Source organism: Sebastes umbrosus, chromosome 18 (genome assembly GCF_015220745.1).
Source record: "Sebastes umbrosus isolate fSebUmb1 chromosome 18, fSebUmb1.pri, whole genome shotgun sequence".
NCBI classification, from domain to species: Eukaryota; Metazoa; Chordata; class Actinopteri; order Perciformes; family Sebastidae; genus Sebastes; species Sebastes umbrosus.
This window is the reverse complement of record NC_051286.1, coordinates 19,350,220-19,638,577: the sequence shown is the minus strand read 5'-3', so window position 1 is coordinate 19,638,577 and position 288,358 is coordinate 19,350,220. Positions and strand designations below refer to the sequence as shown.

At 41.2% G+C, this 288,358-nt stretch overlaps 7 protein-coding genes and 1 long non-coding RNA gene across 22 annotated transcripts; 3 read left to right on the top strand and 5 right to left on the bottom strand.

The window, feature by feature from the left end:
* Positions 1 to 5,253: 5,253 nt before the first annotated feature.
* gpcpd1 (glycerophosphocholine phosphodiesterase 1) lies at positions 5,254 to 23,306 on the bottom strand. 4 transcript variants are annotated; one of them, XM_037750397.1, is made up of 21 exons: positions 22,968 to 23,306; positions 22,738 to 22,820; positions 20,323 to 20,419; positions 20,120 to 20,204; positions 18,874 to 18,949; positions 16,986 to 17,027; positions 16,492 to 16,615; positions 16,013 to 16,256; positions 15,698 to 15,860; positions 15,433 to 15,562; positions 15,203 to 15,257; positions 14,323 to 14,415; positions 14,018 to 14,095; positions 13,605 to 13,644; positions 13,292 to 13,350; positions 13,076 to 13,141; positions 12,766 to 12,902; positions 12,497 to 12,632; positions 11,043 to 11,203; positions 10,183 to 10,232; positions 5,254 to 6,687 (listed from the first exon to the last, which is right to left on the bottom strand). In XM_037750397.1, exons 2-21 carry the CDS (start codon positions 22,811 to 22,813, stop codon positions 6,644 to 6,646), a joined length of 1,956 nt encoding a protein of 651 aa, XP_037606325.1. In that variant the 5' UTR covers positions 22,814 to 22,820; positions 22,968 to 23,306; the 3' UTR covers positions 5,254 to 6,643. The 4 variants fall into 4 exon arrangements, with proteins under 4 accessions (XP_037606325.1, XP_037606328.1, XP_037606324.1 ...); XM_037750400.1 differs by lacking the exon at positions 10,183 to 10,232 and having other exon boundaries at positions 18,874 to 19,119; positions 20,323 to 20,454; positions 22,968 to 23,305; XM_037750396.1 differs by lacking the exon at positions 10,183 to 10,232 and having other exon boundaries at positions 22,968 to 23,305.
* An 8,606-nt stretch (positions 23,307 to 31,912) lies between these two features.
* LOC119476897 (solute carrier family 23 member 1-like) lies at positions 31,913 to 45,124 on the bottom strand. Of its 8 annotated transcripts, XM_037750529.1 has the most exons (15): positions 44,894 to 45,122; positions 40,253 to 40,353; positions 39,459 to 39,544; positions 39,252 to 39,311; positions 38,961 to 39,101; positions 38,069 to 38,226; positions 36,044 to 36,203; positions 35,642 to 35,823; positions 35,244 to 35,364; positions 34,957 to 35,113; positions 33,265 to 33,518; positions 33,017 to 33,181; positions 32,830 to 32,938; positions 32,588 to 32,683; positions 31,913 to 32,475 (listed from the first exon to the last, which is right to left on the bottom strand). In XM_037750529.1, exons 5-15 carry the CDS (start codon positions 39,099 to 39,101, stop codon positions 32,201 to 32,203), a joined length of 1,818 nt encoding a protein of 605 aa, XP_037606457.1. In that variant the 5' UTR covers positions 39,252 to 39,311; positions 39,459 to 39,544; positions 40,253 to 40,353; positions 44,894 to 45,122; the 3' UTR covers positions 31,913 to 32,200. The 8 variants fall into 8 exon arrangements, with proteins under 8 accessions (XP_037606457.1, XP_037606452.1, XP_037606455.1 ...); XM_037750524.1 differs by lacking the exon at positions 39,252 to 39,311 and having other exon boundaries at positions 44,894 to 45,123; XM_037750527.1 differs by lacking the exon at positions 39,252 to 39,311 and having other exon boundaries at positions 39,459 to 39,541; positions 44,894 to 45,123.
* On the top strand, positions 37,791 to 59,952 carry chgb (chromogranin B). 2 transcript variants are annotated; one of them, XM_037750519.1, is made up of 8 exons: positions 37,791 to 37,833; positions 54,914 to 55,060; positions 55,219 to 55,265; positions 55,374 to 55,464; positions 55,870 to 57,631; positions 57,831 to 57,927; positions 58,298 to 58,408; positions 59,570 to 59,952. In XM_037750519.1, exons 1-8 carry the CDS (start codon positions 37,806 to 37,808, stop codon positions 59,648 to 59,650), a joined length of 2,364 nt encoding a protein of 787 aa, XP_037606447.1. In that variant the 5' UTR covers positions 37,791 to 37,805; the 3' UTR covers positions 59,651 to 59,952. The 2 variants fall into 2 exon arrangements, with proteins under 2 accessions (XP_037606447.1, XP_037606448.1); XM_037750520.1 differs by lacking the exon at positions 58,298 to 58,408.
* A 48-nt stretch (positions 59,953 to 60,000) lies between these two features.
* On the bottom strand, positions 60,001 to 67,023 carry trmt6 (tRNA methyltransferase 6). Its single transcript, XM_037750532.1, has 12 exons — positions 66,704 to 67,023; positions 66,439 to 66,566; positions 65,709 to 65,818; positions 65,084 to 65,175; positions 64,895 to 64,978; positions 64,674 to 64,798; positions 64,395 to 64,562; positions 64,001 to 64,170; positions 63,135 to 63,220; positions 62,350 to 62,452; positions 61,760 to 61,846; positions 60,001 to 60,643 (listed from the first exon to the last, which is right to left on the bottom strand). Exons 1-12 carry the CDS (start codon positions 66,811 to 66,813, stop codon positions 60,482 to 60,484), a joined length of 1,425 nt encoding a protein of 474 aa, XP_037606460.1. The 5' UTR covers positions 66,814 to 67,023; the 3' UTR covers positions 60,001 to 60,481.
* LOC119476899 lies at positions 66,476 to 83,506 on the top strand. Its single transcript, XR_005204125.1, has 3 exons — positions 66,476 to 66,607; positions 76,946 to 77,052; positions 83,452 to 83,506. It is a non-coding gene; the product is annotated as an uncharacterized LOC119476899 (long non-coding RNA).
* fermt1 (fermitin family member 1) lies at positions 69,882 to 81,411 on the bottom strand. Of its 2 annotated transcripts, XM_037750521.1 has the most exons (16): positions 81,331 to 81,411; positions 79,531 to 79,688; positions 78,878 to 78,975; positions 77,167 to 77,302; positions 76,859 to 76,996; positions 74,898 to 75,081; positions 74,694 to 74,796; positions 74,498 to 74,605; positions 73,079 to 73,210; positions 72,834 to 72,883; positions 72,265 to 72,389; positions 71,326 to 71,432; positions 70,975 to 71,199; positions 70,753 to 70,877; positions 70,512 to 70,653; positions 70,267 to 70,440 (listed from the first exon to the last, which is right to left on the bottom strand). In XM_037750521.1, the coding sequence occupies exons 2-16, from the start codon at positions 79,679 to 79,681 to the stop codon at positions 70,267 to 70,269; spliced, it is 1,998 nt and encodes a 665-aa protein (XP_037606449.1). In that variant the 5' UTR covers positions 79,682 to 79,688; positions 81,331 to 81,411. The 2 variants fall into 2 exon arrangements, with proteins under 2 accessions (XP_037606450.1, XP_037606449.1); XM_037750522.1 differs by lacking the exon at positions 81,331 to 81,411 and having other exon boundaries at positions 69,882 to 70,440; positions 79,531 to 79,681.
* Positions 83,507 to 106,514: 23,008 nt separating the features above from the next.
* On the bottom strand, positions 106,515 to 114,287 carry bmp2b (bone morphogenetic protein 2b). Its single transcript, XM_037749849.1, has 3 exons — positions 113,789 to 114,287; positions 112,123 to 112,503; positions 106,515 to 107,789 (listed from the first exon to the last, which is right to left on the bottom strand). The coding sequence occupies exons 2-3, from the start codon at positions 112,487 to 112,489 to the stop codon at positions 106,870 to 106,872; spliced, it is 1,287 nt and encodes a 428-aa protein (XP_037605777.1). The 5' UTR covers positions 112,490 to 112,503; positions 113,789 to 114,287; the 3' UTR covers positions 106,515 to 106,869.
* Positions 114,288 to 146,433: 32,146 nt separating this feature from the next.
* On the top strand, positions 146,434 to 288,136 carry LOC119476826 (1-phosphatidylinositol 4,5-bisphosphate phosphodiesterase beta-1). 3 transcript variants are annotated; one of them, XM_037750379.1, is made up of 34 exons: positions 146,434 to 146,850; positions 151,803 to 151,880; positions 185,073 to 185,141; positions 219,395 to 219,535; positions 221,307 to 221,386; positions 224,673 to 224,726; positions 227,306 to 227,381; positions 229,146 to 229,246; positions 230,768 to 230,934; positions 238,882 to 239,028; positions 240,171 to 240,328; positions 244,814 to 244,896; positions 245,163 to 245,247; positions 250,394 to 250,568; positions 252,615 to 252,701; positions 253,177 to 253,247; positions 253,494 to 253,590; positions 253,746 to 253,830; positions 256,079 to 256,203; positions 256,399 to 256,553; positions 256,674 to 256,838; positions 257,036 to 257,135; positions 258,248 to 258,352; positions 258,450 to 258,565; positions 261,531 to 261,669; positions 262,154 to 262,207; positions 262,817 to 263,036; positions 264,416 to 264,584; positions 266,431 to 266,507; positions 266,607 to 266,696; positions 266,842 to 266,899; positions 267,691 to 267,777; positions 268,722 to 268,746; positions 285,937 to 288,136. In XM_037750379.1, exons 1-34 carry the CDS (start codon positions 146,752 to 146,754, stop codon positions 286,032 to 286,034), a joined length of 3,636 nt encoding a protein of 1,211 aa, XP_037606307.1. In that variant the 5' UTR covers positions 146,434 to 146,751; the 3' UTR covers positions 286,035 to 288,136. The 3 variants fall into 3 exon arrangements, 2 of the variants coding, with proteins under 2 accessions (XP_037606307.1, XP_037606306.1); XM_037750378.1 differs by lacking the exon at positions 268,722 to 268,746 and having other exon boundaries at positions 146,435 to 146,850; XR_005204115.1 differs by lacking the exons at positions 266,607 to 266,696; positions 266,842 to 266,899; positions 267,691 to 267,777; positions 268,722 to 268,746; positions 285,937 to 288,136 and having other exon boundaries at positions 262,817 to 263,026.
* Positions 288,137 to 288,358: the final 222 nt, after the last annotated feature.

Genomic DNA, 288,358 nt, shown 5'->3' with positions numbered 1-288,358 from the left:
GCAAAAACACTGACAAATTAGTGCATGTCTTCTCTATTATATTTTTTATTTTTAGCATAGCTGCAGTTAAGAGCTGTTTCAGGTAAACCAGTGGTTTCAGAGGTTTACAATGGAGCCATATCATTGAACATGATTGTTCTATCAAAATTAGCACTTAGATGAACTGCTGTGTTTAGCATAAATCAAATGTTTTTCTGTTTTGTTTCTGTACATTTCGTAAGTTGACTTAACAGGTGGCTCACTTTACTGTATCCTACAAGTGGGTTTATTCAACGTAGGCGAGTACAAGCCTAAAGAAGCAACATGATCGGTGTACGTCATGTTTCTGTACAACAGAGGGTGCAAAAACATTACAACTGACTCGTTATTCTCTTCAGACTTAAGAAGGAAGTAATTTCACAAAATAGAGTTGAGCCATCTCTACATTCCATTTCCACATCATAGTGTAGTTATGCAAACGCTTCATAGGGTTTTAAATAGGTCTTTTCATAGTAGACATTTAGACTTGTCTTAGCAGGAAAAGCACTAATAAGTCTAATGGCAGTCAGCTTTCACAGTGTATAATGTAGGTAAAATAGACTCCACCTCGACCTGCTACATTAACGTGTAGGTAATATTTATACAGCAATGTTATAAAACAATCTAAAAGAAGAACTCATTCTGAAAAGAGTCATATTTCTTTTTAAGAACAGTTTGCTGATAATTAAAAAGATAATGTCTGTGAGTCAGCATGCAAAACAAGGCCAACGCCCTGGTACTGGCACGAGAACTGGCAGACTTCATTGGAGTGGCAACAGTGTTCTTGATTTAGCTACACCTGGGCGTTTCCTGCTGTAACAAAACATGTTTATCCCAGTTACCTTCAACCAGGAATGCTCTCCAAATGGGTGTAGACTCGCTCTGAGCTCTAACCTTAACCAAAGAAGTCTACTTGTAAAGTAACTTGCAGGGTCAGTTGTAGCCTACAAAGCTCACCACGCCATCTGCTCTAACATATATTTAGGCCTATACCTGTTAAGCACGTGTTTAGTTATCCTTACGTGTTAAATCTTATCTTCTTCAACCCTGCACCTGGCAAAGGACGTGTGCTTTTACTCATCAGGATGCACAAGGCTGATGCAAAGGAAAACACTGATCAGTGATAAATCGGTTTCGAAGTTCATGCCAAAGGCAATCATCAGTGGTGTCTGCATATACTGAATGTACATGTGCTATTGTATTATTCATTAACTAATGGCTAAACTGCAGTGCCAGCAGCTATTCACATGGGAGTAGGCTGTGTGGAGTGTGTTTAAACCTCCAGGGCAAATCTGATAATCTTTGTGCCTCGTGTCCGATCAGTTGGGCTCACGTGTGCGTACGAGTACAAACATACTGCAGCTTACAATCACAACTGTGGGCTTTGCCTGCAATTAGAAGGGGATCTTTTAATGACCAGAATTAAGAGTATATATTAACAGTAAGAATAACCCATTTTAATGTTCATACAGGCACCTGACTAATGCTTTTAGACAGACAGAAACATTGTGAACCTATCCGTTAAAGCTTAGTTTTGTGAATAATTCAGATGTTCTGTAATTCTATGTCAGCTGTCAACTTGAAACTTTTTTTGTGTGTCCCTCTCTGAGACGCACAGGTTTACCGGCGAACCTGACCGACTTTACTGTCTTTCAGATGCTGTAGCAGGCTCCGTTTTAGAGCTAGAGTGAAGGTGAATGAAACTAGAAAACCTAAGGAATCCATTGAATACCACTGAATACCAACCATGTCATGTTGGCTTGGAATGAGGCTAAAGCCTGTAAAGCTGTAAAGCTGAGACTCTTGTGGATCCAGTGAGCCCAACTGTATTCATGTGTGATGATGTTAGTCCCCATAGTAGCCATTTCATTGAGACCATTTTTTTTATTTGACCTCACTGTATAAAATGACCTGTTGTGACCTCTAGGATAATCACAGCCTCATGACACTTTACAACCACAAACTAGAGACCTAGGGCATTCAGAGGATGTGTGGCTTTCCTAGCTAGATTGAAAATAAGAGGGTTTCTGAGCAGTTTCCAGAACAGAAGTGGTCGCTATCCAATTGCACAAAAATACAATTCTTGCAGAAATCCAAATTTCAAAAGTTTTTGGTACCAAATCACAGCATGGCTTTTTCTGTGTTCCTCAAGGTCTTGGCGCCTTAAAGTGGGATTTTGGAGGGATTATTGATCATTTTTATCAATTCTTGAGTGGTAAAAAATGGTTGAATTCTTTAATCAACCCGAAAATTGCTGCAACAATTTATGACAATGACAACTTACTATAAATTATCCCATCATAATATTCTTAGCCAGGTTCCCAGCTTTCAGATGATGTACACCACTTCTATGTGACATCTACTGCTGACTGCTATCTCTCCCTAAATACCCCCTGTCCTCCCCCTAAATAAGCAACCTCAACAACCTCGTAGTTGTTCAAAACAAACTCTCAGTATTACTTGAAAAGCAAGAGGCATCTGCAGCAAAACAAAATGTATACAAGAAAAAAACTAAAAGAAATAAGTCAAAGACAAAATAAACAAATACAAACATGACAAATGTCAGCATTCAAAAGAAAAAGAAGATTCCGTTTCATCTTTTAATAAAACATTTTAGAACAGTAGAAATAGTAAAATATAAATAGTGCAGGATAAAATTCGTAGTGCAAGTTACAGAGAAAATGCGCTGGTAAAAAGATAGGTTTTAAGATGTCTTTTGAAAATGTCTAGCGTGTTTGCTTCCCTAATATTTATGGGTAGTGCGTTCCATAATTTTGGGGCATAGTTGACAAAGGCCGCATCACCAATCTTCTTACGACTGCTTCTGGTGACCTCTAATAGACCTGCATCTGATGATCGCAGTGTTCTCGCTGGTGTGTAGTTTGTAAGGGAGTTAGCAATGTAGCTAGGTCCTTGTCCATTTAGTGCTTTGTATGTGAGGAGGAGGACCTTGAAGTCAATTCTGAAAGTAACAGGCAGCCAGTGTAAAGTAGCCAGGACAGGACTGATGTGTTCTCTCCTCTTAGTTTTTGTTAATAATCTAGCTGCAGAGTTTTGAATGAGCTGGAGTCTTCCAGTGGTTTTCTTGGGAAGACCAGCGAAGAGTGCATTACAGTAGTCCTGGATATGAAAGCATGAATTAGCTTCTCAGCATCATTTTGTTTTATGAATGATCGTACCTTCGCTATGTTCCTTTAAGAACAGTTTGCTGATAATTAAAAAGATAATGTCTGTGAGTCAGCATGTACAACAAGGCCAACGCCCTGGCACTGGCACGAGAACTGGCAGACTTCATTGGAAAGCAACAGTGTTCTTGATTTAGCTACACCTGGGTGTTTCCTGCTGTAACAAAACATGTTTATCCCAGTTAGCTTCAACCAGGAATGCTCTCCAAATGGGTGTAGACTCGCTCTGAGCTCTAACCTTGACCAAAGAAGTCTACTTGTAAAGTAACTTGCAGGGTCAGTTGTAGCCTACAAAGCTCACCACGCCATCTGCTCTAACATATATTTAGGCTTATACATGTTAAGCACGTGTCTAGTTATCCTTACTTGGTTTTGATTTTATTTACATTACCTTTCACACTCTTCTGTCCTGAAGTGGCAGTAATATTTTACACAATAGATTTACGCACAGCCGATATGATTAAAGTAAAGTGTTTTTTGAACATTAAAGCATGTAAACATGCTCTAGTAAAAAAAACAAAATACAAGGCTGAACCTGAATAATAGGTCCTCTTTAAGTCACTATCTATTGCCAAAGGAGGTAACACAATTGAGCCTATCGCCCACTGAGGAAAGTACTGTAATATTTATATATTTGCAGTATGACAAACTGTTTTGACTCAAATAGAAATTCTAAATCAACCAGGACTGAAATCTTAAAGGTCCCACATAGTAAAAAGTGAGATTTTCATGTGTTTTTTAAAGCAGGTTTAAGTGCTATATAAATACTGTGAAAGTATTTACACGCTCAATCCATGGAGAAATACACACAGCCCGTATTCAGAAACTGTGCCTTTAAACAATGTCACAACTATACAATATATAGGCCCAATCCCAATGTCCACACTCACAGACTCACAGACTTTGAGGCGTGTTTCGCAGAGTCTGTGAGGGTTTATGGCTGTTCCACTGTCAAATCGCCAAGTCCTTTGGAGCCCTTTTTGAACATTTCACGTTAGTCCTTATTTCTGCAGACTTTGCCTGAGGAAATACCCAAAATTCATCGCATTGTGACATTAAACACTGTGTTATCATGGTTACCAGGGGAAGCCCGGAGGCGTAAAAAAAAAGAAAACAAGGAGGACAGAACATGGGTGTTCAGCCAGGCATAATTACATTTACACAGAAATATTAACATTTTATAGTTGAAATGAAACGTTCACCCAAGTTAAGCTGGTTTACCAAATGGATTTCCACTATAATGAACTATTATACAACAAACATGACAAATGTCAGCATTCAAAAGAAAAAGAACATTCTGTTTCATCTTTCGTGGAAAGAATGCCGCCCTTGTTGCAGTACTCTCTAGCCTGTGATGTCACGAGGTTGGTTGGCTCAGCTGAGGCTATCTAACTTGTTTAACTCGTTGGGAGTAAAACCGAGTGAGTGAGTTAGATTTGCATATCTGCTTTATTTATTAACAGAAGTGCATATTTAACGTATTCATTGAGCGATAGTCGGACGATCGCATCCAGTTAGGACACGGTGTAAGATTTCAGTCCTGGTTGATTTAGAATTACTATTTGAGGGAAAACAATGCTATTTTGAAGTCTTGTTGATATGTGAGCTTCAGGTTTTCAGAATTGTGTGCAAATGTTGTGTGTGTACAATGGAGAAAACTAATACAGCACTTTTTTACCCCGGGAATGTCGCCACAGACACCGAGTTTGTGATACTGCAAATAAATCCTGCAATACTTTTATCAGTAGGCCATCAGCTCAATCACCATCGTGTTACCTCCTTCAGCAATAGTGACCTAACAGACATTTATTTAAATTAAAATCTTGAGTTTTTTTTACCGTGTAGCTGTCGTGGTAAGTTTGTGGTATGTATTGAAACGGCACGACAGCAACAATTTAAAGACATTTTTAAAAGTTAACAAATATTTAAAAAAAACTACAATTAAAATAAATTCAAAGGGGAAACCCAAGGAAATAATGTCCAAATTTATAAGAAATTGATAATGACCAACATTCAGACAATAATAAAAAGTAAAACAGCACAACCTTCATAAAATCAAGTTGTTTTTTATTGAGTAATGTTCTGTGGCGAGTAGCTTACGTACTACAATCCATTAAAGTATATGTATCAGAAAATCCATTGCCATACATACTTTACATGTAATACACCATATCAATATGCAAATGATGAATTATTTCAAGCATAATTTTTGTCTAAAAAAAAAAAAAGATCTTCCATGCAATAAAAAGGATGGGTGTTGTGAAGTTAAACAGGATTTATAGGAGGGAAGTAACACGTTATGTGTTCATTCTGTACACACATCTCAACTCAAGTCTATTCTAATAGATGATGAGTGAGGTATTGGCGGTTTTAAAAACTGAAACAGACCTGATTTTCTCCCTCCTTAAGGCTGTGGTATGTGCATTGTCACAAATAAAACATTCTTCTGCTTTCCCTTGTCATGTACATAAACAGAATAAAGGATACAGTACATCCAGAATGCAGTTTGTAATTTACAATAGCTGTTAAAAGTCGGTAAGCAGGAGGCGTGAAAAGGAGGAGCAAGTGCTTTCAAGTCAACTCAAAAGGAAAAACATCAATCATGAAGGCTTCTTCTAAATTGCTGTAGACTATCCACAAAGAGGTGGACATTTATTAATGGCAACCTGCACCTTCATCCAAATGATTTCTCTGCCGAACCTCATTGCTATTTGAAATAACACTAAAGGTAATGGCTACATGCACAGAAAAGACATAGCATCAGAAACAGAAAAAACAGCATAATGCTTCATCATCATAAACTTTGACATACAATTTGCAGTTACACTTTTTATACCCATAAAATATCATACTCATTACATTTGAGCACTTAGACTATGAGGTGGTGCAACATATCCGCTAAATAAATACCCATTGAGATGTAGTTTGAAATTTGACATTTTTCCAATATTAAAAAAGACCTATGTACAGACTATTCTGAAGGAAACAAATTAAAACATGGCTGCCTTAATGTTTTGGCAAAGCATCCACTTATTTCAATAGAAAGCATAAATAACAAATACTTTTGTGAATATGCAAGACGATAGACAAAATCTATGATTGAGTAGAGTGGAGATGATTTAACTGGTTTTACTATTGTGATTATGTATGAAGGGCGTAAAGAAATGATTTTCAATGGTTTATTTTGTTTTGATCATCCATCCCCCCACCCTGGTCCTCCAAGACCTCACTGCACATCCACACTTAATAGGCTCTTGAGTGTGTACGTTCAGTTTTGGGGGACAGTTACGAGGAGCTGAGGCCGGAGTCGGACTCTCCGCTGCCGGCGCGGGTCTTGGAGGCCAGGCAGGGAGCCATGGAGCAGGGGATGGAGTAGCAGGAGCAGGAGGAGCTATTTCGGGTCTCCTCTGTGATAACCTCCTGCAGGGTGTGTTGCTCCTCTACCTGGAAGATGTTTGGCTGCTCTCCTTGCTCCTCACAGATACTAAGAGGAAATAGAAAAGACATCCTTGAGTTAGATCAGTGAAAGTCGTTAGTGTATACCTCACGAGTTTCTATCGGTAATTCATAAAACCAAAGTGATAGCAGAGTTCTCCTGATCCAATAACAATTAGCAAGAATATTTATCCACTATATACTGCATAGATAGCATATACATATAAGAAAAATCTCTATTAATAAGTTTATCTGTGCCTTATTACATTACATCAGACAAAACTCTTCACACTTGTAAAACTAAATCTGCAGAAACTCATTTAATTACAATTGCGTGGTATCAATTATTTAGGCAACAACATTTTTAAAACAGTAACACGTTAGGATAAAATGGTATGATTATACTATCACAATACATACAATCCACTGAACTTTGTTAAATGATAATATTGAATTATCACCTAGCCCTACCGAGTAGTTCAGTCGACCAAAATATACCTTAGTTAGTACTAATTTACAAAAAACTATAACTCTAATTTATTATTATTATTTTTTTTTAAAATGTATCTAATCTAAGTGAAACAAAAATGTCAGAATATCCATCAGGCAAGATGCAAAAATATAAAGACTACTCCAGTTCAGCTCTAAACGAACTAACAAAGGGGGCAATGGTACCATAACAGCTCCCACACTCATTTTGTTCATGCACCCGTGCTAATGGAAACAGCGCTATCTGCTCCATTCATTCTGGCTATGGGGATGATTGCACTGGTTTGCCATCAAGTTCATGCTCCAAAGGTCGAATCACATGTATGACCAACATCCTCACCAGTCAAGTACGGAAAACAAAGGCATCGTTACATCACCGTATGGACAATGTTTTCCATGGATGTACAGTATAGTTATGCAGGCTTGCTGTTACACAAAAGAGCAAGCCCGCTCTTCCCAGGCTGTGTATTCTCTCCACAATGAGCTCAATCAATGAAATGCTTTACAGTAGGCAGGCCAAATATTAACCACAGAAGAGGAGCTCGGCTTAAGAGAACCATCTATCTGGGAGGGTGAAGTCAGGGGAACAAAGTCCCCAAAGTTATCAACCCCATCTCTTAAAGTGAACACACTCGTAGGACTAGATTTTTGTCAAGCAAGATATTCTGATAATGTTCAATCAATGTCATGAGAGAAGCCACTGAAGGCTTCATCAAATGAAAGCAGTAACTCATTTCCAATCCCACAAAGAGTGTCCAGTGCAATCACCCCTTTTGTAAAGAAACCAAAACTGCAGTACAAGAAAGATCGTCTGCAAACTGAATAGGTGCAAATTATAGAAAATGTACTTGTGAACAAATATGCTGCGACATCTGACAAAGTTGCTGAGAGGTGAATAACTATACAAGGCTTGAATGTGGGATTATTTGAGACCATCCATTCCATTCACTTTCATGACATTTACAAGCTACACACGTAGGCAAAATTGTTGGTAATCTTCAGTTAAAGAGAGAAAAACCCACAATGGTCACTGAAATAACTTGAAACTGACAAAAGTAATAATAAATAAAAATTTACTGAAAATGAACTAATGAAAATCAGACATTGTTTTTGAATTGTGGTTCAACAGAATCATTTTAAAAAACAAACTAATGAAACTGGCCTAGACAAAAATGATGATACCCCTAGAAAAGATGTAAAATAATGTGACCATAGGGACATGTTAAACTAAGGTGTGTCCTGTAAATAGCATCACAGGTATCTTCAAACTTGTAATCAGTCAGTCTGCCTATTTAAAGGGTGAAAAGTAGTCACTGTGCTGTTTGGTATCATGGTGTGTACCACACTGAACATGGACCACAGAAAGCTAAGGAGAGAGTTGTCTCAGGAGATCAGAAAGAACATTATAGACCTTCATGTTAAAGGTGAAGGCTATAAGACCATCTCCAAGCAGCTTGATGTTCCTGTGACTACAGCTGCACATATTATTCAGAAGTTTAAGGTCCATGGGACTGTAGCCAACCTCCCTGGACGTGGCCGCAAGAGGAAAATTGATGACATATTGAAGAGACGGATAATACGAATGGTAACCAAAGAGCCCAGAACAACTTCCAAAGAGATTAGAGGTGAACTCCAAGGTCAAGGTACATCAGTGTCAGATCGCACCATCCGTCACTGTTTGAGCCAAAGTGGACTTAATGGAAGACGACCCAGGAGGACACCAAATCATAAAAAAGCGAGACTGGAATTTCCCAAATGCATATTGACAAGCCACAAAGCTTCTGGGAGAATGTCCTTTGGACAGATGAGACAAAACTGGAGCTTTTTGGCAAGTCACATCAGCTCTATGTTCACAGACGCAAAAATGAAGCATCCAAAGAAAAGAACACTGTACCTAATGTGAAACATGGAGGAGGCTCCGTTATGTTATGGGGCTGCTTTGCTGCCACTGGCACAGGGTGTCTTGAATCTGTGCAGGGTACAATGAAATCTCAAGACTATCAAGGCATTCTGGAGTGAAATGTGCTGCCCAGTGTCAGAAAGCTCGGTCTCAGTTGCAGGTCATGGGTCCTCAAACAGGATAATGACCAGAAACACAGCTAAAAACACCCAAGAATGGCTTAGAACAAAACATTGGACTATTCTGAAGTGGCCTTCTATGAGCCCTGATCTAAATCCTATTGAACATCTGTGGAAGGAGCTGAAACATGCAGTCTGGAGAAGGCACCCTTCAAACCTGAGACAGCTGGAGCAGTTTGCTCACGAGGAGTGGGCCAACATACCTGTCGACAGGTGCAAAAGTCTCATTGAGAGTTACAGAAATCACTTGATTGCAGTGATTGCCTCAAAAGGTTGTGCAACAAAATATTAAGTTAAGGGTACCATAATTTTTTGTCCAGGCCAGTTTCATTAGTTTGTTTTTTAAAATGATTCTGTTGAACCACAATTCAAAAACAATGTCTGATTTTCATTAGTTAATTTTCAGTAAATTTTTATTTATTATTACTTTTGTCAGTTTCAAGTTATTTCAGTGACCATTGTGGGTTTTTCTTTCTTTAACGGAAGGGTACCAACAATTTTGCCTACGTGTGTACATACTTTGGTTCATACAGAAGCCAATATGTCAAGTAACACTTTCTCATGCATCGAACAAGCCATTCACTCTTGGTGCCTCTCTTGCTTAAAAAAATGAAGTCGAATATCACTTATATCATGCAAAGCATTAGATGAAGAGGCCTTTCAGGGCATATCCAAAACAATAAACAGGCATTAAAAACAGGAAGTGACCTAGCTGTTTGCTAAAATAAAAATGATAAACATGGCAGTTGACCAATCAAACAACGTGTTTTAGTACGAGCTAAAAAGATAAACGTTACTGTACTATTATGTAATAATAATAAGAGAAGTCAACTGTCTTGCATCATTGTCGAGGAACATTATTTTTGTTCCTCCTGCAAATTATTAAGTAAGAGGGGGGGGGGGGGGGGGGGGAACCAAAAATCAGCCAAGAGTGAGTCACTGAACAAAACACAGCCAGGAACCAGAGAGACATTACGGGAATCTGGAGAACTTGAGTCAAAATACGGCACCAAGCATTCACAAATTCTGTAAGAAAGAGGCACAGTTATAACAACAAAACCTGGAGATGTGTTAAATGAAGTTACATCGAAAAATCTACAGGGATTGGGGTTGTAAAATAGAGTTCAAAGGGGTTCTGTAAAAAGTCTAGGCCAAAGTGCAAACATAAATATAGAGCAAATGTCACTGTCAGATTGAAACAGAACTGAAACGGCTGAACAAACATAGCCTGCTGACCACGCGCTTTTTTCTAACAACAGAGGAAACTCTTTCAACCTGCTAGCAACCCCGGGCTTTATGTAACAGCATTGGCACTTCTTGTGTACCGGTTACGCGTTCACAGACAAAATGTTCAATGACTAATCAAAACGTCATCATCGACAGCTATAGCAGATGGCTAACATGATTAGTGATTAACATGTCTGCTAATGCTTGATGATATAACCTTGAACCGTGGAGGCCTTTGCCATAAAGTGACCATAAAGTGACATAATAAGTAGCAGTGTTGTGACTACAGGAATTAACTGTATAAACCGGAAAGCCCTGCTTTTCATAATGACACAGGGTGTATTGTACAGTTTGCAGTATGGCTTGTTGGGTAACAAGCAGAGATTGTAGCTTGAAACACGATCATGGGAATGTTTATCAGAACAGAAATGGCAGGAAAGTGAATGCTTGAATAGAAGAAAATGCTTTGCATGTTCAAAATAATTTCATCTTTGAGATAGTTTAGATCGGTTTATGCTGACTATTAACAGAAACGGTTGTATTTGTGGTCTAAGCTACATGAGTTGAGGACCTACTTAGCAGCCACAGATGAGCATTTTGTATTTTTACCTATCGTAGATGAGCCCGTCAATTCCCTGCTCTCTCAGCAGCTTTCTGATGTCGTGCTCGTTGTTGTCATCTCCCCAGCTGAACACCACCAGGCCTCTAGACTGGGCATCCCCAATGTAGGATAGGTTCTTTAGCAGCTCCTCAGTGTGGCCACTGATCCCCTAAAAGGAGCAGGCAAAGAAGTCCAGTGAGAAAAAGAGTTCATCTCAATATTAAATTACCATCTTGCCCACTCTCATGCTCTCATGCTCTCATGTTGGGTTTAAAACACTGGTAAACACATAGCAAGTAAGCTAATACAGCTCCGTATGTGACGTTGTCAGATTATGCTGCATAAGCTGTCTGTGGAGTCCATTTCTGCTTTTGCTAAAACCACTTAGGATGTCTCGAAGACAGCTGACACAGCGCTATGGCTGACGTGAGAGTGGTGGGACTATTTTTGTAAGTCCTTTGTTCAAAGGCGCTGCAGCAATGCTTGTTGAGAGAAGGTGCAAAACATTCCATATGAGTATAAATCATGAACACAGTCCAGATTTGGGCACTTGTTGCAATACAAGTAGCATTGAAGTGATGAAATTTTGGCTTTAGCTGGTGAGGGGGAAGAGCACGTTTCACATGCTAAATCTATTCCCTTTGCATTATCACTGAAGCAATACATGTGTTGACTATGACATATAGTTGACCTTTCGCTAAGCCCCTTCCTAGAAAGACCGCTGTCCAATCCTACGCTGGAAACCGTAACTAGGCACAGGAGGCCTGTCAGGCGGTGTGAATGGAATATGGGCCACCTGGTTAGCTCAGTTGGTAGAGCGGGTGCCCATGTATGGCCAAGGCTCAGTCCTAGCCGCGGTGGACGAGGGTTCGAATCCGGCCTGTGGACCTTACCGCATGTCATCTCTCTCTCTCCCCTTTCCAAGACTCTATCCACTGTCCTATTAAAAAATGCCCCCAAAAAATAACTTTTAAAAAAAATACAAAATAAAATGTAAGAGGAGCGATGTCGGATATGGTTTAAACAGTGTGGAAGACCTCACTCACAGCTGAATCCATCAAAGATCAACAAAAAAAAACTCCTTCCTGGCCTTTTCATTCACAATACGCCGCTGACAAATGTGATTCTCAAATGCATATTCTAGTCCTTGCTGTCTATTTCTCTCTGATATTTCAGAATGATTATTCCAGGAATCTGACATTATTTCCTTTGGAATATCTCTCACTGATATTGTTGACATCGCCATCTTGACAAGCAGGTTGCGAAAGCTTGACAGGCCTAGCAACAGTAACCAAGGGGGGAGGGGCTTAGCGACGGGTGAATTACACACTGAATTGAGCCGTCGGTGGCATTTTAAAAACAGTTATTGTGAAACTACCTTTTCGTTAAATGTTTTTTGTAGAAGTTACACAAAAGTCTGGAAATTCGGTGGATACATTATGATAAATAATTGACTGCTCACCAGAATATTCTCACTCTGGGCGAAACTCATGGCGATCTGAGTGGTCTGGCAGCGGATGTCCATCATTGCAGGATACCTCTCGGAAATTCCCTGAGTCAGGAAGAGGATGGGGTACATGTTCTGCTTTTGACGCACCCTGAGGGAAACACATGAAAAAAAGATGTCAGCAGCTGTTGGAGAGCACCTACTGTATTTATAACTATAACTAGATTTTTCTTGAAAACTGAATCGTAGAGAGTGAAAAATCGTTAAGCGTTTCCTGTGCTTACATGGTGCAGATGTCTGGGTCGAAGCAGGAGAAGACGATGCGTCTTTTCCCGCCTCTCTGCAGAACACAGGACAGGATGATGTCGAGGAAGGTGTTCATGTTGAAGTAGGATGAAAGGTTGCCATCCCATGACCCGTCCTGTTAAATAAAAAGCATGCAGTTCAAAAATCAAAACATTCTTTGCAATACGCTGTATTAGGTTTGAGCAAGTCAAAATAAAAAGTAGATATTCCTTATTTTACTGGCGATCCCCTGAGCTCCATTTATTGAGCAGATTATTGTCATTGACCCTATTGACAAAGTGTACCTACCTTCATCTGGCAGATCCATTTAAGCTCAATGTTGAAGCCCACATGCTCAGGAATGGCTTGGAAGATCTGTAAAAGATGTATGAAGGATGCTATTAACTTTACTGTGACTTTGACATGAACTAAAGACAGGCTACAAGGAGAAGCAGCAGGCAATACTTAATAAATAACCAGTTATTTAATACATATCTAATAGCATGATCATCATAAAACATTCACCTGTGTGAGTGAAGGGAATGGCTGATGTTCATCGATTTCCTCTTCGTCGTCCAGCAGATCTGAACGACAAACCAAACAGACGACTGTTAATGCTCATCACACAAATGATCTGCTGACTAACGTGTACATTCAGATTACAGCACTTAGCCGTGATGTAATACATACAGAGCAATCTTTGAACTTGTGCCAGTCTATTGATCTACAGTTTGTGCGAGTACACAGTATGCAACGACACAGAAATGAAAGCACGTTGCTGTACAACATGTCGTGCCACTTTCAGTTTTTCCCTGACAGACAAACAATAGGTGCTTACCTTTGTTATCGTTCTCTTTCATCGCAGTGGTGTGGGCCAGCTGTGCAACAACACAAAGCATACATTAGCTACTCTATAATTAATACATTATTACATGTCAACACAATAGTTTCAGTTCCAGGTTTTAATAAAGAATTGGTAGTTGTGCTACAGGTGTATATTATTGGTATTTTATCATGATACATTTGTATTATGCCCATTTGTAATTTTTGGGAACTACTATGCAGTTCCCGTGTGTGACTGTGCAACTATAAATAATTCCTAGAAAAACATTTTGACTTCTCACAGCAGGAAAAGCACGGGTGTATCCTAATATTAATAATTGTCCACTTTCATCTAAATGATAATAAAGGTTTTTTTTTCCAACTTGGGTCTTATTTGCATAGTTTTGAACCATCATTCCAGGTTTTTACCTTCAGAAGCTGCAGCTGATCATATGTCAAGTCTTTGACTGGCACCTCAATAAGCTCCAGAGAAGTCTTGTCATTTTTCTGTCAAGGAGAAAGAAAGAATGACATTAATTGTCTTCAGTAGTGATGTGCATTTGAGTATGCTTAACATTTTTTCTAAATGTATGTTAATCAAGTCACAATTAAATTAAGTATTTTAATTAAACAAAAAAACAGAGAAGTATAACATTTCAGATTTGAACACTTTATAAGTCATTTTTCTCATGTCCATCGTCTTATACTGTACGACAGGCCTGTTATTATTTTACCTTCTTGGTGGATATGCAGCAAGTCAGATCATGGTATACAATGGGAACAGCATCCTTGGAGAGGTGAACATCAAACTCTACATAGGCTGCACCCTAGAGTACACAATTGACACATAATTAAAAGGTATTATATGCAAGAATTTCCTAAAAAGAACAATGCATAGACTGACACAAAAATAATCCCTCTCAATCATCACTTATGACCCACTAGAAGTGTGTGGTGGTGTCTGTATCTACAGAGACCCAGCAGCCCTTTAACTGTATTTTCTCTTTTCTTATTATTTTGCTATGTTTGGGACGTTTCTTGGTGTCAGCAAACAGCCTTTGGGCCCCATGTGGGGTTGTAACTCCCAGCCAATAACGGCACGCAGGGTGTGCAGCCTGTTCAGTTCGCGTCAAGTGCCCCCTTTAGCTCTGTCTGATACAAAGCGTCTGGATTTCGCAGATGAGAACTGGTTGCGTGTTCTTATGTGCATGTGCTCCAGACAGTGTCCCCCCCCTTTGACCGAGAGCAGCGCTGAACCACAACGAACGGAAGCCATTCATTCAAAATCCAGCAACTGGGCACCTTCCCGCAGAGTTGTGAGGGGTTAGTTGTGTGTAGAATCTGTGTTTTAAGAACGTAACCACCGGGAAACAATCAGAAAATAAAGTTTTATTTCTCTGATTCACTGCTCTGTTTTCACTAACGCCGCTCCCTCTCTTCATTCACCCTATAGCTCGCTTGACCATCGCTGCTCTCTCTCGGCTCAGTGACCCACTTTGAATGCTGTGTGTTTTACAAACAGCAACCTACAACTGCTACATATGATACCTTTAAGGCAGAAGTCATTATAAAGGGTAAATATTTACTCATGCTTTAATCATTTGCACAACTCACATGATTGGCAGCGCTTTTGAATGAGGCTATTGTGTTCTCCCTGACTCTGTGGTGCCTGTAAAACACAAAATAAAAAACAATTTGTTGACAGGGGACAAAGATGCAGGATATGCAGACGTATTCAGCGCTATTGACACACACTGTTTAACATGAACTTTTTTTCTTTTTGGTCTGTGTTCTATGCCAGGCGTCTTATCCTGTCCAAGTCAAAGATTTATTTGATGACTCACTTGGCTGCATGTGTGCTGCCAGCTCCTCTGTGGCCCACAGACAGAGTGCTTCTTTTCTTCCAGTACTTGGTGAAGGAGGAGCTCATGTCACACTGAAACTCCTGGATGGGCCGGATCACCAGGTAATCCACTAGAACACAGCAACAAAGTAGGTCAACAGGTTTTCCCACGTACATTGTGTGAATTGTTAAAATGTCCGGTTAACAGGTTTAATCAGTTCCTCCCTCCTTTTGCATATTTCAAAATCGTTCATGCAAAATCTTACCTCTGACTTTCCCGATAGTCTGTCTGGAATTTCGACTCATTATGGGTAGCGTGGCCAGTCCGTAGTCTTTACCGCTCTCCGAAAAAGAAGAGGAGAGGAGGCAAGCTGTGCCCACAGGTCCGGGATGAGCATCCTTCTCGACCATGTGCTCACTCATATCCTCCTGTAAACAAATATATGAAGCTAGTACAATTCTAATCAAATGGAAACGGATCAATCTTATCATGACACCTGAAATGTTCTTCCTTTTACACAAGTATTTGTGTGTCAACAATACTAATAGGTTACCAGAGGCAGTATTCCCGTGAGTATTACCTCAAAGAACTCAAAGGTAAGCTCCAGGTTGTATGGGACCATGGTGTGGATAATGTACTCAGTCCACTGGGAGGGCTCCAGCGCGTAGCCACATTCAGGCTGCGAGTGGCGCGACTTGTAGCCGTTGGCACTTATCATACTGATCTCCAGAGTGGTGGTCTCCTTGTGCAAAGATGAAGGACTAAATTCGTCTCCCTCCTCATCTTCTTCCTCTTCCTCCAAGCCCTCCAATGTCAGCTTGATTCTGTATAGATAAGTAAGATAAACAATGAAATAAATACACAGATATGGTTAAATCAAATTATGTTTTACTCTTAAGCTTCTCTTGTTATTATTAATTTATACGCAGGGTTTCTGTTACACTTAGGTAACAGGTCGGGTAATAGTAGCAGTGTAATGATCCGCTGATCCGTCTCATGTCACTTTCAAGTAGAACTTTCTCTGGTCGGTGTTAAATTCGACCTTGGTGTCACCCCCACCTGAAGCGAGACTTCTTGAATTTCTTCTTAGTGATGGACACCGGAGACATCTTCGAATGGTGCAGGCGTAGGCGAATCTCTGTCTGGCACGTGAGCCACCCAGAGTCAACACACTTCACACCGTCTATAAAAAGGCAGGACACAGGCAGGAGAGCATGTGATGACAATGTATATCCACTTTGTCTACCCGTGACTGCTGACCAGAGAACTGGTGGCAGCGACAATAGCAGGGAGGAGACGGCTGTTTGTTCTGTTATAAAGAATGACTTCAAAACCTCTGCTGTACAAAACAGAGGAAGTGACTACAATGTGGACGACAGGGTTTTCAAGTTCCCAGAGAGATTTCCCAGTAAGCTATTTAGTGTTACAGTACTTCTATCTCATGGAGATTTTACATACTGTAATGTAATCAAGCTAGAGAGCACCTTAGTTATTTTTTTTTTGTGTTTGTAGTTAGTGGTGGATTAATAGTGTTTGTGTTTTATCCAACTTACTGTGAATTCCAAATTGTCCATCGTCAATATTCTGGTGTGATGCTGCAATAAAGTAATAGCGCATTAGAAACAGGATAGAAGCATCTCAACAGTAAAAACCAGAGCATTTCCTGTGCACAATCTCTTAAATCAAGATACCACATTCAAGCCTTTATTGATTTGCCTCAACTTCAAGAGTCGGCTTGAGTAATAATATCTGTTTGATTCCCCCAAAAAATATTTAAAGAGGACCTATTGCGCTTTTTCCCTTTCCTTTAGTGCGTCATGTAAAAGGTCTGCAAAGTTACAAAGCGCCAAAGGAAGTTACTCTCCCCCACAGAAACACTGCTCCTGAACGGCCTGAAACGCCTTGCTTGAAGTCCCGCCTTTTCTTCTGTAACGCGGTGATGTCACCAAGTAATACATCTGCATAATACCTGCCTAGCAGGTAGTTTGGTACGCCGATAGGAGAAAAATAAAGCATTTTTTGGACATTAAATCATGTAAACATATTCTACTAGAAACACAAAATACAAGTATGCACCTGAAAATAAGCATAATAGGTCCTCTTTAACTTCTTTAACTTCTTTAAGACTCTGAGCATGAGCATGTCATTGAGGCTAATTTAGCAGGATGTTTGTGAAACTACTCAGAATTCAAACAAAAATCACTTCTGGGTTTAATATAAAAAGAAACCTCATATTTGTAAAGCATTCTTATTCTAAGGGGGGACGTGTTGTAGCAGGATTTGCTGGAAGAAAGAAAACTAGAATTATTGCCTCACATTTGAATGCCTCCACCAACCAGTCAAGTTGCAGTTTACATCCATGTCTGTCCAAAATGTCATTTATCCTATTAGACATTTGTGTAAAATTGTCATAATAAGCATATGAATTCTTGAGTTATGTCCAAAAATGTGTTTTGTGAGGTCAGTGACCTTTGTCCACCTAAATCTAATCAGTTCATCCTTGAGTCCAAGTGGACGTTTGTGCCAAATTTGAAGAAATTTCCTCATGGCATTCCTGAGATATCATGTTCACGAGAATGGTACGGACATACGCCGGACGGATAATCCGAAAACATACTTGTCTGTTCCAATACCCATACTACATACTATTTAGCATGCCAGAAAAAGATTTAGTATGTCCCAATACATAGTATGTCAAATGCAGTATGCCACAAAATACCAGGATGTCCAACTACATCTGGTCACAGTTTGCAATATGCAAGCCTTCATGCTTCTCTGCCTATTCTGACCCACAATCCTCTGTGCAGTGGATAAGAGGGTTCAAGTTCAAGGCGCAATCTTAAGATTAAGTAGTATGTCCCAATTGTATGCATACTGCGTGCAACAGCTGCAGTCTGTTCTAAAAGTAAAAAGAAAAAGTATGCGTGTGGAGGCATAAAAAAGGGTGCGGTAACAGGCTGGAGTCAAAAGGACATCAGCGTGCAGACATGGTTGCAAATATGCTACCCATCGAGCTAATTTTGAATGAGATTTGACTGTGTTGGGCCGACACAATGGAGATTTAACTAGAGAGGACTACAATATCAGGTTGTGGCACATACTGCAATGCAGTGTTTCCTCTATGGCTATAGATTACTCCAGCAAATGTCGTCCCTGCTCTTTGCAAAAGGATAAACACACTGCCAAATGAGCAAGAAGCTCCAGATGCTACCAGCAAATTAAATTGTTTGATGAGGAAACGCTGCAGTCAGGTTGTAGCATGTTCATTTGTACATACGCGCCCAAAACAACATTCCAAACTAGTTATTCAAATACTAAAGAACTGCCACTACATTAGTGTTGACGGGCAACTGTTAAATGTGGTGCCAGGGCAGGGAACGGGAAGGTTTGAGTTTGACATTACCAAACCCAATCACACCAATTGCTTTTGTTGTTCTCTACCTGTGGGGCTCATCATGCGGGGTTGTTGATGGGTCTCCCACATATTGACTATCACTTGACAGGGACCACCTGCACTCTGCAATTCCAATGTTGGGTACAATGTTAGGGTTTTCAAATCAGATACATTGAACTACTTTTCAGTCTCATCATCTCAAAGCCATCGTCGGACCAGCTTGTCAGAAAGGATTTAGAGCTGGTATAGTCACGGATCCCCATCTAGGGAAGTCAGCCACCATGGGTTGAAATCTGAAAAGTGAATTTGTTAGTGAAGAAAAAAAAAAATCTTGAGGTTAATATGAGGCTGCTGTCTTTATCTGCAATAAAACCATAATCAATTTTAGCAACAATATGTTAGTTAGGGTTGGGCGATTGGACGAATATATCGGCACACACACACACACACACACACACATCCACACGTTCCTATATCGGCTATCGCCACTTGTTGGGCTGACGACGACCGGTTGGAGAATTTGAACATACCGCCCAACCCTAATGTTAGTAGCATCATATTTTGACATTTAATTATATCATTATAGGGTTGAAGACAATATTACACGGAAGAAACAAATACCCAACACTGTTTAAGTCTACAATTATGGAAAAACATGGGGAATGAGTTTAAAAACTGTATTGCCACTAAAGTTTTTTTCCACAGGCACCTTAAATTTCAAGCACAACTCAGATTGTATGATTAAATCACCACCCGGGCAAACTCCTTGAAACCTGCATGTTGAAAGTCAAAGACAAGGTTCATCTCAAATCTCAAGTGAGGCGTCTCACGAACAACAACAACAAACGACAGGACAAAAAAAAAAAAAAAAAATATGAGGAAGTCAAGTCAGGGCGGGCTTTTAGTCTCACATAATGTGAGCCCCACCCTGGACATAGAAGAAACAATAACATGAATCAATGAGAGAGCTAGACACTGAATTATTTTCAGGTAAATGTCAGACACATTTTCTGTCTCGTTTCTTTTCATGGAAATTTGATCCCTCTTATGTTTGTGTACGTCTATTGTACTAAACTACTGTAATAGAACCTGTTTTTCCCCTTGCTGCTGCAGTATGAATTGACATGAGATCCTCACAATCATTGCATAAATGACTTTGACTTTACTGTGACTTTGAATTTAACAATATTTATCTTTAGCTACTGCTTTCAAAAGAATAACTATGACAACAATGAGCAAATAAATCAGTAATTTTACGGCTATACCGCTATAAAGACAGGAGACACTGCTCACCTTTGGCTCCAGAAAGAAGCCTTTGAGATAGCGGTACTTGGACACAGCACCTTTAGGCACGGTGATTGTTGCAGTCCACACATTTCTGTAAGGGAGTTAAAATATGCATTAATATTTTATTTTGCATGCAACCTAGTAGAGAAAATCCCATACAGACATTGTCTAAAAGTGTGTTTTTAATGAGTGAGGCATGTTTAACCTACCCATCGTTCCCAGCACCAGCAGGATGTAAGGTCACAGCTTTTTCATGGCTCCAGCTTCCCAGGGCTTCACAGCTACCGACAACTGCGATCACCTCCCCTAGAAATGTTCAAATCGGCCTTTACCTAATGTAACTTCAGCAGGAATTTAAAAACAAAGAGGAGTAAAATTTTTAACAACCTTTTAAAGTTTTAACTAAAATATTTAGATGTAAACATGTCGTCTTAAACAAGGAAATGTTGACATGTGCCTTGGGCTGTCAAAGCTAACGCAAAAATAGTGACGTTAACACAAATTAGTTTTAATGTCACTAAGTTCTTTAACGCATGAATGCAACTTGCGATTTTTAGGTTGTAACGCGCTCAGTTTTAAAGTTAGAGTGAAGATACTGGTATCATATGAAGCTAGAGAACCCAAATCCATTGGTACCAACCATGCCATACTATCTTGTCAGGAAGGAGGGTAAATAACGCTACAAACTTACGCTGAAATTGGGGGTTTCAAAGAGGTCCCTTGACCTCTGACCTCAAAGATATGTGAAGAAAATGGGTTCTCTGGGTACCCACGAGTCTCCCCTTTACAGACATGCCGACTTTATGATAATCACATGCTGTTTGGGGCAAGTCATAGTCAAGTCAGCACACTGACACACTGACAGCTGTTGTTGTCTGTTGGGCTGCAGTTTGCCATGTTATGATTTGAGCATATTTTTTATGCTAAATGCAGTACCTGTGAGGGTTTCCGGACAATATGTGTCATTTTTTTTGTGTTGTTAATTGATTTCCAATCATAAATATATACATACATTTGCATAAAGCAAGCATATTTGCCTACTCGCATGTTGATAAGAGTATTAAATACTTGACAAATCTCCCTTTTTAAGGTACATTTTGAACAGAATGTGCGATTAATCGTGATTAAATATTTTAATCGATTGACAGCCCTACATGTGCCACCAAAAAAAACATCTTACATGTTACATACTGTGTCTAATAAAGTATCTAAAATAAAGTAAAACCTGACACATTTTCATAATCCATAATAAACACATCACAACTCGAACAATGATTTCAATATTTGAGGGAAAGATAGTATAATATTTTCGCAATACTACACTTCACAAATAGATCTATAATAAAAAAAATATTAACATTGTATTACAAAATATTTTGCTACATGGCTATTTCTAAATGCAGCAAAGTGTATATACCCTTTTTTATCTTTATTTGTGTCTGCAGACAAGTTTTCATTTCATAGTAGTATTTACATACAATGAAAAGCGTAAGAAAAATAAATTCTCAAACACTTGAAGCCTTGATTTACATATTCAAAAAGGAGTGAGAAGTATAAATGTATTTAATCCCACCCCTTCTCTCCATAAGTAAATTATTAATTATTAATCAGCTTCCTTATTGAGCCATACATATACTCTAATTACATTTTCCTTAATTTGTCTAACTATGATTATTATTTATAATAATTACCTTTAATCTGTGTCTTACAGAAATATAAATGAATTACTGATATAATTATCCTTATTAAAATATAAATTTGTTATCAATCCAGAATACCAATTCATTACTTATAATATAACTTAATCACAATACCAATTCATTACAAATTATTATTTATAATATATATAGTATAAATAATAATTTGCGCATATAAGAAAAGATAACAAATAGTCGATATGATTAAGTTAAATATATAAATAATGAATTGGTATTCTGGATTGATAAAAAATTTCTATTTTGATAAGGATAGTTATATCAGTAATTAATTTATATTTCTGTGTGACACAGATTAAAGGTAATAATTAGAGTTAGAATAATTATAAATATTAATTATAGTTAGACAAATTTAGGAAAATGTAATTAGACTATATGTATGGCTCAATAAGGAAGCTGGTTAATAATTAATAATTGACTTATGGAGAGAAGGGGTGGGATTAAATAAGTTTATACTTCTTCTCACTCCTTTTCGAATATGTAAATCAAGGCATCAAGTGTTTGACAATTTATTTTTCTTATGCTTTTCATTGTATGTAAATACTACTTGTTTCTGACTGTCCACTTGTTAGTATGATCATCATTTTTTTTTTTTGTTATTTTATTTTTTTTGTATTCCACATGTTCAAAATAAATTTTGAAGAAAAGAAAGTATTGTTTCTGAAAGACATTGAGGATTTTGAAAATACTCAGGCCATGCCCCCAGTGCAATTTAACCTGCCTACAAAATAATGTATTTCACCTCCATAAAAACTGGTCTTTAAAAAAAACACACATTTTCTCAATTTATTTTATTCCATGCTCTTTCAAAGCTTTCTGTTGTATACCATGAAATTATAATATACAATTTATATATTATAAATAATATCTAACTATCTATAATTATTATTAGTTTAACAGCACACATACCTGGGGATGTTTCTCCTCTGACAGTCAAAGTCACCTGAGTGGTCTCCATAGTTGGCACACAGGCACACAGAGACATAGACCAGCTGGAAGACATCAACACATCCAAGAGTTACTTCTGGCTGCTCTGAAAAGCTGTTATCTAAATAATATCATTTCAGAAGTATGTTATCAAACAAGTCTTACAGGTAGCTGACTTCAGGAAGGTTAAGTAGTATAGCTGCTAATGTTACCTTGTTGAATTTGGCAGGTTATAAGGTGAACTGTGTATCTCTTGGCAGTGATGGAGATGGAGGTTCAGAGAGAGCCAGGCTCTCCTCTCCAGCAGAGACGCACCGGACCAGCATAAATCGAAAGCATTACCCGACCAGCTGCTTCCTTCCTCTCTACCGGTGGAAAACCTCGATAAACTAACTACAAACAACTATATTCCGACGACAAAAATATCACCCTGTCGAAATATAGATATAATACTATCAAGAGTATGTAACGTTGTATGACCTGGCTGCGGCAGAGGAGGTTAAACAACGGGATACATTCGGAGGGTGAGCAAACAACATAACGGACTCAAGCATCAAGATCGACATACTGATTAGTAGCACTTCCGGTGTAGACTTTCAAAGTAAAACATTTGTGTTGATGAAATCTTTCATGAGCAGTTTTGTGGTAAACAATAAAGCAAAAGTATGGATAAAATCCTTCATGTAATCTATGTTAATCACCATAATTTAAAGGGACTGTTTGTAAGAATCAGAAATGCTTGTTAACAGCGACACCTGTGGCCGTTAAGTCAACGAAAGTCAGGCGCTTGTGCTCGCTCTACATAGACATGAACGAATGGTAAATGGTAAATGGACTTGGACTTATATAGCGCTTTTCTAGTCTTCTGACCACTCAAAGCGCTTTACACTACATGTCAGTATTCACCCATTCACACACACATTCATACACTGATGGCAGAGGCTACCAAGGTGCCAACTTTGCCCATCAGGATTTAATCTAAATACTCATTCACACACCGATGGCTATGCCTCCGGGAGCAATTTGGGGTTAAGTGTCTTGCTCAAGGACACATCGACATGTGACCTGGAGCAGCCGGGGATCGAACCACCGATCTACCCTCTGAGCCACAGCCGCCGAGCATCGCTCAAAACAGTGAGACGACACAGTGAGGCGACACACGTCAGCTAAAACCACAATATCTCTCTATATTTCACCTGCTTGGCAGTAATGTTAGCTGACCAGACGAAGGTCTCTACATGAATCACTGCTGATCCTAGTGTTGGCTTTTCCTGCTTCGGCCTCCCGACTGCGGCCGGAGGGAACAGGGGAGACACCGGCACCCGATCGGAGACAATAACGTAACTCGTTGCGGAGCCCCGTCACTTCACAAGACACGGGAAACCTCTGTTGGTCTGGAGGAGCTGAAGCATTTATTTCTGCACAAACGTCCACTGTACTTAAAGCACTCAAGTATTTAAAGCACTCATTATGCAGAATGTCCCATTTCAGAATAGTTCTTATTATATTATTGGATTATAATTATTAATGCATGAACGTGTTCATTACTTTAATGTTGCAGCAGGTAAAGGTGGTGCTTATTTCAACTACTTTATATATATTTATATACTGCTGGTAAGCTTGTGAATTTGGGATCAAGTCGCAGCTTAATCTATAGTAATATTCTATCTATCATAATTAATTTGTTCATTATATTTTGTATTATGAATCTGAATCTGCAAAGTAACTTGTAACTAAAGTTATTAGATAAATTGAGTGGAGTGCGCAAATTATTATTTATAATATATATTATAAATAATATAAGAAAATGTAACAAATAGTCAATATGATCAAGATGTTGTCTCAAACATGGTCTCAAATACTTCATCTCCCTACTGGTATTTAGCACTTTTATTTTGAATGTATCATTTCCATCATTTCGTGTTGTGTTGTTGCTTCCGGTGGCTGCTTGACAAAGCTGGCTCATACCGCCCTGTTCTGGATCCGTGTTGCGTCTGTCACGCTGCATTCACGTACCCTCGGGCACACCGCTACTGCGAGCTGAACGCACATGTCGACCCCAAAAAAATGTAAACAAACAGGAGAGTTGTTCCTTTAAAAAAAAGAAAAATCATGCGCCCAAGATCTTAGTGGAACAGATGACGGTAAATTAGTTTTTAGTAAATTGTTAGCAACAAACATCATATACGGTACTCGTAAATTACATTGTCAATCAAATGAGTCGAGAATAATAAGGTAACTACGGCGTAAGAATTTACGAGGTGGTTCGAATGCTGCATCAACTGGCTTGTGCTAAACTAGTGATGGGAATTCGGCTCTTTTTAGTGAGCCAGATCATTTGGCTCAGCTCACCAAGAAGAGCCGGCTCTTTCGGCTCCCAAACGGCTCTTCATCTTTACCACTTCTGCCTTTTATAATTCAGCCAAATTTAGCGCTGTTTTGACCTATGATTAGTATGTATGCACATATATCACTTAAATTATTCAATATAATCATACTAAACCTCATAATTTCCAGAATATCATAATTTTACATGCTGCTTCGTTTCCGACTGTCACTCATCTCGTCTGCTATTCGCGCACCGCACTCCTTTCTCTCTCTCTCTCTCTCTCTCTCTCTCTCTCTCTTCCTCTTCCTCCTGCTCTGTACCTGTAGACCGCGCGGAGAAGATCATCCTATCATTCTGCCTTGAATTAAGTAAAGATAAAAAAAAAAAACGGCTCTCGGACGGGAGCCGGCTCTTTGAACCAGCTCGTTCGTGACCAACACATCACTAACACTGACAAAGTTAGTGGAGGGAAATGTACGTTAACTAAAATGATCTCTTACAGCGTAAAGGTAATACGTGTTAGCAGAAATAGATAAACTCGCACATTTTGGGTGAAAATATGACTTGTTTTGAAGAGGAGGTAGGAGTGGTCCTTTAAGTAGGAGGGCATGTTGTGAAAGCCACGTCAAGAACATTGTATCCTTGACTGTTGACTGAGAACACCAGAAGGAATGATTTACAACACAATAACAAAGTCCTATTTTAGGAAAGGCCTCTTCTAGGAAACCCTCCAATTGCACAACTGAAATATGGTTAAACACGTGCATACAAATTAAAAAAAAGAACAAAATAAAAACATATATATACAATTCATTAAGCAAATTACAATATACAGATATTTAAAAAGAACATGCATGTAAATGGAAGAAAATAATAAAGAAGTAATTAATGTTTGTTAATAAAACAAACAAACAAACAAATAAAAAACAATTAATAACAATATATTGCAATATCAAAGGATGAATGTAATAAACAACAAAAAAAAAGTAGAGGAGTAAATAAAAGGCAGAGTGTGAGTTACATCTATTATGTGTTGTTGTTGTGGTTGTCTCTTAAAGGCTGTGACATGCACTGACATATCCTGCAGCTTCTATGCTGGTGACCCTATTTTCTCTAAGTAGATGTTGTATTTTGTTCAGAGAGGGAATCAAAATCTTGGAGTTTACATTTATTTTTGTAAAGAATTTGTTCCTAATTTCTTCATATGTGTTACATTGTAGCAGGACATGTTGCTCTGTCTCCACCTGTCTCTCTGGACAGTGTATGTAGGCTATTTATGTGTATGAGGAAACGTCAGCAGTGGGTGAACATACTCTTACTTACATACTCTTGGCACATTATCAATACCCCTGAGGGTCTTTAGAAAACTACTACACTACATCTCAGAGGCAAATATTGTACTTTTTAGTCCACTAAATGTATCTAATAACTTTAATTACAAGTTACTTTGCAGATTCAGATTCATAATACAAAATATAATCAACAAATTAATTATGATAGATAGAATATTACTAAAGATTAAGATGAGACTTGATCCCAAATTCACAAGCTTCCCAGCAGTATATAAAGTAGTTGAAATAAGCACCACCTTTACCAGCTGCAACATTAAGCATTATTCTGAAATGGGCCATTCTGCATAATGAGTGCTTTTACTTTTGGTACTTTAAGTATATGTTGATGCTGATACCTCTGTACTTTTGCTTAAGTAAACTTTTGAATGTAAGACTTTAATTTGTAACAGGGTATTTTTACACTTTTACATTTAAGTAAAAGAGCTGACGAATTGTTGCACCACTGATTGTGAGCCTTCTTTGCACACAGTATGATGCAATGGTTCTGACTGAAAACCAAACTAAAGCCTGTAGCTCCCTCCAGTGTTCAAAGGAACATAATACACCATGCCGTAGAGAGGCAAGGATGAAAAAAAACATTGCAGTATAAATGAATCACGCTTTTCCAGAAAAATACACCATCAGGATTTAAGCTTCCTCACGGTGCAGTCCCTCATCTCTGACATGCAACAGGCCTATTATAAAAATCCTACATATATGGAAACAAAGTCTTTTGATGAATCAGGGATTACAGGGTCCCTCTTGTGTTGGCTAAGGCAGACACTGCAGAGTACTAATGAGTACAATGGGAATGATGTGAGTTTTCTTTTTGGGATGAGCTGGTCCTTAAAGTAGGCTGTGTTCACCTCTTGTCTGGCTCTGTTAATGAAGACCAATGGGAACGCTTTGATGAGGCAGGGGCAGGTCTCAGGGTGGGAGAGAATTATCCATCTGACCTGGGAAAAAGGCTGAAAATCTTTGCGCTGAATGTTTCAAGCGTGAAAAGTTTGGAGAGCTAACTTGCTGCCAGAGTGCGTGTACGGGGCTGTAACAGTAGATCAATGCTGAAAAGTGGTTTGAGATGGCAAGAAAGAGAAAGAGAGAGAGAGAGGCATGAGAGGAGTTGATAAAAGAGTAAAGGAAACAGAGAGAAATCTTGATGAGTGAAGAGAGACTGCGGCTTTATGAATATTTCAGGCTATTTCTCAGCACCCAGCAGCGCTCTCATTACAGAGTCACAACCTCGTTCATTTACATGTGTGTTTTTCTGTATACATGTCTCAATCATTGTTAATTATGGAGTAACAGTCCTCGGAGGCTGCAGCAAAATTAGCAGAATCACAGCCGACGCTAAATCGAGTGGCCAAACAGAACAAAATTATGCCACTTGAATAATTCATAATTGTACTAAAATATTGTCGGTGCTCCTCATCAAATACAAAATATCATAAATTATCTTTGTATATTTGATAAAGCACACAGATGTTATGCAATTGTAAATTGGTATATTCTATAAACAAGATGAACTAACAGCCATTGATCACATGATTGGAGTGATAGATGCAGCATCTCTTCTAGCATGTGAAGACGCATTGAATTGGGTTTACTAAAAGTCACTGGTCAAGTCAGGTGGGTCTAGTTAATGCCTTGTTTCCATTAAAAACATTGCTGATTTGAGCTTGTTAAACAATATGTACTTACTATAATAACCAATTTCACTAACCAAGCCCATGCTAAAACAACTCAAAAAACAAAAATCCTTCTTCTCTACAGGAATCAGACTCTGTGGCTAACGGCTTATCTGCCCAAAAATCCACTTCCAGCAAACCTTCCCTCTCAGAGTCTGCCCACCGTCGAGCTTACAGCCGACGTGCCTCCCGGCCCCACCGAGCCTGCAGCAGTTGTGAAACGTGCCATCAAAATTCAACTTATTAGGTAAAGCACAGAAACACAGAAACGTCTCCTTAGTTTCCTCTAACTGCACACACTTCTTCTCTTTCCTACCATGTCATGTGCCCCGTGTGACTGACATGCTGAGATTCATAGAAGGCCTCTTGTAAGGTAGACAGATAGAGCTGGATGAATGTCATATCTTTTCACCACAAGAGGGCAATGAAGCCTTTATTCTGGCCTCTTCCTTAACCGTAGCAAAGGCTTGAGTACACAGACACACAGTTCAAAGACTCGTCACTTGGTGACAGCAAAGCTGATGCCTTTACAGAGGCTCTTGTCCCAAATGGGCCTCCTGACTACCACGGATCTCACATTTGCTGTCGGCACTATGCCCAGGCTAATGGGAGGTGTGATCCTCCTGCTGTGGAATGGGACTTGTAGTTTACAGCTGGCAGGTAATTCAGGATGAGGAATAAATCTCTCTGGCTTCTGTCTTAAGACTCTTTGGTGGGTGGCACGTTAGCAAGCCTTTCATTATGTGGCTAGATGTAAATGCTCCCTAAGAACTTCATAATGCTTTAAATGGAGTTATGTTAATGATCAAACGAGTGACTCAATTTTCAGGTGTAAACTATGGAAGTTTTTATTGGACTTTATTAGTTGTAACCCACAGAAGACATTCCACAAATGTATACCATGATCCGCAAATATTTCACTATCCACAAACATGTGTTTTTGTATTTGTGTTGTGTAAAGTCACATCCACAAAAATACAGGGCGATTTGCAAATACGCATAACTTACTCTGTAAATACGTATTTTAAGGTTTATATGTAAAGTGATATCTGCACATTTGTGCATCTATTTCGCATTTACAGATCGCTTCCTGTGGATTTGTAGGCCACATGACATTTGTAACTTCCCTCCTGTTTGTTTACAGAATTTTGTCCGATTGGTACCGCAGCAGATCCGTAGATAATAGTTGTAATCCACAGAAGACAATTCACAAATATGTAACAAGATCTGTTACATATGTGTTAAACAAAGACCTTATTTCAAGCATCTAACTAAAAACCCATTGACTTCCAGACGAAGGAACCGGAAGTGCTAAAATGCTATCTCATTTCCGAATTTTAGGACTCATTCCTGCAGCTCTCTATAGTCACCATATTCTCCCTCTGATCAAGCTCAATCGTGACAGCCAGTTTCAACTCACTGTGCTGATTCATCCAGTATTTCCGAGCACTGAGGTATCAGATATTCCCGCCTCTGAGCTCAAGCAAATGAACAGACCTGATTCTTATGGCTCACTAAAAGAGCCCGAGGCTTAACCTAACTTATATTATGATAATCTACCACTGTGTTATGCACTCACACATTGGTTGTGTGAGCACATAACACCAAGTTTCTTGCTGCATTTTGCCAGAACTCTAATACTGAATATGAACTGAAAAATATCCCGAGAGTGTGTGCACAAACATATGGTAAACATTTCAAGTTGATTTCTTAAACAAGTTGCTGGGTAACAGTTATAGATACATCCTTCTTATTTTTGAAGTTGTATCTAGTTCTACATCATATTTTTTTCCCTGTGATGCTTAAGGCAAGTCAGCTTTATTTGTATAGCACATTTCAACAACAGGGCAATTCAAAGTGCTTTACATAAACATTCAAGAACATTGCGACAAAGTGCAAAAGAACATTAAGACATAATTGAAACAGTTATAAAAACATAAAAACGTTAAAGATTAGAAAATAAAAACAAGTTAGCTTAAATCCATTTTCTACACTGTTAATAATTTCCCAGTAAAATAACAGTAAAGAACTGGCAGCAGGGTTGCCTTTATGTTACTGTAAAATTAACATTATTATACTGTCGCTGAAATTTACAGCTTTGTACTGTTAATGAAAAATACTGTTTGAACTTTATTAATTTCACAGTATTTTAGTTAATTTACTGTTTAAAGATACATTATATAGCTGTTTTTCACCTTTCTTTTATCTTACTGATTTGTTTTAATGCACTATTTAGGTTGTATTTTTTACAACATTATTTTGTGCCTAGATGAATAGACTTAGCAGGTTACAGACATAGGAATAGTCACAATAAATACAATTAAAGGCACTTAAGGCTATAATAGACTTGTTGACACTTTTCCCAGAATGTGTGTCTCTAGCTGGCTACAAGCACAGAATGTAAACCAGAACAACATGTGAGTGAAGAACAGAGCTAATTCACTGATTTTACAATCATGTACAATGTACAAGCCTCACATGAGCAGATCAGGTCCCAGAATTAAAGAAATACTGCAAGAAACTGTTACTGATGATCCTTTAGACAGTTGATCAGCAGAAAAGTGATGTTTTTTAAGAATGCATTATAGTTGTATTAACAGTAAAGCACTGTTTCTAGCAATAACAGGTTAATACTGTTGAAATCCTGCTGTAAATTAACAGCAATTGTTTACAGTGTAAGAATAGAAAAATAGCAGTTCATATTGAAATCCCAGCCCACATTGCAGAGAAGTAATATGAAGCCACTGCAGTGTATAAAAGTCAGTCATATGAATGTGGGTACCGTAAATGAGATCAGCTGAAATATATTTACTTATGTGGGCATTTGAATCAGCGGGAGTGTGTAGAGCAGTCTCTCACATTTGATCCTCATCTACTGCTCATGAATACACAATCTCTGTCTCTTTCTCTCCATCATTTCTTCTGTTTGTCTCTCTCCCTGCTCTCCTAACTCCATTTGCGGCAATATTTATGTCCAAAAGATAAACTTTGGCGTCTGAGCGCTTTCAACAATATATCTTATAAAAATGCCTGAAAGCTGAGGAAGACTGATGAGGTAAGAAAAATAAAAACAACTCCTCAAGGCTGAAGTCTCACAGACAGAAAAAAATGAGGTGCTGGTAAATTGAAGCCTTCTCTGATGAGCAGAGAATTGCTGAGTTATCATTACCATTTCCCATTGAAATGCAGATCGCCGGCACAGTGTTACATAAAACCCTATTGTGAATCACTGCGCAAAATCCCTTTCCACAACACCAGCTTACAAAATGTAATATTCTGTAACGCGCTTTCAGTGAGGTACATCCAAAGAAAAGGTGAGATTTTGTGCAAATTACAACCGTGCTATTGTACCATCCTGAAATAACATTAGAGTGTGCAGCCAACCGTTGACCAGTGGTCCAAATGGGCCTCGGGGAAAACGGATGGCTCCACTGATCAAAGCATTACGCAATATCCCACCTGCCTGTCAAGAGCTGGTAAGGCTGAGGAAATGAATACACAGAGAAAGAGACGAAGGCATGGGGGTCAAAGAAAAAGATTGACAAGATAGATGTGTTATCTCTGTTTGCTTTTGGAAAAGGAAACACAATAACAGCTAGAGGGTTGCTGCGGTGGCTTTTTAAGCAGCTGCTTAGATCAGTGTGAAGATAGGGGCTGTGTGATAATACAGTTATCCATGGGCTAAATTTAATTTCCTTTGAAAGAGGAGAATGAAGAACGCATTATTCTAGTTTTCTGTCTATGTGTTGGTGTTGACCGGCTGTGAGTTATTGGAAGATTTTCAGAGTAATGGTGGAACATAGTAACACTTTGATCATTTAGCGGTTCTCTTTTAATTGGTGTTGACAGAATGTGAGAGCTCCAGTTCACAGATATTTTTATTTCTCTCAGCGTATTCAGACCAGAATAGTGAAAACATGGGTTAAACATCCAAATCGACAGTTAACAATACATAAACTTACTGTAATCACCTATCAACCAGTGATGGCTAGCTTAAAGATCCCAGAGACAATATTTCTGTGACCTTTGTTTAATTAGAAACAGCCGTGGGACCTAAAAATATATGATTTTTATTATTTCATTTTATTGCACCACCTCTACCTCAGCGCTAGAGCAAATTCATCAGTGACCTCCTTGCCATCGAACAGTTGCTCACTCCTCCGCTCCTGTGGGGTATTATTGTCTTCCGACCTGCACTCAGATCTGTTACCCTTCCATGGGCAGAAAGGGACGTAACGGACCCACGATCGGGACGAAAGCCAAGAAGTTATGCCAAAGGGGAGGTCATACACCTCTTCAGTTCCCAAGGTGGAGCTAGAGTCCTCGAGTTGTGCTTTGTCCCAGTGTAAGAGGCCACGCTCTTGTTTGGTCCCTAAGACAGTGGTATAAGAAAGACTATTAGACCACAGTTTTCTTTATAATAACGCATAGGTTACATTCATGAATGCTATTTGATTCAATAACAACTTTCCATTTCAGCTTACCAGGAATTGTGTTATCTAGGAAGAAGCCAAGAAACCCTCCCACGAACATGTGTGTGGTCAGTAATATGTGTAACACTTGGTCTACCCCTTTAACACCTGAGTTACACACCAAGGGCAAGAGGGGAAAAAATATGAGTGCAATACAGTCAAAATACTTTCAGATTGATATGCATCACTTGCTGTTCTAATCAAGACTGAATGCAAGCTGTTAAAAAGTAATGAAAACATTTCCTGGTAGATACCTGTTTCTACGAAATCAGGATTCTTCTTTATCCAGTTTGGAATGACGAGTGCAGAAAACAAAGAAAAACCAAAAACAAATATATTCCTGGAGGAATTCATGTCTGTGGACTGTAAAACGAGAAGTGTCAGTGAAACAGTAGCAAAGCATTTGGAAACAATTTGACTGAATATCAAATCATATGTTACCTGCAGGTTAGAAATTCCTGTTGCAGTTATGACTCCAAACATGATCTGGTACATCCCCCCCATCACAGGGGTGGGGATGGTGGTGAAGATGGCTCCGATTTTACCCAGCATCCCTACCACAACCATGAAAGCTCCACTCACAAGAATCACCGTTCGGCTGGCCACCTGTTGTAACACAAACAGTTTGAAATATGACAGTTTCGCTTGAAATGAAGGTTAAACTGTAGGGTTGGACGTCAATATCTTACCTTGGTGATACCCAGAGCAGCCACATTCTCACTAAATGAGGTAGTGCCGTTGCCTGTGCCAAAGGCCCCTGCCAACAAACTTCCGAGCCCTTCGACACCAATGCCCCGGCTGATGGCGTGCTTGGGGGGAGGAGGGGCCCCTGACAGCCTGGCACATGCGTAGTAATCGCCAACAGACTCTGCCATGGAGCATATTATTCCAGCTATCATCCCAAACACACCTGCCAGACTCACAGTTGGCATGCCCCACTGACCTGAATGAAGAGTCAATATAGTGTTTATTGAATAGTCTATAAATAGACCATCTTAGCTGGAGGCAAAACCAAACAAAGACTGGAGGCAAACACAAATCACGTCAGAGGAGTAGTAGTAGGCCAAAGGTATATATGGAAAATGTCGTCTTGCTGTGTTGTTGGGTGCCAGAATTAGAGGAGTATGGCTCTAACTTGAAATTGTATTACATACCTTTGAGATGACAAACTGTGATTCGAGGCTGTAGCGAGCTTCAATATCAGCGAAGCATTTCAGAGATGAAGAGAAACTTTTGCCAACAGTTTAGCATAGACTCCAGTTAACCTCCGCTGCCAGCCCGTTCTTATTCCCAGGGCATCAAAAACCAAGGCTTTGTCACGGCTGTCAGCGTGTGATACCGCTGCACAAGACACCCTTTAGCGGCGGTATGAAACACACCGGGTCTTAACTAACTACAATGTAAACCCATCTGCAGCAATAGTAAACACTCAGAGAAAGTGTGCCGGGAGCGAGTATGGTGACATCCAGGACACCGCTGTTCATGTCCCGTGCTTTAAGTTTCACTTTTACGTTACAATAATGCAGTTACAGCAGTTCGTTAGTGTCCCTTGTTCACAACATCGAGTCACATTTTCACTAATGTAGTAATTTTAAGCCCAACCATGTTATTTCCTAAACCTGGTGTTTTTGTTGCCTAAACCTAAGCAGGAGTTTTTCTTTAATTCACAACGTTAAACATGTGTTTACTGCGACCGAAAAGTGGCACCGAGTGGTCTGACAAAGCGTCAATATGTGAGAATGTGTTGACTCAGCCATCACGGCTGCTGCACCGCAGCAGTGAGCTCACCGCTCACACAGAAGGCTTAAATATTAGAGATGGTGCTCATTTTCTCTCTATTTCTGAAATGCTTCACCAAGATTGTAAGACTGTCTTTTTGACTGACTTTTTTGGGTTGCTTTGCAGTGTAGGCAAAAATTGCCAGTGCTGGAATAGCAACTTTTTCTGCAGGATAGTTACAGGCATTCAAAGATTTATACACCCTGAGTTTCTCTAAGGCTACAATGCTCGCTTGGCTTCTCTATCAGGTGTCTGGCCATTTAGTCCGCGTGTAGGGGTCGGCCAATCTGGTCCCGAAAGGATAACTTTCTCAAGTAACACTCACGGTTCCGGAGAGTAAGTTACTACCTATTCAGTATTTTCGTCAGCCATTGTTGAAAACAAGCCAACAAAACTTTCCAGCCAACGTTAGCTAACGGGTTCAGAGAATTACTCTGCCTCCAGTTACGCTCTGCCCACAAAAATACGTCAGCATGTTCACTAACAGAAAAGTCTACATCTAAATACTTTCAGCAATGTTGTGAATATTTGATTGTACACCCACTATACCTCTTACTTTCTCTTATCTCCCTGACAGATAAGGAGTGGTGATGTGGACCTACCAGGATAAGGAAAGGTGAACCAGGAAGCCTCATTCACCACATCTCCCTTCACATCAGTGCGTGCCAGGTGGCCATATTTGGCTGGATCAGATGGAAGGATATCAGAGATGGTAAGGATGTAGCAGATTAACCATGAGACCGCAATGCCCAGCAGAATCTAATGAATATATAATATTAGTATCAGTGTCAGTATTTCCGAGTAACCATAAAATACAACAAAAAATGTTTTAAAATATACATTGCCATCAATAACGTAGAGTATTGTAATGACTTTCCAGAGAACATACAGGCATTAACTGGAAGATATAGAACTTTGAGGTGTGCAGTTTCTTGGCTTTGCTATATGCAGGAACAGGGATCGGTATGCGACGGAGGTACTGGGAGAACAGGATGATCAGCCCCGTGGTCCTGTGTGTATGAGAAGAACTGTCGTTAGCATGATGATGCAAAATTAGAGACTGATATACTTGAAACAGGCCAGTGATGACACATTCTCCACTGAAGGAGAATCTAGCTTGTCTAATCTCAATTTCAAAAGAGCTAGTTCAGTTTTTAATGTTAGTGTTTTTAGTGTTTTTCTTCCTGAGAAAGTGCTAAATGCAAATACTGCCGGTTCACACAGTAAAAACATTTCCCTTCCAACCGAGCAAAGAGGCATTCACCGTGGCAGCGAGCGCTTACGTACATAGCAGAGATGCCCCAGTGGCTGCCAGCCGTGGCTCCGACTGAATCGAACAGTGACATGCCTATGAGAGAGACTGTGGGGGCAATGGTTAAGGGGCCAACGAAGCGCATGAGGAAGCCGATGAGGCCAGTGAAACCGACCAGGATCTGGAGGAGAGAGGCCACCATGATAGAGCCCTGCAGCTGTGGACAGGAACACAACAATCAAGATCATTAGCATCAACGTCATCACTCTCTCTTTGGTTGAGTGGCAGACTACAACACCAAAATGATTGGTTACTTCCCGGAGTGGAAGCTACAGAAGCTTTGCTGAATTAATCATGAGCTCCACAGAAGTGCTGTTTCACGTCTTTGTTGGCTAAGCTTCTATCAGATCTGTGAATGCGCATATGTGCAGGCTCACTGTTCTCATGCGGGTCTGCCACACTTCTATGAAGAGAGGTGAGGAGGTGTTGACCAGACTGGCGTTCTGGGTCCAAGCTGGGCACTTCCAGTCTGGCATGGTCAACAGGGCCATGGCGGGGGTCAACAAAGCAAATGTGGCCCCCTGGAGGATGGGAAGCCTACAAGTGGGACATAAACAGAAAGGATTCTCTGTCTGACATTGAATGAGACAAAGCAGTTAAAGGACGCCACGTCTACTGATGTATAAGACTACTAAACAGTACAGTATCCAACTGGTTAGCTTGCATTTGATGGACATTTTTCATTTTCTTCTTATTGAATCTATTTTTGTTATTAAGGTTAGTTAAAATTGTATATCAAATAGCATGCACAATAATGGGTGAGACCTTCTTCTACAAAGTAAAAAGACTATAGTCTACAGCCATACTACAAGCTGAGGCTGTACTAAATGCGAACGCCAGCATGCGAACGTCAACATGCTAACGTCAGCATGCTTACATGCTCACAATGACAATCTTAACATGCTTATTTGTAGCAGATAGGCTATAATGTTGACATGTTCACCATCTTAGTTTACTGTGCCAACATGCTAACGTCAGCATGCTTACATGCTCACAATGACAATGTTAACATGCTGATTTACAGAGAGGTGAAGTCCTGCCATTGGACCTTTTTTTGAAAAAAAAAATATGAACGGAAGTCAATGGCGAGAGACAAATATTTTTTCAATCCCGTTTTAATTGTGCCATGAATCACACATGTGATGTTTGTCGATTTAAAACATAATTTTGAAAATTTAGAAAGACTACACAACCAAAGGTCGCGTAAGTGACGTCTCTCTCTCTGAAGCTACGATGCCTGTGTGTTTTGTACCAGGGTTGTACTCACACCAGCAACGGGTTTTGCTCGTTCTTTCGCTTCCCGGTTGATTAAAAGATCAAAAGTTGCTGGATAAAACATATTAGGTAATAGCGTTACATTTGTAGGCCTACGTGGTCATAACTAAGTTAGCTAGCTAGCTAGCTAGCTAGTGTTGGTGACGTATGTTGTGCGAGACAAGAGATGTAGTTCACTGAGCGGTTTCACACAAAACTAAATGATACTACGACAAACCTGCGACAAACTGAGTATTTCTTGTCTTGTAAAATTATCTTTTAAATTGACAAACATCATATGTGTGATTCATGACGCAATTCAAACAGAATCAAAAAAATATTTGTCTCTCGCCGTTGGCTACTGTAGCCTACATATTTTTTCCGAAATAAGGTCCCATGGGGTCCACTGTAAGAGGACGGACTTCGCCTCTCTAGGAGATAGTATATAATGTTTACATGTTCACCATCTTAGTTTACTGTGTCAACATGCTAACATTGCTAGCTCTAAAGCCATAGTTGAAGCTGATGGGAATGTCATCAGTTTTACAGGTATTTGGTCAAAATGAACCTCAAAGTTACATATTAAACAGTATCACTAACATGTTATCAGCTGCACACGTGTTTCTGTCTACCAGGCAAATGTAAGCCCATGTTGCCGATTCACTCCCCCTTTAGCTCTATTTTGGTCTCCACCAACTCCTGAGAAAAATATCTAGGTCTATAGCTGTTCTTTTTTTTTTTTAAATTCCTTCACCAGCTATCAATAACAACGTTTGTCTGTCCCGCATTTAATGCTCGGCTGGTAGCATACAACAGGAGGTTTACCAGAGATTTTTCTTGCCAGGAATAGCTGCTTGCGGCTGCTTGACATGGTTTGGTAAGAGCATGGTGACTGAACCATCAAGAAAATGTGGTGTGGAACCAAAACAATGAGCTAAAATGAGCTAAAAAGCTGTGTGGACAGCTGTTTGTCACTGTGTCCTCCCTTTTGTTAACATAAATATACCGATTTGTGCAGCTTTAAGACTGTGTCAATAAAGTGTAAAATTAAGAAAATAAAAGTAAAAAGTTTTTCAAGTTCAACTATTTTGCCGATCTTCTTTTACAGGATGGAGAGTGGTGGAATGAACTAGCACCATCATTCTGACCTGATACCGAAGGTGGCCTGCAGCATGGTGATCAGGCCAGCGGAGAAGAAAAAGGTGTTAATGAGGTGACTCTGGGTCAGGCTGTCGTGCTGCAGACACAGCCCCTCCGAGAGAATGAGGGGGACAGAGGTCATCGCACTGAAGGCTGTCAGGTAATGCTGCACAGGAGAGGAGGAGTGATGAGAATGAAGAATTGACGGCATTGATGACACCTACAAACACTGAACACATTAAGAATGCTGGTCTATACCACATACAGTATCTTCTTTCTCTGGGTTGAGAAAAACAGTCTGCATTTAGAGTAATAGGCAGTTACAATATGCAGATAAAGGGACATGCCAAAACCGACCAGTCACAGCAGTGCACCTGATTGCCACTATTAATCATATGTTATTTATCAGTGTTAGAGAATATATGTGCCGTGGCTGGAGACATTATGCTTTCGGGTTGTCCGTATGTACTGTACGTCCGTCCCATTCTAGTGAACGCGATATCTCAGGAGTACCTTTAGGGAATTCCTTCAAATTTGGCACAAACGTCCACTTGGACTCAATGATGAACTAATTTGATTTTGGTGGTCAAAGGTTCAGGTCACTATGACCTCACAAAACACTTTTTTGGCCATAACTCAAGAAGTCATATGCTGATTATTTCACACAAATGTCTAATAGGATAAAATGATGACATTTTGGACAGACTGGTTGGCAGAGGCACATAACCGCGAGGCGGTAATTCTAGTTTGGCCTGTCCCTTTAACTGCAGACTTACTTATGAAGAAGACATGCACGTCATTACCAATAGCATAAAACATTTTAACATGTAGTTTGTATTGCCCCAATTACAACGTGGGTTGAACAGCCACAACATCCAAGAAAATCCTTGTCACACCCACCTGAACGGCCAGAAAAATACAAAGGTACCAGGGGGGAACATCAGTCACACAGTAGGTTGGTTTATTTCTGTTCTCCTCTGTCTCACGGCTGCGTCCATGTGTCTTTCCCCCGTTTTTTCTCTGTTGATCATTGAAATCCATCTGCAGCACCATATAAAAACGGACATTTCAGGTAGATAGTCACCATAAACAACAGATAGACATCTCTGTCATTGTGTTTCTGTATTGGTGCAGGCTGTGTGAACTTTGAGCGAATTTCAGCAAAAGTTGCACAACTTTTTAGAAACTAACCTAAACTGCTCCCACTTCTCTGAATCCTGAACCCACTGTGTAGCAGGAATAATCAGAACTCTGTGAAGTGCAATTCCCGCTATTTAACAAGATCCAGAATCAAAAGCAGTTTCTCTCCTGAATGCTTACGGGTGCCTGGTGATGCTGAAAGATTACTTAAAATGCCAACACATGGCATATTTTACAGGATTAAGTCATTGTACTTACATCAAATACACGATTATTGAATGCATCACTTTCCTCCGTTGAAGCCATTGCAACTTCAGTACAAGATAGAAACTTGTTTTTTGCTTCTTGGGGTGGACTGAGGAGGTAAAATGGAAAATTAAGTCAACCGCAGACATCCAAGCAGACCACTTACCGTTAATCATATTTGCTGCTGGTAGTGTATGGTCATCTCAGAACAAAGTTCAGCAATGTCATCCCTCAGTTAGATATTATATGTTAATATGTTAGTTATTAGTTTTTTGGGGGAGGGACAGCTACGTATTCCATGGCCAGAACAGATACATTTTTTGTGTTTAGATTTGAAAGACACACAGTCATGTTAAGCAGTACTGATACAAGAATGGATTGATAGATACAAATAGGATGCATGGATAGTTTTCTTAATGACTCCAGAATTGGAAATGTTTTTTTTTATATTTAATCAATTCATATTGAGGAAAAAAACAGAAGAAAAAACTCTTAACCAAGAGATCAGAGAGAACTCTGACAATTTCAGCTCGGCGGTTTGTTTGATCACAGTTTGCATTTAGCGCCTACCTCAAACTGTCACAATCAGTTGACAGGACAAAAATGGGAAGATGGTTAGATAAAGAGATTTAGGCCTTCAAAGAGAAGATGTTTTCCTCACTGGGAGGGAGGGGAAGAATGTGGAGATTTGATATGATCTCTCTGGTTTGATGCTGATTAATGTGTCAAGGCAGTTGCAGCAACGCATCATGGGAAATTATCATGTGAAAACACACAATCCAGTTTTATAACAGAAGGATGCTCACAAGTATAGGACGGCGAGTCAAGTGTAGTGCTTCCCCCTCGTCACTTGTCTTTGGGTACCAGAGTGGTGTGTTTGATGTCAGGTCATAGTCACCCAGACTCACTGAGTTGAATTAATGACACAAGGAGAAACAATTTCACAGGATTAAACCGGGTGAAACTGACATGCCACTTATCTGCCACGAAGTACGGAGGAACTAATTGAAACAAGGCATGGAAGGCAGCAACGCACGCAGGCACATTGAGAAATTCTTTGCTTTTATAATAATGCTAATATGTGCAGTTGGGCTCTGCACTTAGGGACTCATTTATATTCTAAAGAACACCAAACTTTAATGTCACTGGCTGCAATGTAGCACACCATTAACTCCCTGCAACATTTCCATAGATGATGCCGCTTTATCATTTTTGTGACTTGTAACAGGGCAGGTTAATTTTTCATGTTTTGAGAGAAGCAATTCAGCCAATTTATGGGGAAGTAGTGTATTCGGCTCTCTGCTCATTAGAACAAAGCAAGTGTACTCCCTAATGACTTATTTGTCTTTGTTCCGTTAGATGACGGCTCCTGCTAATGCAAACTGTACATTACATAAAAAAAAACAAATACTGCCACAAGTAGTGCATATAAAACATACTGAGTCACGCTGCAAATCTGCACATCATTTTCACAACAGCACAGACCAGTTGTGACACATTCTGACAGGAAAAAGTGGGATGCACAGGGGGTTTGATAGCAGCAAAGAACATTTAGTCTGCAGACGTCACAGCACATAAAGCATTTGTTCATCCAGCAACAAGCCATTGTGTCTCAGTGGAGCCCGAGGGAACGAGTAGTAAAAGACAACACATCTTCCTGGAAGCTCTTTGTGCATATTTAGTGCAGCATGTTGCTGAAAGCATAATATGACAACATATAAACTACATCCAGTAGAGTTAGCTCCAACATTCAAATGCATAGGAGTACACTTTTTTTAATGCAGGTGAAATATGTCTCAGAAAGTTTTGAAAAGGGTGTATCCATGTTTATATTTCTACTCAGCAGAGTGGTTACAGTGTTGTTATCATATCAAGAAGGCTTTGCAAGCTTTACATCATGCATGCATATGTTTCGTGTCCAGACTCTCCAACTGAGTAAAATCAGATCAATGGTTGAATGGTTAATTTATCTCCAGCAAAGAGCCCAATACAATTTCAAAGCAAACAAGTGCTAGCACCAATCCATTCAAATGTGAATTAAAACACACACAATCTCTGAATTGATTTGTGTATTGTTCACATTTGGATGTTTTTGTAAGGGAACACATGGAAATTCAGCAGCAGCCAGACAGGATCACAGATCGAGGCAGCGTCACATGTGTTGTGAATATTTAGTGATCAATTTGCACAACAAACGCAACAAGCATGTTCGCTCCCCTTGTTGAATAAGCAGAACAAGTGTGACAGATGTCCACTTGGAGATGATCCAGTTTCTGTGGTCAGACTCAGAAAGTAAATAAGGTCCTCAGAAAGTAATTTAAGCAATTTTCTTTGAAAAACATTGGTTGGAACATTTGGATATATGAGGATATGTAGATTTGTTATATGTATTTTGAATAAAGAGGCTTGAGAACACATTAAATTAAAGAAATCTGAAGTGTGTCAATGTGAGCTACTGTTGGCATAATACGATTTTCTATTTCTGCCCAGTCGACAGGAACAAATGTTGGTATTATCAACACGTTCTCATCCCAACTCGTCACGCATTGCCGCTTTGTCACAGCCCTTGGTGTCACTTTAGGTTTACGCAACAAAATCACTATAGCTACCCTTGGCTTCACCTTATGTTTGAATAAACAACATGGTTGGACATAAAACTACTACGTTTGTAAAGTGAAAATTAAACTGAAAGTTGAAACTACTGTATGTCACCACACTGCCGGCACACCTTTTCTGAACGTTTACTGTTGCCACGGATGGGTTTATATTGAATGTAACGCCCAGTGCGTTTCATACCATCGCTAAGGGGTGCCTTGTGCGTCGGTATTACACGCCAACGACCGTGACAAAGCCTTGGTATTTGATGCCTTGGGAATGAGAACGGGCTGGCATTGTATGTTTCTGCAAACTACAGATACGTTGAATGTCTACGTTTTTGCATTTGGTCAGAGCAAGTGATGTACAACAAGCGACGCGCAGGGCAAGTGACGTAGTATATCTAGCGGCCTTTATTGAAAGTTACACGAGTATAACAAGCGAGAAAGTCCACTAAGGGTGGATGGGTCGAACAAACACAACTTTCAACCAGGAGACGCTGTTCGTGTCCCGCGGGAAATCAAAAGTAAACATTGACTTTACGTAATGTCACTTGTTAAGTGACGTTATGTAAGACTACGCTAAGGGCAGTTGTTATTTATTCACGCTATACATAGTTACGTTTTTTACGCTATTATTTTAACACACACCATGGTCTTTTTTCTAACCTTAATCAAGTAGTTTTGTTGCCTAAACCTAAGCAATCATTTCACATTTAACCATGTGACATTATATGAGGCTGAAGATTTATGAAACACGGATCTTTGGTTTAGAAACGTTGACATTCGGTGTATCCTGTGGTTTGCAGAAACCCACAATACCAGCAATTTCTCTTGCGACCGGGTTGATTTAAATCCTGGACAAAGGTTACCTTTCAAACCAGAAGGCCTCATTGAATGGGACTGAGAAGTTGCCCTCGAGGCTCAGTGTTAAGGTCAGTCTAAGTGACAACCTCTACTTTTGAACCCGAGGAAGAATGTAAACAAAGTAATCCGGTTTCTCTCTCTGTGCTGTCTCAATCCTGACTCCATATCACTTGATGTTATCACCCCTGTGAACAATGTTTAACATCAGTGTCAATATAACCAAAGAGCTGAAGGTCACAGCAGGGAAGATGCCTCAAGGCAGCATCAATCATCTTTAATATTATGTCAACTTAAGATACTTTGACTATTAAGATGTTATATCACTCTGTATATTGTATGCTAGGGAACAGTGACAAAGCTATAAATCCTTTGCAACCAAGGCTTATAAATTGTATGCATCTTTTATTAAAAAACAACTATGCTTTCTAAAAAATGACATCCCTTACAGTATTGTGAGTCAGCCTAATTAGATAAAGTTGTTCCTGTAGATATTTTGTAAATGTTTTTCAAGTAGTTAATACATGATTGCAGTCCTAATTATGCAACGCAAGATATTCCCCAGTGTTTAAACAGAGGGCAAAACAAACCAAGACCACTGAAACGATTACCAGTAAATTGCAGTTCTCTAGTACGCCGTGTTTTGGGTGCCTTTCCTCTGCAGCAATTAGTGGGAAAAAAAAAAAATCAATGACTTGAAAAGCCTGTGCAAATATGAGATTTAAGGGAGCTCTTTAAAAACGGTGTCTCAAACTTGACTAGACAAAGACCTGTCTGTGCAGCCATAAAAGTCGACATAAAATGTGCCTTTTGAGTTATCGGAAAGCTAACTACGTTTCCAATAAAGTTTGATTTAAAAAAAAAAAATGAAATGTCTGCCCTTGTTCACCGTTCCTATAAAGAACAAAACTGAAGAAGTCTTCCCTCTAGTGAGCTCTTTCATGTGATATATTGAAGTCATATTGTCATAGTGCTACTAAGACAGCTGCAATGAGTCATTACAAAAAGCTTACTGAAAACACAGTGAGGGAAAAGAGGAAGGAAAGACTTGTAAGCTCTGACTTTAAAATTGTCTCTTAACCAAAAGCTTTTACGTCCTTAATACATGCAATCTGCCATCAATATGCAAAATAAAATCACACATATTATACAATACAGTTCAATAGAAAACGATAACATTTTCAGAATCCAATTGTTAGCTCGACCTCACAGGTTAATAAACAGTTTGATCGCCCCTGCGGTAAGCTTGTATTGAACTCGTCTGCACAATTGTGCATTGTGCCCAGCTGACAGAGTTGTGTAGCCTAATAGGGCTAGTTTCCATTAACACGTCAAAATCAATATTCATGATGAAAACCCATTTATAGGAAAGCATATACAGCAATATTACGTTTTCATTCACTGCAGAAATTCGGTGCCAAAGGGTTGTAAACATCCAACATTTGTTACGTGTAGGGTGATGAAATATGAATGATGAACAGCCACAGTAATAATTTGGGAAAGAGCAGCTTTTTGTCTGAAAATCATTAATATGAAAATGAGATTAATGCTATATTACTACTATACTATACAAGTTAAAGAGGCGTGTTAAAATGGTTACCATTGATACACTGCAGCACTTTAAGGCCCTAAAACCTTTTTCTCAATCGTCTTTCCTATTGTGAGCAACTAGGTCCGACATCAAGACACAATTTTCTGCCAAGGTTGAACTTTTCCTGTTATTTCACATCAGGATTTTCTGTATTTGTGTTTATGTCCTTATTTGTCTCTCTATAATAATAAGTGGCATACAAAACAAGTCTATCACAATTACAGTGAAATCTTAGATAATGTAAGGCAAAGATTTTCAAGAAAAAATAGATCACACATAAACTGAAATAGAAGTGAATAATTTCACCTCTCGGTTACAACATATTTCAAGAGAAAAGTGAATTTCACGGTGACACTTTAATATAAGATAATACGAGTACAAATCATATACGTACTTACAAGTGGGTTGAGAGCAACAAGTTGACTTGAAATGTTTCCAATCAAAAGTCCGTTGTGTTTGGATCCCGACACGTTTTGACCAACGTCTCTCAATCAAAATTGTTAAACTGAAGACGTCTTCCCTCTAGTGAGTACTTTCATATGACATATTGAAGTCATATTGCCATAGTGCTACTAAGACAGCTGCAGTGAGTCATTACAAAAAGCTTACTAAAACCACAGTGAGGGAAAAGAGGAAGGAAAGACTTGTAAGCTCTGACTTTAAAATTGTCTCTTAACCAAAAACTTTTACTTCCTTAATACATGCAATCTGCCATCAATATGCAAAATAAAATCACACATATTATACAATACAGTTCAATAGAAAACGATAACATTTTCAGAATCCAATTGTTAGCTCGACCTCACAGGTTAATAAACAGTTTGATCGCCCCTGCGGTAAGCTTGTATTGAACTCGTCTGCACAATTGTGCATTGTGCCCAGCTGACAGAGTTGTGTAGCCTAATAGGGCTAGTTTCCATTAACACGTCAAAATCAATATTCATGATGAAAACCCATTTATAGGAAAGCATATACAGCAATATTACGTTTTCATTCACTGCAGAAATTCGGTGCCAAAGGGTTGTAAACATCCAACATTTGTTACGTGTAGGGTGATGAAATATGAATGATGAACAGCCACAGTAATAATTTGGGAAAGAGCAGCTTTTTGTCTGAAAATCATTAATATGAAAATGAGATTAATGCTATATTACTACTATACTATACAAGTTAAAGAGGCGTGTTAAAATGGTTACCATTGATACACTGCAGCACTTAAAGGCCCTAAAACCTTTTTCTCAATCGTCTTTCCTATTGTGAGCAACTAGGTCCGACATCAAGACACAATTTTCTGCCAAGGTTGAACTTTTCCTGTTATTTCACATCAGGATTTTCTGTATTTGTGTTTATGTCCTTATTTGTCTCTCTATAATAATAAGTGGCATACAAAACAAGTCTATCACAATTACAGTGAAATCTTAGATAATGTAAGGCAAAGATTTTCAAGAAAAAATAGATCACACATAAACTGAAATAGAAGTGAATAATTTCACCTCTCGGTTACAACATATTTCAAGAGAAAAGTGAATTTCACGGTGACACTTTAATATAAGATAATACGAGTACAAATCATATACGTACTTACAAGTGGGTTGAGAGCAACAAGTTGACTTGAAATGTTTCCAATCAAAAGTCCGTTGTGTTTGGATCCCGACACGTTTTGACCAACGTCTCTCAATCAAAATTGTTAAACTGAAGACGTCTTCCCTCTAGTGAGTACTTTCATATGACATATTGAAGTCATATTGCCATAGTGCTACTAAGACAGCTGCAGTGAGTCATTACAAAAAGCTTACTAAAACCACAGTGAGGGAAAAGAGGAAGGAAAGACTTGTAAGCTCTGACTTTAAAATTGTCTCTTAACCAAAAACTTTTACTTCCTTAATACATGCAATCTGCCATCAATATGCAAAATAAAATCACACATATTATACAATACAGTTTAATAGAAAACGATAACATTTTCAGAATCCAATTGTTAGCTCGACCTCACAGGTTAATAAACAGTTTGATCGCCCCTGCGGTAAGCTTGTATTGAACTCGTCTGCACAATTGTGCATTGTGCCCAGCTGACAGAGTTGTGTAGCCTAATAGGGCTAGTTTCCATTAACACGTCAAAATCAATATTCATGATGAAAACCCATTTATAGGAAAGCATATACAGCAATATTACGTTTTCATTCACTGCAGAAATTCGGTGCCAAAGGGTTGTAAACATCCAACATTTGTTACGTGTAGGGTGATGAAATATGAATGATGAACAGCCACAGTAATAATTTGGGAAAGAGCAGCTTTTTGTCTGAAAATCATTAATATGAAAATGAGATTAATGCTATATTACTACTATACTATACAAGTTAAAGAGGCGTGTTAAAATGGTTACCATTGATACACTGCAGCACTTTAAGGCCCTAAAACCTTTTTCTCAATCGTCTTTCCTATTGTGAGCAACTAGGTCCGACATCAAGACACAATTTTCTGCCAAGGTTGAACTTTTCCTGTTATTTCACATCAGGATTTTCTGTATTTGTGTTTATGTCCTTATTTGTCTCTCTATAATAATAAGTGGCATACAAAACAAGTCTATCACAATTACAGTGAAATCTTAGATAATGTAAGGCAAAGATTTTCAAGAAAAAATAGATCACACATAAACTGAAATAGAAGTGAATAATTTCACCTCTCGGTTACAACATATTTCAAGAGAAAAGTGAATTTCACGGTGACACTTTAATATAAGATAATACGAGTACAAATCATATACGTACTTACAAGTGGGTTGAGAGCAACAAGTTGACTTGAAATGTTTCCAATCAAAAGTCCGTTGTGTTTGGATCCCGACACGTTTTGACCAACGTCTCTCAATCAAAATTGTTAAACTGAAGACGTCTTCCCTCTAGTGAGTACTTTCATATGACATATTGAAGTCATATTGCCATAGTGCTACTAAGACAGCTGCAGTGAGTCATTACAAAAAGCTTACTGAAACCACAGTGAGGGAAAAGAGGAAGGAAAGACTTGTAAGCTCTGACTTTAAAATTGTCTCTTAACCAAAAACTTTTACTTCCTTAATACATGCAATCTGCCATCAATATGCAAAATAAAATCACACATATTATACAATACAGTTCAATAGAAAACGATAACATTTTAGAATCCAATTGTTAGCTTGACCTCACAGGTTAATAAACAGTTTGTTCGCCCCTGCGGTAAGCTTGTATTGAACTCGTCTGCACAATTGTGCATTGTGCCCAGCTGACAGAGTTGTGTAGCCTAATAGCGCTAGTTTCCATTAACACGTCAAAATCAATACTCATGATGAAAAACCATTTATAGGAAAGCATATACAGCAATATTATGTTTTCATTCACTGCAGAAATTCGGTGCCAAAGGGTTGTAAACATCCAACATCTGTTATGTTTAGGGTGATGAAATATGAATGATGAACAGCCACAGTAATAATTTGGGAAAGAGCAGCTTTTTTGTCTGAAAATCATTAATATGAAAATGAGATTAATGCTATATTACTACTATACTATACAAGTTAAAGAGGCGTGTTAAAATGGTTACCATTGATACATTGCAGCACTTAAAGGCCAAAGGACAAATCATATACGTACTTACAAGTGGGTTGAGAGCAACAAGTTGACGTGAAATGTTTCCAACAAAAGTCCGTTGTGTTTGGATCCCGACACGTTTTGGCCAACGTCTCTCAATCAAAATTGTTAACTGGCGCCACAGATATTGAAAAAGTAAACACAATAAAACTTCTGGGCATAACTATTGATAGCTCACTGTCCTGGTCTAAACTCTAGACAATATTGTCATAACAACAGGTGTCTAGGAATATGACAAGGAAGCCTCCGGTGTCATCACAATCCCGGCTCCAAGAACACATTTTCGTAAATGTACTGTTATATACGTTATGTATATATTCTCTGCCCAAAGATATTATATCTACCGTCCATAACCAGATTAAAAAAAAAATAAAAATAGAAAACAAATAAAGAAATATCTTGCCAAATAACAGAATAAGCACATACTGTACTGACTTTATATCTGTGAAGTGTCTTTCTTCCTCTGTTTTATGCTTAATTACACTGCTATGTCTGGTACTACATTGTCCTCAATGTTCATGATCATATCATCATCATAATAATCATAGAAAGAAAGACTGACCCTTGACTCTTAAATCAAACACATTATTTTGCTCAAGTTGCACCAAAACCTTAACCCTCCTTATCCTATTTTACTATTAACATATCATGCATAATGCAGCAACTGTATATTGTGTTATATAAATTTATTATATCAAAGTAAAAGGCTGCATTTTATGGTGTTAAAAATTTAAATAAAAATATTGTGGAGAAAAAAAACATGTCATGCATTTCCACTGCACCGTGGCCATACCCCTAGGAGCAGCAGTTTCAAAGTATAACAGCAAGAAGTAGCACCCACCCAAGCAGCTAGTGTTACTGGCTTAATGGCCATTATTCCTCAGAGAACAATAAACTTTTTATAGTTGTCACAATATTTGTAAAGACCAGCCCGCTCTGCTTCATTCATAATTTATTCACATTTACCCTTCCTCAGTTGTACTCCACATCCTTTTCTCCCCAAAGACCTCATTAAGATCTTCACCTTTACTCATATTACTGAAAGGAAACCATTTTACTAAAACAGTCTGCATTATTATTATAAATAAATATACTCATGGGTGATGGCAGAGGGACTCGAGTATGCAGTTCCTTGAGTAATTCACACACACTCACTCGCACGTGGATACCACAAGTACTCACTTCTCCAAATTTAAAAAGTGTCTTAAGATTCAAGTGGACTCTCACTTTTATTTTCCACGGTTCACTTCAAGTTCTCTCCACGATGTTTAATTATGGAGTTGGATCCTATTCTAATTTGCAACAGAAAGAAGAGATAGGCACTAAATGATTTTAGAAGGAGATCTGATAATTAAGTATTTTACACATTCTAATTAGGCCTAGCTCTCACCTGCTCGTCTGGTAATGAGGACCATTCAGATCCTGTATTACACAATAAATCAGAGCTGAATCCTCTTTATGGGCTATTTCAATCTTGTGCAGGCCTTTTGGGTCCTATTGAGCGCTGTATTGAGAGAGCACCCTGCTGCTACAATAGTGATGTTAATAACATTAGAACATGGGCTATAGAGAACAAGCCCTTCATCATCCTGTTTGATGAATGCATAAGCAACCAAGCAGCTTTATAATGACACCTGTGTGGATATTTTAGAACCTGCCTATTCTCCTCACTTGTCCAACACTACTTCACCTACAGTGAAGGGTACTGATTCTGCAGTGTTTATAGCATCCAACAGCTAATAGATGGGCAGAGTTGGATTACCAACGGGGCAAATCAGGCAACTGCCACAGGGCCCCTGAACTCCAGGGTTATTATATGTGAGGTTAGGCCAGGGGTCAGCAACCGTTACTATCAAAAGAGACATTTTAGGAGAAAAAAACAAAAAACAATCTGTCTGGAGCTGCAAAACATTTGAGCATTGTGATGAAGGTAACACAGCTTATAGTTTAAGTATATAGTATATAAGTCTAATGCAGTGAGGGCCCAAAGTGCAAATGTATTACAGAGTATTAGGACCACATTAAGGGAAAATAAAATCGGAGATTTTGAGAATAAAGTCATAATATTACGAGAAAAAAGTCGTAATATTATGAAAATAAAGTCCTCACTTTCCGTGAAAAAAGTCGTAATATTACCAGAATAAAGTCATAACTTTACGAGAAAAAAAGTCGTAATATTACGAGGATAAAGTCATAACTTAACAAGAAAAAAGTCATAATATTACGTGAATAAAGTCATAAGTTTACACGACAAAAGTCGTAATATTACGAGAATAAAGTCATAACTTTATGAGAAAAAAAACGTTAATATTACGAGAATAGAGTCATAACTAAACGAGAAAAAAAGTCATATTACGAGAATAAAGTCATAACTTAACGAGAAAAAAGTCCTAATATTACAAGAATAAAGTCATAACTTTACGAGTAAAAAAGTCGTAATATTACCAGAATAAAGTCATAACTTTACGAGAAAAAAGTTGTAATATTACGAGAATAAAGTCATAACTTCACGAGAAAAAAAAGAAAATAACACGTAAAATTACTACTTTATAATATTATGACTTTATTCTCGTAAACATATGACTTTTTTCTCGTAATATTATTACTTTATTCTCGAAATCTCAGATTTAATTTTTTTTCCTAAATGTGGCCCTAATACTCCGTCGTACCATAGACCTAAAACAATGATAAATAAAATTGAAAGTGTAAACAAAAAAACAGTTATTCATTCATCCAGAGGGAGCCACTGGAGAGGGGCTAAAGAGCCGCATGTGGCTCCGGAGCCGCAGGTTGCAGACCCCTGGGTTAGGCTAACTGTTTTTTGCTCATTTATTGAAAATGTTTGGGAATATGCTGCATTAAAGCACAGGATCAACTGACATGATAAAGATTTTAATATGAAAGTTTCATGGTAATCCATCAAATAGTTGTTGAGATATTTCACTCTGGACTAAAAGGGAAGACAGACCGTCATCCCTATAGTAATGGGCCACTAGCGGGGCTAAAAATGGAGTTGCAAGACCTTCGCCCTGGGGTTCTCTAGCAGAGTAATCTGGCAATAATTGATATAACTTCATCAATAGATTTTAATATAAAAATTCGAATGTTTATTTTAGTTTTTATTTCTGTTTTTATTACCCTTCTGTATTACTTCTTACTAAAAAGAAACAGCAAACACAAGGGGCCCCTAATATGCTAGCCTATTGTTGGCTGGACACAGCAGCATAATTACACATTACACATTTTCTTGGTGGAAAACACAATGTTTGATCATGCAGAGACAGAAAAAAAGACAACAGAAGAAGCTGCTTGGAAGTTATTCTTCCTAAGAAAGATGACTTTTTTGTGCAAATGTGATTTAAATGACTGTGTTCATAGCCCACTTTTTGATAAGTGTGCTGTCAGACTGTTATGTTAGATAACTATTTCGGCAATTATGAAGATGATATCATATTTCACGTTAGGGATGGATGGTGGTTGCTAATTAGTAAGAACTTTGCTTTAGATCTTACATCAGATAAAAGCTCAAAACTAAGAGGCACCACGATAGAAAAAGCCCCCTTTTCAACAGAACGTCAGACAATAATGTTACTTTAACCAGACAGACATTAGCAAAAGTAAGTGCATTTGACCACAGATGGTCGTGCACAGACCCCCCCATTGTTCTTGGAATATAATCAAAGTCCCGCAGTAGTTTTGAGCCAAACATAAAGCTCGTCCCCACCAAAGATCAAAGCCCAGCCGAGGCTTTCATGCAGCGTATTGCATTGTGCTCATCATGAGCCACTCGCCTTTTGTTGCATGTAAATAGTCGTGATGAAAGGGGTGGTGTTGTTGCAGACAGGGACCGATCTGAGTCGTGCTCACATGAGCCAGTCTGAACGCATCGAGCATTCCCTCTAAAAATCCCCCCCCCTCCTTGCTGCCTGTAAGCTCCTATATCTTCATGGCTCACTAAAATATTAATCAGGCCTGGAGCAATAGCAGAAAGGCCACAAAAACACATACACAGCGCCACATGTGAGTGCACACACATTCTCGGACACATTGTTCAGAGCACGGGGGCTTGTATAATTTAGTGCTTCGGCGCTTTTGATATCTAGTGGCTGGATGGCTCACTGTGGAGCGCTGAGCTTCAGTCACAGACATGACTTCCTCCCCGGGGACAGCAGAGGAAACTGCAGCGATGTTCACTACACAAAACATTATGAAATTGAAAATCTATCATTCACACAAAAGACTGGGTTCACTGGCTGCTTTGGATTACCGCATACTGCTTGGATGTACAATACAGTGTTTTATGCTCTGACCAGTAATTATTTCAGTTACCACAATGGAGCCCGTCTGCAGTAGCAGAGATAGATGTCAGTAACCAGTCGGGTAGGCACAAGAGGCACAGACGAGAGAGCAGATTTATGGAGCACGATATTCTCATTTTGCTTGCAGCTGTTACACTTTCTGGGCTTGTGGTTTCCAAGACATGATTGAATTTGAATTTACTTTGCCATACATAAAGGTCAGTGCTTGTTGTGTAAACATCCCATGTAATCTGCAGGGGCCAACATATATATATATATAATATATATGAGACTGTGAGTCTTTTTGAATGTATGGGAGCCCATGCTCAAAAGTCTCAAACATAGGGCACTATTTGAGTTGTGTTTTTTGTGTCTTAATGAAAGCATACGTGCACTGAGGAAGAACAAATTGCTGTACAAGGAAGCAAGAAAAAGAACAAACATGCGAAGTGCCAGAAAGTAGATGCCAGCAGTTGTCAGTTTGAATGTTCTGGGCCGCGCTGAGTTGAGCACACTAAGTTTGAGCTCTGTCGCTGCACATGTCTGCTCATCCCAAATCCAGGGTTTGTTATGAAGATTAAAGGAACAGTGTGTACCATTTTGGGGGATCTATTAGTAGAATATAATATTCATAACTATGTTTTCATTAGCGTATAATCACCTGAAACTAAGAATCGTTGTGTTTTTGTTAGCTTAGAATGAGCCCTTCATATCTATATGGGGTGCGGGTCCTCTTCACGGAGTCCGCCATGTTGCTCCACCATGTTTCTACGGTAGCCCAGAACGGACAAACCAAACACTGGCTCTATGCGAGAGCATTTCACGTTTTTGCGTTACCTGAAGGTCACCGTAGTTCTCCGACACGCTTGCGAAACTGCGGTAACGTGAACCGCAGAGTGCTAAACCGCAACGCATTTTCATAAAAAAAGTTCGTACAGGTTCGTCCTTTTCAAAATAAACTTCCGTCTTCACAGGAAACAATTTCCTTAGGTTTAGCCAAGAAATCTACTTAGATAGGTTTAGGAAAAGATCGACTTGGTTAGGGTTTAAGCAACAAAACTACTTAAACTAGTTAGGTTTAGGCAACAAAACTACTTAGTTAGGGTTACAAAAAGATTGTGGTTTGGCTTGAAATGACTCCGTATGAGAATAGCCTGAAAACCGTGGTATCGCCAACCGCCGTCTGATTTCCGTTGCTCCTAAAGTAGTGTTATTATGGTAAGGATGGCCTCTGAGCGAGGCGAATGGCGTTACCACGTTTTGCACTTGGCGACTCACATTACCACTATCTTGGAAAGAGAGAAGTGAGCAGAGGTGTACTCAGTTTTTTTTGCAATCTGCAACCACATCACTACATGTCTCCAAATCCTACACACGATACTGTTCTTGTATTGCCTAGTTTCACGGAAAGTTGGGATTTAAAGGAAGAAGTGAGATTACCATCCTACACACACAGATCCTTGCACTTGTCAATGCAGTGAGTACATTTTTTATGTTTCTCTGCAGCTGTGTCAGTCACATAATACTCCTGATCAGATCAACACTGTATATCTGCAACCAGTATCACCGGATCAATGAACAACGTTAGACATTAACAGCAAAACGACGCACACACTCCTCTAACTCGTCCACGCCACTTGAGTGTTAACCATAACAACTATCGATCCAGGTCTCCATTAACTAGATTTCCTCTACTGATGCTGAAGCTCACAGTTTCCCATGGGAGACGGGATGTGCTGAAGGCTGAATGAATTATTGAGGAGTCAGTTGGGCTAAATTATAACTCAGGGTTGGTCAGACTCCACAGCTGTACATGTATATTTAACTTTATAATAATAATGATATATGGTACATTAGCCTACATTCAATCATTTAAGCAAACATGAGATGTAGGGCAACACTGCAGCTGATAATACGGTGGTATTACATAACTTCAGCTGGAGTAAGCCTCTTCTTAAACACAAAGAAGAAAGAGTGTATTAACCACAGGGCACCATGAATATGTCTAATGCAATCCAACACAGCAGACCTGCAATAAACAGAACTTGATTTAACATTCAAATATACTGCTTTTCAGTAGAAGAAGAACACCAGCAGCATAAACACACTGTAGGCTGAGCTGAATCAACTTCTCTCTTTATAAAGTCTTGTTGCTTTAAAGGCTTTAGGGTCAGGTTGCACACGAGTGCACGAATCTTCGTGATGCTGTGTCCTCCCCCTGTACCGGCCTGTCCTCAGGCGTCTCACGGCATTAAACACAAACACGCAGCTTGCACCTAATTCTCGTAAATCTGTTGAGGATATCACCTGAATGAACTGTGACACTAATCGTTAATTCACTTTCCGCAAAATGTCGACATTGTGCGTCCGTCAAATTTCACTCGGACAACTCTCATTGCAGGTCTAATGAGTCATGACATTAACAGAGCCTGAAGCCCTCCTCCCACGCTGCTCCAGCCCACTCTTCTCTTTATTAGAGGCGCTCCTCTGCTCCAGTCTTCAGAGCAGCAGGCGCCCAGTCAGCGCAGCTCCCTCCTGTCGCTTCACAGGGACTGGAGTCGGGGCTTTTATTTTCTCACATTTTCTTGGATATACCTCCATCTCGCCAAGATGATACTTATTTTTGTTGTTGTTGCGGCTTTGCTGACAGGTAGGTAATGGAGCGATAGTTTGTCTTCTTGCAGTGTGCTGAGAGTTAGTGAGCACAGTTCAGGACCATGGACAGAGACAGACTGCTCTTTCACCTTCAATAGATGCAATGAATCCTCCTTCAGTTTGACTAACGTTAATGCTTTTTTTCTAATGCAGAAAATCTAGCGCTTCCAATGGGAAAAGAAGGGCAGAGAGAAGACGTGGTATGATTTTCTAATGCTGTTTGATCATTAAGTTTTAAAAAAGCAGCTGTGCAGAAATGAAAGAAGCAAAAGAGCTACATATTCAGTTTGTTTGTTTGTTCGTTGCAGGTGACACGCTGTTTGGTTGAAGTCCTGTCCAAAGCTCTCTCCAAACCGGACTCCCAGCTGAACCAGGAATGCAAAGACATTCTCCAAGCAGGTTTGTAAGCTCAAGCAGATTTTTCACTGTGCATGGAGAAACAGCAAACAGGCATATTTAAAGCATTAACGATTGTTGATGCAGCACTCTTTTAACTGTCAGGGCGCTGAGACGTTGAGGAGCTAGTATATTCAAACACACACGCAAAAAAAACTTGAACAAGTAGGCTATATCTTGGCAACCAGCTGGTGACAAAAATAGAGCTTTTAAGATTGCTTACAGCTTTCATGCCACTTCTCCACAGACAAGAGACATTCAAAAATATTCCCTTATCCTCAAATACATTTAATTGATCCAAGAAGTGGTTGATCAAATCAGCAAATACAGGATGGGATTTGACCTAAAGGCTGAAGTCTTAGAGCTATATTAAGTGGATCTTATTGTTTTTCTTTTGTTCTGTCGTAGGGGTTAAACATGCCCCGCTGGACAAGAAGAGCACGGATGGGACAGCAGCTCATGGAGAGGTCGCCAAAGGTCAACCTGAAGAGCCCGAGGCAAAGGGAGCTAATTTGAAAGACATCGAGGCTCTCCTGAAATCCGTGGAGGAAAAAAGAGAAATCCCAGAGGACGAGCGCAGCCAAGAATCCTGGAGTCTGCTGGGTGACGAGAAGGAGAAGAGACACGAGAACGAAGAGGAGGAAGAGCGGGAGAAGAGGAGCAACTATAGGCCTAGATACCACCAAAGGAAAAACAAACGAGGAGAGGAAGAAGACGACAACGAGCGGAGTCAGGAGAGCTGGGGTCTCGAGGAAAAGAGATCAGAAGACGAAGAAGGAGGTGAAGAGAGAGAGAAGAAGAACAGCGGCTATAGGCCTAGATACCACCAAAGGAAGAACAAACGAGGAGAGGGAGAAGACGACAACGAGCGGAGTCAGGAGAGCTGGGGTCTTGAGGAAAAGAGATCAGATGATGAAGAAGGAGGTGAAGAGAGAGAGAAGAAGAGCGGCTATAGGCCTAGATACCACCAAAGGAAGAACAAACGAGGAGAGGGAGAAGACGACAACGAGCGGAGTCAGGAGAGCTGGGGTCTTGAGGAAAAGAGATCAGATGATGAAGAAGGAGGTGAAGAGAGAGAGAAGAAGAGCGGCTATAGGCCTAGATACCACCAAAGGAAGAACAAACGAGGAGAAGAAGAAGACGACAACGAGCGGAGTCAGGAGAGCTGGGGTCTCGAGGAAAAGAGATCAGATGATGAAGAAGGAGGTGAAGAGAGAGAGAAGAAGAGCAACTATAGGCCTAGATACCACCAAAGAAAAAACAAACGAGATGAGGAACCTTTAGGAGAGGAGAGGGAGGAGCCAGAGGAAGAGCGTAGCCAAGAGTCCTGGGATGTGGACAAAAGGCAAGGCAATGAGGTAGATGAGGAGGAGGAGAGATCCAAGCGCATATGGAAGCCCACACATCGCTACCACCACAAGAAAAAGTTCCACAAACGCGGCGATGAACCATCAGAGGTGGAGGATGATGGTGAACGCAGCCAGGAGTCCTGGGGTCTCGACAAGAGGGAGTGGAGGGCCGGAAGGTTCCACCAGAGGAGACGCAAACGCGATGAGGAGCTCCCAGAAGAAGCACAAGACGAGCCCGACGAAGAACGCAGCCAAGAGTCCTGGGGTCTCGACAAGAGGGGGTGGAGGCCCGGCAGATATCACCAGAGGAAACACAAACGCGATGAAGAGCTCTCAGAAGAAGCCAGGGAAGAGCCCGATGAAGAGCGTAGCCAGGAGTCTTGGGGTCTCGACAAGAGAGGGTGGAGGCCCGGCAGGTACTACCAGAGGAAACACAAACGCGATGAAGAGCTCTCAGAACAAGCACGAGACGAGCCCGATGAAGAACGCAGCCAAGAGTACTGGGACTTTGACACTGGAAAGGAAAAGAGAGACTGGAGGACCGGCAGGCATCACCAGAGGAGACACAAACGTGACGAAGAGCTCTCAGAGGAGGAGAGAGAAGAGCCAGACTCGGAACGCAGCCAGGAGTACTGGGGCTTGGACAAAAGACACGGAAAAGGTGAAGAAATAGAAAAGCGTATATGGAAACCGACACATCGGTACCACCATAAAAAGAAATATCACAAGCGTGGCGGAGGCTCATCGGAAGAAGAGGAAGAACAGAGGGGGGATGCAGAGGAAAACGAGGAGGCGCCAAAGGACGGCGAGGAAGCAATAAGGTACTTCTATCTTTCATCGTATCTAACAACTTTTAAATCTGCAAGTTTGTACTTTGCACCCTGGAGCAGAAAACACTGCAGAGCTCAGTAACACTGGGATCAAAACAACATTGTGCACAAGAAATGAACAAGCCCCTTTAGCAGTGTACATGTGCTGACACAAAAACTACTGCATCTAATTGGGGCTGTGTTTTTTCAGGTATCTGGCAGAGAAACGCAATCCCTGGATTTTCAGAGGTTTCTACCATCCTGCATGGAAAAGGGATTCAGACGAGCATGCTGCAAACTCAAACAAGGTATGTGATATATATGTTTTTGCCTGCATACTGTTTATGAAATAGTAATATTGTTGCAAATAGCTTTAAGTCAGAGACAACCTAAACATTTAGATTGAGGAAATCTGATCTTGCTATTACTCTATTTTTTGCAAATATGTCCGTAGGTGATTTTATACATTTCTTAAGCCTATTTAACCTAATGTTAATTAGTATTATTGACCCAACATCCATGCATTTTCTAAATAATAAACTATGTTTCTTCATCCATTTTGATTTAATTATAAATAACCTGTAAAGTTTTGATTAGCAGATTATTTTGTCCTACATTGTACAGTTTATTACATATAATCCTTTAATAATAAGAATAATACGCCTTTAATGTGTTCAGATGGATGAACTGGCCAAATTGCTGAGCTATAAGATAAACCAGCTGGCCGACCACTCTAATCAAGAGGAGCCAAAGAGGAGCATGCACCAGAGAGCACTCACTCCACAGGAGGTAACAAAAAAACGTGCTTCCACTAACTGCAACACAAAAAAAAAAGACCTTTATGACTGATGTGAGGATGTATTTGGTGTCATGTTCACTTTGTTAAACCTCTAACTAGACCACTGAACTGGAGTGAAAAAGCATTATATTATTATACTGTAATTTACTGTGCATTATCTGGTACTGATGAGCCAGGATTCAGGCAAAAAAAAAAATGGAAATTTAAAAATTATAAATAAATCTTAAAGTACAGTTGTCCAATAATCTACCCTGACAGATCATTGAGAATAGATTTTTAAATTTTTATATTATTTTGTATTATTTTTTGTATTATTTAACATTTTTAAATAATACATGCTTTATGCTGCTGGTGTTTCCATTAAAAAAAAGAATATATATATATATTTATATATATATTTAGCTGACCCAGTAAAGCCATGAAGCACATCGAGTGCCTCCACCACCAGTTTCACTGGGGGCGGGGGGGGAAGAGGGAGCAGCCATGCTCATTATGGAAATCTGTGGTCTGCATGGAGATGTCAGGATTTAGCCTTCAGAGCCACCGAGCATCAGTGAATATGCATCTGTGCAAATGCACATCAAGAGCTGCTCCCTCATGAGCATGTCCCAAATACATGAAGGACGAAGGATGATCTAACCAGTAGATTCATGGCCAGTGATTTGTTCCTCAACTCTGGAATACTTAAAATGACTTTTTATTGCCTTGATGAAATCACTTCTTCTTCTTCACGGCATCGCTCTTCAACACTTGTCAGCTTTTTCTATTTGCACTTTCCCACACCGGCGTTTTATGACTACTGCAGTAATCACACGAAGAAGCTCATCATTATAGCCTCCCAGAGCAATCAAAGTCATAATATGCCCGTTAAAAAGAGAGTGATGGCCTGTGGAGATCTCCCTATCTAGTCTGCTTTGAAGCAGGAAAACAAAGGTGTAGTGATATCAGTTCTACAGTGACACGACTCAAGGGATAATAAGGGAATGTTTAACCTCGAAGACCAATTTACGCATATTATTTTTGAGCAGGCATGGGTAAACAAGCCCAATTTCTGATTATTTAATCCTGACTTCTATTCCATAAATTGTTTGGATGTCATAATATAAACGGATGGCTGTTGTTGCTGATGTATAAATACTTATGTTTTTCAGGAGAAAGAGCTGGAAAACCTTGCAGCAATGGACACAGAGTTGCAGAAAATCGCTGCCAAGTTGCATGACAACAATGCATAAGCCAGGATGGACAGCATTTCAAGACACTGTCGGTGGATAAAAACTGCTTAGTGTGCTTACAGTGTTAAAAAAAACGACAAAAAAAAACCTGGAGCCTTGCCTAAAACATTTTATCAACTTGTTTATCATCGTATTTGTGATATTTTGATGTTAAATTAATCAGCATGGGAATGGTTTTGATGTTTATATATATAAATAATAAGAGAAAATATGAGATTAAAATATATCTGAGACAAATTATTCAAATCATTGTATTTTGAAGAGTTTGTTCACTCAATAAAAGGAGTTATTCTGGGACCAAACAAGCATCTCTCACTTTATTTCTTCATGAAAAAACAACAACACATCGGTCTCTTTAGTACTGCTTTTTAATGCTGCGCAGATACAGATGTAACCCACAGTGAAGCTGCATTAGCAACTAGATCATAACAAATGGCACTTTCTGTAGGGATAACGAAATTAAAAAAAGTTATAACCTGGAAACTGGAGAGCATTAACTGAGAAAAAAAATGTTTTTTTACACCTGGTAAAATTACTCTCAACGCACAAGAGATTATTTCAGCAGTTCCTTACATAACACATACACTGAGCTCCTACTGCCTAAACTGGCTTATAGTTTACTCCCCCAGCATTACGCCTCCCTCTGCGCTGATCTGAATTCACAAGACGGGAGAAAGTGCTCTGATGAATGCAAACCAGACACTCTGTCTCTCTTACTCCAGATGTGTCAAATCAGTTCAGCGGAAAGAGAAGTCGATGCTGGAGGGAAATTCCCTACAGGCTTGTCGGTAATGTGCCCTTAAAAAAGATTTGATGCTTCTGTATTTGTTTTTATCCTTCAGTTTTTGTCACTTTCAGTCTCTTTGGCGCTGGTTCGTCAGATTGCTGGGAACCCGCTGTTTTGGAGCGGTTCATGGTAACCGTTGTCCCTGAGAGGACGTAACCTCCGCCCCCGCTCATCAGTAGCATGGGATGTGTCCTGTTAGGCAACACCTAGGGACAAGATGCAGAAATACAGTCAGGAGACATTAATTCTACAGGAAGCGCTGGGGGAAATAACACTTTGGTCCTGAGGGTCGTTGAGTATGCACACATATTGTTTTCATCCAGTTGCTGCATAGAACACAATTCTGAAAGAAGCAGCAGCAAAAAAAAAGAAAGAAAAAAGAGTAGGCAGTGAGAGCAAATGGTGGGGAGTCTCTGTAATAATGGATCAGTGACTTATCGCAAAGTATTGATACTAAAAATGTGGAATATCTGTAACACAGTTCAACCAATACACAAGAGGATAGAAATGACTTTCTTCCTCTAGCAGTAAATGAAACACTTGCTTAGGGCTGAAACAATTAAGTGGATTGACAGAAAATGAATCAGCAACAATTCCAATAATCTATTTAGTAATTTAAAAGGCAAGCAAAAATGAAAAACAATACTGTACTGTGAGAATTTGCTGCTTTCCTGTGTTTTATATCATTGCAAATTGTGAATATTTATCGTCAAACAATAGCTGTGCATTCCAATACCCATATTACTTTACTATTTAGTAAAAAACATTTGTATGTCCAAATACATAGTATGTCAAATGCAGTATGCCAAAAAAATACCAGGATGTCCTACTACATCCGGTTGCATTCTGCAGTATGCAAGCAAGCATGCTTTTCTGCCTCGACCGCCAGTGGTTAGTTTCAACATGGATAAAGAGTTACAAGCGTTGCTGACCTTGTTGTCTCTGCTAGCAGCTGTTGTGCAGTTAAAATTCTGCATTTTATAATGCTACTCCTGCCTACATGTGCAGGAGGGAAGCTATTAGAGCGCTTGGCATCAATTCCCGTGTCCTGCGCTGCTTCCTGTTTACACCGGCACGTGCATGCCCAGTGTACGTGAAACGCTCGTCTAGACTTTTCGGTTTTAAACAACAACGTATTGGGTGTGGATGGTAGCCTGAGGGGAAGTGCAGAGTCGAGTGATAATTCTCTGTAGGTTCATCACTATGAGCGACCCCTTTTGTCACATTACCCAGATCCATTGTTAATATGAAAATGATTAATTAGAGCAGCTTTAACAATATAACTCACACACAAAAAACATGATTCAGAGTTTAAATGTTACCTGGTAATGTCTGAGCCAGGTGTCTGTGAGTCGGAGGTTGACCGTGCCGCCTTGTTCCTTGAGTTTAGTGTAGCACTCAATAAGAGGCTGCAGAGATGGAGAGGGGAAGAGATGGAAAAAGGAGCATTGAGAGGAGGACAACGAGTCAACACACACACACACACACACACACACACACACACACACACACACACACACACACACACACACACACACACACACACACACACACACACACACACACACACACACACACACACACACACACACACACACACACACACACACACACACACACACACACATACATAGGGTGATCTTTTTAGCAACGTAAGCACTACAGAGGTAATAAGGGCGTGGACGTGATAGGCGTTGTAACTCCTTGGAAGTGGCAGGCGTATCCGCCGCAGTAATGTAATAAAAAGGACAATTCCCGCTGGAACTCGAAGCAATAAAAAGCTGTGTGCAGTGGTGGCAGCTAATGAGAGATCTATCTAAGATAACTAATTATCCTCATTCAGCGGGGGGGACATCGAACGGGTCGTTACGGTTCCAGTAAATACCGCTGGTCATCATCATGATGATCTTACCTCTTTGTGTTGGGAGTAGACTACGAAAGGCCTGGAGGGGGCGAGGAACTTGAGCAGGCCCATTAGGACTGGACACGGGTGAAACCGGCTGGCTATGACCAACCTGGGTGTGAGGAAACAAACAGATGATCAAAGCAAACCTGTCCAATATAAAATACACTATAAAACCGCACACTTTGTTATTGGAAATGTGTAGGTAGGCAGAATTTAGCTCATCGGTGCTGTAGGAGCGGAAGACTTGAGGATTTAGTGCCTATTGTAGACATCATTTCACACTTTATGTAGCTGGATAAGAGTCAGTAAAACGGGCATGATTTAGTGCAGCCTGGGAAATTGTGCTCCGAGGAACCGTTTATGATATAGCTGCTATGATGCAGAGAAAGTCAATAGGCTAACCACATCAATACTTGTACTTCTGGCTCGGTTGTCACCCTCAGCACTTCACCCATCAATCATAAAAAAGCTATAAAGCAAGTTCTTCATTTTATATGACAGGAAACTGCAAAACAATCACTTTGTTCACCTTGTAAGGACACCGCGTGCTAATCATTTTGTGTGTGTGAGCTCAGAGGAAGGCAAATCGTTTTGGTTTTTCTTTACGGACGTACTTAACGCTAATTTAATCATTCATCACTTTTTAATCTCTGTGGATCTATTTTAATTACTGTTGTTTACTACACGGCGCCATCCAGATCTGATAAAGCAGACGAGGAGGAAGAGAAAGAGGCTGATGCTGTGAAAAGAGCAGAGAAACAGGAAAGCAAGAAGTTAAATCTGACACCAACCCGTCGGCGTTCCTGCCTTCCAGCAGGGCAGCAGCAGCTGCCAGCTTCTTTCGTTTCTCCTCCTGCTTCTTCTTTTTTTCCTCAGCCTGAAAATAACAAAAAAAAAAAACACAAAGTCAGGACATTGACTCTTTTAGATCCAATTCTGACATTTGTTTTTTGAACATACAGCCTTATTCCTGTTGTTTACAAAGATAAAGGCCCTGACACACCAAACCGACGGTCGGTCAATTTCAGGCCGTCGGTGAGCCGAGTTTTTGCGGTGTGTCCCACATCGTCGGCTCTGGTCTGCCCGTTTCGGAGGCTTTTTGGCCGATTCAGCATGTCGAATCGGCGGCGGAGCTCGTCGGTGAGACAAATCACTCTCATTGGCTGTTCGGCTTAAGCGAATCAATGCACGAGAAGAGAAACGGACGCGAGGAAAGCAAGCCAACGAGTAAAGTCAAGAGGGCACACGCAGAAGGCTCTTCTCATTTTTTTTTTGCAAGCGATAGTGGTGTGAAAATGGTCAGCAGACGCCACTTTATTTCATGTATGTATCATAACAACTGCTTGTATATCCACCGCCCTCTGGTCTTCCCGTTTCCCTTTTTGAATGACGAACACGGACTACCGCCACCTGCTGGTGTGAAGAGTTATTTCCTCTCACGCAGGCGCAGAACGTACGTGGTAGTTGGCCGTTTGCTGTCGTCTTTGTGGTGTGTTCAAGTGCAACATTTTGGCCAAGACACATGCGACGTGAGGCGAAGCAACGGTTGGCCTTCGTCGCCGCTAGTTCTTTGACGTCGGTTTGGTGCGTCTGGGCCTTAAAGGCATGACAGTAAATTAAGGCTGTCCTAAGCGTGGTTAGTAAACAGTGGACATACTTTGGCTTCCATGCGTTTCTCCTTCTCTTCTTTCTCCTGGTCGTGGCTACCATCAGCACCACTGTTTGTCTCCATGCTCTGTTCCTCTTTACTGTCCTGCGGTTCTTCCTTGGGCTGGAGAGTTTCGTGGATTTGCTCCTCCTTTACAGCCACGTCGGACTGCTTTGAATCTGTAATGTTGAGGGAGATAATCTACATCAGAGGAATGTCACACAATCTTAGTCTATGTGTAGTTAAACAAAGATAAAATCACCATCAGAGGAACACATGTTGCCAGGAAATATTTAGTATTCTATGGCATTTCAGCACTAGCTTGCAGCTACTCTGTTGCATCCAAAAACACGGCTATAAACATCTTGGAGAGATTTTAGAAAAAAAAAAAGGCCGGCTCTACCAGGACTGGGATCTGGACTGGTGTCCAGAGTGCCTGCCAGCAGAGCGTTGACATGGCAGATGGGGAACTCATGCAGCGTATCGTGAAAATGTGCAGGGAAGCCAAAGCTCTCCACACCCTGCCGGACGGGCCCACCTCCTGGGTACATTTGGACCACTGAACCGAAGCCTGGATGAGAAGGAAACAGAGGGTAATTATAAAAAGGGCAGAGAAAAAGGCTTTGTTCAGAGATAAAAAAAAAAAAAAACATCACAGTAAAGTATCACAGGACTGCCGTACCCCCCATTCTCTCCATGATGGACCCGAGCACGAGGCCAGCACAAGTCTCAAACACCAAAACTTTACTGCCGGCGTGGATGTTTGCCAGAGTCAATATCTGGGCGAGTGTGTCGTAGCGCAGGTGGCTGCATCACAGGGAAAAACAAAAACACATCATACATTCATCTCTCTAGAAAATCACTATTTCACACATGCTGTTGATCCATGCGCTGCTGACTCACCAGATCTTCCCCGGTTCTCGGCCGTGGTACATCATAGCCAGGATGCGGCAGGATGGTTTTAGAATCGTCACGGTGTTTTCATACCTGGAAAAGCACAGGAAAGGGAACAACTAATAACACTAATTAAAGCCCTTTGCGTTATTTTTAAGTCTGAAGCTAATTGTGGGTGCATCATCGGAAGTGACTCACTTCTTCTTTTTCTTCTTGATGTACTTAGCCTGGGCATATTCAGTCTTATCTCGGAATGTGGAGCTGTTCTCTATAAGCTGCTGAATGATTTCCTGTGGAGCACAAACACAAAACTGTCTCTTATCTATCTTCTGTTACACTTCAACATTTTATCTGATGATTATTATTATTATTCATGTAGAGGGTTGACCTTAAAAGAACTCAAACATTAAAATTGTTGGATGAAACTCCAGCTGGCACCCCAAGCACCTATAGGTAACCAGCTACTAATGGCACCAGCACCGTGTACGTGGATTGACTCAATTTAAACTACAATGCTCATGTTTGTCGTAATAAAGGAACATGCCCTCAATATTCATCTATGTATTTTTAATAGTTTTTTTGCCAATAATTGATCTCTATGGCACAGAGGAATAAGCTATATCATCCTTTGGTTACACAGACAATGCCTGTTAGCATGATCCACTCATTGTTGTTTTTTGTTTGTCATGAAATTTGATGACAATAAAAAAAAAAAAAATAGAATATTGCCCACATTATTCTCTAACAAACAGACCCAATACCTGGCAGTACTGTCATACTTTCCCCATGTATGTATGTTAATAGCAAGATTCGTTATATGTACCTGACCCTTCAGACCTTGCTCTTTGAGCGTCTCAATGTCATCCCTGGTCAGCTTCTGGGATTTTCCATCATCTACTATGTTTCTGTTGTCTGTGCCTGCCTCCTTTGCATCTGGGATGAACACAGAAAAAGAGATTACTCAAAGTGAATATGAAATGACATCATCATCTTTATTATTATTCATATTATTAATATATATGTGTATGTATATATACTGTATTATATATATATTTTACTCAGTTATTTTTTGTTTTGTTTTTGTTCCCCCTATGCTCTACACATAAAAGGAAGGATATCTGTATGTGTGTGTAGATATGTGTGCATGTGTACAGTATATGTGTTTAAGAGTAGATATGTCACATATGACCATCTAGCCTCATTCAATGCCAAACACACACCCATTATCCACATCACACACATTCTTCAACCTGCTTTTATCCCCTTGTGTTGTTTTTGTTCTTTGTTATTTGTCTTTCTCTGTATTATATATGTTGGTCTTTTTTATATATGTCCCTGCACATGTCTTCACTTGTTTTGTAATCACTTTATAACACAATAAAACAAAAACAAAAAGTGAAAATGAAAGCATGGAATAGTCCTTTAGATGATCATGCACACACAGTCTGGAAATAAACAATCATTCATCACAGATTAAAATGCCCTGGAGGCAAAAAAAAAAAGTGTCAAATATGAATGTGACAGGTGTGTGCAGCAGGTAACAGGTAACACACCTGTGGAGCTCTGTGTGTCTTTGGGCTTCCTGGGCTGCAGGACTCCAGACACAATCTCAAAGGTGGTGCTGTACAGCTGCCCAACAGCGTTCTCCAGGAAGAACCACTGCTTCTCAAAGATCACCTTCCTGTGAGGAGACCACACAGAGATAAACACAGATGATGTCAGGTATGGTTTAGCTAGCCCCAGCTTGTTCGTGCCTGTTTCGAAATTAAAACGATGAGGCACAAATTTGAGGCTTATGTTACAGTTTGTATGACTTACTTCTTGGGTTGAATCTGCACAGCTTTGAAGATATCTCCCCGTTTCAACACAACATAGTCATCCTCTTTAATTCTGCACATTGAATCATCTTCTACTACGTTGTCCGCCATGATAAAGCAGATTAAACCAGCTCACCGCTCAGCTGAGAGGAAACCAACACCTTCAGATTATTATTTAATATTCAAAGTCGCTGTTGACAAGGCACGGGTTAAAAAAAGCCTGGAGTAAAAGCAAAATACTGTAAAATCACTATTTCCACGTGTTAGCTTTCATTTCCCTAGCTTCCCAGGACGACTAATCAAATTGCCGATTGTAGAGCGTGCCCACGCTTCAACATAGTCTTCTGTGATTGGCTGGATGTGCGTCGCTGAGCTTGTGAGCCAATAGGAGCGAAGTGCGATGACTGGGTAAAAATAATAGATTTCAGAATCATCGATGAAGGTGAATGTATGGTCAGATACAGAGAGGGAGGGGGCGCTGAAGCAGCACATTATCCTGCATACAGACAGAATGAGGTATATGGCTGAAGCTTTATTGGCGAATTCATTTTAGATTATATATATATATAGATATATATTTTTATTTTATTTTTATTTTTTTTTCATTTTGTTTTTCCTTTATTTGTTTTTATTCAGACATTTACATAAAAATACTTAATTAGATACAAATATAAAGTGAACCAACTTTTCCAACTTTATATATATATATATATATACATATATATATATATATTTTTTTTTTTTTATTTGGTTTTATTCAGACATTTATATAAACATACTTATTAGATACAAATATAAAGTGAACCAACTTTTCCACTTTTTACAATGAAATTATATAACACACAAATAGAACATGGGGTGCTATTCATGTGAAATAAGATAAAATAAATCATAATAATAATAAAAAAACTACATTTAGAAAAAAAGAAAAATTAAATAAAAGAAGGGCGTTTTGGGGAAATATACTTTTTCCACTCCTTCCAAATTTCCTCAAATTTAGTTTCTTAATTTTAGATTATATTAATTATAATATATTATTATTAGGTAGTGGACAGGACCACACAGCACCATTCGTTGTCCAGTCCCAGGGAGGAGATTCAGAATATTCCCAGTCTTTTTTTTTCATTATTTGTGTCAATTAAACTCACAATATTTCAGCATGTTTGCATACATGATATCACAGGATGGCATACATGTTCTCCATATAGGCTAGTGTATATTTAAAGATGTGGCATACATCAAATAATTGCAATATATGTTAAATATACCAATTATTGTACACTTATTTGAATTGTAACCAACTCTTGTCACATCTTTTTTTTTTTATTATTGGAAAATGGATGCTTAGCATTGATATAACATTTCAGCATATTGTAATTCAAGTGTTCTGAGAGATAACTAGACTTCTGCACCTCCTCATGGCTCTGTTTTCAGGCTTTAAAAAATCTAGCCCATGACGGGAGACTTTGCCCAATCACAGGTCATTTCAGAGAGAGAGCGTTCCTATTGGCTGGTGGGCGGTGCTTGGTATTTCCTCAACTGTTCTCAACATGGCTGCTGGGTCACAGTACTTTCTCATTTTACGGCTAAACAGTACACTACAAGATGTTTCTGAAAACATTTGAGGCGAGAAATAGGCATTACAGTAACAGAATATTAATTCATATTTAATCAGCGCTGCCTAGTTTGACCGTTTGATCAGAGTTTGTGAGTGATTGACAGCTGCTCAGAGACGGCAGGCTCCAGCTCGGCTCTGATTGGTTGTTTTCCTCCAGTCTGTGAAATCTTGCAGAAGCTATTAGGAGCACCGGAGGACACAGAAGCACAAGATTTTTTTCAGATTACCTGTCTCATGCTATACTGTCAGGATAGTGATCATTTTAACTTTTTTTTAATCATATTTGCTCCAATTCTACTCACTGCGGCTTTAAATCATGTTGAGAATATTTAGTTTTGGATTGTATGACACATTCCTGAACACTACATTGAATTCAAGCTGGATTTTATTATTATAGTTCTATAAAACATACACTTGCTGGCTTATCTATCAACATGGGAGCAGATACTGCTGGTTTGCATTTCAACACAGTTAAAACCTGGCAGATGTGTGACCGCGTCATCACACATCATTCAGCCTGGGTGGGTGTGTTTCATTTCCCACCATGGGGCCACAATCTGGTGTTTTATAACTGCCTTTAAATGGTGTGCCAACTCCACCTGCCCACCAGCAGTGTAGCAGTGAGGCGGATGAAAGAGCAAAAGAGAGCATCCTACACTGCACAAGCAATAACAGCATTCGGTCAGATTGAAATAAATGATGCAACCTGGGAGACATCTTGAGTCACTTTCAAATCTCAAGTACTTTTCAAATGATCCAACTACAATCAGGCAGTAAGTCATAGTGACTTCAGTCCAAACCTATACGTTCTATTAAAGGAACAGCATGTAACACTTCAGGGGATCTATTGGCAGAAATGGAATATAATATTCATAACTATATTTTCATTAGTGTATATTCACCTGAAACTAAGAATCGTAGTGTTTTTGTAGCTTAGAATGAGCCCTTCATATCTACATAGGGAGCAGGTCCTCTTCACAGAGTCCACTATGTTTCTACAGTAGCCCAGAACGGACAAACCAAACACTGGCTCCAGAGAGAGCCTTCACGTTTTTACATAACTGAAGGCCACCGTAGTTCTCCGACACACTTGTGAAACTAACGTGAGCCATAGAGGGCAAAATCGTGGTACCGCCAGCTGCCATTTGACTTCCATTGCTCTTAAAGTAGTGTTATTATGGTAAGAATGGCCTCTGAGCAAGGCGAACAGCGTTAGTACAGCTTTGCACTGCGCAGTCTTGGAAAAGGAGGAGTGAGCAGAGGGGTACTCATTTGCAATCTGCCACCACGCCACCATGCCACCATATGCTGCCAAATCCTACACACTGCACCTTTTAATATGACATTTCCTTGCCACATTAACAAGAACATGAGCAGAAAAAAAAGATTCTCTGCCTACCGTGAATTCTGTTTCCTTTAAGCACAGAATATAATGTTTGCGAAAATTACATTTCATCATTGTAAGCAACCAAGCTCATTACAGTCTATGAATTAATATGAGCTTAACCTTTAATGTAAAATTGAAGTTCCATTTGCAGCAAATGAACAAATGTGAAGCAAGTTATGAAATACAAAAAAAAACACCCTTTAATGATTTTTTTACAAAACGTGTTTCTGTCTGAAACGAGAACATCTCTTCACCTAAAAAAAAAAACATAGTTCCTACAAATATCAATGCAATCAAGTTATCTTGACTCAATATTTACATCAACAGCATTATTTTTGTAGTGCAGGATACATTGCTATAACTGTTCACAGCAGGATATATGATGACAAAAAAAAATGAGTGTAAATGTTAAATGTACAGTATACAGAATTACATTTTCTTTGGCAGTGATTTGCTCAATTTTACCGTTGCTACAGTACATGAATGCTGTACTTTCACATTACAACATATGTAAATACACAACAGATGTACTACAAGAAGCACAGGCTTGTATCTTCCCTCATTCTTGGCCTCCAGTAAGTTTATGGAACAGTTCTTCATCTAGCGTCTCGTTCTGGTCTTTAGATCTCGTGGAGAGGAAGATGTAGCCGCCAATGAACTCGTGGACCACCTTGCAGTCACAGCTCATACAGCAGAAGGCTATCGACACATTCTGATCGAACTCAATAGTCACCTGGAATTACACAGAAAGTGTCAAAACCCTGAATCCCTGAAATCATAATAAATGGCACAACGATCCCTCACCTGTCTTATCTCCCAGTTAACGTTCCACTGCTTCATGTTGGCGAACCTCCATGTGGTGACAGGCAGACAAGAAGACATGTCGATACGAATCATACGGTTGTATGAGATCCCCAGAATCTCATCCTTCTTACTGCCTTTGAATCTGAAACACAAGTAAAAGAATAACCAAATGATCATTCATAAACAACATTTAGATTTTTAAATATGTCATGTATATTACACCTAAATATATGCACTGTACCTGACAATGTAGTAGTTGATACCGAACTCTGGGAGCGACTGCCAGGCCTGGATGAAGCGCATCTTGGCCTCCATTAGGGACAGCCGTGCTATGTTCTGATGGGCCTCCAGGATACGTGCGGTTAGCTTGAAACAATCAGAGGCAGATTTAGTAAATATTTTGTGATATAACAGTGATGTAACGCGGATGGCTGTCGGCAAAGTATACTGCACTTAAACAAACCTGTTTGGTCTTGTGCTTCTTGGTGTAGCGTGGGGAAAAGAAACATTCGGCATTCATCTCCATAGCGTCGAGGTCAGGGGCTGCCTGACCAGGAGGTGGCGCCAGGCTCTTCATTTGCAGGAAGGACTGAATGTTCCTCACTTCTGACTTGTAGGAGCTGTAGGCCATCGTCTTGCCCTTAGAGGCCAGGATGCATGCAGCTTTCCACTTGGCGTACTGCGTCTCCTGCAGCGATTACAGTTACAGTTACAATATCAGTTCATAAAGACATTCTTTACAGGGGTTTTAAAAGAGGCAGAAATGCTGGTTATCACAGGAAAATGCTCATGGCGTTGAAGAGGAGGGACTTACATGGTCACATCGAATATACACCTCGTTCATCCCATCGGCAACTGGGAGCAGGAGCTTAATGCCGAACTTTTTGTCCGTCACGTTGACATCAGGCACAACCTCACAACCTGTCAAACCAAGAGGAATAGTAGTACATTAACTACAGAAGAAGAGCTACAGGATACAATAGATCTGCTAATATCACAGAATAAAAATGCAGCTACTGTGGCAGCTTAAAGGAGAAGACTACTACATTTTTATTTGGACTGTGATGGTTGATATTTACCACTTTTCCCATAACTATGCAGGATAAACTATTTGTATAACATTCTATTTATTATTTAAATAATAGGGGTGGGAAAAAATTGATACAGCATAGTATCACGATATTTTGCGTGGCAATATTATATCGATACATTGATGTCAAGTATCCATTTTTTATTATTTAAACTAATAATATTGCAAATACAATGTAGACTCTAATACAAACAGTTCAGTTTGTCAGGTGCATGATGCATCATTTATGTTTTTTTGTTATGACAGTGTTGGTCAGTCTGTCTGCTTGACTGACAATCCAATTTTGCGGCAATAAAAATGATTGAAGTGAGATGAAGAGAGTGAAAACTGTATCTTATTAGATAAAAAATATGTTGACAAACTGCATAATATGCAGCTGAAAAAAGTTAATAAATCGCAATATATGTTATCCCAATACTCAGCATATCGCAAAATGTTTAAAATCGCAATAAGTATCGTGATTTAAGTATCATGATAATAATGTCTCATGGGGCCTCTGGTGATTCCCACCCTAAAATAACGAGAATATCTTGGTTCTCTCTTTTCTATCCTTTGTAGAGAGTTGCTCATACTCACACGGGGATGCTTACATTGAGGGTTATTAATCCTCAACAGTACAGAACACATTAATAAGTGTTTTTCACATCGTTCTTCCTCACTGACCTCGGAGGTGAAACTGCTCCATGGGTTCTCCGTTGGAGGACTCCTTGTTCTTGTAGTAGGAGATGGTTGTGTCCTTGAATACAAACCAGTACTCTTTGTACGGCCGCAGCGTTAGTCTTTTGGGCCTGATTTCAGACAGAAAGAAAGAAAAAATGAAAGAAAGAAAGATGTTTCTTGCCTGCAATATAAGTTATGGCTTTGAGTCATCTGAGTGAAAAACTGAAGACTATAAGCCAAACAGCATAAATGTTTTAGAAGGTTATGAGACACATTTTTTAGTGAGTAGCTCAACATAAGGTTGTTTCCTTTAATCAATTATCAGACGACGTATAAGCCATTATAAGATTAAAGCCAATAATAGAGACATAAATACACATAATACATTTATAGAGAATATTTTAACCCTGTCCCATAAATCACATTATGGCTGCATGCCACTTAAATAGGCTGATTTAAGGGCACTAGGGAGGCGAGGGTTTAAAGGACTCAATTTCAGATGGAGGTATTTGAGAATTTACTACAGTAATTAATAAGGTCTTCAAATGTGATAGGAACAAAGGTGGGTTTACCTAAACAGCCGGAGGGAATCTGCCAGCTCTGGAATGTCTGTAATGTCTTCCTGGGGGCGGGACAAACAACTATGAATTATCCCGTGTCTTCTCCTGACATCACCGTGTTAAGACATGCAATCATCAGAGGCCTCCCTATCACTCCTGCTTAAAAACAGCTGTTCTACTGTAACAGAGCTGAAAACCTTCAAATTACGGTTTTATATTCACTCCAGTGTAGTATCGTCTAAAAAATATATGTTTACCAGAATTCGGTCTGCGAGTCCGCCTTCAAGTGTCACCTCCAGGTTGGACAGGGCAGCCTCCACTTCATCTATTTCTGGCTCGTTGGAGCGGTCCAGTGGTTCACTTGACATGGTCAGCTTACAAATGTGATACTGAAAATGAAATAAAATGTTTTTTTACTCCGTAAGTAGAAAAATTCTCAACTGACTATTTTCTGATTAAATATTTAAACAAGAACAAGTCATTATGACTTAAGAGGTTATGCAAGGCAGGCGTGAGTCAGAGGGAGGTTTGAGCACAGCCCTGTGTGCCAGCCATTGCACCAATGTGTAGGTGAGTGCAACATTAGTCTCTCTTTGAATCACTGCGACTTCTGAATCACTGTCCCAACAGTTGCAAAATAACGGCAGAACCGATCAGGGACGGCTTGAGATTTAGACACAGAGAATGTCACAGCTAAAACTTTGCCGCAGTCATCACATTACTCATGAGAGCAAATGTGTCTGATGATGGGAATTTTTACTACTTTTCCCACCATTCAATCTCTCTTCCCATAACTCTCCCCCCCTCCTTCCCATCCTCTCTCTACAGTGGGATTTTCCTCATGTCCTGACACGTCTTCATGTGGATTTAAACACCAAACCCGTCTCCCGGATGGACACTATTCAGAGCTCCAAGACACCCATATACTGTACTTAAAGGTACAGTGTGTAGGATCGGAGTACCCCTCTGCTCACTCCTACCTTTCTAAGACTGCAATAACGTGAGCCACCGAGTGCAAAACCGTGGTAACACTGTTTGTCTCGCTCAGAGGCCATCCTTACCATAGTAACACTACATGTAGGAGCAACGGAAGTCAGATGGCGGCTGGCGGTACCACGGTTCTGCACTCTTTGGCTCACGTTACCGCAGTTTCACAAGCGTGTCGGAGAACTACGGTGGCCTTCAGTTAACGTAAAAATGTGAGAGGTTCTCGCTAGAGCCAGTGTTTGGTTTGTCCGTTCTGGGCTACTGTAGAAACATGGCAGAGCTACATGGCGGACTCTTAAGAGGAGCCGTTCCCTATGTAGATATGAAGGGCTCATTCTACGATAACGAAAACACAACAATTCTTATTTTCAGGTGATTATACACTAATGAAAACATAGTTATGAATATTATATTCCTTTTCTTCTAATAGATACCCCGAAATGTTACACACTGTTCCTTTAAAGCTCATTTAGGCCACATTACCACCGTGCCCTTCAGACAACTGTGGTTCATTCCAATTTAAATCAGGAGTGCCATAAGCAAGTTTAGTTCTAAAATTAAAACGTGCATGCAAATGTTAAAGATATAGCTTTCATCTCAATGTTTGATTTAACAGGTTTAATTATGCTAAAGAACTGACTCAACATGCAGAACCTCATATCACTTTCATAACTGTGATGGTTGCTCACCTGTAATGAAGCAAACATCAGCATCTCCTCCTCAGTGCAGTCTATCTCCTCCAGCAGGATGGACCAGCGAGCTTGTTCATACAGCTGGGTTATTCTTATGGCATCATACTAAAACACAAAAAACATCCACTCAAATTTAATTCAAAACTAAGTCCAAACAAAAAAAAATCCAAGGGATATATTTTGGGTCTCTTACTTTAGGATTGAGGTCAAAGAAGACATTGTACTTGAAGCGAAGCAATAGCTTGTCTTCATCTTGAATGTCTTGCTCCATGAGAGAACGAGATGAGTCCAACCACCTGTCAATCATAGCGACAACCAATTAGGAGGGCTGTGGTTAGAACATATTATCCAAATTATATAACACTGCAAAAAAAAATAGTTCTGTATTTTCATCTACCCTGCGAAGTTAGTTGCTTTGTCCACTAGCGAGAGCGGCTGGTACATCTTGGCCAGCTCAGCGGGAGGCAAGTTTGGCTGGGAGTCGGCCAGAGGGTTTTCTCCAAACCAGAGGCTGGTGGCAGACACCGGCATCCCGTTCTCTGGGTCGTAGGTGGCTGTCATGGTCTTACTGTACTGGGGGCCTTGTTTAAGGAGAAGAGTACAGTACATAAATGATTAAAATCAGGTTTGCCTCAGCATACCTTTATAACGTATTTAAAGGAATTGTTAAGGGGAGCTGCACTTGAAGTTGAGGTACTCGCTGTCAGATTGAAAAATGTATAGAAGCAAAAGAACATTTTCAAGGAAGAATCAACAGTTAGAATAAAAGTTTGCCGGAAGGCAAAATAACGCAACTGGAAAGGTACCAAGTGGGTCGACATTAAAGGCAGCAGAGATCAAAAGGTCTTAATTAGAGTGATCCTTAGGTTGGTGTGACTGTGGAATCCGAGCTGGATACTCTGCGTAGTGCGTGTTGGGGAAACCCAGAAGAACATGGCAGCATGCTGAACAATTCTTTCAGATCTCACTGATGGAAACTGTGGCCTGTTAGATCTCCACAGCACTATGTTTAGAAGTTTCTCATTTCTTCTCCTCCTCCGGCAGAAGTAAGTCATATAAATAAAGATGCTACTCCTCTTCTAGGGCTGGACATTAATCTGAATGTGTCAAATTACAGACATTATTAATTTCCTACATTTAGTCATTTAGATTTTCAGGAAAAGTACAGGTGGAACTAATAACATTAAAGTGACAGTAGGCAGAATGTTTTTGGTATCATTGGGCAAAAATTCCATAATATCCTTTCAGCATATCGTAATTCAAGTGTTCTGAGAGATAACTAGACTTCTGCACCTCCTCATGGCTCTGTTTTCAGGCTTTAGAAAATCTATCCCGAGACGGGAGACTTTGGCCAATCACAGGTCATTTCAGAGAGAGAGAGCGTTCCTATTGGCTGTTCATTCAACGGAGGCAGCTGTCAATCACTCGTTAACTCTGATCAAACGGTCAAACTAGGCAGCGCTGATCAAATATGAATCAATATTCTGTTACTGTAATGACTATTTCTCACCTCAAATGTCAGACTACCAGTCTCATGAACTATTGTCAGGATATAGTGACCGTTTTATAAAAAGAAATGATTGTGATTATGAATTAATCATTTAAAAGATTTTGGGGGATCCAAAATGAATGTTTTGTTTATCTCTGTGGAAGATATCTGATGTTTGATTCCCATTTCTAACAAGGCTTGTGAGCCAATAGTATATTAACGTTGGTAGAACGTGGTATCTCTGTGTCGTCAGTGATGAATTTGCCAGTTAGTGAGGAAAAAAACTGTCTGAGTTTGACGGTAAGTGCCTGGCAACCACTTGTTGTGAAGTGAATGCAATAGAACGGGGGAGGGAGAATGCGACATCTAGTGGCTGAATGCTATCAATAGCCTCTTTAACTTATTTGTGTTTGTCTGCAGTAAAAAGGATCTATTTAACTTAAGTTTCAAACATGTCAAATATATCAGATTAAATAAATTAGTCCTTAAAAATCTGTGTCCTCTGTGGGCTAAATATATTGTTGTAATAAGCAAACTCATAAACCTTAGCAGGCACTCCAGACACAAAGCATTAATATTTCAGGCAACAAGTTAATATTATTGTGGAGAGTAAAATTATAACACAGCCTTACACTGTGACAAAATAACAAAGGCTAAGACATTTAGTTTAATAACGCTGGAAACATTCAGGGAACATTTCCATTTCTTTGCAGCCAATGCTGAATCCTTTTTCTTTTCATTATATGAGTATTAACCTGAATCATTTCAGAGATGCTGCAGATTGCTTTTAAAATGAGATGAGGTGCTTCTGTGCTGTGAAACTTTAGTTTTTTAGTCTTGTTAAGAAACAGCAGCATGTTTCACAGTACCGGAGCCTGGTGGTCCCCCGCTAAGTAAATCGATATCCCAGAGGTCGTCGTGTGCTGAGTTCTTGTCTTTCTTCTTCTTCTTCTTAGAGGGATCGTCTGGAGGCTTCAGCAGGGACAGCTCCTCTGATCTTCTGATGTCTGAGATGGAGCGAGCAGGAGACGGTGTGAGGGATCAGGAGGAATATGGAAGGAAGGTGAGTCTTAATTTTAGATCAATCTGGGAATGTTTCTGTCTAAGACACACTGAATCTTAACAAAAGCAGCAAGGACAAAGGGACGCTGCGATCAGAAAGGACAGAAAAACTCACTGAGTATTCGACAGATCTCCGATACCGCCTTGAAGACCACATTGGAGAAGCTGACGGTCATTTTGATGGTTTTCATATTGGGGAGCTGCAGCAACAGGGGTTTGTGCTGTGGTGTGTAGCGCAGGTCAGCATCAGCCTGTGGAGGAAAATTATGTTTTTGAACCACACCTGCAAAATACATAATTGTGCTCTTTCTTATTGTGCTGATTTGGAGATTTTTGCAAGCTTAGCTGGGCTAAGGGGAACGTATGTACACAAAGGGTATATGTACGTATTCACCGTGACTTCACCCATTGGTTTGTGGACTGCTGTTTTTGAAGTTCAGCAGATTAGTCATCGCCATCTTGGTATTTGGCCATCACCATGTTGGTTTTTTGCAACCATAAGTGACACTAGAGGGTGGAGCTAAGTACAACTGAACGCTGAATAAGACATTTTTAGGAGACCAAAAAGATTATAATTAACTTTAATTAACTGAAAACACACTGTGAAAGGGATAAAATTGTAAGACAAAAACACGGACAACTCCCAGATCGGACAATGCTGTGGTAGAGACTTGTCAATCACATGGTAACCACGCCCTAAAGCATATCCTGCTTTACGGTCTATTTTACTTTAAATGGGACCATAATTTACTAAACGAACATCATGCTGTATTGAAGAAGGCAAAAGTGAGCATGGCTCACATACCCCTGCTCACTGATTGAACCCTGCTAAAGTAGGGCCAAAGGTTTTGCCCTTTCGGAAAAATTTCAAAAATTTTGGGCACCCTGGACTTTTAACCCCCAAAAGGCAAAACTAGACCACACTGTCAACCATCATACCAAATTTGAAGTTCCTAAGTAAAATAGTTTTTGAGTTCAGCTTGGGAAATGAAATTGAAGACGAAAAAAAAAAGTGTTTTTGGCCAAAATTTCAAAAATTGTGGGCACCTTGGACTTCTAACCCCCAAAAGGCAAAACTAGACCACACTATCAACCATCATACCAAAGTTGAGGTTCCTAAGTGAAATATTTTTCGAGTTCTGCTCCGGAAACGAAAGTGTGACACACGAATGGACCGAAGGACGGACGGACGGAAGGACAGACAGGCGGAATGCTATACTGTATACCCCTGATTACGTTGTTGTGGGGGTATAATAAGACTTGAAACTACCAATTGAGACCATAAATTCATGTTTACAATGTTGTTGAGGTAATAAGTCAAGTGAGAAGTAGGGTCATTTTCTCATAGACTTCTATTGGCTTCATTTTTCAGACCTCGGAGGATACCCACTGGTATCATAAAGTGTTCACACATGCAGTGTAGATAATGGACACCAAAAATACACAGTGAGCCTGTTTTTGAAGGGGAACTTTGACACATAAATGTGCATTGCACTCATTACATTGTCCTGATCTTTTTTTAAACATGAATTTGATTGTTATTGCTTTGTTAACAATGAAATCTTAACTGTAATTATATAGCTCTTTGGGCTCGAAGTTGAACAATGACTGTACAACATGTGTTTGGATTATAGAGCTAACAAATGGTTCATACTGGGCCGACAAAATAAAACCACTGATGGAGCTGCAAACACACACACAGAATTGAATTATTATGGCTTTGACTGGAGTACTCTACAGCGCCACGGGCATTCAAATGAACTTTGAATCCCTTTTGGAATTAAAATGATAAAAACAGCTCAATCACATTGGCATCTACACATTACCTGAATTCCATACTTGTCCATGGTCCAGTGGGTCTTGAGCAGCCAGCATTTCCTCTGTTCCCACCAAAGGGCATGGTCTGACCAGTCCTGAGGAGCCTCTGCAGACAGACAGATTAAGTAAAAAACACATTACTACCATGTTACTGTCATATCTCTAACTCTAGGGTCACCAACCACTACTGCTACCAACACAAACACTTCCTGTACCCACTGTGTGTGTGTAGGCGGCTGAGCATGATTAAAGAGTGGTTTTATGAGTCTACCTGACATCATGCTATGATCCCGGGCTGAAATCCGTCTGTTGATGACAAGCTACTTAGTCATCTATTATGTCTCCTGCACTTTAAACCACCTTTCTGTTTGCCTTCACACTACAGTACATTAGCTCCTCTGGATTTATGTAAAGAGATACAGTATCAGATCAGATAGTAGCTGAACTTTGGCCCCTCAGGCTACACAAGCCAATGCATTGTGGCAAAACAATGGCACCGAAGCAGTGTAGAAAAATGCAGGGCAAACAAGGGTGTGGCTTGGCTAACAGACCTGTTGTGGCAGCAGGGGGGAGGTTGAGGCACCGTGCTTAAAGCAAAGTCGAACGGATGTATGCATTTACCAGGTAAACAAACCAAAATGGATTGTGACAGATTACTTACTGATCTTCTCCACCAGCTTCAGCATGAGGCCTCCGATGTGCAAGTCTCCCTTCACCCTCAGCTTAAACTTCATGGACTCGTCTCCATGTGTTTGATCCACCTGCACGGACAGCTCCCATGATGTTTCTCCTAACTCTGCAGCTTTGAGCATACCTGTTCTAAAAAGACACAGAGGTGCACAGATTATAGACAGGATGCTCACCCTCACAGAGGCATAACACGAGGAATATCGGAATACCGCTCTAATCTCTAATTAATCACACGGTTGGGGGGTATTCCACTATAGTATGTTGCTTCTCTTCTTGCTTTCTTTTGTGTGGAAGATTAGGAAACATCTGGGATGAAAACATGAGTCAGCGGGGTTAAGTGTTTCTCAACATCCTGTGTGGGAACATCTTGGCCAACAGTTAACAGCCACAGATCTGTCTGTGTTTCTGCTCCAAGTAGCGATGGAACAGATTTTCACCATGCTTCTTCTGCAGTATCTCTGCAACGATACCGCAGCCCCCGAAGTACTTCCTCTCAGCCGATGCCTTTATAAATAAGACATCAACGACGGCAGATGTACAGCAGGAAAAATAGATGAGGCTGTACGGCATCTGCACAGGAAGGCATAACTATAGTGAAGGATTTTAAATTATGAGAAAGGGTGAATGGATAAAAGACATCAGGCAGGTAGGAAAGAGGAGAAGAGCGGAGGAGGAGGAGAAGGAGGAGGAGGAGCAGGGAGGGTACAGCTGAGGAATGTGTGACGAGCAGGGACACGAATCTGGTGCAAGAGAGACCATGCAAAACAACAATCTCCACACACACTGCACCAATCTCCCCTTCATTTCACATCTGACCGTGTGGCGAACAAAGAGATGCCTCACACACACACACTCGCCACGACTATAGGGCTATCAATAGAAATAAATCCATTTGTTCTGGGTAGCCCAGTGGAAATGTATATAGTGTGTGTGAAAGTATGTTGCCGGGAGGCTTGGTTTAATGAGCCCGCTCTGCTTTCTTTGTGCTGCTCCCTCCCTATCCAGCTGTAGGGTACAGTTAAAAGTTTCAGCTTGCATACACGTCTGCTGAAGGAAGGCTTGTCGAGATGTGTTGGAGCGTGATGAATTGACTCCCACAACAATATTACACTAGGTGCAAAAAAAAAAGATGTGATGGAGCAATGATGTAATTTGGGCCTCATCAAAAATGCAAAACAACAGAAAATAAAACCTATTTTTCATACAAAATATGCAAAAGGTGTGAACAACAAGTGTGAACCGTACCATTTCTAACTTACAGGTGTTTCATCTCCAAGCAAAACTGCATTGAAAAGAGTGGATTTAATATTGGAGCAACTAGAGGAATGCAGCACTGGAAAAGGACATCCATCATAAAAAATATACAACTACACACATACTAAAAGAGACAATGTCCAAAAGCACTGTGCAGCTCTTCTTATTGTAAAAATCACTCATATAAGCCAGATGGTCTGACATAAAAAACAGAAATGCTGACAGTGAGCCCTGTGGCAACGACTATCAAGTATCAGACCTTACTTTTGAGCAATAAACAACACTACTGTGAAGTTTTAGTATTCACAGAATACAGTACAGTGTGAGCCCAGCCTCAGGCTGTATTATAAAAGCACAATGAAGTCTTACAAATTAACCATTAACTTCCTTTTGTGTAGGCCTATACACCACCACAGACACATAACAAGTCCAAACTGGATCCTTATGATGTGAAGTCTGCTTTATTCAATCCCAGCTGTATAAAGGGCCCATAAAAAGACTCTGAAACCACTCTTACCTTGACTCAAACAGTCTTCTGCCGGTGAGCTATTCCTAGATATATTTCTTGTGAAGTGGAATGAACCAGGTATGAGGCTCCTCCGGGAGTAAGACACGCCCAGTTCAGACAGGTAGAGAGGAGGAGGTGGGACCGTTAGAGAGGAAGTGGGCACTAACTACAGGGCAACTAACGCTTCAGAGCAGAGATGGGTTTGTTCACAACACTGGTGTTCACACTATTTCTAATGTTGTAATGGGTTTAATTAGCTAATTAACTCAACATACTTAACACTGGCTTAATGTTAATACTGCCTGTCGGTCACAGTGTGATAACTGAATGGCAACATAGCAGTAAGCTAATGTAACTTGGAAAACATTAGAGCTAGTATTTTTGAATAACAAAAAACAAAGTAGTCAGTATCAAGGTGCTTTCACTGTAGCAATCATTTTTAATGGACTCAAATTTGAAACAAATGGACCAGAAGAAAATGCCTAAGTTAAGGTACAGAACACCCATGTCTTTAAATGTGATATGACAACACCAATAATTAGTAGCTGAGTCCAATAATATAATGATATTTGTATAGAATATACAATATAGTAATAAAGTGGCTATCATTTTATTTGGTTGGGTCTTTCACTGGTCGGATAGGACTTATAAAACTTATTTGCATTTAGCTAAACTGTTGGCTAGGTCAATTAAAGTTACATATATTAAAGGGGCAGTCCACCAAATTTACATATAAAGGTCAGTTTACCTGTCATTGGGAGTAGGGCTTAGGGCGATATGGCAAAATCTTATATCACGATATAGGTCATTTCATTACTCAATAAAGATATATATCACGATACAGCATGTTTTTTGGTAATAAATAGTCTATATGAAATAACCACATGCCTATTTTTATATTCAAATTTTGTATTGGCACAAAAGGTACAATAAAGCAGTATTACTATAAAGAAATCAGTGTTTTACATGTTTGAAACAGTGTTATCCTAGACCTGTATATCCTAACCCCCGTTCTTCTTTGTAGTGATAGAGATCATGTGGTACACATGGAAAGTTTGGTAATGTACACATGGAATTACATAGAATAATCCCAGAGAAGGGAAAACAAAAATGAAATAAATAAATAAATAGATGGATAAAAGAAATAACAATAATAATAGTAAATAGATCGGAAAGGAGTATATATACCTACACACACCTATATATACCCATATACTGTACATATTTATACATACACATATAAATAATACTAAAACCGTAGGCTAATACATAAACCAAAATAAAATGAAATAAAAAGTTGCTGACACTCAGGCTGCCATGTAGGACTACATGCCTATTTTTATATATGTGAAATGAAACACTTGACAAATTAAAAGTACTGAGTATTTTCTCATTTTAAGAAGTTGAGTGCAAAATGAACATTACAGTTTTAAGTGAAATTATAGAGGAAAAAAGGAATAAATATAGACCTAGTCTATATTGTGATATAAACAATATATACGATAAACATTTTAATATCGTTTTGACGATGTATATCGTCATATTTCCCAGCCCTTATTGGGAGTACTACTAAGCCTGTGGAAATAGCGAGTGGTCGCTGTGGTGTTAAGAGTGATCATACATGTAGCAAATAGCTGCCCAGGCAACGCTAACACAAGGGTGTGAAATTACAAAGTGACAATCTTTTAAGAAAGTTTCTTTAAAAAGTTTAAAGTTTAATCTGATGTTGGCGTGTTTACACAGACTACAAGAAAAAAACAAAAACTGAAGGGACTGAATTTGGATACTTTCAAAGGCGGTGTAACTTAGTTGTAGTAAAAATATCATATCAAGGCTGTTAGATTTAAGGTCCCACAACATGATGAATAATAGTTAACCTCAGATGAATCAGCCCACCTTCTTTAATGCCCACACCCTGCCCAATGAGTAAATAAAGATGAGTCACTTGAGTTGGTCTTTTCCACATAATGATATCGCCAGCTTATGAAACTACAATAACTGATTTGTACAGATGGCGTTCTACTGACAATCTGTCCGCCACACCGTGTTGTAGCCAGTTTTGTATATTTTAATATGTAGGTGTGTTTCTTAAGCCGATTGTACATGATGTGGGCTTTTCTTCTGTTACAGCCACTTGGTCATGAGGGGAGCCCATGTGTGAAGCCTGCCACCCCCTGGTTTCTACTGGTAAGATCACACAGTATCTTTTTGACTTGGCTGGAGCAAAATGCGTACTATGACTAGATGGGGACATCAGACTCATGTTTTCAAGTGGAAGACATTAATGAGATTACAAGGGGTAATTGGGCAGTTTATAATCACTGATCAAAGTTTAAGATTAAGTTACATTTTAAGATATCTGTCTCTATTTTGAATAAAAGACACCCTCCAAATTGTGAAAGAATGTAATCAATTCCTGCACACTGTCACTCCTTAGTTTATTTAAAATGCAATGTTTTAATCATAGACTTTCATCAGGCACCCAATGCCTAAATTGCATAAAATGCTTTCTTTCGCTTGACTTCATTTTCCTATGCACCTCTCCACCAGGTGTGAATTAAAGCTGCAGTCGGTAACTTTGAGCAAATATGATAAAAAAAAGTATTTTTTTATAAAACTGTCACTGTATCCTGACAGTAGTGCATGAAACAGATAATCTGTGAAAAAAAATCATGTTACTTGTGAACGGCAATCAAACGGTCACGAGGCGGCGCTGATCAAATATGAAACAAGATTCATTTACTGTAATGTCTATATCTCACCTCAAATGTTTTCAGAAACATCTTGTAGTGCACTGTTTAGCTGTAAAATGAGAAAGTTTGTGACACATTTTGAAAACAGTCGAGCCAAAACCAAGCACCGCCCACCGGCCAGAGCAAACTTTCTCATTTTACAGCTAAACACGACACTAAAATATATTTCTGAAAGCAATTGAGGTGAGAAATTGTAGTAATAGAATCTTGATTCCTATTTGATCAGCGCTGCCTAGTTTGACCGAAGTTTGCGAGTTTCCCGAGCAGTGATTGACAGCTGTTGTAGAGAATCCTCGGCTCTGATTGGTTGTTTTTCTTTCGGGCACATTGAAATCTTTCAAAAGCCATTAGGAGCACAGGAGGACACAGAGGAACATGATTTTTTTTCACAGATTATATGTTGCATGCAATACAATCAGGATATAGTGACCAATTTATAAAAATAACTTTATATCACATTTGCATATAAGTTAGCGACTGCAGCTTTAACACTCAACGTAATCTCCAAATTGTAGAAAGGGAAAAAATAGAGAGCAACACAAAGAGAAAAGAAGTTTGTACTAAATGATGAGTTTATGACTGCCCCCGTCAAGCAGTCGAAAAGTCTGTTATTTAAGTCTTGGTGGACAAAGACATTTTTAGTTGATTAGTCATTTTTATGGTAATTTAATGGGCTATAAGCTATAGTTCTAGTTATTAGTATCCATGCTGTAACTGGAAAATGAGTGTCATATCTCTAGCATCACAGTAATATTCACCAATACTTTTTGTATTTAAGAGATCCTTCTGCATTGGCCTGTAGAGAGAGACATTAATAAACAGTTTGACATATTCTTCTGTTAAATCAACAAACTGCTGAGTAAAGGACTGTTAGTGGACATTATTACTTTAATAAAGTTCTGTTGCCACCACACGGTGGCGCCATTGGACCACACCAGAGTCGGGAAAAGATCCCAAGTTTGTGAACCAGTTTTGAGAGAAAGGCTCTTCATGTCTTTGGCTTAGAAACGAGCCACTATTTGCTCTAACTCTAACTGTTCTTTACATGTGTGTTCTATGACACTGAACCACAGAGGTACTGTAATGGACAAATTCAAGTCTGTATTGAATTTAAAAAACATCTTTATCATCCCCTTCATCACAATATTTTTCTCACTGGAAGAAAGCAGGAGGTGGCAATTGCCACTCAAGTTCTCCCAATATGAAAATGGCCTGTAAAGGAACATGGTAATGTAATGAAAGGCAGTATTTTTGAGTCACTCTCAATTAGTGTCATATCACTAGCTGCCCTGGCTTTCTAGATTGTCATTATGCCGCAAAACCATCTCAGGGGACGTCTAGAGTGGTGTCTCATTTTTTGACAGGATGATATCATACTTTATTGATTAAGTGGGGAACTTGTCTCTTTATCTGTCCCATCCATTGAGGACAGATGCCAGAGTCAGCTGCAGAAGAACTTGCCCTGGAAATTGGTAAGGACACTTCCGCATGGTGGGTGCATGCCAACACGAGGGCTGCGCTCCAGTCGCAGGACAGTTTCTCTGACCACTTGATCATTTTGACCACACCCTACGGATTAAGTGTAGCAAACATGCCCACACAAGTCTGTCTAAGCTCTCTGTTCCAGCTCAGTCTTCAGTGCTGGCACACAAGGTCGTCTTGAGTCCTTGTGTAAGAGAGGAAATGTAAATTCCATGACAAAAACAAACAAATAAACCCTGAGCCTCATAAACTGTGTCATTGGTGGACAGACACATGGAAAATAACATCATTTTGGACCTGTCAGGCTTGGATGGAGTACAGACAAAGTAACACCATGTCCATGTCATAATGACACCTGTGGTCTTAATGGCAGCAGAGCACACACTGTCCAAGCTAAAAGACAGGACAAATATCGAGCTTTACTACAGTGCATGGGAGAATGATAAAAAGTAGTCTTTAGAGTGATGCGGAGAGAAAGAGAGAGGGAAAAATTTTGGACTGTGGTTTTAGACACAATAAATTACATCTACTGCCTGAAGCTGGTCTGAACCTACTTGGAAGCGGGTGGGAAACAACATCTGTAGAAGCCTTCGCCGGCTTTCTGTATTTATGGAAAGAGAAACCTCCTGGTGACCTGGGAACACGCTTACCCAATTAGCAGCCTCGCCGACGGATCAAATGGAAGTGAAAACATTCACTGCCGTGACGGAGACGCATCACAATGCCCCATTCATGCTGCCGAGCCCCATGCTTTTCGGGGTGAGGTGGGGTAGGGGGGTTGTTCTTTTAGGGATGTAGTGGGGAGGTGGGATATAGCGAGAGGGAGTAATGAATGCAACAAGAAACTAACTTACCTCACCACCTCCTTTGACGTGTCGATGGCGGCCTCATTCATGACTTAATACGGGTTCGGAGGTAAACACTGTTCAAAGGTGTTGTTTTCATAAGGTTACCGACCACTGCTCACCTCGGCGTTCCACATCCCCTTCACCTCAGATCCCTACATCCCCTTGGACGCTCCCACCTCCACAACCCCACAAAACCTTGGGTCTTATCCTGTGGGACCAGGACTGAGGGGGTCAGGAGGCCTGAGAAACAGCACTGGGAGGGAGAGGCTCTTGACAGCACAGGGCTCTGGAGAGCAAAGGCTACACTGCCTTATGGCCTGCAAAGTGTTGCAGCTCTGCTTCAGTTTCACTCTTTTCGAGGCTGTCAAAACCCTGTCTTTGTTCCGTTTCTTACTCTCTTTTTTAATAGGAATTGATTTATCCTTAAGCCACTGACCTCCGCAGCTACCATGAAATTCCATACCAGTTCCCGTTCAAATAGAAAAATAAAGGGCAACCTGCACCTGGCAGGTTATTTGTTTTACAAATGTCAGCGTAATGTGAAATTCTGTCGTGATGAGAGTCAAGCAACACAGGTGTGATGATGGTCAGGAGAGGATCTATGACTTAGAGCGGAGTGATTGACTAAATACAGACTGTATGTGTTGACAAAAGTGCCGGTATTTGCCTAAGTATTACCGACTGTATAATCCTCGCACTGCAGCGAAGGCTCGGTATAAAGGCTCTTTTATTTCTAAAATTAATTGTTTACTTATATGGGTGGAGCGATAGGTGCTTCAGTAAATGGCGTCTTACGTCCATGCTTGTGGATGTTTCCAGTGAAGTTTATAAAAATGTAACCAAGCCAGGACCAATGTTGTAAAAAATCTGAATACAAAAAAAAAGAAGTTAAAACTTTGCAGAAAGTTCATGCATTCTTAGTGACATTTGAACTTTCCATACCACACAGCCAAGACTGATATTCTGTTCACCTCTCGTTGCATGGAAACATCTGATAGAAATAAAACTTTTTCATGGTGTCAGGTCAGATAGCCATAAATACAGGTTGTCAGCGCAGTGTGACCCTCACATCTAGAGGAGAGGCTGTTCTGAACCGTGGTTTGGAACAGGATATCACATGTTTAAATATTGCACCTCTTTCTGAAAAGTGGCTACTGTAAAACAACTTCCATTACAGAGTATCGCTTTACCTGTCACCGGTAGTATTTCATCCCTTCGCTGCCCAGAAACATAAAAGATATAGACGAGCACAGCCATGTGGATAGATGGTGATCATTCACCTCAGGCAGATACTCTGTTAGTCCAAAATTGAAAGAAAGAAAGACAAATAGATGGCCTTTTTTCAGATATTAAGCCCTTATTGTTAGCAGCATTTATGATGAAATGCTGTCACTCAAATCTGTCTCGGTCAGTTTTAGCAGGTGTGCTTGAAATTGAAGCAGCTGACATTTTAGTTCCTGTACGAATATCAAATGTGTTGAATAAAGCCATATGCAATGCTGTGAGTTTTATTAGGTTTGTCAGAGCACACGGAGACACAGTGGGAACACTGCCCATATTCTGTTAAAGATAAAATAAGACCTTTTCTCGCAGGTCCTGTCTGCAGAGGATGTTGGGCGATCTGGCCACATGTGCACGGAAGCGTCTAGATGCCATCCAGCCACGTCCTGTGCCACAGCGCGACTTGGAAGAAACAACCCTTGACGCCGGCCTTGAAGCTGCTGTGACTGATCTCAGGTACGGCGTAAGAGGAAGCGGGGCGTTGTGTTCCTTTCCTCCCCACATCAATTTGCCAACTGGTTGTGAATGGGTGCCATTTTGAAACATGCAAATGCGGGTAGCCTCTGCCTGTATCAGCTGATGCAGGTCAGTGTTGTTTTTGGCCGGGCCTTAAAGGCCCGAGGGGAGAAAGACGTACTGAGAGTTAGAAAAGGTCGCATAAACTCTAGCGGGATTACTTTACCAACACTTTCCATGGCTGAGATCCTGTGAATGGATCCATTGTGGGGTGGGTCTGTGCTCGCGGAAAGCAAACCCTGTCAGGATCCAGTTCATTAGCACCTAGTTTACTGTTTGAAGTTAGTTATTTATCCGGTGTCTAAAGGGGAACCCCGTTCCGACACATGCGAGTGTATGTGTGTGCATGCGCTTGTATCCATGCGCAGGCAAGTTATGCGTACTTGTACAAACGTACAGTACTCATAGGATCTACGGGGGGTTTCCAGAGCAAATTGCTCAAGAGCAAATAAAACTTTCCATGGCGCAATAAAACGTATGGAGAACGAACAGGAGGGACATTGGTGCAGCTCTGAAGGTGGGAAACAACCTTGAGAATTTGTTGAAAAAATATATACATAAGGGTTTGATATATATATGTTCTGACAGCCACTGACCTTGACTCTGTAAATAAAAAATAGTATCACAAGCATAGGAAGTTAGAAATGTTCAACAAAGAGCGTTTATATTACATTGTTGTATCTTCAGGAGGCACGCTTCCTGAAAAATGAACAATGAGATTATATTATAATTTGAGCTATTAAATATGAAATGGAATCGGTGTTAGTAAACAGTGCTTGAAACACTGTTTACTTGTGTGTTGATGCTGAAGCAGCAGTAGTCCGTCCTCTTCTGAGTTATTCTACTGTATTTCAAACTATCAAGTGAGTGCGTCTGTGTTTTCTCTTTTCTTTTGTGATCTGTTTGTTCTTTGGAAGGCGTCCCTGTGCCTCTGGTCAGACAAAAGTGCCGCGTTGAGCAAAACCTCCACTCCACTTTTATGGTCTGTGTGGGCCGTCCTATTTGTACATGCTTAGAGCAAATTAGACCAGCAGCTGCGCATGGCCGTCCCATTCCATGTTGGCTTTTCATGATAAAAATATGCTTCGGTAAACCTCGCAGCTTGGATCCAGAAATACGCGGCCCGTTTCTTCTGGCGCTGACACCTCTCCATATTTACAATCAGCACTTCCCTCTTCCGGCATAAAAAGAGAAGGACATAAGGAGACAGAATAGAGGGGTGGGAGTAAATGAGGGGGGGGAGGTGGAGAGAGAAAGAGAGAGAGAGGGGGTAGAAAGAAAGAAAGAAAGAGAGGGACCACCTATGCAGATGTTTTCCACATGTAGAAGGAAAACAAGCTGCAGCAATATGAGTATGAGGAGAGGGAAGAGAGAAGGCTGCACCTGTTGTGGGGTGATGATCTGGCCACGGGTGACATCAGTACTCGTAGCGTGTCACGCTGCTTGGTTCATTAACCGACTACAAGCCGGTGAAGGATCTCTGTGCAAATTTCAGAATAATTTACTTTGATGTAGTTTGGAAATTTAAAGAAAAAACACATTGTACAGTATATTTAATGTAGAGTGATTGAAGTGTTCTAAGAGGATTGTTAGTCGTTGTTGGTTTTGTTTGTTTGGTTTTGTTTTGAGTCAGTTTGAGTCTGTAAATTATATAATAAAGTGCCAGCGAGTTTTTTGGTTTTTTAATACGATTAGACTTTCTAAACATTTCCGAATGGTTATTTAAAGGAAAATAGTACAACCTAAATATAAAAGTTTTGCTTTACGTTTCTACGTTCATGAAGGTATTTATTGAAATATGCAGTAGGGCTGGGCGATATGGCCAAAATCTTCTATCACAATATAGGTAATTTCATATCTTGATAACGATATATATCATGATATAGCATGTTTTCTGGTAATTAAATAAATAAATAGTCAATATGAAATAACCGTTAATGGTAAAACCTATTTTTGTATAATCATGTGTGAATGAAATACTTGACAAATGAAAAGTAGTGAGTATTTTTAAGAACTTGAAAGCAAAATGAACAGAACAGTTTTAAGTGAAAATATAGAGAAAAAATAAATAAATATAGGCCTATATCGCGAAAGAAACAATATAGAAAAATATATACGATAGACATTTTTATATCATTTTGACGATGTATATCGTCATATTACCCAGCCCTAATATGCAGTTAAAAAAAATCTAAATTAGTGAAGATGCTTTTAAAAAAATCTTTTTTCCCTACATCTTGAATTGAAACCTGTCATGAGATCACCTGTGTTTACCTGGACGTGACACATTCTGAAATGAGGCATATTTTACTTTTTAATATGTAAATCAATATCATGCACCTGCCAGATTTCCATTGATCAGTCAAGTCCCCCTTTATGTCCTTGGACAGTCGGGAAAAGTGGTAGGTAAATATCATTTCTGACAGTGTGACAGGAATAAGGAATAGTCCACGCTCGGAATTGAGTTCTTAGGCTAATCATCCATGATTACAGCCTAGGAAGCCAAAACACACTCCATGTGAAAGAGGTTGTTTTCATCTGCATGCTGCAGCAGCACGGCTGGCTGACAGAGTTACCTATTCTCCCGAGGGCTCTCACTCTCCTTCTGTCTCTATTGGACTGGCCCGCAGCAGGTCTCGTAGCCCCCGGGGACTGTCCTGGGAGACCTGGACAACATTGGCAGCAGGCGGCTTAGCGGTGTCATTTCGCCGCGGTAAGCTACGGACAAAAGCATCTCTTGTTGTCGCAAGCTGTACGCGGTGCTGCTTTCCCAGCTCTGTGGAAAGGAAAGGACAGCCAATGACCAATGCCAAACAAACCTGCTCCAGCTCACCTGTGCAGTGAATGTGGAACCGAGTGACCCAGATCTGGATGGAAACCATTGCAAATATTTCCCAGCAAGGTCTGTGGAAGAAGCATTTAGCAGGGCCTCTCAGCAGGGAATTTAACTAACTGTAAATGACTCTGACTCCTTCCAGTTTGTGTCATCTGTTCCTAAGAAATAGTAAACATTCGGTTTACCATCAAACCATCCAGCACATAGCTCGGTGCGATGCAAGGTGTGGATTGAAGTGTCATAAAACTTCAATGCCCCGGACGATTGTGTGTTTACCTCATTCACTCGTCGAAGGATATATTGCACAACAGAGCAAGTAATGAGAATGACAGTGGGATTAGAAGCAGAGTTGTTGTTGATGAACAGTGAGTCTGTTTATTGCCTTGTCTGTGCAGTGCTGCTGCTCCTGGCAGGGCAAACCTCTTCTGCCCAAACTACAGCTCAGTTTAGAAGCGTAAGCCATGCTGCAAATATTTGGCTTGGCCACAGAAATTGAATTATATTGGCACAGAAAGCCTAGAAATAAAAAACAGCAACCTTGGGAACAATTATGCAAAGTGAAGCGCGGTTAAACCGAGTGCTACTGGTTTTCCTTTCCATCCAAAAAGGGGAAAAAAAGGAAAGAAACTGCTTTAGCAAAGTTGATCTCCCTTAATAAATATGTTAGCATTTATCCTTGCCATGGAAGTTGTAACTATAGCTCATTTTTGTAGTGTTATATAGCTTTTTTGGTGTTACACACAGCCTGAAAAGTGAACACAGGGAGTTCATGCATGTGAACCCAGAGCTGTGGTGACTTGACGGACTATTTCGACCACAGATAAAACCCCATAGCAAAAAGCATTTAATAAATGTTTCGTTTGTTTCCTCAGAGCATGTATTACTCTGACAACACAATAAATATCATTCGAGATAAACAGTAATTATGTCTGCCTTTGCAATAAGATAAATAGATGATGATTTATGCATCTGTTCAAGCATTCATTCATTTCTAAACTCAAATATATTGTAGAGCAATAATGAAAGGCCAGCAGTATGACGGTGGATATGGAATTGGTGGAAAACACCAATTACAGTGATATATATTCACTTAGCAGGTGACAGAATCACTAGTTATTGCTGTACATTACCGCAGTGTTTGGTTTGACGTAGCTTTGTAATGTTTATACTGACAGTGTTTCGCTGACAGTGTTCAAGTTAGATTAAAGCGTCAGCACCTGTGACAACCATTGGCAAACAAATCTCTTCTTCTTTATTTAGAGAACCTCTGGACAGGATGCACAGAGTGACTTGGCTAAATAAACTGCAATAAAAGCCAGGTGGATACACAAAGCAGACAGTGACTGTAATATTCTACTGATACTGTATGAGAAAAATACTATAAACGCACTGTGGATGATTTACAATATAATATACAATGTGTGACCATGTGATACATTAAAAACAGATATGTTTGGATGAAGTCACAGAGTATAATATCCTGATGAATATCATGAGTTAAAGGGGCTGGATGTAAGAATCAGAAATTGCTTGTTAACAGTGACACCTGTGGCTGTTAAGTCAACGACAGTCAGGGTCCTGTTGCTCGCGCTCGCGCTTGTGCTCGCACTACATAGACGTGAGCGAGCATCGGTCAAAACAGTGAGGCGACACACACGAGACCAAACGTGATTGACGGGCATCAGGTTGATTACCGTTAGCAACATTAGCCAGCTAAAACCACAATATCACTATATATTTCACATGTTTGGCAGTAATGTTATCTTACCAAACGAAGGTCTCTCCATGAATCGAAAGTTGATCCTAGTTTTCCCCCCGACGTCGGTCACATTCCTGGCTTCACTAGATATAACTTTGTTTTTTTTCTGCTTCCGTGGAGTTTGTGTTGGAGTCTGAGTTGTGGTGGGGGCTGGTTGTTTGTTGGCGTCCATTTCTAACCGAACGTTAACTTTTGTTGCACACTGTTAGCCCTGAAGCGGAGCTGAAGAGAGTAAAGGCGAACATCCGTTTGATTTTCGCGGTAAAAACGGCCCGCATTCTTCACATTAAAAGCAGTCTACAGGCTGATAGTCGCAGAAGGTCTCATTTGTTGGGTTAGGTTACAACCTGTTCACACAATGGCAATAAAAAAACAATTAAAAAACATTTATACATGTAAAAACTTACATACTTTCCCTTTGATATAGGAATATTTTGAAAATGTCATAGTGATGTAAGAAATTAAATAAAATCTCTAAAATATGGTCTCTGTAAAATCTGAAACCCTAAAAGTTAAATTCTACCAATAATTACTTGTAGGAATATTTTCGGAATATTATTCAGTGCTTGTCACCCCACTTTTTCAGGCCGTTACTGCTGCTTTTACCAATCACGCTGTTGTCTGTAAATAACCGTTTGAGCCTGCCAACATTGATGATAATGCTTTCCAACTAGAAACCAGAGTTTTTTCTCAATTTTATCTAACTGTGGATGACACAAAATAGAAACGAGTGATGTCTAGAGTTAGATATTTTTGCCGCTTACCTGCTGGCATTGAACATTTCAACTCAGAATATTCCCAAGGACCGCTAAGGCATTGAGTGCTTAATTTGGATCACATCATGAATCCTTGAGCACTAGCCATAAAAAAATTGCTTTATTGGTTTTTCTAATGGCCTCATCAGTGGAGCATTGACTGGCTCTTCTCTCATTAGCCATTGAAGCCCCACCTGCAGAACACAGGAAACACAAACTCCATTGCTCTCATTGACACAAACACTAACGCGACTAGCCAGCTAGCTAGCTAACCGTCATGCAAACCTTTAAGCCAGCTTTGTTTGCTCACAGCTGAGGCTCAAAAGAAAGGCAGGACCGGTGCAGAAAAGGGCCAGCTTTGACAATTTTCACACAAAGGGAGCACTGTTGGCTAACAGTGAGCGGCCTGTTTCTGGGAGGTTTGCACTGTTCCTGGGGCCCATTTCATGGAACAGTTAGCAAGGCCAAAGGCAACCCGTGGACTGGAGTGATAGTTAAGGCCTTCGGGGCCAAACCTGGGTCTGGCCCTCTGGCTCTCCCCTCTGTCCCCCACCCAGTTCAGAGGCTTTCACAAAGCCGACTGGGGACGCTGGGTGCTGCAGGTGTCCTCTCATAAAGAGCCACATCACATGGGCTGGTGGACTGACTGACTTGAGTTGGCATGTTTGGGTTTTTCCTCCTCACAGGTGTTGGAAAAACCAAGACAATATTAATATAATATTATATAAGTGCCATATGCTCAGTATAAGGCTATTTGAAATATTAGTTGTAATAATGATTTTTGTATTTTCACAATGTGTAAATAAGCAGTCAGTACTTTGCCAGTCAGTCAGTTTAATTCTGCTGATGGTTTATGATACCATTACATGTCAGTGATCTGTGTGTGGATTTAATAAGAATGTGGTCGGCTTCAGTGGTCTTGAGTGTCAAGGAAGGTGTGGTTGACTTGTTCGGGTTCAAGCAAAACAGTCCAGGCAATTATTAATGGAGAGATTAAAATAAAAAAAATAACCCAGACCTCAGCTTAAGCTGCTGGTACTATCCATCACTCTGAACTGGGCTTAGGCCAGATCATTAATTTCACTCTACCTCCCATCCACAGTGTCAGTGTTTGAGAGGATACTTCCTCCAGCTGCAACTGCAACGGTTATCAAAATGAACAGTCTCTGCCGTTCGTTTGATTTAGCCCTAATGGGATGGCGAGCCCAGAAATACGGCTCGCGTGGTGAGAAGGGGAAAGAGGAAGAAAGCATGCGAGTAAAGACGAGAGAGAGCGAGAGAGCGAGAGAGAGAGAGAGAGATTAATATCCAGGCTTCTCTCCTCCTGACCACAGAGTGGGCATAAAGAGCCCGGCGCCTCATTGATGTCAACCCTAGCTGTGCCTGTCCTGTAGTTTTCAGTTTGGTTTGGACAGAACAGGCGGCCTGGCCTACAGGGGTTGGGAGGACAGGGCCCAGGGTTTCCCACATCACTCAAGGGCCTCTGATAGGCGGTCACACAGGCCGGTAATGACAGGGGGAGAGATTTAGTATTAAAGTCTCCTCTGCTGCCTCCTCTGCTCCTGTCTGACGTCAGGCTGTTAAATACGGGGATGAGGACATGGCCTGGCCTATGGGGAAGGGAGTTAGACCTGTCTTAAGTATACAGCTTTGTGTGAGAGAAGCCTGGCTGGGTTCCCTCGGAGTGTTGCTAAGGACACAAGTTGTACACAGCACGGGGGAATTTGGGATCACAGTCAATCATTAAAGGGATTTGCATCTGCCATAAATATGAATTCAGTCAAGGTAAATGGTGATAAGATGGAAGGAGGAGGGACTTCCATATACTAACATAGTGACTCATTCTAAGTGGTTTGTAATTCACTGGGTGGACTCTGGGTTAGCAATACAATAAAGCGGGCCAAGACTACCAGGAAAATTATTCTTCGCAGTCTGTAGTTGTTCGGAAGTCCTGGCTCGCCATCTTTTCAGTTTTTTAACCACTATCCCACATAACAATGCTGAGGGTTTTTCCCTGGGTATTTGTAGAGCGTTATAACATTTGAGTTCAAGACTAATGAACTTGCAAAGCCAACTAGATGGCTGGACGGCTGGTTTATAAATGTCATATACTCTCAAGTAAAAGACCTCATTGTCTTTGCCAGTTTCTAACTCAACCGTACAACCAATACCCAAAGCAGCTCCGCGACATTAAAGCAGCCGATTGCTGCACCTGCATCCACAGATCATCACACCATTGTGGCATTTAAAGAAAAGGCCTCAGTCAAACACGCCCCCTGACCTTCCCCAGCTAACATAAACTAATTAGGCTGGCTCTGAAAGGAATGGCCCGCCATTGGATTAATCAGCCTCCGCAGATCTGGACCATGCAATCCTGCTCCGGCCAGCTCTCCCCACTAGAACCTCATTATCTCACGTTTTCAAAGGAGCGCCACGGTAAACAGCAGAAGGGGCTGAAGGGATGGAGAAACGGAGGAGGTGGCGGTGCAGGAAGGGGCTTCCCCAGTTCCTCTCTTCTCACATCGGACTCAGAAAGGAAATGTCAAGCGTGAAGCTCAGAGAGTGGTCAGTACTGCTCAGTCCAGCAGGCAGCACAGAGGGGGCCTTTGTCCACCATCACTTAGCGCCAATTACAGCCCGTCAAAATAGTTTTTCTGCTGTGGGGCGACGTGTTAATGGGCCCGGAGTTGGGTGTGAGGAGCGACCTTGTCCACACACACCAACCAGGGGTCAGGGGTTAATAGGGCCCCTCTGATGTGGCGGATGAGATTTCGGCAACCTTTAGCTGGCGAGGGAATGCCGGGACAAAGCCTGTAGAATGTGATACAATTAGGCGGACAGCTAGCCATCCTGAATGCTCCATAGAAGTGGGATGGCTGCATTAGCTGGGAGCAGATGGGCAGCCGGACACTAGCCAAACAGGTGCCACAGAAGGTCAAAGCCCCTCCCAAATGCGAAAGAGGACCCAGGTGAGGACACAAACACCAGCCAAACTCTGGGCGTTATTTGGAGTGAGCAGCAATTAAAAATCCTGTTGAACAAATGACTCTTCTGGACACAAAGAAGGTCCCTTTGTACTTGTGAAAAGGTCAGAGATCGTCCAGTCTTCTGTAGCATTTCCCATCCCAATTCTGAACCCATGGAGCTGAAGCTTGGCTTCAACAGAGGACTGGGCCAGCAAGCCTGTGGACTGCCCTCAGCCAAATTTGGAAGCCGACTACTCTCCCATATGAGAAAAGTGAACTTGGCACGATTGCTGTCTGACCTATAGTGTGTTTCCTGAGTTTAAGTAATCAGTGATTATCTGATGTAAGATGAAAAAGTCCTGGCAAAATGAAATGTTCATAACATTGAATTGTGCTACGTGTGCCTGGTCTGGGCATGCGAGCACAAAGCCATGCCTCCGTTTACACCATAAGTGTGGGAACAGAACCAATGCCAAACTATCCATGGGCCCTTCGAAGGCCCACAACTTTCTGCCAGGGAGAGCTGGAGATTTTTTGAAAAAATACCCTTCACCACACTGAGCAAATCCAACCACATGCAAGCCTGTGGGAACTAGCGGATGACATCTATCCGCATATAAATACTCTCAAAATACTTTCTGGACTTACTGGTGTACAGATCGTCCCCCCCACCCAATCCTCTTGGAAATGGTAGTGTTGATCTGGCCCCCAGCTTCATCTACTTAATGTTGAAATAAAGGAGGTGATTGAACTCAGCCTCCAAATTGGATTTGTTTAATCTGCATCAAGTTTGAACATCCTGTGTAAACACAAGCGTGCGCAGATGCCGGAAACGCCACGGCTGGAAGCGTAAATGCCCGTGGTTGGCTTTGGCAGGGAATCAGAAGAGTAGAAGAGGGGGAATGAGGCCTGAACAGAGGCTGGAGAACTAACCATTGTTACTAGAGGGTCAAAGGCTAATTCTTCAATGTGCAAATCAGTACATTGAATGGGTATAGATTGATTATTGGTGACAAGGGTTAAAAGAATTTCTATAATTTTGATAGTTTACAGATAAGAAAACCCCACAAAGATTATTATCATCAATACATAAAATATGTCTGAAGTCCAAGGAAATCGTGTTAAACTCACAATCTCTGGGAACAGAATCCGCAACCTCTCCTTGTGACCTTTACACCAACTTCTTCTTTGGCAAAGGATGTGGAAGCAAAATTGAATAAACACAAACATCATTAAGAGTTCATGTGTTCCAGTTAAACAACCCTTTGGTTAGACTCTCATTTCCTTAATGGCTTTGCAGCCGTATTTCAGCCCGGCATTAAGTCACAAATCACTGGCAACCAACATGGTTTCTTTTGCCTTGTTTTCCTTCCGAGATGAGTGAGAATATGACTCTGACTTGATAGGATTTATTTGCCTTACAGCAAAGGCTGCACCCCTTCGAGCCCAACTCATTAGGGAGTGTGTTTTGGGGAAGGAGGGGAGGAGAAGTGAAGGTCACTAGAGGTTAATTCCAATCGCAGTGCCTCCTTGAAGCAGCATGACAGCATGTCTCCTCTGCTCACAGATTGGATGAGTTCTTGGTGATCAGACGGGCCTGATTACAACGTGTGGAAGATTGATTCTCTCGCTCACACACACACACATTTTCCTCCTCCTCCTCCTCCTCCTGCATATATAAATGTATTGTGTTCATTATTTAGGGGTTTTGCACTGTGTATACACATTTATCACAAGTTTATTCGGGAAAGTAATGATTGTAACTGCTAAAGTATTTGTGGTTTATTATGCCTGCCAAAATAAAGGCAATTTCCATAAACTGAACTCTAAACCTAATTTGGATGTTTTGACAGTTTCACAGTTTGGTGTGATTTATTATGTCCGATGTCTGGCCCGGTTGATATGTGCTTGTGCTGCCCTTGTTCTTGCTATTGGCTTTTATTGTTTTCATCAGCCCAAGCTGACGCTTTATGACTTATCCGAGCACTACACCTTGATCTTGAAGGAAGCAAAGAGAGCAAAGGGGGAAGAAATGAAAGAAAATCAGAAGGGATGAGAGAGACAAAGGATTGACCACAGAGTGGTGAAGACATAACAGCAAAGAAAGAAAGAAAGTATGTGAAGAAGAGAGAAAGAATGCGAGACAAAATGAAAAATAAGAATGAAAGGAAGAAAAAAAAGAAAACAAAGACAGGCGAGAAAGAGTGAGATGTGGGCCATTCATAAGCAGACTTCTCCAAAGGATCTCGGGCCAGCACACCTGCTACTATTCACTTCAGAGGAAATAGACACTCTGTGGAAGAGAGGCTCTTGGCCTCGGGACAAAACCGCTGCAGCGCCAAATTAGAAACAGGAAGGACTGTGGGTAAGGCTCAGATTAAAAACGCACTCCCCACATGGACTCAATATACTGCAGCCCTGATCCCGCTCTGGAAACCCAAAACCCAACAGCACTATTTTATGTCCCAGTCAACAGAACGCCCGCTGTTTGCACAGTGACAGTACAGAGATTCAGTCCAATGTCAACCCCTGAATGTTGGTAAACTCTAAATGCTGCCCATTCTAATGAGGAAAAGAAGTTTCTAAGTATACTTTATCAATTTCCGCTGTCACAACTGTGGATACTTACTGTAATAATAGTGCATCACAACTGCGTTTTCACCAAGACTGCTTTGGCGATGGTGTACTTTATATGAATCCAGTCATAAGGAAATTATGTAGATGTCAAAGTAAACCAGAGTGGGCCTGAGCCTTCCTTTTCTCTCGCACTGGCCTCGTTCTGGTCTATACCATCTATCAGCACCAGAGCTAGATGAATGTGACACATACGCACACACCAAAAGGGAGAACGCAGTGCTGAGTTTCCCACAGACGACCATTAGAGCTGCTAATGTTGTCAACGGGCAGCTAGCAAGAACTAATGATCCATAACACGCTCTATAAAGGAGTGAAACTAGCAAGAGCTCTGTGAATGTACCAGAAAAGGAAATGAATATTGATATATGCCTGCTGCCTTCCTCTTGCCACCCTTGACCTCTAACGGGCTTCTCCTCTGCTGACGGGAGCTGTAAGGCATTTCCTGTTCACGTACGTACACGTTCAATCTGAGGGATCTGGTTTAGTAAAAAAAAAAAAAAAAAAAAACATCACCTCTAACGGCCCAGGATAAGGGAAAAAAGTATGCACTCGTTCTCATACAATATTTCCATTTACTCATGGGCCTGTCCAAGTAGTGTGTTCCCCTCAATCTATCATTTTCACTGCGGTCACCGACGGTAGAAAGGCCGACTGTAATTATTCCTACAGATATTGAGGACATCTAGAGGTTGTTTCTCCTCACTGGAAAACAGAAGTACTCCTTTCTCATAGAGGTCAAGTTTTCATTACGTGAAGGATTCACAGAAGGGGTAATTGAATGCGCAGACATAAGGAGGCAACAAATGGACATATTTGTATCTTAGAGAAAAAGGAAGCAAAGGAGGGAAAAAAAAAATCACAATAATCCAGCTTTGGGACCGAATCCATGTTCCATCTACCGCTGTCCTCTTCCTCCCGTCTGTTTGATGTGCCTTTCTACTCTGCAAAGCCTTTCCCTCACGGAAGAGGTCATCACTAAAGCTATGAAGGGCCGCATTCACCGCAGGTTCGCTGACTGATGTTGGAGCCAGGCACGCTGATGGATGTACACACATAAACACACACACGCATGCATTGCATACGCGCATTATGCCAGACGGGGAGTGTGCTCAGTAGTGCGACTCCAAGAGGAAAACCTGCCATGACATCACCCAGGGGGAGTGCAGGTGCAGGGCCGGGACAGGAAGTGAGTCACAGGAAGCTTGGTGAGGCAGACTTTGCCATACCACTGACAGGCTGTGGGAGAGCGGGGTGAAGGAGTGTGAGTTACACCTCGAAGCTGAGCTGGCTGGGGCCCTCCGGTTGTGGACCTGCTCTTTACATAAACAGGCTTCTTTCATCTCCATATGCAATCAGGTTGATGAAGCCTCCTTTCAAGGTAGCAGATGGGTACGGAAAATGATTTTTCCCACGTACCACTGAACACGCTCAAGGGCTAGAGTTTTTTTTCATGTATACAGGTTGGACAATGTTCAAAATAGGTGTTTGCAAGCATTTCATCTGAACATTTTCCAACCTTCATTGCTCCAGCACAGAGATGTGTGACAGATGTACTGTATGGACAGATGGACGGATGAACGCATGGATGGATGGAGGAGATGGTGCGTGTGTCCTTGACAATGTCAGTCCAGCGGTTTATACAAAGCTTATTACGCTAATGAGAAAAGTGTGGGGGAATGGATTTGTCCCATACCACCCAGGGAAAGAGAGCCTGTTTCCCCCTGGTGCACTGCATCTGGAAGCAGCCTCCTGGTAATCTGCTCTAAGTACAAAAGGTTCAGCACCAGCTTGTTCTCATAGACCACCAAGTGAGGCCCCCGAACTCCATAACAGGTCTCCTTTCATAGCTGGGGATCAACTGATGCTTGGTGGACTGGGTTCCAGAGCCTGGAGCTCCTCAAGGTGCCGCATCGACACTCTGCAACTCGTGACAGTGATGTTAGTGTTAGCGTTCTGTAATCCTAAAACGCGGAGACGTGTACTGTAGTCCTAAAGAAGTCAAACCTTCCTTATCTTTCTTATCTCCAATGCGACAGCCAGCAGACAGGGTTGAGATAGGAGGCTTTGTGGTATTACAGAGGCAGCGTTGCAGATGGGTTGTTGCCATCTACTGGCTAAGGACAAATAAAAGAGTCTTAGAAGCTCATTGAATCATAGCTTTATCTAGCCTACAACAATACACATATAGAGACTGCATAAAAATGCTATACTTATATAAGGTTGCAAAAAACATGTAAATGCTCAAAAGAAAAATATTTACATGTATACATATAAAATAGTTAAGTAGATATTGTAGATAGTGGTCATCAATTTAAAGACATATGCAGTATGTTGTCTACCACAGATGATTAAGTAGAGTGATCAAGATCTAGGCTATATATGTGTTATATATACAGTAGGGCTGTCAAAGTTCACACGATAATAACGCATTAACACAGATTGTTTTTAACGCAACTTATTTCTTTTGACGTATTAACGCAATGATTTTTAGGTTGTAACAGGCTCCGTTTTAAAGCTAGAGTGAAGATCCTGGCATCATATGAAACTAACCCAAGGAATTTATTGGTAGGAGGCTAAATAACGCTCCAAACATACTCCAAATTTTGGAGAGGAAAACCAAGCATGGTCATTTTGAAAGGGGTCCCTTGACCTCTGACCTCAAGATATATGAATGAAAAATGTTTCTATGGGTACCCACGAGTCTCCCCTTTATAGACATGCCCACTTTATGATAATCGCATGCAGTTTGGGGCAAGTCAGAGTCAAGTCAGCACACTGACAAACTGACAGCTGTTGTTGCCTGTTAGGCTGCAGTTTGCCATGTTAGGATTTGAGCATATTCTTTTATACTATACTTGACAAATCTCCTTTTAAGGTACATTTTGAACAGATAAAAAATGTGCGATTAATCATGATTAACTATGGACAATTATGCGATTAATCACGATTAAATACTTTAATCGATTGAGAGCCCTAGAATATATATTGATATAGAAATAATAGAGATATTGATATGTCTGTATATGACAGATAGTGTGTTCTGTTTTATAATGTAACTATTTGGCGTTATACACTGTGTATTATGAGCTTCCTTCTACTATCTGTCATCAGACAAAACAGATGAGTTTTGAGCTTCCTTTTCTTTGCCAGCTCCGAATTGGCAACATCGCTGATTTGAAGTCGCATGCCTGGTAATGCACGAGATTTACTGCGCTCCAGATTGACATTTATTTAACAGGCATGCTGGGGGATGTCATGTAGCTCCCTTTGATTGATCTCTTCACTTCCTGCTACAAAGATGGAGGCCGCTCCCGTAACCACACAACCCCTTTCAAGCTCGGGGTGTAGGAGACGCCCTTCGGCAAGGTTCCAGGATCAGTCGGGTTCACCCTCCCCTCCCCCCCAAACCTAACTGTAACCATCAGAGGAGTAAACACGACACTGACCTTAGATCAGTGTCTCGAGGCAAATCCATCCTCCAGCCTGTTTTAGAAGCCCATATGTGGTCCATATGGAACTCCTTCCTGTATCCTCTGTGGAAAGTGCAAGGTACACATCCTGGAGCCCATTCCTATTTGATCACGGAATAACAGTTAAAAATAAATGGAAAAGGGAAAATGAATTATCTTATCGATAATTTACCCAAATCCTCCTGTATTTTCTCTCACTGTAATTTACTATAATCAAAACAGTGAGAGGGAGCAGGATAGGGAGAGTATTGCACACTGTGTCCAGATATCGCCAGAAATGTGTGAGTTATTAGAAGTCCTTGGACGAGAGATGAACAGCTCTGATGTTACGAGGTCATTCCTCCTGCTGCTGCCCCCCATCGCCCATCGATAAAAAGTGTCAGGCCTAAGGTCATGTGCATCCTCTAAGGTTTCATTGCCTTGTTCTCGAGAGTATCATAATGGCTCTTAACTCTGTACTATAGCTCAACTACAAGACTATTCTGCTGTGAGTATAAGGCTATATAATGGTCTCTTCCATTGAGTCCCAGCCAGAGGTAATGATTTCAGCATGTCACTCCCGGCCAACTGCACTGTGATTGCATGGATGATTAGCTCTTACAGTAATGGTAGTAGCAGAACATATTTCAGGAGCGATAATTTTTCGTAATGTTACTCTCATTTCCTACATGCCTTTTGTCATGTGACTGTACAAACACATTCGATAGTGCATTTGCGGCACATGTGCTCACAGATAATTCATGTGTGCTTGTACGTGCAGACGTATACACGTGGAAGAATGACCGGCCAAGATTGTATATATGTAAAAGTACAATTGTCCGTGCAGTCATCCTGGAAAAGTAATTTCCATATTTGCTCTGCTCCTGAATCTGTGGACGCCCGTCTGTTTGATGTGTTCGGAGCTGCAGCACAGATGCCACAGTCTTAGCTATGCTGGACGTCATCTCACTGGCTGTTTCTCAGAATACAGAAAAAAAAAAAACACCATGTGCACCACCTCTAAAATTAGTGTGTGCAGCACATGAAGGAGAAAAGATCCAACGTTAGAAAAGACTCTAAAGTGGGCACTGTCTCTCTTCACTTCTCTACATTTTCGTGTCTCACCTTGGCACAGAGCCAGCCGAGATCTCCCATAGTGACTGAGCCCTCTGTCTCATCAAAGATACACGGCACGCCGCATACTTTCCAATTCTGGGCCAGCCAGAAAATCTGGAAATCTGATTTTATAGCCCTTATGATTTGGGTTTGTTTGGAGCTGCAGATAGTTTTGGGGTGGTTTTTGCTGCGCACCAAACAAAACGAACGAGCCCTGCCACGCCAGTAGGTCTTCAGCTTCCAGTGTTATGCTCATCAGTTTGTGCGGCCGCTCTGTTGTGTGTTTGCGCGTAAACAAAGCCAACGAAGGACACCTTTAACAGATTTACCAGATGTTCGTGGAGAAGGAAGGGGAAAATCTGTTTTCGGAGAGTGACTTTGCGGAGGTCTGTGTAGCAGGTGAAGACGATCTTGCCAAGAACGCATATCTCACAGTTGTGCTTTTGTAACTAAATCGTGGAATACACAGTTACACACAGACTAAATTATAGCTCATCATCAATTCTTTTATGTCATAAAATAGATGGTTTTAGAATCCATGTTGCTGGATAAAAAGAGGACTCGGAAACATGTTCTCAATCCCAACCAGTGGCTGACCACACTTAAAAGTCACTAGTCCGCAATGACGTGATGAGCCTGGAAGTCAGTCAGTAATGGCGTAGATAATAGGTCCTTATTACTTTGACCCTTGACCCCTGTTCTTAGTGAGAAGTTTAGGAGTGGTCCCCGAGGAGCTGGCTGATACTAACGTGGCTCTAAAACGAGAAGCCCCAGAAGTCGGAGGAACGGTGGCCAACTCGCAGTACAACCGGAACCCAGTTCAGCTGGGATGGGGAGTTTCAGGAGTGCTACCCATGTGTCACCCACACTGGGAGCAGTATTTCCACCCAACCCAATGAAAGGTTTATGGACTTGAACTATAAAGGCAAACCACTAAATCTAACACAAAAATTTCCAGAAACTTTTTTTTAGGGTTAAGGTTTTTACATTTTTATCAAATGTTCATTAAGTGTGCCAAGCGAAGTGACTTCCTACTGAAGTCCATTAAAATGGTGCTGCTACTGGCAGAGGTATGTGCAGCCCATGTGCGGGGTTGCGGTATGGTGGGGTCCACAGAGGAGAAATGGACACCAGATGGGACCAAGGGGGGTGGAGATGCGAGGTAGAATAAAATAACACATGCAGAAGATTGAAACTGAAATGTGGTAGGAGGAGGAGGAGGAGGTGAATGTGTGTGTGTGTGTGTATGTTGGAAGGGTATAAAATAATTGGATAGTTGCATCATCTAGAGTAGACGGGTGCAATACACCCTCGGAGGATAAGAATAGGTAAACAGATATGATCTGAGGGGCGTGAAAAAAGAAGTGACATTTCAATGTTTTTACTGCCCGTGAATAAAGTCTCACGGCTCCTTTCTAAATGTTTTGATTTACATTTCCTATATAAGTAACAAGCGTATCTTTGTTCGACGCACATTTGTTTTTTGAAGAGAAAAAGCCCACCAGGAAACCCTTGAATAGATGATTGAAAAAACAACCACGGTTGGTTTTCCATGCGAGCGTATGCATGTGTCTGAGATTGAAAACCAACATTCCACGGTCCCAATGTGCGCTCACATAAAAAACATTCTATTTAGAGCATTTTGAGCTGCCTTGTGATCCCTCCAAACCCTTTTCTAATGCAAACACAGCAGAAAACGCAGTCAGTCAAACTCCGCAAAACTCTCCCTCTCTGTTTCCCTTCTCCCTCTCATTATCTGATGTGCTATTGTGGCTACACTATAAACTTTCATCTGTCTTTTCTGGAGCAGATTTAGCCGATTCAGTTTGGTTTAGATACTACGTTGTTTCCATGAAAAACATTGCAGTATGAAGATATTGACTCAGGTGTTCATGGCTTCTGTCTTACTGCAACATATGATTTTTGTTTTTGCTAGCCATCCCCACTGTTGCTGTTTTTGGTGTCAGTGTTTGGTATTGTTTGTGTTGCAGTTCATCATCTGCTGTTGCTGAGTAGTTTTGTGAAACTGCATTTCTTTTCTTTTTTTAGTGCCGAAACACATCAGAGACTTATGACTCAGAGACGACAAAGAAAGGCAGCCAAACTCTGAAGTGGGGGAAGAATCTGTCTGAGCATGTGCAGTATGTGGACAGGTGCAGGTGTGTGTTTGTTTGTCTTTATTAATTAAAGCGGCAGTTGGCTCTTTTCTTTGCTGAGAGCCTGTTGGCGTGTCTGACTGCCACAGTTTGCAATCTTCCAGTCTCAAATCTCACTATAAATAAACCCTGCGCCCCGTCAGACCTTCCTCAGAAGCCCTGCAGACTTTTTTTTTTTTTTACTCCGTTAATATTGGTTAGGAACAGAAAAAACATAGCTTCTAGTCGAACCTTCCCAGGGATCTTTGCAGTGACATGTGATGCATGAAAACATGCTGTGGTGTTTTTCTAACCCTCCCATGGGAGTCTATCACATTTGTGGGCTTGTAACTTGTCACTCCCGTCCTGTGACCCCCTACACCCCACCGCACTTCATTACACTGACCCCCGGCTCTGTCACTTTCCTCTCCACGCTTCTATTGTTGTTGGTTTCCAATTACATTTACCAAAAGCGTTCAATGCTTGGTTTGCAATCAGTGTAGTGTGAGCGTCTTGTCATGCGTTATATTTGTGCAGCTAATTTCTGTCAGAATTTGAAACTCTGTTATTCATGTCGGGCCACACATGTTGGCCCCTGATACATCAACAACGGTTGACTGCTTCACCGTAGCTGATCTTGGGAAAACTGGAGCGACCACGTTGTTTTTTCACGATAAATACACATTATTTATTTACAAATAAAGTGGTTATAATAGAAATAAATACAAAATAAAAATCTGAGCATTATACTTCATGTGGTATTGCACCCATTTCGAAATGTACATCAGAAATACATTTTCAAAACCAGTAAAGGAATATTCCTCTGATTAAAATATTTATTTTTTCCCAACTTTTACGTAGACATAAATATATTCATATATAGTTTTTTTTTTCTTCTTCCACAATAGCTCTGTTTTGTCTTTTCATATAAATAAACGTCTTCATTGGGAAACCGGGTGTCCATAATAACCTCTGATGTCTCTTTTCAGTCTCTTTTGACCCACTTGTCAGTCTCTCACCGGCAGCCACATCCCTCCACCACCATGTCCTGGTAGTTTTTCAGGATGACCTTCTCGTACTCATCCAGGTAGAGCAGGGAGATGGGGCTGAGGTCAGTGGGCACGCAGCAGGCTCTGGGGATGTTTGAGTTGACTGAGTTGACCAGCGTCTGCACAATGGCGTGATTGGTAGAATTGAGATGGTCTGCCAGGGGAAACGGACATTCCCCTTGGCAATAAAAGGCGTGGTAGCCAGGGGGCGCCACTATCCACTCGTTCCACCCCACGTCACTGAAGTCCACATACAGGGCATGCCTCTTGCAGCTGGCCTTGTGCTGGTGCTTCCTGCGCTGTTTGCGGAGCGCCGCCTGACGTTTTTCCCGCGTGTGGAGCACTGAGTCCCCGCGGCCGTCGTGGCCGTACGTCACCAGCAGGGGCCGAGCCTGAGGCCACGAGTCCTGGTCCTGGTGCAGGGACCGGCTCACCCTAATGTGCCTACTACGTCTCTGGGCGTGCTCTTTGTCCATCTGCCCTTCATCTGGGTGAAGCAACTCCACCATGAAGCCATGGTTGTGACCTTTCCCAGAGGTCCACTGAGACACGGCGGGGCTGACGTCGAAGCTCTCCCAGCGGCTCAAAGAGTCCTGCACTAGCCGAGTGTCCAGCAGACGCGCCAGGGGATCCCTACCTTGAGCGGTAGGAACTCCGAATATCTCGTAAATGTTGATACGATGGAAGCCACCGACGGGAGCGCCATCGCTGATGCTGCTGTTTCTGGAGCTGTTGTTGTTGTTGGGGGGCGTAGCTCCCATGACCTGATCCCTGTAGACACGTAGCTCCGCAGAGGTGATGAGCTCCTCATCGGGGATAGAAGTGAGGTTGAAGTAGAACTGCTGGGTCGTTTTGCCTTTCAGCCTGGCCAGGGCCTCCATAGACTCTGCAAGAGATAGCAAAAACATAGTGTAAGAGGATATGGGGTGTGAAACGCATGCCAAGGATGAAACAAAGAGTTTACGCATAGTACAAGAATGAGAAACAACATCTATGATTAAAGCATAGTTGGCTTTATGGATCCTCTGTGAGCAGGGAAACATTGGCCAAGGATGGTTTCTCACATGCTTTCTCTTGCTTGCCGTCTCTCTCTCTTTCTCACTACAACACATGCACTCGCATAGCCTTCTTTCTGTGCAGCCAGCCAAGCTGCCACGTGGTTGCATTGAGTGGGTGTGGGCCACTGTCACACAGGGATAACACACACACACACACACAGAAACACTTTGCATGTATGACTCAGTGTAATATTCTCATGGTGATGTAACACCGTCATTAGTGTCATGCTCGTAAATTTCAACCAGGCTAAATGTCAGGAGATGCACGCAGCGCGCTTCCATCTATCGATAAGATCAAACAAGCTCGTCAACCTGCCTTTGAGTGGCACATTTGCCCTTTGAGAATTGGCTGCAGCACACAAGTTGTAGCATATAAGTATCATCAAAAAAGAGCAATGTGGAAATCAATGTAAAACTGATTACATATGTTCTAACATAAATGGCAACTGTTGCATTAACCTTTTGCAGAACTGGTTGGCTCTGAAATATCACTGGTAGATGTTGCAATGGGAAAGTTATTAAATTCCATTCCCAAGAGAAGACATAGGATGATATTAATATTTACAGATTTTGGAGCGAATCTATACTCCACAAATGGAAAGCTGATACCATGTTTGATATTATATTGTTAACTTTATTGCTAACAGTTCTGAGCCAGGAAACGCTCTCCTCTCTCATTTAAGACATCTATTATAAACGTCCTGAAGCATATGAAAGTCATATATTGGTATTCCCCTCTATATTGCACCGTAAATGACAGAAATCTTAGTAAAAGCTGCAATTTTCTTTGAGGCGGGTCCACTTTGAACTCGTGCTTTATGAAGTTCATACATAGATGATGTATAGACACACTTTTTAATCTGTTTGGTGTGGTAAAATAAACACAAACTTTGAACTCTGCGCCGTTTCAAAGGCGGCATTTAGGAAATTCCACCATCTCATCCTAAACCTCCCTCCAGAGGCACAAAGACCTCAATTAGGCCTATCACTCCTCATTTGATGTGGGAAAGCCCCCTGTCTCTCGTTCCCCTCTCCTCTGTCCCCAATCCCTCTCTTTCTTTCCCTCCCTCAGCTCCCAAATCCCCTTCTCCCTCTGTTCTCTTAGCCCCAAATCCTCTTTTCTTTCCGTCTCCTTCTCTGTCACTCTTTCTCTGTTTCTTTCTGCAGCACTCTCTCTCCCTCTCTCTCTCTCTCTCTCTCTCTCTTCTGAGGAACGGCTGTGTGAACGAGTCGAGGCTTGTCAAAAACGTGTGAACGCAGATATGAGTGTATCAACATTCCTAATTTCTTTTTGCGCTGCATGCCAAAACAAAAGATAAAGGCTAATGTTGGGTCATCCATCACGGACCTGTCTCAGAGCAGCCACTTCCTGTGTAATAAGTGGAAATGTTCTATTTGGCATGGGAAATGGTTATTTTTGAAAACTGATAGGAGTGAAACTAATTATCCGAGTGAAATTAATATCAGCAGGCAGATGTGATGAACGATTGGGAGACGTCTCGCTTTGATGTGCTGCGCTTACATCTGTAGATACATGCTTATTATATGGAGCAGCCATCAATTGTGCGTCCCCTTGACGTGGGAAGACTAACAGCCCCGCAGCTCTGTTAGCATAGGATGAAAGAGCCAGGGGGAGCATATGTAAACACGGTCTGAACACATTGGTAATGGCCGGTGGTGTCAAGGTGTGTGCTGGCCTGGTGCGGAGGTTTCCAGTAGTGGGCAGGGAGCAGTCACTCAGCTTGGCTGCCTCTGGGCCAGGCTTGTTTGTAGTGTGTCAGTGTAGCCACTGGGTGTCATTGCACTAGGCCTCTGGAGAGCACCCAAGCAACCACTCAACCACCCCTCTGACTCACCCCTGATGGAAACTTCCCCACTCAAACACTTAGGACTCTGTATAAGGACTCTGTGTAGAGCCCCATATGGACTCAGTAACTTGTATGTTGTAAAAAACTGGAACATGGGCCATAAGAAATTGAACGGTATAGATACAGAGCTGCTATGTTTGACAGCAATTTTTTTTATATCATGCATAAATCATTTTGATATTATGACCAGGTGCACCCAGTCTGCTGCTAAACTTAAATAAAGCATCAGTCATGTTTAAATTTCACCTTTTGGATTGTTTTAGACAGCCGAAAATAACCCACTTCATCAGTAACATAGTGTAAACAAACACTGGTGAGCATATGTTAACTTGGAAGTAAAATGAATTCAAACTGAATTCAACAATCAGCGCATATCCAGCATATATAAACTAAGTGAGCAATTACGGTGTTATTGGAACGTGCGTAATGGCGCACAGAGAGAGATTTGGAAAGAATAAGGCGCGCAACCTCCTCCTCCTCCTCCTCCTCCTCCTCCTCCTCTTCCTCCTTATACAGAGGACTAATTTCAGTCCTGTTTAGAAATGACTCAGAATTCAGTCTGACACGATGACTTTGTCATAACGCGTGTTAGTATAATGTCATGTCTTGTGTTATTGAAGTAACAGGGTGATGACTATCACCTGCGTAAAAAGGCACACCGCCCTTTATCCCGCTCCCGCGGTGCGTGTCTGGAAAAACTGTTTTCAGAGCCCACGCAAACACCATCAATTATTAAGAAACAAATTACCCCAGGGATACCACCGCCCCCTTGATGTTTTTGAAGCCAGTGACAGCTGCGCAAGGGGAATGTTTGGTTAAAGGTTGCATCACTCCATATATGAGAGTTCATTTAATTAGGGCCCGAGCAATGACAACGTTGGGCCCAATTGAAACTGTAGGAATTCTTCTTTTTCTTTTTCATGCAAATGAATCGCCCTTTTGAGGGCCTTAGCATGCTCAAAAAGTTGTTAAACTTGGCACACTTATTAGACGCGGTGAAAAATTGGGTGGGCTTGGGTGTTGCAAAATGGCTCGCTAGCCCCCCCCTAGAAAATTGGAAAAGTTAAGCCCCTCCGTCCGGTTTCACCTACATGTATAAAATTTGGCAGGCATATGTAACATGTGGAGATGCACAAAAAAGCCTCTTGGAGGTATGCCCAAAACTAAACAGGAAGTCTGCCATTTTGAATTTAATATGCAATTTTCGCCCATTTTTAGCCTTTCATAGGTTGTGTACTTTAACAAACTCCTACAGATTTAATCAGATCAATTTTTGTAAAGATTTATTTTATACAGTATACATATGGTATTCTGCTCCTTAAGTTAGATCTGGAACTATATAATTTGGTGCACCTTACGTGCTTGTAAAGTGAGTGATGATTAAGATTGGCGGAGTGATATGAAGTAAGAAGTGATGTGCCACCTTTTTGGTTATCGGTGTTCAATGGTCCTACGCTGGAGTTGAATCATTAAAGTAGATCCTGTTGCACAGACCAAGCTCTCCCCGTGCTCTTGCTTTACCCACAGCCCTACAGTAGTTTAATTAAGTAACAAGTAAGTTTATAGTTAAAGGTCCCATATTATAAAAAAGTGAGATTTTCATGTTTTTTTATTATAAAGCAGGCTTAAATCCTATATAAATACTGTGAAAGTATCGAAACACTCAATCCACAGGGAAATTCACACAGCCTGTATTCAGAAACTCTGCATTTGAAATAAACTGTTAGGATTTCTGCCCATTCGTGATGTCACAAATATACAATATTTAGACCCTTGACACAATTTTAAACGTAAAACATTCTACATGTGTTCCAGTTTATTCCTGGTTGCAGTGAATGTGAATGTCATCAGTTGACAAGAAGTACACATGGACCCAAGCTGTTGACTATAGCAATGTTAATGCAATTCTGTTGCAATTACGTCAAAATGCGCTAAAACGGAACGTTTCAGACAGAGGGTGAATACAGGTATATTCAGGTCGACAGTATGAGGAAAATAAAGTGGTTTTTTTTAACATTTAAGCAGGTAAACATGTTCTAGTAGAAACACAAAATACAAGTATGAACCTGAAAATAAGCATAATATGGGACCTTTAAGGCAATGTGAAGCCTGCCTTACATTATTAAAAAAAAGTTACATATGACTTCTTGGACACGTGTCACCTGTAAATGACTACCATAAAACAGTGAAGACTCTGAAGTCTTGACGCACTGAGTCATGTTTAAATATAGGTTTGGTGCTGTCTGAGAGAGGTAAAGGTCTGACAGGTAAAAGGTATGTCACTAATACATACCTTCGTGGTGAAAGCTTCTAATCGTGTTGGCCTTGCTGGCGGCCCTCTCTGCGTGTCTCCCCATGCTCTTGGGTCTCTTCGTGCTGTGGTCTCCGTTGGCTGAGTGCATGCGGTAAAGGTCCACCATGTACTGCGGCACCACGGCTTCTTTGCTCGGCGTCGGCCTGCGTCTCAGTCCGAACATGTTGAGAAGACGAAGCTCGAACTCGTTGAGGAAGCTCTCAGACTGCTCCGGGGTGGTCGTCTGCTGCTTCCCCCCGGATTCAGTGTACTTCCTCCGGCCAACCTCGGGGATAAGTCCCGTAGCACCTTCCAGCGACACCTGAGCGAGCAGCAGTACCATGAAAGAGCGGACCACGGCGACCATGATCAGTCAGTCACCTGCAAGTGGAGAAAAGTTTCTGTCAATAACACTGGCAGGCTGAGGTATATTGACATACATAGATAGATAGATAGTAGCTATATTAATCCCGAGGGAAATTCAAGTTTCCAGCATCACAGTTCCATAGTGCAAAAACATGTTAGTAAAAAAAGTTAGTAGTGCAAAGTACAAAAAAATATACCAGATATGAAAATACAAGGAGATGAAGAAGAAAACTGTTAAAACGGAATATAGTGCAGAGTAACAGCTGTGATACACGACTATTAAAAAAGTGAATATAGTGCAGAAGAGACGGATATATGACTGATATACTGACATATGAGGTAGGGGCTTCACTGCAGCATTCTCCCAAACTGTGTGTGTGATCATACAGTAGGAATGATTGAAGGGAGAGCAGGTTAAAAAGGGAAGACACCTCTTCGCTTTGAAGTAGAACACACAAAAAAGGGAGCTGTGAATAACAAGCCCTCTGGCAATATAGCTAACTGAACCAGAAAGATTGATCTGAACATGAACAGAAACATGAAAAATATCAAGGTGAGGGAAGTTGTGAAAGAGAGGAAACAAAAAAAAAGGGGGGGATTGGCACATGAGGAATCAAAGAAAAGTTGCAGACATAAAGTCTCCAATTAGAAGAGATAAGAAATAGTGAAGTGATATGAAAAGAGCACAGGATGCATGAAAGAATGTAGGAGAAAAGAGTGTGAATACACAGACAGCAGGAGAGACCAGTCAGACTATAAGCGTCTATTTGCAGAGGCTTTTTGACTTGTCATGTATAATCATAAGGGATAGAGTTACTTCAAGAGGCTCGCAGGTGTTAGATCTGACGTGCATATACCAGAGCCAGATGTATCTCTGGGACAAGACATCAAAAACATCAAATATCATCTGAGTAGCACAACTAAAAAACTTTTTTATTCTCTTTTCACTGCGTTTTTTTCTCCCCCTAGGTTCAAAATGGGAACTTTTACGCACACACCCTATAAGATTATATATAGAGGGAGAACTGTCCCTTTCTATAGTTGTAAAGTCTCCTCATGAAGCAAACTATTTTTTACATGCTGACATTATAGGTTTTCTTTAAAAAAAAGTTTCATAAAGTCCAATCTGTGTTATTTGACATTATAGGTTTGTTTTAGAAAAGTTTCATAATCTGTGTTATTTGACATTATAGGTTTTGTTTTGAAAAAAAGTTTCATAAAGTCCAATCTGTGTTATTTGACATTATAGGTTTGTGTTTGAAAAGGTTTCATAAAGTCCAATCTGTGTTGTTATTTTTACCTGACGAGGAAGCGCTGTGTCCGGTCGTCGTTCCACCTTGGAGGCTCCGATAAATCCCACATTAATTCGTGTTTAATCCACGCTGCTGCTTCTTCTCCTCGAGGGACCAAAGACAGCCCATGCCCTCCACAGATCGCCTCTCGCACATATTCTCACCAGCTGCAAATTCGGGTTTAGTCTTTGGTCAGCACGGAAAGAAGAAGAAGAAGAAGAAAAAAAAAAAGAAAAGATGTTAAGTCTATGAGGAAGCGGGTTCGCGTAGGCAGGACCGATCTAAGTATAACGCATCTTGGTTGAACATCTTTCAGCTCGCTGAGACTAAAGTTGAGCGTCTTTAGGAGAGATAAGCGCGCTCGAAGTGTCGCTCCTTTTGGACTCTTTCTTATTGTGTTGGAGTTGAGGAGCGCGTCGCTTCTCCTCTCTTCTGTGCGCCACAGCGTAGTGGTTGGATTGATTGGTGCCTTCTCTTCCCACTGCGACTCTTTTTGTCGTACAGTGATGTCACCAAGGGGCTGTCAATCATTTGTCCACTATAAAGCACCTCCCGCTGGACCTCCATAAGCAGGAGGCTCCACACTTTTTCATGTCTAACGATGTCAAATAAACACGCATTAGAGACTTTTGATAAGATTTGTGCGCAGGGAACCCCCACGGGAAAATTTTCTTTTGTAATGGCTTAGACTATTGGAATAGTCTTTTTTTTTAAACACGTTATTGGCAGAGATGTATAATATGGTATAGAAGATTGAAAGGTACAATATTAAATTTTTTTTTCGTATTGGAATAGTCTTTTTTTAAACAGATTTTATTGCCGGAGATGTATAATATGATATACCAGATTCAAAGGTACAATATATATATTTTTTTCTTTATTGAAATAGTCCTTTTTTTAAACACATGTTATTGGCAGAGATGTATAATATACAAATGTACAATATTTCAATTTTTTTCATATTGGAATAGTCTTTTTTGAACACATGTTATTGGAGGAGATGTATAATATGATATACAAGATTCAAAGGTACATTATTAAATTTTTTCTTGTTGAAATAGTCCTTTTTTTAAACACGTTATCGGCAGAGATGTATAATATACAAATGTACAATATTTCTATTTTTTTTGTATTAGAATAGTCTTTTTTTTAATACATTTTATTGGTGGATGTAATCATATTTTATACATGATTCAAAGGTACAATATTTAAATTTTTTCCTATTGGAATAGTCATTTTTTAATACTTTTTATTGGTGGATATAAATAATATGGTATACATGATTCAAAGGTACAATATTTAAATTTTTTCCTATTGGAATAGTCATTTTTTAATACTTTTTATTGGTGGATATAAATAATATGGTATACATGATTCAAAGGTACAATATTTACATGTTTTCCTTTTGGAATAGTTTTTTTTAAATACATTTTATTGGTGGATGTATATAATATGGTATACAAGATTCAAAGGTACAATATTTCCATTTTTTGTAAGGGAATAGTCTTTTATACAGTCTCAAATTTAACTAAAGTCTTCCTAATTTACATTATAGTGAAATTAGATTATTCCACAAAATGCTGGCCCCCCTCCTTGATGATCCCTGTGCCCCCCAAAACATTTGACAACCATTAGCATATCTATAAATATACAAAACATATACATCCTTATTTAAAAACAACTCTTTTTCCTTTGCATCTTTACATATCCTGGAAATTCACGCCATAAAAATAGTTATAAAGTCAACAGTCACTGTTGCTTTTAGTTGTTTGTTTTTTTGAGGTGGTTTTTCCATACTAGCAAGCGTCTATTTGCTTAATGTTTTTAAATAACATCAAAATGGCTTGTTGCAGTCCCTAGGTGGTGTAATATTCCTGCAAATTTGACCACACGGTGCAATTTAGGCTACTTCATAAATAGATAATTGATGGAGGTGTTAATAGCTGGATCAAACATGTTTAGCTAATGGATTAAGGCTAATAGATAACGGCGTCACAATGTGTTGCTTTTCTGGTTTTAAAGGATTAGTCCCTGCAGAGGGACTATCACATCCTCCTGCTGAACGACACAGTGTGTGTGGGTGCTTGTATGTGTGTGTCTGACACCAGGGCAGATTTATACATGCTTCCTCCTGGCTGGATCAATCTTTTCATGTCATTCCAATTCACAGCACTTTATCAATATATCAGTGGCAGATTTTGGCTGCACGTATTGCTGGCTCATATCTCAGAGATATGATATATTGAGAGTCTCAAGAGAAGCCCCATCAATTTCCCTAGAAGGACATATTTTTGCACTTAGTTTAGGTAAAACACCACATTTCTCTTAAAAAGTCTGCTTTGGTCCAACATAAAAAATTTATATCTTCTTTTGCTTAATGTACGTCCAACGTTTTTCATTTATGTTGACAGATTCATCTAGACATGGGAGAGTACCTGCTGTATTTGTACAGTGCATGCTCTCAGGGGTGAGAGAAACTTTGCTGCATTGCTCTTTAACCTGTGGGGTGTAGTCAACGGCATTAATGTTTGGGTCATCTCCATAAGAAAAAGCCTCCATTGATTCCCTCCATTAGGTGATGATGGTGGGGGCAGGTGGCTGTGTTTTGGCCAAAGCACCGGCCTTGTTTTCTTTGGAGAGATGGCAATAGATTAAATCCCGCAGAGATCACAAGATATCTTTCTCTCCTTCTAGGACAATGACATTTTATGAGGGATAATCCCAGATCATCCACTTAGCAATTAAAATACAAGAGAGGCCCGTGGCTGCATGCCGTTACCATGACTGTACTTTTTCTCGGCCTTCCCCTTGCTGGATCCAAGCACTTTTGATATTATACTTATATTTGGTGGTGAATCTCTTATGCTTCTTTTGCTCTCCAGATTGTTTTTGCCTGTTTTTGCCTTTTCCAGAATTCGTTAAAAACGATTTTCTGTCCATACTTCTCCAATTAAGTCCAGTTCAGTTAATTCATTCATCTATTCTTCCATTCATTCATAAAATCGTGGTATGGGAGAACATGTTAACTCATTCATACTGCTTAGATTTGCTCTATTGTCGTGTTAATCTGTTGGCAGTGATAGTTGGGTCTCCGCTGTTGCCAAAACACCACTTGGTGAACCTAGTGCGCTAAACCCAAACCCAGGTAAAAGCTGCTCGACATTTAGATGCTTTAGATTGGAGGATAAGGCCTCACACAGTAAGCTGCGAGTATCTTTAATTACCCGAGTGAGAGGATTAGAAAGAGAGGGCTTTATCTGATGCTTTCTGTATATATAAGTGCGTGGTATGAATGAATGGGCTTGTAAAGGTGTGTGTTTTGAGTGCACATACATGCACATTATGTGTGAGTGTGTGTTGGCACAGCTTGTGTCAGGCCAGCGCTGAGGAATGTGTCTAGCCAAGGCTGTTGAGGGACTTGATCAGCGATGCCCAGAGTTGTTTGAGATGATCACCCGGCCCTGATACTGTATATATATCATTGTTTTCAGCCAGATACATCACGCTTATCTAATCGCTGCGGCTGATCCAATTACACACTGATTGAAAGGACAACATGGCAGAGCGAAACCCTGGCAGCCAGAGAGGTTCAGGTAGAGATATGCTATCTGCAACACAAATGAACGACCTACCGAGGAGGGCTTTGTGAGGTTAAACTGTGACTCAGCCAGACAGCGCTAACCCAGCACGACCACCGTCGTTATTTCCTTCCAACAGGCGTTTGTTTGTACGTGATAGCAGTAAATAGTCTCTGAGAGATACAGCATAAAACTCAAGGTCAAGACAGAGGTACTCAGCTGCTCTGTAACACTACAGAGCCATCGGCCCCATTAGGACAGTAGTTTACAAACTTTCTTTCTGGCAATATTTCTAGATGTTCTACTCTCTTGACCAGCTTATAGGAAGGGGAAACATTACTCAAGTGAAAATGTAGTTTTGTCAAAACAAGCGCATATGTTGCACTGGGTTTCCCACACTTATGTTTAGGCTCAATTCCATAATATTTCTATAATACTCAGTTTTTATGGCGGTGCAGCAGTAGCTCAGTTTTCACAGATCCTGTTGCAAAGAACATTTCTTTACCATAGACAGGAACTTAAAGCTTCAGTAGGCAGAATGTTTTTGGCATCATTGGACAAAAAATCCATAATAACCTTTCAGCATATTAAAATTCAATTGTTCTGAGAGATCACTAGACTTCTGCACCTCATCATGGCTCTGTTTTCAGGCTTTAGAAAATCTAGCCTGTGATGGGAGACTTTGGCCAATCACAGGTCATTTCAGAGAGAGAGAGCGTTCCTATTGGCTGTTCATTCAACGGAGGCAGCTGTCAGTCACTCGCAAACTCCGATCAAACATAGTGGTGGTAGTGGTAGTGTACTGTTTAGCTGTAAAATGAGAAAATTTGCTCCGGCTGGTGAGCGGTGCTTGGTATTTCCTCAACTGATCTCAACATGGCTGCCGGTCACAAAAGTTTTTATTTTACAGCTAAACAGTACACTACAAGATATCTCTGAAAACATTTGAGGCAAGAAATAGGCATTACAGTAACAGAATATTGATTCATATTTGATCAGCGCTGCCTAGTTTGACAGTTTGATCGGAGTTTGCGAGTGATTGACAGCTGCTCAGAGACGGCAGACTCCGGCTCGGCTCTGATTGGTTGTTTTCCTCCGGTCTGTGAAATCTTGCAGATGCCATTAGCAGCACCAGAGGACACAGAGGAACATGAATTTTTTTCCGATTACCTGTCTCATGCACTGCTGTCAGGATATTCATCATATTTGCTCCAATTCTACCTACTGCTGCTTTAACAAGAGTGTTACTTTCTTTAATATTTAACTTTTAGGGCTGCTTGAAAGTTTGCAGGTCAATCTTGAGTAAAATCTCCCATAACCCACAGTTAAAAACAATGCATTTGAGCATTTGTACATCCTCATAACGGTGGTTTAGCTATAGACTGTTGTTATCAGCTTAAACCGGAGTTCTCGGAAATCCTTTTGTCCCAGCGGTAAGGACTAACGCGACTGGTCTCTGATCCGACCCCTGAGGCCTTCAGTCTATGCTTAGCAACAGCACAACTCAAAGTTCTCAGACAACTGAACACCCTGTCATGAATCAATCTATTTTGTCCCGTCTCTAGCTGCTGTTTGACTCTCTCTTTTTTCTTTATGTTCTGTTCTGACCCTTGTGATCATGATTTATTAACCCTCTCTGACAAGTGAAAGACAGTTTGAGGCTAAAATACCAGGTTAGTACAGCACAAACACAGACTAGGTTTTTGTATTATGAAACACACAGACCCTCACCGGCTCCATATTATATATTTTTCGAATCATTTGAAAGTCAGATATCTCCTCTGGTATGTCCCATTCATCCTTCACCCTTTTTGGGAAATCATCTTCAGTAACCAAAAGAATAATATACAGTAAACCACTGTGGCATCCTGTACTTTTGCTTCGGCTAATAGATGTATCTTTTTCTTGAATGGAAAACCCCCTTAAGGGAGAACAATGTGTAATACATAACACTTATAACACAAGTAATCTATTCAAGGGGGGAATATTTGAGGTTATTTGAGGGAGATTAGGATAGAATGTGTTTTGTTGTTGTAATACGTAAATCCTGAGGAAGACGAGAAGACATGGTTTATTGTCCTCCGCTCACCAGAGTCCTGTACATGCTCATTTCTTTGCATGCCACAGGACGTGTGTCTGTGTACGCATGTTGTGCTGGATGTGGACGGCGCGGCCTTCTCTTGTCATCACGTACATTCCAGGAGTCAGGGGGCAGACGAAGCCCTGAGATGACACTGCAGATCCAACTATTAGCCTTTCACCTGCTGTTAACAGAAACTTGGCTAGACACAGGGCCTGCATTCCTCCGCCTTGAGCCAGATGTAGTCTTAACACACAGCAACATACCTACGAGGAGATAATCTTCGGAGATGTCGCTCGAAAAAAACCAGGGAACGATTTGTCGCCACGACTCGCCTCTAATTCGACGCTCGAGCGGAGTTGTCTTTTTAATTTGGAAAACCAATAAAAACCTTCATCAATCCACATGTGTTTGACAGCAGAAGCACGACTGCCGGGCTCACGCCGAGCACGAGCACATGGTGCATGAAAGAGATTGCGGGGAAATGGGACACATTTCATATAGGTTGTTCCCAAAATGGAAACCCACCAAGGTCAGAGACGGCCAGCTAGAAAGCCAGAGTCAATATTTATGGATACTGAACATGTGGCACACTTCTCTACCCACTAATTTGAGCAACAAGTCCACCCCCAGATTATATGGCCTCTTGGAGATCACAAAACAGGCTCCAAACCTTTGCTCGCATGTTTCAAATATTGAGAAGCACGTTGAGGTTGGTCGCTGACTAGAAGCTGTGCACAATTTGGCAAATTGGCACACTGTTTATTTGTTTGTGTTTTCATTTCCTGTCTAAATAGGGGACGAGGGAGCTTTGATCAGGCATCCTTTATCCAGATCTGCAGTTTGTAATTATCGCTATCATTGGCAGAAAAATAAATAAATCATATTATGAAAGGGTTTGCTTTTATTAAAAACCAAAGAAGGAGATTTAATATTTAGATATGAAGTCCTCCATCACTTGTCTCATATCAGAAAAATGCACAAATTGCCTTTTATTTATGAAACACGTCTTTTGAAGTCCAAGTCTTTGTTGCGTGCTCCTACACACACTGAACAAAGTGAAGATTGATACCGGATGCTCTCACTATGTAACCGTAATAACACCACACAGCTATAAAATCAGTACACCCCTACGAAACATTTAGCTCTGTACGGACCTCACACTTAAACAACTTACAGTAGGAATTCATATAAACACATGCTTCATTTAGCAAACTAGTTGGGATGAGAGGCAGCTACTTCCATTTTAGAGAGGGAGAGAGAGACATAAATACAGGGATCTGCCCTTTGAATGCAGCTCCACTCATAAAGACACCATGCGTCACTCAATTATACGTCTGCATGATTAGAAGCTTGGGCTACATAAACAGCCAGCGTCAAGATTTACATTTTACTGCTTAAGCACAAGCAGCTGTTTACGGGCCAAGGAAGGAAAACACTTAGCAAGTATCTATACATGAGAGGGGATCGGGAGCTGACACATCTCCAGCAAGGACGGTTTCAATTAATAGTTGTTTATGTATAGATCTAATAGTGGAGAGCTTTTTGTAATCTCAGTGCTACTGCTTCCGGGTTTTATGTTAATGTGTATGCAGCTGCAGTGTGAAATGAAGCTTGTTTGCGTGCAACTGCAGGTCCTTTAAAGGATCAGAAAACAAAGAGAGACAAATAGAAACATCCTGATAGAAGTGTTGTGACCTTCAAAGGCAAACACACACTGACAGCATTTTCAATCACCCGCTGGATAAGGTGAAAGAGCAACAAATATTTCATCTGCAGTGTCAAGCCATAAGCAGTAACACACACTGCATAGCTTCAAATGTTCTCCACTTTCACAAAAAGCATTTCAACTACACACAATGAGATTAGACCGTTACATGACGTAGGGAATTATGGGTTTTATCTTATGTGAGATACTGAGAAGGTTAGACAAAGCTGAGTATCTCATCTCAACCAGGGCAAGGCCAGTATATCCACTATTTTAACGATAATCAGTCACAAAGATATTAAAGAACAAATATGTTGAGTTTTTTTTGCATGTAAATAATATTAGGTAAAGAGAATAAAGAAAAAAAATTCTCAAATACACCCAATATTGGGTAGGAGTATTGCATTGTCTTTAATTTCTTTAATACCCAATAAGAATTGCACATTTTGTGTTCCTATTTTACTGCCCAGTTATAGTCAACCACTATTAGCATGATAATATTTCTTTTGCAGGCACCATTTGTACCAAACAAATACAAGTACAATTGCACCTATACGGCTAAAATACAAACATATGTGATTGTTAAAGCTGCTCTAGCCATCATTAAACGTCACTGTTTTGATTCACTTTCATGGTTCTCATCAGCAGGCAGCTGTTTTCAGCAAAAAAATCTCTTATAGACCCAGTGTACCTGCCTGCCCAGCACTAACCAGCAAACCAAAGTTAGCTACCTGCTAGTGAACATGTGCTACCTTCAAATGGAACTCCTGAGCTCGTGGTTACGACATGGGAAGTAGTGTACACGATATATATGCTTGGCGTTCAAGTGGTTAAGTCATGAGAACACCGCTGCTAGGAAACGGACGCTACTGTCGTCTACTTTATCCACACAGACTAACAATTTATCAAGCTAGCGAGTGGGTAACTAACCCTAATGCAGGAAATGCATAATGACAGAGGAAAAAGATGAGGCCGTTGGAAATGTCAACATTTTCCTCAGACATATTTAAAATTACGAAGAAAAACTATACGACTAAAATTACAATATATTAGTAATTTACTATCCATCGAAAAATGAACTTCCAAGGCCTCCGCCATTTCTGAAAACATCAACAAACATGCCACAACTCCAGAACTCTGAGCTTTCAGAAAAATTCCACTCGCGAGGTCAAGAACACCACAAGAGGGGGGATGTTCATATGGACTCTTCTCTTGAACGTGTTAACACGACCCCATTTGAAGGCAGCATTTGTTGAGCATTTCATGGCTAAATAGCAGGGTATTTCTATAAGGAGCTGGCGGAGACCAAAACAGAGCTACATTTGCCAGGTAGCCACAAACACAACTCCAAATAAATGCTAATGTTGTTCCAAAACTGCTAGATGTGTAAATAAACAGGATGACCATATGGACTTAAAAGGTGATGATATGTCAGAGTTGTGTCTATAGCTTGTGTCTGCTGCCCCCAAGTGGCCAACAAAATCAGTTCATGTAGGCTAGGTGTTCACAGCTACACTAGTGGTGTTAAGAGCAGAAAACATGCTTGCTGTTCTGGTGCTAATGATTTAGCCCAACTTTTTTATGGTCTTCGATTGTGTGTTTTCCTTTAAAGCTAAATAGGTCACCTCTGGGATAGAAAAAAATAATTGTACTATTTGTTGACAAGCTGTGGTGTGCAAAAACACGTCTATAAAAAAATCGATAAATCTATTGATTTCTTTTCTCTCCCTTCATTTGAACACAGTTATTAGCAGTGTTGCACAGCTGTGGTGAAAAACTACAACATCTTGACACAAATATGCAGCTGGAACAAAATGCAAACACTGGCTTTCACATGGTCGAAGTTAGTCCGGAACAAACCCATTTCATTGTCACATTTCATTATAATGGTGTCGTGCTGAGTCCGATCCCAGCCGTACAGCCTGGAGGGAGCAGAACAGCAGTGTTGTCTGACGGGGGGAGAGAGAGAAGGCTAGTAGGCTATAGGGAGGACCTGATTGTACTCTGGCATCCACAGAATGACATTATAGCTGTGTGGTTTCATGATAATAATAATCTTCAGAGCAGCTGTATAAACATTTAGCTGACATCCACTCCCTGGGCATGCAGTATGTATCTTTAACTTCTACTAGGGCCAGTCTGATGCAACTATTCATATCTCCGCCCATCTCTCTCTCTCTCTCTCTCTCTCTCTCCCTCTCTCTCTCTGTCTGCTTGAGATACATGATCCATGTTAGTATTTGCTGTAAATGTCAATGGAAAATGAATGTTCACATCACATTAAGCTTTCAACGTTTGAAGGAAAAGCACATCACGTTAAGAGAGCGAGCTTAGCGGGGTGATTTACTGCGTGGACTCGCAGAGAGCTGCGACAGTTGTCTTGCTTCATTCACTTTGAAAAACTGGGAAGCAGTTTTCAAGAAATTCGGGTCTCAACAGAGGCCAATAAATTTAGACGAACCCTCGCTCCGGCCCCTCACAACGTAGCCTATTTCCTGGTAACATTTGTCTTAATTCGTGGCAGTTTGTGTAAATATTTATGTCACTAAACCAACTGTTCTGTATACAGTAAGCCCCCCAATCTTCCCTGGAATGTGATTTAATTGGCGGTTTCCTCTGTTTATCCTGTTTCATACGGTTATGGGGCGAGCTTACTGTAATGAATAATCAGGTAGATAAAATGCGGCCTTAAATTAAATGTCCTCCTTAAAGGAAATCAAATGAAGGTTAATACCCGCTTCATGCCCCCTGTCTGTAATTCACATTCTCTCATCACATGCCAGATTACCATTATGTGTCATTTGTAATACAATAAACAGACTCCAGATGGCTTGGATTCTCTTGAATATACACAGAGCAACAGAAGCTATGGGAAGAGCTGCTGTATTTTACTGTGTAGCCTCAGACAGCCAGCTCTCTTTCAGTGGCGTATGATATCCTGAAAACTTGCTTCTCATAATGTGAGACAAGGAAATGAGGAAAACTATTAAGTAAGGTTCAAGGATTGAGGCTTAGTGTGTGTTTTGTCAGTTACAATAAGAGCAGATGACTAAGCTTGAACAAATGAGAAGTGTTTTTTTTTTTTCTTCACTGTTCTTCCTTGATGTTTAAATTCGTCCGACTGGCAGTGTAGTAACTGAGCTATATCAAAGTAGTTTCCTTGTTCCTCACACGTCTTTGACGTCGTGCAGCCGAGCAGGCAATGTAAACAGAAGGCAAGAAACGAGCGTTTCTGATCTCCCGATTCATCTCGGCTCTTGCCTTGTCATTGCACGCTGCGCTTTTTATATCCATATCGTGGAGTTCTGCCACAAACAGACATGTGTGTGAAGGCTGGTTCTTTTCCAAAGCACACTAAAAAACATATGCATGACATATGAGATGTCAGCTGCGGACTTACCTAAACACCTCTGTTATGATGGCTCTCTCACATCCGACAGTGATTTATCTGTGATTATTTGGCCTCTCCGCGTTCGGGGCAAGGGACAAGGAAAGGAGCACTCGTTGGGTTTATGCACGGATCATTGAGGAACACTGGGCCTCTTGTCAGTGTGTCGAATGTTACCCCAGAATGAAACATTCTATTTTCCTAACCTGGTTAAGTAATCACATTACCTAAGACTCCATAAAGTGGAACAAACAGTAGCATATAACCCCGACGTCTTTTTACGTGCCTTGAGTGACAGATTGGCTTTCATCAAAGAGGCGAGCGAAGAAGTTATAAAGTCATTTTGCTATGCTAAGAATACTAAATTGATCCTCATATGTAGAACATCTGGTGAAAAGCAATTTCCACCCAAGTGTTTTAGTATTTCCTCCTAATTAATTTCACATGTACATGACAAGAGTGAGCGGCCTCCCAGAACCAAGGCACAAAAGACAGCTTTGTTTCGCCATTAGAAAAGTCCTCTGTGGTTCCCGGTTTTTAAAAAAATCGCTGGCGCTTTTGACGCTTGAAATCGATGCCGAAAGCAGCATTTTGGGGGAGAAAAGTCACATCTCGCGCCTCAGTGGCACAGGGGGGTTAAGGGTTTACGTTTGGTCAATCGGTGACTCGTGGAGCGAGCGGAGCACGTCAGGCAGAGTTGCATAAAACAGACGTGCAAGGTGAGAGAGAGCAGGCACAGAGCCTGCACAGGAATGAGTGAAAAGTGAGTGCTAAGCCACCAATCCAAGCCATAATGAAAGAGTGTGCGCTTAAAAATGCAGAGTATTAGAGGCAGTTCTGCAGTCTGTCTTGACTTACTGCGCTTTAAAGTAACAATTATGTCAAAGCAGTGGACAGAGGAATCCCCGTTAAAACGTAAACCTCACTTTTCAATTGACCTCCCTGATATGCATCAGTGCAGCAAATACAACAGCCTTTCTTGCTGATGATTTTGAAGTACATAAACCATTAATGTCACGCCGTGCCGTATATCACAACTGTCTGAGAGACAGGCGTCTCGGCTTGTGAAGGTGATTTTTGAAACTGCTGTAAGACACAACACTTCTTGTTATTACTTGTCCGGATGACAAGTCAAAAGAGCTCCGAGAACATTGGTGTCGACAGATGAAAAGTTGGCTCGATCAGATTAATCATTAAAGTGAGAGATATGAGCACACCGCGGCATTGTTTTTGACACAATCTTGATGCCGCTCAATCTGAGACCTGTTTGGATAGGGCGTCTGGGACCACCTGGATGAATTGGACTTTTGTTTGCCAAAACCGCACATTTCTCACCTGAAGGTCTCTCATTTACAACGGGTTTCCCCCCTCCAGAGAGTCAGAGAGTCTGCTTTTCATCTCCCCGAGCTCTTCATCTTGAGAGGAGATGTGATGCATGGCTACAGAAGAAACTGTCCAGAGGTAGCTAAGGCTAGGCGGAGGTCTTGTCTGTACACAGGCGAAACAAGAACGGGCGGTATTTACCCACACAGATGCAGAGGTGAGATACAAGCAGGTGTTTACAGGAATGTTTGAAGTTGAAGGGGAGATGGCGAGTTCCGATTAGAGCCCCGAGTGAGACGGACACTGTAGGTGTTTCTGCTCACACAGAATGAAGAGTCCTCATCCCTTCCTTATCTTTTCATTTCTTCTTCCCATCTGCTGTGTGTTTTGATGGCTAAGCTTGACTTTCAACTCAATTTGGCACCGGGGAAGCATGACATATTGCCATTCCAAACATATTCTTGCCTTTTTATACTACCAGTGACAACAAAATAGCCGCCTCCTGGGAAAGAATCCATCACACTAACCTCTGGGTTTGTAGCTGCGTTTCTGTTTATAGGATAAAGAGTTCAAGGATTTCTATTGTTCGGAAGATCGCTATTAGAAGTTCAGCCGCTGCACCGGCCGCAGTGAAGAAGCCCTCCTTTCTATTGCAGCTTCAAAGCATTTTTCCCTGGGCGGCAGAGTTACAGGTTCTTTGTGGCATGGGTTATTTGTCAGAGGGTTCGGAGAGTGACTTGTTTCACTCTGTTCTCTGAAAAAAGGCCCGTGCGTGAGTGCTTGAGCGGTCTAAAGTTACAGCCATGAGCCCCAGTATTACAACCCGATGACTGACAGGAAAAATGGGGTGAGCTCCTTTGCCGGGCTCTAACAAAAACACCAATAAGAAGGAGAGGGAAACAACAGATTAGGCTACTGATCTCAATCTGCTCTCCTTTGGTTATTGGGAAATAATAGCTCTGAAAAGGAAGTCATTTAAAAAGGGCCCTTTAATCAATTCTCCTTTGACGAGCAAGCAGCATGAAAGGCTGGAGTGAGAGGGAGAGAGGGAGCGTGCTCCTGTAGCCTGAACATTTTGGTGTGTGGGGGGGAAGTACGGGAGAGATGGGCTCTAATTTGTGTTCTCATGGTGTCCAGGCATCTCCAAAGCACTTGATCACCACCACAGCAGGCCTTGATGCCATGTGTGAGTGTAAATGGTTCCAAGGCTCCGTGGTGGTAAAATCCCATTGCCAAAATGACCACCAACTCTAAATGAAACACTACCCCCTTTTTAAAAGGTCCCATTCAAAACCCAGTGGGGTTTTTTTTTTTTTTTAAAAAGGCACATAAGGTAGCAATTTCCCTCAAATATGGCGTAGCCCAATAACTGTCGAAGTAACTGACACCATGTCAGGGCGAATGAAAGAAATTTTTACAATATGTATGAAGCATTATGAGCTATAATTGTACGCAAACGTGTGCAACCTCAGGAGTACTGTACATTCTTGCCATCACTGTAATTCTTTACCTCTTCTTGTCTTCTAGTTACAGCCGCAGTAGAAAGGTCTGAGTGAGTGCTTTGTTCATTCCAAAGCATGCACAAATCTGTTTTAAGTTCAAGAGAGGAGGAACCCTTTAATTTAAACCCTAAAAATGAAGTCATTCATTCCCTGCTAAACTGCACTGTGACCCATAAGGTTAGATAAACAAGTGTCCCTTGCATTACTGTCAAAAAAGACCCAGCCCCTCGCTCTGCAGCGATGTAAACTCCCACTATCCTGTTACAGCTGCTTGAGGAGGGACGGCAGAAAAGGAAGAGAAGAAACGTATTCATGTGTGCTTTTTTTGATGGCCGAGGGAGGGTAAGTCAGTACCTGAGGCTGTTCTCAGGAAGGTGTCCTACAAGGAAAAATCGCCGTCTTGTTCCAAAAGCAGAAAGCTGAGGCTGGGAGGACAGGCCACAATGCGTATAGAGCCCAGCAGGCCTGCTCAGATCTATTACCAGCTCCAGCTCCAGCACGGGGCTGGAATGTGAGGAATCCTACTGGGCTGGGGTTCTAGTGCAGGGGTCCAAACCTCACATCGCTTCTTCACTTTTACTATTGTACTTGGATAGGTGATTTTAATTCAGCAGGAACCGTTACTGTACAGTAATGTCTTGGGGGATAGCTGCGGAAAAGAAGCTGAGGCTTTAGTCATGAGGTGTGCAAGAAAATTGCACTGATACATCCTGAATATTCTAAAGATTTTTAAGATTTCAAAACAAGAGTTTGAGATTAAAAATCGAACAAAGCAGCTGTTTATTTAAAAAAAAAAAAAAAATGAATGAACTGCGGCAGCTTTGGCATGAATAAGAATTATACCCTGGATATCGCTAATGTGACACTAATTGCCTCTTAGTCTGTCAGAGGACAAGAGAGAGAAGAGACAGAAAGACAGAGGATGAGAAAAAAGGGGGAGAGAGAGTAGCGGGTGCTGACTGAGGGCAGTAATGACTGCCAATGGAATGCCTACACCCATAATCCTCTCTGTCACCGCTGACAGATCCTCTTGACCTCTGAACCCCTGATGTAAGGAAGGAAAAAAAGGAAGTCACAACTTAATAAAATTACCTGGTGGTTAGCACTTGTGGTGGTTGTCTTTGGCTGGTGGACTGTTTACATAGGCAAAAAAACGTGTTGGTGACTATCTCTCTATCCAGTTTGAGATGCTACAAGATAGAGTTTAACCTCCTGCTGTTATGGATGTGCCCTTTGATTGTTGCTCTGGGCATGTGTGCACTCCAACATGTAAGGTCAAAGGGCAATGATTTTGCAACAATGGCAGCGAGTGTGAAGACTGAGATACGCGGAGGCGCTATTTCACATCTGCTAGCACTTTGAAAAACAAAAATCCAGATATTTCAGATAGCATTTCTTCTCTGACATGGGCACCGTAGTGCTTTCCTGTGGTTAACCCAGCTAATCACTCGCACATTACACAAGTATCTGACTGTGCGTGTATGTGTGTGTGTGTTGGAGGCTCACTGCGATCTATATTTCAGCAGGCGGGCTTGGTCTGAAGACATGGGCCAAAGCTGTCAAAAGTTTGTCATCGATTCTCTCTGCCTTGTCATCAGTCTTATCTGATCGCACTGTGTTTCTCACTCCATGTTCTCCTCCCTCATGGCTAATGCAAACACAGAATCCCTGTGCTCGGGGAAATTCAAGGGAGGGCCTGCAGAGGGCCTCTTAAATAATTTGTGCCTTTCTGTACAGCAGATGTATTTATATATACAGTACATATATTTTCCCCCGGGCTCTTTTAGTCATTTCACTATGATATCATGCCGTTTTAAAAAGTACTTTGAACAGAAAAAGAGATTTGTGCTGTCTTTATGTTTTCAGTCAAAGTACATTGTGGAATAGATACTGTACATAAACTCATAGAATCATTCTTTTGTTGATTGATACAGTTTGGTGAAACTACTGTCTAACTTTTTGGAACAAAAATTTGACTCGAAACATTTAGTCTAGTCATTCTTTGCATTATATGTACCCCACCGGTATAGTGGCTTTACATTCCTCTGTTAGGGTGTTTGACAATAGAGTGCTGCAGGAATGAATCCTAAAACCTGGAAATGAGTTAGCATTTTAGCACTTCCGTTTCCCTCGTCTGGAAGTCAATGGATTTTTTAAATGGGTTTTCAGTTAGATATTTGAAATAAGGTCTGTGTTCAACACAAGCTTAAAGGTCCAGTGTGTAGGGTCTGGCAGTATCTAGCGGTGAGGTGAAGAGAGCAGATTGCAACCAACTGAATCCTCTCCCGTACCAAGCGTGTTGGAGAGCTACGGTGGCCGACACGAAAAAGCAAATGGTCCTCTCTAGAGCCATTTGGAGCAGAGCCAGTGTGTAGAGCGTGTGTGTGTACATTGGAAGTGTACGTATTGAGTGGTGAAGCAAGAGAGAGAGAGAGTGGCGGCGACAACGAGTGTAGTTCGTTTATAGCCTAACATTAGCTTTTTACTTCTGGCGATTGCATTCACACTTCAAAAATCGTAAAAGTGGTGTTCATTTGTGAAGATTATCTTGCTGAACAAAACACGTAACTATCATAAACGTTTGTTTGCCACAGAGCTTATTTTCTGCAATAATCCAAAACCCAGTGGAAAAATCCCATTGGCTTTTTATCGAGGAAACCAGGGCGATGCCAACTTCCTGGTTGGCCTACAAAAATGCGTCATCCCTGCAGCACTCTATGGCACTCAGTAGCATTACCTTCCCAAAGACACTGTGATAGGAAGTAGAATAAAACCTATTTTCTTCAGTATCCTGTAAACTGTGTTACTAGTAAACTACCAACCAACCAGCAGCAACTCACATTTGCACGCTCTGTTGTGTGTGCATTTATTTATCAGGACAGTCTTTTAAGTTCATCCTACTGATCGTATATGACTATAGGATACTATTGTCCTGTGTGGAAGAGTGTCATCTTCATGTTCCTATCCCTACTCTCTTCCTCCTCCTGCAGTCTGCTGCACTGACAATTCGTTTGACAAACATGCAATCACCGTAGTTACAGACGGCCCCTTTAGTTAGGGTAGAGCGCAGTGTGAATTATGGTTGAGATGGAAACCTTTGAATTATGGGTAAGCTCCGAAGTGCCTCTCGTCCAGGGAAAGAAGAAGAGGAGGAGGAAGAGGAGGAGGAGGAGGGATCTTTAACAGACTTGTGCCACAGAGGAGTGCTGACAGTGACCTGGCTCAGCGAACTGCAGCAGAACCAGAACAACAAGAGGCTAACCCAAACACGGACCAGCAGAACCGGAGAAACCCTGCCTGGCCAGGGTCAGGCGGTGCATCTCACCGCGGAGCAGTGAGGGAGGTTGACGGTGCGTAGCCTCTCGCCTGTCGATCCGCCATTTGCTCAAGCCAGCCCTGCGAACACACGCTTGGAAAACAGCATTGCAGGCATTCCTGCCTAATTGTACATTTGTCCTCTTTCAAAGGGAAGAAGTGTTAGGCCAGATACAAAGAATCTTGGGATAGGGCGATAGGGCCAGCATCCGTCCCTTGCCTCCTGAGGGCTATTTAAAGGTACAGTAGGCTGTATTTTCCGCCGCACAGTGAGGCACCCACCCTTCCGCCTGGCTCCATATTGGAACCAGATGCTGCTGGATGCGAGGCCCCACTAATTTAAGTGGACAGGGCAGATGGAAGCGACTCGCCCTGCATGCATACCACCCCCTGTTGGCTTTCATGTGATGAAAAATCTCTGCAGTGTGGCGGGGGAGGTCCACTCAGTGATACACACGTGCGCCATACACGCACACATGAATGCAGCATGAACACACATTGACGTACGCACATACTCTTGTACTTTCAGTAACTGTTGTACACAGATACATAGCAACACAACACACACGGATATATTGGACTTTTCCAGTTAGAGAAAAAGTGATTATACACCATGAAATTGCAGTGTAATCCAGAAAATAATTCTGATTAGACTGAGCTGTACTCCAAATGTCTCACAAAAGCAGTCTGTGGCATAATTGAAAGCGCAGAAAAGATACATATTTAGCACAAAATAAGTTTTCTAGACTTGAAAAATGTTAAGGTAATGCAAAAAAATATATCTGCACACCGAGAGCAAAGTTTTGACAGTCTCTGAAAATATGTGATATTGTTGGCGACCACGATGCTGCTTGTTTGGCAGCTTTCTCCTCAAAATTTATATTAAATTCCATTCAAAATCTCAACAGGTCCTGAAAAGTTTGCGCTAGCCTCGATAGAATAACACCACCTGCTAAGTTACTTATAAAAATTTCTCTTTCTTGTTTATACTCCAAACATTCAGCAAGTGCTGAAGTCGCTTCTCTCATCCATGTATTATGCTGAATATCCCCACCAGTTAGAGGAGACGGGCTAAAGCCCTGTCAGCAAACGCTCATCACCTGGTGCGGAGACACTGATGCGGCGCTAAGCCTGCAACCCTATACCGCCATAAATTACAGCAGCGCCTAGCAACCATAAGAACTATTGTATCATTCCACAGCGTGTGTAAGCGTGTGCGTCTGCAAGTGTGCATGTGGTGTGAGTGCATGCGTATACGTAGGCGTATATGTCTGCATAAGAAATAGCCCTCCATAGTGTGTCCTTTGTCTGGGGAGGTGACAGGTAATTGAGTCAAAGAGGATGGAGGAATTATGGCTGGGAAGCAATTTGAAACGTTGCAAGGCTTTAGAGCCAAACCCTCACTGGTGGTTAATTGCTGTGTGACACAGCCTGCATGCAGTCCTTTTGCTGGGTCTAAGTTAGCGTGAAATGAAAATGTAACGCTCACATATAGGAATACAGTTTTGTTACAGTATGTGAGATAGCAAATACCAAATCTTTTTAGAATACAAGAAATTGTCAAGAATAGTTTATAAGTATTCTCATATAAAATGACCAAATGACTCTCTCTTCTCTTTACTGTCTTATGATCTCAAGCTAACCATGCCATATGCATTTAGGTGACTAATCAACAAAGTTCCTTTGTACTGACACTCAGTCACTTGCACACACCCGTTGTCTCGTCCCTTGGGATCATCTGGTGAATGTACGCTAACTGTGAAGAGAAAACTTGCAGATTGGACAGGAAATTTCCTCTTTGATAGCGCGTGTTTGTTTAGCTGGACTTGGTTGACCTCTGTTGACCTGTCTCCTCGAGCTCAGCAGTCCGCAGCCAGAGCCCTGCCTCGCACCCACAGCCATCCACCAGCAAAACAGAATTTACTACACTGCTTTACAACACACAGGAATGAAGGCATTATCCAAACGGTTCCCTTTTCTATGGCACTGACAGGGAATGTGTGCACATCATTGATATTCAGAAAAACAGGAGTGGAATTTATGTGATTGCTGGTCCGTTGAATGCATACTCTGATCCCAGGAAATTCATTCAAATTGATTAGATATCTTTTTTTTATCTTGAACCTGATGCTATAATTGAAGTTGTCTTGTAGATGATTTATTTCCAGTGTAGTGTGACTGACAATTTGTTAAAAAAAAAGAGCATAACAATGAAGCAAAACTCATCAAGATTTTGAAATACCTCAGATTAAAAGCTCAACAGTGCGATGCGAAAATGTGGTGCGGGACAACTATGCACACCGGGTCCGGTGCGAATTATCCGCGTTTCCGTATTCCATTCTCGCGATGAGTTTCCTCCTGAATAGTGCCGTGTCCACTCCACACAAACAAACCCTATCCAGGCTGAGAATGTCTAAGGGGCTAACATCAAATACATAAATTAATCGGAACCCAAATGTGATGCTAACACCAACATCAGCTGTTGGTGGTCATGATCTCAAGCCATATATTGTCCTTTATTTGGTGTTTGAGGGAGTAGTGTTTGTCATGCATTATTGGGTGTTGAGAAGGGGACGGCCCATTGTTATTCCGAAAAAAACAATAGTCCGAAAAATGTCCCATTGGACCGAAAAAAGACCATTTGTTTGACAGTCAGTTACCCGAAAACAAACGCCCATTGTTCCAAGACCCTGAAAATACACACTCTCCATGTAACAAAATACATGGCTAATTATTATGCAGAATGACAGCGATCAGTTGGAACAAAGGATATCATTGGTCAAACATGAGGTCCGTCCTAATATTTTTGCAATTTTTTCAGACAAAAATCCGTGCTTGATGTGCTTTAACATTCTATACTGTGTTAAAACTGTCATCGCTGCATGCCCTGTTGGTGTTGGTGATCCTGGCCATTGCATGACCTTCCGGGCATTATGTTTTTTGACAGCTCCATTCAGTGCATATTAGAAAGACATGTGTTGGGAATCTCCCTCCAGGTGTACAGTAAATATGCCTGATCTGTGTGGAATTACGTGTGATTATCCGGACAGGATTCCTGCCCGAGCCCAACGCTGATTCTGGGGAAATTAAGTAGGTGACTCATTCAGAATAAATGTGCTGTGGCCCCTGAATCCCTCTGTTAAGAATAAGGTCACCTTTGGACCAAGAAATCCGAGCACAGCAACGACGGAACACACACACACATATATGCATACATGCATTAAGGAACACACACAAACACAGAGGGGTTAAGGGGTTGCTTTGTTATCATGGAGGTGCCCTGTGGCTGTGATTAAGCGTTGTTTTCACTATCCCCCTGGTGTCCTAAAGCTTAGCTAGATGTCACAGCTATGGCAGGAATGCTCGAGCAGAGAGGCCAAGAAGGGGTCACAGCTAGGATGTAAACATCAACATTTTCTTTCTTGAAAGGCTTTAGGCCCACTTGAAGGGGAAAAAGCTCTACCACAGCACAAAGCCTGATCCCTAACTCCACACCTGGCCTTAGGCACAGACCTATGACCAGCTTACCTCCACATAATCCTCCATTTAAAACCATTTGTGGGGCACAAAACTGACCTTAGATCAGCATCTTAGCGCGGCCTAGGCTTAGTCAGCACTGGGTAGTCGCTGCGTGTAGGGATTGGGAGAAGGGCTTTAGCTCCAGATCGCTATCAGAGCAGACAGGAGTTTTACGCCCTCTCTGGAACTGTGCCATAGGGCCGTGGACAATAGGCCCTTTGTGCATCGCAGATTGGCAGATCTACTCATAACAAACACACTTAATGGTAAAGTCACAGTGGGAGGCGCAGGGGTCTGATAAATCCTGGTTTTCATTTAGACACAATGATGCCTTTTGCTTTGTCTCGAGATGTCAGTTTTGAAATGACATTGTGTAACTTAAAGATGATTAGGGGAATGCCATATAGGCTCGCCATGACTCTCAAAACAATAAAAGGCTGACGAGACATAAAACATGTTTCTCTCCATTTTATTTCTCTCCCCAGAAGAGAGCCCACTACTCTCTCCCAGCTGTGCGTAGATGGTTTAAATTAGCCCCGCCGTCTCCCCAGAGGATGAGCTGTAATGATGCAGATTTAGGGCCTTTCTGACAAGACCTTGACACTTGATATGTTGGTCAACTCCCCGTTCCATGTTGGTTTTACCAATCCATAAATATTGAGTCCACAGGGACTGGTGGAAAGAAAAGAAAAGACAAGAAAGACAGATTGGGTTAAATAGCCAGACTTTTTCCCCCTGTTGTAGTGTTACAGAGCTGCAGCCCCATCTACTGTTGCGCCACACAATAGGTGAAAAGAAAAGATGCCCAGAGGCACAGATGTCTGGAGTGAGCCTGTCTCAATACCCAACTGGGAGGGAAGTGGTCAAAGGGAATGACAATCGATTTTGTCCAGATGTTTCTCTCTTGTTTGTCGTGTGTTGTTATTGTTCAGAGCTGTAAAAAGTCGATTTCAGTAGATACATCTCTCTCTTTCTCCCTCACTTTAGTTCTCTGCCTCAAACATGTGACTGTGGTTATACTAACACAGCATGGGATGTGGACCATTTTTAGGTTGCGGCCACGACCGTGGCATCTGCAGCCCTTCCACTGGCCTCATCTGGAAGTTGCAAAATCTGGATTCATGTGGCGGATGGATATATTAATTCAAACACAGAAAAACAGAAGTTTTGTTTGAAAAATGTAATAACGTTTGATAATTCATGACAGCCTTAGAGATTGTGTATTTAGTTTCTTTGCTGACAAGCACCATTAAAGCTGCAGTGGGTAGAAATGGAGCAAATATGATTAAAAAAAGTTTATAAAAAGGTCATTATATCCTGACAGTGGTGCATGAGACAGGTAATCTGAAAAAAATCATGTGTCTCTGTGTCCTCCGGTGCTCCTAATGGCATCTGCAAGATTTCACAGACCGGAGGAAAACAACCAATCAGAGCTGAGCTGGAGCCTTGCCGTCTCTGAGCAGCTGTCAATCACTCGCGAACCCCGACCCGTCATACTATCAATATTCTGTTACTGTAATGCCTATTTCTCACCTGAAATGTTTTCAGAAACATCTTGTAGTGTGCTGTATAGCTGTAAAATGAGAAAGTTTGTGTCCCGGCAGCCATGTGGAGATTTGTTGAGGAAATACCAAGCACTGCCCACCAGCAGGAGCACAGCCAATAGGAATGCTCAATAGGAGCGCTCTCTCTAAAATGACCTGTGATTGGCCAAAGTCTCCCATCACAGGCTAGATTTTTAAAGCCTGAAAACAGAGCCATGAGGAGGTGCAGAAGTCTAGTTTTCTCTCAGAACACTTGAATTACAATATGCTGAAATAAAAAAGGTTATTATGGAATTTTTGCTCAATGATTTTTGCTCAATGATGCCAAAAACGTCCTGCCTACTGAAGCTTTAAGTAAATAAAACAACAACATGGCAACCGCTACCATGCAGACACCCTCATGCCTAACAGTGCGGCCACCCTACCACCAAAAACACAAAAACATCACAAACAACACAAAAAGCAATTCCGTCATCCTCTCCATTGCTTTGATTTTTAACGGTTAGAGCCAGAAGCTCTGTATTCTGGTCACTGAGGGATCATTTACTGCAGGATCTGTGCAGACATATGGACCCAGTGAAACGGTGACGTGTCATATACTACCTCCGTATCTGCATAGGTGTAAACTGAACGATTACTATAGCATTTGTCAGTGGTTTGAAGTGGCTGTGTTTTCCTTCTCTGATCATTTTGACATGCGGGTAATGAGTTCTTTCTGACAGAGTGAAACTGGCCCAGCTGCCGCTCCGCAGGTGAATGATGTCTCCTACTTCCTGGCTGTGAAAGGGGCTCTGTGTGGTCCCAGTTTCTTTACATCATACCAAAAGGTGCACTCATCGGGAACCTGTCATCCATGTTGCCATTTGATATTCAAGAATACTTAGCTGATTGTTGACATTACCAACTGACCTTTTTTTGTTTTTGGTACCGTGTGCGTGTGTAAAGGTGTGTGTGTGTAAAGCTTCTGTAGAGGTGTATAGTATCCACAGCTGTGAGGTAACTGTGCCTATAATCTGTCTCACCAGAGCTGTGTAACCTGAGTTAGAGTGAGGTTAAGGGTCAGTTATTGAACTTGAATTACACTGGGAGAGGCCTCCCTCGGCCCCTCACCACCCCGCTCAGCCACCCTGTGGGGTTTGTTTGTTTTCTCTCCCAGTCTCTCCCAGAGCTTACCCAGTCCTCTGTAATGAGTATTTAATACACACCCTCAGACATGTTTACACTGCATGTAACAGCAGTGGCCGTGTGATCTTGCAACACACTCAGACATGTGTGTCAAAGTATATGCTTATGTGTGTGTGTGTGTGTGTGTGTGTGCGTATATGTATACACGCATGCATGCGTGTTCCCTTTCATTCCAACTCCCACCCTCTATTTTCCTCATTTCTGAAGTCTGTAGCCTGAGGGGAAGAACACCTGCCAGTTTTTTTTCCCAATCTCAGATAAGACAATAGAAGTAGTAGAAGTGTTTGGTTACACACAGAAACAGAGCGAGGAATGAGACATATTAAAGCCGCCCCCCTGTCTCGCCCACAAGGTCGCTGCAAACTCTCCAGGTGTGAATAATGTCAGAAGAAAAAACACATTTTTGTGTCAGTATAGAGTCGGGCTGGGGAGCAAAAGAGCTGCAGCGTTTTTTTGCTTTAAACTCATAATTTGACCTGAACCACAGGCCCTGGGCCCCCTCTGCAAGCTGTTAAGTTTTTAACATATCGTTTTTCACTGCACATGTTCCGTGTTATGTTAGTTACCAGGAATTTGGATTGAATGGACAATGAAGTTCCTGAACCTTGAGAGAAGGATTATTCTTAATCGTAAGCAGAGGAGAGCCACCGGGGAAGCATAAAGTGATGCCACAGCACTCTCTGTTGGCGAACTTGACGCATTGTCCCAATAGAAGCCTTGAAAGTCCCAGTATGGCTTTGGTCTTTTTATAGGCAAGAAACCACATCCCTAGTGTCTTTGAAGAGCTCGTATTCACTAAGTAGTAGTTAGGCCTGCCAGTACTTACTCACTATTTTATAAGTATGAGTGGTAGAGGAACTCTTTGAACTGAACCCATTTAGAATCCCAAGGCTGATGGTTTCATAATACAGAAGTAAATAGACTATAGTCACATAATTAGCAGGGATGCCCATGAATTACTGAGTGTTTTCCCTTGCACAGGTGCATAAGAGAAGTGGTTTTAACCGCTTTAATCCCGGTCCCTGTAGTTGGTGCCCCAGCATACAGTATGTTGATTTTTCACACATGCACACACACGGCTATAAACGCATATCGTGACACACACTTCCAGCACAGGAAGTCAATGTGCACCAGAGGCTGTAGACACATCCTGTCCAAGTAATTGTTAGAAGGGAATTTGCAGTTAGCCATGCTAGTGTTGGGCCTCTCAAACCACATCAGGAAGCACACAGGAAACAATTAAATTTTGACCAATAAAACCTTTTAATTATAGTCAAATTATAACCAGTTAAAGTGACAGTGTGTAACTTTTAAGGGGATCTATTGGCACATAGAAATGGAATATGATATTAATAAGTATGTTTTCTTTAGTGTAAACTGAAAATAATAATTATTTTCGTTACCTTAGAATGAGCCGTTTATATCTACATACGGAGCGGCCGCCGTGTTTCTACAGTAGCCAAACTTTTTCTGCTTGGGCCGGAGTCGATAACGTCACTTGCTCCAGAGTTAACCCCCGCCGTCACTCCACTCAGCCGGCGGGAAACAAGATACAGGAAACCTCTATTGGTCTTGAGGAGCTGCAGCATTTATTTCTGCACAAATGGCAACTTCCACTGTACATTCACTTGATATTCTCAGAGCTAAACTAACTCTGTCTTCTGCTCCACTAGCTCACTAGTTCGCTCACACACATTCATCGCCGCTCTCTCTCTCTTGCTTCACCACTCACTTTCCACGTACACACACACTCATACTGGCTCTGCTATTCTCCAAATGACCTACGTTACTCTTAACACAACTGGCTCTATGTAGGTCCATTCGCATTTTCACGTTTTAACGTCGGCCACCGCAGTTCTCCTACATGCTTGTCACATGAGAAAAGTTTCAGGTGGTTGCAATATGCAACCTCACCGCTAGATGCCGCCTGAGCCTACACACTGTACCTTTAAGTGTAAATCTAGCGGTATCCAGGTTACTCCAATGTTTCAAATTCTGACATTTTAACAGTAAAACTGTCACATACAGCAACCTCGTCTCACGGGAAGGCGTATAAATAGCATGACACTACATGGACAGTCTGCGTGTCATGACTGCTTTTCGCGTGTCATTTGTACGCCACGCAACAAAATTACAATAACGTCTGCATTTAGGTTGAGGCAAAAAAAAACACCCACTTAGGTTTAGGCAACAAAATCACTTAGTTATGTTTAGGAAAAATGTCAGGGTTGGGCTTAAAATAAGTATGTAATCAAAGTTCAATACGTACAACATACCAAAAGTATGGAAAATACAGCACAAACTTCACCTAAATACATGTGACAAACTTTACTAATGTAACTTTACTAATGTGACTACTCAAACACAAGTTTGAGTAGTCTTTCTCCCTTTTTATTCTACATCACTAGCTCTGATTGTAGCATATTTACGCGGATGCATTTACATTGCAGTCAGTAAAGACTACATGGCATACAAATGACACGCCAAAAGCAAGAAAGGCTTTCTTATTGCACTCTAAATGCCTTTTGCATTATCGTGTCATTCACCTTTTTGTGCGAACGGGCTGCATACAGCTAAATCCATCCTTAAATTGATTAATTCATTTGAGAATTGGAAAGGTATTTTTTCATGGCTATACTGTGGAATAACTGCCTTTTGATTGTATTTCAGTGTCGTGTCTTCAGTGATAATTATAAATAATTAATGAATAATTATGACAATAAAGGTTTCAATCGGGGTTGGGCAACATTTTGATCATATGTTGACACATTTATATCAACATATGATATAAATGTGTCAATCTCTGACGGTTGACACATTTATATCATATGTTGATATATATATGTCAACTGTCAAAGATTCTGCCAGTGGTAACAGTAGAAAAGAGGCTTTATTGTTCATGCCATTGAGTGTCTGGCCTTACCAATTATACCATGGTAGCTACTCCTTTACAGTAATATCTGTGGGTGTATCATTGCGCAGGACTACTTTATGGTAATATTGCATTTTTATTTTTGAACAATGTGATGAAGCAACCAGATTATTTTATTTTTATTTAATTTGATGGAATATCCAAACGCAGACATTCCTGTCTGGTTATTTTACTTATAAAAATGTATTAATTCAATTTCTTTACAATTATGTTTTTCACAAAATATTTTAATATCGCAATATAATGGAGGGTTTTAACCATATAATCCTCTCCTAATGCCTGTGTGTTTAGTGTTTAACTTTTCAAATACACATCATGAAAATAAATCACAAAATATTATTTTAATCATTTAGTTTTATGATTTAGGTTTAAATCTTAAAACCTTGCACAGTTTTTTTTCAAACTAAGCCCGTTCATATGCTTTAAGGCTAATTACTGTATGATAGACATGCATCATATTTCTTCAAATATATATACATACATTATAAGAACATATTCAATACACTGTATAAATGGCTGTATGAAGGAATTATTTGCCAGGGGGAAAAAAAATCCTTAATAATTTTGAGAATTCAGTTGTATGACATGTCTTATACAATATGTAGACCACAACGTGCACTGGCAGCAGAGGTCCAGAAGGTGCTGCTAATGTTCTGCGTGATTCTGTATGGGTTCATAGAGAGGACAAAACAGACATCAACTTAAACAGACCCTTTGCCATTCCCAGAGGCATTTTTTATACATTCATATACTCTAGTCATTGATGCTCTTGTCCTGTCACATCTGAAGGGCCTGATTCCAAATCATTGATTCCAAATTTTAAAATCATCTCAAACTGATCCGACTGTAGTTGATGGAGAAATGTTTTTTTTGCATCCTGTCGGACCCAGCAGACTCACTGGAAAAACCACACTACGGTGTTCTCACATAGAGCTGTGCTGTGCAGAGAACTCTGAATTTAGGCAGAAATTAACCCCATTTGAGCCACTAATGTTAATAATAGAGTTAGTTAGTTATTTCATAAACGGACATTGAGACAACCCTGTAAACATCAAGCCAGTCTTGGCATCTAAAGCCGAATGATACAAGCAAAACAAACAGTTGACACTTGGCATGCAGGTTTGACGCATTGGGCTTTGGCTCGTAATTCAGCACAGTTAATGGTATGCTGAATGTGCAGCTTAGGAGAGATCTTGAGTTAATATTGATAATGAAAGCTCCAGCAGGCAGTCATTTGAGAACACCTGTTCCTCATCATGTGCATATAGGAACACTGACACGCCGCTGCACTGATGTTCATTCTCTCTTGTCGCTGCATATGAAGCAAATCACCAATCTCGCGTCCTCACCAGTACCAGTGTAAGGGCCTGAGGGGTAGTGTGTATGCGTATATACTGTATATAGGGCAGGTTCTGCAACCTTTACTGGATGAGGGTCAAGAGCCAGATCAGTGCAGCATGTTGGATATTCAGCGTGTGTCGTTGACCTACAACAGATCTTGAATGCTTGAATGAGTCCAGGGTCTTGTCTTGAATACAAATCAGCAAGTAGCCAGCCAACCAGTGATCCCGCCTTCCATAGAAGTGGACGTTATCAACCTTGAACATGCCGATCACACTTTTTATTTGGGCGTTGTTTTATCTCTCCTCAAATGTAGAAATCAATTTTACCATTGTCTTGTCTGAGTTGTCCAGAGAGATGTGAGCAAGTTTGAGTTGTGCAGTTTCCTAAAAGATTTTTGTGAGAGAGTATTGCAAGTTTTTGGGGCAGTTCTTCCAGCAGAAGACAATGCGTCTTTACACGATCAACTGGATTGACAGACCTGCCAGCATACTGGAAATATGAAAGCCATCTCAGCCACGACAGTGCAGCACCAACTGGACAGACCACCACACCTGGCTGCATCTTGTTAGTGTGAGCCACCTAGCTGCTACGTTAGCACCACAGTAGCTGTTTGGCTAGGGAGACACAACAACTAACTGTAACATCTCTATAATTACATTTATGATCAAATTGACACATGTTCTAATCATGACGGTTATGGAAAGTTAAAGTTACATCTCCTCTCCCGTACATTTCCCGAGCCTCCGGCTGCGCGACTGCTTCACTCAGAGCAGCTGTCAATCATGACGTCTCACCCCCTTTTTATAGCATCAAATAACTAATTAAAACCAAAAAACACTTGAACAAACATCAGCGTGATAAGAACTACCTGAAATGACAGAAACCATCTTTGGGAGAAATTTGACATGTACTTTGACTTTTTAGTTTGGCCCATGTCCCATCCGCTAACATGGAGGGGGCGGGGTTTATTAACTATACTGCAGCCAGCCAAAATGGGGCGATCAAGATGTTTTGGCTTCACTTTTGGGGAGCTGTCATGTCGTCCATCTTTATATACAGTCTATGCTTTAATATTGTAATTGATGTAATTCTTAAACACATCTATATTTAATCAAATTATCACAAACTAGAATGCAGCAAACCTGGGGGAGGGTAGTATTACTGCACTGGTTGATTTCTGGGACCCTAAATTGGAGGAACATGTATGTGGGGAGGCTCAACAAGGGCCCCCGCTCATTGTTACCCCTTTGCCCCCTAACATGTTAATCCGGCCCTGCACTAGAGGAAGTCAGTTCAAGAAGGAGCTGTTCTTTAGGAAATTAAATAAATCTCTACCACGGCTTCCAGAGGACAAGTAGTGATTCCAAAAATGAAATTGATCTTCTCCACCAACACAAAAAAAACACAAGTTTGTGTGTGTAGTTTTAGATCTCCTGATGGAGGCCTGAGTAATTATTTATTAATGCCTTCTTGATTCTAATCTCTGCCTTTGAATCTTCTTGACCCATCACTGATTGCATTTTCTATGGAAAAACATCCACATTTTATTTGTTTCAACAAAAAGGACAGAAAGAAACTTTCCGCTGACAAGTTTGATAACTTCATTTAAAAAGCTCAGTGTTTCTCTGAAAGAAGGTAATAGGAAATTTGTGGTCCAAGTACTTTTATATACCGACAATCCAATTATTTCTCCTTACTGTAGGGCTTTGTCTTTCGTGCGAGAGTGCTGTGGCTGATTTTAGAGTTAGTTGGAACCTCAGGGCTGATAAGACGGATGACGGATACCGAACTCTGAGGCATGGAGGATAACAATGACTCATTTGCGGTATAAAAACATTGTGTCTCTGCATTGGTATGACAGTATTTTGTTCATTTGTTGTTTCTTTCCGAAACAAGGGGCTTTTTCTTTGGAATTCTGTCATCAGAAAATATTGTCTTTAAATATGATGGTCATTTTTTCTCTCATGCCTTTGTATATTTCCTCTCCCTCTCTTTCTCTCTCTCTCTCTCTCTCTCTCTCTCTTTTTCTCACACACTCACACTTATCCTCTCTCACTTTTCTGAGCTGTCACCCGACTATGACTCTATTCGGGGCCTGGTCCCCAAACTGTCACTGTTAATCAATCATTAATGACAGGAGGCAAACTCAAACAAACTACTGTTACGACTGACATGAAAAGTGCCAGCAAGATTGTGACAGGTTTGACATGTCTGACAGTCAGGGCCGGCCAAAGACTGACCACAGAAAGAGACGGGGAAAACTGCTCGGAGGAACTTCGAATAGTCTGTAGTCTCTTTCTGGAAATGGCAGAAAATAAACAGTGTGGGTGGCACAAAGCCCAGAGGGGCTCTATGTTTTATTTAATAAGAAAGTCAAACTAAAAAGTCCTCACGGCAGTGACGCACTCCTGACTCACAGAACTTTGAAGAAGTTTAGTCATGAAGAAGTAAGAAGGCTCACAGCCATGTGTGGGCACTGAAGCAGAAATCAGTGTCCAATCGAGCTGATGGGTGGGGACTGATTTCTTAAATTAAAGTAGCACCTGTTTCCCCCCATATGCAGTCATGAATAATACATCGTATTTGCCTTCTGATGAGGATAGATAGATTACATTAACATGATCCCCGGAACATAGCCAGGATTTTTGGAAATGCAAAGGTGGTGCTTGCAAATTTCCCCCCAAAAATATGCTTGACTTGTCTGCATGTATTTTTTAACCATTCAATTATTCCGTTATATTTTCTGTAAATTTCTCATAGCTTGAATATTTTAAAGCCTCTTGAGAATTCCAACCCAAGAATACAATTTGGTTGGAAAAATATTAAATCCCTTCATTTTATTTTAATCAAATTGAGTCCGCTGCTACACTTACTTCCTCCTCTCGCCGCAACATCGAACGCACGCTTTTGGTTACGGCGGTTTATTTAAAGGTACACGGTGTAGGATTTGGTGGCATCTAGCTCAGTTTGGTGGCAACCCAACTGAGTACCCCTCCGCTCACTCCTCCCTTTCCAAGACTTAGGTAACGTGAGCCACCGAGTGCAAAACAGTGGTAACGCCGTTCGCCCCGCTCAGAGCCCATCTTTACCATAATAACACTGCTTTAGGAGCAACGTTAGTTAGATAGATAGATAGATAGATGGATAGATAGATAGATAGATAGATAGATAGATAGATAGATAGATAGATAGATAGATAGATAGATAGACGGCGGCTGGTGGTACCACGGTTTTGTGCTCTGCGGCTCACGTTACCGCACTTTCACAAGCGTGTCGGAGAACTACGGTGGCCTTCAGGTAGCGTAAAAATGTGAAAGGCCCTCTCTCTAGAGCCAGTGTCTGGTTTGTCCGTTCTGGGCTACTGTAGAAACATGGCGGAGCAACATGGCTCGCTCCGTGAAGAGGATCCGCTCCCTATGTAGATATGAAGGGCTCTTTCTAAGCTAACAAAAACATTGATTCTTAGTTTCAGGTGATTATACACTAATGAAAACATAGTTATAAAATATGATATTCCATTTCAACTAATAGATCGCCCAAAATGTTACACACTGTTCCTTTAAGCTGCCTGTGCTCTGCTCTGTCTTTGCTGCATACCTGCTGCCACACTGCTTGACTGAAAACTATGCTGTCAGTTGCTGCCACTGCTTCTGGAAATATAACATTTCAAAAGCCGCACTTCAAGCCTGCATCCACCTGCGGGCTCTGAATCTATGTGCCTCTAGAGGGGAGGGAAATCCATCTATATTATTTCAATCAATTGTTTTTGCCTAATACTGTACAATTTAAAGATGTTGAGTCTAAATAAATATTCGTATCAGCCTTAAAGGGGACATAACATGAAAAAATCACTTTCTCAGTGCTTGTACATGTACATTTGGGTCTCTGGAGTGCCTACCAACACACAAACTGTGAAATAAGACAGCCAGTCAGTTTTTTGTGGGCTGCCTAGATCAGAAAACATCTGTCCATACGACATTTGTTTTACAAAATATCTCACTCCCTTTCCTTCGGTTTCATTACAGTCAGTTCGATAATAGTTATTGTTCGTGGGGTCTGGGATTCCTGGTGGAACTGCGTGACTGTCATCACTCTGCTGTCATTCAGGTTTATGTCCATAGTCCTTCTGAGTGCTCCAGACCACGCCTTCAATTGCCCAAAAGCACATTCAATCACCATTCGCCCTCCACATATTTAATGTGTTCCCTGCTTTGGCCTCCTGTGACTGTAACATGACGTCATCGTTTCCCAAACGCTCCATTTTACACGTCCACACTGACACAAAGTGACCTGAGATCTGCACCTTAGAAGGCGTTTTCAAAAAACATCCGTTTTTGTGACCCAAAACTCTGTTTGCGTGTGGACGAGGGGCCAAAACGTAGAGGAAAATATCAGTTTTTAAAAATATCTGTATACGTGTAGACAGAGATGGGTTTTTAAACAGTCCAGAGATTCAGCAGCTCTAATAGATTGGGTGAGGTGATTCCAGAGAGTTGGGGCTAAGACAGAAAAGGCCTGATCACCTATTGTTAAAGGTCCCATATCGTGCTCATTTTCAGATCCATACTTGTATTTTGTGTTTCTACTAGAACATGTTTACATGCTCGAATGTTAAAAAAAACACGTTATTTTCCTCGTACTGTCTGCCAGAATATGCCTGTATTTACCCTCTGTTTGAAACGCTCCGTTTTAGTGCATTTCAATAGAATTGCTAGACCTTGGGTCCATGTTTACTTATTGTCAGCTGATGACATTCACATACACTGCAACAGGAAATAAACTGAGACACATTTAGAATGTTTACGTTTAAAACCGTGTAATGGTCTAAATATTGTATATTTGTGACATCACAAATGGACAGAAATCCTAACGGCTTGTTTCAAACGCACAATTTCTGAATACGGGCTGTGTTTATTTCTCTGTATATTGAGCGCTTTGATACTTTCACAGTATTTATATATCACTTAAACCTGCTTTATGATATAAAAGATGTGAAAATCTCACTTTTTACAATATGGGACCTTTAAGTGTTTTTTTTCACACTCTTGGCTTCTCATGTGCTCAACATCTTTGGGTACCACTTATTAACCACCATCTTGCCTCGGACGCACGGAGGCGCTAGATCACTTCAAGCATCGATCCTGTCCCTGCATGGACTTGGACAATATGAAACCAGACGTGTAACTCATTCTCTCTCTCCCTCTCTCTCTCTCTCTCTCTGTCGCTCTTCCTCTCTCCTCGTCTATGTTTTAGCTGCATGTCGCTCAGTCAGTCAGTCAGTCCAGTCAGTTAGTGGCCAGTCCAGTCCGCTGCGCCTGCGTCTGCGTCCTCCTCCACACAGCTCTCCAAAAGCCGAGACGCGCCACCACCACCACCGCCGCAGCAGCAGCAGCAGCCAATGTGGGCATGACATCCTGGCAGCAGCAGTAGTGGGCTTCCGTCAGCCTCAGATCACACTAAGGAGAAGAACAGCACTAAGAGTAGAAGAGACAGAGTGAAGTGACTGGTTTCCTATACCCCCCTGCCGTGCGTCGGGAAGAGTAAGACGAGTCAATGGCAGGGGCTCAGCCTGGAGTTCACGCGCTGCTGCTCAAGCCGGTGTCCGTGCCAGAGAGCCTGAGAAGAGGCAACAAATTTATGAAATGGGATGATGTAAGTAATGGCGAGAGAGACATTGGATGTTTTCCTACACGCTTTACTTTGCATGCATATATGCTACAATAGGATGCATTACACAATCTATATATATATAAATGCAACAGTATAGCCAACAGATTGTCAGAGCATGGAGACCTGCACTGTCTGCATCTGTCTGGCTCCTCTGGTTAATGGTAGAAAGAAATGCAGCAGCTATATACTGACATGTGCTTTGTTTACATTTCCCCATATATATATGTGTGTGTGTGTGTGTGTGAGTGGGTGCGTGTTTGACAGTGTTTGTGTGTGACAATGTGTGCTCATTAAATAACATGAAATATTTGAATTCCCCCCCTTCACTGGAAACGTTTTATCAATTAACTCCAATTTTATTATTTATTTTATTTCCATTTTTCTTTATTTATGTTTATAGCTTATTTTGTATACTGTATATTGGTAGAAATTCAATTTTTTTTATTCTTAGTTTATTCTAACGTTTTTATCTACCTCTTTTGTATTATACGGTTTGACTTTGCAAATTCCTGGTGTATACCTCTTACACCTGGCAATAAACACGATTCTGATTCTGATTCTGATTCAATGAATTGGTGGATCGCAGTGGAACCAACAGACACGAGTTGAATGATCGTGCTTTTCTTGGTTTCGTTTAGCTGTCTAGCCGTAGTGAAATGACCTTGATTCTAATTGATTCCACGCTCCTGTTGAGTAGATACAGTAGTATCCTTGTAACGGAGCACTATGGCGCACTGCACCTTCCACCCCCCCAAAACACCACATCAACACATCCCTCTGTGCGAACAATGAACCTATAACGCTGTTGTGCTTCAAATTGAATTTCATCTTGAGTGACCTTAATGGTTCTCATCACCTCCTATGCTGTCACTATAACAGCTCCTCCGTATTGTGGAAAGGACTTTCTGTGATATTTCTTTTGCTGCATGCAGCCCCCCATCTTTTCTCATTTGAATATAGCTGCTCGCATTCCTCTGGTTTCTCCAAAACCTTCATGCATCTTTATTGTATGAGCATATGAGAATGAATATAATGAGCAGAATATGAGCACAGTCATGATTGCTTTCATTCTAAGGGGGGAACGGGTTTGCTCTTTTCCCCTCACTGAAAAAAATGCAGAGTGATGTGCTGTTCACAGTGAGTTTATTGCCTTTGTATGAAAGTATTGATAAAACAAGCATCAAGGCTGATCAAGGATCACATAGGATTAGAGCTGCGAGGATTAATCGATTTGAGTCATTTTTGAAAACAAAAAAAGTCAAAATTTTCAGATTTCAGCTTCTTAGATGTGAATATGTTTTGGTTTCTTTATGACAGCAGACTGAATATCTTTGAGTAGTGGACAAAACAAGACATTTGAGGACATCATTTTGGGCTTTTTAACATTTTCTGACATTTTATAGACCAATCGACTAATCGATTAATCCAGATGATAATCAACAGATTAATCAACAATGAAAATAATCTTTAATTGAAGCCCTGTGGTTAAATCATACATGTAGATTAGCGTAGACATTCAGCTGTTGGTAACAGACAGTGCCGCACTGTGTGACATTTTGAATTATAGCGTTATGCGATCATCCTAACAAATACACAGTGAAATTATTCACTGAGCTCAGGTGATTCAAGCACAGCGCAGATGGCATTAGTGTTATAAGAGTGTGAATGTGGTCACTGCAGATGGCACAGAGGAAATTATGCACACTCGCAAACCTGCCGCTCTGTCAATCATCAATCGTACGCACAGATAAGAGAACTTGTGTATTTCCTTTAACTAGTAATCACTAATGAGAGCTCACCCCTTGAGCTCTCTGCTTGGTATGTTGTGAGAGGTGTGTGTGTGTGTGTGTGTGTGTGTGTGTGTGTGTGTGTGTGTGAGAGGTGTGAGTCTGTTTCCCCTAACAGCCGTGTTTGTGTACTGTAGTTTGTACATGTGGGCCTGTCTCCAGAACCAAACGCCCGCCAGGCCTTTCCTGTGAAAACACACAGACGTACGAACAGATACGTTCTGTTTCATTTCCCATGCACTCCTTCCTTCCTCTTTCCTCTCTCCGTATCATTACATGGAAAGAATCACAGAGGAATACCGTGACAGACGGAGAGAGAGATAAAGCTATAATACACCGTGAGTGAAAAAAGGATTGAATTAAACCATTTTTCTTCTTATCGTGGCTTTGGATGTTGGGGCTCCACTCTCACCTCTCAACAGGAAATTGTACAAGAAATTACAATATTTGAATGTGTCAGTGAAAATTACAGATTTTGTCTCGCCGCTGAGCACACTGCGGAGGCAGAAAACGTGTTAAGTTTTGTTTACTGTGTAAGGATGGCATACTGTACTGTCAACACAGCCATGAGTTTCCAGGAGCAGACTGTCTGAAGCAGCGCAGACTTCGGCGCACACCGCCTGCTCGTCGGCTGTTGAAAAAGAATAGAGGAGCAATCGGAAAAGCTCTCCAAATGTTTGTGAGATCCTCGAAGTCCCAGACCTCCCCAACTGGCCTCACACAGACGTGCACATACACACCTTGTATTTTTCTCGCTGCCACTTGCAGACAGCCGGCTGCTGCTGCTGCTGCTGCTGCTGCTGCTGCTGCTGCTGCGGCTCATGAAATGCCTGGTTGTGGTTTTAAACACTGCCTGGATTGTATTTGTTAGTCAGTTCAAATGGCACATTCAGCACCAATGGGTGTCATAATGCTGCTTTCTGTTAAGAGAGAATAGCCGGACATCCGAGGCCTTTAGGAAAGGGACCTTTCGTCTTGAAAAATCACTGAGAGCGACTGGAAAGATGTGAAATATGTGAAAGACGGCTCATGTAAGCAGAGATTTTTATAAGCTTACGTTTATATCAGGCAAATGGTGCGTACTGAATAAGATATCATCGGGCTCCACAGGGGAGCCTAAACTCCTTTTAAAAAGTAGTAGAATATGTCATTAGCATACAAAACAGAAATATGCTGCGCTCAAATCTCCTCTCTACTGCACCCCCTCAGGTGATAGCTAATGGTACAAACTCTTCACTTAAAAAATATACAACGTCTCATGCCTGGGATCGGTTCCCCTCGGGGTGTTTGTACTTTCGCAAGTCAGTCACTAATCTCATCTTGTTTCAGTAAAAAAGCAGGCTGCTGCTCACGCCTAATGTTTTTCCCATTAGTGACAAATCCTCAAAATGGTCAAATAACAATAAAAAGCACGAGCAACAGGTAGTAATCTCGGCAAATCACTCCGATCTGTAATCCACAAGGTTACAAGTACATGTGTTTTTTTTTTATATATGTGCAATACCCATGAGAAAAGCTTCGCTAAGAGTCCATAATGGCTTAATGTGTTTGTAGTGGTGTCCATGGAGAGTTAGGACATTAAGAAAGATGCTGGTGAAAATGACTTCTCTCACATCATTAGGCAGATTCCCAGCGCTCTCAAGCCGTCTCTCTGACATCACCGATAATCCATCAATCGCCACATCCTCGCCACTGAGTGAATTCTTGACTTGACCCACTCTAAAATGACTGATCCAACTCATTACCATTTTACAAAGTTTTCTAGGAGTAAGCGATGCTTTCATGGATGATGGGAAAGAGATATTAATCTGTAAAAACTAAATTGAAGAAATTGGATTTGATCAGAGATATGGGACTGCGGTTGGTATGAGATGCTGTATCCAAGAACTGCGAACATGGGGCTTTTTTCCCCTGCCCTCGGGCTGTAACTGTGTGCGAGTATGCAGGATGCGTTCGGCGGTATGAGCTGCGTCTTTTGTCATTCAATCAAGCCTGCAAAGATTGTGCAATCATGTGAACAGAACCAAAACGATTCCTCTCGAGTCTCTAATAGATTTCACGGGAATGATGGGGTTGCCATGGCAAACGACACTATCGCAAATGCCTTTTGATGCGGCGACTTACATCGAACGAGTCGCTTGTTTACTTTCCGCTCACTTCCCTTTTTTTCTTTCTCTCTTCTTTCAATTCCTCCATGGGTTCATAAAGGGGTGGCTCTCGCTATTGGTCAATCATGGAGCAGGTGTGCCAGGTTCCGTAAACTGTGATTGTGATTTCAGAGCACTAATAGTCGGCTACACGTCGACACAGACTCCTCCGCTGTCTGTTAGCTCCCAGCTCAACCCTTTCATGATATCCAAGTCACACAGGGTCGCACCCAAGTATGACAAGCGCGCAGCAGATGCAGACCATTAGCCATGTCTCCCAATGCTGTGAAAGGGACATCATTAGAAGCCTCATGAAGACACTTTGAAGATTTTCTTGCTCTGTGCAGCAAATGCGGCTTCCATCTCTCTGATCTCACAGCCATGGCTGATTGAGGAGGACAATATGCCACTGTTGTGCTGAACCGCGGCCGCTGTGGACACAGAAAAAAAAAAAAAGCAAAGGCTCTTTCTTTTTATAGAAGCATCCAATAATATCTGGCGTTGCCATGTATGCCTCAGGGTCAAACTGTGCGAGTGTGTGTGCTTGTGTGTCTGTGTGTCTGTGAGCCGTCTGAACTGTGGGAAAGCATTTGTCAGTTACAAGAGGGGAAAAATGGAAACATCAGCTGTGAAACAACCTACCGTTCATGATTGAAGGCTTCTCAAATGAACACACACACACACACACACCAGGCTCCTTGGTCATTTGTGGTGATGCCAGTTCATGGTGGGAAAGTACCCTAGAAGGAAATGGTTGCATGCATGCTCACAACATAACCAACACTTTTAATGTCATTTCAGATTCTGGTATGCATGTGGTATTACAAGAACTAGGCTTTGATCCTGGGAAGTCAATTAATTGGTTTACCCAGAGAATATTCTGCCATACACACAAAAGCATGCACTCTTGTAAAAACACAGACTCAGACAGGGATACACGGGCGAAAGCAGACACACACACACATTGACTCCAGATGTCTTTTTCTTTGTTTTCCTCCAGGATTCTACCACTGTGACCCCGGTGACTCTCACCGTCGACCCCAAAGGTTACTTCTTGTATTGGACCGACCAGAACAAGGTGAGACAAAGTGCACCAACTCAATTGTTTGAGCCCTTTCAGATCAGATCAAAGATGAAAGGCAAACCAAATTTAAAGCTTATTAAGCAGCAAGACACCACACAACAGTTTCTACTCCTCTGAGCCCAGATTCATTCAAAGTTATAACAGCAGCACTAATTGTTTTCTTTTATCTCAGTATTGAAATGCTAAACCTCAAATTAGCACAGATAAAATTTACATTATACAAGGTATTCAACCTGGACTATGTGCTTACACATCTGATTGGTCGACGCAGGATAGTTTGCATTGCATCGCGGTAAAAATAAAGCCAGGTATAACTGTCTTGCTGTTCTCCTTGTGTATTTTCAGCCTGGTCACACGAAAAGGCGTGTGAATGACACGATAATGCCCAAGGAAAAAGTGTGTAATAAGAATGCTGTTCTTGCTTTAGATGTGTCATTTTCACGCTATGTAGTCTGTACTGACTGCAATGTAATGACATAAAATAAAAGAGGAGAAAGGCCACTAATGGCGGGTGGAAGGGGAGTGGAAGTGGAATGGGTACAACAAACACAAGACTTTCAACCAGGAGTCTGGTGATCGAGGCTGGTGTTTTGTTTGTGTTTTGTTTTGTAAGTTTCAAAGGTTTATGTTTTCCGTAGTGATGTTACGTACTTATTTTAAGGCCAACCATGTCTGTTTTCATAAACCTAACTTAGTGCTTCTGTTGCCTAAACCTAAGTGAGTGGTTTTGTTGCCCCCTGCTGGTACTGCACCTTCTTATACTCGTGTAATATTCACGCTAATGGGCAACCTCCGGGTCTGAGAAGTGAAGCCAATGTGAAAGTGCCTTAAACCTGCATTCTTTCTAACAGCCAGCAGGGGGCGACTCCTCTGGTTGCAAAAAGAAGTCAGATTGTATAGAAGTCTATGAGAAAATGAGCCTACTTCTCACTTGATTTATTACCTCAGTAAACATTGTAAACATGAGTTTATGGTCTCAATCTCTAGTTTCAAGTCTTCTTCAACACAGCATGATGTTCATTTAGTGCATTATGGTCCCATTTAGAGTCAAATAGACCATAAAGCAGGGGATGTTTTATGGAGTGGCAACCTTGTGATTGACAGGTCGCTACCACGGCGTTGTCCGGTCTGGGACTTGTCCGTGTTTTTGTCTTACAACTTTAACCCCTTCACAGTGTGTTTTGATGCTATCCTCTGGTGGAGAGGCAGGTCTATGACACGCTTTGGCGTGATTATCGGGTTGATATTTTACCCGGAGGCCTCTGTGCCTTGAGCACCCGATGTGCTAACACCGTGATCTCATTGAAATGAATGAGGAAGCTTGCGTTTTTCCATTGTTGAATGCTCTCTGGTAGTAGAGGAGGAAGTAAAGCCCAGACGCAATTTAAGTGTAAGAAGCTTTTGATGTCCTCTGACTTGTTTACATCCTGATGATTGACAGGGGGAAAGTACCGAACGGCTTTCTGTTTAGTTAGTCTGGAAGTGAAAGTGAAAACGGCCTAACATTCTTATTTTGTTTGGAATGAATCTAAGCAGGTGTCAGCGGAAGAAAGAGAGCCAATTGAGTGTGCATTAGGCACAATTGAAAAAAATAAAATGAATACAATATAGTCTCTCCTCCCAATGTGTGTCCGCTGTCAGAGAATTGATATCTGTAGTATTTGAATTGTGTTGATTTGGAATGTTATAGTGCTCGAAGAGCTGCTGTATTTATTACCATGGCATCATTCGTTTACAGACAGTTTCTTGAAACTATCCAACTTTATCGACTTATCGTCATCGTCATCGCACGATCCGGCACTCATTACCATGGCAACACCATTAGAATTCTGTGATGGCCACGTTAGGCCTACCAGTTGTAGTAATTATCGCAGGACAGCGAGGATTATTAGAGAAGGATCAGAAGCGCTCTGACAAGTTTGTGTTTGACACGTCCACTTGTCATTGGTAGCCATTTTTGATTGTGTGCTTGATGACACCGACTCATCTTTCATTCATAATCTTAGTGGCACACCAGTGGGGGAGGTTCCTACTATCCACTCTGACTTAAGCCAGTTAAAGAGCAGCGCTGGAAAAAAAACACAGAAATCTGAACTGCTGCACCTGCAGAGCTTAACTTGACACCTGTGAGAATATTCCATAGTGCATTGTATGTGTGTTTTTCTCCCCTCCCCAGTTATGTCAAAGGCTTTCATAATAACCAGGAACAAGGTTGTGAAACGTAAGATACCAGACGCTATCGGACTCAGTAACCTTGTCAAGCATGTGACTTCCTCTCGGTTTAACCTTGAAAGTGTGTACACAATTTGCAGAGAGGCTAATCCAGTTTGGTGAAGATGTTGTTTGCTGTGTTTTTTCTTTGTACCTACAGCGTCAGTACAAGTCGGCCTATCCGGCGCCTCCATTCTTTAAAATCCAATCCGCCTTCCAAACAGCTCGACGGGCGTAATGTGTTCCTGTTCTATTTGTGCGTACAACTGTATCAGCAAAGGCAGTTAGAGGTAGACTAATTAATAGCTGCCATTGATTTTATGTTTGCCAAGATGAGGGCATTTCACTGCAGCCATACCAGAGCACAGGCAGGAGTGCTGACCGAGACTTTACCTCTGTGCACACACACACCTCCATACACAGACATGCGCATACACATGTCTTTTACGAGTGTGCTACTCCTGTTTCGTAACAGAGAAAGGATGTTGAAACCTACTGTAAATGAATACACTATATGTGGAAAAAGATGTCTTCAGAGCCTATATGCAGTTCTACTAAACAATCAATGAGGAAAGACTTCCCTGTCTGGAAAGAGAGAGACAGACATAACCGAGTTTTGTATGATGAGGCTTTCGTGTGTGTGTGTTTACGTGTGTGGATGTCTGTTCTGTCTCTCAGCATTAGGAGCAGTCCTGCCGTCGCACACGTAATAACTCAAATTGATACCAAGCGGCGCACGGACAAAACTCTATTAGGGCATAAAGGAAAGGCCGCCCGCTATATCCCTCGGTGCCACGGTCGACACAAAAGTGCGTTTGTATGTGTTTATTAAGTCTTGTCTCGTGTTTTCGCTCGAGTCTATTCGCGATGCTATTGCACATCTGTTCAGCAGACCAATTTAAACAGGCTGCGATGCTGTGTCCAGTTGTTATGTGTGTGTTTGTTAGAGACTCGGCCTGATGGCCTGCAGAGTAAAAGCATTCCTCGGATTCTTCAGAAGCACAGCAGAACTGTTCTCAGTGTGCCTACTGCGCTTTCAAAACCCACATTGTCACCGATGTTTTTTTTATTACTATTTACTGTATTTTCGATTTGACTATTTACTGAAGGCCTTGAACCAGGGCAAACGTTTTATTTACTAAATATATTTTAGTTAAGACTATTTGTTGACTCATGCTGTCTCAAATACCATTTTAAGGCTATTAATAGTGTGTATCAGCCTCCTGGACTTGAGTCATGTGATTTGAGCTCTAGTGAGACTTGAAAGTCAAAATTAATCTGATTACTTTCGATTTGACTTGACGAAATGAAAACAAAAAGACTTGCAGCTCGACCTTGAATTTAAAGTGGCAATCCCTACTAAAGATTTCAGTCCTGGTTGGTTTGGCGGCACTCTAATTACTGGTGGTAACAGTTCAGTGCGGTTCAATACTACAGGTCCCAGAATCGTGGGGGCAGCAAAACAAACTATTGTCATTTTAATAAAGAAGTCAGGCAATAATTGACCTTTTTCCATTATTCGTTATTCTGTGAGCAAATGATTTTCTGCTGCACACTGCATGAGTCTGCGAAACAGCTAAAGTGAAAGCAGTTGTTTACTGTGCTGAGCAGTTGGAGGTGTGCAGCCTGTTGCCTGCAGCTCTTCATCTGACAGCTCAAGAGACTGTTTCATTACTCCCTGCAATATTTCAAACTGATCAGCTGTCAACTGTTTTGATGGAACGTTAGCGGTCAGTGTCCAGCACTCTAACAGACTCATTGCATTTCCTGTGACTATTTCATAATAAACGTCAACTCGTGTTTCACCAGTTAATCCTACAGTAGGAAGAATGTTTTTGGCATCATTTGATAAAAAAATCCATAATAACCTTTAAGCAATTCAAGTGTTCAGAGAGAAAACTAGACTTCTGCACCTCCTCATGGCTCTGTGTTCAGGCTTTAAAAAATTTAGCCCGTGACGGGAGACTTTTGCCAATCACAGGTCATTTCAGAGAGAGAGCGTTCCTATTGGCTGTGCCCTGGCTGGTGGGCGGTGCTTGGTATTTCCACAACTGATCTCAACATGGCTTCCGGGTCACAATCTTTCTCATTTTACAGCTAAACAGTACACTACAAGATGTTTCTGAAAACATTTGAGGCGAGAAATAGGCATTACAGTAACAGAATATTGATTCATATTTAATCAGTGCTGCCTAGTTTGACCGTTTGATTGGAGTTCGCGAGTGATTGACAGCTGCTCAGAGATGGCAAGGCTCCAGCTCGGCTCTGATTGGTTGTTGTCCTCCGGTCTGTGAAATCTTGCAGATGCCATTAGGAGCACCGGAGGACACAGAGGCACATGATGTTTTTTTCAGATTACCTGTCTCATGCACTACTGTCAGGATATAGTGACCGTGTTATAAAAATAACTTTTTTTAATCATATTTGCTCCATTTCTACCCACTGCTACTTTCACAGACTTTCATTTTAATGAAAATCTTCGAGATTGCCACTTTATTGGCAGTGACCTTTTGACTTGGTATGACTTAATAACCCCCACAAGCCCAAATGATGGTATAAGAAAGTGCAGCAAATGAACTCTCCATTTCTCTGCCAGTGGATATTCTCTGAATAAAGAGACAGTCACATTAGTGCGAGCAGGAGGGAAAGGTGCAGACAGACAAAAGAAGGTGCATCAGACTCACATTCAAATATAATGTCTGTGGTCAACAGCAGCATTCAAAACATACAGTTAAAAAAATACCGTCTGAAATTTGAGGCTGCACAAACAACAGGAAGCTGAGGATAACATGAATGTTCTATGGCCAGCTGTGGCTTAAGCTAACATTAACTAAGAGCTGAGCTTTTAGTATTAATAAACAATCAGCAATGTAAACGTTAGCTGTCTGTCATTGTTCGGTGGCCAGCAGAAAAATTATCTTAACGTTGCTAATTCCACAATGTGACTTGCAAATCAGTGACTTTGTATACAGTATGTTGACGTGTGGGACTGAAACACTGAGACGGAGCGAGGGGAAGGGTGATAGAAGGACATTGCTGCTAATCCCCAAGTCTGTCTTTTCCATCTAGTCATGAGTTCTGCAGTCAGAGTCTGATCCAAGCAGTGGACTTCAGCCATGTTTTAAGGTCAGAACGGCAAAGTTTAGTTTGATAGCAGTGAAGACTCAATGTCAAATCTGTTTAGGCGTGATGTTCTTTGCCTTTTCTTCCTGGCTGGCCTTTCAGTTGATGACTCAAGACTCAAAACCTCTAGTTTCATCTTGATGCCTTTGTTGTAGTCATTGCAAGTTGTGCGGACGATACGGCACAACTTCAAACACCGTATCCTGTGTGCAGAAAATGCAATAAGATGCTTTTATTGATTCTTGATTGAGTGTGTCAGGGTAATCGAGGTGACTTAACGATGGCGGCAGCCCAGGAGACGAGCGAAGACACCCTGGATTCAGAGATGAGCTTAATTAGATTTTTCGCTTCCCTCCCTCCTCCACTAGTAAAAACGCTTGCCAAAACAGGAGCTTGAACAATGCTACTCCTGTTGAAGATAGTTAATATGGTCTGATATAGTTGAAGGGTGTTGCACAATCTCTTCCTTTTATTCTGTGGATAAAAACAGGTGCAAACTGTGTGAATCGTAGCGGAAGCTCTGTCTCCATCTCTGCACACTGCTGTATTTTTAAACAGGGCATACTGCTATGTAAACTCTTGAAGTCATAACTCTCCTTTGTTTGTATGTGTTTGGTTCAGAGTCCATTTGCCCCGGATTTTTGTGTTTCTGCATGCTCCCTCCTTCACCTTGAAAGACCCGCTGTTTTGTATACACACTCGCACAACAACAACAATCCAGATGATGCCTTTAATAATAGCGATGGTGACCATGACAACATCAGTAACAATAACATCATAGCAAAACAGAAATGTGCAAACTCAATGTAGATGAATACAACATTGTGACCTTTTGTCAGCATATTCCCATCTTACATTAGAAAGACATTAACCATATTCACACTTGACAAACTTGAGACCTCAAAAGAAAGGGAGGATTTCAAAACAAAAGCGGGGGGGGGGGGGTTAGGGTTTCCTGCATTCTGGTGACTTTAAAAGAGTGAAAATAACTAAATAATAAGTACACTTCAACAGCATTTTTGTGTTAAACTTTTGATTTTACCTTTAACTTCCAGGGAAGACAACTGAATAATTCGCCCCTCTGGTGTGAACTTGGCGTGTGAATCTCTGGCATAAACTAATATTCATCCGTTTTTATTTATTTATTTTTTCTCCTGCTTGAGTATTTCTTTCTCTTAGTACTCTCCATTTCTCTCTGCTTCTCTCACTCACTGAAGGTCCTTTCAGACACAATGCGGCAACGGCACCACTGTTCTCTGAAACCCGTTATTTCCAATGGCTTGCGCTGCGCCACGACGGCTTTTTGCTGTGTCGAGAAAAGCCCAACTTTGGGCGCTGCGCGCTGTGGCGAGCAAAGCTTAAACATGAGCTCAAACTGCGCTGTGTTGAGAGCATAGACTGTTCTCTGCCGCCGGGAAACGACAGTTGGTGTAGCTCTATTGTCGTCCAGGTGGAAACAGTAGGGATTATACACACTGTTCAGTTCCAGAAACAGGCTAAGATAACGAAAAGCAAAAAAAAGTGGGAAATATTTACCATAAACCGGGAGAGGGCAATGAAAGACGTCATTATTGTTGGAGGAATGTCACTAAATCTTATGGAGTATCACTGTGAAAAGAGTAACAAAAGGGAAGAAATAGCGATATTAGCTTTTGCACTACTTTGTACTGAAAATTCACGAAGAAAAAATAAAAAGATATTGATGGAGACATCTTAAATAAACACTCACGTTTTGGCCTGGTTTGCCTAGTGATGTCATTTTCTGAGCTTACCAGACTGTTCTATTATTTGCCTTTAACCACTTAGTCATTATATCCACATTACTGATGATTATTTATCAAAAATCTCATTGTTTAAATATTATATCGAGGTATTTGGCTAAAAATATTGTGATATTTGATTTTCTCCATATCACCCAGTCCTAATTTGCAGCGAACGCCATGACCAAAGTTGTTGTCCTTCCTTCTTCAGTCAGCTAGGTTCCCAATTGGCTATCGTTCTTTCCTACGTGACTTCTTCATCGGCTATCTCTGGGTTCCCCACACACAATAGGATATCCGATCATAAATATTGAACATGTTTATTATTTACAATTTGAAATCGAAGATGGACTTCTGAACAGATCAGGAGATGTAAAACACACTCTGATCCTATCTTACATCACAGGAATATCTGGAAAGATGATCTGGACACCATCAAAAAATCTGAGTTTTACTGACGATTGTCGGGAGGGGGAAATCGGGCCCAAAATCGGCTTGATTCTTGTGTAGTGTGTACCCAGCATTAGCTATTAAAAACACAACCCTCTGGTGAGGTGCTTTCCCTCATTCAAGGAAAAGTACACCACACTTAAGAACAAGGAACTTGAAAAAACTTCCTTGAGTTCATTGTTCCTTTTTGCAGCAACACTTCCTTTTGGAGTTTGGCAACAGTTCTGCATCATTGGCTTTGAAACGCTTTTGTTAAACTGTTTTGGTCACAGACTAGCACATTTTTACAGCTTCTATTTTGAGAATGACTGTTTGGCTTCCACAAAAATAGTTTGCCTCTGAGTTACTCGACACAACCCGTTATTGTAATGACATAAGTCACCAAGTCCTCATTTCCATCCTCCACTATACTTTACATATACCAGTTACAGTGCCAAAGTAACCAGAGATCAGCCTGTATTTAAGCCATACATGTATCTGTCATTCTTCAAGTAACTCAAGTAACTCACATGCATCAATGCACGTAGCAGCACCCAACTCAACACACCCATACACCAACCTCACACGTGTAGGCACCCGCATACCAACATTCCTGTAATGCCCGACCAGGAACAGGTGTTTCTTGCGTAGATTCAAAATAATTTTGTCTGCTTTCGAGGGGAGGAGCTACTCAACACTGAGAGGTGGACTGACTCAGTCAAATTAACAGCCTTTTGGTTTAGTTGCCATGGTTGCCATGCGACAGCACACACCTTGGAAATGTCACGTTCTCTTTTCGGCCCCCGCTCATATTCTGGAGAATGCTGCCACCACTTTGAAACTGATATCATTGTTTCCGTGTGTGTGTGTGTGTGTGTGTTCTCCTGAGCGCGCTGTGGTTATAACAAAAAGGTTAAATGCTTTCTCTCGGGAGATTTATATTTCAGCAGTGTGCCAATTTCAGGACATTTGCTGGACAAGCACTCAGCATATGGCATTGAATGATGTTTGGAGGTGAAAGACAGTTCACCCCGGGCCAAAACCAGACTCGCGCACTTGGCAGCTGGTTGTGTGCGGGGCATTTCTGAATGAGCCTTGAATTGACCTAATCCAGAGGATGAGTAAGGCTGTTTCGGGTTCATATTAAACCTAACACGCACTTGATGCGCAAACACACACACACTCACCCTCTTCTCTCCGCTCCGTTATAGTGCCGTTCACACATCTGTTTCCCCCAACACAGCAATTTTCTGTGATTACTGAGGCTGCTGCTCCTCCACCACCTCCGTCAGCACTATATGGTAGTGAGAGACGAGGTATAAATCTGCAGCCAATCTTCTGAAAGTGAATTGTGACCTCTGCCAAGTTATGGCCCTGGCACACAGAGGCCCTATTTCATCTGAACCAGCAGTGAGAAACGGAGACAGAGAGAGACGGACAAGAAGATGATGATGATCACGACGAAGAAAATGACGTATGTCACATCCCCTTTGCCAGCTGGGATATGATCAGTTTGTTTACTTAAAGTGGCAATAGATGTTGTTTTTGCTTTAACTTATCATTATGAAGTAAATGATTGCATAATGTAATGGCTGTAGAAATAAAGACACCATCGGTGTTAAGATTGGCTCCCTATAAGCCTCGCTTTCACTATGCAATTGTGTCTGCCATTGGGTACGATCTCCCAGGAAAACGGAGGCTTGATTTATGGCACAAAGGAAGTCAAGTCAAGTCAATTATATAAATATATAGCTCATCACACCAATCACAAATTGGCCTTAGGGGGATTTACAATCTGTACAGGAAGTGCGTCAACTATTGGGCAACCAAAACAGAGGATATCGCTTTTGTTTTCCCCGGTAGCTATCAATAGCTATCCACTGGTGTTTAGAAAGTTTGGAGGAAAAAAACAACTGTGAAAACTCTACCCGGAAAGAGGAAAAGATCCCCGTTGACGGAGGAGGCAAATGAGACGTAGAGGGAGAGAGATAAAAACAGAGGTAAAACGAGAGTGAACCTTGGTCGCTGCTAGGCTCTGAGGAAAACTGACAGCGATTCGGTTGTCTTTGCGACAGCGGCGCCAACAATAATACCACTTGGAAAACACTGAGGGAAATCCATCGTAATTGAATTAATCCATAATTACAAGTGTTGCGACTTCCTTCATATTTTAGTACAGTGACATTATAGACGGGTTTCTGTGCAACCCGTCTATAGACGGCACAGCTTTCAGGGGCTGAAAACACAGCATGTCTAGCAGAGCAAAGCTCCAAAGCAGAGATCACAAGGAGTTGTTGTGCAGTAAACTGCAACAACCGCAGAAAAGATGGATTGAAAATGTTTAATGTTCCGAGGGGATCACATGCCTTTACTAAAAACAGAAGGAGTTTATGGATCCAGGCCTGATGGGCAAAAGCATTTTAGTCACACAGCGCTAGCAAAGCAGCGGGTGGTCATGGCGAGCTGACATGCTCCACAGATCGATAAAAATGAACTGATCAACAACTGGGTGAACGACCCACACTCTGAGGACATTTTTATATATATTTAGCGACTATGCCTTGAAACTTGAAAGTGATGCAAGACTTCGTTATGGCTCTAAATTCTTGTAACATTACGCGACTACGGCGGGGGAAAGCTCTCTCCGGTGCGCCGTAACGTTACATTTTGAAGGGAAGGCATCTGGCAGTCTACCAGGGCAGCAAGACCAAAATCCAAGTCTCCAGTTTTATATTAACATTATACCTGTTGAGGAATCACTAAGGAAAAAGTGTCTGGCAGCGTCCATCAAGAGGGAGTCCAGAGTTTCAACCAAACACACACAGATCCCCCAAGTCAAATCACACTTATGTCTGATCTAACGTTACCCATTTCATAACAGGTGATAATGATAAACAAATCTCATACTAATACGTCATATGATAACGATATCTGGTGGTCGGACACTGCAGGGGTCTAATAAAGTCAACAAGAACGTACAAACAATGGGAAATCTACGTTGATTACAACGGCTGCCAACGTGGTTTAGCCCCCTGAATGTGCACACACAAGAGACCCGTCTATTACAGTGGAAGTTACTTAATTCTGTGTGCAGTTCATTTATCTCCTGTTGCTCATCTTTCTTCCATATGGCCCGGCCCTTTAATCAATTGCTCTCATCATTATACTTTTAAATTGTTAAATATCAATTAAACATGTCTACTAAGCCATGATTTAGCTGCTGCCCTGAGGGATCCACCCTTTGTCAATTCTTTGTCTATTAAACGACAGCCAACACATAATGGTTTGAAATGGCAGCACGCTATTGAATCCATAAAAACATGTTCTGTATCAGATTACATGATTTTGATTGATTGTGGCTCATCAGAAAAAAATGATACCTGTCATTTCAGTTACATTTTGGATTTATTTTTTTAATGGAAACAGTTTTATAGCTGCAAGCAACAGCTGATTAAGTCAAGATCTGTACTGTAGTCACGTAAACTGGCAAAGTCTTGTTGCATTTTGACTTGACAGATCTGCCTTTCCAGCTGTCGGCTTGCATCCAAATGACGGCCAGTATACAGGTCACAAAGTGAGTTTGAAGACTTCTGATGAGCTCTGGATCAAATGACTTCTGCAATGCACAGGTGATAGGAAATACGTTTCAGATGACAAGTGTAAAATTAACCACAGTTACTATCAGGAACAGTAGAGGCCGTGGTGAACTATTTTAACATTGCTAAACTTGTTTAAAGATTGGACTTGATAAGTTATTGACATAAGCAGCACTGCTGATTGTTATTTTGACAGATTATCTTTACTAAAATCAGCTTGTCATGTCACAGGAAATTTTCTAATGTGTGTCTTCAACCGGCTTTCAATAAAACCCGTAAAATGATAATCACAGATAGTCACCCTTACACAATTTTGCTCCCTTGGATGCTGACATCATGCTTAAAAAACAAGTTTTTTACCAAATTCTTTCCTCATGAAAGCTGAGGAAACTCTTTCCACACAGGGTAAATTGCTGACGTTGTGCAGACGTTACTTACAGGAGACACTGTATCAGCCACACAGAGAGGGTAAGGCTTTGTAATCAACCCTGAATGGCTAAAGCTTACAGCAGAAGGTCAGGGAAGGGTTATCGGCCTTAGATGTCGCTGTACTGAGTCTTTATAGGTGTTATTTATTGGTTCTTCATTGTCTTTTGTCACTGTTGCTACTGTAGCACTTAAATATTATGACAGTCAAGCTAGCCACTCCATGCCATGTTATTTGGTAACGGCAAATGTTCCCCACAACGAAATGTTAAACTTGTTTCCACTCTCCACTTTTTATTAGGTGGCATGAACAACATCTTGGCTCAGAGCACCCACCAGAAAACAAGAGAATGTAAACTGTTGATCTGCTTAGCGGGGCAGAACCGTAATGTAGATAAACAGTGGCCTGACTGTGTGTATGTGTGGACTTGGCGTTGTAGAGTGAATCAGTCTTTATCAGAGCTGAGAGTCAAAAGCAGAAAAGTGTTAAAAGAAAAAAAAAAAGCGTTGCCAAACTCTTTTGGATTAGCAGTTCCTGGGTGACTTCAGAAGGCTTTGTTTGCGCTTGAGTTAGCCTCGTTTTTCTCTTTGGATTCCGATTAGGACTTCACTTCCACTGCACTGTGCTGGTCTACGGGTAGACAAATAACATGCTCAAGCAGACACACACACACACACACACACACAAAGTGACACTGACGGGAGGAGGGACATGGTTCTGTTCATTTCCTCTCAACTGGACCTTCCCAGAACTTGGAGCCACAGATCCGGAAAGAGAGAGGGCTTTTTGTCCGTTTAGAGCCTTTTGGCTGATTAAAGGCTCCGTTGGTGCCAACACTGTTCAGTGTGAATCTCTGCCAGGGTAACGGAGGTGACTTATAGCGATGGCAGCGGCTCTGACTGGGCAGCTCAGACACCCTGGATTCAAGTGATAAGCTTAACCAATCACATGGTTTAAAACTGATGTTGAGCAGCAGCAACTGAAGGATAACAGTTACGGCCAACAGCCAGTAATACTATTTAGGGATGTACAGAGGCTTTGTTAGGCTGTGTTAAGAGGGTGTTGATTTAACTAGTTTATTATATGGTAAGACATGCATTTCTCTTATTTTCCTCTACTCTCCTTCAGTGTAGTAACCAACTCCTCTAAACAAAATATTGACTTTGATTACTCAGACTGCTGTTTAAAGGATAACACCGGTATAATTGTAGTATTCTCCTATCTCTGTTATTACTGTCCATGAAGAGTAGACCTGTAAGTAAACCTTGCCTACTGTACCTGAAGTCATATATATATATATATATGCAACAACAGCTGTCAGTGTGTCAGTGTGCTGACTTGACTATGACTTGCCCAAAACTGCCTGTGATTATCATAAAGCGGGCGTGTCTGTAAAGGGGAGACTCGTGGGTACCCATAGAACCACTTTTCATTCACATATCTTGAGGTCAGAGGTCAAGGGACCCCTTTTGAAAATGGTCATGCCAGTTTTTCCTTGCCTCTTTCTTTATATTGTACATTTAATGGCCCTGTGTTGACTGAAGAAAATAAGACTGTTAGAGAAATTAAAATGACTCCCGTTGATTTACTTTGAATTGTTACATCATCAGCAGGCAATCATCTGTAAAAAAGAAGAAAGAAAGAAAATAAAATAAATCTGAAGCTCGTATTACACATTGATGATATAATGACTTTATAACAAAACCTCGTCCTCATCATATAAAATACTTATTGTTAGACTAAGTGCTCGTGTACGGTATGACTTACTGCCAACAGACAGCAGCTCATGTCGGCCCAATCAAGGGTGCTCTGTGTGACTGCCTGTTTAAAATACGACAGCAGAGTGAAGAGGATGATTAAGCTTCTCGTCGTCTCATGGGTCCAGGTATTTATAACATTCATGCCGGCCTATTTCTGGGCCGCTTATTCAAAAGTGATCGCTATTATGTCGATTCATTTCATCTGTTCACACAGAATGCAGTTTGACATTCAGTGCTCAGTATTTGTGTGACGGAGGTGTTTCACACAGTCACAGGAGAAAAAAAAGCAGAGCGGGAAAAGGAAGAGCGAATGAAGAAAGAGTAACGTACCTTGGATGAGGATGACTCAAACAATTACACTGCCTTTCTCTTCTTATTCCACTCACTTGAGCATTGTCAAAAATACTCTCTTATTTCAAGCGTAAAAAAATGTAAGGCTGCGTTTCCGGTGCCAAGGAAAAGGCTTAATGAAATTTTGATGTGGAGCACTGAGATGTGTGGTTAGCGGTGATGCCGGTAAATTGACTTTATCTCTGCTCAATAGACTGCAATCAGCTGAAAGGTCTGCTTCTCTCTCCCTGTTTTTGTTCAATTCTGTCTCCGTCACCGTCTGTCTGTCTTTCCCTCTCTTGGCACACTCATTACTCTCAGTGGACGTGCTGATTAGCTCGTCATTATTACCTGCCCGGTTCACTCATTGGTTTCGGTGCAATAATAAGTTGCCGTGCTCTAAGGGTAGCCATCCCTATTTCACACCAGTAATTTTATTTTCTCGATGAAATGACCTGTTATTAAAAGCTGATTAATAGCTAATCTTTGCCAGTGCCTACCAGATTGCTTTTTTTCTCATACCAAGAAATTAAACTCTAATATTCATACAATCCATACAAACCAAGTAACATCATCATCCTCGGCAACTGGGAGTAATTTCATCACAGGCAGTAAATAAGCCATACCATGAAATGTCAGAAGGAAGAATCTGTAGCTTAATAGGCCCCCAGGCAGCGGCTTTAGCTGGACTTTGGGCTTGTCATTCTGGCATAGCCGTGATTTGAATAGATTTAAATGTGCAGCGGAGGCCGGGCTGCTGTTGTAGCTGTCAGTTAGATATTTGCATGGTTGCGACAGAACTGAGCTGAATCAGTCGGTGTCAGCTTGTTTATGCTTTTTTTTTCTAATCTGCACCGGTCTGGCAGTGCCACCAAGCTGAACCAGTTAAGGCTGCTTGTAGTGCACAAGAAGCCCCCCCGAAAAAATCAGAATGTCAGTGTAGGGCTAACTACTATTACTCCAAATTATGTCAGTTGATTAAAATATTTAATCACAATTAATCGCACATTTTTTTATCTGGTCAAAATGTACTTTTAAATTAATAATAATAAAACACTCTTATCAACATGGGAGTGGGAAATTTGCATTATGCAAATGTATGTATATATTTATTATTGGAAATGGCATAACATGGCAAACTCAAGCTGTCAGTGTGTCAATTTGCTGACTTGAATATGACTTGCCCCAAACTGCATGTGATTATCATAAAGTGGGCATGTCTGTAAAGGGGAGACTCGTGGGTACCCATAGAACCCATTTTCATTCACATATCTTGAGGTCAGAAGTTAAGATACCCTTTTGAAAATGACCATGACCGTTTTTCCTAACCAAAATTTAGCGCAAATTTGTAGCGTTATTTAACCTCCTTCATGATAAGCTATGACATGGATTCCTTAGGTTTTTCTAGTTACATATGATACCAGTATCTTCACTCTAGCTTTAATACTGAGCCTGCTACAACCTCCGAAAGATCAATTGCGTTAATGCGTTAGTGGCATTAAAACAATTTTGCGTTAACTTTGACAGCCCTCCTAATATCTTACATTGGGGCAACTCTGACTTTCCCCTGACACCACTGTTTTTGTCATTTTTTCTCCTATCCTTTATTGACTCCATTGTGAATGATTTTGCATGACCCACTAGAGCGTTTCCTAATGACATTGCCGGACATTGACTGTTATGGTCCTAGTCAATAACATCAGTGGAGAGCCGTGGTTTTGTATGTTGCAATGTGATGACCTCACGTTTGAATTGTTGGGTCAGAAAATCAGAGGTTACAGTCGGTCACAGTAGTTCACAGTTCTCTGATAACTGTTTCTCTGAGTAAGATAAAGTGCTATCATCACAGGTCAGAAGAGATGAATTCAATCTCTCTGTCATTGATTTTTTTGCCGCTAGTTTTAATCATGCTAAATCGATTACAGCAGTGAATTTATGGGCCAGACATTTAAACACTAGTAAACTGACATTTAAAATTTGTGAGGACTGTGTTTTATGAGTCAACTGGTACACAGAGAGACTGACTCTCTCTCTCTTCTTTCTTCTTCCGTTCCCGTCCTTCCACTTCAAATGCTAACCCAGCCCAGTTGCCATGACAATCCAATCCATGCAGCTTGTTTTTTGATGCTGCAAAGTACTCAAAACCCCCCTGCTGCTGTGATTTGACTGCCATCGCTGCACCAAGCCAGGTGGCTGCTTTCCTCAGGGAGCCCTTTCAAATAAAGGCATTCAGCCAAAAGACTTTGAAGTCCCACTGTAGACAAGCCTCTCAATAAGAGAACACACTTCCTTCCTGTTTCATCCTAGGCTTTGACGGGGAAGCTTAGCTGGAGCACAACCTCATGTTTGCCGTGTTAATGCTGCAAAATAAATAAAGAATTTTTGACTGTAACGTATAATCCTCAATCCAACTCGTTTCCTCTCCAAATACAAAATGCCATAGAGTCTTGGTTGTCGAATTGAGGGACTAGAATGAAATGTTGAAAATGTGTGACCAAATGGCGTTACTGAAAGCTTGTCAGCCGACGGCAAGGAAACACCCTGGACGGATCATATCCAATCACAGGTTTAAAGACGGGAAGAACATGTTCACGCTCACATGCACACCTACAATATGACACACACCTTGATTCAAAGGCTTGATAGAGAGAGAATACACCTCCCTTTTGTTACACAGTTTAGTTTACACTTAATATTTTGTCTCTGACTGTTCAGTGTAGGTCAGAAGTTCACCCAGTGATGAAGTTCCCCCATTCTCTTTTTCCTCTCTTTCATCTTCTCCGTCGCTGAGAACAGAGAGATGAACTGAACTGAAATTAAAAGAATATTGAAGACAGAATTGCACGCACTTCAATTATTCCTTTCTCCTCTGAGGAATGATGTAAAATTGACAAAAGGTGAAGTTAGCTTTGATGGCAAATTCATGATGAAGAGAGAATACTAAGTGTTACTGCTCTTTCATGCATTGCCAACATTAGCAAAATGGCTATTTTTCATCTGCTGACATTTGGAAAGTTGATGTTAAAAGTTAAAGAGGCCCTATAATGCTTATTTTCAGATTCATACTTGTATTTTGGGTTTCTACTAGAACATGTTTACATGCTTTGATGTTCCAAAAACATTTTATTTTTCTCATACCGGCTGTGCCGAAGCACCTCTTTTCACCCTCTGTCTGAAACGCTCTGTTTGAGCTTCTGCCCCGCCTTCTCCAAATGCCCAGTCTGCTCTGATTCGTCAGTTGGCCCACTGTTGTGATTGGTCAACCAAACCTAACTTTTTGGACTTCGCTTCAGCTCTGCTCTAACTACCTTTGTTTGAGGGCATGCCAAACTAGCCACTAGGCAAAGTGTGTTACTTGGTGACATCACCACGCTACGGAAGAAAAGGCAGTACTTCAAGCGAGGCGTTTCAGGCAGTTGAGGAGCAGTGTTTCTGTGAGGGAGAGTAACTCCCTTTTGGACTTTGGGCTTTGTAACTTTGCAGACCTTTTACATGCACAAAAAACTATATAACACACTAAACTAAAGGGAAAAAGCACAAAAGCATAATATGTCCCCTTTAACAAAACCATATCTTTAAAAAAAGTCATTAACAAATTAAACAAAGGAGAAGAATATCACATTAAAGGTGCTAAATGCGAGATTGGGAGCATTTCTATTGCCTCCGCACGGCTCTCAACATGGCAACAGACGAGCTGGCGGCTCACAGCTAACGTGCTAACAGTGAAAAACAAAGGCAATACTGCTGACAGAGCTAACAGTGTTTACCTGGGGGGGGGGGGAAACGGATGGTGGGTGCTACGCTTCTGCGACAACGCCGTCGGTCGGGACAGCGTTATCAGCTGTAACTGCTGTATTAGCACAGTGCAGAGCGGTGGCTGTGAGCTAGCCAGTGGGGCACGCTCACACAGCCATCCCGGCTATGTCAACAATGCACGGAGAAGCTTGGATTACAACACACAAACAGGGAGAGCAACTTCATTTTCTGCTCAGGTAGACATTACTCCTCTATATCTTTACATAGACAATAGTTGTTTGCTGCTATATTAATGCTCTGGATATATTAACCTTAACTTAACCTTTTATTAGATTTGTTATATACAAACAGGTACCTACATGACATTTTACCTCTGCATTTAACCCATAGGGCTGCTATAAAGTGCCAGGGGGAGCAACTTGGGGTTCAGTGTCTCGCTCAAGCACACTTGCAGACAGTAGGAGCCGGGGATCGTACCGCCAACCTTGCGGTTGGACGACCACTACCCACTGAGCTACAAACCCCCCCAGGGCTAACGAATAGAGCACCTTTAATAGCACACATAACAGACACCAAGAGCAATTCCTGTAGAGCACGTAAAGCAGGCGATGTAAAGCAGATATGTCAGTCAGAAATTGAAGTCTATGCATCATCTTAGAAATCTTACACCACATACAGTATAACATGTAATTTCATATAAACTATCAGACCTGACAAAGATGAGTGACATAACTGTTAATTGTGTTGCTAACACCACTAACCTGTCAACCAGATGTATTCATTTCTAGCAACTAGGAGCCATAGTTTGTTTGGCCTCTCATATCAGTTATAAATATATTTCAACCATGTGATGCTTGAAATAGAAGAGACGATTAGCTGAAGGCACATTTAGTTTTGGTATCAATGGTATATCCATCAAATGAAATATAATGCTTGCACCTCAAATTACACAAGGACACAAATGCACCATGCTCGGCTGGCTTGCAGGCGGTCAACATTATCAAGACTCTTTGCTTTCGTCACGCTACTTTATTGCCAAACACAGGAAATCTAGTACATTTTATCAGTGTGTAGATTGTTGACGTATCTGTGTAGTCTACAAGATTATCAGTTTCCTGTTGAGCAATGCTGGAAGAGATTTCAAGTAGCCCGCGAGTTGCAGCACGCTAATAGAAAAAATGCATACATATGGTTTTAATGTCTCGGGGTTAGAGTGCAAATCAAAACGATGAGCCTGTTCAACCCTCACTAATAACTATGTATCACGCTTATTCATTCTCATAACACTGCACATAGGCACTCTGCATTCATTTATTAAGCCTATTAATATATAAAGAGCTGTCAAACGTCTTTCTTCCCCCTCTATAATGTTTCAAGCTGTTTTTTTCCAGATTCAGTGAAAGGCCTCAATAAATTTTATTTAATTCATTTTGCTGGAGGAATCAGGGCAGTGGATGGCTTTCCACTGAAGTCCCATTTGCTAATGCTAATAAGGCAATTACAAGCATTTTTGCTTTCGAACAATTTCCAGTGCTTCCTGCACATAAACGAATGACCAATTGCTCAAATGGGCGACTGGTAAGAAGAGGTTTTTAACTCCATTTCAAAGAGACAGACGCAGAGTGGTCAATAGGACAGTAAGTATACATAATCACAAAGAGCGAAGACTCGTCTTGTTCATCACTTACAAGCATGCAAGGAAGGGCTGGATATCTGGTGTTCACTCTCAGTTTTATTGATTGCTTTGATACAGAGTAATCCTAATAATTACATCGGATGAGCCTGTGATGTTTTAAAGGGCCGTAATTCCCACCAGCTCAGGGTTTCTGGGTTTTCATGCCATCCTGCTGCTTTTCGTTTTGAGCTGAATTCCTTTGTACTCTGTAGCAATTATCTAGCTGCCGTCTCTCCATCTCCGAGTGTTCACGTCAGAAAGCTTATTAACAACACACTGGGGGACTCATTTTGGCCTTCGTTTATTGTAGATTATTGCCATCTCTTTGTAGACACACGTACAAACTAAATAAAAGTTAGAAAAAGATTCAAAGAAATTCTGTTAAAACCAAATACAGTGCAAGAAAGGACATTTCTCGACTTACCTTGCACGGCAGCTGGATTCTCGTGATGTCACAAGATCACATGAGACTCGCAGGGTCATATATCACACCAAAATCCATCTTGTAAGGCTTCATGTGATGCGGTTGTGGCCAGCAAGCCAGACCATTGACCAATCAGCGTCCTGTGAGGGGCTACTGACACCTACGACCGTGGCCCTGTGTGAGGCGACGACACAGAGAGGCGACTGTTTGTTCTAAACAACAATGGTGGCTCCTGAAGAGGTTAGCGCACGCCAGAGTTATTTCCCTTCCTCCGTTCATGTGAGTGAGTCCCAGACCGGGGCTGGAGGGCAAGCCGCGACGACGGCGTGACGTTGGGACGCCGTGACCAAGTCATCACGGACGCTACTCCGCCAAGATCCGGGTACTTTTCCAGACGGAAGTTGAGCCATTTAGGCAATGAGCAACCATGAGCAACTCTCATAGGAATGACCGGGGCCCCGACTCCAACGCTGTATCCAGTTCTTTTAATATATCCATGGGTTAGCATAGCTGCAATAGCATCAGTTATATCAGAACTGGAGAGTATTCATGAGGGGTGGGAATCACCAGAGGCCCCACGATGATATTATCATGATATTTAAGTCCCGATACGATCTTATTGCGATTTGAAACATGTTGCGATATGCTGAGTATTGCCATAAGATATATTACGATTTATTAACTTTCTTCTGCTAATTATGAAGTTTGTCAGCATCTGTTCATTCACATATCTCGAGGTCAAAGGTCAAGGGACACCTTTGAAAATGGCCATGCAAGTTTTTCCTTGCCAAAATATAGCGTTCATTTTGGAGCGTTATTTAGCGTTATTCCCGACAAGCGACCATGACATGGAAGCCAATTGAGTCCTTAGGTTTTCTAGTTCCATATGATGCCAGTATCTTCACTCTGGCTTTAAAACTGAGCCCGCTAACACCTCTGAAAGACAGAATAGCGGCCGGGCCTGCTGGCGGGCTGTCAGATTGTTAAGAGTTGTTCATAGTTGTAAAATAAAAGATCGAAACAATATTGCCACGCAAAATATCGCAATACTATGCCGTATTGATTTTTTCTTCCACTCCTAGTATTCACTGAAAGATGAGCAAAGAACGGCACCTAAGGGTTTTCTCGATGGAAAAGATGTTTTTGCTCTTCTCCCGACTGGTGCTGAATTTGATTGACGGCTAGTTCATCCAATCACCTGCCAAGTATTTTTTTGAAAGTGCCTGCCCTTTTTCAAACAGTTTCCAATGACGGCTTCTCAGATGGTTCTGTGTAGCAAACCATCTTGCGGGACAGGTTAACTTGCCTCAACAGAAGGCGCTACATTTTGAACCCTCTGTGACAGAATGTGTAAATGCTTTACTGGGACATTTTGTCCACTATCACAGAGTTACGTGTTATCTTACAGCACAGACATAACCTGTAACCTCAATTTACTTTGACTGGTAAATAGAGTGTCTGAGTAATTTCAGAAAGTTTTCTGCAAATCAAACCTTCTATTGTCCGTCCCCGAATTTCCCTCAGACTCCCCCCTCTTCCTCTCGACGTCCCATTTCCGCTTGAGCAACTAAGTGTGTCACAAATGTGGGTCAGTCGCTTTTCTTTCCCCACTAAAGTCAATTCAATTTGGTGGAATGATAAGAAGGTATCAAATTTAAACAGCTTGAAGGTGCTCTGGGGCAAGACAAGAAGAGCAGCAGTCTGCCATACTTAAAATACCAGCTCCTCTCCAGAAGCCTTCCTCGAGAGAGAGAGTTACATGATAGGAAGGAGAGGAACAGACAACCTCACCCATTAGAAGAGAGTGACATGGAGAATTAGTTTTCATCAGTACATTAGCAGACAAGCTGAAGCCAGGGTGGCAGTGAAACCTTTCACACAGATTTTCTAAGCAGCGCCATTGTGCTCTGCTGACGCCGATATTGTCTGTGCCTCTGTGGCTTCGCTCCATGATTTGAATCAAATGCTTTTAGGACCTGTTGACAAACACTCATAATTGCCTGTGGTTTCTTTGACACAAAATAGGATAAAAAAGCTCTTGGCTTCTGAGTAAGCAGTGGGTTGTGAGTAAAGCCTGACCAATACATCAGCATGGCTAATAGTGTAAGCTGATTTAAGTGTTTTGTTGTCTAGCGATACTGCCGCCATTACTTAGAGTTGAAGTGGACGCAGTTTGACTGGCAGTGAAAGCAGAGATGTTTGGGTTAACCTGTTGGCAATCATCTCCTCTGGCAGATTAAGGATGTTAATGTGGAGGACACCTGTGTGAAAAATGTTATGTCACAGCACAGATAGTACTTGTAAATTGTTTTGTTTTTATGTCTAGGGGATTTCATTACCACTTCTTATACTAGAACGAATGCAGGTCTTAACCTGAATCCTGATGAACTCGACAAGCTCCACGCGTAGTTCGGGCCATCCCGCTCCGATCCTCTTTTCGTGACGCCAACCGTGCACTGAGCTCGGCACTGGTTTCACTTCATTCACCTTAACAAATAGACACAGACAGAAACTAAAGGAAAATACCACACTAGGTAAAACCCGTCCATCAAAATTGACAAATGACAACCTGTGACCACGTCACTTGCAATCTATATTTTCTTGCATTGTAACCATATGAAATACATCAATAAATAAAAACATGAAAGTGTGAAAGTAAGATTAAAATCTAGTATCTGTCTTGCTCTAGTCAAGGATGCTGATATACCTTATGGCCTCCTCTATGTTATACCTATGCCTGTAGTGTGTACTTAGGCAAACTGCTCAGTTGACTTCATGGTCAATGATACAGAATGTGTACATAATAGGTCACTCACATGCAACAAAGCACAAGTTTGAAAAAGGAGCTTTTTTTTTTGCACTGCCATTTAAAGAGGACCTACAGTATTATTCCCATTTTCAGGTTCATACTTGTATTTTTATTAGAACATGTTTAAATGCTTTAATGTTCAAAAAACGCTATATTTTTCTCATACTGGCTGTGCTGCAGCCAGGGTCTGATATAATCTTTTTTCACTGCCTGCAAGCATTTTTTTTATATCTGCCACTTTTGAAATCCATGCACTAAATGAAGGAATAACATTTTAGATCTGAGGTCATTCAATGTTCAATATATTTTACATAAAAAACATTATATGCATGGTCAATTCTAGTATTGGAATTACACTAGTATCTTCCGGGGGAGCCCTGTTTTTCAGGGGAGGGAGGGTACTGTACTGTACTTTGCTATTGTCATCTATAGTGGTTATTTGCATTAAAACACTCAATTCAAATGCTAATGATTATTTATTATTTAAATATTTGCTTTGATTAAAATAAATCTTGGCAAGCTGCTTAGAGCTAGTGTTAGGACGTGAAACAGGTCATAATTCCCTCTCCATTATCTATCTTATATTGCTGTGAAAACATCTACAAAAAACTAGAGTTACTCAAGTTTCTCGCCAAAAACTTAATTTTACGAGATTACATTTGAACACATCAGGATAACATTGTAATTTACCTTCGCCCAATAGTCATTTTTGCTGAGCAGAGGTTGAACACCTCATAATAATAACTCAATTGCACATCCGTTAACGTTAGCGGCTCCGTTATTTAACCAAGCAGGACTGTGCTGCACACTTGTTTCTAACAGACAATGTTACTAATTCTCCTCCTGTTGATTTGTTCTTCATAGCATTATCACGGAAAAAATAGGGTGCGATCCTCAGGTTTAGTAGTGCATACGTAACTGTTGGAAAGCATCGATAAGAAGAATCGATAGACACAGAGGCATGAGATGCCTAGGAATCGGACAACTAAGGTCCTCTATTCCCATCACTAGCGTTTTCCCTGCCTGCCAGAGTGGTGGATGGCCTGACGATTTTATCGCAGCGGATGCTGCCAGACCCTGGCTGCAGCACCTCTTTTCACCCTCTGTCTGAAACGCTCTGTTTGAGCTCCTGCCTTGCCCACAAAGCCCAGTCTGCTCTGATTGGTCAGCTGGCACCCTCTGTTATGATTGGTCAACTGAGCCAAACTCTTTGGACTCTGCTTCAGCTCCGCTCTTACTAGCTTTGTTTGAGGGCATGCCAAACTAGCCGCTAGGCATGTATTATGGCAATTTCTTACTTGGTTACATCACCAAGTTACGGAAGAAAAGGCAATTCAGGAGAAGTGTTTCTGTGGGGAAGCGTACCTCCCTTTGACGTGGACTTTGGGCTTTGTAGCTTTGAAGATCTTTTACATGCACAAACAACTATGTAACACACAAAAGGAAAGGAAAAGCACAAAAGCACAATAGGTCCTCTTTAAGTAAAATCATATTTTGTAAAATGATTAATTTTGCACTTATACCAGTGTCCTGTCCTCTACTCTCCCTCATCCTCCTCCCACTGTATTTAGTGTTTACTTGTACTGATCAAACTGCTCTAGTTAGAGAAAGAAGAGAGAGGATAACCAGAGAGTGTCAGAGGAAGGATCTTGGAGAATAAGAGACACAGAGAGACAGAGAGCTTTGCCTGCAGAAAGAAAAGTGAAAAATTCATTTCTCTTAGCCGTCCGCTTTGTCCTGACTTCAAAGGGCCCATGGATTGCACTTAGGAGGTGTCTAAATGAGGTGATGTGAAAGATGAGAGCCAGAGCTGCGCTCTATCTGCCACTGGCAGGGATTCTCAGAGGACTTCAGTGGAGAGCCCCAGTCCAAGCACACGCAGGCACACTGATCACTTTCAGCCCGCAGACCGGAATACAGAGACGTGCTGTGGTTAAATGTAGCTTTTAGCCATTGCTTGAATGCCAAGAATTTCATTTGTATTACCTGCAAGGACACGGTGAATTTAATATTCAGAAAGAAGAAGAATATAGGGATATGTTGCAGATACCCAGAGGCTGTATTTTTTAAATAATTGAATACAAACAATACGTGACATTGAAAAGTTTGGGTAAAAGTTTGCATGTGTATGCACGGTAGTGTCTGCGTTTGTGTCTTATCTGGCCTTTAATTACCTTAATTCATCTTTTCCGGGGATTTTATGCATGTGTTTGTGTGTGTGTGTGTGTGTGTGTGTGTGTGTGTGTGTGTGTGTTTATGCATTCCTGCACATGCACGACTGTGTGTCACTTGCACCAGGCCTCTGAAGGGAATCTCAGATGTTCCTCTGCAGCAGATAAGAGCCGTCCACAATGTGCCTGAAGGAAGCTGCACAGCTAGAGGAGAAGACTTAAATGGTGTGGAGGAGTGAGGACGGAAGAAAGACGGTGGAAAGGATGGGGGGGGGATGTGTTGGCATGCGCGCGCGCGTGTCGGTGGGGGATCAGACGAGACAAGATGTGAACCGTCATCCATCGACGCGGGAGCTGCTGTCAAGATGCAAGAGGACAGGAGGGGAAGCATGGAGGGAGGCGGGATGAGGAGGAACGGAGGAGGCAGATGTCCACGGAAAGGATAGTTGAGACGAGTGAGACAGAGAGGCACATGTCCAAGAGGCGGACATGGACAAGAGAGGACTGGATTAAGTGAGGAAAAGGAGGAGGGTGGAGGGAAAGCAAAAAAAAAATCCAGCCAGAAGCATAACAAAGACAGAGTGAGAGAGAACCTCAGAGGATGATGGACAGATGAGGGAAGCGGCTTTGCTTTCTCTGTCATCCCACTCGGTTCTGCTATCTATCAGCGAGGAGTACACTCCCTCCAGTATCCCTCGCCACACTCCATCCGTCACTGTGCATGCGGCGCACGTGTGTGTCCAAGATTTGATTGGTCTAGCACGCTCCGAGGAAAATGGTGACCGGTGTGAGCCGGAGAGCCGGTCACATCATCGCTCTCAGTCCCCGAGTGTTTATAATGACTGAACACGGCAGACACTGCGGATTGATGATAGAGAGGAGTTGGAGTTTGTGTGTGTGTGTGTGTGTATGCGCAAGTGTTTATGCCTATAGAGTTGTGTTTGTGAGCGTGTGTATTACCTGATGTGTGTGCAAGCATGAATGTGCGTGCTGATGTGTAGAACAAAGCTTCCCGCGGCCTTTATCTCAGCATTGGTTGTTTTGTGGAGCGTGTCGGCGGCTGATAGTGGCTATCAGCCGCCGCCACGCTCCTCCATCGCTCGGCCCTCGGCCTCTGCATTTTTTTCCCCCACATAGCCATTCCTCCCTCGCACCGTCCTTGCCGCCTTTTCTCCTTTCTTCCCTCGTTCCCTCTGACCTCTAATCACTACGCCCTCCCCCCATCTGTCTGACCATGAAGCCGACTCAAACCGATTACGTACATGTGTATTTCTAGCTGTCCTCATTCAACCCACTGAAAAGGCACATTTAGTTTCATGTTTATGTGCGTGTTACTTGACAATGAGGGTGTCTGAGTAGTTTTAAATCCATAAAGATACATTTTTATGGTATTTCTAGACGTGTCTATAGCAAATAAACGTATTTTGAATGTTATCCTGATTGTGATTCGACAGATGACTTAAGGTGCGAGTGAATCCGTCCGCATAGTCTCCAGCTTGCTTCCATATTCTCCTCACTGCATTACTTGCAAGTGTTTGGGAAAGTCTGCACCTACATTTTAAAAACCTGCATTAAGCTTGTGGAAACTTGGCTCAGCGGTCTGTGTTGTAATTGGTGTCTAGGAGGGTAGACATGGAATTGACTGTATAGTAATGGGACTGCATAATAGCATTAGTTCAATATACAAAACAAACTAAACAAAATAACATAATTACTCTGGACATTCAAATATGGTTGCACCAAAACGTCCCTTTACATTTACCTTTAAAAGGACAGAAGAACAAAAAAACATTAGGGTCAAATCTAGAAATAAAAATAGATCAATAATAATAATAATAGAAAATCAGAAAATGAATCACTAATGAGAATCGTTAATGGAAATGAGCCATGTTTTCTCACTACCACTCAAATGTCCGACTGCATTCACATCTTTCAAATGTCACAGTCTTATTGGGGGCAGATCAAAATGAAACAGCACACATCACAGCTTTAAGATGCTCAAACACATGATGGGTTTCACTGGACCAAGCCTTGCTCCACCTTGTCGCTCCCACATTGCGGCTGGTGCTAGGAACGCCTGGCTGAGATCTCTGCATCTGTACACCACATTAGTCTGTTGGCTGAGATAGAGGACTTTACCCTTTCGAAAACCCAGATGGTTTTGCAGCGGTGAAGGTTAGAGATGAAGCCCGATGTTTGAAACATCCCTCTGAGTGGATACATGAGCAGCCCATTCAACTGCACATAGAAATTAGGCTTATGAATTAAAACTTGAAGGCTTCACTTGAGCTAATGTGAGTTCAGAATCCATTTAACAGATCTACAGTGCAAGCAGTGGCACCATCTACGGGGTGGGGGAATTGGTATTTATGCCTCCCCCAATCCTGATGCAAAGCAGGAAAAAAAGGCAATATTATTCTTAATGTTGAGTTTACTAGGGCTGTTGCGGTGTAGGACTTCCCCCTGCGGTGATAATGATTGCCTCAACAGTGCGATATGCGATATTATTGCAACTATCCTGATTGATTATCTGGATTTTAGTGCTGTATAAATAAGATTTATTGTAAGGCTATTAAAACAAATTAAATACTTGCTTATTGTTAAATGCAGAACACAGAGGGGCAATGAGGCACAGCTGCGCTATGGTTGCATCTGGTTGCTATGATGCGGAATATCAAAATGTCAGCACAAGGTAGAGTACTTGCTCTGGATGAAGGGAAGGTAGAAGCACGTAGGGAGAGAGGACGGACCCGTCGGTCTATGTTTATTCATTTCTCCTCCAATGTTGTTGCTGTCCAGTATTTGTAGCCTACATGTAGGATGTGACAGTTGGTCTTTGTGGAGTTTTACCCAAAGTTGAGCACTTTTTAACTCTTGACAACCAGAAAAGAACACCAAACATTCAGCGCTCAACGCAGAATAGACACTCAGCACCTCATCACACCGCTTCCGTTTGTAGTGAAGTGTAAAAATGCGGCCTTCCCATTGCAAAGAATTCAAAAAAGAAAAAAACGTGAACATAGCGGTTGTGGCTGTTGCTTGCCATCCCCTACGGTTGGCTTGTCAATACTGCGGTATTGCAGTATTGCAGTTATTGCGACAGCCCTAGAGTTTACATGATGAGGCATGATGGCTTATTCTGTTGCTCTGGTCAACGGCAAGGTTGCCAGCTCTCCGCAGGCTCATGAACCCAGCGGCGCAGCCAGATTGCAGTCAAGTGCATCCTGCCAAGTCCATCGGTAGCGTTGCACCCGGTGTTTAGGATGGGGCCCCAGGGGGGTGAAAAAGTGGAGCTGTGTGAACTGCTTTCAAAGTGTCGGTCTCCAACACGCCTGTTGATGTGCAGAAGGAACTGTGTAGAATAATGAATCAAAAGACATGTTTGATGTGTGATAAGTTCGGGAGAGATCTGTGGTTACTCACTCACAACACAACACTCTGATGATGGTTGCACAAAATCTAACCAGCGGATCTGCAGCATGTAATTGCGGCTTGACGGTCGCAACATCACTCAAGTTAGCGACTGCAAATGGAACAGATACCTCCTGCCTTTAGATGGCTGTAAAGAGAGTCACCAGTGTAAAATCAGAGCTTACGAGTGCAGGTTGGTTTTCTATTGAGAGAGATTTTACCTTTGCAAATGCTCTCTTGATGCATTTCATTCCCACTGCTTTGATTTGTCTGAAGATTTGTTGAAATGTTTTGATGTAGCAGAGGAAGAGAGGGAAGAGGGAGAGAGACAACTAGAGACATGGAACAGAGAGGATGGATGAAGAACAGAGTGAATTAGTTGCTCACTTTAAATAGGCCCTCGGGCTGCCTCATGGCAACGCCAGACTCCCCAATTTGGCTCAAGGCCTTTGTCGCATGCCATACCTCATTTCTCTCCCACTTTTGCTGTCACGCTCCACGTCATAACACCTAATAAATCATTTAATCCATGGGAAATGGAAATGATTTAAGATGTAGTAAGGCCTCCTGTGAGATACTAAGCCATTTTAGAGTACTGATAAGACAGGAGGCAGCCCTCAGTCAGAACCTCAGTGCAAGGTCTTTACACTAGAAATGCGTATGCAAAATAACCCCAAAGTCATTTTCCTCCCACATACAAGCGTTCTCCTCTTTACTGACTGTTTGCAGCTCTCGTTCTATATATCTATTTAGTCAGCCTCTTCAGGTAAGGAGGTTTGTGACTTAATCACAGTGGGGCTGTTATAGAGTCGCTCCATAGGAACCCAGGATTGCAGCAGAGTGGATGTGACTCTCAACCAAGCTCAAGCACAGCTCTCCACGAACCATTTTCCCTCGTAACAGTACATGTTTCCTGGCAGCCAAGTGTCACTGGAGGGCCACTTACAGGGACAGGCACAGCAGCTGCCAGGCTGCAGTGTGTTTTGTTCCGCATATGCATTAGGGGAATACATCCATGCCCAGAGTCCTCTAACCCTGAGTAAGGCCTTTTGAAAACTCGTGTTGTGTGTGTGTGTATAGACAGAGCCCAGCCTCCTCCCCAGGCTTCCAAAGAGTCCTGGCATACATGCTGTATTTACGAGAGCTTATTTCGGGTCCGTGTGATGGCACGAAGGGGGTGAGGGGCCACTCTATACCAGTATAGCCTGTGTGACCTCATGACTCAAACCAGCAGCCTGTCAGCAAGTCCTGTAAGCAAACCACATCTGACTGGCCAGCAACCTGATTCAAGACACTGACATGCATTGCGATAGATGAAACATGACACAATGGAATTAACCATTAAACGCTTGTTAGTGGATTGATGATTTGTTTTATCTCTTTCATTATTGCTTCTTATTATTATGGAGCGCTCCTGAAAATCCTTCCCAAATAGCAGCAAAGTTTGAGTCTCCTGTAGATTTTTCCCCAGACTGGCCTTACATACAAAACAGTCCTGCCTCAGTCATCCCCTCCTCCATTTGCTCATTCACCTCTCAATCCTTCCTGCCTTCACTTTTCTTTGCTTCTCGTCTCCGTTGCTCAGCAGAGGCACCGAGCCCTGTGGAGTGCACATCCATTTTGAACCCGGAGGCTGTCAAGCATGCTGTTGGTAAATGAGCAAGCTAACCTGTGGCTTTAAGTCTCCCCACTTCCACTTATCCTTTTCCCCGTCTCTACCTCCTCGTTCCATGTTCCCCTTTTTCTCTCACATCCCTCCAGACTCTGCTAGCCCTACTCTAGATACACAGTTAAGACTTTTGTTCAAAGCTCCTTGTAACAGACCTCTTTCCCCCAGTTGGCCTCAAGTCACGTTTTGTATATCACATTTCATACACTAGTGAGCTCACTGTTCTTCAAATTAAAGGAAATCAAAGAACACAGGAACATGGTATATATATTAGATGTAGTGCCTAGAGCAGAGGCATGTTTGACAACAAAATGAGTCACAGATCATTGACGAATTCCCTGCAAAGTTTCATATAAACACCGCACTCCTTACTTGGAAGAGGAATGGATTTAATATTAAAAGAAAGACAGCATGTTGCAGATGTTGCGTGAAACAGCGGCTCCGCGGCAGAGACAGACAATCAGGCAGAGGGAAAACAGAGCCCCAGAGGGGCCAGCGTATGTTTAAGCATGTTCATTCATTTCTGTACTTTCTCTCCTGCTGGCCCCGCTTGCTTACTGGACGTGCCGTGGATCTTAATAGGCTTTTGGATGCCTGCTCACTGTTGTGATGCACACAGAAGAGAGGGAGGGAAATAAGAGAGAGAAAGGCAGAGAGAGAGAGAGAGAGAGATGCAGGGCGGTAAATAAAGACAAACGACAGATAAAGAACATATGTTATAGGAAATAAATGAGGGGAATTGAAAGGGAGGATTAATGGCCAGACTGCCAGAAAGAAAGAGCTTTAATTAACTAACTCTGCAGTGTCTGCAATTATAAATCCAAGTCAATATTAATAAAAACGCAATTGGCATGAATTTTTATGTACATCTGCACAATGAGCAAGCCTCTGCACACCAATGCTGACACATGCTCTTGGATGTCACGGTAATAGCTACACGTGTATTGTCTTGGTTACGCGCTGTGCGAGCAGCTTGTCACCCATACGGGCAGTTTGCTTTACCTTTAATGAGTCGGCCCTGTAGGTTAACACTTAACCAATGACGCCGAACCAGCCTAGAGCCGTGTTGTTAACTTCGCAAGGCTAGAGGGCACGAAAAAAGGAACCCCATCAGCGAGCGGCTTCCTGAAGCCCGACTGTTCCACCAGGCCCCCATGCCGAGCTCCATCGCTCTAAAGAGACTTCAAAGGCAGGCATTCGCAGACCCGACGTGGGCGTTAACCTTTGACTCAGAGGCTCTCTCTGTGCAAACAGGGACAGACTAATTGATGCTATGCACTGCGGAAAAGGAATAACTTGTCCTTGTGGATTGCAGCCATAGAATAGAGTGCTTTAATTTCCGCTTCTTGCAGCGTACGGAGACAGACAGTGGCTGTGGGTCTACTGTAGCAAAGTGGCCACATTCTTTATGACCTCTAGTTTGCGTCTAGTAATGCTACTGTATATTGCTGTCTTATTCCTTGGGTTAAATATGCCCTTACACTGAAAAATGTCCAACTGTTCCAGGTAGCAGGATAAAAACAAACACAGAACTAACAAAATTATTTTTAGAAATTTAAATAAAAGACCACTGAGGTTGGTATTGATTTGTAGATAAGGAAGAATGGCAGCTGGGGGCAATTTTCCACAACCCCCATGACCTTGAGATGGTCTGATACTGGCGTAGCGGCTGGAGATTGAGTCAAGCCCCCGTCACTCCTTGTGTCCCAAGATAATGCTGAGTGGACACACACAGTTCACTCTGGTTAATTTTCCACCTCATGTCCTGGCTCCCTCTCAGAGAGATGGAGAGAGCGATAATCCAGACTGATAAAGGGATGTGGTGACTGAAGGAAGGTAGCAGCAGGGGCCCTCTGTAGGATTGTATTTTATGTGTATTCACTACTAACCATATTACTGGCTCTTTTAAGGGACAATAAGCTTGCAAATAAGCTTGGAACAGTTGGTCGATGGATTGGTGGATACATATGGAGGATGGAACCTGCCAAAATAAAAAAATAATAAATAAATGACTCGATGAATAAATAAATAAATAAATATGCCAATAAATGTACCAAAAAAAATAAAAAATAAATGTAGGCATTAATTAACTGATCAAATGTGACATAAATTGATATTTCTGTTTTAATTTGCTTCTTTATTTATTCACCTTTGTATTAATTCCCCTATCTATCTACTCTTCTATTTCATTTTCCCTTTATTTATTTATTTATTTTTAATAACTTTTAACTTTTAAATTTATTTTTTTATTTAATTTTAATTTGTTTTATTTTTTTATTTTTGCATGGATCGACTATATGCTAGCTAATGAATACAAAATAAATGCAAAAATAAATAAACAAAAGGGAAAATTAAATAAAAGAATAGATAAATAGGGGAATTAATACAAAATAAATAAGCAATTAAAACAGAAATATAAATTGATGTCACATTTCATCAATTAATTAATGCCAACATTTATTTGTAATATTATTTTGGTACATTTATTGGCAAATTTATTCATTTATCGAGACATTTAATTATTTATTTATTCATTTTTGATTTTGGCAGGTTCCGTCCTCCATAGATGCATGGACAGACGGAGGAGTTGATGGATGCATATCTTTGATGTATGTCCACTTATAGATGGACACAGATTACCTTTCCTGAACTTGGAACGCTGGAGGGGGAGCTATTCAGATCACTAACAGGAAGTTCTTCTGAGTCGCATGTTTTGACTTTGATTAAAAAAAGAAAAGGAAGGAAAGTTCAATGCTTCGCACTAAGTCGTAAGAAGCTTTCCCTATGCGCATCGCTTCATGGTGTCAATATTTCAGAGCTCTTACTTTGTATTCCGTCCAACTTTTCTTCTGCATCACAACAGTGTGACGTGAAATATTGGAGCTGTAAGATGGAACAAGAAGCTCCGACTTGTCTTCCCACACTGCCATATCAATAATGAATCAACGGCGGAGCCAAGGCTTCCACTTACTGAAAATGATGTTACACAGAGCCTTACTTAACTTTTTGGTTAAATCATGATGTTGCTGTTCGTGGTGTTTTCAAACCTGTCTTCATTAGGGCGCCGTGTTTGTATCTTTGCCAGTTGACTACCACTCACACAGCTGACTCCAGCCAAGCCGTGACAAGGTGTTATGGCAGAGCAGCCCAACATTGTGTATTCTGTGGAGCGTTTTGCATCCAACCAGTTTTTTTCCTTGCCAGCAGTGATTCCAATGGTGTGTTGCAGCAGCTGAGCATATTGTCTGTCATGAAACACAATCTTGCACCTTTTTTCTTTGTTTTCTGGCATGTCACACCAGTCCCATAGCAAAACTTGTGTGTGCTCATTTGGCCGCATCATCAGTCAGCATGGGAACTTTACACCTTTACACCACAACACTACAATAACACTTCTGCAGGGCAACGTGCCATTAGGGTGTGTCCCTAAACACCTGTGGTTGTTCAAAAACACACACACAAACACGCAAGGCCCTCAGCCACAGGTGGCAGGTTTGGAAATCGAAAGCGCTGAAATGTTTCCTTCGCCTTTCGATCCCAAACAGCTCCCATGGGCACAGAATGTCTTTGAAACCTTTGAATAACCACTTGGTTGACATTGATACTGACTTCGCTGTGCTTCATCTTGTTTACAGGATACGGATCTACTGGATATAGCGTACATAAAGGATGCCCGAAATGGAAAGTGCACCAAAACGCCAAAGGTAAGCTCGCAATTAACTGATTTGGGTTGCTTGCCCAGACCCCACGTACTTGTATATACAGTACATATGAAAACATATTCATTTAGATGCCTTATGGATGCTTTTATGCGCCGGCAATAGTTGGCGATAGTTGTTTTCGGGTCGTCCGTCCGTCTATGCGTCCGTCCCATTCTAGTGAACGCGATATCTCAGGAGCGTCTAGAGGGAAGTTCTTAAAATTTGGCATAAATGTCCACTAAGGATGAGCTAATTTGATTTTGGTGGTCAAAGGTCAAAGGTCAAGGTCACTCTGACCTCACATCCATCCCATTCTCGTGATATCTCAGGAACGCCTTGAGCTAATTTCTTCAAATTTGGCACAATTGTCCACTTGGACTCAAGGTTGAACTGATTAGATTTTGGTGGTCAAAGGTCAAGGTCACTTTGACCTCACAAAACACATTTTTGGCCACAACTCATCATGACAATTTCACACACTGTCTAATAGCATAAAATGATGAAGTGATGGTTGGCGGAGGCATACAACCGCGAGGCAACAATTTTACATATTGAATCAAGAACAATAGTTTCAATATTGTTCTTGTTTTCGTCTGTTGAGGCTCTGGGAACACAATGAGCAGTGTACTGAAAGGACAGAGGAGGGCTTTTATTTTGGGTGATGATGTGCTTTGTAAGTGTTTATTTTTGCACAGAAATGAAAGCCATGAGTGGGTGTGAGCCCGATCATGAATCAGACACTGTCTGCATCCATCTAGCTGTGAACTCTGTTACGGATAGAATTGAAACTCGTTGAAGTGCTTGTTGTAATGGTTGACATTTAAGCATGACACTTGTACGTTCAGTTATGGGTATATTTGTTTGTATGGTAGGTGTAGGTAATGTAATTGTGTCTCATATGACCTTCAGATGGTCATATTTTGCATTGATGTGACTTGTGATTGATATGTGTTCTGTGCGGCTGTTATGGATGGAGTTCACAATTCTTCTGCTCATATTTAGGACAGTTTTTAGACAGTGACGTGAAGACAAAAGAGAGGAAGTGAAGATCAAATGACACTCAGGATTGACAATTTGAATACAAATCCACGCAGCACATGGATGGTTTCCAGGGCATCCAAATTGCTATTTCACAGCTAATTAAAAGGCTTTTCATTGTGAGCGATGAGAGAGGAATTTGTACACATATTTTTTTAATCTGGCACGCTGTGACTGTCAATGAATTTGGCACATTCTGGTGCAGCTACAAAGCCAAATTCAGTTCTCGCAGTTAATTTCCCACTTGCCCAGCGATAATTAGAACAATAACCCGCGTTCTTTTCCACTTTCGTATTATATATCCCCGCTTAATGACTCAATTTCATATATCTGTTGGATCTATTTAGTCTTGTGATGAGCTGCTGTTTCATAGCAGCGGCAGTCTTCATCGTTTTGACTCGGTGCAGCAGGGGAAGCGAGTGGGGGTCGCGCACTGCTGCTCCGTCTGGGGAGTGAGTAATGATGGAATGAGTACAATAACACAGAGAGGATTCATGCATTTCTAAACAGCTTACAGAGTGATGCTACCCAGGGAGGAGACATGACCACGTGACAGGTAAGATGGTCGAAGCATTGGAAATCCATTACTGGGTGATGGAGCGGTGATGCACCCTGGGCATTGTAATGGGAGCACCAGTGAGACACAGTGTCTGAAGAGTTGATGGGATGAGGAGAGGAAGGGAGGAGAGGGGAGAGGTAGGCTAGGGAGGGGTGGGAGTGATGAAGAGACTGTGGGGATGAGAGGAAGGAAAGCAGAGAGAGGAGAGGGAAAAGCAAGGGGAGCTTTTTATGTAAGGTCTGCAGAAGGCGAGGGAAAGGACGAGAGGAAGGACACAGAGATGATGGGAGGTCAGAGGAAGACGTCACGCGAGAAGCACAGATAATACCGGACAGCAGTTGCTCTAAGTGGACAGCACTATTCACGGCTTGCTTCTCAAGCATTTCTCCTTCCCACGTTTTAAGGATCCTGTCAGAATGGTGAAGGTTTTTTTGCAAGGATGCTGCACAAAATGATGAAAGAATGTTTTTTTTTTTCTCCAGTCAAACAAAGAGCTTGTTGAAAATGATGGTGTTGGTTATGCAGAACACATAATACTGATTTAGACAGGTACAGAAATCAGAATGAGTTTACAATAAACAGCCCGTTTACAGGAAAAGGTGTGTGAATGCGCAAGGCATTTAGCGTGCAATAATAACGCCTTTCTTGCTTTCGGCGTGTCATTTGTACGCCATTTAGTCTGTACTGACTGCAATGTAAACGCATCCACGTAAATGTGCAACGCTCAGAGTGAGTGACCACATGTTTTTTACTGACATTTGTACTGACATCCTTACTTCTGTTACGTTGTTTCCGTACGTATTGTACTTGGTTTATGTACATATTTTGAGCCCAACCATGATGTTTTTCTTAAACCTATATAAGGGGTTTTGTTGCAGGCGGTACCATAGTTTTGCGTGGCGTACAAATGACACGCGAAAAGCCTAAAATGCGTCTTCATGACACACGGAATGTCCTTATAATGTTGTGCTATTTATCCGCCTTCCCATGAGATCGGGTTGGAATAAAAGACACATATGAGTAGGAGTGTAAGCAAATATAGAAAAAACTAAATATCGCATTACTATGTTTCGTGATATTGTATTGATTCTCAAAAACACTATTGATTTCTAATTAATAGTTAACATGCAAAGATTAACTCAGTCAATAATACTTTATTTAATTTGCAAAGAGATGCGCCCTCTCAGTGTATGTGCCCTCTTAAAGTAGTGCTATTATGTTGGATGTTACAGGGACTGTGATCAATGCAAATGTAGATCCCCACTGTTCTGACTGCATAAAAAGAGTCAACTTTTTTTATTCAGATTTTATGCATATGGTTGTGTGTTCTATATACTACAACAATAGTATCTAAAATCATCATGATACGTATTGTATCGCCAGATTCTTGCCAATACACAGTCCTACATATGAAACAAGAGTCATGTGACCGAGTACCATACAGTATATGTGCTCAAAAATACACCATAATGACATTTAAACATTTAAAACAAATTTGAATCAACTCTGGTTAAAAATACTAACCTTGCTGGATTCTCGTGATGTCACGAGATCAGTTATATCAGAACTGGAGAGTTTTTCTTCACTAATAGAGGAGCAAAGTATGATGTGTTCGCCTTGATTTAGTTTCGCTGTCGTTAGTTTGATTGACAGATGGTTCATCCAATCACCTGCCAAGTACTTTTTGAAAGTACCTGCCATTTTCCGTACAGTTTCCAATGACAGCTTCTCAGATGGTTCTGAGTAAGGAACCATCTCACAGGGTCAGGTTATAAAAATGCTGCCTTCCAATGAAAATGATTGAAACTGATGATTAGGGATGTATCAGTGCTCTCTATCCATGCTTGTATCTATGAGAGGTTAAATGAGGAGGATGCGGATCGAAAGACAAAATCCTTTTTTCCTGTCAACATTTCACGTTCAAACTTAATACTCTGCAAGTCATACTGCACATAGAACTCCTATTTTTTACACTCTTGTTGTTGTGTTTGTTAGTTTTATATTGATATGCTCTTTCCTCTTTAAAGCTTGCACCGCTCTCTTCTGCTCTCGCTCAAGAGCTCCCTTGGCAGCGTTCATTCATTCATGCAAATTGCTGGAAACCAACACACTCGCCAAAATGAGACGAGATGCTGAACTGGTGATGACATGTCGGTTAAAAAGCTTCAGAAGTGCTTTTATTGTGCCACTCAAGAGTCCCGCGTCTCAGCCCAATATTGTCAGACTCCGATGCAATCATCCTCAACAGACTGGCTCGAAATGAGCTCCAGATGGAAAGGCTGTTTTGGCTCGCCTCCCTTTTGAGCTCTCGTTTCTACTACGGCTCAAGTTACTTCGTATTGTCTTTGAGCGCCATCGGATTTTCTGTCTGAAGGTCATTAAGGTTTTTTAGCACGCTGCCGTGTTCGCCGGCTCATCGCAGTGCGCGGGCGGCGTGTCTGCCCTCTGATGAACTTATGCCACCCTGCCCACGGGCTCCAGCTACTCAGATATGATTCATCGCCGTGAAGACTCACTCACACAAAACACTAATTCATTTTGTAGAGAGGAACACTTACAACTGTATAAACAAACACACTTGTGCCGAGTAGAACAGCAAAGCACGATAAAAACAGTACACTTTGTTCTACCGTGCTCAGGATGATGGTGCTAATTAGCATGTGTCCTCCCCATCATAATGAAGGCTGATTAAATTGGCCGCTTGTCAGAATGACAAGAAGCAACCGTTGTTTGACGGGTGGCTCCAGAAATAAATCACACACCCTTAGGTCTGGTGAGCAAAGCTCAGCACTAATAGTCATCCACTTCATATACCCACAAATAGCTGGCAGATTTGCCATGTTCACCTCAGAGCATAAAGGACATGAAGCTAAAAAAAAAGCATTAGCTGTTGCCTTTAGATCTGTATGGTTCTTTTCACATGCATGGTCATCAGGGAGTATTCAAACTGTGGTGGCAAGGAAGTAAGTTATCTCTTTCATTTTGGCAGTGGCAATTGCAACTCTGTCATCCGCTGGATGAATTTGTTTTTTATTTAATCTTGTCTACATCAAGAATTTTGTGTTATTCAGTAGTATTTTGCTCAAATTGTTAGTTTCAAAAAGCCAATATTGCTTCTTGAAATGTAAGTTGTAAGGCAAAGAATGGAACAACAGCATCCCTATCTACTTTACGGTCTTAAATATGACAAAGGTTTAATTAATTGAGAGGCAGCCTCATGCAGAAAGCCTTATATGAACACATTTTCTCTTATTTTTGTTCATATTCACGATTTGTTCTTATTTTGTTAGTCCCTATTGATTCTTGGGATTCACCATTGTTATTTTTGCTCATCCCTTAGGTAAGAGGAAATTTTACGAGTGCTCAAGAGCACTCTTACCAAGATAAGAAAGCTACATCTTGTTTTGCCTATAGTCTATAGGGGCGTTGCCTATGCCAATATCTGTCCTTATATAGTATCTAGGGGGCGTTACCTATGCTAATACCTGTCCTTATATAGTGTTTATTGGGTGTTACCTATGCAACAGATAATAATATAATAATATGATACAAACCTAATAAGTATTCAACTGATCTGTGGAGACACATGTAGTGGAGATTATTCATTTCAGAATTACCTGACGTTTCATGGACGTTGGCCTTCCATTGGTATTTGTTAGCCACCGTAATACTGTCTAAATAATAAAACTCCAGTTTATTTTAAAACGTTTAAAGGGAAAGTCTGAAAGAAAGAAAAATAGTCCTATTTCTAGTTAAATAAAACATGGACAGTAACACGGCGCCAAACAGTGCTCAAGTTCCTGATGATGATGATGATGATGATGATATAACTTTATTGTTAGATCAAGTCTGAAATTGTTCTTGCATCTCAGCAGCTCCATTTGCAACATCAACACAGACAAAAAATTTAAGAGAGGAAACAAGGACACATACATTTAAACATTTATATTCAAGACCCTTCAGCGTACATTTCATCTGCGATGAGGCTCCACATTTAATTTTAGGATTGACTAGTTCACAAAGGAGTACTTCAGTCTAACCTTATTAAATCCTGGAACCCAGTATCTCTGATTTGATGGCATCAATTTGTATTCACTGTTCAGGTCGTGGTTGGGGTCAGAGACGATGTTGTTAGCCAGCCATAGTACGTTATTATGGTAGGCTGGTTCATAGAGTTTCTCAGCAGATTTTCATTTGATGAAGCAGTTTTGATCAAATGAAAATCTGCTCAAAGATTGTATCCAAAGTCACTTCACTGGAGGGAGAAAAAAACAAAACAAAAAGAAAGAAAATTCATACACTTGGGAATAAAATGGGATGTGTCAAAGCTGTACCCAACCCCACTGTTCCAAACCATCCCTTCATATTGTCTCTTTATTAAATCAGCAGATTAGCTTGTTCTTGCACAGCGTGTTCCCACCCCTCAGCACCAGCCAAACAACTAAAGCCAATCACATCTACAATCTCTCGTGTACACTTTACCGTGCAGCTAACTTCGGAATAACTGCGATCTACTTCACTCTGCCTCCTTTTCACGCTGTGAAGGGCATCATTGCCAGGCCGTCCCTCTGCTTTCTGGAACTGTTCTTCAGTCTGAATTGTTCTTTCCTCGCAGAAACTGGCAAGAGGAAAATGTAATCAGCATCTCACCATGCTGCTTACAGTAGGTGTCTGACAGATGAAATTACATGCTTTCTCTCCGTCTCTCTGACAACCGAACGGATGTCTGTCTGAGAAATGTCCTGCTTGTGCTCAGGGTTGTAACATACATCTTGAAAATGGAAAACCTTAATGATTTAGTGTTCTGTACCGCAGACTTCGTTCTCAGATCTTCCCATCTTTTATAATGGGAGTAAGAAATCAAGAGCACAGCTGCTGTTACACTGCGGGAGGGCAGAATGTGGTCTGATAATTTAGATATCTTTATCTTACCCACAGCCTGAGTCTGCCATGTGGTAGGTGAATTATTTCCCTGTGTGTGTTAAACAAGACATGAGGATCACACAGCTCATCCTTCCCACGACACACAGGATCAGACTGAGGTGCTGCTGACTGACTGAGTGTAGCAGACGGCTGCACAGACCCTCATATGCTCACACACAGGCAGAGGATTGTTCTCAAAATAACATTTTCTGGTTGCAGAATTGGTGAATTTCACGCGCACAGAGGCATGCTTGCTTGTGGTGGTAAAAATAATTACAATTAACTGAGAGGGGAACAAATTGATTTCTGGGGTCTTGTCAAACGGGATAGTTTACAATGGTGGACCGTCTTGAGTGACGCAGCCACTGCTATCAGCCGAGAAACACATGGAAATCACTCACAACTCCAAAACAAACTGGGAAACAAACATAATCATGCTGCTACGATATGCAGTTAAATCATAGACTGTATATAAGAAGTGGACATAGTCACCGTGACGTCACCGTTTTGAAGCCTCGAGTTCGGCATTTCGGCCGTCCTCATCTTGGTTATTGACCATCGCCAACCAGAAGTCTCACAACAGGGTGGAACTAAGTACAACCAAACGCTGAATAAGACATTTTTATGCAACCAAAAAGGTTATATTTATCTTTGATGAACTGGAAACACATTGTGAAAGTGTTAAACATGTTAAATATGAAAAAAAGGCTTTAGGTTTCTCTTTTGGTTTCCTTTGTTCCTTGTCGTCTTTTTTATAGTGAATAAAAATGTAATGAACGGATTGGTGTTGGCAGCAGAATCAAGGCTACAATATTAATTTCCTCCAGAGCTATTTGTTCCTTCAGACTTTCCTTTTATTGTGAGGTGAGAGGAAGTGGCCGCCAGCTCTGTTACAGTGTAAGCTTGCAGCAGAGAGGACTGCTGCTAAATACAGGGTATGTGTCCCCAGCAGTGTAACAGGATCTGGGAGAGGCCAGCAGGCCATTATCACCACCGCTCTGTCTGGCCAACAAAGTCGGCTAAAGCTCCATCTCCCACAGCAGTAAGTGCTAAACAGCTCCTCCGAGTACGCAGCAAGCTACTGTGGGGTTTAGATTCGCCCTTATCCAATGCACATTCAGAGCGGCTGTGTTATGACAGTGTTTAAGGCAGCGACTACAGAGTTTAGACAGTAAACATGAAACTGTTCATACGGCATCAATGTCCTGGTATTTATTTTTGGAAATGTGGAGGAGTGCCCTGCCAAATTCTTTTTCTTTTCTTTATAAGTTACATATCAGAAAACAGACCCAGATCCTGGGTGGACTGCACCCCGAAAACATTTTATGTATCACTTAAAGCTTAAACAAATATGAAAATAAATTTTAAAATAAACAGGTTCTTTAAATGTAATAGTACAAGCGAGGAAATGCTTATTTTTAATCTACTCTCTGGTGCTCGAAGGCTCTTGCTGTGGCAGTGTTTATTTCCATCATGTGTGCTGTCTGGTGTGTATCGATAAAGGACGGGGTCACACTGTGTGCTCCAGCTGCAACAATCACAGCCCTTCAAATCTATCGATGGAAGAGTGGGCAAGGCCTTTGTCTGACCCTGGACACAGCTACACTCCCGCATGACAAGATGAATAGCTGACAAAGCATGGAAATATTAGGTAACATGAGTTCAGTGCACTGGGTTACCTCCGGGGTCTGAACAGTGAAGCCAATGCGGATGTGCCTTAATTTTGCATTCTTTCTAACAGCCAGCAGGGGGCGACTCCTCTGGTTGCAGAAAGAAGTCTGATTGTATAGAAGTCTATGAGAAAATGAGTCTACTTCTCACTTGATTTATTACCTCAGTAAACATTTTAAACATGAGTTTATGGTCTCAATCGCTAATTTCAAGTCTTCTTCAATACAGCATGATGTTCATTTAGTAAATTATGGTCCCATTTAGAGTCAAATAGACGATAAAGCAGGGTATACTTTAGGGCGTGGCTACCTTGTGATTAACAGGTCGCTGCTATGGCGTTGTTCGGTCTTGGTGTTGCCATGGTTTTGTTTAACAACAGTGTGTTTTTAGTTCATGAAAGTTACCTATACTATAATCAAGACGTCATTGTCTGAAATGCCAAACTGAAGGCTTCAAAACGGCAGTCCACAAACCAATGAGTGGCGTCACGGTGACTACATCCACTTCTTATATACAGTATATGGTTCAGTGACAGTGCATGGTGTGCTTGGTATACTGTGGGCTATAATTAACACTGTATACTGTCAGTGTCTGCAGCTGTAACCAAATGAGTGACAGTCGGTTAAGATATATACGATCTCTGCTGATAGTATGCAGGTGCATCTGCTGGTGGTGGCATATTGTACATTGCGATGCCCAACATTTATAGCAAATCCAGTTGAGCCATGTATCAATTTATCACACAACCATTGATTTATTCCTGTGTCTGTAGTATGATCATATCTGTGCTATGTAGAGGTGTCAGTATGTTTCAATGATTTGTGCATGAGCCTGTTTGTTGCAGACGCAACAGAGTAATATATATGCAAACAACCATGGTCTCACCCTCCATCCCAGAGAGGCAGATTGTAATTCAAACCCCTGGTCTTACCTGCTGCACAACTCCACAGTCTCTTGTAGTCAAAGAGGAATAATAGTTGATCCCTGCTTACAGGTAGACATAGAGGGATCAGTGCTATGAGATTCAGTTAGATGGATGTTGGAAGCACATCTTGCTCTCAGTGATGAGGCTGTAGATAAGTGTCACACGGCAGTGTGTTGAAATAGTGGACTTGAAACCATTTAGTGTTTTGCAGCATTATTAATGATCAAATCCTTAAGAACGGCAATGGTGCAAACGAGCACTGATGGTTTGAGCGATGAGCAGCTGAATGTAAAAGGAAAGTTTAGGGGGGACAATCAATGATAATGAGTCTCTGCGAAGGCCTTTGTTAGAAAGGCTGAGAGATAGATAGAGAGAGTGTGTGTATGTGTGTGTGTTCAAGAGAGAAATACAGAGATTGAAAGCATAATATCTCCGGATTTTGCACTAGTAGCACAGAGATGAAATGTCCTATATGGTGCAGGCATTAAACTAGAATTGAAACAGTTAGTAGTGTCACAACTTTACATTTTAAATACCAAATATACTATTTTTTTTAATCTTGTATAATCATGAATAGGAGTGGGTATCTTCTGACATTTTGCCCAACATGCCTAAAATAGAATATAGTGGAAAATTTGCAAAATATTGAATTAAACCTGGAACAATCTGATCAAAGATAAAGTCAACACGATTACAAATCAAGAAAACCAGTAAGTATTCACATTTTAGAGGTCGGCACCAGTGGATCTTTGCTCAAAGAAATTACTTTAAGGAGTAATCGATTATCAAAATGACCGATTTATTGATCAATCAGCTGTCTTTTACAGTTTTTTATTAATTTGTGCTATGGACACATTTCAGTCTATGCCAAAATAAGCATTGAGGTTTACTACCAAGCTTTAGCTATGAATCAATTGGTAGCTATTGTTTCTATTTCAAAGCTTTAAATACATGACATCAAGACTTTCTGAAATGTCTATGCTGAAAATGAATGTGACACTTTTGCAGTTGCTTGTTGTAAAAGAGCGAGGAGCTCTGTCGCAATGCTCATGGGGTATAGTAGAATAATTAAAGACAATTATTGAGTGAAAAAGGGAGCGATTTGTACAGTATGTGGTACATGTGAATGAACAAACAGAAGTGTGGCACGTCCTTCCTCCCCAGCGGGCTCGGAGACGTTTTAGTGCACAGAGGCATGAAACTGTCTGTCAGTTGACGGCGTCTGGAGAGAGAACTCCCACACGCTCCCATTTTAGACATGATTCACGCACACATACACATGACAAGCAAGCACACACGGCATCATACTCATCATGGCACTTTGTGTTCACTGAAATAAACATGCCATCACGCTATCCAAGCATGTATCGTCCCCCCTCCCATGTTTGACTCTCTCTCTCTCTCGCTCTCTGGCAGTTCAGTCAATTTAGTCGGTGCCAATATGTGGAGAAGAGATTGGATACCAATACCGTCGCTCCTAACTATCCTTTTCATCAGGGGGGGATTGGCCGCATGGCTACTCACAGCTTGCAGTAAGAGGTGATTAAAGTAAACGGGTATATGGACTCATTGATTTTCATAAAAGAAACAGCAGCTCCATTTGTCATCAGTCAAAGACAAGCGATTGATCAGGGTCACGCATTGATGCAACCTCCAGGCAAGCAGCAGTAGGGAATAGGAAAGGTGCGGCAGAGTAAATGAAAAAAACAAAACAACGCAAAGAGAAGGTTAGCACGATGGACCCTGATGGGTTTGATTCTTCAGTCGATTACTTAGGTGATCCCTGCACACAGATGAATCCCCCCGATGTGAATCTCATTACCGCTCATGGAGGAATCGAAGGTGATGCTCACTCTCAGAAACCACTCCTGTTCCCAGCTAACGTACGTGAGAGCCGAGCTGCTGGACCAGGAAGAATGACTGAATGAATGAACAGATGAAATAGAGACTGTGACGATGAACAGAGCGGCCTGTGTCAGCACAGAGGGAGAGTTATACCCAAGTGGGTCCAGAGATGACTATCTTGGTCAGAAGGTTAGCAGGAGCACAATGGTGCACCTGTGCAGGTGAAAATCCCACATTTAGTAGAACCCAGCTGGAATGTCTCAAACAATTTACGAAGGAAAAGAGAGTTCTTCCTTTTTCTTTGTATTATTTCAGCTTGGTAATGAAAAGGGCAAAAGAGGGAACAGGTGACTCTGGTAGTCTGCTTTATGGATCAGCCAAAACAAATAAGAATCATTTTTCACCCTAAGCTTCACAAACAAGTTGTAACATCCAATAATATAAGGCATTCACAGTGTTGTATTTGTTTTAGTTAACCCCGTTATTGATTTAGGTTAAGTCAACTCTGTGTGCTGCACATTGTATCAACGAAATTCAAACAGAAGACCATTGGTTAGATGCAATCATAAGGTCTCATTAAATTACAAAGTAATTCAGACACAGCAACAGGGGAGGAAGACAAAAACAAAAGCAACAGTTGATAAAAAACAATGGCAAGTATTGCAAATAAATGATCTAAAAATTGACAAAAACGTTATGTTTTCATAGAAATATAAAGGTTGCATTGATGGAGGTTTGATCTGTATCACTGGAAGGAGAAATTATATCACAACTGAGCAACCAGCAGCTTCACTGGAAGTCAGAAAGTCCTGAAAAGAACAAAATACTGAGAACTATAACATGGAAACAATTGAATTACTGGACTGTTGGCTCGTGATGAGCTTCTTCTTTACTGTGCTGGTGTCAGTCTATTCCAGTGGAACTTGGAACACATCTCCAAGTCACTTGATGCCCGCAGTGAAATCAGATGTGACATTTTGTTAACCCAGCAAAGGTCGTCCTAGTGGAACTGAACCTGATCGAATAAGTCTGTCGGCGTTTTGGTTGGTGAAGAAAAATGGGTGTTAACACAGGCACCCATTTGTCTTTCATTTTAGCTCCTACAGGCAGGGGAAGGCCAGGCCACACTTATAGACTAGATAGATGGATGTGTCCCCACATCCCTGTCAGATAAGCTCAAGTACCCTTTCACCAACACCACATGTCATGGTCCACATGTGTTCATTTTAAATGATTTTAGAAGTGGATATTGTTGTTATATGTTTTTCATATAATTGAAGTGTCAATGTTTAGGTCAGTTTGGTCAAGTTTGCATTCCTACTGGTACCACTTGTGACAGAAACTGGATCTTCCAACCATTACTTTTAGCTAATTATTTCAACTATTCATCCAATACTTTTAGCTGATTGTTTCAACCATTTATCCATTATTTTTAGCTAATTATTTCAACTATTTATCTATTACTTTTAGCTAAATATTTCAACCATTTATCCATTACTTTTGGCTAATTATTTCAAGTATTTATCCATTATTTTTTAGCTAATTATTTCAACCATTTATCCATTATTTTTAGCTAATTGTTTCAACTATTTATCCATTACTTTTGGCTAATTATTTCAACTATTTATCCATTATTTTTTAGCTAATTATTTCAACCATTTATCCATTATTTTTAGCTAATTGTTTCAACTATTTATCCATTACTTTTGGCTAATTGTTTCAACTATTTATCCATTATTTTTAGCTAATTATTTCAACTGTATATTCATTACTTTTAGTTCATATTTCAACCACTCATCAATTACTTCTAGCTAACTCCAACTGTTTCTCCATTAAGTTTAGGTAATTATGGCAACTGTATTCGTTACCTTTAGCTAATTATTTTAAAAGTTTATCCACTATATTTAAACTTCAGTGCTAGCTTTCTAACTTGGTTTCATACACTCTCATGGCTTTAAGGTTAACTTAAGGGGAGATATGTACTTTACAGTCAGCCTATTGTAGCTGGTAGCTAACTAAAACCTATATTTACTAAAGATCAATCAGATCAATGTAATGAAGTACTGCAGCCATGAATCTTAACAGTAGCTCGTTTGGCCTGCCACTGCCAGGTGACTTAAGCCTACAATCAGTGGCTCTTAGCAGTGCTACTATCAATGGATCTCTGTCTCATTTGAGCTGTTCTTCCATGCGGGACAATCAGTCAGTGTCAATATATTGAACTAGTGTCTCTTTTTCAGCCATCCATAGGGATCCCAATCATTACTTAGCATGCAGATATTTGACTACACTGGGTAGACTGAACCTAAGCTTGCACTTTATTTAGCTTTAATCACAGGCTTAAAGTGGCAGTAGGCAGTATATTTTTGGCATCATTGGGCAAAAATTCCATAATAACCTTTCAGCATATTGTAATTCAAGTGTTCCGAGAGAAAACTAGACTTCTGCACCTCCTCATGGCTCTGTTTTTAGTCTTTAAAAAACGTACCTTGACGGGAGACTTTGACCAATCACAGGTCATTTCAGAGAGAGAGCGTTCCTATTGGCTGTACTCCAGTCATGTGACCAGTGCTTGGCGTTCCTTAAAAAATGTCAACATGGCTGCTGGGTCACAAACTTTCTCATTTTACAGCTAAACAGTACACTACAAGATGTTTCTGAAAACATTTGAGGCAAGAAATAGGCAGCCGGCTCTCATAGACAGCAGATGGTCAGCAGATCCCAGATCAGCTCTGACTGCTTGTTTTCCTCCGGTCTGTGAAATCTTGCAGATGCCGTTAGGAGCACCGGAAGACACCGAAGGACACCGAGGCACATGATTTTTTTCAGGTTACCTGTTTCATGCTCTACTGTCAGGATATAGCGACCGTTTTTAAAAATGACTTTTTTTAATAATATTTTCTCCAATCTCGCCTGCTTCAGCTTCAAGTTATAGCCTTTAATGATTGGTTTGTTGGTTTTTAGTTTAAAATACGGCTTAAATAAAAAAAAAACTAAAATGTAGTGATATCAGTATCTCATATAGTTTCTGTATATCAATGTAATTACTTCAGAAATGTTTCCCTTTGTGTATTAATACCCAGTGAAATGACCAAAGAATGGAATTAACTTTCAGTAGAGACATTCGGTGGCCCCCGCACTGGCTGTACACACACCTTGCCGATGAGTATGAAATATGAGGGGGTTATGACCAGTCTGATGGGTCTGTTGCCATGGAAACCATAAGGACGAGAGGACGAACATGGAGCTAACAAGGGCAGGAAAGGCTTTATGACACACGGTAACTTTACGTTTGACAGGAGAGCATAGGAACGATCACATGAACCACTAATTAAGTCCCCTCACATGGACAAGCATTCACACCTCTCCTCTTCCCTTCTCTTCTCCTCTATCCCGTCTAATTTGGCTGATATGTCTCCGTCAGTCTAGGGAGTTTGTTTAACTGCAGTAATTGGAGCAACATTTGCTGAGATCTGTCAGCTGTTCCAGACTTGTGATTCTCAAAGTGATTGAGGGACAAGAGTTAAAATCTTGCATGTTTTTTTTCTGCTTGACTGAACACTTGATTCTGTTTCATTAAGTGTCAAACTTCTCCAAAACACAGTCTACTGCACCATCTGCTCTTGATTACACCCAGCGAATGTGACACTTGCTGGCAATTCTGTGGTGCTTTAAATGTTCATATATCTGCAGTAAGCCATTACATGGACTGGGAGATATGAAGCCCCACTGGCACAGCTTCAGGAACCATTTTCATGTTAATTTTCTTGCAAGATTTTTTGGAGAAATGAATCCACCTTTTAAAAAGTTTGTGATTTTGGAAGCAAGCGTCTACAAATGACTCATCGCTTTAATTGAAAAGTATAATCTTAGATCACGAATGCTAATGAAGCAGCGCTAATGAACCAATGTTAATGATCATTGATCATTTCAAACTGTAGATGTCTCATTTTTTAAACAGACTCTGCAATTGCGTAGCTAAATAAACATCCAGATAGGCCTGCAGGCAGAAGAGAGTTTCTCCCCTTTCCTCTCTAATTTGTTCGGTTTTAATTGGGGTGATCAATATCTCCTCCAAGTTTCCCACCATACTGTTATCAGCCATTTATTCATAATAGATATGTGGTGAGCGGATCATGGAGGATGGGTGATCTTGGGAATACTGATTGCCGTCTTGGTCACACTAGTCAGTTCCTAACACCATTAATTACGTAGGTGAGACCGGGGGACGTATAGCTCACATGGATGTGCTCGTGTGATAGTTTTTGAGGCTGTATATATAAATGTGTGTGTTTAAGGGACCTTTTCAATGCCGAGACACGAAGAGACAGGTGACCTTTCTCACTCGCTCCAACGATCCCTTCCAAGCACACAAGCATGCCAAGGACTTAATTGGTTTTCGATAGTAAATCTCAGGAGGGTTAGTAAAGAAAATGTCTGATTCTTAATGCTGCTGCTCCAGAGACCGCGGAGCTCTCTCAAACTATTTCCTTTCCAAAGAACCACAGCAAATGGAGCTGGAAGGCACATTCACTTTTTTTTTCTTCTCCCTCACTTGTTTTTCTCCATTTGAATGATGTTTTGGACAAACTAAGTTTAGATCCGAGAACTTGGACACTTCTCCTTGAAGGATTTCACTTTCCACAGGAAGTTGTATTCCTTTTGTTGTAGCCATTTGTTTGGCCACTTCCATTCTGGCCACCACATGGTTTTGTAGCTGACAGACTGCAGGTTCTGTTTCACAAGTGTAACACTTACCAGAGATGCTGACAACACTCTCTGGAAAAAACATGTCCACTTAACACGTATTGTAGCCTCGTGAAGTTTTAAAATCCTATTATCTTAAAAGCAAGTGAGAATTATGTCAGTAGGATAAGCCGGCTCAATATCCTTTTTTTTCACTCTTACACACCTCATTATACCAGCCTTTTGATTCATTTCATTACCTTTCAAAGCAAATCTTTTGTTAACATTCAATACTAAAGCAGACCTTTCCATTAGCGTCAGGAAATCCACACTCGATACAGAAATATCTTCAGTTAAAAACCGGTGGATTTATTTTACCCCAGTGTGTAATGCATTGTAGTGCAATTATTGAAACATTCCTCCAAGCCAGGCTATTCTGCTCAAAGGTCTATTGTTGCATACCGCACTGCACTATAGGAGACACTACTATATAAAGCAACTGCCGGGCATTCAGCCCGAGAGTAGGATATACATTAATGGTCTCTGCCGGTAAAGTCATGAGTACATTCTCCCTCTGCCTGATTGGTCTGTATATATTGTTTATATACTGTACAATATACTGTGTATATTGATGACATTTATAATGTATCTTCTAGGGCTGTCAATCGATTAAAATATTAAATCATGATTAATCACATGATTGTCCATAGTTAATCGCGATTAATCACAAATTAATTACATATTTTTTATCTGTTCAAAATGTACCTTAAAGGGAGATGTGTCAAGTATTTAATACTCTTATCAACATGTTAGTGGGCAAATATTCTGTTTTATGCAAATGTATGTTCATTATTGGAAATCAATTAACAACACAAAACAATGACAAATATTGTCCAGAAAGCCTCACAGGTACTACATTTACCATAAAAATATCATCGCATGGCAACAGCTGTCAGTGTGTCAGTGTGCTGACTTGACTATGACTTGCCCCAAACTGCATGTGATTATCATAAAGTGGGCATGTCTGTAAAGGGGAGACTCGTGGGTACCCATAGAACCCATTTTCATTCACATATCTTGAGGTCAGAGGTCAAGGGACCCCTTTGAAAATGGCCATGCCAGTTTTTCCTTACCAAAATTTTGCTTAATTAGCAGTATGACGTGGTTGGTTTCACTTTGTTCATCGTTTTCTAGTTTCATATGACGCCAGTATCTTCACTCTAGTTTTAAAACTGAGGCCACTACAAAGTAAAAAATCCCAAGTTGCGCTAATGTGTTGAAGAAATGAGTGGCATTGAAACAAATTTGCGTTAACGCCGTCACAACTTTGACAGCCATATGCCATATGCACTGTAATTATGTTCACCAAGTGTGATGGCAGTTCTCATGTGCTCTACTTCAGGGTGGACAGGGACGTGGAAGAGGATGCATGTCTGATTGGATTTGTCCAAAATGTTTTGGCTCTGCAATGTAGGCTGACACAATGTTGGAGGAAAGGGAATGAGATTACATTTGGTCTTCCTTTTATGCAAGCATCAGTTATGATGGTAAGCACATAAAGGTCCAGTGTGTAGGATCTAGCGGTGTCTAGCGGTAAGGTGAGGAGATTGCAACCAACTGAAGCCTTTCCCGTGTGCCAAGTAGCGTTGGTCATTTGGAGCAATGCTAGTGCGTAGAGTGTGTGTGTGTACGTGGGAAGTGAGTGGTGAAGCAAGGGAGGGAGAGCGGCGGCAACGGGAGCAAGTAACGTTATCGACTCCAGCCCAAGCAGGAAAAGTTAACAGTGTTTGGTTTGAACGTTCTGGGCTACTCTAGAAATGGAAACACAACTATTCTTATCATCAGATGATTATACACTAAAGAAAACTTACATATTAATGTTATATTCCATTTCTGCCTGTAGATCCTCCTAAATGTTACACACTGTTCCTTTGATATGTGCCTTTTGGTTAGGATGATATCCTAGAAGAACTGATCCGCACCAGCTAAGCTTTTACAGATTATTACATATTTTGTTCTGTTTTTCTTTTACATTAAATTGTTAAGACAGTGTGCTCCTAGAGTTTGATATGTCTGTCAATTGTGAAGTTTCTGGAGTGAATAAGAGGATTGTCAAACAGAATGATTATATGAAACCCTTCTAGTCTGTTTCGATAATTTGTTCTGCCAAGAAACAAAAGCAGTGACGGTAGTAAAAGCTGAGGACTGTGACGGTTCCCTCTCTTTCCGTCTCATACAGAAGAAAAATCCCCAAATTTCGAAACACTGTTAGCAGCGGATTACAAGTCAGAGGTCTCTCTGATAATAAGCTGTTTTGGATTGTCTTTCTTGTTAACAGGCGGCAGGCATTTTGTCTAGACACATCTCCCGGACTGACATTAGAAACCGAGACTAATTAAGCTTAGAGGTGCCATAGGTGTCTGTTGAACAAGCGGGGACTTATAATCATCTTTTATCAGAGATCGGTCACACAGAATCAAAGCTAATCAGATATGGAGGCTAGTTCCGCATGAGGTGTTGATTTCTCCCATCGTGCGTGTCATTAACACCTTGGCATCTTGAAATGGGGTGTCCCCACGACCACTGTCAACTCAGTGCATTAGCTCCAGCATAGGATTAAATGGCCTTTTGAATATTTTTAAATATCTGAGCGCTTGTTTAAACATTCAGTAATCCTTTGTTGGCAGATCGCTGGAGCACACAGATGCCATACCAAATGGGGCGTTATGCGAGGGTGGTAGGTGGCTGGTTGGTTGGTTTGGTGGTTGGCATGGCCCGGCCTGACAGATGGTCTGGGGATGTCGGGACAGCAGGCTCTCTGTGTCACGGCGAAGCTAATGATGGCAAAAGGCTAAATGATGACTACAGAAAGAGGATAAATCACAATTATCACTGCACGATGCTTACCAAGGATCCTCAAATGTTTGCAGAGGGATTTGGAGGGCCAATTAGGGCTGTTTATGCACAGAATTATGTCACCCAGTAAATTTTGCTCTCCACACGCGGAACAGCGTGTGAACTGGCTTGACAGCATGGTGCTAAACAACTGTTTCCTCAGACCTTTTTTGTTTGTGAAGGCCTGAATGGCCCAGCATACCTTGCTGTCTGAGCACCTAACTCCTGACCTCCTCGCTGGCATAAGATGTTCTCATGAAATAGTTCTGCTCGGATTTCTCAGAAAAAAAATAATGATCTTTGAAGTGAGGAACATTCTGTTTCACTCAAGATCTGCCATGACAGTACAGAGCTGTAGATTGTAACTGTGGATTTGTCTTATGAGAGTCATTTCAATGGCAAGAATGAATGCCTCAAGAGTGTAACATTGATTTTGTGAAGCCACTTTAGGGTTTTATTTCAAGTTTGAGCACTGAGATGCTTTTTTTTTTTTTTTTTTAAAGTTATTATTTTGGGGGCATTTTCCATTTTTATTCAGAGGACAGTGGATAGAGTCTTGGAAAGGGGGGAGAGAGAGAGAGTGGATGCGGAAAGGGCCACAGGCCGGATTCGAACCCTGGCCGCCGCGGTCAGGACCAAGCCTTGATACATGGACGCCCGCTCTACCAACTGAGCTAACCCAGGCGCCCAGCACTGAGATGCTTTAACCCATAACAATCCGATGGCCTGCTGGCAATCCCTGCCGCTATTCTGTCTTTCAGAGGTTGAACCAGGCTCAGTTTTCAAGCTAGAGCGAAGATACCGTATCATATGAAACTACAAACACTTTTGCCTATTCTAAAATGATGCATTTGAATATTTCTGCATACTGGGGTCCCTACAATCTTGGAATTTCATAAATGTGGTATCACTGTAAAGCTGAGACTCTTATGGATTCAATGAGCCCAACTGTATTCATTTGTGATGATGTTAGTCCCAATAGTAGCCATTTCATTGTAGTGAGACCATTTTTTAAAACTTGACCTCACTGTATAAAATGACCTGTGGTGACCTCTAGGATAATCGCAGCCTCATGAAACTTTACAGCCACAAACTAGAGACCTAGAGCATTCAGAGGATGGATGGCTTTCCTAGCTATATTGACAATAAGGGGGTTTCTGAGCAGTTTCCAGAACAGAAGTGCTCGCCATCCAATCACAGAAAAAGGCAATTCTTGCAGAAGTCTCCAAATGTCAGAAGTTTTTGAAACCAAATCACAGCATGGCTTTTTCTATGGTGTTCCTCAAGGTCTTGGTGTCTTAATGTGGTATTTTGGAGGGATTATTGATCATTTTTATCAATTCTTGAGTGGTAAAAACTACAGTATGAGACATAATAGAGTTCGGGAATGGCCATCACAAACTTCTATCATAATGTTCTAAACCCTTATACACTTTCACAATTTATTTTAATTAATGGATTAATAATTAATTAATTTGTATTTCTTAGTTATCACTAAAACCACTTGACACACAGTGCTGAGCTGTTTAATCTTCAGGTTCCCAGCTTTCAGATGATGTACACCACTTCGATGTGACATATACTGTTGACTTTTTATCTAGCCCTGAACATCCCCCACCCCTACTCCTCTGAAAAAAGTTGAGGTCTAATTTATTCATTTCTCCCTCATCCTCTGCCTCCTGGTCTAACAACGGGGGTGAGGGAAGCGTGGGTGGAGGCCAACAGTCTTCTGCTGCTCCATATCTCAGTACAGCCTTGCATCTGCCAAGCCAGTTTCCCTTTTGAGCCATCCAATCAAATGTGAAAGATCTGATTTACAGTAAATCCCTCTCGTAATGTCACATTATGGAAGACAAAAAAAACTGAAGAAAAATGTTGTGTAAAATGTCTCACTAGTTTATTGTTAGTAGATGATCAAATATGAAAAAGCTTTTCAAGTCAGGGCAAGAAGCTTTATATCCTCATCTCCACTTCCATTTAGCCTAATGGTTTTCCTGCAGTTGACAGCTGCCATATGATGGCGTGTAGAGACATGTCATTACCCTGACTGTGACTTACCCTAATTATTAGACAGTGTAAAAACAAGAAATGCTCAGGATGCATAAAGTGTCCTACAAGACAGTGGCAATACATTTTGTGTCTCTGTATTATTGTGCCTGTGCGTCATTCGTATTAGCCTCTTTCTCTGGGATGAATAAAGCCAGGTCTCTGTGTACGTCTGAATCAGCGGGAAGACGAAGCACAGCCGCTTCAATATTACTTTATACAGCGGGTCGACTACTTCTGATGCTACACAGCCCTCCCCCCAGTGCTGCAGGAATGTCCCCCAATAAACCCAATTGGTTCAAGTCAGAATTATTAAAGATGTCATTGGGGCTGGAGTCTGCTTAGTGTCCTCTACGCAGCAAGGAGCCCAGCATGTTGGAGTGCTTTGTGGAAGAGGCAAGGGCGAAAGGAGGGGATTTAAGTAAAAGATGGCAAGAAGGGAAACAGCTAGAGGGAGAGGACATATGCTGCATCCCTACAGCAGCAGCAGCAGTGGCAGAGCATCTACAGCCTGGAGGCTGCACCATGCCAACAGGGACTCGTATAAATTATTTACTCCTGGACCCCATTGTGGACATTTCCCCTGCGGGGCCTTTCTCCATGGGTCTCCTGGCTCTTGGAGGGCCCGAGCAGGGTGCCAGAGGGAGGACTGAAGGCTTGAAATGGCCCTCTTTCCAAACACACAGCCTGATCCACTGTGAGTCTTTGAAGGCCGCTTTGAAGAATCAGTGGGAAAGACATGATAGTGCACTTCATGAAAAAGGATTGGCGCCCCCACATTTTTTTGATGGTTTGGATCCGTTTTCTCAATGTCAGGTCCGGACATTGTCTGGACTTGCCCTTTGACAGATGTAGCACACAACAGGAGATTGTCCGTGTCAGACGCGTTCTCACATACTGGAAATACTCTGTTTGGTTGAGGCAAGCAGTGGCGCCTGGGTAGAGCGTGCAGGAGGCAGGATATGACGCAAATCACGTAGCCGTTTCATAATTTGGTCTCTTGCCGTTCCTTGAATTTATCTGCGCGAATTTGTGTTCAGGGTTGGCAATTAACTTTTTTGTCTACCTGCCACAGTGGCTGGTGGATTCCAAATTTTACCAGCCACTCAATAGATTGCCATTGTTTTTCTGGCTGGTGACTTAAGCAAATCTAGTAGCCACTTGCATTTTAACAACATTTAGCTGGTGGCTGGTGCTAATTTCCAACCCTGAAATGGCCCTTGTTCTTCACCCTCGGATGTTTGTTTTCTTCCAGTTTTGCAACGGCCACACAATAGGACCATCACCAACACGCTCACTCGCTCGCTGTGAATTCTCCGGACAATGATCGGCTCTCACACATGGGCTCAATCCGACATTACACAGACTTTGTTCTAGGGAGCTGGCAGGGTAAAGTCTGTTTAATATCCGGTCCCAATGATTCAGACGTTGCATTCTCACAACCAGCTCCTCCGGGTAATGTCTAGATAAGTTCAGGGTTGCAGGTGCATGTGTGAAAGGGGCTTAATTTGTAAAGTTAAGAGTTACAAATCTGGGTAATTATCTTTGGTGTATTTGTCTACCTTCAGCATGTGTTTACACAATTACTAATAATACTTTATTATTGATACCTTCATAATATCCCCCTCCACAGGGAAATAAGAGTTCAGGGTCATGTAGAGAATACAACAGGAGGAAATTCAGTGTCAAAAATGTGGATGCTGCGTTCCACCAATCTCTCCACTGTTTCTGCTCCGTGTCTATTTTTTCACTGACCATGTTTATTAGTCTTTGTGTGGGTGTTTATGCGTCTGTGCCTTCTTAGATGCCAGTGCCGCATGCCTGCGTCGCTTCCATGTGTGCATGTACTCTATGTACTGAATGCTGTTAGCATTTTCTCTACATTTCCAGAAGTCTGCCTGCACTAAATTAGAGCTTTTGAATGACTACAGGATAATTACTGTAGTTATGTACCTGCCAGTTTCTGGTGCCCGGGAGCTGTTTTTAGTGCCACCCCTGAAAGACTGCCACTTGATGGACAGCTTGAACATAATGGGGTTCATCCACCTCACAAATTGATGCAAATGAGTCACAGAGTGTGGGTGGGAGTCATGACCAGAATACCTGTGGTACACTGAGATGGAAGAAGTACTTTTAAGTGACATGGGGAGGAAAAACAAGCGGAATCACAAACTTTGTCAAAGATTTGAGTCTTATACCAGATACCTTGAATAGCATGGTATCAAACGGGCATTGTATTACTTGTTCATTCCTCCTTGTTTTTACCTTTGGAGTCATTTATTCCAGATCATTTGACCTCCCTTTTTTATCTAATTAATTTAGCTAGTTGAAATGACATCACACTCAAAAGCTCTCAAAAATCTCTGAGCACATTTTTTTCTTTTTAACATTTGCCTGCTTTTAAAATTCTCAGCTTCGTTTTTCATTTTTGGCAGTCTATCATTATATTACACACAACACACATCTCACGCTTTACTAAATCCTTCATCCAAGCGAGCTGCGTGTTTGAGTTGATTGCCAGCTCAAGCTATTTGACTTGTGTGCCACTAAGTTCCCAGTTTTGTTTCGGCGCTCGCTCTAATGAGAAGCGCTGAGCTGGTGAGTCACGGCGGTTGATTATTTTTCTCCTGCTGGAGTTCGTGTGGTGTATCTGAGGTCATCTACCTCCTGTCTGTGCCTCTGCCTTCCTGTCTGCCCAATGTGAGCTCAGCCAGCGAGAGGAAGAGTGCGTGCCAGGTAGACTGCTTCCACCTCATCAAACCTGCCCCTTGCCCCTTCTGTCTCTCCGTCTTTCCTTCACGATGATTCACACACAGCGTGAAGCGTCCTCTCGCCTCTTTGTCTTTGCTTCTACTCTCTCACTCCTTCTAACCAGCCCTGTCCCCAAAAAACTACGTTTCCATACAACAAAACTGCATTGTGGATTACATTTAGAGGGAAACGTATTTAGTCGCAGATTAGAATGTTTAGTCGCTTTCCTGCAGCTCTCTATTGAGAATGCAGTGCAGAATGCAGGAGACAGGGTTGCTCTCCCTCAGACACCGACCTGCTCTTAGAGGCTCACAAGTACCCTTGAGTGCACACACCCAAGTGCATGAACACATGTAAAATTTACCACCTCATTTTTGCCACTGAATCCAGAGCATGTGCCCTTGTAACAGATTGTTATGCAGGTTACATTCCCAGGAATTGAGGTGCAAAAGGACTCTATGTGACAGAGATGTGGTTAGTCTCCTCTGTATAATTATCCTTATGTCCTGCCCTCTAAGCTTTTATGTTCCCTCTTAATCCATTCTGGCAGTCTGCTTCCCTACAGGTCTCTTATTCCCCGTGTTACTCCGGCATCTGCTACAAAAGTCTGTTTTGGGGCCATTAATGGCAGTATAATCTTGTATTCTCCGGCGTCTTGCCCAGGTGTTGTTGTGATTGGGTGTCTGTGAATGTGCACGTAAAGACTCGGCTGTTAAAGAACGTATTTTACAATGAAGTCTCTCTTTAGAGAGTTTGCAATGACAAACGTTCTCCTTGAGGTTTAGTGCAAAACATCTACTTGCTTTATGGGTGGCACTTTTTGTATCTGCACCCACCATACGGCTTGAAAGATACACAACAACACATTTTGTCTTCAAGACCTTGTAGTTAATTTTAAAGTGTGATACAAATGTAAGTGCGAGTGTTTAAAACAAAGGATTGAAACCTGCTGTCATTGATCAACAAGTAAAGTTTTATACAGGCTTATATCAGTGTGTGTGTGTGGTGTGTGTGTGTGTGTGTGTGTGTGTGTGTGTGTGTGTGTGTGTGTGTGTGTGTGTGTGTGTGTGTGTGCGTGTGTGCGTGTGTGTGTGTGTGTGTGTGTGTCTGTCCTTGAACAGTCCTTGCATCTTTAAACAAACAAATACAAAGTGGGATTTGGAGGCACAGAGATGCTCTCTGTGTCTGGTTCACTCATCCAGTGGGGCTGTAATAACCATTTATATAACAGCTTTATTCAAAATTTGAGACTGGCTGCTTTCCACAACCATTTTTTTTTGTTTGCTGTGAATATATTGATTTTCTTTTTTGTGAAATCGAATATAAGATTCACCCCTCCTCCCCACCCTGACAACTTCTGTACAGCCCCTAAGTGAAAGTTTTCATTTATATAAGTAGAAATTTAATTTATGTGGTGAAAATGTACTTTATTCAGCGTGGAAAGCGTTATTCCAGCTGTGATGTTCGTGCCACATTATCAGAACTGTACTAGTAACTCCTCGTGTTTCTCTTGGTGCCGGAGCAAAGCAGATTTCTCAACAAGATTGTCCAATTTCCTCCCCATTTTTGATGCATTATTCTCTTCAAAGCCCTGCAGCCATCATGTGCAGTCAATAGAGATTCTTTTCTTCTTCTTTTTTTTTTTTCGGGGGGACAGATTGCGGTCACAGTGACGGTAAAATGAAAAAAAAACCATTAGTTTAGCTTGTTTTAATATCATAGATTATTTGAATGAAGTGGTACGAAATAAATGAAATGATTGCATAGCAATTATATTGTGGTAATTGATGAGATGTTATTTCCTTGTAGGAGGTGCACACACACACTTATTCCGGCTCAGGAGATGAGTTATTGAAAAAAAATGTGTTGGAGGAAACGTCAGAAGCGGTGAGAGCTCCTCTGCGGCCAATTCTCCGTGACAGTTTTCTGTCGGGTGACGGTTAAATCAGATGATTTAGTTATCGAGAAGAGGGCTGTGATTTGCAGTCAAATGCTGTCAAGCCAACCGTATGTTTCCAGAAGAATGTGTTTCTCCTCAATGACACAGCAGCAGCCTGAATGAGATGTCAAGAGTTTTCCTATGCGGGGTGGTAGACTAAATTAGGAGTTTCTGCCATTTTCTGGCCCGGGCTGCAGCCACAGCTGTCAACAGCTGTCAGACATCAGCACTTTTATTCCACTTAAACACTGTGATAGTGGGCAGGTGACTTTTGTCTTCCTTTCAGACTCCCTTCAAATCTGTCTTGAGCCCAATCATTTTTATTCTTAGATTCAGGATTAAACATGTATATGCTTTATGTAAGAAGTGGATGTAGTCACCGTGACATCACAGTTGGTTTGTGGCCTGCTGTTTTGAAGCCTTGAGTTTGGCATTTTGGCTGTCACCATCTTGGTTTTTGGCTGTCGCCATGTTGTTGTTTTTTGCAACCAGAAGCGACACGAGAGAGTGGAGCTAAGTACAACCGAACAACAATCAACATTTCAGGCGACCAAAAAGGTTATAATTAACTGAAAACATGCTGTGAAACAGTTAAAGTTCTACGACGAAAACACGGACAACAGCCAGACCAGACAACGCTGTGGTAGCGACCTGTCAATCACAAAGTAGCCACGCCCTAAAACATACCCTGCTTTATCACCCGATTTGACTGTTATCAGGACATTAAATAGGCATTATCAGTCTTTATAAGCACCATAGATGTGGGTCATTAGGGGCCTACTACACCTACTACGTTGTAAAAGTGTAAGTGAAAGTTAAAAGCAACACGTTTTAACACGTAAAACTGAATGAAATGTTGCGTTTTGGACACAAATAAAAAGGTTTCTTTAGGTATAGGCAACAAAACTACAACTTCTTTAGGTTTAGAAAAAACACTGAGTTAAGTTTAGGGAAAAACATCGTGTTTTGGGTTAAAATAACTACGAACACAAAGACAACTACACATTGTTGGTTTCACCCGGGATGTGAACTCTGGTTTCCTGGGTGAAAACCCTGTGATTTAACCATCGACCTCCACCCCATATGGAGTTTCACACTGTCTACAGTAGAGCGCCTGACTTCCGCTTCTGCTCCTGTCTTAATTACGACTGGTCTTATAGCGACTGATAACGCCTATTTAATAGCCTGGCAACAGTTTAATTGGCTGGCTTTATGGTCTATTTGACTCTAAATGGGACCATAATTTACTAAGTGAACATCATGCTGTATTGAAGAAAACTTGAAACTAGTGATTGAGATCATGAACTCATGTTTACAATATTTACTGAGGTAATAAATCAAGTGAGAAGTAGGCTCATTTTCTCAGCCGCCTCCTGATGGCTATTAGAGAGAATGCAAGTTTAAGGCACTTCCATATTGGCTTCACTTTTCAGACCTGGTGGTTGCTCACTGGAATTAAATCAACTGCTTAAAATTCAAAATCATATATTCAAAGACTGCATTTACTATCAGCTTTGCATTACATCACATTTATGCAAAACAGGAATACACAACAAGCAAGCTGCAGATTGCCTAAATGTAATAGTCCACTCTGTCAGAACTGCTCCAGGCATAAAAATCCAATAAATAGTTTTCCTTTAATGTGCTGGGTGGAATTAGAAGCAGTTCTATGAAATTATAAAAGTTTCTGGGACGATACATCAAATTCACCTCAGCTTCCTCAATTTCTTTCTAATACATTTTTTGCCTGAGGTGAGGAGTCCAGTTGCCCTGTGGGCATAATGAAAGTTTGACAGAAGTCTGGCTGTGCAGCAGAACGAAGCTTGATCTGTAATAAGTTGGTGCAGTTCACGATTAGATTATTCATGATAAAATGAGAACTACAGTGGTTGTATAACTCACTCTCCCGGTTTGATGCTCAGTTCAGCTCCACTGTGCGTCATGAGATGATTAGCATTGGGTGTGAATGGTAGGCCACTTCCCCAAGACATGAAAATGGGTGCCTGTCAGCGCAAGTTATTGCTGATGTGCTGGCATTTTGGAAATGGCGTGATATGTGCACTCCATCTCCCCTCTGTCCACCTCTCCGTCTCTCGCGTCAAGTCTCACTGCTTTGGGGGTTAATGAAGTGCCCCTATTGAAGAGCTGGAACTGTTAAGTCCATATGAGCTCCTCCTACGCACTTTCTCAGCCTGTGCCGTCATGCCTGATCGCCAACGACACATCACCGCTGTATTCCAGTGGAGAGCTAATGATGATCTTAAGCTTCGCTCTAATCAGGTTTTCTTTTTACTCTAATTCCCTTCTGAACCATTAAACCCCTCAATCAAACACATGCAGTATAAAGAGAAAATATTTAGCTGAGGGGGGTTTTACATCTCCTCCAGTGTAAATCATTACATTTCCCGCTGATACATATCCTTGTACTGGCTACGCTGCATCCTTGAACTCACAAACTGTGCATCACTGATGCATCATTGATGGACAAGTAGCCAATACATCTGCATTGCAGGCAGGAGAGCCAGATGGCTTAAAGGAAAAATAAGTATCATTTTAAGTAATTAGTATCGTTTTGGCACACTCAACCAGTAGCACAACCCTTTTCCCGTTTCTGAGAAGGTCTTTTTTTGGTTTATGACTGCAGGGGCGCACACACATTAAGCCAAAATGTGTGCACACTTGGTCCCACAGTCAGTGATGCATAACCTGACAGCTGACTGATGAAGCGCTGACCTTTTACTCCTGGCCTTGTGGGCAATTCTCCGCCTCATGAAACTGTGGTGGTCGGCATCCACTGACACTTGAGTGCTCAAATGAATTATGGCCATGTGGGAGAATAATAAAAAGAAGCAGAGACAGCGAGCCTCACAGATGAAGGGATGAGAGCCGGATGCAGATAGTGGAAGGAGGAGGGGGAGATGGAGATGGAAGACCCAGAATGAAAGACTCCCTCCTGATCCCTCTCTGATTCACCTTCCATCTTCTGTTCCCATTCACGTTCTCTCGTCGTGTTTACATTACAGTTGTTTGTGAGAGGTTTATCCGCGGCTTATCCTCAGTCTGTACACACACTGTGACTGCACTGTATGGTGGCCGAGATTCACCCCAAGCTAGAAAAATTAGCGAGGCATTTTCCAAGCTGAGGAAGTTTAAAATAAGAAACTGCAGAGCTGTAATGGGAGCAGACAGCTCTTTCCATCTGTATATGAAAGGCTGCTGCTATCGAGGCTGAATCAAACAGGCCGTTTGATCAGCAAAGCTTTAAAGCTGAACTACATGTTGTCCCCCTGTAGCAGAAATGCTCCATACTGTCGTTCCCCACTGTGAGGGTGTGAAGTGTAGAACTTTCTTTTTTTAAAAGTTTCTTTGTTTGTTTGTCTCTTTGTTTGTGTGTGTGTCTCTGCATGCGGCTTCTACAGTCCGTTTAGCTGCAGGGCTGTTGAACTTTCTGCAAGTGTCGTCATCTTTTTACCTGCTTCTTGACCGTTCTGAAAAACTTTTTAAAAATGTATTTGAAGCAGTGTTCAGTATATGGTCACACTATGCTGAGATCTTGCAGTTAAGGTATAGGGATGCACCGGTACTGACACTGTACCGAATATCGGGCCGATACTTACTTAGATAGCGGATCGGATATCGATGACAATGGGGCCGGCTATTCAATTCAATTCTATGTTTATATACTATATATATATCTTTAATTCCTGTTTTGACCAATTTTGTTGCTGCATTAAGAAGGTTTACACTTGAACTGTAATTCCTGTTAATTTTGAAGATTTTTTACCAAGTTGCTGGTGTACGATTTATCATAATAATAAATAATTAAATAAATTTATATCTATGTATTTATTTGTGACATTTTGTTTTACAAAGTTAGGAAAGCGATGTTTAAGTCAAACCTATTGTTGCCTTACACATAAAAGTCACTTCCACACAGCGAGGCATACAGCTTATTAATTAAACACTGGTATCGGATCGGTGCTCGTTATCGGCCGATACCCAAAGCCCAGCAATCGCTGTCGGTATCGGGACTGAAAACGTCAGATCTGTGCATCCCTATTAAGGTATACATGCAGCATGTACAGCACATCATTTGCAGGGCAGATACATCCACTGATACACTGCCTACGTGTGTTTACTTAGACTGCAACTGAAGGCATCTGTATGCTTGAAGAATGCGACGTCTACATTTTTCGTGCGTCTGCGTGTGCGCATGCATGCGTGCGGATGATTAGGAGGAGGTCATTTGCAGGAAACGTCTTTGGCTTGGCGAGGAAGACGGGGCTCTCTCTCTCTTCTAATGGGATCAATGTTTCAATGCTTTCTGTCTGTGTAAGTTATGATGTGGCTAATGTTTAAAACATGCCCTGCAGATGCGGCGTGACCCTCTTAAATAAATGACTGCATCGCCGGGAGAGGGAGTCGTCTCGGGATTTAGCTCTGCTGTGGGAGAAATGCTCTGTAGACTCTGTGACTCACGCTGGCTGATAAACAAGAAAGCGCACATCAAATAGGCACACAAAAAACACACTTGAACAAACCCTTGGCACACCACTAAAATGGCATAAAGGTAATTGGCTTTAGGCAGATCATCATCTAGCTACTGTCGCATCTTTTCCCCACACATGGGTGCGTAAAAATGAGTGTTTGTGTGGCAGAATGAGAACATCACCCCTAGCTTGATATGCCATAATTTCCTTCCAAAACGCCCGAGGCTCTTTACTGCCCCACCAGCAGCATCTTGCCGCTCTGTTAGTTAACAAGGCTAGCCAGCAGCGGGAGGATGCCCCCGCTCGTAACCTGCAGCGCTGCTCTTCATTGTCACAGCTCCATACGTCAAGATGCACTCCTCTGAATACTGATGCACTTCAACTCGTCAGAGGTTATGTTTGTCTCTACCTGTGGTTCTCCGAGGTGGAGAGGGCCATAATTGGGGTGTTTTGCGAGATCAAGGGATTAGCAATTCATGAGGAGCGCGTAAAAGTGTGAGGTCAAATGAGGTGATACGCACAGCAGACGATGATAGCGTCTGACAGTTTACACCAGGTTCCAAACGCTACACACAGCTTATATAAATCATACAATATTTAATGTTATCAAAACCCCCCTGAAATCATCGAGCTCTGAGCTTCTTAAACATCCTTTCACTTCACAAGTGCAGATGCTTTAAAAAATGTAGTGTGAACTGCTGCAAACTGCACAGCCTGCCTGGCAGGGTCAAATAAAGTGCAACATTCTCAAGATGCCAACCAGAATGGCCTTTTTTCTCTCTTTTTTTTTACGCAGTTCTCTGTGAAATATATGTCTTGTGAGAGTTTGGTACATTAAGGAGAAAAAAAGTTCCTCTGAAGAAACCGTGACATCGATTTGTACACCACTAGCACCTTCCTTGAACGAGGCACTGTTCGCTTATTAAAGCTGCTTTCCTTGACACCTAATCAATTATTTCAACCGCCACCAGCATATTTTTTTAAGCGAAACGCTTCATTAAAAAAAAAGAAAATAAATATTGCCACTACTACTTTTCCAAAATTAGAATAGTAGCACTTCCTTTGTGTCATCTTCTCTGCTTATTTTAAAGTGAATCTCTGAAGGTTTTTACTCCCTGCCATCACATCTATGGCGCAGTGTTGAGTGGCATGTGTGTAGGTAGTTGGATCATCATCAATCATTCATATTGACATTTCCTTTGATGTGATGTCTCTCATGTGACAGTGTGGGCATTCATATGTGTGTGTGGGTGTCTTGATTTCTTCCTACTTGACTTTAACGCATGTCTGCTCTCTTGTGTGTGCGTCCAAGCTGGCGTGTGTTTGACTTTAGACAGGTGCCTTGCTGCAGGTTTAATGACCTGAGGCGTGGCTCTGCTTCCCTTTGCCAATCTGAATCCTTTCCCTTGTGCCCAACAGAGTGTGACACAGTTTGAGTGCAGGGCTGGTGACAGGTAGGGCCTGGTGACAAACCGAGGCAGGAAGAGGAAGTGTGTGTATTTCCTCAGGCTGCAGCAGCTCCACCTGAATGCTAAGTGACTGAGAAGGGCTCCAGCACTGACACGCCACAGCTGCTAACATGTATGCCTGAATAAACACACGACACAAATTCACACGCATACACTCTTAGAAATGGTCCAAGTCAAGTATCCTCTTGCTTTAAACCACACCATAGGGGATGTGACGGTGAGGAAAATGTCCTACCGGGGAATATACAACACCGGTGTTAACGATTATACACCGGACATTTAACAAAAAAAGATGACGGTCAATATGTATAGAACGCTTATGTTGATCTTTAACGTCGGGTGTCTGGCCTCGCCGGTCAAGCTTTCGCTGCGAGGCTGCAGGTTTCCACCCGGCACTGCTCTGCCGTGCACCCCGGCTGTAACCGCTCCGTCCTCTTTACAGCGACTACCTCCTCATTATCGTTATGGTTCCCTTATAGCATTGGGTTTAAATCTGAAATATTGCCAAATAGAAACCATAACACCAAATCCTCCGCCATCATCTTGTCTGTCTCTCATCCCGTTTGTGAAATACAAACACCTGCTACTCTGAGCTGAGACTCCACACGGAGCAGAGACTTTCACTTTCAGATTATAGTGTCCGTCGACCGCCACCCATAGCCTGTTTAGCTCTAAATCTCTCATCTTTGTGGCGACTGGGACCTCAGGCATGCCTCCAATGGCTCCCACAATGCAGCAGCACAAATTACATTTCGCTCACACGGCTGAACCCACTCCTCTCTTCTTCTCTTTTCATGGCTTTACTTCTCTTTCTCTTCATTTTTCCTCCTCCTCTTCCTCCTATCCAGCAGGATCCGCCCCCCCTGACATCAGCTTGTTTCTCTCCGACTCAGTCCAGTACTGCTGATGCTTCTCCAGTTGATGTGCAGTGAGTGCCTGCAGGCTCCCTCCCAGATCAGCCCCGCGCTGACTGCGTACAAGAAGATGAGCCGCATGTTCGGCCTAATGGCTACAAGTATAACGTCAGAGCAGTATCAAATTGTATTGACGTTCGAGCGCTGCAATAAATGAAATATGCATCTTACTGTCGTCTCTGAAGCCTTTCATCTTCGGCAGCCTGCCAAAAGCATCCCTCAAAGGGTTCGTGGGCATTGTGTGTTTTAGCAAATTGAAAGTGGCTTTTTATGCAGTGATTGATGGGGCTGGTGGCGTCAGATTACGTAAGTGGACGGTGATGGATCCTCGTTCAAATCAGCACTTTGTGTCCAATTGATTGGTGGTCAAGCCCAGAATCATGTAACTCTAACCTAATCACAAAACACTGGCAACTTATCATTTTTGCAATGTGCTGTATGTAGAGTTAGTTATATGACTTCTTCTCTTCTGGAAATTATTTTCATTCAAGAAAGCAGCTCTCCATTAAACTGTGAATGCTTCTGTGAGAAGCATGCAGACAGACAGTCTGTCAGAGGGGAGAGATTCTTCAATAGGGAAAACGTATTGCCTCAGAAAAGTTCAGCGTGATAATAATGGGCGCCGCTAAGCCGCACAATTTGATTGGGGGGCGTGAGGGACGTGTAGAGGACATTTATCAGCGTGACACAGGACACAATGCTCTTTGTTTGATTGGTTAAATTAGTGGGAGCTCATTTGCTTTCACTGCAAAATCCTTTACAGGGCTTTTTTGTTGTGTTAATTAAGCCGGAGCAACCATTTTGTATGCTGCGTGCGTACTGGGCTGCAAAAAAGGAGAGAAAAAAGATCATTGTTATTATTCCTGTCTTGCGCCTCAGAGCTAGTTTGTTTTTTATATGATTCGCGCTAAAGATGAGCTGCCTAAATGTATATTTGCTAAAATTACTTTGGTTTCGTTTTCCCCAGACAGTTAGCCCCGCTGAATACAAATTCTTTCACATTTCTTTTTTCTCTGTGTGAACTGAACTGTTGCCAGCCCCCGATGTTTTTATACAATGGACGTCTTGCAACAGACTCATTTAACCTGCTCAATTTGTTGGATGAGGAAGGTTACAGGGAATTAAAGTTGTATTGAATCTGAAAATTGCATCGCTCACGGTGGAGATAATTTCTTCTCATGAATTAGCAGTATTTTGTGAAAGCATTTATTCAAAACAGCATCCTAATGGGATCTCTATACCTGGTCATGAGACACTGCTGCTCTTCTTAGTACCATTTTCCACAGTTAAACCAAAAATGTGATCATATGGGAGGATGTTTTCTGACCTGAAAACGAGCTGGAAAGCAAGAAAACCACTAAGCTCTCAGGATTTGGAGTTGTAGCGGGGTCATTTATAGTAAATACCACTATAAATCCCCTGCTGATATTTGGTGGTCTCCTGTGCTTTGAAACAGTAAAAGTCTACATATTGTACCACTAAGTGTATTTTAATATCAGTTCAGTGCCTCCAGCCCCTTTAATCAGTTTACTCTTGGAATGTCTCCTATCATAGAGCTGCTTAACCCACCTTGTTTGCTGCTTTTATAGCCTGTAATACGGAACCTGCAAGTCACATTTAGATCTACCGGGGCTGTAGCGTCTCACCTCGCTCCTCACACCGACTGCCTCAGACAGCTGACCTCTCATTAATCACATAAATCAGCTGCCAGACAAGGTGCGAATTCGCAAATACTGGCAGGTCTTGTTTCAGTTCAGTGCACTCAGAGGGCAATTTTTGTTGTAAATTTCAACACTAAACCACAAAACCCTGAAACACAGCAGTACTGTCTCTCACTTCCTTATACCTTGTCTTTCTTTTTCATGGCCTGTTTTATGTCATTTGCCTTGGATGTTAGAGGTTTTGGATGCAGGTTTGGATGAACTGTAGTCCACTGTTGTAAAGGTGGGGTAGTTTACAGTGCGTAGGAGTTGGTATGATATCACTGTGACTGATTTTGATATGAAAACGCACCTTACACCTTTCGCTTGACGACTTTCATCGGTTTGCTCAGTTTGATCTCGGTGATGACACACTTTCTGTCTCGTTTGTGTTTCGTTGTCCAGGAAGCCAAGCTGCGTGAGCTACTGGATGTCAGCACACTGGTGGGGAAGATGGAGAACAGGATGCTGACGGTGGTGAGCGGCCCCGACATGGTCAACATCACCTATCTGAACTTCATGGCCTTCCAGGAGGAGACGGCGAAGGTAACAACAAAACAATTATAATGACAAGTTGTTTCATTCGTGTCTGTGCGATCAGTGTTTATGAAACTTTTTCCTGAAAAGACTGAGGAAAGGTTTTCAACTGAATAAAGTGAAACACATCTAGGCGTGCCTGTGAATTATAATAGAGACAAAACAGAAAATGCTATCAGTTAAACACTTAAAAGAAATGGTAAAAAATTAATAAAATGCTGAGCAAAAAGCAGAGCAGCGGCTTGTCACTTAAAGGAGAATAGCTGGTCCACCTTAACAGCCCACCTTAAGTAAGCCTGAGCCGGTGTAACCCCCCTTCACTTTAATCAGCAGGTGGCTGGCAACACACAGGAACTTGGCTTGGGTCTTGAGGAGTTGTAGCATTTATTCACCGACAAATAAACTGTACACACACTGCACTGCCACGATCATAGCTATAATGTTACTTATAACTTCATACTCACTTTCGACACACACACACACACACACACACTGTGTCTCTTGACCGGACACTAACGCTAACCTTACGCCTGGCTTACAATACACTGGCGGACACCTTGACAGAGTACGCTAGGCAGACACACAGCTGTAGCTGAACTAATTGATGTGGCGGAGACTTTTACTGGGAAAGTGGCTGCATGTGTCCACGACAATACACGCAGCATCATTGCTGCGACAGTAACTCTCCCGGACGGGTGAACTGATGACTGAGTTGTCTGTTTGGCGCATACACTGCAGCTGGCGATAAATGATGGATTTAACCTGTTTGTGCATCTGCTTGTTGTTGCAGCTGGGTGGCTTGTAAGGCACTTCAACCATACTGCACCCCTGAATGCGACGCACCAATCTTGTTGGTTAATAAGTAATGATCGGTTAACAAGGGACAGCTATCAGTCCGAATTTTTTTTTTTAATTAGCATCCCTATACTGGACCCATCAGTCTGATATTTTTTGTACTCATTCATGACTATGGTCAAGGACCTCTTGTGGTTGCGTTTATTCACAATTTTTGAAAATCCTATTTTATTGACTGTCATTGACTGCTGACTCCTCACTCCTCTTAAAGGAAAGATAGGGGCCGCAGGTGATCAACAACTGCTTCGGCAGAAAAAGGCATCTCCGGCAATCAGCTATGCTAAAAACAAGCCATACCTACACATTTTGGCCTTTGTCGCAACTCAAAAACTGACATCCATAGAAAAGTTTGGTCTTATTTTGAACCGGAGCATCTGCAGATTAATTCCACACCAGATATGTTATGATCCACCAAAGTAAGGCACGATACGAGATGAATAAATTCCCCGTTCTTGTTATCTTTGTCGCTATCTTGACTGTAAGGGAGCCGGGAGGGGCAATCGAGTGAGATTCAACTCTTCTTTGTTTGGGAGGGGAGATGGAGACACACCTACTTGCGGAGATCTGCACTCTACTGAGTGCACTTTTCTAGTTAAAATCATGAAAATATCTCATAACAATAATGTGATCAGTATCTCAACTTCTGTATTTTTTAGGTGGTGATAAATAGGTGGGATTAAATACGTTCCCATGTATTCCCTGTTCAGTTCAGGCACCATTTCTCTGTTGTGATAACTACATGGTGTGTAGCTTCAGGGTTTTCTGAATTCAAATGGACATTATCAACACATCCACATATGCAAACTACTGTCTTTGTTTATTCCTAACACATGGCCGCTATAACAGACCACCACATTTCAACCCTCTACAAGCACTGGGGATTTGTTGCATCTGACTCTGTACGTGTGTGTTTTATTTACTGCAGGAATGGGCGGAAGAGCTGTTCAACCTGGCATCTAACCTCTTTGTACAGAACATGTCCAGAGAGGACTGCCTGGAGAAAGCGTATGTCATCCACACATACATACACACACACACACACAAAAACACAAATACTCACACAAGCAGTCGCACAAAAAATGTAAATCCCACAGATAAATATGAAAATCAGGTCTGCTAGAAACAAAAATAATGTCAGTCTTCACCAGCGTCACATCAGATATGTACTGTGTTTTACATAACCAGAAACAGCAGGGAAAAGCAAATGAGGCATCATGTGCAAAAGACACATATGACATATGACAAGTGCTCCAACTCCCCAACTATGCACAATAAGTATACTCACAACAGCATGCAAAAGCATATTTGTAACACGCACGGAACTGAGCAAAGTATGCAACAAAACATCATAAACCCTGCAGCACACACACCAAAGTACATATGGGCTGTATTGTACTCACACACACAAACAAGAGGTAGCTTTTCACAGCTCCCCAACGCAGCCTGAGGGGTTTGAGTTTGTAAAGGTCATTTCACCTCACATCGATGGAGAGAGAAAACAGACAGGAAGGACGGAGGAGGATAAATAAAACAGCTGGAAATGTGTATTAGTTTATGAACCCAACTCTGTGCATCCCAGTTGGCTTCTCGGCGCAGGAGTGCAGCATGTATGTGTGTGAGTGTGCCTTTATATGGTGCTGTAGCCTATACTCTTGTTGCATTGATGACATAATGACAGATGTGTGTCAGTACATCCTTACACAGGTTGGGTTTGTTGACTTGAAATTGAGGTGGTGTCAAAATGTTAAAGAGGAGTCACCGTTTTGTTGGCTCCAGACTGTTACATAAATCACCCCGAGCCTCCATCAGTGGCTATTTGTCCAGCGAGACAGTTATCATCAATCGCCGTCACACCACCTCTGATCCTGTGTAATAACGGTGTCCGACGGCTAACAGCGCCACGCTCATATTGATCTGATCGGAACGCACACACACTGACCCGCGGTTCACATCTGATTTATGTGCGTAGTGAGTGACTGAGCGAAGCCAAATATGAATCCTCCGTATTGTATTGAGAGAATTTTGCCGGGGTCCTGCTTGGTGACAACTCCCAGCTGTCTGATGTTTATCAGTAAACAGAAGCCATTAACTCGCACCCCCGAGGAGTCTAATTGACTTATGAGACAATAAAAGTGGCCATCGACCACATAGTACACGGAGAGAGCTGAATAGAATTGAATAGAGCAGGTTTCGCAGTCACGCTGGTTGCTCGCAGCAGCGGTTGTTGGTGCACGGCTTGCTTACAAATATGGAGATTCTTACAGCTACAGTGTGAGGAGACGTTGATGTTCTTCTGCATGTGGTTATATCTCATTGCTAGCTCTTAATGTTGTAATATAGCAACAGGAAATAAAACAGAACCCAGCATGTCTTTAGAGGAACAGTGTGTAACATTTTGGTGGATCTATTAGCAGAAATGGAATATAATATTCTTAACTATGTTTTCATTAGTGTTTAATCACCTGAAACTAAGAATTATTGTGTTTTCGTTAGCTTAGAATGAGCCCTTCATTTCTACACAGGGCGCGGGTCCTCTTCAACGAAATGTGCCATGTTGCTCTGCCATGTTTCTACAGTAGCCCAGAATGGACAAACCAAACACTGGCTCTAGACAGGGCCTCACGTTTTTTGTTACCTGAAGGCCAACGTAGCTCTCTGACATGTTGTGAAACTACAGGTAACGTGAACAGCAGAGTGCAAAACCGTGGTACAACCAGCCGCTATCTGACTTCCGTTGCTCCTAAAGTTGTGTCATTATTGTAAATATGACCTCTGAGCGAGGTGAACAGCGTTACCACGGTTTTGCACTCGGCAGCTCACGTTACCACAGTCTTAGAAAGGGAGGACTGAGCGGAGAGTTAAGCTCCGGTAATGCTTTCCGCAATGACGGCCATACGGACATGAGCAGACATTCTCAAAGCTCCTCAAAGTTCTCTATTTTCTCCGCCCATAGTTAGAAAAATTTGAATTTGCCTAGACAGGCTGCATGGACGGGCCATGTCTGATGGTGTAATGTCACTTTGGCCATGCGGACACTCGTCAGAGAGCGTGCGTAGAGTGTGTGTGAGAAGTGAGTTGTGAAGCAAGAGAGAGAGAGAGCGGCCTTGACGTGAGAGAGCGACGTTATTGACTCTGGCTCAAGCAGGAAAAGTTAACAGAGTTTGGTTTGTCCGTTCTGGCTACTGTAGAAATGAAAACACAACGATTCTTATTATCAGGTGATTATATACTAAAGGAAACATACTTATTAATAAATCCCCCTAACTGTTACACACTGGTCCTTTAAGTGGCTGCTTGCTACATAATGTTGTTTTGCGATCCCCTATGCCATAGGGGTGAGGCCACTCCTTGGATAATGTAGCCTTGTGCTTTATCAATGATTAGCTCTAGAACTGCATGTTTTACAATGGGATGACATGTGACTATGCTAGAAAACTTTACCAGCTTTGTAGTTTTATGTTTTGCATTCCATCCCATGTCAAAAAACGTAAGTAGATGTGCAGAAATAAGTAGGTTTATTACTGGAGGTGAATTAAGTGACCTTCTTGGTTCAGCATCAAGACAGAGAAAGAGAAAGTGGCGAGTAAAACAGAGACAGATACAAGTGATCTGTTTTCCCGTCTTAATGAATAATACAGGTAGTTGTAAGACAGATGAGAGCATCAAGAAACACCTGCTTCTTTCCTTACTATTCAGAAACCAACCTTATCTAGCTCTAGTGACATCAACATTTTCACTTCACATTTTCTCCTTTATGAAGAGAAAAAAACCCAGTACGCCCCTGTTAACCATTACAGTCATCGGTGACTTTGCCTGTGGCACCCGGCCTGCCCTATGAAGTGGACACTGTAATGGATATTAATTATTAGCCAGCAGCCACTTAAAGCCCAGCCTGTAATGATAGCTCCTGTTGCAGCGAAGCTATTTATAGCCCAGGCTGCGCTGCCCGTGTTGCTGCTGCTGCTGCTGCTGCATGGCTCTGGGCTGCCAATGCAAGACTTCCAGGGATTAGCGCACAATTCAAACCTGTCATGTAAACACAGCCAAATATTCATGCTGTGCACGGAGAACTCTTCGCATGCAGTCAGCCGCTCGGTGTTATAGCGACATACAAGTGTGTATGTACTGTGAGTTTGCACATAGACAGACATGCCAAATGTTTATGTCCCTCAGTCACACAAGCAAGCACACACACACACACACAGATATTACATTTGAGCATTACTCACACACAGACAAACTGCTGATTTCATTTTGTATAAGGTGTGTGTGCGTGCTCTGTCCAATACAGATACACTCGGATGAAGCTGCAGCTCAACCCTGAGGGCCGAATCCCCGTCAAGAAGTAAGTCTCTCTGACTCATCCCTCTCTCCCCTGCCACCTCTCCACTCTTTGATCAATGCGTTGCTTCCTCTGCCTTCTCTCGTTACTCTCGGCGTGTATACGCTTCAGTATACACGCTTTCTCAGCGTATGTATGTGCATTTATTAGAATATGTTTCCCCTCTCTTCTGTCGCCGCAATACCCCCTTTTGTTCTTCTCATGACTCTTCAGCTCTGCGGTGAAATTTTCTCCATTATTTCTACCTTTCTCCTATCTGTAAAGAGCCCAGCCTTATTGGTTTGCGTATGTGTACACACGTGTGTGTTGTGTGTGATAGTATGCCCTTGGATAGCCCCATTTATATCAGTCACCAACTTCACCTCAACATCTGCCAGTGTGTGTGATGCGCGTGAGAATTTCCTGATATGAGTTTCACTCATCTGGGAGTTTTTGTCATCAGCTCATTGAAAACCCAACTCTCTCCGTCTCCATTAGTCGAGTCGAGCTCTCAAGCGGCGCAACAGTGAACTTCTGCGATAACCTCCCTCAGAGCTGCAGAGGAAAACAGTGGGTGTCAACACAGAGAGGCAGAGAGACACTCCTTGCCGTTTAGGGAATTAACCTCGTAGCTGGGAGGACATGTCAGCTTGACTAATGTCAGCTTGACTCTGCTCTCCCGCTGAGCATACAGTACAGCGCTGACGGATCTGCACAGGAATACCGCTGCATGTAATTAAAACAGGCCGTGGCCAACGGAAAAAGACCAGCGGTAGCTGGAACGTCACTGGGGTTCATCGCAGTAAATCTCATTTATTGTCTATATACACTAGAATAAAACAGGACAGTAGCCCGACCACACAGTCTCTACATTCAAAATGACGGATGAGGCAGGTCCAGTGAAAATTGTGCATCTCCAATGCTAAACCCCCCACTGGGATATCTGAAAAATACGGTGTCACAAAGCTGTCTTAGCTCATGAAAACATGAAGCTTTGAAGATGCATATTTTTCACAGGACAGCGATCACACGATGGTTAGTTATGTGTTGTGGAACCGTTTTATCTGCATGATTATTCATCCAAGACAAAAGCCTTGTTTTGCGACTGGTGAGATAGGATGTGTCTAAGAAACTGTAATATGATAACGGTAATGATAATGATAATGGTCACTGTAATGGGGATGATAATAATAAGAAGCAACGACAACAATATAGCTTTATGTGCTCATCTTCGCAAACATGTCTGGGGTTATATTGTCTTTTATAAAGGATTGACAACATTGTCACTTTTTATGTACATATGGTGTTGCCATCTGGAGTTGAGAGGGTGTGAACAGCAGTAACCACATCGTATTGTAGGTGGTGTATTGTACCTTTTACATTTGAATAAGCAAAGATCATCAAGTAAATGCTACAGTGTATGTGTACACATATTTGTATGTAAATATTGTAGAAACTAGGGCTGTCAAAGTTAACGCTATAATAACCCGTTAATGCAAATTCGTTTTAACGCCACTAATTTCTTTAACGCATTAATGCAATCCATCTTTTGGAAGTTTATTGCTGAGTTTTAAAGCTAGAGTGAAGATACTGGTATCATATGAAAACCTAAGGAATCCATTGGTACCAACCATGTCATACTAGCTTGTCGGGAAGGAGGTTAAATAACGCCTCAAACTTGTGCTAAATTTTGGTGAGGAAAAACTGTCATGCCCATTTTCAAAGGGGTCCCTTGACCTCTGAACTCAAGATATGTGAATGAAAATGGGTTCTATGGGTACCCACGAGTCTCCCCTTTACAGACATGCCCACTTTATGATAATCACATGCAGTTTTGGGGCAAGTCATAGTCAAGTCAGCACACTGACACACTGACAGCTGTTGTTGCCTGTTGGGCTGCAGTTTGCCATGTTATGATTTAGGCATATTTTTTATGCTAAATGCAGTACCTGTGAGGGTTTCTGGACAATATTTGTCATTGTTTTGTGTTGTTAATTGATTTCCAATAATAAATATATACATACATTTGCATAAAGAAAGCATATTTGCCCACTCCCATGTTGATAAGAGTATTAAATACTTGACAAATCTCCCTTTAAGGTACATTTTGAGCAGATAAAAAAACTTGCAATTAATCGTGATTAAATATTTTAATCCATTGACCTCCTTAGTAGAAACACTTCTTAATATAATGGTATAACTACAGCCTCCAATATGCACAGGAACTCAGCAGCTCTCTAAAACAGTTTCAACAAAAACGGAATATAACATAGCCTTCATGAATAAAGCATTTATTGCAGGGCTGTTATATTAGACTGAATTAGTTTTATTCTTTTCCCCGCATTGTCTCTATTCAGATCTTTCTTTCTTGTTCTGCATATATTACAGTTTCATTTTTCATCTTGGCATTTTCTTTGTCATTTTCCCCGCAATTATGCGGTTGTATTAGTTTCTGTTTTCCTCTTCCATCCTTGTTACTGTTTGCTGCTGCTACGTCAGAACTTTCTATCGGTTTAACACAGAGGATCAGAGTGAGAGCTCATCTGTCTGTGTGGCGTTTTCTGTGATCACTCATACGGGTTGTGTTTTTGTGTCCCCCGCAGTATCTTCAGGATGTTCTCAGCAGACAGGAAGCGAGTGGAGACAGCCCTGGAAAACTGCAACCTCCCTTCTGGCAGAGTAAGACACCAAAACACTGAATCTCCCTGTCCCCCCTGTCTGTGTCCCTCTTTCTCTGCCTCTCTGTCTTATCTCTGTCTCCGAGCTCTTTCATCTTCTCCATCCATCCATCAGTCTGTCGTCTCACCATCCAGCTCATTCTTCATTCTCCCAAAACAGCAACTGATTCGCTCGTTTGTTTGGAGTCTTATTTTCTGGATGTCCAGAAGACTTCCCACTCAGAACTGATTTGGCCTTGAAACAAATAGACCCAGTGGGAGCAATAGAGATGACAAAAGCTGTTTTATCTTAACCTCTCGCAGACACCACTAGAGAGGAGCTGCCCCGTCATGCATAAGGGGTGTAAACAGTCCCCCAACAGAGCAAACAATCTCTGTACTCCAGCAGTAGCAAGCAATTTGCATGTTTGGAAGTGGGGAAGATGCTGTTTAATGCCGTTCCGAACACATTCTGAAACATATGCACGCACAGTAGCGCGGACGCGTTGTAGCAGTAATGAATTACTTCGGAATACAAACAGAACAAACACATACACACACACAGGAAATACAAACAGACACTTATAAACAAGCTATACATAATTAGCACAGGGAGGGAGCAGGAGGTACGAACATGTTGCCGTATGAAGGTCTAGTGGGATTTGCTGTTGTTCCAACGCACAAGTAATTACGGCTAAATGGTAGTGCTGTTAATCCCTTAAACACACACTCTCGCAGGGAAAAACGCATACACAAGGTAGCTTGCACCAAGGTCTTTAGAATGACTTTGGTAGGGCTTGACCTGCAACCCCCCCTTCCCTCGGCGCATCCTTCCTCATCTTCTTTTCTCCCAGTATTTGGTTCTGCTCTGTTTCTCTTTGGCACAATGCTGTTGCCTTCTGCCGAGCACACCGTGTCTAGATCAGACCAGTTTGGTTCTGATAGCTCTATAGGGAGAACTGGACACAGCTTTTTTTTAAGTCTAGGTTCCAAATTACAGGCAGTCGTCTTTGGTTAATTATTTACATTTGAACTTTATACGCGTGTAATCACTTCCAGAGGGAGATTAGAGGATGGGGTCAGCTATAGAGCATCTCATAGGATGATAGATAGGTCTTGACTTGTGCACATAGACAGATCTAGGAATGCTACTAACGATTATTTCATTGTTGATTAATCTGTCGACTATTTTCTTGATTAATCGACTAGTTGTTTGGTCTATAAAATAGCAGAAAAATGTCGATCAGTGTTTCCCAAAGCCCAAGATGACGTCCTCAAACATCTTGTTTTGTCCATAACTCAAAGATATTCAGTTTACTGTCATAGAGGAGTAAAAAAGAAACAGAAAATATTCACATTTAAGAAGCTGGTATCAGAGAATTTTTCTTGGAAAGTTACTCAACGTTGACAATTAATTTAATAGTTGACAACTAATCGATTAATTGTTGTAGCTCTAGAAAGATCCATCTTATGCAGTTACAAAAGTTTGCTGACTCCAACTTGGAACGTATGCAAGCCCCAAACAAGTAAGAGAGATTTAGGACAAGAAGACCAAAGTGTTCTTGTGTGAAGCCCATTGTGTTCAAACTTTTCAGTTGCCCATACGTACAAGCTGTGACGGTGTAGCACCCACACACTACTTTGAAAATAGTGGATCAAATCTGAACCTACAGATACTGTAGATTTGTAGTCCTCCCACGGTGTCTCTACCCACAAGGCCACCTGCTACCCCGTGATTTGTATGCAGAGACCATGTATGTGATGATTTTTCTGTTGTTTGCTGCAGAATGACTCCATCCCCCAGGAGGATTTCACTCCAGATGTCTACAGCATGTTCCTGAGCAACATCTGCCCACGATCTGAGCTGGACCACATCTTCTCTGACGTGTAAGAACCACATTTCCCTCAGTTGTCTTTTAAAAAGTCTGTCTGGGATGTGGGAGGGAGAGGGAGGGGAGGAAGTGGGGTGATGATAACGAAATTAATGTGTCTACATGCCTTTGTATAATGAAAAAAATAGCGCTGGCAAAGTTAACGGAATAATAACGCCTTAACGCAAATTTGTTTTAACGCCACCAATTTCTTTAATGTATTAACGCAACTTGCGATTTTTAGGTTGTAGCGAACTATAGTGAAGATACTAGTATCATATAAAACTAGAAAAAAACCAAGGAATCTACTGGTACCAACCATGTCATACTAGCTATTTGCGAAGGAGGCTAAATAATGCACCAAACTTACACTAAATTTTTGCAAGGAAAAACTAGTATGGCCATTTTCGAAAGGGTCCCTCGACCTCTGACCTCAAGATATGTGAATGAAAATGGGTTCTATGGGTACCCACGAGTCTCCCCTTTACAGACATGCCCATTTTATGATAATCATATGCAGTTTGGGGCAAGTCATAGTCAAGTCAGCACACTGACACACTGACAGCTGTTGTTGCCTGTTAGGCTTAAGTTTGTCATGTTATGATTTGAGCATATTCTTTATGCTAAATGCAGTACCTGTGAGGGTTTCTGGACAATATTTGTCATTGTTTTGTGTTAGTATTTAATTTCAAATAATAAATGTATACGTACATTTGCATAAAGCAGCATATTTGCCCACTCCCATGTTGATAAGAGTATTAGATACTTGACAAATCTCCCTTTAAGGTACATTTTCAGAAAAAACAAATAAAAAGAAGTTTAAAAAAGGAAGTAATCATCTTTTCAACCTAAACAGATTGCACTAATTCTCAGTTTAGAAGAAAAGTTGAGTGAAAAACTTGAAACAATGTGAGAGTGATTAGTTTAATATCAATTTTCAAAGCCATCTGTTGCTCGTTTCAGACTGGCAACCAGATAATGGCTGCCATCCTTTTTAGGCCGATATGGCTTTGCATGTTTAAGACACCTGTTCTCACCCATTAGAGTCATATAAGCGTTTAATTAGTACTGAAAAGTGTGTTGTAATGGCCCCGGTTGTGACTCGTGGAACCTGGCGGGGTGGCCTCTCGTGCTGAGCTGCCCCTTTGGCCCAGAAGGACCGTCAGCTGAGGCAGCATGCCAGCATGACCGGGGCCACTCCAAGTCATAAATCTAGATTTTTAATCACAGTTAAGTGAGATGGCATGAGAGCCAGGAGGATATGGAGAAAGATAATTTAGTGCTGCAGCCTTAGATATGAAAGGCGTTTTAATCAAATCTTATAATTTACTCAACACAAGATTTAATCCTCCGCTCCTTTGCACTTCTGTTGCTCTCCCTTTCCGGATCCCTGTGCTGCTTTAATTACCGCTCCTCCCTCCATCATCGTTTCATTTCCTCACATTGAATTTTTTTAACTCTCTTGTTGCACCCACATTTCGCTCCTCCCTGTTTTCTCCCTTTTTGTTACTCACCTTATCCTCTCCTCTCTCCTCAGGGGGGCTAAGAGTCGTCCATACCTCAGTGTGGAGCAGATGACGGAGTTTATTAACAGTAAACAGCGAGACCCTCGTCTGAACGAGATACTCTACCCTCCTCTCAAACCAGAACAGGTCCAGGTGCTGGTGGACAAATATGAACCCAACGCCTCGCTAGCACAGAAAGGTCAGTGGCTCAAATGTCTGTACGTACAAACGCAGGCACACTGTTATGCTTATATGTACACACAAACACACATAAGGCACAGTCAACAGCAAGTTTTTATATAAAATTAAAGTGCTTATAAAGTAGTTTTTCAAGATTAATACCCTTGATGTGTAGGTAACCAAAAGTACAATTGTGTTTTGCGGTAAAAAGCACAAACATCAACAAACATGTTTACACATTTGACCTAGATAGCATCCAACCCTACCCCTAACCCTGTACTCCAGCCCCCACCGCCAATAAATTTGGCAGGGGTGTTGCCATAGCAACACTAGTGCCTGGTGTCCAAACGCTCAGAAAGTGAGGGGACGTAGCGGGGTGTCAAGGAACGGAATGTTAGAAGTCTGTAAATAACACACACACACATATACATACACACACCAAACACCGCCGCCAAAATGTTTCACCCACACTCCACACACTGCCAAGCTTAACAGAGGATATTCCCTGCCATTTTATTTACAAGAATAGGATTACATGAGTAGAATCCTTGAGTGGAGAGAGAAAGAGAGTGTGAAAGAGAGAGGGAGGGAAGGAGGGAGGGAGGGAGAGGTGCTGGTGTTTGTTTGCGCTTCAGGAGAGCTCAAACAAATAGCAAGTGGAGTGCCGCAGAGAACTTGCGTGGCTCTGTTGAACACAAATGAACATCCAAGTGTGTTAACATGTACACAGACACTGTTAGGGAGTCGTATACATCTTTCTCTTGACTGCTCTTTCGTTTTGTTCTTCACATAGCTTACTTTTGTTGTTTACTGGAAATCCGTTTCTAAAAATGAAATGTCTGGCAAAATAGCCCTAAAATGAACATATCTGATTCATAAAATGTGCACAGACCAATGATTTGACTTAAACTTTATTAGAATTGTCATATACACACAGGCACATTCATGAAATTTAACCTCTGTATTTAAGCCATCCTAAGCCTGTAGGAGCAGTGGGATGCTGTGAAGTACCCGGGGAGCAACTTGGGGTTAAGTGTCTCGTTCAAGGACACTTGCACATGCAGACAGTTGGAGCTGGGGATTGAACTACCACCCTTCTGGGTAAAGGACGATCCGCTCAACCGATTGAGCTACAGCCGCCCCAAATAAATTTGATAGTTTGACATTTTGGGAAATGTGCTTATTCGCTTTTTGTCAGACAGTTAGAGGAGAAGTTTCATACTGCTCTCATATTTGCCTAGCTTAGCACAAAGACTGGAAACAGCTGTGTCCAAAAGGTCCAACAAAGCTTGCCTACCAGCAACTCTAAAGCTCTGTAATTAACATGGTATATCTCGTTTGTTGAACCCGAAGAGACCTGCATAGATCCGTTTTTAGGGGGGTACAGGGGGTCTTAAGGGAGAGATACTGTAGCAGGTCAACAGTAGATGTCACATAGAAGTGGTGTACATCATCTGAAAGCTGGGAACCTGAAGATTAATTTGAGATGCAGCTCAGCACTGTGTGTCAAGTTGTTCTAGTCATAAATCAGAAACAAATATATATATTTTTTAATTAATTAAAAAACATTCTGAAAGTGTATAATTCAATTCAATTCAATTTATTTTTATATAGCGTCAAATCATGACAGAAGTTATCTCGAGACGGGTTTAGAACGTTATGATAGAAGTATATAATGGTCATTCTCATGCTCTATTATGTCTCATAAGTTGTTGCAGCAATTTTTAGGTTGATACCATTTGTTACACAGATTTGGTGCTAAATTTAATAATCTTTTTACCGCTCGAGAATAAAAATTATAAAAAAAATCCCTCTAAAATACCACATTAAGACACCAAGACCTTGAGAAACACCATAGAAAAGGCCATGCTGTGATTTCGTATCAAAAAAGCCATCCATCCTCTGAATGCTCTAGGTCTCTAGTTTGTGTTTGTAAAGTTGCATGAGGCTGTGATTATCCTAGAGGTCACTAAAGGTCATTTTATACACTGAGGTCAAATTTTTTAAAAATTATCTCACTATATGAAATGGCTACTATGGGGACTAACATCATCACACATGAATACATTTGTGTGTACGTTTGGCTCATTCGATCCACAAGAGTCTCAGCTTTACAGTAATACCCAATTTATGCAACTCCAAGACTGTTTAGGGACCCCAGTATGCAGAAATATTCAAACACATCATTTTTAGAATAGGTAAAAATAACACGTTTATATTGCATGCAAAATATTGCCTGGTTTTTGCCCCAAACTGCATGTGATTATCATAAAGTGGGCATGTCAGTAAAGGGGAGACTTGTGGGTACCCATAGAACCCATTCTCATTCCGATATATTGAGGTCAGAGGTCAAGGGACCCCTTTGAAAATGGCCATGCCAGTTTTACCTTGCCAAAAATTAGCCTAACTTTGGAATGGATTTCTTAGGTTTTCTAGTGTCATATGATACCAGTACCTTCACTCTAGCCCACTACAGCCTCTTAAAGACAGTAATGTTGGTCGCAGAGGTCTCAGAAGGTTAATCTGTAATTTAATCTTCCGTTTCATGGGAGGTTGTGTGCTGGACTATTTCTTGGCCGGGAGCAGTTGCCAGGCAACCAGCAGTAGTTTGGCAACTTGTAGTGTCTGTATTTGCTTTATGCTGCAAATGTGTTGTCAAATTGTTGAACAAGTGTTGTGTACATTTGCATGAGTCACAGCCGCTGTGTAGTACTGTAGGTAGCCGCACCTCTCTACCTATTAAAACTTCATACTCAAACAATAAGAATAATGATCAGCATCACAAGACTGCACGTGATGCAGATGAGCATCAGGAGTGGCACGGAACAATTTAGGAACAAGTAGGGGATCCAACACTCCTGGACACGTTGTGTCATGTTGTCCGGAGTGTCAGTGGACAGAGAGCTGCCAAAACTGGAGAACATCCCACTCAAGGTATCAGACATCAAGGTCTAGCCCGTTCTCATTCCCAGGACGTCAAATACCGACACTTTGTCACAGCCATCGGCGTTCGATACCAACGCACAAGGCACACTTTAGAGGCGGTATGAGATGCATCGGGCTTTCCATTACCTACAATGTAAACAGGGAAAGTGCTGTGGTGGGGATGTAGTTTAAAGAGTGAAAGAGACACACCAGGTGGGCGGGAGGGGAGGTAAATGGGTCTATCAAACAGAAGGCTTTCATCCAGGAGACCGCTGTTTGTGTCCGTTACGTTTCACTTTCACTTTACAATCAGTTGTTCGTTCGTGTCCTGTGTTCACAACGTTAAGTCACATCTTCACTGTAAAAACGTAGTAATTTTAAGCCCAACCATGTTGTTTTTTCCTAAACCTAACTAAGTGGTTGTATTGCCTAATCCTAAACAAGTGTTTTTGTTTAATTCACAACATTAAGCATGTGTTTACCGCGACCCAAGAAGTGACACCGAGGGGTCTGACAAAGTGTCAGTATGTGATGAGTTGGAATGAGAACGTGTTGCAAGGTCGGGTACTTGCCAATTCAAATTGTATCTCTGCTGGAAAGCATGTTATAAGGGTGCCAAAATAGGTGACTTACCACGTTCTGTTTATTCTCGAGCACATCATTGGGCTGTTTTTTTTCCCCACATTATGTTAAACCAAACCATTTAAAATAATGTAAACAAAATAAAATATAATATAATATAATAATGTTTAAAATACTAACTCTATGTGTATTTTATTACTTTTTATTTATCCATCATCAGTTTATTTCCTCCTCCGTGCAACCATGGCAACCAAAAACTGTAATAAAGAGTTGTACTGCAGTCAGGACCACTAAAAAATGTTGTTCTTATCTAAAGATTAAAGATGAGATCTGTGTGAAAAGACATTTAAACAACCTATTGATTACATGACGTATGTCTTCAGCCTCCCAATCAATACTACATGTGAGTTGAACGATATCACAGCATGCCACTAGATTCAGAAAATGTTCGTACCTGGGGTGTGTTTCCCGAGCAGCAACAGTGAGCACTGCTCAATTCTAGTAGGATCATTAAATTACACACCTGCATTCAGCTGGAAAAACTTTTGCTGCAGATCTGACGTTCAGTACACAGTTGAATATATTTAAGAATATTTGGAGAACAAACAAATAGTCTGGAGGCTATAATTAAATAGACTTTCTGTTTTCAAATTAAAAAATGCTAATCGTTGGTGCCAGGAGAGGCTGTTTATCTGAAAAACCTGTTCAGTGTATCATTATAATGCTGATCACATTTGCACGTTTTATTACCGATTACACTGAAACTAAATTGACCTGAACTGACTCGAGAAGAGCATGAGTGCTTTAATAATCTCTCCTCCTAAAGTACCTACTTTACTTTTTTTTTTTTTTTTCAAACGTGAGACCAAATGAATCACAGGTGCATAAATTAGAACAAATAACGCTTTTTAACCGCTTTAAGATATCCCGCTGGACCGCCCCGCGTTCGCCTCTGATCGCGGCGAAGTGCTCGTAATGTGATGTCGTGTGTTGAGTCTGTCCCAAGCTCTCTGGAAGCGTGCCCTTCTCTGTCCCAGTGACAGATTTCCCCATGTGAAGTATTTATCTAGCCGGAGGAAGTGCTGCCATCTGCTCTGCATAAGGGGTCCAGAGCTCCACATGCTACCTTCACACACACTTTTCTCCTCTCTCAAGGACACCAATACATTCACATAGAAATATTCATGGGTGACTTTGTGCATACTAAAGCATGGGCTTGTGGGAGATAGGGTGGGTTAGGTTAGGTTTGCCTCGAAATAGCCTGTGAGATTTAGGAAAGAGGAATAGGGACTTCCTTTCTCTTCCTTTTCTGCTCACTCTCTTTGTCGCTCTTATCCGTTTCCAGCTTTGATTTTGTGAATATTAAAGCTCTCATTCATCGCTTTAGTGCTCCATCATTGTCTTTGACTGCTTTAGTCTGTGCTCGCTCAAACGTTCCCACATTGTTTGAATGCAGATGAAAATGCTAAATGAAACAAGGCGCTTAAAGTCTCTCACATCAAGAGAGGACGGTGGCACATCATCGCATATTCATCTTCGGTGATTGTAAAGAGGTGGCTCTTTGTCGGATTGTCTCACAGGTTATCATTAAATTTAGAATACATTTACTGCTCATCTCAGTCTTTATTTTAGCCCAAAGCCACAAATGTAGCCTTTTTATACCCCCTTCCTTTGAGATCCACCTTTCAAGCATCACCTTTAGATTAGCACCTGTAGGTTCTCGCTCAAGTGCACCTCTAATCCCAGCCGTGTTAACACCATTTTCCCCCTGTTTGACCTACAAACGTCTTGGGAACTGGGGGAAACTCTGTGTCTGTGTCTGTGTGAGTGTGAGCGGTACAGAGGTTAAGCCTCCGCTTGGCAAAGGGAGGTCCCGGTAGTCGGCAGGGAGTAAGACGCTGAGCTCACATGTCACAGACAGCAGCCAGCGTTAATTAGTCCAGCAACTCTGCAGAGGGCGGCACCGCATTAATTAGCATAAAGTGGCCGGAGGGACCTGCTGCGCCCGTAGAGCTTGCATCACTTAGCATATTTAGCATAACGTCAAGTACGTGTGTGTGTGTGTGGGTGGAGGAGGTTGCAAGTGTTTCGCTTTGAGCGCTCGCTATATGTTGTACAAAATGTAATCCATGCAGGTGCGGTGTGTGACGCTTATGCTAATGTGTATGGAAATTTTGTATCTTATGTCTGGATGACTGGAGCTCTTCTTCTGCTGCTTATTACTTATTTATTCAGCGTTATTCGTTCTCTCCGGAGCACGTTCAGAGAAGACATGAGCTCAGTGATGACAGTGAAAAGGCAAGGCTTAACATGAGTGACCTTGATGAACAATCAAAACAAGGAAAGAACAAGGTCAAGGGTAGTTCAGCCTTTTCAGATCCCTGTATGATTTATTATGGGCAGCAGCAGCGACGCAAGTTGAAGCTAGTGGAGCCAGAAATGTAGAAAATCAGCATTGTATTGTAAACTACCTGTGAAAACAGGAGGTTTTTTTAATACCTTTATCCACCTAGACAGCTTTAGTATTTCTAATGAAGGCTAATAACTGACAGTATATACACCCACACTGAAACGTAAGAAAGTGAAACACTGAGGCGCGGGCTTTAAGGATTAACCACAAAGGCTTTCAGCAAACAGTGAATTAGGGTTACGGCTAAATTAAACCACTAATGCAATCTCAATGGTAATTAGTGATTCTGAACATTTTTGTAATGTAACCTTTAAACACATTTGAACACCGTCTTCAAACTGCTCATTTGACTATACCTGCAGTATGTGTAGGCTGTAAAGGAACACTCAAACATATTATTTTTTTTCCAAGACTGTTACCCATGGTACATGTATTATTTCAGACATTATATGGGGAAAAATGTCTCAAAAATATACTATCTTTGTAGGATTGCACATAGTTGAAGTGTAAATGATAAGGCTGGCTATATTCTATGTTTGTTGTTGTCAGTAAATCCCATGAAAAGATCAAAACAAACTAGGGTTATCCTCAACTAAAGAAATTCTTTATAGACTAACACGATTTTATCAACTAATCGATTAGATGATTTAATTGACAGGTCTGTGGAGCTTGAGAAGCAAAAAGCACCACATTCAATTTGGAATTTATTGAATTTTTTCATGAACAAAACAACAGTTCAAAAAAATGTCAATTTGCATAAAAAATTCCCTCGGTGTGTAACGCCCTTAAGCCCAAAACGACTGATTAGTCCACTAAGAGGGGGGAGCTTTAAAACCAACAATGTGTTAGTGTGTCTGTCAATATTTTACGACTTCCCTTCCCTGTCTGTGGACACAAACCCATTGATCCCTACCGAAGATGTAAATCTGAAAAGAAAAAAAAAAGTCACAAATATACAATTTGATTTTTAAAGAAGGCTAGATCATTTTCAGCAGGACACTGTAGGTCTTAGCAAACATTACTCAAACAAAATAGCAAAGAAAGGGTAAATATTGTGACAGGGAGTGGCTGATGTTGTTTTCACCTTGTGAGTCTGTGTGTTCTGTGTGTCATCATGGGAAAATGTTGACCTGGAGACGCCGACTGTAATGAGGACTACCACAGACGTGGTTTGGAGTACTTTGCCAGGTGTTTATATACCTGGCGGTCTGTAGACAGATATGGTCATTGCATTACAACCGCGTAAGATGCAGTCACGAAACTTTACACGTTAGACTTACACGATCAAAATGAAGGTTGAGTTTGAAGATGGGTGTGGTCTGAGTAAGGACGCCAGAAATAGGGGAGTAGGAAGTAGGGAAGTAGGAAGTAGGGAAGGGGCCATCGGCTAAAAATAAATGACAGTGTCCAATACTTGACAGTACTTGTTATTAGATCAATTCATCATTGGTTTTGGATCATTGGATTTATTGACCATAAGGAACACAAAGAACATCATTAGATGTATCCATTAACTCCTCATGGTACGTGTCCCACAGGAGCGTACTTTATTGCGAGGTATCGCCTCACTTCCCAGCATTGGATGTTTGATGGGCTGCCACTAGACACAAGGCATCTGATTGGACGAACGCTTTCCCTCGTAGGCTGCTGCTCCCAGCTTTCAAATCGGAACCAGCATGGCGGCTCGTTAGGAAACTTTCTCACGAAAATAGTTCACCGAAATGTGTTTCTGAAAACATTTTATGTGAGAAATAAGCCACGCAGTTGCTGAATCTGTCTTTAATTTGGATCGACAAGGCTTAATTTAAAAGTTTCTCTAAAGTTTCCAGAGGCGGCGAGTCGCGCCGGACGCCCCTGATTTGCAAATCGCGCTGCCACGCTACCAGAATGCATTGCACGACTGCTTACGTAGACAATGAATGGGAAGCGTGGAAAGAACGGAGGCTGTGGACATGTACCATTTGAGGATTTGGAGTTCCTGTGCCTATAAGGAGTCTGTATCATATCATGTTGACTAACATGTCTATGCGCTGTGTTGTATTGGTGCAGGTCAGATCTCGGTGGAAGGCTTCGCCAGGTATCTGAATGGGGAGGAGAACAGCATCATCCCCCCGGAGAAGCTGGACCAGAGTGAAGACATGACCCTTCCCCTCTCCAACTACTTCATCAACTCCTCACACAACACATACCTCACAGGTACGTACAAGTCAAAAGTGTGTTGTGTAAGCTCTCTCTCTGTCTCGTTTGCACTCACGTAACAAGCACTCAACTCGATTTTACCGACACATGGCATCATTTATTCTTCTACACACGAACAGATCACTCGTTCATTTAAAAATACAATTTTGGTTTGCATGAGTGAATACACCCGACTTCATAGCTCGCAGGTCAGTCAATCAAACGTGGCGGCGCATATCGGGCCCCCTTTCTTGCATTACCTCTCCAGAGGTTATCCAATCAAGTCATGCCATGATACTCAATTCATTGATATTCATGAGTTAAATATTTCTTTAGACTGGTAGTCACAGTAACTGGCTCCCAGCGTGCAGGGCTCAATACAGAGGCCATTTTCTCCTCAATGGATATTAGAATTCATCTATTCAAATCTATTCTGGGGGGGAACTGGAGAGCATTGAATCTTTCAAGTGGATCAAATTTCTCCAGCGATGGGAAAAATGGAATTTCTGTAATAGGCTGGGCTCATGGCCTGCGAAATGAAGAAATGAGAAAAACAAACAACAGGTCCTTGATTCTCTCCTCACGAACACAGTTTTTCATTTTGTATTATCATAGTGATATTATCATTATAGGTAACAGAGAGGAGCGGCACTGCCGGATGCATTTCTGTCCTCGCTGTGTTTATGTTTCACAACTTTATAATAAAGATTTGGTAAATTAAAGCAACGTTTTATGCCGTGTACAGCACATGACCTCATTTAGGAAAGAAAGTGTTTCCCTAATGGGTTTGGACAAGGATGTTTATCAGAGGAAGAGAAAGACAGAGTGAGAAAAAGAAATGTTAAAAAAATAGAGGGAGTGAATGATGCTGACTGAAGTGAGAACACAGATCTGCCTCTCACTTTGACAAAGTTCCCACAGCGTTTGCAGGAAAGCATGCTGCTAATGTGACGAGCTAATTGCTTTGCTAATGGTGACAGGGTGATGAGATTTGCCTGCTTCAGATAACGACAGTATAGTTTTTACTGCATGCCAGCAACTAATGCGGTTAATGAGCTTTTGAAAGGTGGGAGGAAGTGCTTTTGTGGGCATCCTGGTACTTTTGGGATCAACAGTTACCTGAAGTGGTGTGTTTCTGTGTGTTTATGTGCGGAGTGCAGCCGGCCAGCTCGCGGGGAACTCTTCCGTCGAGATGTACAAGCAGGTTCTCCTGTCCGGGTGCCGCTGCATCGAACTGGACTGCTGGAAGGGTCGCACCACAGAAGAAGAGCCCGTCATCACTCACGGCTTCACCATAACAACTGAAATCTCCTTCAAGGTAACACAAGGAGAGCGGAGTGATGGCGATATAGGCGAGGGGTTGGGGAGCGGAGGGAGATGGAGCACGGGCTCAAACATGTTTCTGTGAAGATCCATTTTAATGTCTTTTGTGTACAGACACAGAGAGAGAGAGGGGGGTTCTGGGTAAACAGACCTAATGGAAAGATGATGTAATCCACATGTTGTACACATGATCTTCTTACTGCATCAAATACTGATTGGTTTTTAGGTTTGGGCCAACACTTACAACTTTGTGTGTTTTAGTTACTTAATCTTTTTAGATATTTTAGGGTTAAAATAGGTTTCTGGGTATTATCTTTATTTCCAGTTGATTTTATTTGATAAACATGATTCTGCCTCATAGTGCACACTTTAAAGGGACAGTTTGGGTGTTTTGAAGTGGGGTAGTATGAGGTACTTATTCATAGTCAGCGTATTACCTACAATAGATGAAGGTCGGCACGATCCCAGTTTGGAGAAACAGACAGGATTACCAGCATTGGAGCAAAAATGTATTTTAGCCACCTAAAAGAAAGGCTCTCCTAAAAAAATCAATATCAGTTTAAGTGTACATTATACGTGTGGTAACTGCTGTCTGCTTCTCTAAGCTGGGGGCGCACCGACCGTCATCTACTGTAGGTAATACACTGACTATGGATAAGTACCTCATACAACCCCACTTCAAAACACCCAAACTGTCCATTTAGGTTTATAATGCACTCTTCCACCAAAATGAAAGAGCTTGTTTCAGGCTAGCCTAGATGCATATGCCCTCATTGTCAACGTCATACTGTAGAAGGTTCATTTTATGTGTTGTTTGTGAATTGTGACTAATCCTATTTATTTGATGATACCGGTGATTCCTGGTGAGTAACAACAAGTGCAGATACTTCAGCAAACACTCCTTTTGGCAGCTACTTTTTTTACCAGAAATACGAAAGAAGAACAAGTGATGCATCTGTTTACAGTGCAGCCAAACAAACGCACATTGTTTGAATAAAAGCAGTCAGCCCATAACGATTGCCAAACTATGATCTGATTTCATGCCGCACACGGCGCAAATCGTTTTCCACATAACGGCAGAGTGGAGCCTGTCGCCTGCAACTCTTCATCTAACAGCTCACTGTGGCTGCTCCCTCTTGTTCTATTACTCCTGTGCCAAAATCAAAAAAAAGATCCATCCATCCATCTATTATCTGTAACCACTGATCCTTTACAAGGTCGTGGGAGGAGGGGTGGGGGCTGGAGCCGATCCCAGCTGACCCCAAAAAATGCTGATGTCTTGATTTGTAGATGCATTTTTTTAACCATCATAGTTAGCGCTAACTGCATGTTACAATTTGTGTGACTGCTTCACAAAAAAGCCACCTCATATTTTGCTTGTTGAACACCTTTAATGTGAAGCAGCGGTGGTAAGCAATGTTCTGTTTGCTTTAGCAGTAACTTTATACAGCTCTGACACGATGTAAAGAGAGCCAACAGTAAACAGTGAGGCTGTTATCAATGAGATAACACTGCGCTGGATTGCATGCGTGCATCGTTTTCCTGTGAATGTTAATACAGTGATGCGGAAAGAATGTTCGCCATAAACAGTACCATAAGTGGGGTTTGATCTCATGAAAATTTGAAGGATTCTAACTTAAATATACATGTAAAGAAAAGCCGACAGACACAGAGGCAGACACGGAAGATAAAAGTAAGTATGGAGGAAAGCAGAGCTGGATGAGAAGTGGGGCACGCATTCAGCAGATGGCAAATCGTAAAGGACAGGGACTCACTGAAAGGCCCTAAACTGAAGCGCTGAGGGACGCTTAATTGAAGTCTCTGAGCATGAGAAGACAAAGAGAAAAAATGCTTTTATAGGAGGAGGAGGAGGAGGATGAGGAGGAGGGTGTGGGTGTGAAAATCTAAGGGCAGAGTAGGTGTGAGGAGGAAAAGAAAGAGGGAGGTGGGTGGTTTGATTGATAGACGAAATTTAGCTCTAATGAGAGTAACAAAAGAAGTAGCTTAATGGAATTACCCTGAGAGTGAAATGCAAAAAGAGAAAGAGTTTTGAGAGACGTAGGATGGAAGAGAGCTACAGATGGAGAGGGGGTTGAGTTACAGACAAAGATTTTTATTGGAGGAGATGGAGCAAATGGAAATGAAGGCATTAACTGAGCTGACACCGTTGTTAAAGATGGTGTAATTGACTTAGACAATCAGCGGCTCAGAAACCCGATATCAGATGTTGAGCTGTCTCCGCCGGAGTTGAGCGGTGACACCACTCCATGGCTCGACTCCCGTTTCCGTAAACATATCCACGCTGAAATTTGTGGGGACATGAATGACTGAGCACACACAGCAATTTGTGATACACTTGACAGGATTTCCTTTCACATTATTAACCAGAAAGTGTGCCATCATGTTGACATCCTGCACATGCATACACACACTCGAGACGAGCGTTTGATACACACAGCCATATAATTCTACCAGCATCAGTCGCCGCAGATAACATGTTGCGTTTGGAGTAAAGGCGGAGTGTAATTTATTTTTTGTACTACTATCTTATCACTCTTGCTCTCTACAATGCTCTCGGGCATTCTAGGAAATGTACGAAACCTTATTATTGTAACTAGATATGATTCTGGCTGGTATACGAGCTCAAGAGTGTTTCCGAATGCTTTATTTTCTCGTGACTCCACAGCATAGTATCGCACAAGCCAACGGTGACATTCGTTGTTTTTAAGGGGAGACACCCCAGGTGAATAGGATACAAAATGTTACTAATAAATATCACCATGAAACTTCCCCAGTTGATTACTCACATTAAGACAATTATTTTTTGTATTACAAGTTTTCAGAAAATGCATGTTTAAATATGCATTTTTTTCAATATGCAAATGATGCATTATCTTATTAAATAAACGCTAAGTTGCATACATTTCCAGAACAGAAATCTGGACTGTTGATAAAGACAGGTTAAAAATTCTTGTTTCATTTCGTTGACATATTAGAGTCAAAGATTTTTACTAGGGCTGTTAATCGATTAAAATATTAAATTGCGATAAATCGCATGATTGTCCATAGTTAATCACGATCAATGCAAATTAAATTGCACATTTTTTATCTGTTCAAAATATACCTTAAAGGGGGATACTGTATGTCAAGTATTTAATACTCTTATCAACATGGGAGTGGACAAATATGCTGCTTTATGCAAATGTATGTATATATTTATTATTGGAAATCAATTAACAACACAAAGCAATGACAAATATTGTCCAGAAACCCTCACAGGTACTGCATTTAGCATAAAAAATATGCTCAACTCATAACATGGCAAACTGCAGCCCAACAGGCAACAACAGCTGTCAGTGTGTCAGTGTGCTGACATGACTATGACTTGCCCCAAAGTGCATGTGATTATCATAAAGTGGGCATGTCTGTAAAGGGGAGTCTCGTGGGTACCCATAGAACCCATTTTCATTCACATATCTGGAGGTCAGAGGTCAAGGTACCCCTTTGAAAATGGCCATGCCAGTTTTTCCTCACCAAAATCTAGTGTAAGTTTGGAGCGTTATTTATCCTCCTTCTCAGCAAGCTAGTATGACATGGTTGATTCCTTAGATTTTCTAGGTTCATATAATGCCAATATCTTCACTCTAGCTTTAAAACTCAGCCCGCTACAATGTCCAAAATATTGAATTGCGTTAAAGAGATGAGTGGCGTTTGCTTTAACACACGTTAACTTTGACAGCCCTAAATTTTACAGAGGGAATTTAGGATATCTCTTTTTTATCAGTCCATAAATCAGAAAATACTGTCAACAGCCATAAAAAAAATCTATTTTCACTGTGTTTTTAGGAATAAAATGTTATATAAATCAGGCTATGAATTATATATGAACAAACCCTTTGTTTAAACCTTCAGAATATAGATAGGAATGTAACTAGAAAGTTTGGTGTAAGTGCTACTATAGTGGAGATTTTTGTCTCAGAGTTTGAGAAAAAAAGAAAACGGCCTTTAAAGATATGGATTGTAAAATTCCATAAATTTTGCAAGACACTACAGGTGTATAGGGTAAAGAAATAAATAATCGATGAACCTTGAAACTTCCCCAGTTGATATTACATTAAGACAATATCGCTTTGTATTACAGGTTTTCTGAAATTGTATGTTGTGTTTAAATATGTAAATGAAGCATTATCTAATGCTTACTTTTAGTTGATTGAGGAGAAATCTACAGACGCAAATAGACAAAATGTAATAAAATAAACATCTAAATGTGTATTTTGAATGTTTTCTTTCCACTAGTCTGAAAGAAGACATGTTACGGAAGCAAAATAGCCCAAAATTAAAAAAAAAGTTTTTGCCTGGGGAATCTCACCTTAATGCGCATTACATTACTCAAATAACAATAACAACATTCTGCCCCAGGTGTGTGTATTTAACATACTTTTATTATTAATTGTTTTCTTTCCTGTTTGTGTGTTTTTAGGAGGTGATCGAGGCTATAGCAGAGTGTGCCTTCAAGACCTCGCCCTTCCCCATCATCCTGTCCTTTGAGAACCACGTGGACTCGTAAGTCAGCAGATCATTTCGAGTGTCGACCTTATTGATCGGCGCCGTCTGTCACTGGGTGGTTTAACATTAATAGGCCCAATTAAGCCGTTTTGTGTGTTTCAGCTGTGTAAACATCTACACAGCTTTAGGGGGAAAGTTCTCATTGGTTGTTCTGTCTTTTAATGACTCCACGGGGCTTCTTAGGAGTAACATACATATTCAGTGTGTGTTGATATTTAGCATGACGGTGTCTGTGTTTGTTTTTGTGTGATGATGAATGACAGGCCGAAGCAGCAGGCTAAGATGGCAGAGTACTGCCGGTCAATATTTGGAGACGCGTTACTGACAGAACCTCTGGAGAAATATCTTGTGAGTACATAAGACACACACATGCATGTGCTCACACATACATTCACACCTGCGTGGTCTCTCTGTGGCTCTGTCTCTTTCTAGCATGCACACACAGATGCATACATGGCCAGCAGCGATGGATTCAGCACATATTATCACACAGATGAGTGCACCAGAGAAGTGTCCTTGGCCAGCACTGCTGGCCAGCATGCCACCCATACAAATATACATTCAGGAGGCAACATATATAGTCATTAATTTGTTCCCACACACTGCTATATCTCTGTATGTATGTCCTCGCTCCCTCTCCATCTGTCCCACAGACAGCAACATATCAACATGTCCTCTAGCACCTGGTAAAATGTGTTGTTGCTGTCTTTTCTCTTTCTGTCAATGCTGGCACGCTCCTAAATGGCCTCCTAGACTTTTCCCTCTCTCTCTCTCTCACTCTATTCTCATTTTCAATCACACACACACACACATACCTGTGGCTATTTACGTGCCATGGAAGCCAACTTTTAACGATCTATCCCCGCAGTCATTTTTATTCCCTTGCATCACCTCTCTGTTATCGCTGGGAGAGACTGCAAACGACAACCATGCAAGATTAAATGGAAGTGTTTTACGCTGTAATCTGAACGTGGCTTTTCTTGGCAGCCCTTTATCTGTCTCTCCTCTGTTGCCATGGCTACCCGTCAAAAGCTTGCTTTGTCTCTTTGTGGCCAAACTCTCTTTTTTTTCCCCTCTTCCCACGGGCGTCTTTGTGAGTAATGACGCAGGCACTTACGTGAGGCAAATGTTAGACACTTGTCGCACAAACTCCCGCACGCACCTCTCGTAGTGTCTGGGTCACACACATGAAAACATGTAGTCCTGCACACATGTGCTTTAACATACCCCTTTACTCCTTGCGCGTTATTCACTAGGGATGTCTTGTCCCTGGTGATATAACACTGTAGAGCAGCTTAAGTTCCCAGCAGCCTTCTGACTAGATTTGACATTGAAGTATTATCAGGGGGAAGCCTTTTGAATGGAGTGGCTGAGCGAAGGAGAAGGAGAAAGACACCAAGGGAGAAGTTAGAGAGAGAGACAGAAAGGGAAAGCGCCATTGAGGAATCAGATTTCTACCACTGAGCATGTAATAACTGGGAAAGGTGAGTGCAATGACAACCACTCCCCTCTGGCGCTGAGACAGCCGTGTATACAGCGTATCAAATGGGATATCGCTCCGTTAGTCCATAGGGGCAGGGGCAGATAGGGTAATATAGCTAGATTGGTTTCAGCTGAGCCTTAGGTGAGAATAAGGAGGATTATGGCTCTCGGAGAAATTCAAGCTCCTCCACAAAACCGTCACTCGTGGTGAATAGAAGAGACGAGAGACTGGCAACATTGTTTGTTTGTTCAATTAAACTGAGAACAGTCTGCTCTTTCCAAAAAAAATTAGCTGAAATTACTAAAAAATTGGATTCACCATGAACATGTTTTCCTGTTTGTTATATGGCTCTCATCACTGCATTCATTATGCTGATGAAGGCCGTATTGCCAAAACAGTTTCATTATAACTGTGGAAAAAAATATGAAATATGTTGAGAAATAAAGCTATTTTTCTTGCTGTTTATTCAGTTTAATTGAGGCTTAGTTTTAAGATGCGGACAGACCCGAGTTGGCGAGACTAGATGTACTTGTACGCAGAGAGCAGGAGGGATTGATAATAATGTGGGCAGAAGAGGAAGCATGAGATGTTGAAGGTAGCGTAGCGTAGCTAACAACTTTCCACAAACTTAGGATGATACACCTTTAATCAAAAGCTGCATTACTCCTAGTCTTCTATTTGTATTGTAGCATACAGTAATACAAACAAGAAGATAAACAGGCAATACTTGCAAAGAGAAAGGTTGATCCCTTCTTTTAAAAAATGGGCTTTACAATGGAGAATCTAGCAAGAGGTATTTGTACTGGTTGAAAGTTCAATAAAAGTGAACCTGGCATCTAGTGGCCTGGTTGCAGATTGCAACCAACTGTGTACCCTCCACTCACTCCTCCCTTTCCAAGACTGCGGTAATGTGCGCCGACCATTCCTAAACCGTGGTATCGCTGTTCGCATCGCTCAGAAGCCATCCTTGCTGTAAAAACACTACTTTAGGATCAACGGAAGTCAGACAGCAGCTGGTGGTATCACGGTTTTGCACTCACAAGCGTGTCGGACAACTACGGTGACCTTCAGGTAACTTAAAAACATAAAAGGCTTTCTCTAGAGTCAGTGTTTGGTTTGTCCGTTCTGGGCTACTACAGAAACATGGTGGAGCAACATGGCGGACTCTGTGAAGAGGACCCGCTCCCTATGTAGATATGAAGGGCTCATTCTAAGCTAATGAAATAACAACGATTCTTAGTTTCAGGTGATTATACACTAATGAAAACATAGTTATGAATATTATATTCCATTTCTGCTAATAGATCCCCCGAAATGTTACACACTGTTGCTTTAAGTAAAAGTGTCAATAACTCAATGTGAAAATACTTGTTTACAAGTAAAAGTCCTGCATTCAAAATTGTACTGTAGTAAAAGTACAGAATTATTATTGGCAAAATGTACTCAGAGAATTTAAAGTAAGTACTTACTAATTTAGCAGAAAATTACTCTTGAGTGTTATATTATTATATATCTTATTATTGAATCATTATGACTTCTACTGTTGTAGTTGGAGATAATTGTAACTACTTTACATACTGGTAGTTTATAACAATGCACCATATTTTATGTCGATATTAAGTCGATCTTTGTAAAATCTTAATACACAATGTAACTAGTGAGTAAAGCTATGATATAAATTAAGTGGATAAGAAGTAGGACATAGCATAAAATGAAAATACATAAGTAAAGTACAAATACCAAAAACTTGTACTCAAGTATAATACTTGAGTAAATATACATAGTTACATTCCACCACTGGCCAGATGTCAGAGCTTGGAAGTGATGAGAAGTAGAGCGAATGCTCCCAGAATCGAGTGCAACCGTGTGTTTACTTTTTTAGAACATTTTCTGCCTCTATTGATGCCCTCTTTTCACTGCTTTTGTACAGCTGAGCAGGTTTGGGGATTTGGGGACAAAGCCTAATTGAATCCATCCAGGTGAACTGTAGTTTAATCAAACAGGTTTAGAGCGGTGCGTTTGAGTGCAGTCAAGATTACGTACGTGTTGAACTGGTTCCATTTAAGTGGAACTGTTTGAGTGAAGCCCATTCAAACAGGACATCTAATCTCTACTTTATCACTTCTCAACAACAACAACAACAACAACAGCAGCAGAAAGGTGTAGATGGATGTGTGTGGCAGCTGGGAAACTGGGTTATTGGACGGAAAATCTTGGCTTCAGTTTGATCACTGGTTCTCTGCTCTTAAAAGTAAGAAACATTTAAAGTTTGGTTTTGTTTACAGCTGATAAGTTGTAAACTCCGTGGGTTGGGAGTGTATTCAACATCACTGCCGACTTTCTCCATAATGCATTATTAATATCCCTAAACACTGTGATCCAAAAGCAGTGTACCCCATAAATAAATCAGAGATCTCCCTACTTCTAGTCAGCTCCCTTGAGAGGGCGAATGTTTGGGTTTAACGCTCACAGTTTCCCCCCAGGAAGCTGTTTTTTAGTGTTGAAAGTGTAAACTTTTGAGTTGTTACATCAACAGAGTTTGTAATGCTCGGTGCCAATCCTCCCGGTCACTAACAAGCTCTGCTCAGCAGAATCTTGTAGAACTGTAGATATAGATGGACGACCTGTCTCCACTTCCTCCCACTGTACAGAAGTGAAGCCAAAATATCTCTGATACGGGAGATGCCATCAGTAGTGATCGGGCGGTGGAGCCGCAGCATCGAGGTCACCCGCCCGAACCAATCGCAGCTTGTCAGCGAGAGAGATTCATAGCTGTCAATCATGACGTTAAATAACAGAAAAATTAAAACTTGAACACACATCAGCGTGATAAGAACTACTTAAAATTACAGAAACCATCTTTGGGAAAAATTAGTTTTACGTGTACTTTGACTTTTCAGTTTGGCCAATGTCCCATCCACTAACCCGTTCTCACTCCCAATTCGTCAAACATCACCGTTTGGTCAATGCTCCTTGGCATTGAAAACCGACGCACGGAGGCTCCCTTTAGCAGCAGTATGTGACAAATTAACTCCAATGTAAACCCATCCGCGCCGTTAATCGACAGTCAGAGCAACTGACGTCGTATAATTAGCATGAGAGTCCGCTAAGTGTCGGTGGGAGGGGTGGTGGATGAGTCAAACAAACACAAGACTTTCAACAAGGAGACCTGTGTTTGTGTCCCGTGTGGAACTAAAAGTAACGTTGACTTATTTTGTCACTTCAGTCTTCAACCACGTGACTCGTCGGTGTCGTCAGTCCCGTGAGTCGTTTAGTATCGTCAGCCCCGTGAGTCACGTGAGTCGTTAGTCAGTGAAGTTAACTGCAACCACAGCTGTTTCCTAACCCTAAGTAAATCGTTGTGTTGCCTGACTTCCTTAAGTTTATTTTGAAAGGACAGTATGCATGTAACGAGCATATATTGACAAAGGGGGTATCCCGTGCGTCAGTCTCCAACGCCAAGGGGCACTGACCAACCGGCGGTATTTGACGAGTTGGGAGTGAGAATGTGTTGATGGAGGAGGCGGTCTTTGTGACCTATACTGCAGCCAGCAACCAGGGGGCACTTGTGGGGAGCTGTCGTGTTATCCATCTTTATATACAATCTATGAATCTTCCATACTGAATTTTGAGCAGAATAAGATTTATTTTTTTCTAAAACTGCCATGAATTTACATTTTAAATGACTCATTCCAGTAAACAACTTCAGTATTTTCTTCCTGTAATTAGCTAATTTGTCTCCAAACGGTTTTAAAATATGAATGCAATGGAGCAATCTACCCATACAGGAACATTTTGGAACTTGACAACATTTGTTTTTAGAATTTTTTGTCACAAAGAAAGCCCACATTTCTCTGTCTTTCCATCCAGATAATACAAACAAACTACAGAGTTTGAATTTACTCACATGAATTTCCTCTGTGCCTGTTTCTTTCATAATTTAGATGACCTTATTATAATGTTTATGACCTGTCATGTGTCCATCCCTTACCTCCCCCCTCCCCCGTCCAGCTTGAGTCCGGCATGCCGCTGCCGAGCCCGATGGAGCTGATGGGGAAGATCTTGGTGAAAAACAAGAAAAAACACCACAAGACAGACGGGAGCACCAAGAAGAAACTGTCGGAGCAGGTTTCTAACACCTACAGCGATTCCTCCAGTGTGTGTGAGCCCTCCTCCCCGAGTGCAGGTACAGCACACACACAGTCGCACCCAACAAAAAGAGCCGTCCAGTCACACTGGGACCGCTGAGTTATGATGTTTCAGATGTAAAATGTAGCCTGACCGTCCAGAAACTGAATCACTGGAGCGAAACGGTGCTATTGTTTATCATTCATCATTTTCATGGCCCTCTCCATCAGCTGAAGGTATTATTGGCTGTTGCATATACTCCCCTGTCTGGCATATACACTGCTAGTCACTGGGGCATCTTAAACACGGGCCAGTAGTGGCCTTCAGAGTGTCGTGTGTGTGCATGCTGCTGTGTGCACGTTATTACTATAACTGCCTGCTGAACTTTTATATATCTCAATTTATGGATTTTTATATTTTCACAGCTGTTCTCTGGTTTTAGTTTTCCCTGATCGTTCATATCGGCATTTGAGTTGGCCTCACTTCATTTGTGTCCTTTTATATGTGTGTGTGTGTGTGCTTCTTTTATATACTTTATATTTCCCAGCATTCATTCATGTTTATATATAAAGGATCTCACTCAGTTGTTAATTATTATAGACCTTGCAATCATCACCTTTAGTGTACTTTAGTAGCTGAGCTACAAGCTTCATTCTTACACTAACACATACTGCCCCCTGGTGTAAGAAAATACGCAGCACTGGTGAGCATTGAGATAATCACCGATTAGTGAAAGTGTGTAGGTTTGGATTTAGAAATGGGGCACAATGACACCTGTGGCTCCTTAAAGACACAAAGAAATATTTATTTACATACGTTATAATAACCTATAACCTGGTCTTTGTGTCTTCCGCAAGAAATATGACCTACATTTCTGTATTATTAATGCACTAAACCTGAGATTTGTATTGATTTTTATTGATTTTTATTGATTTTATTGACAGCTTAATAGATAGATGGATTGACTTTATTGTCCACCTCGATGGAAACTTGTCTTTGGCTTCTCCAAATACAGCAAAGTTACATACAATACATATAACACAACACACCATTGAAACACAAATATACAGTATACAATATGCAATGGTGCAATGGGCAGGTAGCAGCAGGTTATATAAATAATAAATAAAAGAGAGCACATCTTATAAAATAACAAGTGTTCCCTAGTGCAGTCCTTCTGAGTTCAATGCCCTATATGGCATAGGGCTGTAGTTCCCAACCTAGGGTCCAGGCCTCATTTAGGGGGGGGCGCCAAAGATCACAGGGGGTTTGTCTGCTTTGAGGTTTTCAAAATCAGATTTGCTCATAAAATCATAATAACACACTTACTGAATAATTTACACAAAAGTCTGTCTGTAAAACTATTTAAAAAGATATATATCTTTGATACTTTGAAGCAAAATCTGACAAATTATTCAGCTTCAATCGATATTGTTGCCGTTTAGTCAATCAAAAACAACATTTTCACTGCGGTCAAAAACCTATTTGCTCTCCCGCTTGACACACAAAGCGAGGCACGCTCCTGTATTAACAGGGCGGTCTAGCAGCAAACACCATACATTACATTTACTTAACCATAATAAGACATAATCGATTTCAGCTCTTACACTAATATACCACTGGCATAGGGAACCACAACCACAAAACATTTGAAGGCTACCTAGATGAGTGTATCAACATTTTAATGAACTCCTTTCTTCTCCCATCTGAATTGTGGCGGCTTGATGGTAAAAGGACGCTGTTTAAAGAAATTTTAGTAAATCAAATAAAAAAAAAAATAGCATTTTGAAAAGTGAGGAGGGCATACACTTATTGGATCGGTGTAGCTGTTACTTGTTGCTCTTTGAAGCAACACAACTTTTTATTGTCATTTACAGTCTGATGTTACCTGCTTGTGAATCACTTTGTATAATGACTACACAAGTACAGTAATTACTATCATCATTAATTGCAAATTACAGTGTTATATGACATACTGTACTACATGATGGTAGACTAAGCACTACATTATCAACAGAAGCGTTTACTGTTATACAGTAGGTTGACCTTGTAGTGTTGTAGGATGCAGTTTTGTTGCTGATAACTTTGTTTTTTTTCCACACAGGTTCAACCAAAGAGGACATGGCAGATTCCTCGCAGCCTTCAGAGGGAGCCGAGCTCAGCCTGAGGCCGCAGAGCAGAAAGTCCATCGGTGAGTCATACATAGTACATGACCTCAGATTCTGCGGGAAAGCTTTAGGAGAGCTCTCATCAGGCGGGCTGCACAGACGCTATCGGTCAGTTCGACCATTGCGCTGCTAAAATTAATTTCCTCAGTCACTGTGATCTCGGATTCGGTGGGAAATCTTTAGTAGATCTCTCATTATGTGGGCGCAGAGGACGGGTCAGCTCAACCAAAACAATATTGAAATTAATTTCCTCAGTCGCCAGGAGCTCGGTGGCTTGGGACCTGCCAAGTGTGAGCTGTATCTGTGTCCCTCTTGTAGATGTAATGGAGGCAACTGATCTTAGATAAAGACTTTGTTTAATGGCCTTTAGCTTTCAAACCAGTCAGTACAACATTTTGCAAGTATGTGGAAATGTCAATTTAACTTTGGTTCATTTAGCTTTATTTATGCTTATGTGTGACTCACATTTGTGACTCATGTTTGTGACTCATGTTGCAGGTGAGGTGGAGGCAGAAAGTGAGGATGAAGATGATGATGACGACGACTGTAAAAAGGGTTCAATGGATGAGGTGCGTATGCTCAGCAGTCAGTTCAAATACTAGTCATGTTGATTTACAGCTCAGTGTAGTATTTGCATACATGTGCTGAGGCTGCCCTCTAGTGTATGTATTTGATGATGCATTTTATTTCTGCTAATGTGTCTCCAAAGTCTTTTGAGAAGCTCACGAAACATCCTTCTCATTTCTTCTTTAGTTAAAACATCGTGCTGCATTACATTTAGATATTTGTGTGTGTGTGTGTTTTTCCATGTACAGGGTACAGCAGGCAGTGAGGCGTTTGCCACAGAAGAAATGTCCAACCTGGTCACCTACATCCAGCCAGTCAAGTTTAACAGCTTTGAGGCTTCCAAAAGTATGTAAGACCTAGCTGAAGACAGGACAAACCCCATATCTTTATTAGCAATATTGGAATAAAACCCTTTAAATGTAATTGGCAACTTCATAGAAATGATGTCTTCATCTGAATCTGGATCGCTGTGATCAACATATCGCCTTTTCTGCCCACAGAGATCAATCGCAGCTACCAGATGTCGTCCTTCGTAGAGACTAAAGCTTTGGAGCAACTGACCAAATGTCCTGTAGAGTTTGTGGAGTATCCTTCTCAGTTTTACTGAAGCAGTGGTTTGTACTACCTAAAGGGATAGTTTGGGTGTTTTGAAGTGGGTTTGTATGAGGTATTTATCCATAGTAGGTGTATACAGTAGATGACTGTCGGTGTGCCTGCAGTTTGGAGAAACAGACAGGAGTATCGACACCGGAACAAAGCAATACAGTGCTGTGGACGGGAACGGCAGAAAAAAAATATTTTAGCACCTAAAAGAAAGGCTCATCTAAAAAAAATTCAATATACATTAAAATGTACGCTATATTAAGAATATTTTCACAGCTTCATCTTGTCGCCAGACAGCCCTTTCCTTCTCCTTTCCAACGGGGAACTGAACTGAAAGTGACACTTATCTATCTTCTCTTCAAAGCCAGCAGGCTCAGATGACAAAAAAACAGTTTAGATACGTTTCACTTCCAGTTCAGTTCGCCGTCTGAAAATATTCTATATATGCTCCGGTGTCTGTTTCTCGATGCTGGAGGCACGTTGACCGTCATCTACTGTAAGTAATACACCTACTATGGATAAGTACCTCATACAACCCCACTTCAAAACATCCACACTATCCCTTTAATATACTCACAATGTTTGAATCTAATTTGCATTGATGTCTTTTCGAGCTGTGTCTGCAGTGCATATACTGCATTACAGTACGTCTCCTTATGTTCCTTATGGTAATCGGCTCTGAAATTTGTCTTTGGCTTCACCGCCATGGGTTAGAATATGTGAGATAAAAACAATAAATAAGTAATAAGTGAGCAAAGCAGTTGGGATGAAAGTGCTAAGATATTAATAATACATATCTTAAATAGACAGCAGCACGCACTAAAAACTAATAAAGTCATCTGTTTAGTAAGATGACAGAGGATGGAATAAAAGATCTCTTAAAGAAGTTTCTCGTTGCTGTGGGGACCCTATATCGTCTTCCTGAAGGGAGTTTTTCTAATTCAGCAAACACAGGATATGAACGGTCCTGAACTATTAATGTAGCTTTCCCCCTGGTTTGTGTAGTGTACAGCTCCCCCAGCTCTCTCTCTCTGTATAATCTTGCTGGTGGTGTTAACTATTTTTGGGAGCTTGTCTTTTGCTCCTAGCTCTTAAATTTCCCTAGCAGCATGTGATATTGTAGGAAATTGTACTTTCCACTAGACTGGTGTAAACCATCCTCAGGACTTTTCTTTGCTCATGTCAAAGCTATTTATTTCTTTAAAGGAAAAAAAAACGTTGCTTAGCCTTCTTAAAAATGTAGTCTGAGTGTTCATTAAAATTGATGTTGGTATCTAAAATCACTCCTAAAACTGCCTACCGTCTCTACAGCTTGGCCCTCAGTTGCAATTGGCTGACACATTGGTTGTTAACGACTTCCTTGGTCTTGTTAGTGTTTATGAGTAAAGCACTCTCTTGACGCCACGTTAATAGATTGTTGATGTGATTAATGTAGGAACTCTGTAATTCATCATTAGCCAACTATTGCTATGTAATCTGCATACTTAAAGAGATGCAGATGACATGGCAATGGTGGGATTAATGTTTAAGGGTAATGGTGAACTACAGAGTTCCTAACATTAAAGGTGCTACATTCGAGATTTAGAGCTCTAATATAGCAGCAGACAATTATTTGCTATGTGAAGATATGGTGGCGTAATGTCATCCTGAGCAGATATGAAGTCACTCTCCCTCTGTGTGTGCTATAATCTAAACTTCTCTGTACTTTGTTTACGTAGCCGGTCGGGCTGCGCGTGCATTTTAGTGCAGTAGTAGTTTAGTAGCATTAATTCACCGACATTCTAAACTGTACACACACTGCTACTGCTATGTTCACAGCTATAACGTTACTGTTAACTTCATATCAGTCACACACTCCCTCCATCTCTATCTCTGTCGCTCACCCGAAAACTTTATGAGGCTCCGGGCCTGCAGTACACTGGCTAACGAGAGCCCGTCTTGTCTTGTCGCCCCAAAAACCACATGAACTTTCTAGTAAACACAAACACAACATGCGAAATGCTCTGAATTGAGCACCTTTAAGTAAAAGTAATAGTGATATACATAGAACTGTGTGTGATTTGAAGTCAGTAATTCTAGTTTTAAAGTCGTAATACAAGTAGAAGTTGTTGCAAGTAGCACTGAGTAGTTGAAGAAGTAATTAGTAGTAGAAGTAGCAGTAGTACTAACAGTAACAGTAATACTTTCTAATACAGGTCATGCAACATTGTCCTTAACCAGCTCTGTTCAGATACAACAAGCTGCAGCTGAGCAGGATCTACCCTAAAGGCACCCGAGTGGATTCATCCAACTACAACCCTCAGCTCTTCTGGAACGCCGGCTGTCAGCTGGTGGCTCTCAACTTCCAAACCATCGGTGAGGGAGGATAATCAAAGAAATCTTTATTACATTTATTTTTAAATCGTGTAAATCCTTTATTTCTTCACCCTTTTACTTTTATTTTGAAATGCCTGATAAATAAATAAAATAAATAATATTAAAGTATGCATTGTAATGTTTGTTTTATTGCTGTGTTCACCTAAATATTGTTATTCTGTCCTCACTCCACAGATTTGTCCATGCAGTTGAACCTGGGCATGTATGAGTACAATGGGAAATGTGGCTTCAGACTCAAACCGGAGTTTATGAGACGGCCAGACAAACACTTTGACCCTTTCACTGAGAGCACAGTGGATGGGATAGTAGCCAACACATTGTCTGTAAAGGTGAGTGTTTGTGTTGGACTTGTTGTGTCTGTGAAGCTCTCTCTGTCTCTGTCTCTGTCTTTGTGTGTGTTTGATACATTTTTCCTCTCCCTTGTTTTCTTTCCTACTCCGTCATTCCAGATCATCTCAGGCCAGTTCCTGTCCGATAAGAAAGTAGGCACGTACGTGGAGATCGACATGTTCGGCTTACCGGTGGACACCAAGAGGAAAGCGTTCAAGACCAAGACATCTCAAGGCAACGCCATCAACCCCGTCTGGGAAGAGGAGGCCATTGTTTTCAAGAAGGTCAGACTATGTTATCAGTAGCTTTCAATATACCTGTAATAAACACATTTACTGGCAAATACAGACACACATTTGTAATGGCTGTATGTTCTAAAGCCTTAAATCTAAATTTTCGATAAGGAATTGTATCAAATATAGCAAAATAGCAACTTAGTAGTGTCATTTTAATGTACTAATGGGTGCATTTTATTCCTCAGGTTGTTCTGCCCACACTTGCTTCAATAAGGATAGCCGTGTTTGAAGAAGGAGGGAAGTTCATCGGCCACCGTATCATTCCTGTGTCAGCCATCCGTCCAGGTGACAGCTCTTATCGTCCACCATCATTTCAAACATCAGTTCAATTTGATGATTAAATCCACTTTTCTTAGACACTTAAGAATAGAGGAAATATGAAAAAGCAAAGGTATATAAGTATTTCAATTAGGGCTGTCAAAGTTAATGCGACAATAATTGTTTAATGCAAATTTGTTTCGACGCCACTAATTTCTTTAACGCATTAATGCAACTTGCGATTTTTAGGTTGTAGCGGGCTCAGTTGTAAAGCTAGAGTGAAGATACTGGCATCATATGAAATAAGAAAACCTAATGAATCCATTGGTACCAACCATGTCAAACTAGCTTGTTGCGAAAGAAACTAAATATCGCTCCGAACTTATGCAAAATTTTGGTGAAGAAAAACTGGCATGGCCATTTTCAAAGAGGTCTCTTGACCTCTGACCTCAAGATATGTGAATGAAAATGGGTTCTATGGGTACCCACGAGTCTCCCCTTTACAGACATGACTACTTTATGATAATCACATGCAGTTTAGGGTAAATCATAGTCAAGTCAGCACAATGACACACTGACAGCTGTTGCCATGCAATGATATTTTTATGGTTGAGTTTACCATGTTATGGTTAGAGCATATTTTTTATGCTAAATGCAGTACCTGTGAGGATTTCTGAACATTATTTGTGATTTTTGTTTTGTGTTGTTAATTGATTTCCAATAATAAATATATACATACATTTGCATAAAGCAAGCATATTTGCCCACACCCATGTTGATAAGACTATTAAATACTTGACAAATCTCCCTCTAAGGTACATTTTGAGCAGATAAAAAAGTGTGACTGATTTGCGATTATTCTCAATTAACTATGGACAATCATGCGATTAATCGCGATTAAATATTCAAATCGATTGACAGCCCTAATTTCAGTCTTTAAAATAAAACATCAAAAACCATGGAAACATTAGATAATAGAAAAGAGGGCAGAGACAGTACCAGAACATTTGTGTAAATGTTAACATAAGCTCTGGTTGTCCCCTGTAATATGTTCAATTATCTGGATGCATTGTCATGATGCAGGTTGAGCTCCTGAATTGTTAATTCTGAACTGACAGACCCTTAATCTGACTCTGCAGGCTATCACTACATCAGTCTAAGGAACGAGAAGAACCAGTCCCTGACTTTGCCAGCTCTGTTTGTGTATGTAGAAGTAAAGGACTATGTCCCAGACACATTCGCAGGTAAGTCAGGTGAACATATTAAAACCAAAAGTAAAATGTTTGGTCCAGAAAACACTGCAGGTCCAGAGTCATGCTCTGTTTTCTTCCTGTTCCTCAGATGTCATTGAAGCCTTGTCCAATCCCATCCGCTACGTCAACCTGATGGAGCAGAGAGCCAATCAGCTGGCTGCTCTCACTTTGGAGGAGGGAGGAGAGGAGGAGGGTGACAAAGAGGTGTGTGTGTGTGTGTGTGTGTGTGTGTGTGTGTGTGTTCTGCTCTCCATCACATATGCTGGACTTCCCATATGTGTGAGCTCATAATTGTTTGTGATCAGTTGCTGATTGAGATGAGCGGCCCCTCAGCCAGCTGGCCACTCGCCTCATCGTCAGGAACTAACTGGTTTAGAAATTCAAAACAGATGGTAGGGAGAATGAGAGGATGCAGACAAGGGTGGAGTTCCCTTTCTTCAACAAAAACATATTAAGATGCAATTTAGAAAGTGGCATCGTGAGGAGGTTTTTAATATCACCAAACTTTAAAGCCCACAGTCATCCACCGGCACCGTCGTAGTGAAAGGATGGATTATGAACTGCAGCTTGTTTCCAGCACAGATCCCCACAGATAGATATTATCAGCAGACTTTTGTTTGGGCCATTTTTCATCCCCAGTCGCTCCGTGATAAACTGCACTGCGGCCACAGCTGCAGCAGTATTGTTGCTGCTTTTCATCAAGCCTCTTCCAGCGTCCACCTGCAGGCTCTGATTCTAGGAGGTCTGTCATTGGGACTCTGTGGACTTTCAAGTTTAGATGCTGGATGTCAAACATCACCATAAATTTCTACAAATCTGTTTACTTAATTTGTCTGGCTGAAATGACATAATGGCTGATAAGACATAGTTACTCCAGCCCAACGTTTGCTTTGGTTTGGTTTTCTGACCATGTTGAAAGTCTCATTCCCCATTCACAAAAAGAGGAAATTATTTGAGGTTGACAACCAAATCAAGCATAACCAAGCAAATAATACCTATGACTCTTCACTAGACCTCACATTGATCCTCTTGAGGTCTGTAATTGTAAGGTTGTAGGTCTAACCCGGAGACCTGGTGATCAGAATTACATTGAGACTGTTTCATAACCATTTAAAAGTTTCTCAAAGTAACTCTAAAGGTACTCTCTTGAGATTTTGACAACTAAAAACATTTAAATCAGGAGTTACTTCATTTAGAGTGACCAATAATTCATTACACAGTGCACAATAATATAAATAGTAAAGAGTCTTTGGCGATTAGACCCCATCGTGATGTAGTATATTAAAGGCGGTACTGATGCTGTGGTTAGTTCAGAATATTCCCCCCGTGGAGTCTAGACACTGGTGGTGGTGGTGGTGGTGGTGGTGGTGGTGGTGAACGGAGTTGCTGAAGATCCGATGATGGGATGTAGAGCAGGACTGGGCACTGAATATGATGAAGACTGGAGGCGATGGGGTGGAGGCGGGTGGCATCTGTTCGTACTGCAATGACAACTAACAGAAGCAGAGAGGAGAACAGTTTTAAAATTTGATAAAAACGATATGATTGGCTCAGGGAGATCATGGCAGAATCTGGTTGGTTAACACCTGTAGAGTGAACACCCGTAGGGAGTTAGGTGATATAGTGGCAGCCGGAGAGAAAGAGAGAAACAAGAGAGATTTGTGAATGAATGAGAGCGCAAAGAGAGTCTTCCTGACTGAACTTCCGCTAAGCTTCATTTCCCACAGTTAAACTGGTTGACAGTTTGTGGCGGTGATGTGCCAAGAAATGTAGCAGTGCACCAACAAAGGCAAGGAAGAAGAAGAAGACAGCTAGCATGCAAATATGAATGTAAACAATGCAGGTTTCAAATTATTCTAAAATTTGTCTCTGAGAATGTGTTATGAGAAAGGACATGCATTTAGTTTATTAGACCTCGAGGATATAGGAAGTGAGATTTTGTGAGAAACAGTGAATGTAAACATAACTTTGTTTACAAAAAAACTTCACAGGGTACCTTTAACTCTGTCCCAGGCACTAAGAATCTTAAAACGTATTTTCACATTAAAAGCACATACTGACTAACTGAACTGATGTGATTCACTCTACAAATGAAATATGCCAACTATATGAATTTTAACTAGAGTTGTCAGTGACCTTTAACTTTAGTACGGCTAAATAAAGCTAAATGCCAAACAGCTCACAGAGTTTTAACAAGTCCTGGCTGCTTAAGAGAATGTGACCTTCTGCTTTGTTCCAAGTGGAAAGATTGAACTGCGAACATCTCACACTAATGGACCATCAACATTACCACAATAGCAGGAGAATGGTAACCTTCTAAGTGCTGCATTGGGGGTAAAATAGCAGCAATCTTTGTTAATGGTGTAATTTTGAATGACGCAGAGCTCAGGCAGCTGAGGATTAATGCAACAAGGAGCAGACAATGGTTTGATATCTGAGGAGCGATGTGAGAGGCACGGCAGGACACTGGGTTATCTCGGGTTATTCAAGAGGGGACTGGAAAAAAAGGGTTGTTCCTGAGGGGCTTCTTTTATCTGATTTGTCAGCTGATATGATTACCCTCGAGGATGGCCGGCGGGGCGCTGTTTCATGCTGTGACCATAGCAACAGTCACCAAAAGTGGTGGAGCATGGAAAGGCGGAGAACAGTGTGCGGAGACGAATGTGAAGTAGAGAGAAGAAAGAAAGAAATGAGAAGATCTGTGACTAGAACAGAGATTGTTTAAAATTGCGTTAACATTTCAGAGATCAGAGCATATAGTCCGAGATCCAGCGGAGTCTAGGGGAAATTAAGATCTGCAATGTTGAGAGTGGGTTACCAAAGCTATGTCTACAACCTATCCTGCAGGACACAGGTACAACAAGAGACTTCTGAAAACCCCTGGAAGAGGTTTTTGTTCCTCAAAAAGTCTTTTGTGAATGTATTTTAAACATTATAATAGTTTTTTTTTAAGTTTTTTAAGGAATTAGAATATATTCAGTGAACTTTGTATTCAAGTTTGAACAAAGAAGAAGAAAAAAGCAATTGTGTTGGCAAATGTTTCACTTTTATGCAATATTTGATTGTGTATGTGTAAAAATACTCTGCAGAAGAGTCAGTGGTTCGTGCTGTATTCACATGTGTTGACCGGATTGATCCGAATGTTGTGAATCTTTCATGTGATGCACAGGTGGAGGCAGGAAGTGATGCCCCTTCAGAATCTAAGCAGGACCAGAGGGTGACGTTGCCTGCAGAGAACGGACTGAGCCACACACCCATCATCACCCCGAAACCCCCGTCGCTGGTCGGCCACCAGCCCCAGTCTGCAGGTACTGTATCAATAACCAGCCTGCAACTCCCATCATCACATTTTCCTAAAATGTCGTTTCTAAAGAATAGCTAAAATGTCACCTGAAGTGCTTTGTAAATTGCACTGAAATTTAAATGTGCACTGTTCTTATTATTTATTTATTTATTATGTTGAAACATCTTATTCACTTCAAGTAACACATGCATCAAATATATTATTAAACATTAAAATGACATGATAATATGCTGAAAATATGCCTTTTTACAAAATGTTTCTCATGTTGATTGGCTCTAAGTTTAGATTTATTTTTTAGATTAAAACAACTCTTCACATAAATGTTACTTGACCCTCAGACCATATCATTTATATATAACAAAACAACATGTGAGACTACTTTCTCTGTTGTAAATACACAAATCAGAACCATCTCAGAGAAGTTCAGTTAACGTTAACTGTGCAACTAACTGGCAAATCAACATGTGAACTTGTTTTTTAACATGCAGGCTCATTGAAACCAGCAGTGAAGACTGAAGACATCATTCAGAGTGTCCTCACTGGTAAGGTTATGTTTTCAAACTTCCACAAGCACTCACTCATATATCTGTGGTTATTATTATTCAGACACAAGACTGGTTCTGTACATGATACATGACTTTAAGCATAATCCTGTGAATATATAGATTTTTGATTGATGTACTTTGTTTATGTATTCATGATTTATGACAATTCATATTGTTATTCATTTTTCAAGATAAAAGCAATTTTTATACTTAATAATTAATAGCTACCATAACCCTATAAATCATTTTAATAACTTAATAAGTCAATCTTGTACAAATGAATTATTTTTGTAATTTTAAAGATGTTTTCTTTACCAGAAATGTACAATGTATTTCCATACAAGGATGCAAATGGCACATTATGACTTGTTTAGGACTTGAAACTCAGAGTGTAAGACTTGGGACTTGCCAGTCTTGACTTGGGACTTGAGTGCAAAGACTTGAGCCTTACTTGTGACTTGCAAAACAATGACTTGGTCCCACCTCTGGTATAAACTGATTTGCATCTGACAGCTAAACTAAGTTTTAGAACATGACCGTCACCCTTTCTCTTGCTCACTTTTGTCACCTGTCATCTTCTGTTGGTCCTCCATTCCTTGCCTTCAGAATTAGAGGCTCAGACGGTGGAGGAGCTGAAGCAACAGAAGGGCTTTGTCCGAGAGCAGAGGAAGCAGTACAAGGAGATGAAGGAGCTGGTTCGGAAACACCACCGCAAGACCAGCGAGCTGATCAAGGAGCACACGGCCCGTGTCTCCGAGCTGCAGAGCCAGCATCAGCGGCGGCGCTCTGTCCTGCAGAAGAGCCACAAACGAGACGGTAAGAAAAGGTAGGTAGACCTCCTCTTCTCCTCTTCGCACTGTCCTACTATTGGTTTCCCTCTTCACCTCTTTCTCTCACTGTTGCTCTGTCTGTCATCAAAGGAAATCCACCAAAAACACATCAACACAGCAACACATCAACATAAGAAAAAAATGTAGACACAGTTGAGATATTTCCAGCGGTTTCGGCTGCGTCGGTGACAGCTGTGGCCAGAGGCTTTATGTTTCCGGGTTGTCTGTCTGTACGTACGAACGTCCAGTCCATTCTCTTGAAGACGATATCTCAGGAATGCCTAGAGGGAATTTGTTCAAATTTGGCACCAATATCCACTTGACCTCGAGGATGAACTGATTAGATTTTGTTGGTCAAAGGTCACAATGACCTAATAAAACACATTTTTGGCCATAATTCAAGAATTCATACGCTAATTATGACAATTTTACACAAATGTCCAACAGGATAAAATGATGAAGTGATGATATTTTGGACAGACATGGATGTAAACTGCAACTTGACTGGTTGGCGGAGACATACAAGTGCAAGGCGGTAATTCTAGATGGCTCTCACTTTTTAAAAAATATATAGGGATCTTTATTATCTCTCTGTTTTTGCTCTGTTCATTTGCATACACTTTACAGTGTTGGTGTGTATGTGTAGCTTACAATTTGTCAAGCTACTGTACGTCTCTCATTCTGGGAAATGAAGTAAACTACTATCTGAAGCAATAATAGACGAGGCAAGTTCAGGGAAAGTAGAAATATCATAGAAATGAAATAACAACACTCCACATAGTGTATATACGGTATAATGTATGAATTTTACTTCCCTTCTTTCCTTCTCTATTCCTTTTTTTGTGCCTTCCATCTACAGAAACGCACAATAGATCATGCCCTTTTAAATACATACTAAAATCCACTGCTGCATATTGTATTGCTCCAAAACAAACAGAACAGGGCAGACATCACCTTCTTCAGAAAGAAAAGAAAGCCTGAGCTATGTGTAGAATACGAATGTGTGGATAAGGCTTCCTCCAACCCACTGGGACTCGTTCAGGGCCCTGAGGAGTCCATCACACGATGTTACTCAGCACACAGCAAAGATTATGGTCCTCTCAGCCAGTGTGGACCGCAGAGGGCCACTGCATTAGACAGATAACACGTTTCAACCACTTTACTTTAAAGTAGAAGATAAGTGCTCCTCCTAATGACGTTATACATCAATGTTCATAGTACCATTCCCGTTATAGACATTTTATTTCCTATAAAGATGCATATCATGAATTTACAATGTCCAGTTATAAAAGGAGTTAGGACCACTCCACTGAAAAAGAAGGAGGTATCTTAATTTGCGGATGTTCCGTTTGTGTGTGTGTGTCTGTGTCTCCAGTCGGTCCGAACACTCCCTGTCGACCCTGGATCACGAGCTGTGTGAGCTGGATCAGGAGTGCAGCCAGAGGCTTTCAGAGCTGAAGGAGCAGCAGCAGCAGCAGCTCCTCACACTTCGCCAGGAGCAGTACTACAGTGAGAAGTACCAGAAACGAGAACACATCAAGCAGGTGCTCACAAACACACACAACAAATACACGCACATGTAGATGTGGAGGCAGCTGTGCTGGCTAGTGGTTAAAGGGTAACTTCGGTATTTTTCATACCTGGACCTTATTTCCTCAGTTTTTGTGTCTAACTGATTAATAGGGACAACAATTTCTGAAACTGGTCCAGTATTGAGGGAGAGCGCTGTAAACAGCAGCCACTCACGGGCTGCAATAGCAATATGGTGCTATTGGGGCAAGCTGGCAGCGTCATTTACGTCCACTAAAAGTGCTTGTTTTCACCATGACAGGCTCTGATTGTTATTATAAGTGTCTGACATCATGGAAAGAGTCTCGCTCAAGGAGAAGTCTTGTTGTGAATCTGGCGAGGTGACTTGTGACTTCTGATAATGGTGGAAAAGTGGAATATATCCATGGTGGAAACGTGAGTGCCAGCCGGGCAGTTTGATGTGCTGGAGTACAGAAAGTGTAGCTTAGTGTTATCTAAAAGATTTTCAATGTCATGGCTGAATATTTAGATGATTTCGACAATGTATAACTATAAATAATAATGAAGGCGGTGGGAGATGATAAGAGACCAGTGTGTATTTTATGTCGGAAAACTCAGATGAGTTATGAGACCTAACAAATTCAGAAGATATTTAGAAACATTACATCCCAGTCACATCAATAAAAAAAGTGGTTTGATAAAGCACTCATCCTACCAGCCTGTTTAACATACTAGGGCTACCGACTGAATAAACTACAGTGTAAGAAACAACCATCATAGGAAAATGGTAATTTATTTCTTCTCAAAACATTATTAGTTATATAATTAATGTCATCTGAAGAAAAACTGAGAATTGTTATTATTTTAGGAAAGTTACAGTTAATTTGCATATTGGAAGAGGGGGGGAATGATAAAAACTTTTTTGAGAACCACTGCTTTAAGTAAATAGTAAGTAACAGGACTGCAAATCTGTCTTACTGATAATATGGTGTATGGGCAAATCCATTTGAAATGCCATTTGCATGCAGATGCAATGCTCCAATTCACTTTAGGCCCTTAAAACAATTTAGCATTTTACTGAACTGAAATGGTCTAATGAATGGAAAATCTGTATTAAGATTCATCTCATGTCTGCTCCAGCCAAAACGTTGCTGTTCCCCAAAGGCCCATGAAGTATATTTTTAATTATCGGTACATACTGAACATATACAGTTGGAAGACTAAAAGCCCTAGTTCACTTATATTTCCTGTCATGTCTGTACATCTGTTAGCTGCCTATTTATGGTCACCACACTTGTAGCTAATTTCATACTCGTCTCTACTGAACTTGAGTGACAGATTGATTATATAAACATACATAATGTTAACAAGCATGTACTGTATGTAGCAGTGGGATAAAAAAAAACACACATACAGGAGCTTGACTTGACTTGTGTTGGACTGGATAAAGTGCTGACTGTCTCCTGCTGTCCCAGAGCTCAGAGAGGCTAACACAGACCAATGACTAAACAAATGAATGAGTGAATGTTGCCGTAAACTCCAGGTCACCCCCCTTTAGGATATTACAGCCGCTGTTCTGCTGCCTGTGCACATGTTCTGTTGTATGGTGTGGAAAAATGAATGTCTTCTGCTCCAGTACACCTGCACAGTGAGCACAGCTGAGGTTTATTCAAGCAAAAGACAACAAGCGTAATGGAGATTGTGTTGTCTCCCTCATCTGAATGTTGTTTAATTATGATCTCAACAAAATGTAGCTTGGATTAAAGTGAAATATTGATTAAAATGATCAAGAGCAGATGTTTCTCTGTTTTGTTTTTAGTGTCTAATTACGACTCTCTCTTTGTCTCTTTCTTTCTCTAGCTGGTTGAGAAGCTGACCACTATAGCAGAGGAGTGCCAGAGCGCTCAGCTCAAAAAGCTCAGAGACATCTGTGAGAAGTAAGACTGTGTTTAGCATATAGCATGCACACACATTCACACAAACACAAGGAATCGTTCTTTCTATATTTTCTTCTTTCTCCGTCTCACCATCTTCAGAGAAAAGAAGGACCTCAAGAAGAAAATGGACAAGAAAAGACAAGAGAAGATCAACGAAGCCAAATCTAAAGACAAAAATGTGACAGAGGAGTAAGTATTTGAACGTTCATAACTAACAGTAAACAGTGCTTGCAGGTTGTTTTACTGTATTTGTGCGACCACTAGATGTCACTAAACTCTAAAGATTTAGCTCTGTTGGGACTCTGCTTGGTTTGACTGTTGATTCTTCCCACAGAGAGAAGCTGGAGATCAACAGATCGTTTGTCAACGAGGTGGTGCAGTACATCAAACGGGTAAGATAGGATATAGGCTGTGATCTGATAGAAAATGTATTATCCATAATGATCATCACCAGATAATACACCAATAATGCAATTTAGTTGAAAACATAATTAAAATGTGTACTTACTCCCTATACACCACTGCCTACAGCAGTGGTTCCCAACCTTTCGCCTTAAAGGACCCTTTTTCGCCCCCTGACTAAGTGACATATTTTATGGATATATCATATTATATTCAAGGCATAACAATAACAGTACAGAACAGCTGATAAACTGTTCAATTAACCCAAATAGGCACAATAACTGCCAGTTTTCTTTGTAAAATTAGCGATTTAGGGGAATTTTGAGCAGATTATTTCTTGTGACTATTGCATCGGAGATGAGTTTTCCTTTTATTTTTAGGAACTTTTAATACAATTCTCTGTTTGTATTATGTATTTCTTTGAATTTTTAACAATCATTCATACTGGCCACTGTTCCATTAGCTCTTAGTTTGTTTTAACTGCGTACTTTTCTAATGCAGGATGAGGCTGTTTAACAGAGAGGGAAGGCTCTGTGAATATAGCTTGTGTTCAGGTCTTCACCAGGCCCTTATCCTGTTTATATCTTAAATAATAATTCAAACTTTAAATAGAACAATTTAATTTTGTTTTCTTCACAGAAATAAATTAAATGCTGAAATATAGGCCAACTGTATGTATTTTTTTGAAACCACTGACCTACAGTACTAAACATTTGTGGGTACAGTAATATTTCTGATGACATGCAAAAACCTTATAGTATCTGTGTGTTTGTGTGTGTAGTTGGAGGACGCACAGAGTAAAAGACAGGAGAGACTACTGGAGAAGCAGAAGGACATCCGCCAGCAAATCTTGGACGAAAGGCCAAAGGTAAGACATCTATTAAGAAAATGTTAAATGAACCTTAAATGTGGAATAACTCTTGATTTGAGATGTGTTTATTGATATTGTACACTTTTATATTTTTTCATGAATTTCATCACATGATCACCCATAGCGCATTTTTTAAGTTACTGGTCTGTTGCATGGCAGGATCCACAGTCAGGGTGTCCAGGGTGCACAGCTCGGCATGTCTTTGAATCGTTGCATGTGCAAAAAAAATAATTTAAAAAGACTTTTTCCGAGTATGAACTGGTGTGGCTACAAATGGCGATCCAGCAAGAGGCATTTTAAAAATTTAAATAAATATGTTATTTGGTTGGTTGGTTGGTCTGGCCACGCAGAATTAATACATAGATTTTACACAGACCTTGGGTCAGTATTGTGCTATTTAGAGCATTGATGGACAACATGGATGTTTCATAAGCTGTGGCTAGAAACATAACTAGAAACATTACTGTTTGTCCTTGAACCAACCTATATATCTAACTCATTTACACCACTAGGGGGCGACCTGGCCCAGGTTTAGTGAGATATGGCTCTGGCACTTTTGTGCATGATTGTATGATGACCTTCAAATACAAAAAGTAGTTGAGTGTTTTCTTCCACTTCGATATTTATGCTGATATCAGAATATGTGTTTGAATACCTAAACCTGCTGCACTTCATGTGATTTCATACAGTTTAAACAGTATTGGTTATGTGAAAGAGTTGCTTGGTTGTTTATTAGTGAAAACCTTGCTGTGGCTGCATCAGTCCTTGGCTGTCGTTACTATTGCGATACCTGGAGTCAAGATGTAATACCATCATACCACTCTGCTGTATGCAACATACACATGGGTGGGTTTATTGTGCCCATGGGAGTTTTAGCATGACTGCTTTTCCTTTATGAGTTGCTCAGTTCCCAACTTTGCCATTGTGACCTGTCATTGTAGGACACTTGTGCAGCTGAAGAGCATGGTAAGACCATCGTTGCATCCCAGTTTCCAGTATTAATATAGCATCAGTGTGGCAGTATTAATATGCAAGCTTTTATACACCCGGGCCACTGACTGGCAACAAGTGACTGCGCATTGCATCTCTGTTATGCCTGAGACCTGCCAAGCATTACAACAATGCAGAATACTGTTTTGCAAATATGTGTATTTTTTCTGCAAGAACGACAAATACAATGTGGCTGTATTGCTGTAAATTTAGGTGCGATCTGCACAGCATGGCAGCATAACAATATAACAGGGACAGCAGATTGGCCTGCGTTTAGTGCGATCACACTCCAGTCGGAAGTGCTCGTATTTGATCCCCCGTGTCGATGTGTCCTTGAGGAATCATCCTAGATACCAACCAGAGGGAAAGAGCTTCACCATTTTGGGTTGCCGATAAGGTATATCAAATCAACTTAACAGTATGTTCTATTAAAAGCATAAATGACTCAGGCACTACTGTAACACGCACTGTTGCACAAGGATCTACAGACCCTATCAGGATGCATAGTTGTCTCTCTTGTAAGATGTTTGTACTATTACACTAATTATGGACATTTAGTTTGTCATGATCATAGCGCAAATATAATAACTTGCTGTACTAGCACATCCACTAAACATAAACGTAGTAACAGTCGTTTTTTTCTTCTCTTCTCCTCTCTTCTTGATTTTTAAAGGGGACCTATTATGCTTTTGTGCTTTTTCCCTTTCCTTTAGTGTGTTGCATAGTCTTTTGTGCATGTAAAAGGTCTGCAGAGTTACAAAGCCCAAAGTCCACGCTAAAAGGAGTTACTCTCCCTCACAGAAACACTGCTCCTGAACTGCCTGAAACGCCTTGCTTGAAGTCCCTCCTTTTCTTCCGTGATGTGATGATGTCACCAAGTAACACATTTGCATAATATAATACTGCATAGCGGCTAGTTTGGCATGCTCTCAAACAAAGCTAGTTAGAGCGGAGCTGGAGCAGAATCCAAAGAGTTTGGTTCAGTTGACCAATCACAACAGAGTGGGCCAGCTGACCAATCAGAGCAGACTGGGCTTTTCGGGAAGGGCAGGAGCTCAAACAGAGCGTTTCAGACAGAAGGTGAAAACAGTTGCTGCAGCACAGCCAGTATGAGAAAAATAAAGCGTTTTTTGAACAGTAAAGCATGTAAACATGTTCTAGTAGAAGCCCAAAATACAAGTATGCACCTGAAAATATGCACAATAGGTCCTCTTTAATCTAATGCAGTACTAACTACATATTGCAGCAGACTGCCGGTGTAATCAAGATTAGCTCTGCTTGCCAAGGAAACACTCCGATGTGATCCTCCTGTCATGTTTTTACCCTTGATGTCAAATGAAGAGCATAGTGTTACTTTCACCATTAATGAGGTAGGGTGCTTTTTCAAAGACAGTCATATATCAAAAGTGTTCTGTTGGAGACAGCTCCAGAACCGCCCACTCTCAGAGTGACAGCTCCTTGTTCCTTTGAAACCACTTGGAGTTGCGAATGAGAGGTGTAGTATAGACGCCCTGCCCAATACCACACATTCAGTAGGTCTTCTGCATTTTTCCACAAAACTGCAGTATGGAGAAATCAGTGAAACTCAAATGCTCACCAGAGTGTAGTGAGTTAAATACAGGAGTCAGAGATGACTGTTTGCCTTGTTAACCACCTGCTTGTTGTGTAAATCATTCAGGTTATATTGAACTCCTCTCAATGTGTTCCCATGGTGACCTTCATCATCTTTTCATAGTTGCTAGAGCATTCATGTCAATAACACCAGAATTACAATGATTTCAAAGTCACATAAGCTGCATGAAAGAGGATCATCAGTGTGTAATCAGCGTGGAATTAAGCAAGTTTCCTCAGATGAGAAAAAGAGACGCTGCCGTTTCCTCTTGCTGATCACTTCAGTGTCCCAATCAGATTTCATTCTGTTAGCAACCGTCGTTTCCCACAAAATTGTAACTGATTATCCATCACCTAACCCGCTGTCGCAATCACTTCTCTGAATCGACATCCGGACATTGGCAAATTTAATTCCCTTGAGGAAAAGCCATTGGATAGTAATCAACCATCCTATCGCAATATCTGTTCTGCAATCTATATGCAAAATATGCAAGAGATGTCAGAGGACACGACTCTTGCGACAGCTAGCAGAGAATGCTCAGGATTAGGTTTGTTAAAAAAATTCAGGATGCTACCCTCAATGCTGGAATAACAACTAAAGTTAAGGATACATTTCTGTGTGGGATTATGTGCCTAAAGGATAGTTCGGATTTTTTGAATGGGGTTGTATGAGGTACGCATTCATAGTCAATGTATTACGTACAGTAGGTGGCGGTCGGCACGCCCCCAGTTTGAGGAGGCAGACAGGAATACCGGCACAGGAGCAAAGCAATGTACTTCTGTGGACATCAAAATGTATTTTAGCCACCTAAAAGAAAGGCTCACCTAAAAAAAACAATATCCGTTAAAGTGTACGTTATATTTAGAATATTTTCTCTACTTTACCTTGCCGTCAGACAGCTCTTTCCGGCGGGAAACTGAAACCGTTATCTATGATCTCCTCAAAGCCACCAGATTCCATTGACAAAAAACATTAATTCTACCTCGTAGAACACGGGAGTTGCTGGACTACCGCTACCTCAATCGGTTAGTTTGTTTGTGTTATTGTGTGACTTTGGTGAATCCGAACTAATGCTTTAAAACACCAAAGTCACAAAAATAATACAAACAAGCTAACCGATCGACGCAGTGGTAGATCAGCAACCCCCGTGTTCTGCGAGGTAAAATTATGGTTTTGGTCAAAGGAGTCTGGTAGCTTTGAAGAGAGCATAGATGGATATAACAAGATACATAAGATAGATAGATAGATAGATAGATAGATAGATAGATAGATAGATAGATAGATAGATTGAGAAAACATGAGTGAATTCCAGAAATCAACAAAATAAGAACAAATCGTGGATACAAACAAAAGTAAGAGAACATTTGTTCGTTTATCGCATCCTAGACGAGGTCAATTGTGTATCTACCTGCTCCCAACACTGTTAAGTTCATCAATGCCATAACCAATATCATTTGATCATCAATACAATGTGACTCTCGTAACATGTCCCAGTCAGTTCTGTCAATATAGCCTCAGAGAGTTAACATGAGCCCAGCTCTTTGCATACATGCTTTGGAAAGCAACCTGCTCCCCCAGCAGCACTTACATGTAAGTGAGTTAAGTCCATTTTCCAGCTCGACCTAATAGCATTTGGAAATGTCCTTGAGCAAAACACTGAATCCCGAACTGCTCCCAACGAGCAGGTCATTGGCTTGCATGGCAGCGCCGATACCATCTGTGTGTGTGAGTGTGATGAATATGAACCATTGTAAAGCACTTGGCTCTCGTAATCGAAGCTCTTTGTGAATGCAGTCCATTCACTGTGGTTAAAACTCCCCAAAATGATATGTGAAGCAAAGGGTTGTTGAAGCAGCTCTTTATTAATGATTCAGTCCTTGGATGAATGTAAACAACAACAGACAGACACATAAACATAGAGAGCATTATGGGCTGAAAGACAGGATGTAGAGAACTTCAATGGGGGGCTAATGGATGATGGCATAAATAACCAGGGCAGGGGTAATATAAAAATACTTTTGTTGTGTGTCTCTACGTTTGATGTGTGTGTGTGTGTGCCTTCGTCTTCATGAATCAGAGAGAGGAAGATGCAACATACTTTATCTCTCACACACAGTTCTGACCCAGTTTCTCCATTGGGCTCAGAGCAGCCACTAATGGACATCTATAACTATCCCTGGTGGAGACCCTGAGAGCTGAGTAGCCCACTACAATGGTAGTTGTGTGTGTTCGTGTGTGTACACACATGCATGTGATATGCCAACCTAAAATCTAGCAACAGTATCTCTGCTATGCAAGTAGGTAAATAACAGCTGCTTAGTACAAAGCCTTGATAGGTATTATTTCCAAACACTTTGTTGCTGAAGGGTTGTGAAATGTGAGAGATATGTTGCTCTGACTTCAGCATTATTAGGAACCTCTGACTTGTGTTAGTAAGATCCTGAAGTCCTAGCTTCTGATAGTTTGAGGATCACATATTAAATTGAATGAGAAGGGAGAGAAAAAAGTAATAATAAGAATAACTTTAGTTGAGGTCAGTCAAAGTTAATGCGCTAATAACGCGTTAATGCAAATTTGTTTTAACGCCACTAATTTCTTTAACGCATTAATGCAACTTGTGATTTTTAGGTTGTAGCGGGCTCATTTTTAAAGATAGAGTGAAGATACCAGCATCATATGAAAGTAGAGGGAGACATAGTTGGTACCAAAGGATAAGGAATCCATTGGTACCAACCATGTCATACTAGCTGGTCGGGAAGGAGGCTTAATAACGCTCCAATTACGCAAAATTTTGGGGAGCAAAAATTGGCATGGCCATTTTCAAAGGCGTACCTTGACCTCTGACCTCAAGATATGTGAATGAAAATGGGTTCTCTGGTTACCCACGAGTCTCCCCTTTACAGACATGCCCACTTTATGATAATCACATGCAGTTTGGGGCAAGTCATAGTCAAGTCAGTCACAATATTTGTCATTGTTTTGTGTTGTTAATTGATTTCCAATAATAAATATATACATACATTTGCATAAAGTAATCATATTGCCCACTCCCATGTTGATAAAAGTATTAAATAGTTAACAAATCTCCATTTAAGGTACATATTGAAGAGATAAAAAATGTTCAATTAATCCCGATTAACTATGGACAATCATGCGGTTATTTGCGATTAGATATTGTAATCGATTGACATCTCTATTTTATTTATATATCACTTTAAAAAACAGAGTTTACAGAGTGCTTTGACAGACAAGCAAGCAAAAGCGCGATTCAAAGCAATATGACAGCTAAAAGCCAAACAGTGAGGCCAAACAGATAAAACTGTACAACAGATAAAAACAATAAAACATATCAATTAAATAAATACAAAGAAAAGGAAAAAAGCTACAAGAAAATAAAACAATAAAAAGACAATAAAAAGACAATAAAAAGACGATAAAAAGACGATAAAAAGACGATAAAAGGACGACGTGACGTAAAAGCAAGTCTATAAAAATGGGTTTCGGGAAATAATTTAACAGAGATTATTGATTCTGCGAGCCTTATCTCATCTGGCAGGTCGTTCCAAGAGAAAAAAAGAGACATGGCGAGGTTTGTCGTCACTCCCAGCGTGTGCACTCTGGTGCCACTTTCCTGCTAATGATCCAATCAGAATGCCCCCCAGGGGTCAGCCGGGCCCAGCACGATGACCAACGCTGTTCCGGCACTCCTCTATTGCTTCTTTGCATCTTCTCTTGTTACTTGTGGCCACATGGTCAAGTTCACATTGCCATATGTCCACCTTAGATTACTCACACCTCATGTTGATTGTGATTATGTTTTTATCAATATGTCAAAGCAAGTTAAACCCACACAGAGGGAGTTAGCTAAATGAGATAAGTGAAAATTGATTCAAAGAAGGGCCTTTTGAAACCTTTTCTTAACAAATCCATTTCTTATATTAAATTGGAGCTAATATGGTTTGACTTTAAGCTTTGTACATCTAACCTGTTGACGCTGGTCTCACACACTGTTCGTAGCTATACTTACGAAACGAATGCACTGTAATTTGTGTATATCCCTCAAAAGCAATTTGTGTGAACGCCACATAGGGAGGAGGTCGAGGTGGATGGGTTGGTCAAAAAATAATTTTCACCCAGGAGGCCGGCGTTCGTGTCTCTTGTGAAACCAGAAGTCTACGTTGATTTATTTGTCAAGTAAGTTACATACTTAAGTAACCCCACTTCCAGAGTTATTTTAAGCCAAACCACAATCTTTTCCTAAACCTAACTAAGTCGTTTTGTTGCCTAAACCTAAGGAAGTTGTTCACTGTGAAAACTGAAGTTTATTTTGAAAAGACTGTATGCACGTTAACAAGCTTAAATTGACACGTGTTGCTGGACATTCGTAGGAACACGAACCAAAAAGGAGAATATGTTGAGAATATGTTGAACCTGTTAAGGCTTCTTTCTTCCACCATCCCAAATATGGTCAGATCCACTTTTTGAACCAAAAAGGACGGATAAGACAGACATCTTGTAACAAGGACTCCATCTCAGCCTCCGGACTAAAGGCTTACCAGGCCATATTGTAATTCCTCTGTACTAGTCATGCCCACACACACACACACATACACCCTTCTTTGGCTGTGAAAGAGAGTATGAAGGCCATATGTTTCACCACAGTGTGCGTTGGCGTGTGTGTGAGTGTGGTGTGAACGCACGTTATTACGTTGGCGACTTGCTGATTCTTTCTTACTTCGATGAAAAAAAAAAATCAGATGGTGTCTCCCCACTGTGCAAGCCTTGAACCACACACACATATGCGCGCACACACACACACCCGTTCGTTCGACAAGCAGGAGTCCTGTGCGGTCGTCATGGAAACTCGGGTCCCCCACTCTCCCTCCCCTGCCCCCCCCCTCCCCGCCGCTCATATCCTCTTCATGACTCTCTGCAATCTGTTAATTTGGAACTGAGTGCTCATGACGCAATCCCGGGGATGGTTACTGGAGGTGGAAGAAAGCAGCGGGAAGAGGAGGAGGAGGAGGGAGGAGGGAGGGATGATGAGAGGGGGAGCAAACAGGTTGGAGGAGAAAGCAAGTATGTGGCCGCCCTCTCTCTCCCTCTGTTGCGTTCTATGCCTCACCCCTCTCATTGGGTGATGTAGGGGTCGCCACTATGTTCCCTCATCACAGACTTTGATCTGCATCATCTCTGCCTGCCGGGTTTGCATCAATAATGCACTTGTTCCCATACACACACACACACACACATATGTGATTCCCACAGGGAACACTGAGTGCAAACCAGAGGTAGCAAAGTAAAATCCATTGTGTATGTGTGAGTGCGCGTACTTGTTGCACGCTTGGTTACTCTTGTGCTCTATTATGCTAGCTCCTATTTTAGATCAGTGCACGAGTGTTCATTATGTATGCCTACATGTGCTAATGAAGCTCTCCAGGGTTATGCTCTGTCTAAGGAACATTCACTACCAAACTCCTGCTGGAAACTTTTCTCTCCGCAGTATAGTTTGGAGGTTTCTGGCTTCAGCATGAGTCACCTTTCATAGGAGGTGAGAACAGCGAAAGACTTTGGTACCTGATTATGTGAGGGAGAGGAATGGAAGAATGTGAAAAAGTTTGTTGGAGGCATTTGAGTACATGAGAGAAGTCAACTTGGATGTAGCATTTTACCAAAACTAAAAGTATTACTGTTTTATTTTTTGAAAGATTAAATAACTAAAGACTGTTGAAGAACATTTACTGCTAGTCTTAAAACTACATGTTCGATTTTCGACCACCAAATTAGATTTTCCAAGTAATTAGCTGGATTGCTTTACAGCAGTATGAGGACATTATTCAGATAATGGAGCAAAAGAGAAGTCAGGAGTAAGCAAATTCCGCAGCAGGGTTAGCTGCACTAATCAATATTTATGTATTAACAATGGATCAAATGTGTAATGTGAAAGGGGTTGCTTGTACTGATGAACCCACAGAGAATTATCACCTGACCCTGCGGTTCAGTCTTTCAATGGTCCGCACTGTTTTGTTTCCAGAAGCAGCAGGCAGCTGTTTTCAGGAAAAAAGCTCTGATAAACCCACTGTATGCTACCTGCCCTGCACCAGACGGCAGCCATACAAAGTTAGCAACCATCTGGTGAACGTAATGGAGCATTAAGCAGCTAAATAGCCAGATATTTCCCTCAGGAGTTGGTGGAAACCATAAACTGTTTATAGAGATGGACGACATAACAGCTGCCCAAAAGTGAAGCCAAAAAATCTCTATCGCCCCCTGTTGGCTGGCTGCAGTATAGGTAATAAACCCTGCCCACTCCATGTTAGCGGTTGGGACATGGACCAAACTAAAAGGTCAAAGTACACTTTCTGTCATTTTAGGTAGTTCTTATCATGCAGATGTTTGGTGAAGTGTTCATTTTTCTGATAAGTTTGGTTTTAATTAGTTATTTGATGCTATAAAAACGGGGTGAGACGTCATGATTGACAGCTGCTCTGAGTGAAGTAGTCGCACAGCCGGAGGCTCGGGAATTCTACAAGAGAGGAGATGTAACTTTAACTTTCCATAACCGTCACGAGTCTGTGTAATAGAACATGTGTCAATTTGATCATAAATGTAGTTATAGAGATATTATGGTTAGTTGTTGTGTCTTTCTAGTCAAACAGCTACCGTGGTGCTAACGTAGCAGCTAGGTGGCTAACACTAACAAGCTGCGATTGTGCTCGGCTCGTGATTGGCTGGGGCGGGTGTGTGTGTGGGCGGGACTTCGATACCGCGGCTCCCCTGCCTGATAACTACTGTGCAGACTCTGGCTCCAAATGACTTTAAAATCTCAAGATGGCATCACCCATATCTGGAATTTTTTGGCGTCACTTTTGTACAGTAGGAGGAAGTGGAGACGCGTCGTCCATCTACATACTGTATACAGTCTATGGTGGAAACCAAATAAGAGCTAAAAGAAACCTATCTCCAAATGAATGCTTGTTGCTCTGTGTCTGCAGGACGTGTTAATAGGCAGCAGTTTATCATATCAACTTTATAAGGTGATGATATGTCTGTTTTTTGTTTAGAGCTTGTTCTGCTCCCCCCAAGTGGCCAGAAAAATGATGAATGCAGGTTTTAACGAAAATGATAAAACTGACTCTAAATTGCTCTTGTTTGTCCATAGTAATTATATAAATAACTTTCATTTCACAATGATATACAAATGCAACATCTTTTATTTAGCATCCACATCTGACTTAAAAACGTCAAGATACCACCAAGCACATTTCACAGCTAGCCTTTCCTTTTTGAACCAATCCTTTTAGGGGAAACACTCATTACTGTATATGGTGGAGGTATGCAGGGGGGTCATTTTAAATTCTTGGACCTGAAGAGAGGAATCTAAGAAAAAAAAAACACTGCAAAACAACAGATGACTTATATTGAGAGGAGTCGGGAAAGGGCACTGACACACACACGCAGAAAGAGTGATAGCTGATGGAAATGTAGCATGCAGCCAATTCTGAGTCTCTCTCTCGCTTACATTACCCGTGTCGCTCATCCTCTTGGATTGGGCTGCCGCAGTTCATTTTCATAGTTATGACCAATACAGTGGAAAGAATGTCAATGAAGGAATGGCGTTTCCTTTCCTTGCTCCCTCACACACACACACATCTTACATGCATTGCACGGCGAAGCTTCTTTTTCTTCTAAAAGCCTGTAGTGCTGACAGGGTGGTGACCCTGTCGCATCTCTTGGATATGGGAGCTTGGTTTTAGCCTAATTGGGCTGTGTTTGGATATGCAGTATATCTCAAGGTCAGGAATAGGAATAAGAGCAGCGGCTACCTAAAACATTCAACATTCAAAGGCAAGACAGAAAAGCACCCATCTCCCTTAGACCTCCTTATTGTGGCTGTACGACGAGGCACGGTTAGCGTGAGCTATGCGCGCGTTGCCGGGTCGAAGGCTTTTTTTGTGGTGCTGCAGCAGGCGTTATGTCACCGCTCAAAGCAAAGAATTAATTTGGCTCTTCGGAGGCCTTCTCTTCTTCCCTTGATAGCTCCTCAAAACGAGGACAGCTGGTGAAGAAGGTCACTGAGTGCTGTATTTTAAGAAAGGCAGAAATGTGTGTGCGGTTTGTTGACAGATGACAGGTCTTCAGAGATGAGGGACAGTTTTGAAAGCTGGCTGGATAGCTGCTGCTGGTTGGTGTCCAAACAGGAACTGGACCACACACTCACACGTGTATACAGTGATGTATGCATGCAACATAACATAATGCAAAAGCACAGAATAAACAAGCAAATGTACAATTTTGTACACCTATCTTTGTTTTTGTCGCGGGTGTTCAGTTTCAAAACGACTTTTCAACCAGTTTGTTGACTAGTCTTGAAGCATCACAGTTGACCTCATTACAGTTCAAAGTTTTGATTCTTTTGATGTTGCATATCAGAATTCAAAATTTTTTTAGCATGACAAAAACTAACCAAACCAGCTCCACCAGGTCCAGAGGCCTGTACTATGTACTAGTTCAACATACCCAGGATATGTTCTCATTATCTGGTTTAACTAATCCTAACAACCGCGATCACGCTAAGCGGTTTTACGACGGTGGTTATCAACTCGTAAATCAACCCAGGGTTTCTCAATCTGGCTATGAGCGCGTTCACATGAAAGGGGAGGTGTCTGCAGCCTACGACTAATCACAAACATGGAAATTAAACACGTAATCCAGACTAAAAGCAATGAGAGTTGAAGCTGACAAATGCAGGAAGGACAGCTGGCAAAAAATCACAGACTGTATGAATGTGTAAATTAACAGACTTATAATATCACTGTCCCATCTAAAGCACGAGTCGATCTGACTATATTATATATTGTGTATTTTGTTAAATGGATGTGTTGCTGCTTATATGTATTCTTATTTAGGGCTGTCAATTGATTAAAATATTTAATCGCAATTAATTGCATGATTGTCCATAGTTAATCACGACTAAACACAAATTATTATTATTATATTTATTATTGGAAGTCAATTAACGACACAAAACAATGACAAATATTGTCCAGAAACTCACAGGTACTGCATTTAGCATACAAAAATATGCTCAAATCATAACATGGCAAACTGCAGCCCAACAGGCAACAACAGCTGTCAGTGTGTCAGTGTGCTGACTTGACTATGACTTGCCCCAAACTGCATGTGATTATCATAGAGTGGGCATGTCTGTAAAGGGGAGACTTGTGGGTACCCATAGAACCCATTTTCATTCACATATTTTGAGGTCAGAGGTCAAGGACCCCTTTGAAGATGGCCATGACAGATTTTTCTGACCAAAATTTAGTGTAAGTTTGGAGCGTTATTTAACCTTCTTCGCGACAAGCTAGTATGACATGGTTGGTACCAATGGATTCCTTATATTCTAGTTTCAAATGATACCAGTATCTTCACTATAGCTTTAAAACTGAGCCCGCTACAACCTTAAAATTGCAAGTTGTGTTAATGCGTTAAAGAAATTAGTGGCATTAAAACGAATTTGCGTTAACGCTTTATTACATTATACATTAACTTTGACAGCCTTAATTCTTGTAGAAGAGAAGACACTTGATTGATCTCCTTGGGGAGATTATAGCGTATATGACAATTGTTTTGAAAGTAAGCCTACTTACCGCTTTGAATTTTGTTTTTATATTTATTTTTTTATTTGCTCCCAAGTCCGTTTCACAACGTCAGGGTTGCAGCTGAAAGAATAAGGCAAAAACATTGTCATACATGCCATAAGAATACATGTAAGCAAGACGAATTCAATGAATTTAACGGGATACACACATTATAGTCAGATTGTGCTCTAGATGGGGCAGTGACATAAGCCTATTGATTTACACATGTTTTGCCAGCTGTCCTTCCTGCATTTGTCTGTTTAAACTGTGTTGCTTTAAGCCTGGATAATGTCTTGAATGTCTACGTATTTGTGTAATATTATTTTACGATCCGTGCACCGAGCTGTGATTGGTCAGTAGGCGGTGCTTTGATACGAGTTGATCTCTTAACTTGAACAAAACCGCTGCTCCGGAGCAGGTTAGGTGTTCAGCATAAATTGTGGCGATCTACTCCGGTAAATTGTGAACCACCGTCATAGGACTGACAACCCAGGTAAGGGTTAAACCTGAAGTTACCTCGCTAACCCCAAATCCTGCTTCGTTATACAGGCCTCAGGAAGCCTGAGGAGTAAGATTCACTAATGCCTTCATTTTATTTCCTCTAATCTCCTCACTGCCAAACTGATAAGATGTCAGATGGAAGTTGCTGATAAAGCCATAGATTGGGGGGAAACTCTCAAAAGATTGCCGGTCTAGCTGTCTGATCTCTAATCCAACCATTTTTCTATCAGTCCTTGTTTTTTTTTTTAACTCAAACTGTCCCCTTGCTGAAAGTTGAAGTGTTGTCCTCATCGCCAAGCACCCCAACTCTAACAGACGGCCGTTGGTGTCCGCCTCTGAGCTGTTGATTACATGCAGAGGACACACACACACATAACATGCGTACATCTTTCTGAGAACTGCCCCTAAGACTCATCTGCCCCCCCGCTCCTCCCACCTCCTTCACATGTGCCAGAGTGTCATCAGATGGGAGAAAGATGACAGCTTTAATCAGAGGGTGTTTGTGCCTCAGCAGGCAGGGTAAAGGCAAGCTGCGCATGTACATACACACACACATACATGCACACACGCTCGGTGTGCAGACTGTCCCACCCCTAAGTAGGTCATGCGCAGTGCAGAGCAGGGAGAGAGAGAGACGAGCTGCGGTGCATATTTAGCCATCTGGTTGTGATGGGCTGGATGTCCGCTCTGTGAGACCCACTGAGAGAGTGAGAAAGAAAAAGAGAAAGAAAGAGAGAGACGGAGAGAGAGAGAGAGAGAGAGAGAAAGGAATATTCCAGTGAAGGTGACCTTAAGATGCTGTGCTTGGTGGGGGCTTTAGTGGCTCCGCTGTATCACTCAAGACATTAGAAAGACACAAGTCAAAAGCTCCTTCATTTCACACAAAGACAGACAGCATCAACTACAGTAGCTACTAGGTGTTATCCAGCCGTCTGCGCTTGACTCTAGTTTGACATTTTACTTGTCAGTGCGCTCACTTTCATTTTGACATTATAGTGAAGGTTATATGCTGAAATTTTATTGCACAGACAAGCAATCTTGGAACCAATCCGCTATCGGTCTGACGATGGATAAGCGTCTGGGGGGAAGGCGTTATATTTCTGGGGTTCTGGTGTAGCCAGCAAATATCCAGGCCAAGACTTCCTTTTCCGAGCGCTGCTCATTGTTAACAGTCCAATTAGCAACTTGAGATGCAAGACTGGAGTTGGAGATGAGAGACGACGTGTAGCCTACGACCGGATTGTTTCACAAGTAGCCAGTTTACAAGCTAATTTTAAACCAATAAAAAGCTAAATCATCGTCAGACGAGTTCCTAGATTGCATTTCGGCCAATGCGCTCCACCTCTTTTGCTCTCCACACGGACTGTTTACTTGCATTCAACCAAAGCCTCCTCGAACGTGATTGGTCAATACTACTCAGACTACAAATAGAAACCAGAAAGCTTCCGATACCAAAATCTTGTCCCGTTGCCTACAGATTTCTACATGTGAATGCAGAATCTGTTTATAGAGATTAACAGACAAGTAGCAGTGGTATATACAGATGATAAAATGGAAAAGGAACCTGTGGATTTCTGGTGGCGTAAATTTTGATGGCAACAGGCTGTGAAACTGAGGTATTAAACTAATGAATACCAGTTCTTTTTCCAAAATAATTTCCACAGCCTCTGACAGGCTCAGACAGGGCACAGCAGTAAACTTCACTTTTTCGGCAATTCTGCTCGCAACTTTTAACATTTGAGCTGTAGTCTCTGCTATAATTATGGGAGATCTACTTTTACCTGAAGTTCGGCATGATTTACTAAAACAACACTATTTCAGTACCTTCGTGTTGGCATTTTGAACATGTTTTCAACCATTTTTTTATTCAACAAAATATGCAAAACTACTCAATTCAACAGTATTAAATACAGAGCTTTGTCTAAGTAAAATATAGTCAAAATAAAAATTAAATAAAATATTGATTTAGATCAGGAAGTATCTGATCAAATAATAAGTAAACAAGCCCAAGAATCTGAGCAAACATTCAATGTCAAATTGTGATATTTGACAGTTTTTGATACTCCATACTAGTATGGACACATTTTGGTCAGTACTGGAGGTTTGATACCCAGTCTGCATACAAAATCATAAACTACAGGATCTAATATCAATCTAATTTACATTATAGCAATGTATCAAAGTGCTTTGAAGGCAAGTGCTCTGTAACACTCAGGTTTTCTCATTCTGCAATGCAGCACTCTTAAATGAAATGGATGTGCCATCTCATAAACTGAAGTGGAGAGGGCAGAAAATTAGAAAGTCGACCGAGAGCAGGGTGGCAGTCCTTGACCTTCATTCTATCTCCTCTCCTCTCCTCTCCTCTCCTCTCCTCTCCTCTCCTCTCTTCTCCTCTCGTCTCGTCTCCTCTCCTCTCCTCTCCTCTCCTCTCCTCTCCTCTCCTCTCATCTCACTCATTCTTGAATGTTCTTGTGAATATTTCTTGAACGATTCAGGGCTCCTCCCTGCCAGCTGTGAATCTCGTGACCACCGTATTGATTGGCGGATAGATGTAGATTAGTTAATCTCAGAGAATTCAGCTTTGTGTTTCATAGCCTTCTCTATCTGAAGAATGTGCAGGAGTGCGTTTAAGTCTCAAACATTTTGTAGATTTACAGCATCAGTAATTTCGACCTTCCTCTGAGTGAGTCCATGATGCATTTTCTATTAAGATTGTTATTTGTTTACTTTTGAGTTGGAAGTTGGCCCTGAGTCTGAAATGGGCCCTCAGTCGATTAACAAAGGCCTCTCAGATGAAATATGGATCCCAGATAAATCCTCTCAGAACTCGCAGGTATTGTCGATCTCTCATAATGCTGACGTGACTGTATTGAGCTGCGAGACTCTGACACCATTCATCTTACCGGCTTTTCTTTTAATTACTGCTCTCCCGTGGGAGCCAGCCGGGTAGTTAAACAGAGAAATCAGCATTACAGCAATTATTGGCTCACAATGAAATGAATACAATCTTGTCATCTGTAATCATTGGGGGCGTCTATGCCTGGGAGAAAACAGCTTCTCCTTTCTACTTCTCGGTGAGGGGAGGGGAGAGCATATACCTGGAAACAGGGGAGATCCTGGTCTACGTCAGCGGACCAAGTTACCTGTTCAGTGCTGAATGTCAGGCTTCAAGGCCATCAATTATCTATCTTCTTTTCAGTCTCTATTGTAAGTTATGGAATAAAGCAGGTTTCCTATCGGAAATAATCTGTAATCAGTATTTGTATACAAACAATGGGTCACGTGCCTATGTATAATGTGAAAGGGGTCACTCATAGTGAGAATTGTTCTCTTCAGCTCTCCGGTGCATTTTAGCATCTTTCAGCCCACTGTTTTGGTTACGGCTCACAACAACCCAACCAACAGTTTGATTCACCCTCACAGCTCTCATCAGCGTCATTTCCAGACACAGCAGCCAACTGTTTTCAGCTGAAAAAGTTCTGATGAACACCACTCAAACAGCAAATAGACAGAGTTAGCAACTGGCTGGTGAATATAGTGGAGCATTTAGCAGCCAAAGAGCCAGATATTTCCCTCAGGAGTTGGTGGAAACCAAAACACAGCTAAAATGAATGTGAATATTGGACTAACATTTACTATTGTTGCTTAAAGGTACCCCGCTAGCAGCGCGTTTTTATGACTTGTTCCACATTTTGTTTGTGTTGTGCACTTCGCATTACGATACAACGCAATCCCAATTCTTGCTGAGAGTTCCAAGCTATTTCACTGATCAGCAGTTGTTGGTAACGCACAAGTCACCCCAAAGGGCCAGGAAAGACAAGGAATGAAAAGACTGCAAGTATAGATGGGTAAACAAAGCAGGATTTTAAATATTTTTAAGAAGTTTTGTGAGAAAGAAAATTCATTTGACACATTTGTTAGTTGACAAGGATACACACATTGTGTTTTGGTTAGAAAGTCTGAATAAATATAAATTTTGTTAGTTACAAGAAAACTCCACATGGCACGATTTGTCAAGCTTCCAAAGCATACCCTAAATTGGTTGGATTGCTTTTCTGAATTCCTAGCAGCTATTGGTTTTCATTTATGCCAGCATGGCATGGAAATCTGTATCTCTATCTAGCTACCTATATCTGTATATCTCTCTATCTAGTTACATTATGGTTGCATGGTGAAGTAGCTACAAGCAGGAACTATTTAGAATACTCTTTTTTTTTATGGCTCTGCGCTGGCAACCGCCGTGGCCAGAGACATTATGTTATCCGGTTGTCCCTCCGTACATATGCCCGACCAATCTCGTGAACGCAATATCTTAGGAACGCTAGTAGGGAATTTATTCAAATTTGGCACAAATGTCCTCTTGGACTCAAGGATGAACTAATTAGATTTGGAAGGTCAAAGGTCACTGTTACCTCTTGTCCGTCCCAATCTCATGAATGTGATATCTCAGCAACGCCTTGAGGGAATTTCTTCAAATTTGGTACTAATTTCCACTTGGATTCAAGGATGAACTGATTAGATTTTGATGGTCAAAGGTCACTATGATCTCACAAAACACGTTTTTGGCCATAACTCTTTCATTCATAGGCTAATTATTACAATTTCACACAAATGTCTAACAGGATAAAATGATGAAGTCATGACATTTTGCACAGACATGGATGCAAAATGCAACTTGACTGGTTGGCGGGGGGGGAAACAACCACATGGTGGTAGATCTAGTTTGTTGATGTGTTCAAGAAAACTGACAAGATTTGAGGGTGTGGCTGCTAAAAACCACGTTGTCGAGGAAGACAAACAATTAGAAAATGTGTATCTCATGTAAAGGGATAACATTTTTGCGAGTTTTTTGCAATAAAAATAGCCTGAAAGTTGCTGTTGTGCCTGTACTCAACAGGTCCACGACATGTGGTTGTTACTGAGTGTTTTCCATAGCTGATTGTTCACTTTATTCTCCTCCTACTTTGCCTGCAGAGGAATGGATGCAAATGAGTGATGAATGATAAGCTGTTCAGTTTTCAAATCCGCTTTTATAGCCTTTATGTACGAAATGATCATGCCATGTTATCCCAATATAACCACTATCTTCTACTGTTGGCTGTTGAGCAGCTCAACTGAAATGGAAAATAGTTTAGAGTCTTGCTCAAGGGATCATTGGCTAGCTTGTGAAACTGGGGAAAGAATTACTTATTTAGTTTCCACAACCTGCAGGGATTTGATGTTCTTGTCATAAATTAATGTGACTAAAAAGTTAGATGTGTGACCATATTGGCACAATCTGCTCTGTTTTCTGTCTTTATGAACATCATGAAATGTATTTAACACATTTCAAATTACAGCCTTGATCTTCTAGTTGTATCTTTCTTGCTCATGGAAGAATTCGTGGCTGACGTGTATGTTCTTCCTCCACAGCTGCAGAGCGATCTGGACCAGGAGTACCAGGACAAATTCCGCCGGCTACCCGTGGAGATCCAAGAGTTTGTTCAGGACAGCAGCAAGGCCAAGCTTAGCGACGACGGTGTCCACGGAAACCTCGTTGCCTCCTCAACGACAGAGAAGCTCAACCACAAGGCGTCGCACTCGGAGGACGACACGGAGGATGGCTCGTCGGAACGAGTCTACGACACGCCCCTTTAGAGATTTAACCTCGGCGCTTTGCTTCACACTGGGACACTGATTGGTGGATGTGTTTGTGACCACAGATCTAGGACGAGACTGCCCCGACTTTGGTCCTAATTTTAACCAATGGGAGGATTAGATCAAATCTGAGCCTGAACTGGTGAGTAGAGGTCCTCTCTGCGTAGAGTGCAGTCTTGTCCGGAGAACCGTTTCATGTAAATAGTACCTTTTTGTGTATTTATATGTTATCTTTATGTTGTCGTCTCTTTCGGTACGGCCACAGGATGTGTTACAAAGCACTAACTTTTTGCAGGAAATAACTTACTTGAACTATTGCACAGAGAGTAGTTTCTTTTTATTACTTTTTATTATCATGATATTGACAGTAGTGGTGGTTAGTGAGGTGTGTGGTGCCAAGGTTTTGAATTTACTTACAGTGGACGTTGTCATTTAAGTGGAGTCAACTTGTACTGTAAAAGAAGCCACTGCATATTCAGCCTTTAAAGCTTCCATCTTTATAAGATTTAGATTCACCCGTACTTATTTGCACTGACGGCTCCCTACGTAACTATATAACTCTGTAACTCTGTTTCTTTAACCCAGAGGCACTGGTGGCCTGCTGGTTCTCGATTTTGTTCTCACAGAACTAAAGCCTATGTGTTGCTGCTATTTTGTTTTAAAACCCATCACTTTTTTAACCATTATTTAGTTTGTCTGATATCTGGCATGGTAACATTATGCGGTGTCATTCTTCTTTTTTTGGTTAGGCTAGTTGTTTGTGTGGCAATTCTGCCCAGAGAGGAAGTGAAGAGAAAGTGTGTTGTACAGTATCTGCATGTATTTGAACAACTGTAAATGTTACGGTAGCTCTGTAGCAAAGATGTTTATTAAATGTAAATCTATTTTCTCGGAAACGTTTAAACTAAACCTGCAAAACAGTGTGGAGCCAGTGCGGCTTGATACATCACTGTGGCGTGAGCTGGATGGGACTAAAATAAGTAACCACACACCTTTTCATAGATCCGACAGTAGCTGGCTCAAGTTAACAGGTCGCACATTGTGTTCTTTACCTTTGTCCGCTTGAACTGAAAGGGTGAAAACAGGATATTCAAACAGAAGAAGAGGATCCTGCTGTAGTTTTATAGAAGTGGCCTTCCTCTTAACCGGTTCATTGTGTACCTACAGTGGGATGTGTGTGCAGTTCCCCAGTACACAGAGCAGAGATGCACGGGACCACAGGAAGTATGTCGTCCACTGGCATTATTATCACCCACAATTGGTAGCTGTAGTTTGAAGTGTGGGGAATAGCTCAGTTATGTTCAAATAGACGCCCAAACGCTCAGTTTATATCTGTGAAACACCAGCGTTAACACGATCTAATGAATAACTGGACTATTTCCTCTTTATGTAAGAAACTGTCTATTCAGTAACCACGAGGAAGTGTTTTTGACTTCCTTACTGTAACTGTCCAGTGCCATTTAACTCACGGGTCATTTGATATCGAATCATATTTCAGCTGAGAAAAAAAAAAAAGTTGAATGTGAAGGATTACCTGACATGTAAGTACAAACTACTTTTTAAAAAGACGATGTTGATGTGAGAGTCCTGTGCCTTTGAATAGGTTTGCCTTGTTTGATGTTGAATGTGTGAAATGCATCATTGTTTAAATCGCCATTATATTATATTATATGAAGCTGTCTGATATTGAATAGGCCGTGTGCACTTTGAAGTACAGTACCACTACTGAGTAATGCTTGTGATGAGCAGTATTTGACATGCGTCTCATAAGAAATGCGAGGCATCTTCCTTTTTAGTCTTGAAACACTTTATTTAAAAGTCCCCCTCCCCTTCTCATCAACTTAACGTGTATGCACTCTGGAAATGTAAATGTATGTATGACATAAAGGATAAAATATGAAGTTGATAAAAAAAATATATAGTGTAAAGGGAATTTGCCTGTAATTAAAATAAATGTGGCTATTATTGTACTTTGCTGGAGTGGAGTTGTGTGTCTTTTGATTTGTCATTGAATAGAATTGTGATTTTATTTGTACGTATTTTATGTTTTGTGTATGTGTATGTGTACGTGTACTGTATGTCATTCATACATCCTTTTATTGTCTTTTACTTTTTTTTTTGCTTTTCCATCACCTTCTTGTATTGAGTTATCAAACAGTTCCTCAGTAGGTCTATTGTCTTATGTCTTTTTTTTCTC

What these genes read in the sequence shown, in the direction of transcription:
- LOC119476826 (XM_037750378.1), top strand. Translation starts at nt 146,752, where the DNA reads ATGGCAGGGGCTCAGCCTGGAGTTCACGCGCTGCTGCTCAAGCCGGTG. An exon ending in AGGAGGAGGGTGACAAAGAG is followed by an intron (nt 258,566 to 261,530) that starts GTGTGTGTGTGT and finishes TGTGATGCACAG; the next exon opens with GTGGAGGCAGGAAGTGATGC. An exon ending in CATTCAGAGTGTCCTCACTG is followed by an intron (nt 262,208 to 262,816) that starts GTAAGGTTATGT and finishes CCTTGCCTTCAG; the next exon opens with AATTAGAGGCTCAGACGGTG.
- LOC119476897 (XM_037750523.1), bottom strand. An exon ending in ATATCTTCCAGTTAATGCCT is followed by an intron (nt 35,114 to 35,243) that starts GTATGTTCTCTG and finishes TATATTCATTAG; the next exon opens with ATTCTGCTGGGCATTGCGGT. An exon ending in CCTAGATAACACAATTCCTG is followed by an intron (nt 32,476 to 32,587) that starts GTAAGCTGAAAT and finishes CCACTGTCTTAG; the next exon opens with GGACCAAACAAGAGCGTGGC.
- bmp2b (XM_037749849.1), bottom strand. Translation starts at nt 112,489, where the DNA reads ATGGTCGCCGTGGTCCGCTCTTTCATGGTACTGCTGCTCGCTCAGGTG. An exon ending in TAGAAGCTTTCACCACGAAG is followed by an intron (nt 107,790 to 112,122) that starts GTATGTATTAGT and finishes TATCTCTTGCAG; the next exon opens with AGTCTATGGAGGCCCTGGCC.
- chgb (XM_037750519.1), top strand. Translation starts at nt 37,806, where the DNA reads ATGGTGACTGAACCATCAAGAAAATGTG. An exon ending in CAAAGACATTCTCCAAGCAG is followed by an intron (nt 55,465 to 55,869) that starts GTTTGTAAGCTC and finishes GTTCTGTCGTAG; the next exon opens with GGGTTAAACATGCCCCGCTG. An exon ending in ATGCTGCAAACTCAAACAAG is followed by an intron (nt 57,928 to 58,297) that starts GTATGTGATATA and finishes TAATGTGTTCAG; the next exon opens with ATGGATGAACTGGCCAAATT.
- fermt1 (XM_037750521.1), bottom strand. Translation starts at nt 79,681, where the DNA reads ATGCTCAAAGCTGCAGAGTTAGGAGAAACATCATGGGAGCTGTCCGTG. An exon ending in GAAGCTGGTGGAGAAGATCA is followed by an intron (nt 78,976 to 79,530) that starts GTAAGTAATCTG and finishes GTCTGTCTGCAG; the next exon opens with AGGCTCCTCAGGACTGGTCA. An exon ending in TGATGTTTGCTTCATTACAG is followed by an intron (nt 73,211 to 74,497) that starts GTGAGCAACCAT and finishes TTTCATTTTCAG; the next exon opens with TATCACATTTGTAAGCTGAC.
- trmt6 (XM_037750532.1), bottom strand. Translation starts at nt 66,813, where the DNA reads ATGGCGGACAACGTAGTAGAAGATGATTCAATGTGCAGAATTAAAGAG. An exon ending in AGACACACAGAGCTCCACAG is followed by an intron (nt 65,819 to 66,438) that starts GTGTGTTACCTG and finishes TGTTCATCCCAG; the next exon opens with ATGCAAAGGAGGCAGGCACA. An exon ending in ATCAAGAAGAAAAAGAAGAA is followed by an intron (nt 64,979 to 65,083) that starts GTGAGTCACTTC and finishes GTGCTTTTCCAG; the next exon opens with GTATGAAAACACCGTGACGA.
- gpcpd1 (XM_037750396.1), bottom strand. Translation starts at nt 22,813, where the DNA reads ATGTCTCTGTGTGCCTGTGTGCCAACTATGGAGACCACTCAGGTGACT. An exon ending in GCTTCTTTCTGGAGCCAAAG is followed by an intron (nt 18,950 to 20,119) that starts GTGAGCAGTGTC and finishes TTGGAATTGCAG; the next exon opens with AGTGCAGGTGGTCCCTGTCA. An exon ending in ATCAGCTGCAGCTTCTGAAG is followed by an intron (nt 13,645 to 14,017) that starts GTAAAAACCTGG and finishes GTTGTTGCACAG; the next exon opens with CTGGCCCACACCACTGCGAT.